At 37.9% G+C, this 240,100-nt stretch overlaps 2 protein-coding genes across 3 annotated transcripts; one reads left to right on the top strand and one right to left on the bottom strand.

Moving 5' to 3' along the window:
• The first annotated feature begins 37,734 nt into the window (after positions 1–37,734).
• LOC149829655 (actin-interacting protein 1-2-like) lies at positions 37,735–188,743 on the top strand. 2 transcript variants are annotated; one of them, XR_016433738.1, is made up of 3 exons: positions 37,735–38,311; positions 49,913–50,506; positions 50,881–51,213. XR_016433738.1 is itself a non-coding variant. In XM_090016062.1 (3 exons), exons 1-3 carry the CDS (start codon positions 37,917–37,919, stop codon positions 188,378–188,380), a joined length of 597 nt encoding a protein of 198 aa, XP_089872188.1. In that variant the 5' UTR covers positions 37,735–37,916; the 3' UTR covers positions 188,381–188,743. The 2 variants fall into 2 exon arrangements, 1 of the variants encoding a protein (XP_089872188.1); XM_090016062.1 differs by lacking the exon at positions 49,913–50,506 and adding an exon at positions 188,341–188,743 and having other exon boundaries at positions 50,881–51,042.
• LOC149829654 (exocyst complex component EXO84B-like) lies at positions 138,319–216,202 on the bottom strand. The gene is made up of 7 exons (XM_090016063.1): positions 215,726–216,202; positions 204,331–204,428; positions 189,633–190,680; positions 188,377–188,886; positions 162,552–162,740; positions 162,342–162,478; positions 138,319–138,494 (listed from the first exon to the last, which is right to left on the bottom strand). The coding sequence occupies exons 1-7, from the start codon at positions 215,891–215,893 to the stop codon at positions 138,332–138,334; spliced, it is 2,313 nt and encodes a 770-aa protein (XP_089872189.1). The 5' UTR covers positions 215,894–216,202; the 3' UTR covers positions 138,319–138,331.
• Positions 216,203–240,100: the final 23,898 nt, after the last annotated feature.

The following is a 240,100-nucleotide window of genomic DNA, read 5'->3' as shown; positions in this document are numbered from 1 at the left end:
CCAATATCCATTCTCAAGTGAATTATTCTGAATTGGCCAAAAAATAATTAAAAAATATTGTGTCAATCAGAACGTGACACATGTTAAAGCCATTAAAATAATATAAAAAATTAATTTTAATCTATTTTTTACATTTTATTAAAAAATAGCCAATTCAGGTCAGTATTTTCTGGTGCATCGACATTCAGGCCAATATTGACAACACTGGTTCACACCTTCCCCCCATGGGAAAGAACGTTTTCTCATGTGTCCCTTCAAGAAGTGGCTTCCCTTGGGTGGGGATGCAATAAATGCCCTCTTGATGATATTTCGATCTTAAGAATGTGAAATAAGTCTCCATATGGGAACTGGTAGTTGGAGGGAGTTTATGCATTTGACAAAGTGGCAGCAGTCCATTTCTGGATTTGGCATCTACCATTTTATGAGGTGGTAGTTGCTAAATCCAGTTTTCAATGCAAATACAAAGGCCGTCTCACCTCCTTTCTCAAATGCATAAAGTGCCTTAACATCATTCTCTGGCACAACTGCCACTCAGTGAATCATATTTTTGATCCTATATCCGACCAAATTTGATTGTTCAGTTGTATTTGATAAGCTAAAACTATTCGAGTATAATTCGATTCTGATTTTGCTATCAAATCTGATAAATATTCAAATTTGAAGGATATCTGAATCTGTTTATATGTAACATATAGCGATTACGTAATGATTTATTGTGATAGGTATTATTATGTACAGTGATTACTGTGATAGCGATTACTATGTATAGTGATTATTGTGACCTATGTATAGCGATTAGTACGTATAGCGATTACTTTGATATTGATTATTGTGTATATGATTACAGTGATAGCGAGTGTGCAACGATTATTATATATAGGAATTACTGTGTATAGCGACATGTAAAAGTACAAATGAGAGTAATTTTGATTTGATACAAATAATATGTTATTTTGTGCTACACAGAGGTCAGAAGATAAGTAGAGCGCCAGGTGAAAAGCTCAAAGGGCGGTGTCAGTGGCCTGCAGTTCTGTCGTAATATGGACATCTGAGTGAATATCAGAATGATCAATTATGAAATATGCACTTCAGTGGCTTTCTTGTGTTGGAACACTATGACCCACCCGGTCAATAAGTGAAATCATAAGATGAACACATTCCAGTTTGATTCTTTTGAGATCACCATGACCCTAGAAGATGTGCCACAAATTACGGGTCTTAAGTGCCATAGAATTGTTGTCCTAGCATGAGATTCAAACTATAATGCAAGGGACAAGTGCACGACCCTTCTGGGAATGTCGATGGAGGATTGGGGTCAATGTATTTTTGGTGAAAGCAATTTCACATTAATGAAAGTTTCTTCTTTTCGTAATAAATGGGAAGGTCGGTCTGCTACATGTGCATCTGAAAGAGCTGACCAAGAGTTGCGCAGCTTCCTTCTTTATTTTTTTGGACTTACTCTATTTTCGGATTTGTCTGGTTCGAGGTTAAGTTACCTGTGGCTGCAGTTCTTGAAAGACTTCGATGAAGTAGACAACTATGCATGGGGTGCTACTATTCTTGCATTCTTATGCAGTCAACTTTACCGTGTGAGTAAGGGTACAAAAACCGTCGAAGGGTTTTAGCCATTTGTTAAGGTAATTATTTATTACATATTTGGTAGTTATAGACTAATGTCATTGAAGGTTATAGTCTTACTAATATATTATTTTTGTAGGCCTGAGCATGAGAGCATATTGTCGCCTTTTGTTCTCAGTGTGGCCCTGCGATTTATGGTTTTTCCAAGATCGACCGATAGGCTACAATAAATGTCAAGGAGGATAATGCTAAGTTCATTTTAGATGGTCTGCAATTAAATGAGGTAAATGGTTTAAAATCGTTTATAATCGTTTCAGCATTTATCATTCATTAGTATAAATTGTTGAAATGTTTAGCATTCTTAAGTAATCATCGCTGCAAGAATTTGTCTTCGTTAGTACAAATCATTATTGCATTAGCATTTAGCATTCATTAGTATAAATCGTTCTAATGTTTAACATTCTAAAGTAATGATTGCTTATAAGATTTTGTATTCCTTAGTACAAATCGTTATTGCTTTAGCATTTAACTTTTATTAGTGTAAATCTTTGAAATGTTTAGCATTTTTAAGTAATCATCGCTGTAGGATTTTGTCTTCGTTAGTACAAATCATTATCGTATTAGCATTTAGCATTCATTAGTATAAATCGTTCTAATGTTTAACATTATTAAGTAATGATCGTTGCAGGATTTTGTATTCTTTAGTATAAATCGTTATCGCTTTAGCATTTAACTTTTATTAGTGTAAATCGTTATAATCTTTAACATTCTTAAGTAATGATCGTTGAATGATTTTGTCTTCGTTAGTACAAAGCGGTATCGTTTTAGCATTTATTATTGTAAATTGTTGTAATATGTAGCATTCATTAGTGTAAATCATTTTAATACAAAACATTCATTAGCAACAATCGTTGTAATATATTTAGCACTCGTTATTATAAATCATTTTAATATTTAGCATTCATTAGCATGAATAATTATGCCTATACCTAAACCATAATCTCCAATGTACAGGTTGTGTGGAGACTGTATGAAGATGGGGAGGACGAGGACCAAGAGGTTATTGCTGAGGCTGCGAGACTGTCTGGCTGCAATATTTGGCTATTTAGCAAATCTGAAGCCAAGTTGCAGCATGGTAGTCAAGTTCTCCTGTAAGCTGGCTTGGGACAGTCTACCCCAAAGCAGCTTGTGGAAGTGAGAAGGAAGATGAATAGTGGTGGGGTCAGGAACGAGAATTAGCACGAACGCTTTAGGAAACAATTGGATAGCTGGAACAAATGAGGTGTTTGTAACATAGCATATGATTATAAAGAACGACAATATGACCTCAACTATTTTAAAAAATATTAGGAACCCATGCATCAAAATCTGGAGATTGAGAAGAAGCAACGTGAAAATATTGGGAACCCATGCATCCCTCCCGTCCCCCAACATGTCATCTCCCAGCATAGAAAAAATGTTCATCGTGTCCCTCTGCCTACAACAACGATTCCCTCAGTTGTAGTACACGGTGAGGAGCAAACACAACTCACAAAAAAGAAGGTAGTCTCTGTCACAAGGTTAGAGATGTTGGAGAGAGAGAATAAGGAGTTACGGAAGTAGGTGCAGAATTTGGAGAGATAAATGCGATCACAATATGGTACACTGGTAGAGATGATTACCAGTGGTTTGAATAAGTTCGAGGAAACCAAGAGGCCACCGAGAAAAGAGAGTCCACCAAGGAAAAGAAAGAGACGATTTGTATATCATAGTCCATCTCAGTCGTCAAGTGCTACTGAATAAACATTGTGTGATTTTTGTATCCCGATAATTATTTATTGTAATTCTATAATTCTTTGTTGTAATTCTATAATTCTTTTTTGTAATGTGACATTCTATAAATATATAATTCTTTTTTTAATAAGTTCAACACACAAGTGCTACTGAAAAAATTGTTGTAATGTTCGGCCTTCATAAAAAAAATTTGAAGAAGCATTTAGCGTTGTGTACTACAGAAATTATGATTTACTTTTACGACCTTTCTTCCTATCGTGATTTACACAAAAAATGATAAAAGGCTGAAAGGATTTGTACGTATAAAGGCTACATGTTATCGCGATTTGCTTGATACCGATTGGCTTGCAATCAGTTCTATAAGAGATCACGATTTGTTTTTTATAGAAGAAGTGTTCTATCACGATCTGTACACCCATGAACATAAAGCAAAAATGATTTGTCCTATAGTGATTTGTGTTTACGAGCTTTGTCTATAAGAATGATATGCCCTATCACGATTAGGGTTTAGGTTTTTGTGTTTTAAGGGTTTAGGGTTTTAGAATTTAAGGTTTAGGGTTTAGGGTCTAGGGTTTAGGGTTTGGTGTTTAGTGTTTTAGGGTTTAGGGTTTTAGGTTTTAGGGTTTGTAGTTTAGGCTTTAGGGTTTGGGGTTTGGGGTTTAGGGTTTAAGTTTTGGATCTATCTATATTTCAAATGGATCATCTTAAATAAAAAAAATTTGGGTTTATTTGATACCCAAATAAATCTAATTAAAAAATATATATGTAAATGTGTATATATATATATATATATATAATAGTTTAGATTGGGTTTGCCTTTACGAGCTTTGTCTAAGTGAACGACACGTCATATCGCGATTTACACAATGACTGATTCATATAAGGTAAAAAAAGAAAAACAATAAACAAATCGAGACGATGTTTAGACTTAGTAAAGAACAAATCGAGTTAACTTCAATGATACAAATCAATGTAACTTTATAAATACAAATTGATTTCGTTCACAAAGACATATCATTGTCGCGGTAACTTCATAACTACAAATCGATGTGATTTACAACCACATTCATTTACAAAAAATATGAGTATTTAGTTATAATACATCATAATCAATGGTTTGGCTTAGATACAATACATGACCATCATGGATATGGAAATAGTTTAGACTCAGATCAGGGTTTGGACTGGACCTATAAGAGATTTGGATCCGTTTAAGACCCAAATAAATCTAATCTAATGTAAAAGTATTTTAGATCCATTTAGAGACCAAATTGGATCCTACTAAGAAAATAAGATATCGAATCTACTTAAAGACTCAATTTGATCTCATTATGTATATTAACATTTAGACCCATTTGGAGATCCAATTGGATTCCAGTAAGTAAATAAGGCTTTTGGATCTACCTGAGACCTAAATGGTTCTCATGAAGGTAAAATGAATTTGTTTAAATCTGAATTCAATTCGAGGTCCAAATAACTCCTACTTAAGAAAAAAAGAATTGGATTCACTTATGATCTAAATGAATCATTTTAGTATATTGTGAATTTTACTAAAATATAATAAGTTTTTGATCTATCTAAATTCCAAATGGATCATACTTAAATATAATAACTTTTGGGTTCATTTGAGACCCAAATAAATTTAATTAAAATATATATATGTAAATTTGTATCTCTCTCTATATATAATAGTTTAGATTGGGTTTAAATTTGATGAGAGCTAAATAGGTCTCACATCCAACCCAATCCAATCACTCCCCTACCTAAACCCATCTGACAATCAAATACATCTCATCCCACCAAATCCATTTGAATATCCTATTATGATTTGTCTTTACGAGCTTTGTCTATATGAATGATATGTCCTATCGCGATTTACAAAATGACTGATTCATAAAAGGCAGAAAAGAAAAACAACAAACAAATCGACACAATGTTTAGACTTAGTAAAGTATAAATTGAGGTAACTTCAGCGATACAAATTGAGGTAACTTCATAAATACAAATCGATTTCATTGAGAAAGACAAACAAAGGCATATTGTTGCTTGATATTGATTGACTTGCAATCAATTATAATTCATTTTTGCAAAAGGCAAATGAAATGATGTTTTTTAATTAATGTGCAATGCAATTTATTTGTGTGCGCTTTTTTAAAATGAGCGGTATGTGAAACGATGTTTCCTTTATAAATGAATGACAGGTCGCACAAGTTTAGGAGGGTGTCGCTTCGCTTTGCTTCGTCAGTAAAGAATAGACGAAGTGACATTTCCTTTATAAATGATGAGTTTGTGGTTTGAACATATAACAGACAAATTATGTAAATCTCTCTAGGTTGAAATAAAAATTAATTTTACTAAACACGTCAATAAGTTGGACTGTTATTTGTAGCAAAGGTAAATCGTTGTCTCCGACATAGATGTCATTGTGTAAATCACTTAAGGACATTATCTGGTATAACGATTCAAATACAATATATGTACAACAATTTGAAGAATTTTGCAAAAGTTTTGAGAAGAAACTTGGAGAAAGAATGGCAATTTTTGTGTTTTGAGCCAAACTTGGAGTATTCGAGCTTGGAGGAACCGAGTAGGATGCCTTCCATCCTCATGGTATCGTGATGGACATGAAGGGCATCCACCATTGTTGTTTTAAGTGCATCTCTGCTACTGTTCGTGACCCATAATGTTGCATGTGTTCCTTGGTGGCAATTTTAGATTACACTTCTTATCTTGTGACCACTAGGATTGAAGAAACATGTTTGTGGCTTGAACTGGCCAATTTTTGTCTCCATCAGTTTGGCTAAAACCCAATTGCTCTATTAAATTTGTGTTGTGGATGTTGTTATTGCTTCTTAAATCTGTCATCTCATTGTTAGAGTTGGATTGTGTTGCACCATATTTGAAACATGCATGTCTTTTGAATGAATATAGATTTGTTAAGTTATTTTCTTGAAAGCTTGTGTGGTTGATTATCTTTCGTGTTTGAGTTGAGCATTGTCTAACCGGAGTTGGGTTTCAGAGAAAGGGCAGTTGAAAATTTGATAAATCACCATTGGAAGTATATTTTTTGTGCAGGTCAAATTTTAACCACCAAAAAATTAAAATCGAAAATCAAAACTTGTGCATTTGTGCTTGATGTGTGTTTATGCATTTTGGTTTGTCTGACCCAGTCCTGATAATCAGAGTGTATCTTCGTAGATATAGGTCTATTTTGTGCTTACTTAGATTTGTTGAAAATCTAATGAACTCTCCTATATTTCCAGTGTTCAGTCCGCTGACAGATTTTGTATTTGCAGTCACCAAAAATAGATCTGAACAAAGAATACAGTCATTCGAGTGACTGTATTTCTGGTGCATCATTCAGACCGGTTATTCATACCATATCATGGCACCCCGATATCAAAAAATTACAATTATTGATTCGTTGGAAAGATATTTTTGTTTTCTGTGTTTTCTCTGTTAATCAGTTTTTTCAAATTTAGTGACCTACTAAGTCAAATTCTAGTAGTATCAGTCATTGTCATATTCCATAAAATTTCACTTTGACTGCTTTTGCAATAGAATTTTATTTCGATGTCTTGATCACGAACTGACTTATTGTCGGTGTGCACCATATTCCATAAAACTAAATAAAAGGATAAAGAAACTACACAAAAATACCTTTTCAACAATACCTGATTTGCAGAAAAACTACGAACGAGATACAACCCTGACAACATTCTTAAAACAAGAGCTGAACAAGCATGGTTATTCCTATCCCAATTATTCTATACTATTTTTTAGCCATTTATACTAGAAACCCAAAAACATAATAAAAAGAATAGAGGCATATCGAGGTGTTATATTTCCAATGCCACCAAGGTTACCATGATCTAATGAGTGGTTGGAGAGAAACATCCTTTAAAAGTTAGACTATTTGGTTGTTCCAGTCTACAAAGCATGTTTCGTTTCCAATTTTGTAACTCCAACGAGAACCTTAGAGGGGTTTTCAGTTCTGACTCAAAATAGAAAACTTATTGACATGTATCTTAACTTTCCAACAACTTAAAAATATATGTTTTCAACGTTGAATCAGAGAGATACATATCTGAGAACAATGAATGTTCAACAAAAATTTGTAAATATGCGAATATGCGAATTTTCTCCTAAATACACGATCTTCCTCTTAAATATGCAAAATTCCTCCTGAATATGTGATTTTTCTCTCAAATATTTAAATTTTCTCTTAAATATGTGTCTAAGTATTGCATCCAAGATTTGCTACAGACTTTACCACTTATTTTTTACCCAAAAAATGAAAGATTATGAAAAAATATAAAGAAGAACAAACAAACTAGGCATAAATACATTACCAACGATACTTGATTTGCTAGAAAATGATAAACGGATGCAGGGATACAACCCTGATAACATTTTTAAAATAAAAGATGAACAAATGCGATTGTGCCTATCCTGATTATTCTATGCTATTTTCTAGCCACGTGCCAAAAATCTAAAAAAATAATAAAAAGTGCAGAGAGATCATGTTGTTCGCTTTTTAATGCCACTAAGATCAGCTTGATCATATTAGTGGTGGGGAAGAAACATTCTTTGAAAGATAGATTGTTCAATTATTCTAGTTTGTAGGGCATATTTTTGTTCTATTTTTTAAACTCAAAAACATAAACCTTAGAAGGGTTTTCAGTTCTTACTAAAAACAGAAAAGTTACAGGCCTATATCTTCTTCTAATGACTATAAAAATATAGGTTTTCATTATTAGATCAGAGAGATACAGATATGAAAAAAAAATGGTTTTGCAGAAAATACGTGAATATGCAAATTTCTCTTAAACATGTGAATTTTCTCCTATATATGTATTTTTTTCTCTCAAATATGAAAATATTCTCCTAAATATGTGAATTTCTTCTTAAATATGAGAAATTTCTCTTAAATATGTGAATTTTCTCTTATATATGCAATTTTTTTTCCAAATATATAAATTTTCTCCTAAATATTTATTTTTTCTCTCAAATATATGAATTTCTTCCTAAATATGCAAATTTCCTACCAAATATGTGAATGTCCTCTCAAATATATGATTTTCCTCCTAAATATGTGAATTTCTTCATAAATATGTGGGTTTCTTTCAAATATGCGATTTTTTGCTTAAATATATGATTTTCTTCTCAAATATTTAGGAGAAATCACATATTTAAGAGAAAATTCACATATTTGGAAAAAAATTTGTATATTTGAGAAAAAATGCATATATTTGGAAGAAAATTTATATATTTAGAAGGAAATTTGTATAATTAAGAGAAAAATATCATATATATAAGAGGAAATTCATATGTTTAGAAGGAAATTTACATATTTAGGATGAAATTCGCATATTCACATATTTTTTGCAGAATAATTTTTGTTCTCAAATCTTTATTTCTCATATCCGAAGTTGAAAACCTATATTTTTATAATAGTTGGAAAGCGGAAACACAAGACTGTAACTTTTCTGTTTTAAGTCAGAACCGAAAAGCCCTTTAGGGTTCCCCTTTCTCAGTTTCAAAATCAGAACAGAAATATATTCTGCAGACTGAAACAACCAAACAATCTATCTTCTAGTGGATATTTTTCTCCAACCTTTCATCAGATTAAGGTGATCTTGGTGGTGTTGGAAAGCTAAGGCCTCAATCTGTCTCTTTTCTTTTTATTATTTTTTTGGATTTTTGATGCAGGTGGGCAGAAAATAATATAGAATAATCTGGATAAACACAATCACACCTATTCATCTCTTATTTTAGGAATCATGTCAGGGTTGTTTCTTAATGCTTGTTCATTGTTTTTTAGCGAATTAGGAATCGTTGAAAATGTGTTTTGTCAAGTTTCTTTGTTTTTTTATGTATTTTTCAAAAATCCTTCATTTTCTAAGTAAAAAATTAATGGCAAATTCTAACACATATCTTAAATGCAATACTTTGACACATATTTAGAAAAAAAATCACATATGTAGGAGAAAATCACATATTTAGGAGGAAATTCATATATTTGGGAGAAAATTCACATATTTTAAAGAAAATTTGCATATTTTTTGCATGACAGTCTTTGTTCTCTGATATGTATCTCTCTGATATGATGTTGAAAATTTACATTTTTATAGTTGTTGAAAATGAGATACATGCATGTAACTTTCTTGTTTTGTGTAACAACTAAAAACCCCTTTAGGATTCTCGTTTTTGAGTTCTAAAACTGAAACAAAAACATGCTCTGCAGACTAGAATAACCAAACAGTCTATCTTTCAAAGGATATTTCTCCCCAACCACTCATTAGATTAAGGTGATCTTTATGGTATTGGAAAGTTAATGCCTCGATTTGTCTTTGTCCCTTTTGTTGTTTTTTCAGATTTCTACTGCAGGTGGTCATTAGCATAGAATAATAAGGATAACCACAGTCGTGCCTTTTCATCTCCTGTTTAGAAATGTTGTAAGGGTTGTATCTCAACATTTGTTCACAATTTTTCAGCGAATTAGGTATCGTTGAAATGGTATTTATGTCTAATTTCTTTGTTCTTTTGTGTGTGTTTTTGAAATCATTTATTTTTTAGGTAAAAAATCAGTGATAAGGTCTGTCATAAATCTTTGATGCAATACTTGGGAACATATTTGGGGGAAAATTTGCATATCTGAAAGAAAACCACTCATGAAAAGGTTAAAATGGTCTTTTTAATGACAGATATTTGCAATTTTGGACATCAAACAAATTTTTGAAAATTATAAGGTTTTTCGTGAAATGCATCATTTTTGTCGTACAATACTTATGATAATTTTTCATACTTTTATTATCTCCCTTTCTGCCCCTCTTAAAACATATTGGCATCAATGCACTCTTAAAAAGTGTTTGCCATGTAGAACATTTGTCGGTCGAACAAGCAAAGCGACAAATGTTCTGGATATAAGAATCTTGAGTGAGAGACAAATGTTTTGGACTTTTGCATCCCCTCAATTAAATTGAGCACAGAACACACATGATAGGTGAATCAAATGCGGGACAACACCTCAGCAGGGAGTGTGGTGTCCCTCCAAGAGATTCTTCGGTGAATCAAACACCCCCTTAACATGATTGCACATCCACAAAATCATTTTTCGAGTTGCTGGTCCATAATAATTCTACATCCACACACAAGGGCTAGTACCAAGATCTAATCAGTCACCAACAAGGCACAATCTAATCGGTCAAACCCACCATTAGGTGTAAAAAAACTAATAAAAATATGTAAGTGTGCACAAGTCTCTTTGAGTTTGAGATTAAAGGAGCAGCTAACAACCATGACTATATGACACTAGCCAATCACACGACAGCATTGCATGGGGCCCACAACTACAAAGTTTAGACCCCACGTGAAATGTTGTCATGTGTTTGCCTGTGTCAAATAGCCATGGCACTTAGCCATTCTTTGAAATACTGCTCTAACATCTTATGGAATTGGGATTCTCAAAGGATTTTTAGCTTGACCCCCTTGCCAAAAAGCCTTGCATTTTTGGCAGTTTTGAAGATTTTAGATCCACGGATTTGAGATCTCTCATTTTAGTAATTGGAGGATTTGGCATGAGTTACCAATGGGGCTCGGCGTGGTTGGTAAGAGCTATCAGTGTACGTCTCCTTGTGGTGGGATGTTGCAGGTTAAAAAACCCTAGTGGTACATTGAACAATAACTGGTGGGGTTATGCCTAACCCCATCTTGCCTTTCTAAAAAAAAGGATTTGGCATCTGTCGAATTTGACTTCAATCCAGAGATCTGTAACAAACCAAACTCATCCCTATTGAAAAGTGGATTTTTTTTTTTATAATTGTGGAAACTCTACCCAGAGATCCGGAGCCTTACAGATATAACACAATCCAAACCACAAGGGATCTTACATTAACCCAACAATCGACTAATTAACTTTATTCATCAATAATTAAAGTTTAAGAACATAATCAAATAAATGTCCTTAATTATAGAGCCACACTGTCCCAAACAAAATATCAGAAAGTAGTCATGAAGCCTCATAAGCCCCATATAGTAGATGTCCTCATCATTGGGCTTCAGGACCTATGAAAAACATAAAGAGCACAGGGTCAAAATTAAAGATCCTGTGTACGAATTTTTCTAAAGATACAAATAGGCAAGAGAAGTATAAATCAATTCATATAACATTTTTAGAGGAACATGACTACAACTATCTCATAATCCAAACAACCAATCATGCATTTAATAACAATTAGCATGCAACAACAATATCTCACATGAAATGAAAATAGGTAAAGGTGCATAAACTAATTTCAGAATAGTAAATATGCATGATATCAATGCACATGCATGAATAGCTTATTAAATTCTTGTCAGAGTTTTCTTTTGTATGCATGTCGCTATTAAATGTACACAATTTTAGTTTCACTTTTCATTAAAACCTGCGGATATGAAAAAATGGGCACAACAATTCCCGAAGTTCAAGATATCCTAGTTATAGCTTAACACATAATTTGTGTTTTATTAATGGGTTTCAGATTTGGCCCTCGACCGATATCAAAAATCAATGTCATACATCAGAACATTAGAAATCAACATTTAATGTCGGAACACCAGGAAAATAAACATCTACTGATATCACTTTCTTGGTATACCAATAATAACTATGTCTGCACACCACCCTCAGGCAAAGTGACAGAAACTCCCTAAATCGTGGCTGAGAGGTGAACCACCATATCATATTTAGGAGCACAATCGCACACAGAGTTTTAGTATCCTTACGGTTCTCCAAAACCGCCATCTAGGATTCCCATAATGTAAAAGGAACATTCAAGAAGAAACATTAATTACACTATTTTATCTTTTTTATCTTTTATCAAAACACATTCTTTTCAAAAGATTTATTTTACAAATCAACATGCAAAATACAACATGTGACCTTGGCCCGTTACAAAATTTAACAGTGCAATTAATTTAGAAATCAATAGTTTCAAATGGATTTTTGCAATGCATAGAATAAACTTAGAGCAACACCTGCTCATGGTCCACATGGCCTACAGTGGATCACATCTGACCACTGGTGCATCTTATGCAAAGTGAACATGTGATCACATAATTATCCAAACATGTTCACAAATGCACATTCATTCACACACAATACGAATGTGCATGAATAAACAATTTACATATGCATATGAACACATGCTTTCAATATACATTTTTATTTTCATGATTCATCTCATGCATAATATACAGACGTACACATGATCATGCTGATGCAACAACAATGTAATTTCAGAATTCACGTGTTCACTATATGCATATTTAAGCCAACACAAAACTCAAGTTCATGAGCATATGTAAACAACCACATCTTTACCAAATTCGAGTATGCTCGGGTTACCAATCAAAACATACTGAGCCCGAAGGTATGTTAATCATACACGGCATAACACTAAGACCTCATTGGCAATCGGTTAGGCTTAGGCAAAACCATCACAGCCTCAACCGATAACCATATGCAGTCTCATATTAATTTCTCCACGTATGTGGTGTCTCTTTACGACACAACCATATAAAAATTTTGTGACATTTTTTGATACAAGAACAGTCACATAAAAGCATGCATAATCAGTCACATAACATATTTTTAGTAATATTCATAAGGCATGACAATCCTGTAAAAGTGTGCATAACAGTCATATAGAAGCACACATTATGTAACGTTTTATAAAGCATGAACAGTCTTATCATGACATACATGAACAGTCACATGATTATGTATTTAACCAGTCCGATAATTTGTCATGTAACCAGCTGAAAATCAACTATATGACAGGCTGAAATTTTTGTTATGAAACAGGCCATAAACTGACTATATAATAGGTTGAAATTTTTATTATGTAACAGGCCATAAATTGGCTATATGACAGGCTGAAAATATGTCATATATCAGGCCAAGAATTCGGTAATGTACATGCAAAAAATCAACTATATAATAGGCCAAAAAAAATCAGACTTACTACAGTTCATGTGGCAGCAACAAAACAAGTCATATTCAATCTAACAGTGGCAGCATACCTGATCTTAACTTAGAGTTCAAGATGAAACTTTAAAGGTTGTTTTGATGCTGGCCTAAATGGCAGCATCAAACAAAGTTGGATATAGGTCCTAGACGATGATAATCGACTGGGCTAAAACCCACTGACATCAGCTCCATTTCATCATTTTTTTTGTTTGAGTCTATCCCAGCTGACTGCAGTCAGCTGGAGTGTAACACATGAGATCTGCTCAGCTGACTACAGTCAGTTGGGCTTGACAGGCTTAGAAACTGCTCAGCCGACTACAGTTGGCTGGGCATGACAGATTATAAAATATGATCAGCCAACTGTAGTTGGTTGGGCACAGAAGTGTTTGAATTATACTTAGTCGACTGCAGTTGGTTGGGCATATTAGTGTCTCGTATTATTTTTTGAACCCTGCTCAGCTAACAACACTTGGATAGGCCTGTGTACTAGAGAAACTGCTCAGCCGACTTTTGTCAGCTAGGTTGTTCACAGTTCATAAAAAAAATGAAATAAATTTGAAAATCAATCCTAAAACCATAATTTACGAAATTTGGGTTTTGGTGACATAATGTAAAACATGAACAGTCTTATATAATGCATTAAACAATTATATTAGTATGTTATATGACCAGTCTGAACACTTATCATGCCACAGGCCGAGAACTGATCATGTACAGACCAAGAACCAGCCATATAATAGACCAATATCTTAATCATGTAACAAACCAAAAATCTAGTTATGTAACATGCTGAAAATCTATCGCATAACAGGCCAAAAAAAAAAAACAATCATTGACATCCGTAGATCCGGACCAAATTTGCACGTTTATGAGGCTTGTCAGATCTGTCCACCATTACAATAGGCAGATCTATCCACATTTGTCCATACACATGGTAGGACAGATTTATCCTTGTGAACAGTGGAACAAATCTAACTATATGCACCGAAAATCGAAACAGCATGCATAGGCTAAAAGAATAAAATTTATGGATGGTTATAATATATATATATATATATTATAACCATATATATATATATATAAAACTAATATAATGTTATCTATCAATCTCTCTCTATATATATACCTAGTAAAACCATATTCTCATTTTTTTCTTCTTTTTTCATTCCACCAAAAACATTACATAAACCTCATCTGTGCTATTTCTCTGCATTTGAATCAAGAATGAAGCTTGTACCTTTTTTTGAAGCTCAAAAGTGACCAGGAGAAAGATCGAATGATCGGAGAGAAAAAGAGCCTTCTTCTCCTTCTTCTTTTCTTCTTATTTTTTCTTCTCTTTCTTTCTCTCCCACGGTTTCTCTCTCTCTCTCTCTTTGTTTTTTCTTTCTTTCTTTTTCAAGTTTTATATCAGAGGGGGCCTCTAGAGGGTGACGCCCCTCTAGGGCTTCCTCACATGGACAGGAGATAGAATTTTCCATATGGGATTCTATCTCCAACCTCCTTTCCTAATCTTTCTAGATTTTTTTTGTTGACTTTTCCAACTCCTTCCTCTTTCTAATTACTTACTTTTTTTTTAAAGCAACCAAAGGGGCTCTTATAGAGACCCCACTATTTGGTAACTACCATATCTAACTGAAATTTCAAATTAATTAATTTTTATTAATTAATTAATAATTAATAATTAATAATTAATAATTATTCAAAAAATCTAGAGGGTGTCTTATCCCTCTAGGAGTCTTTTTAACCTTAAATTTTCTTAAATTAAACCTTTATACTAAATTTAAAGCTTTGATTTCGTTGGACCTAGATTTTGGATCTGAATTTGGATCCAAGATCCAAATCCATATTCAATATTCATATGGATCTTGAATTGAATCAGATCCTAATTAATATAGGTCTTCGACTGAGTCTAGATCTATATTAACTTGGATCATGCGGATCGGATCTAGTCTGATCCAACCCGAACCCGATCCTATCGAGATGGGCACTTTTTTAAAAAATGTAATTTTTGGGCGAACTATAGTTCGAATTCAGGAAAATAAAATATCATTGAATTCAATATTTCAAGGTGCATCCAATGATGTATAACTTGAATTTTGCCTCCGATTTTCACATGAATTTAACTCAAATTTTGCTTAAATTTTACTTGATTTTAAAGGTAAAAAATAAAAGTTTTTATCATATCTTGTTTAGCTCGTTCAGGTCTTGTCAATGAGACTTGAGCCAAACCCAAACTCAATTGACACCACCTAAAATTGAGGATTTATCAATTTTTTTGCAACACAACCAAAATCTTTGAATTTGACTGTGTAAAAACACACGATATTACATCCCTACCTTCTTAAAAGAATTTCATTCACAAAATTAGAACGTACTGAATAGGTGTGGGTAGTGCTCATGCATATCGACCTTGGGCTCCCAAGTGCACTCGTCCAATCTGTGATGTTGCCAACACACCTTCACGAATAGAATCGTCCTACTGTGCAGTGTCCTCTCCTGGCGATCCACAATTTTCATCAGCTTCTCCTATGTCATCAAGTCAGGTTGTACATCAACCGCCTCATAGTGGATCACATGTGAGGGGTCAGTCACATACTTCTTCAAGATCGAGACGTGAAAGACATTATGAATCTAAGAAAACTAAGGGAGAAGTGTCACACGGTATGCGGTCTACCCAACACTCTCAAGGATCTCTAAGGGTCCAACATATTGAGGACTCAACTTCCCCTTCTTCCCGAACCGGAAGACACTCTTCGTGGGCGAGATCTGTACAAACACGTGGTCACCCATGGCAAAGTTGAGCTTCCTACGCCGCTGATTGGCATAGCTCTTCTGCCTGCTTTTTGCTGCGACCAACCTCTGTCGGATCAACCGTACCTGGTCTGAGTAGTGCTTGATGGCCTCTGGTGACTCCACTGCTCTCACTCCAACCTTATTTCAGCACACTGGGGATCTACATGGTCTGCCATACAGAGCTTCGTATGAGGCCATACCAATGCTGGCAGGGTAACTATTGTTGTATGAAAACTCTACAAGCTTTACAGCCTATCTCACTCTCCTGCCCAATCTAACGCGCATGCTCTAAGCATATCCTCTAGTGTTTGTATCATGCGCTTTGTCTGACCATCAGTTTGTGGGTGAAAAGTCGTGTTGAACTTCAATGTGGCACCAAGGGCCTTCTACAACTGGTGCCAAAAATGAGACATAAAATGAGGGTATCGATCTGACATGATCGAATGTGGCACCCTGTGAAGCCAGACTATCTCATCCACATAGAGGTCTGCTAGACTCTCCAAGCTTTGACTGATCCTGATCGGTAGAAAGTGGGCACTCTTCGTTAACATGTTCACTATCACCTAGATGGCATCGTGTTGACAATGGGTCCACGGCAACCCTATGATGAAGTCCATTAAGTTGTCATCCCACTTTCACTCTGGAATGTTTAATGACTGAGGAAGTCCACCAGGTCTCTAATGCTTGATCTTCACCTACTGGTAGGTAGACACCGAGACACAAACTCTGCTACGTCCTGCTTTATCTTGTTCCACCAATACATCCGTTGGAGGTCCTTGAACATCTTAGTAGAACTTGGGTGAACAAAATACCTCGACCGGTATGCCTCACTCATCAGCTCCTCCTGCAGTGCCTTTGGAACCCACCATCTGTCTTTGAACATGATGGTTTCATCCTCCTCACGACAAAACTATGCATCATGCTTCTGGGCACTCATGCACAACCTCTCAAACTCTAGATCGATTGACTGAAGCTCCTCAATGTGGTCTATAATCTTAGGTTACGCCTGCATCCCCGCATAAAGGATGCATCCAGAATCATCTGCAAATGGTTGTCATCTCACAAACTCTTTGATCATATCCCAAATATGCCCTATTAAGCTAAGTATCATGACTAAAGCCTTCTGCTAAGCGTGTCTGCCACTACATTTGCCTTACCAGGGTGGTAGGTGATGGAGAACTTGTAGTCCTTCAGGAACTCCAAACACTTGTGTTGCCTCAAATTAAAATCACATTGTGTGAATATGTACTTGAGGCTCTTATGATCAGAGAGGACCTCAAACTATTTCGCATACATGTAGTGACACAAGATCTTCAGTGCAAAGACAATTGCCGCTAACTCCAAGTCATACGTGGGGTAATTCTTCTCATGCACCTTTAGTTGTCGAGAAGCGTACGCGATCACCTTTCTGTGCTGCATCAAGACACAGTCCAGTCCGGTCCCTGAAGCATCATTGTACACAATGAATCTACCTGTCCCAAAAGGTAAAGTTAATATTGGGGCCGTGGTCAACCTCCTCTTCAGCTTCTGAAAGCTCTCCTCACATCGAGGTGACCAAACCAACTTTATCTTCTTCTATAAAAGTCGAGTCATTGGAGCCGCTATACGAGAGAAGTTCTCAATGAATTCACAGTAGTAGCTCACCAATCCCAAGAAACTCTTGATCTCTAAAATTGTCTTCGGTTGCTTCCAAGACAACATTGCCTCCACCTTGGCTGGATCGACCTCAATGCCCTTCTTAGAGATCACGTGGCTGAGAAACATCACCCTGTGGAGCCAAAACTCACACTTCAAGAACTTAACATAAAGTTGATGTTCTCTCAGTGTCTGCAACACAATCCACAGATGCTCTCAGTGCTCCTCCACGCTCTCAGAGTAGATAAGAATGCCATCGGTGAATATAATGACAAAAGAATCCAACCATAAACTGAAGACCCGATTCATCAGGTCCATGAATGTTGCAGGGGCATTGGTAAGTCTAAAAGACATCACCAAAAACTTATAGTCCCCGTATCTGGACCTGAATGTGGTCTTTAGAACATCCTCTGCCCTGATTCACAACTGATGGTACCCGAAACAAAGATCTATCTTACAGAACCAGCTCCTTCTTCAACTCAACCAGCTCTGCAAGTGCCATGTGATACGGTATTCAGGAAACTGGTGTCATGCTAGGCATTAGCTCGATTGAGAACTTGATCTTCCTGTGAGGTAGCAAACCTGGCAAGTCCTCGGGAAAGACGTTCAAAAACTCATGAACCGCGTCCAACTGCTCCAAATGTGTCACCTAACTGTCTGTCGCAGACACACTGGCCAAGAACACCATACAACCTTGCTTATGGTACTTGGAGATCTTCAATGTCGAGACAATCTTCACCTCGCTCGTTGATCAAATCGCCTAAAACACCAATACAGACAAATCAGGGCGCTCTAACGGAACCTCATTTCTCCAACACTAAAGAGTAGCATTGTATTTAGACAACCAGTCTATACCCAAAATGACATCATAGAAAGTCATGTTCAGTATGATCAGGTCAGCAAACAACTCATGCCCCTCGATGATCACTCAGACTGTAGGAAAATATTTCTCGCAAGAAGAAGATGTACCCATCGGAGACATCACGTAAAAAGCCTTCTCGAGGCTAGATGTAACAAGATCAAGCAAACTCGCAAAGGAGGAGGATATAAAGAATGGGTAGCACCCAAATCAAACATCACACGAGCATAGTGTTCAAAGACTACGAAAATACCTTCGAGCAGGTCATTTTGAATACCCTGTGTGGTAGTTGTTGCAGCGTACACTCTCCTGTTGGTCCTCTGTTGCGCCTATTGTTGAGGCCTATGTTGCTACTATTGTTGTCCTCCATGAGTCGTTGGCTTGTTCGGACAATAGATAACGATATGTTCGGGCTGTTGGCACTAGTAGCAGACTCCCTTAAAGAGTGGACAAGAGCCCTAATGATGACTCTTGTTGCACCTTTGACACATGAACAAAGTCTTCCCCTATTGCTTCCTCTGTTGTGTCTTCTGCCTCTTTACCTTACCCCCTGCCACCCACAGGTGGGTTCTTCCTCGCTTCGCCACTGGTGATGCCCTGGTTACCCCCCACTCTTCTGTGATTCATCCTTGAACCTCTTCCACTCCTCATTCAAGATGGATGCAGACTTGATCACATCACTGAATATAGTAGGACAACTCGTCATCACACAAACCTGGAGTCCGTCTTTCAGCCCACGAACATACTTCGTTGCCCTTGCCTTATCATTAGTAAAAAGGTTCAAGTAGTAGCGCTCCAAACTCCTGAATTTGGTGGTATAGTTCACCAAACTCATGTTCCCCTGAACAAACACAAAAAAATATTGCTACATACGTTCTCGTGCATAAGCAGGGAACTAAGCATCTAAGAAATTCTCATTGAAAGTCACTCAAGGAATTACCTCCACTCTGTCGTATTTCACTCATCACAGGGTGTCCCACAATTTCTTGGCATCACCCTTCAATTGGAACATGCCAAAATTAGTCTGCCTATCCTCAGGCACAGGCAGGATACAAAACGCCCTTTTAGTCTCCTCAACCCAACTCTCAGCTGCCTTTGGGTCGGCCTTCACTGAGAAGGTTGGAGATTCAACCTAAGAAACTTCTTGAACATCACCACGGTGGGGTTTGGAGTGACCTCGGCAAGATAGACACACATGATCTGTTGCGCCACCTGTGCCTGGACGTATATGGTCACTATCGTTGTCAAGGTGTTCAATGCATTCAACATGAAGTCCCTTTGCTCCTGTCAATCAGCGGGAGCACCAGAAGTCAAAGCTCGGGAGCGGGTATACATCTAAAACATGAAAAATAGTTAAAAAATTTGCACCCTTATCAAACCTACCCCCTTAGGATTGATCCCCTCAACAATCATAATTGCATATTCACATCAAACTCCTAATTCACATAAAAAGGAATTAAATTAAGCCATTCTCACAGTCTATCATATGAAATTTAAATAAATTGATATTAGTAAAAAAAATACCAGGTAGCCCTTACTAGTGATGGAGACTGCTCTAGAATACAAGTCATGACTTTCTGGTAAAATTTGGACATGGCTTGATTATCAAAAGAAAATTCTGGTACACAAAAATTATTAAAATATAATATTTTATGGTCGACTCTGATACCAAACCTGTAGCGACCCCAACTCATCCCTATTGAAAAGTAATTTTTTTTTAAAGCAATCAAAGGGACTCTTTTAGAGACCTCACTATTTGGTAACTACCATATAACTAAAATTTGGAATTAATTAATTAATTAATAATTAATAAATATCTAGAAAATTTCATAGAGTGCCTTATCCATCTTGGTGTCTTTTTAACCTTAAATTTCCTTAAATTAAACCTTTATACCGAATTGAAAGCTTTAATTTTGTTGGACCTAGATTTTAGATCTGGGTCCAGATCCAAGATGCAAATTCATATCCAATATTTATATGGATCTTGAACTGGATCAGATCCTAATTAATATGGGTTTTGGATTGAGTTCAGATCCATATTAACTTGGATCATACAGATTGGATTCAGTTTGATCCAATCTGGACCCGGTCCCATCGAGACAGACCCTTTTTTAAAAAATATGATTTTTGAGCAGACCATAGCCTGAGTTCAGAAAAATAAAATATAGTTGAATTCAACATTTTGAGGTACATCTAATGATATATAACTTGAATTTAACCTAAATTTTGCTCAAATTTTGCTTGATTTTAAAGGTCAAAAATAAAAGTTTTTATCATATCTTGTTTGGCTCATTTAGGTCTTATCAATGACCCATGGGTCAAACCCAAACTCAATTGACGCTACCTAAAATCGAGGATTTATCGATTTTTTTATGGCACTTAGCCAAAACCTCAAATATCTCTAAATTTAATACATGATATTACAAGATCTCGGCACTCAAGCACACCCTCATAATTGTTAGGGAAAAGTAATATGTTTGACTCTATATAATTAGGGGTGTCAACGGGTTGGGTTTACTTCGACCAAACCCTATAGGGTTCGGGTTTGGTGACAAAAAAGAATACCCGATTAAGACTCATGTCCCAACTTGAAGAACCGATTAATATATGGACCCGAGTATAGTTTGTGAAATTTTATACCAGACCCAAGCTTGACTCAAGCTTTGATTAAGACCATAAATTTTTAATGTAAAAATGATAAAAAATTATTATTTTATCAGGTATGATCTGGGTCTGGTTCATGTAGTTCTTATTGGATCTAGGTATGATTTATCTTATAGTAGGCTCGATTAGACCTGGGTCTAGACCCGGTATCCTACCCAAAAATCTGATCCAAGTTTCGTTCCACCTACGTCGAACCAAAGCCGACCTATTGACACCCTTACATACAATGTCGTAAGCTTAAAGTAAAAACAACCACGATCTAACATTAATGTAAAAGGCTGACATGATTCCTGAATGAGTAGATGCATCATTACGAAGGGCAATATAAGATGGGGAAAGCATTTGACCCTCTAATTGGAACTCACAGGAGAAGGTTGGTTTGAGCAAATGTATTCAACATGGTCGAATTCGTAAGAATGAACACTTAGATCATATTTTTTTATGTAAAAATATTATTTTTTGAAGGTTGAAAGTTTGGTACATTGTAGGCCGTTGATTTTTTAACCCTGAAAAAATCTCACATGCATGTTATAATAGCATGTTTCAAAGGTCCTTTTCTACTAAACTAAACATGTAGATCGTGTCAAATGTGCAAAAAATAATAAAAATATTACAGTTTTTCACTGAGGGGTTCCTTACCCACGAGGGGTAGCAAATATTGTCCCATAAAACGGTCCTGGTTTTTTTGTGAGCAAACTTTCTTGGATGACATCCAATCACTAAAGTGTCATAGTGAGTTTCCACTTTCTCAGTAGGATAGAGTGTGCGCTTAATTGTTGGGTAGTTCTGGGGTAGGACCTTGTCTCTGTGTGCTGGAACAGGTCGCTAAGTACAAATTTCACCATTGTGCGCTCAAAAAGTGACTATTTAGAAAATATTTAAAAAATTTTAATGTTTAATTCTTTAGGATAATGACGGCATCTATTTTACAATTTAACAATATTTTAATCTAAACTTTATTTTTTAATGACAAGAAAACCCGTATCGAAGACCAGGTCGCTTAATGGGCTCGGCCCACTGCGATATAAGACCCTCAAAGATTAAGACACAACCACCCTATTTTGTGGATTCTGATCGGGTGCAATCACATGGCACAAAATTTGTGCATTATGCACTTGACTGCCCTCCATCAGGCCCTGGGCCCCACAACTGACAGGCTGTCCTCAAGATGGAGGGTGATCAGGTGCTTAATGTTGGTGCAATTATATTGTATCTGATATTTTCATTGTTTTTATGTCCCCCGTACACCTGACGCCCGAACCGGATAAGCAATTCAAATCTTGTGCAGGCCCCTGTCAATTCCTTTGAGTTTCGATCTCGCGACCCTATCGTTGAAGTAAACTTTTCAGTTCAAACTTGATAACTGACAAAATCAATATGCTTCCCAGAAAGTGAATCAACTCACCATGTCAACCAGCCATTAGAATAATTTGGCAATCAAATACTTAAATTGTAAACCATTTTAGATCTCGAATAATTTGGCAATCAAGTACTTAAATTGTAAACCATTTTAGATCTCTCTCTCTCTCTCTTGTAGGGGAGCAATTCTCGTGGTCAAATATGAGGTCTCGCCCTTGCTTGTGGATACTTGATCGCGTTTTTCTCTCCCCAGAACTATTTCACGCAGTTCCGGATGTCACTGCTTGTCTGCTGCCACGGACCATGTCCGATCATGGACAAATGACTGTTTCGTGGGGCGCAGGCTTCAAGGCATGTCGTAGGTTCTTCTTTGAGGAATGGTGGCTTCGGGTGCCAGACTTTGAGCAGTTGGTAGGTCAATCGTGGGCTCAACCTGCTACGGGATCTTGGGTGGCCATCCGCATTCATGTTAAGCTTCTTCGTCTTCGGAAACGTATTAAGGAATGGCTAAGTTTTAATAACCTGAACAAGTTTAGGTTCATCGGCCAGTGGGAAGCTGAGCTCTCCGATTTGGCCCAATGTCAGGTCGATCTTGTTGGTGTACCGAAGGGTCAAGTGCTTCAATTGCAGGAGCGTATCGTCGTACTCTCTACTCTCGTTGCAGAATGGAGAGCACGAGATGAGCTTAGATGGAAGTTGAGGGCTAGAGTTGCATGGTTGGCTAATAGCGATGATAATACACAAATTTTTCATATGAACGCATCAAATAAATACAGTAAGAACTGTATACTCTCGATCGAGATCGATGGATGCCAGTTTGGTCTGCACAATTGCCTGCCAGCTATTACTTCTTATTTCTCCAGGTTGTATTCGGCCGACTTAGGCGTCAGGGGGGTCATCGGCGATATGGGCTATAAGCAGTTGGCGGCAAACCAATTTGTTTCTTTGCAGGTTAGATTCACTGAAGTGGATATTTCGAATGCTATTAGCGAACTATCGGGATGGAAGGCACCAGGCCTTAATGGTTTTCACATTGACTTCTTTAAAGCATTTTGGTCAACTGTAAAAACTGACCTGCTCCACTTGTTCGATGAATTCTATCGTAATGCGAGGTTGCCTAAACCATATTATGTGGCAGTCATCTCTTTGATTTCTAAGAGGCAAGGGGCATCAGACATATCCAACTTTAGGCCGATTTCGGTGATGGGTGCTCTGTATCGCATTATATCTAAGGTGTTGGCTAATCGGTTGCGCGCTGTCATTGATCAACTTGTTTTGTCCGAACCAGGGTGCTTTTATTCCAGGTCGAAGTTTGCAAGGATCCTTTATTTGTGCAACTGAGCTTCTTCACTCTTTACAGTCGAGTGGATCACCGCACTTCATGCTAAAATTGGATTTTCACAAGACTTATGACAGAATGGCATGGGATTTTCTGATTGAATCTCTAACAAATATGGGGCTTGGCAGCCGATTTATAGCATGGGTTAAGGAGTTGGTCACAAAATCCGTATCATCAGTTTGCATCAATGGAATGAGAGGGGAAGAATTCAAGTTGGCTAGAGGTGTACGACAGGGTTGTCCTCTAGCACCTATCATTTTTAATATCGCGGTAGATGGTTTACCTATTCTCATGAAAAGGGCAGAAGAAACAGGCTTCTTGGAATCCTTGGGCATTCCTGGTTTTGTTGGTCACACAATTCAATATGCAGACGATACTTTAATATTTGGACATGCGAATGTTAATCAAATGTCTAGGTTGTACTTCATTATTAAAGTCTTTGCTGCAATTTCAGACCTTCGCCTGAACGAGAGTAAGTGCGCTCTGGTCTTACTCAATGCTGACCCTCTTCTCCAATCGGCTGCTGCAAGGATCTTTAACTGCCCAATATCCGACTTCCTGTCAATTTCTTGGGTCCATCGTTGCACTCTCTACAATCAGCGGGAACTTCTACTTGGATGTCTACCATAGAGCGGGTGCAAGGAAGATTGCAGGCTTGGAAGGCTCAATATTTATCTTTTGCGGGACGAGTGATGCTCATTCGCCATGTTTTAGCCCGATTACCAGAGTTTCGAATGAGCATGTCTATTATACCGACGACAGTAGAGCAGACGATCAATCGTTTGCTTTCGCACTTCCTTTGGTCTGGGAATGTGTCGCACAAAAAGTACCTGCTTGTTTCTTGTCAACAGATCGTGCTTCCGAGGCACCAAGGTGGCTTAGAGATTCCAACTATGAGAAAGAGGAGCATCGTTTTAGTCTTGAAGTGGGCTTGGGAAGCTTCCACATCTCAATCTTCTTGGGCTATGATTGTTAGGCAAAAATATGGTAGTCTACATGAATCCCTTCTTTCCACGCCCAGTTCAGTGTGTCATTCGTCCCTCTGGCTAGAGTGGCGGAAGACACTTCGATCCTTCAGTGGCAGAGATTTTAGGCCTGTCCATGGCATGACATGGCTTCACTGGGCCATGGCGAGCCGAGATAGGTTCTCCATTAAGCAAGTTTACCATTCCTTGTTGCCATCCGGGATGAACTGGTTTCCCAGTGATTGTATGTGGGGTAAGGGGCCAGCTCCAAGGGCAAAAGCTTTGGCGTGACTTGTGGCTCTAGATCGTGTTCAAACCCAAATTAATGTCAGGAAACGGGGGATTCAATTTCCAAGCATGTGTGTTCTTTACGAGAAGGTTGTAGAGGACACGACTCACCTATTTTGGCTCTGCCCGGTCATTCTAGACTTATTTTTTCAAACTTGGGGTGCGCCACTTGTTCAAACTCGTCCGTGCTCCGTTATTCGGGACCTCTTGCTTGGTCCCAGGATTGTACGACACAAAAAAAATGGAGATTACTGTGGCGGGTTTGGTTGCTTTCATCATGGTGGGTCATATGGACTGAAAGAAACGACATCTTCTTCAGGGGCATCAAATTCGATTTCGGAAGGCTTCGACAACGGGTCATGTCTGATGTGTATCTGGCTCTTAAATTACATAGTAGGGGGGAGGGGCTGATCGGCTTGTACTCTGAACTATGTACAATCGCCATCTAGATTGTGGCTGTTTTGCTCTTATGTTTCTCTTTTGTCTCTCCCATCCAATATTCTGTTGGATGTATTTTGGTAATGTTGAATGGTGAATGTTCTCTCTCTCTCTCTCTCTCTTGTACATGCGCTACAGAGTTTGTAACCCAAACTGAAACTACAACACCACACGTATATTTGTGTGGATGCATAAACATGAAATTTTGCCCATCCAAATGGATGGGTTTCATAGATTTAGGCGATGTTTGGAAACTAGTTGTCAGAAGTAGCCAGAGTGAGAATACCAACACCAGAATTGTTGGTGATGGATGGAGTTGTAAGAAATGATGCAAGTGAGATGGTATTTGACACGTCCAATTCCACATTTTACATCCCACTTACATGAGGTGGTAGTTACCAAATACTACACCAGATCTCACACAGGTGACTGCTTCAACAACCTTCCTAACGTTCTTTCAGTATTATTTCCAACTTTTTAGTTGCATTCCAAACAGATGCACATGTGGAAGTGGTAAATCTCCCGTAAAATCAAAGTGGGCGATAAAGTAGTCGGAAGTCATAGGAAAAAAGGTTTCATTTCAAAAAAATTGCCTAGACCGGATATGTCTTATTTGCAAAATGGGACACCAGTTGATATGGCATTCAATCCATTAAGAGTACCTTCACGAACGAATGTGGGACAAATATTTGAATGCTCACTCGAGTTAGCGGGAGACCTGTTGGGCAGATATTATAGAATAACACCCTTTGATGAGATATATGTTGGGTTTCCCTCCTTTGTGGGATCCATTGGTTCGATGCACATTCAGTATCACTGCAGAATTTCAAGCACGATGCTTGATCTTTTCGAAGATGATTTGGAGTATTTGCTGGATAGCGATTTGTAGAAGTCCTCTCAGCTAAATGACTATTCAACTGTTCAGAGTTTGAGGTTCAGCGAGTTGTCGATGACGATTTGTGGTGAGTGCCTTCAATTGCATAGCGATTTGTGGTTAGCGTTATGTGTTTCAGTCGGATGACGATTTGTGGTTATCGTTGGATAGCGATTTGTGGTATCGCTGGATAGCGATTTGTGATAAGGCGCATCGTAAGTTATGCAAGATATTTAGTCTTCCGCATTTAATGTGAGTCTTGTCTTCTATTTAAGGGATGGATGAGAGAGCAAAAGCAATGGGAGAGAACAAAAAAGGCAGAATATTAGGGAGAGAGTGTGAGAAACACTTTTAGGGCACCGAAAGGGTGCGGAGGAAAAAAAAAACAAGAAGTGTTGCGACACTTCTTTCAAGACAGCTTCGTCAAGCTAGTTCATCAAATCATTCGTTCTTTGTTCCTCAGTGAGGCATATCCTCTTGTTCATTTCGTTACACCTTGTGTGTTTGTAAGGCTTATGCCTTTTGGCCACTTGTAATCTTTGTTTGAAGATAGTGGAAGTTGTTGACCTATTGGTCGTCGTGGACATACCTCAGTTGAGAGGGAACCACGTAAATCGTTGTGTGCTATTTTTATTTTCGCAGCTAGTTTGTTTTGGTTTATTTTTCTACCACTATCATCATCGTATTGTTTTCATCAATTCACACTTGTGGGGAGACCCGGTACATCAATTTTAACCCCAACATATGGTATCAAAGATTTGGTTAGTATATTTGTGTGTGAAGTCATGGAGAATAACATTGGGCGTATGATCAGTTTGAATGGCACAAACTGGATGGCATAGAAAACTAAAATAGAAGACCTCTTGGGTTATAAAGATTTGGATGGACCCATAGACGGTGTGAGAGGCAAACAAGAAGAGATGAAAGATGTCAAATGAAAAAAACTAGACCGAAAGGCGATCAGTTTCATTCGACAATGGATAGATGATAGTGTCTTTCATCATGTATCCATAGAAACTTTGACGCATGGTCTTTGAACCAAACTAGAGAGCCTTTATGATAGAAAGGCAGCAGTGAATAAGGCCTTTCTATTTCGAAAGCTTGTGAACCTCAAGTATAAAGAGGGCGGCTGTATTGCAGAGCATTTGAATGAGATCAAAAGCATTGTAAATCAGTTGGCCACAATGAAAATCACTTTTGATGATGAGTTACAAACTTTGTTGCTCTTATTTCCCTTCCTGAGAGTTGGGAAACCTTGGTGGTCACAGTCAGTAACTCTGCACCTGATGGAATGGTAACGATGAGCCAAGTTACCAGCAGTCTGTTGAATGAAGAGTCCAGGAGAAAGTCATTAGGTCCTTCTACCTCAAAGGCGCTTGTGATTGAAAACAGGGGGAGAAGCAGAAGTAAGAGCAGGGCTCTGCACTACCATGGCAAATCCAGAGGCCACTCACACTCGAGCTCAAAGAAAGACGTCGAGTATTATTATTGCCACAAGAAGGGGCATATGAAGCGACAGTGCAGGAAGCTCAAGCTTAAGGAGTAGAACAGAGAGAAGAGCTCAGAAGAAAAATAAGGTGCCACAGTCACAGATGGAGAGCTCATGGTTGTCTGTGATGGCACTAGCATAAATTTGATCGATCAGGAGACCGATTGGGTGATTGACTCTGGAGCTTCATTTCATGTTACCTCACGGGTTGATTTCTTCACTTCCTACTCGCAAGGTGATTTCGGTAATGTCTGAATGGGAAATGAAGATGTGTCAAAGATTGTTGGCATGGACGACATTTGCTTGGAAACAAGTGTTGGTTGTAAGTTGTTGCTGAAAAATGTGAGGCATGTACCAGACATCCGACTGAATCTGATCTCTGCTGGAAAGTTAGATGATAAGGGCTATAACAACACCTAAAGTGATGGAAGGTGGAAGCTAACCAAAGGCTCATTGGTGATAGCCAGAGGAACAAAGGCTCGTTCCCTTTACACTTTGTAAGCGAAGATCTGGAAGAGTGTTGTGAATGTTGTGGAGACTGGCTCGTCCACAAAATTATGGCATAGAAGGCTTGGGCATATGAGCAAGAAGGGGCTGCAAGTCGTAGTTAAGAAAGAGTTCCTGACAGGTGCAGCAGGTACATCTTTGGAACCTTGTGTTCATTGCTTCCATGGTAAACAAAATAGAGTTTCTTTCCATAGATGCATTGCATCTAGAAAATCTCATGTTCTAAATCTTGTACATTCTGATGTGTGTGGACCTTTAAAGGTCAAGACACTTGGTGGTGCATTGTACTTTATGACTTTCATTGATGATCACTCTAGGAAAGTCTGGGCTTATACACTGAGGACTAAAGACCAAGTTCTAGATGTATTCAAGCACTTTCAGGCCATGGCTAAATAAGAAACTGGCAGGCAGTTGAAGTGTGTTCGCTCGGATAATGGTGGCAAATACATTGGGCCATTTAATCAGTATTGCACCAATCATGGCATCAAGCATGAAAGAACTATAAGGATGACACCTCAACAGAATGGGGTTGCTGAGAGGATGAAGCACATCATTCTTAAGAGAGTCAGATGTTTGCTGTCACACTCTAAATTGCCAAGATCTTTCTGGGGTGAGACAATGAGGACAACAATTGATCTTATCAACTTGTCTCCTTTTATTCCCTTGAAGGGAGATGTTCCAGAGAAAGTTTGGATAGGAAAAGAACCTTTCTATGGACACTTAAGAGTGTTCGGCTGTAGAGCATTTATTCACATTCCGAAGGAAGAGAGGTCCAAGCTTGATCCAAAAGTCAAGCAATGCATATTCATTGGCTATGGACATGAAGAATTTGGCTACAGACTGTATGACCCTATTGATAAAAAGGTGGTCAGAAGTCAAGATGTTGTCTTATTGGAAGATTAGACCATTGAAGACATTGGTGAGTCTGAGCCATCAGAGTCCAGTACAGGTGATCTTATTGATTTAGATCCCCTAGATGCGCCGACTGTTCATGATTTCGTGGAGGAGATTCCACCTCCTCGCAATGATGCAAAGGAAGGAAGTGTTGAGTCAGAAATTGAGGGGGAGCCAACACCCCAAGAGTCACTTCCTCAGACTCCGATAAGGAGATCCACTAGAGAAAAACAGTCATGCAGAAAATACTCATCAAATGAGTATGTGATGATTACAGATCAAGGTGAGCCAGAAACTTTTGAAGAAGTTTTGGAGGATGAAAACAAGTCTGAGTGGTTTAAGGCAATGAAAGAAGAAATGGATTCATTGCATGCGAATCACACCTTTGATCTGGTAAAGACAACTAAAGGGAAGAAGGTGTTAAAGAACAAATGGGTCTTCAAGTAGAAGACTGATGAAAACAACTCTCAACCTAGATACAAGGCACGTCTTGTTGTGAAAGGTTTTGCTCAGAAGAAAAGAGTTGACTTTGATGAGATCTTCTCACCACTTGTGAAGATGCCCTCCATCTGAACTGTGCTCGATATAGCTGCAAGCATGAATTTGGAAGTTGAGCAGCTTGATGTGAAGACTGCATTTCTATATGGTGACTTGGAAGAAGAAATTTATATGGAGCAACCTGAGAGTTTCATTGACAAGGGTAAAAAGCACCTAGTTTGCAAGTTGAAGAAGAGCTTGTATGGATTGAAGCAAGACCAAGGCAGTGGTATAAGAAATTTGATTTCTTTATGAATGAGCATGGATACTCAAGAACCTCCACAGACCATTGTGTGTTTGTGAAGAAATTTCCAGATGGTAATTTTATCATTCTCTTGCTTTATATGGATGATATACTGATTGTGAGCCAAGACATCAGCAAGATTAGCAAGTTAAAGTTGGAGCTAAGTGAGACATTTGCCATGAAGGATTTAGGTCCAGCAAAGCAGATTCTTGGGATGAGAATCATTCATGACAGATCACATGAGATGATATGGTTATCTTAAGAAAAGTATATCAGAAAGGTTCTTGAGAGGTTCAACATGGACAAAGCAAAGCCTGTTAATTGTCCACTTGCAGGCCATTTCAAACTTAGCTCAAGACAATGTCCTACAAATGATGAAGAAGGAACAAAGATGCAGAAAATTCCCTATGCTTCTGCAGTAGGTTCGTTGATATATGCTATGGTCTGTACTCGACCAGACATAGCTCATGCTGTTGGAGTTGTTAGTCGATTTCTGTTAAATTCAGGGAAAGAACATTGGGCAGCAGTGAAATGGATTCTAAGGTATCTTCAGGGCACATTAAAGATGAGTCTGTGTTTTGGAAAGGGTGAACCCATTCTTGATAGATTCACAGATTTTGATATGGCTGGTGATGTAGACAGTAGAAAGTCTACTTCTGGGTATTTGATTACTTTTGCAGGGGAGCAGTTGTATGGCAGTCGAAATTACAGAAATGTCTAGCTCTCTCCACTATAGAAGTTGAGTTCATTGCCATTATAGAAGCCAGTAAAGAATTGTTGTGGGTGAAGAAATTCTTGCAAGAGTTGGGCTTGAAGCAAGAAGAGTATGTTCTTCATTGTGATAGTCAAAGTGCTATTCATTTGAGTAAGAATTTCTCGTTTCATTCAAGATCGAAACATATTAATGTTTAATACCACTGGATTCGATATGTCTTGAATAAAAAATTGCTGCAACTAGAGAAAGTGCATACTGATGACAATACATCAGATATGCTGACCAAGGACAAGCATGAGAAGTGTCGATTCCTAGCAGGAATGGAAGAAGCTTCCACATAAGTCGGGAAGGGGGAGAATTGTTGGGGTTTCCTCCTTTGTGGGATCCATTGGTTCGATGCACATTCAGTATCGCTGCAGAATTCTAAGCACGATGCTTGATCTTTTCGAGGACGATTTGGAGTATTCGTTGGATAGTGATTTGTAGAAGTCCTCTCAGCTGAATGATGCTTTAGTTGTTCAGAGTTTGAGGTTCAGCGAGTTGTCGATGGCAATTTGTGGTGAGTGCCTTCAGCTGCATAGCGATTTGTGGTTAACGTTATGTGCTTCAGCTGGATGACGAATTGTGGTTATCACTGGATAGCGATTTGTGATAAGGCGCTTCAGGCACATCGTAAGTTATGCAGGACGTTTAGTCTTCCACATTTAATGCGAGTCTCGTCCTCTATTTAGGGGATGGATGAGAGAACAAAAGCAGCGGAAGAGAGCAAAAAAGGCAGAACATTAGGGAGAGAGTGTGAGAAACACTTTTAGGGCACCGAAAAGGTGCGGAGGGAACAAAAAGCAAGAAGTGCTACGATACTTCTTTCAGGACAACTTTGTCAAGCTGATTCTTCAGATCATTCGTTCTTTGTTCCTCAGTGAGGTATATCCTCTTGTTCATTTCGTTACACCTTGTGTATTTGTAAGGCTTATGCCTTTTGGCCACTCTGTAATCTTTGTTTGAAGATAGTAAAAGTTGTTGACCTATTGGTCGCTGTGGACGTACCTCAGTTGAGAGAGAACCACGTATATCGTTGTGTGCTGTTTTTATTTTCGCTACTGGTTTGTTTTGGTTTATTTTTCTACCAGTGTCATCGTCGTATTGTTTCCATCAATTCACACTCATGGGGAGACCCAGTACATCCGTTTTAACCCCAACAATATACACACAAAAATTTCCATTCCTGCCACATACTGACAGCTTCCAAACAGGGCCTTACTCAAGTTTATAGAAAAAAAAATCTACCAAATAGAGAGAGAGGCATGGAAATATAATATTAGTAAGAAAGTGAAAGAGGTCGATTTGACATACGCAGGCATGGCTTAGTGATGTATTGGGAGCAAAATTAAAGGCTGCCCTTTTGTATCATATATTAGAATTTTAGTAGGAAATTATCACTTTAAAGTGTAAACATAATGTATACATGTATGCCTTCAACCGTTTCTAATGTGATTGTGATTTTTTCCCATTAATTGCAAGTTACAACAACAATAAAACCCTATGATCTAGAGCTACGACCTTACTTTCTATGCCTCGGTTGTTTGACAATAGATTTCAGTGCACCAAACAGTAGGGGATAAATTGTGAAATTTAATCAAACAAGAATTACTTAAGCCAAAGCCCAGCATAGGCGCGAGGGCGAAAGTCTTGACCTCAGAATTTTACCCCTTATATATATATATATTAATGAGTTTGTGCTAAACTCATTTGATGCTAAACCACATGCTAAATGGATTTTTTTGTCCTTTTTTTCATTTTACTTTTAAATTCTGACCGTAATGTGATCTATGTACTTGATTTATAGCGATCAGCTCTTGAAGCATTTGATTCCAATATATGGGTGGGTTTTTATAAGGTTCAAAAAAACAACGGTCCAAAATCTTTGTAAAATTTTTAGGCTCCAAACATTATCGAAAACACAAGAGCCAGGTGTGGATCCTTAGTAAATCCACCATGCCCAACACATTTATAGAGCTAAAACTGCATAAAAAGCACCGAAGAAGCCCAAAAACCCATTTAGCATGTGGTTTAGCACCAAATGGGTTTAGCACGGACCCATCTTCCTATATATATATATATATATATATATATATATATATATAAAGTAATGCTAAGCTGCTTCGGGATTACCTACACACATAGTAAAATCATAGATGTAGTATCTTCTCAATCGGACTCCGTGTTCAACATAGTTATTTGATAAGAATCATGTCCGGATCATGTTTTTGGACATAAAATAAGATTTTTTAAATCATGAAACTTTGCTACATTTTAGGCCGTTGATTTTTTTAAGGTCTTAAAAAACCTATACAATGATTACAATCGCATGATCTAAAACTTGTTTTCTGTTTAAAAATGCATATAGATCACATTTATAAGGTCTTATCAACAAAAAAAAAACTACAAGATTTGGAAAACCCAAACCTTTTACTAGATGGGAGTAGGTGCTCTATATATAGGAAGAGGGACCGTCCAACTAAAAGAAGGTCCAAAATCTACAACCCATGATAATCCACGGTGTTCTTTTTCTAACAACCGAGTTTTATATCGATCACATTTTTTCAACAAAAGAAACTTTTTTTAAGCTATGAAAAAATTGAGCATTTGTGACCATTGATTTTTGAATCACCAAAAAAAAACACTTGCATAAACTGGATTCCCATGAAACAAAAAATTTGATCCCAACCAAATAGACCATGTAGATCATATCTATAAAGATTCACATAAAATAACACGAGCTATGAGATATTGCTCATTTCAACTCATTAATATTGTATGCACATCCCCACTAACTAACTAACTAACTATGTATATATTGTATGCACATCTCCACTAACTAACTAACTAACTAACTAACTATATATATATATATATATATATATATATATATATATAAAAGGAAGACTCTATTAAACATCAAGAAGTCTTTTTTTTATGAGGAATGTTGAAACCACCTGCGAAATCAGACCCTGCGCTGGCTATGCATATCGCACATTCAGCCGTTGATACCACGGTGTAAACCCCCTGAGACACACCTTGTCTTTAGGGAGTCGTCTTGCTTCGGCACGAGCTAAAGGCATGATACCCTTACCCTTCATAATGCAAGGGGCTGACATTTGTGAGAAACTCTCACCACCCGCCTAGCAGCCAAGGGCCCTTCCATTACACAAAACCCTTTGGGGCTACCAATCCACGTCTCCATGACTTGCTACTTACTATATTTGTATCCATGACTTACCACCCAAGGAATTGGCATCCACGCCATCTTGTCCGTTGAAGGGCATGACCAGTCTCCCTAAGGTTATAAATTAATGAGACATGATCAACTAGGCTAAGAGACTAATGGCTCTCACTTCTTTTTTTTGAAAGGCAAGGTGGGGTTTGGCAGACCCCATCAGTTATTCAACCTACCATTGGGTTTTGAACCTGCAACTTCCCACTACAAGGAGACATGCACTGACATCTCCTACCAACAACACAGCTTTGGCTACTAATGACTCACTTAATTAGGAGCAAATATGTATTTTGGCAACGTCTTAACATAATCTTACTTAGGACAAGAAATAAATAGGAAGAGTTTGACTAGCCCTGAACCCATCATCTAGCTTGACTTGACCCATTGCTTGGTTAACTTTGAGTTTCTCATAGCTACATTTACAAACATAAAAAATGAACCAGAAGAGACAAATAAGCTGTGTTGATTGAGGGAGAATTGTCTTTTTCTTTTTATTTTTTTTTGCTGTTTGATGAGCAAGTTGAGGGATAACGCCATGAACCTGAGACCCCAATTTGTATATATTACATAATAATATTTTGTCAAAAAATAATGTTTTTTATATTTCAAAGACCTGTTTGTTCCATTTTCATGGATGGGAATGATCTATCATACAAAAATAGGCATCGATTTTTAAAAGCTCTTGCCAGTTCAATTTAATTGAGAGAAGTATGAAAGGATTAATAAAAGGTAACCAACGGGGGCTCTGCTTGTTTGGTAGGAGCTGTTAGTGCAAGTCACCATGTGATGGAACGTTGCAAGTTCAAAACCCAATGGTATGTAGTGTAACGGGTGGAGTCGGCCTAACCCCATCTTGCTTATTAAAAATAAGAAAGAAAAGGTAACAAAAAAAAAACTGAGACTCACCGATGCCAACATGACAATTTTAACTGTGATGTTTAAGGGGGTGTTTGTGTGTCATGGAAAATTCAAGTTTTTTCGCAAAAAATGCATCGATGGGCGTGCGTTTCTGCAGAACTTACAGTGCCAAAACAAACATGGCGTATGGAAAAATGCCTCGACGGGTGTGTCATTTTACACACTTAACTCTCATTTTTCTCGAAAAACTGTTCTCATGTGGGTCCCATTTAGTTTCCGCCGCAGAGGAATCCACTAAAGAAGTGCCGCAGAACCCTATTCCTTGACAAGAAAACGCCGCTAAATGTTTGTTTCATCGTAGCCAAAAGACTAGAAAAAGAGACGTCACGTTTTTTAAATGCGGCCCAACTTTGACAATCCATGCAGCCAACGTCTGGTCGACTCGGAATCGTAGCTTTCTCAAAAGCCAGTCTGGTAAAAGGTCCCTCAAGGACAGAGTAGGACGCCGGACCCACTTGAATCCAGACCGAGTTCGTCCTATCGTTTATGAATGCCAATGGATTCACATAAATGAATGCACCATCTAAATCTAACCCATGGCCTAGTCTCAGAGTGCAAGCAAAATATGAGGGACCGACAATCTGCCGTCGGTGATGATTTTTTATTCTTCTTTGGATTATAAAAAAATATAATAGAAAAAAAATTAAAAAAAAATAGATACCAACGGGAGATCCGCTTATCTGGCAAGAGCAGTTAGTGCACGTCACTTGTGTTGGTTGTAAGTTCGAATCCCAATGGTACTGTCGAAAAAAAGGGAAAAAAAAAGTAAATGCGTGTGACCCTGTCCACTAATAACCTAACAGGCTTACACGTTTGGCACTCAGAACCGAACAAACTTTTTTCTCTTAAACAGTTTAAACTCCACACCTCTGACTTCTAAAACAGACCCCACCAGTTCACCATCGATTACGGGACGAGCCCATCATCAATCCCTTTCTTCGAGACCGGGGATAATGCTTTGATGGTGGGTTTATTTAATCTTGAGTCGCATCACAACAACAAAACAAAATTTAAATTCAGATCCCAAGAAATCGGAGACTGGGACCATCTCTCTCAAAATGTAAATGTGTTGGTGTATCTCAATGGATTTTAACCTCCACCCCCGCCTTCATCCCCATTTCATGTCCTCCATCCCCGGTTCAAACGGAGATGAGGTGGGGCGGGGGCTAGGTGTGGTGGAAACAAGTGTAAGTCCATCCCCGCCTTCATCCCCGAACGGGGATGGATTTTAACCTTCAGCCCCGCCTCCATCCACGTTTCATACCCTTCATCCCCGGTCCAAACTGGATGAGGCAGGGCAGGCCCCCGCTTTCTCCCGGTCCAATGCCATCTCTACTAGAGATGGCAGTGAATCAGGGTGGATAAGCGGACAAGATCTTCACCCCATCTCGTCTCAAAATTCTGCCTTTCATCCCCGCCTTATTTTTGCATGGATTTTGATTTTAACCTCGATTTCCATTTCTATCTCTATTTCATATCTTTCATCCCCAATTCAAATGAGGCAAGGTGGGGCGGGATGAGGCCCTATTTTCCCTGGTCCACTGCCATCCTTGTTTGGCTAAAAATCAAGAGCGTGATGCAGTAGAATTGAGTGTGTCAGTTTAGAGGCAGCTCTAATGATATTCGTGGCAAAGTTGTGAAATTATTTTCTGCCATCTATTTTGTATGCAAGTGTTCGTGTATTGCATAATGATGAATAACTAGATTATGAGAACAGAAAATATGAGAACTAATGTGAACTGCAATTTTCATAATTTTTTTGTTCTTTTCTCTTGAATTTAAACATACTAATGTGATCTACATGTTTAGTTTTATAAGAATTCGCTCTTGAATCATCCATTTTAATGCATAAACAAGATTTTTTGAAGAATTTTATAATCAATGGCTCATAATCTTCGTAAATATTCAAGTATTCAAAAAATCACATTTTTTTTATAAAAAATACACGATCCAATGGTTGGTTCCTAGCAAATTAGACATGCCAAGCAAATCCACATTGTTGGATTTGAAAAAAAAAAGCTATTAAAAATGCTCATATTTTCTCTTTTCAAGTTCTAACTAAAAAAATTTGTAGAAGCTCAACATGATTGCTCTCAATTAATAGGAATTTCCAGTGGACCGACTCTAAAGCATTGCTCCATACTTGCGGTAGGTTTGATTAAGGAGAATCAAAATCATGACAGGTCTTCAAACGCCTCGATGCATAGTCACAAATATCAGCCATTTTTGTGAAAATCTCGTGAGGTTTTCAAAACATGATATAATCTAAAAAAGATATAATATTTTCAAAATATTACCTATTTTGAAAATATGACATTTTCATCATAATATAATTGCATTGTTAACATGATATTTTGTACTTTTATGTTTTTTTTAGCTTTTTATATTTCATATACACTTTTAAAATAGAAACATACCGATAGTGTCCCGAGCTTTTTTTGAGATTTTTTTTTTTTAATTTTGTCGTGAGAAATTTTCTCAGAAATCTAGATAACAATATTTTGAGACCGTAACATGGATCCAACTGTACGGATCACGCAAATAAAAAAGGAATCCGTATCGGCATCCCTCGAGTCGATTCTAAGTAAGTGTGTAATTGTGTATCGTATCGTTTGGGAGGAAAAAAAGAAAAAGAAAAAGAAAAAGAACGAGGAAAGAGTCAGCTGTTCATTCCTTCTTTCTCCTTCGCATCCTGCGCTGGGTTTATTTCGTTCCCTGTTTCAGCCTCCGACTCTTTTTCTCTGAGAGCGAGAGAGAGATGGCAGCGAACCTGTTGGAGACGTACGCGTGCGTGCCGTCGACGGAAAGGGGGCGGGGGATCCTCATCTCCGGAGACCCCAAGACCAACGCCATCGCCTATTGCAACGGCCGGTCCGTCATCGTCCGCCACCTCGACCGGCCGCTCGAGGCCGTCGTCTACGGGGAGCACGCCTACCAGGCCACCGTCGCCCGGTTCTCCCCCAACGGAGAGTGGGTCGCCTCCGCCGATGTCTCCGGCACCGTCAGGATCTGGGGCTGGCAGAACGACCACGTCCTCAAGAACGAGTTCCGCGTCCTCTCCGGTCGGATCGACGACCTCCAGTGGTCCCCCGACAGCCAGCGGATCGTTGTCTCCGGCGACGGCAGGGGCAAGTCCTTCGTCCGCGCCTTCATGTACCGTCTCTCCCTCGACTCTTGCTTCGATCGGTTTCCTGTGGATTGGTTTCGTTTCCGTTTTTCTCTGTTACCGATTCAAACTCCTTTTTCTAAGTTGATCACAAACAAGGAATTTTCGATAATCCACTGAATGCGATCCATGAGTGCATATTTCTTATTTTGATTAGTATGATCATAGGGAGAGTGAGCAGTTTCTGATTCCGTTTGCGTGCTCTTTTATCTGTTCGGTTATTAACTCGTTAGTGTTCATATTGCTGAGAAAGGAGAAAAGAAAAATAAGAGAGATAAAAAAAAGAAAATTGAGTATGATCAGGAATGCTGCTACTACAATTGCTAGAAAAGCGCCTAAATATTTAATTTTCGTTTCAATTTTCCGTTTCGAGTTGTTTTCATGGCCATTCTTGCTTCTGTAAAAGCTTGCTTTTTTTTTCCGCTCTTTGCCATGGTATGCTCTTCCTTATTGTAGTCATCTCTAGGATGGTCTCACGCATGAACAAGCTAGGATTATTGCTTGCTACATGTGCAACAAATCTTGTTTTTGGCACCAAGTTTCTGTACCTCTTCACCACGCAGCCTAGATAATAAAGCATAAACGCACAAACACGTCTCTCAATGGAGAATGATAGCCAGTAGAAAACAAGCACACCCACGCACAAGTGTAAATGGGGACCATGGTTTAAATTTATCGGTGCATCGGGGTAGATGATTCCCATTAGTCATACCTGGTGTTTTTCTTTTCCTTCTGTAAAAGACAACCGTGTCATTGTTCTGAAAGTGACTCCAGTGGAGAGGATGATGAGTGCAGCGGAGATCTTTCCCATCTGATTGTGTTCCTCTTGCCAAATATTACGTCTGTTTGTACAATTATGTTCTCACAATTAGCACAAGTAATTTGTCTAACAAGCAATGTATCACAGTAATACTTGGGAAGTTGTGCCTCAACCCCATGATTAAAAACGGTTGGTTGCAAATGGATTTACAAAGGTATGTACAAATTAGATAAACACATAAAAATATACTTGTTGCAAAAGAATACAATCAACAACATAGCTTGAATTAGTGAATACGTTTAACTATGTTGTTAAAATTTGCACAATGCATGTAATGATTTCATTTGTGTTATCGTGCAGCTGGACTTTATATTAGTTGGATGTGAAAAATCCATTTTCGCCTTGGGGAGTTGAAAGAAAAAGTATACATGGAGCGTTGATTTTTGTGAAGCTGATCCTAGAAAACATGTGTGCAAGCTGAGAAGATCAATTTATGGACTAAGCAAGTTTCGAGTACTTGGTTCTTGAGCTTTCATCTGGCACTGAATAGAATGTCGTAGGAAAAGGAATGATGATCATTTATCATTTATGTTGATGACATAATCATAGTTGGAAGTTCCAAAACACCATACATGAAATAAAGATATCCATGCTAAAGAGGTTCTGAATGAAAGATTTAGGAGAACTGCGATGCTTTTTCGATGTTGAAGTTGATAAATCTGAAGATAAGATTGCATTGTCTCAATGTAAATATGCAATTCACATAATTAAAAGGTTTGATATGATAAATTACAAGTTGATAGTTTCATCACGGGCAGTGAATAAAGGCTGTCAAAAGGAGAACCACTAAAATAAACAAAAAAGTACAGAAGCATGTCTAGGGAACTTGTTAATTTATGCGTGCACCTACCATGATGCACATGGAAGCTTTGAAAGAAATCTTGCTATATATAGAGGTCACTCCTAGTGATGCAGAGCATCGGGATCATCATCACATTGAAGAGAAGTTGGATGTGAATCCAACTCTACATTACTAGATCTGGAAAGAAATACCAAAGAATATTCAATCCAAATCTGGACCATTCGAGTTCAAATGAATCTCAAGGGTAAAATTATCATTATACATATTTTATTTCCTGAGAATTTTGGTTCTTATCATCTCAGAAAATATATTTTGCTTTGTGGTTCCATTTTTGTGAATTTTGGAATCACCCTTGTATTTTTTCGTTTTATTTTTTATTTTTTAATTTTTTTAGGTGTTGAATTCTATGGATCCAGATAGTTTTGGTGTCGGCTAGGATTTATATTGGGCACTAGAGGGTGTATGGGTATTTGGGTAATTTTTATATTTTATTTCAGCTTTGGATTCAGACCTTGACCCATTCATTTGATGTGATCAAATTTGCAAGTATTGGATCTTGCAATAGATCCAATATTTCAAGTATTTGATCCACATTGGCGCCACAGTATGTTGAACCAATGTGGACCCAACACTCAAGCCCTTTATTCCTTCCAGAAAAGTCATGTATGCCTTATTGAAAAGTCGTGTATGCCTATTTATTCCATTTGATTGTTAGAAAGGGTAAGTTAAGGCTAAATTTAAAGAAAATTCAAAACATGTGCATCCATTGGCCACTTTGGGAGGTGGCATTGGAACCTACCTCAGCCATTAACTCAGCCTTTGCTGAGCTCTATAAGGCTCTAGAGAAAGTTGTGCAGGGGTTTTGGCTTTCATTTTTTTTTTGAGAAAAAAAGAACAAGGAAAAAGAAATGGAGAAGAAGCTAGTCGTCCCCTACCTCTAGCTGACTTTCTGGGTTGTGAATCTGTTGGACAAATACGTTTGCTCCTGCAACATCAGACCTTTGGTGAGAATACTGTTGCCGTGAAAGTGTTGGTCCTTGAACGTGTGACCCATTTCAAGGCTATTAAGGATTGTTGTTGTGTTAGTGAGACCGTGAACATCATTTGCTGCCAATGGGACTTTGGAGACTCGTGTTTGTGTGCGTGCCTGAAGTTGCTAACTTTTGTTGCTGTCGTGAGGTTATCCGACGAACCTGAAAGACGTGTGATATCGTTGCCATTAACCACCAGCATACCAAAATTTCCTGCTGTCACATTGTTGCTGCTGTTTCGCAACCATTTGCCGACTTGAGCAGATTCTTCTCATTGCTGAACCAGTCTATTTATCATTGTTGGACATTCGAGCCATTGCTGGAATCGGTGTTGTTAAAAGCGCGCCTCACCTTGAGGCAAGGCCCTCTGCACCTCAAGGCGCCAGCCTAAGGCATGATAGTAATAATAATAATAATCATATAATAATAAAAAAAACAATGATAATAATAATAATAATAATAATAATAATAATAATAATAATAATAATAATAATAAGAAGAAGAAGAAGAAGAAGAATATGAGCAAGAAGAAGAAGCATTTTTTTATTTATTTATAATTTTAGATATTTTTATAGTTATTTTTAAGTTTTCAAAAAAAAATTGAGGCTTACGCTTTATGCCTCGAGGCTTATGCCTCGCCTCAGTTTTTGGTGAAGTGCCTTGCTTCGCCTCAACTTTTTTCACAACATTGGCTGGAACCTTCTCACTCTTGTCTTCATCTTGGGTTTGACTTGAACTTGAGTGATTTTGTTTTGATTAGAAAAAAAACTTGCTGTGTTTTGCTTGAAAGAAATAGATTTTTGAAGTTGATTTTTTTAGAGATAACTTGTTTAGACAAAATATGTATTTGTGATATTTGTTTAAACTTTAAACTAAGCAAAGTCGGGTTAAGGAGGATGGGATTTCACATTATAGAAAATACCTTTTGAAGTATCTTTCTGTGCAGGTTGAACTATAAATACTAAAAACTAAAACTGGATTAATTTAATTTTGGTGTTTGATATACTGTATGACTGTTTTAGTGCATTTCAGAACTATGCCTAAGAAGACCCTTCGTCAGTGTTTTGAGCATAACTCTCTCGTTCGAAGTCAAAAAATTGTGTGGTTTAACTTGTTGGAAAGCTATTGAACGCCCGACCAACTTCGTGTTTTACTCGTTTTCTGATTCCGACGTTATCATTGTCGAAAACGTCCCGAAACAGAGAGGACAACCACTCGAGTGTCTGTCCTGGCCTGTGTCAGTCTGGTTCATTGTTTAGGTCATATCTGGGTCATTTGAACTCAGAAATTCTTGATTTTTGTTTTGTTGGAACAACAACAATTTTATCTAGAATTTTTGTGTTCTGGCCATCAACAAAAACAGTAAAGTTAGTCCCCGTTCTGGTCTTTCACCAACCGGGCTGTCCCAAGTGTGACAGTCTCCAAATCCAGCAACCTGTCCCTTGTCTGAGCCATGTCTCAACAACCAGTTGTCGAGAAATTACAAAATTCAGACTCTATAGAAAGGCAAAAACATTATCTACACTTTTTGTGGTGCCCCTATTTGCAAATTAGGTGATTAGCTCAGTCTAAACGCCTTCGGTCAGAACTTTTTCAAAACTTTGGATATCCGTTTAGTGCTTCCGCATGTTGGATCCATTCGGATCGTGGATCGTGGACCAACCTGCAGTCACTACCGCATCATTGTTGGTATCAAAGCCCATTGGAAGACTTTGTTCCTATAGTCTTCAAAAACTGACCCGAACAAAGAACTCTGTCATTCACATGACTGTGTTTTGATGTGTCAAACAGTCTCGATGTTTGTGGGCGATATCTCTTTAACCCAGTATCCGTTTTCAGTGTTCTTGGATTCGTTGGAGAGGTATCGAAAATACCTCCAACTTTTGTGTTCTGACCGTTTGCAGTCTCTGAAAACGGATGTGAACAAAGTGTCTGTGTCCGGAGTGTACCAGTCTATCTTGTTCATCAGATATCTTTGCGCTCTGATATCATAAAATTCTGATTTTGTTGCGTTGAAAAGATAATTTTATTGGCTACATTTTCTCAGTTTACCATTTTTTACTAATTCTGTGATTTATTGGACCGAATTTTCATTTACTTGCTTATGCAGTAGAACTAATAGGACCGGAGTCTTGGCTTCGAACCGACTCACAGTCGGTACCGCACCACCTAGTCAAGGCCTTCTTTGTCATAAGAATGACCCACAAACAAGTGTAATTTAATTAGTTGTGGGTAATGTAGTTTGGGTAGGAGATCTTGACACTAAGAAATTTGTTTCAGGTTATTATGCATTTGTGCGCATCTTTCCAAAAATTGTAGATTTTTGTGTAAAAGTGTAGTCTCATGAAGACAAAGAATTGCTAGATAAAGTATTGAAGCTGAATATAGAGCCAAGTCTGAGAATGGTTTATGAAATGGTAAGAGTCATGGTGTAATGAATATATTAGGAATGAAAATATGTTGTTGCTTTGCATAATGTGATAAAAAGTGCTGTAGCACTAGCATCAAGTCCTGTATCGGTGATAAGTCAAAGCACTTTCAAGTTGATTATCACTTTGTCAGTGAGTAGAAGCCAGGATTACTGGAAGTGCTGGTAGGAGTGAGAAACTGCTCTTCCTTGAAACGCTTGGGGAAGAGCCCAATATCGGGAAATGAGTTTTCTTTATTTTTTAACAATTGGACCAGTTTTCTCTCTGTCTCACTCTCTCCCCCTCTCTCTGTCTCTGGCTCTCTTTGTCTCTCACTCTCTCCCCCCTCTCTCTTCATCTCTCCCTTTCTCTGTCTCTCATTCTCTCCCTCTCTCTCCATCTCTCTCTTTGTCTCTCCCTCTCTCTCGCTCTCTTTGTCTTTCACACACACACTCTCTCTCTCTCTCTTGTTACATGCGGAGATGTATGCATTATGCACACACAGAATGAGCTTCCATGTGAGTTTGTCTCTATTGAGAATAAAGGTTGGTTATTGCATACAAAAATAATTTTGTTTTCAAGTAGTGAGCATTGTTTATACTTTATGTGGATGAATATTGTAAGAAAGTTCTGGCTTCAAATTTATGTTGAATAGTGGTTTTAGTAGGCTGTTAAGCAGCTTAAGCTTGGGTTCTTGTTCAGTTTGACTTGGCTCATTTGTTGAATATCTTTTGTTCCATTGCAGACCTTAGCTTATATTTGTCTATGTAGTTTTTTACTTGTTGATCATGAATTCATGATCCGGGCATATTAACAGCCAAGCTGCTTGCATATATAATTCAGTTTTGAAATTAATAGATCAACTTTAATATTATACACTCATGTTTTATTTTGTCAATAATAACATAAATCTTATATTTTTGTAAATTTTAAAAAAAATAATTACATTTTCGCATCGCTTTCGATTCCTATTCATTTCTGTCAAGATATGCATGTATGCATATCTAGTTGTACATATATATGATATACATATATCATATATGTATGGATGTATATACATATATAATATATATATTATATATATTCATTTTATTCATTGTAATAGATAAATATCCACTAGGGGTATTTTTGTCTTTTCAATGGACATGTAATTAGGTTGTGCTCATTATGAGCATAATAGTCTTTATTTATTTTATGTACAGACTAGGAAATTAGTTTGCAGTGGAGAGCATAATATACAAAGCTACATAGAGTTATTGGGACCTCCCCAACGGCTCTATTTCTATCCATTGGGGAGAGTCCCAATGGCTCTATGGCTCTCTTGTGCCTATAAATAGGGGAGATCCCCTTCCATGTAATCCAATGCTTTCTCAAGCATTTTGTAATACAATTCCCTATATTTTTGTGCTCTCTTGGCCCTTGTGTAGGTTACTCCATGAGATGGGTTTTGTTCCAAATTAGTATTAGAATCCGTTGGAAAAATTTCTTGATGTGATTGAGTGTTGACCTATAAGTGGTATTGTGATTTAAATATTGTGTTCTTGTAATCCCCTAAGAGGCACCATCTTGTTCTTGTTTCATTACATGGTATCATAGCCATCGGTTAAAGACTTTGTTCGTGTGGACGTGAGAGCATGGATCTTATGTTCGTGATCTCGTGGTGTTCAAAGTGTATTCTACTTCTATCCTATATCCTCTTCTTCTCTCTTTTCTCTCTCTCTATCTCTACACCCTTATTTGTAAAAATGGAAGATGAAAGAGAAGTGGTCGTCTCTGGTTCCTGTAAGACTCAACGATACAAACTATGTGATGTGGGCATCCATAGTTAAACATAAAATATGGAAAAAGGGTCTATGGGGCTTGGTCGAATGCACCGAAAGAGAACCAAAGCTTATCCTTACCAAACTTGAAGATGGCAAGGAAGTAGCTCTCCAAGGAGAAGAGATGTCTAAAGCCATTGGGGAATATGAGAAAAGATGAAAATATTGGAGGATGGGCCATTCCAAATTCATTGGATGGCTCATTAATACTGTTGACATCAAAAAATGCTCAAGTTTGGCAAAATTTGATTTTGCAAGTGATGCATGAAAATATCTTAAATTATAGTCTAAATGACATAGCACATATATGCAATGTGCAAAACAAGGTTAGAACCATGACCCAAGGAAAAATGAGCATTAGGGAATACTATAATGCTCTATCTCTTCTTTGGTATGAATTGACTCCTTTAGAACCTAAGTGACATTGTCATCAAGATGTAGAACTCTCTGAAAAACAAATTAAAACAAAACATTTCTATCAATTTGTTAATGGACTTAGATTCGAATTTGAAGGGACCAAATCGGTCATTCTTCGTATAGGAGTACCTATCATAGTAGAAACACTAAGAATTAACTATGGAGGAAAATAGGTTAAAAAAATCCTCTACTAAAGATGAATAATTCGTGCTTGTTATGTCAAGGCCCGAAAACCACACAGTGGCTTATAAGCCTCCTCACTTTGGAAAAACTAATGAGAATGAGAGAAACTCCAATGATTATGGGAGGAGTCTAAATGATCATGGAAGAAGTGAATATGAATACAAGAAGAGTGACAAACTAATATGCTATCGTTGCTATGAGTCAGATGAGAGATGATCGAAAAGATGAAAAGAAGGTGGCTTTTGTGGGGCCATCTTTGGAAAGAAATGGTGTAGATGACAACTCCAAAAGTGTGGGCTCATTGTCTTTGGCACAACTCATGGAAGCACTACAATGGTACAACCAATGTTCAAGAATCAAACCTCTTATCTCCGGTGCAGCCGTATCTACATGTATTGATCCCGGTACGACTTGACTCCAAATGAGATGCGGATGCTTAGATGGATGTGTGGAAATACAATAAAAGATAAGATTCGGAACGAGGAGATACGTAAGAAGGTAGGTGTTGCACCCATTGAAAATAAGATGCGAGAGAATCGTTTACGGTGGTTTGGACATATTCGGCGAAGGCCTAATGATGCTCCAGTTAGAAGGTTGGAGAAATGGGAAAATATATTAGTTAAAAGAGGTCGGGGTAGGCCTAGGAAGACTTGGATGGAGATGATAGGAAAGGATATGATTGCTTTGAACCTCACCGAGGACATGGCATTGGATAGAAATGATTGGAGGAAAAGGATTCATGTGGAAGACCCAAAATGAATTTCTTTTTTGGTTCATATCGCTGACCCCAATTGTTTTGGGATGAAAGCGTAGTTGTTGTTGTTGTTGTAATAAAGTTGATTCAGTTTGGGTCAGAGTTGCCAATTGAGGAAGCGGGAGTGAGAAGCGATACGGGAAGCGGGAGCGGGAAGCGAGGCACTTTCAAAAATGTAAGAAGCGGGGAAGCGTGGGACCACTTAGAAGAAAATTATGAACCGTCTCGGAAGCGAACCGGAAGCGAGGGGGAAGTGAAAAAATGAAAAAATGGGGAAGCGAGGGGGGAAGCGTGCTTCCCATAAAAGAGAAGCACGCTTCTCAAAAAAGAGGCCCCATGCGTTTCAAAAGCACGACGTTTCATGCTTCCAAAGCGCATATTGGGGAAGCACGCTTCTCCATTACCCTAGGCGCTTCCGGTAACTCTGGTTTGGGTTTTGTTTGAAAGATGGGGTGTAAGATCCCTTGTGGTTTTGTGGATGTGAAATGGAACTGTAAAGGCCCCGAGTTTCTGGGAAACTTTTCGCAATTGATTTAAAAAAAAATCCGCACTTTTCGGGGGTATGAGTTGGGGTCGTTACAGTGATAACACAACTTGATTTTAAATCTTGTTATTACTGACAATGCATTGTTTGTTAAGTCTTCTAATGCACGTATAGTGATACTACTTCTTTATGTTGATGGCATGATTATCACAGGAGGTGATAAGCAGAAAGTTAGTCATATCAAAGATGTGCTCAAAGCTAACTTTGACATGATAGATCTTGGCTTTTTAGGATACTTTTTTGGAATAAAAATAGCTTACTCACCTTGTGGGTATTTGTTGTCATAGACTAAGTATGCAACCGAGATCATAGAACGATCAAGACTTTCAAATAAAAAATGAGTTGACACTCCAGAGGTTATCAATGCAAAGATGAAGGATGATGGAGAACCTTGAAGGATCCAACTCCCTACAGACAGATGATTAAAGCTTTATCTTATCTTTTTATTACTCGTCTTGATATTGCAGATGCTATTCACTCAATTTTAGCATGATTCTACTACAATACATATGAGTGTTGTAATAAGGATTATTAGATATATCATAAATACTATTAGTTGTGTTTATTTTTATTATCTTCCTCCTCGTTAGAAGTTATTGCACATTCTGAATCTGATTGGGGGAATCTGTGAATCATTATCGCTCAATTATAGGTTTTTGTGTTTTTTTAGGGGATTTGTTGATTTCATGAAAATGCAAGAAACAACAAAAGGTGTCTTTGTCCTCTATAGAAGTAGAGTACCAAGCTATGAAAACGACAATCTCCAAGTTGGTTGTGAAGCGATTACTAGAAAATTTGGTCATTCATATAGCAGAACCCTCAAGACTATGTTGTGACAACAAAAGTGCAGCTTACATCGCCTGCAATCACAACTTTCATGAGAAGACCAACACATCAAAATGGATTGCCATTATGTGAGAAGAATTTTTGAAGAACATTACTTTTCCATATGTACCATATGAGTATCAATTGGTGGATTTCTTCTCCAAAGCACTTCTGTCACCAAGATTCCATTTTCTCCTTAGCAAACTCTTGATTGCAGCACTGTGAGTTTGAGGGGGGTTGTTAAGATATGCATATATGCATATCTAGTTGTACATATATATGATATACATATATCATATATATATAATATTATATATATATATTATTCATTGTAATAGATAAATACCCACTAGGGGTATTTTTGACTTTTCACTAGACATGCAATAGGTTGTGCCCATTAGGAGCATAATAGTCTTTATTTATTTTATGTACAAACTAGGAAATTAGTTTGTAATGGAGGGCATAAAAGACAAAGCTACATAGAGTCGTTGGGACCTCCACAATGACTCTAATTCTAGCCGTTGGGGAGAGTCCCAATGGCTCTATGGCTCTCTTGTGTGTATAAATAGGTTTGATCCCCTTCCATGTAATCTAATGCTTTCTTAAGCATTTTGCAATACAATTCCCTATATTTTTTTGTGTTCTCGGCGCTTGTGTGGGTTGGTCTTGTGATTTGAATATTATGCTCTTGTAAGCCCATAAGAAGCACCATCTTGGTGCGACACTTGGACATGGTTTTCTTTGTGTCAGGTGAAGTCAACCACATTGAGGTCCATTTTTGTCTAAAAGTAGATTCAATTAACCCTAACCAAGTCCAGTTTATGTGTATTATATATATATATATATATAATTACATAAATACACACACATACATGTATATATATATATATATATACGCACCTCTGCACCAGTGTAGTTATTTTTTATTAATGAGGAATAACAATTGTAAATTGTTAATTTGATTTATTTCATGAATTTATGTATGATAAATTGATGATATGATAATTGTTTTATTTCATTAGTGTTAACTTAAAACTGTTAAAAATTATATATATATATATATATATATATATATATATATATACACACCCTCCCCACACACAAATTTTTTAAAGTGTTGCATCGCTGCATCCGCATCCGAACCTATGTGACATAGGTCACTTCCCTCTTAGTTTTCCCTTTGAATCCTGGTTTGCTTCCAGTTCGATTCTTAGGTCGCTTTTGGTTCGCTTCTTAGGTTGCTTCCGAGACGATTCTCAGTTCACTTCTAAGTCGTTTCACGCTTCCCGCTTCCTAAAATTTTAGAAGTGTCTCGCTTTCTGGCTTTCCACTTTCCACTTCCTTGATTGACAACTTTGGTAGAAGCTAAATTTATCAAATCATAATTTCACTAAAGGATTGTCAAGGGCAAGGCACCATTATTTAAAGATCAAGTTGTACATACTATGCTATGCGTATCTTGGGGGAGCATGTTAAGAAGTAATTGGTTCAATGGTAAAGGGGCATATAGGTATTTCACGTTAAACCGATTGCTTACTGGTAACAATAGAAAACTATGGAGATTAAATGAGATGCCTAGTGTGGTATCTTTGTAATATGACATCAAATGCATGACTTGTTTGTAAAGAACCCTAATGACGATTAGTATTGTGTTACCCTCATCATTGAGAAAGAGAGAAGGGATCATGACTTCGCTCCTCCATTCCATCTTAATTATTTTCTTTCTTCTGCTTCTTCCTTATTTCTGCGGATTTGATGTGTTTGATACCTGTGCATGGCTTAAAAACAGGCCCAACTCTAAGACAATGAATTAATCAAACACAAGGATAATAGTCCTGACTAACCTGAGTTGATCTATGTGTTGCCCTATGTTGTCAAAGGCGTGCCTATTGTTTATATATTGTTTTATATATATATATATTGTGTATGTTTTGTTTATCTACTTTATTGATTAATAATTGTTTGTTTTGAAATGTTTAATTAGAACAATGGAAGATGCAAACCCAAGTTCTTCAGATGATTGTAGATTGGCTCCTCTAAATGCAAGTGCAAGTGGCTCTTGTTCCAACCCTAGCAGAGAATCTTCAACAAAAAGGAAAATTAGAAACTCTGGGGATCCGACATGGAATTGGGCATTTTGCAAGGATGAGGCAAATTTGAATTCAGTGACGTGATCTGTGCAAAAATACATATAAAGGCGGAATCTACAGAATTGTTTGTTCTTAATTTTTTTTGCCCGCCTAGGCCCTGCCTAGTCGGCCGCCTAGGCCTTTTCGATGGTCCACCAACTATCCCCGCCTAGCGCTTTCGACAACATAGTGTGTTGGTCACATTACATGTCACCATGTGATCTAATTCTAGCAACATTCACCGATAGAACCATGAACCAGGTCTATAATTTGGAAAACACCTCATCCTCTTAAAACTCACAAAGGTGCTTCACCACCTAAAAGTTTATTAACGTTGATTACATTTCACTAGCCTGCCAGAGTCAGGAGAGTTATCAGGCATACCATCAACACTTGTTCTATTTCGTTGCAACAGCTACTCCTTTTTGGGATCTTGGTCTGTGCTAAAGGTAAATATGACATTTACTTAACCAAGAATATGTAGTTTTTTTATTATTTATAATTGAATCATTTGCACACAATTAAAAAATGACAAAGCAAGCATGCATAATGTTGCTAATTCCATTTTCTTTTGATACCTCAAAGAGTAAGGAAAGGGTGATTTTTTTGTCTTTCTATCATTGACATTCTGTTTATGATAGAGATAATATCTTTTTTTTTTCTAGCATTATTTACCATATGTGAAGTTTGATTGAGATTGCCTTGATATTTTACATTTAAATTTGTTTCGGTTGTATTTTGTGCTTTGCACAATTTATAGTTTAATCCATCTTTGTCATGGTGATCTCCTTCTCTTTGTTGTATTTTTTGTTTTTGTTTGTAGGTGGGATTCAGGATCAACTGTTGGTGAGTTTGACGGTCATTCAAGACGTGTCTTAAGTTGTGCATTCAAGCCTACAAGACCTTTTCGTATTGTTACATGTGGAGAAGATTACTTGGTGAATTTCTATGAGGGACCACCATTTAGGTTCAAACTGTCACAAAGGTTAGTCTTGTTTATGGTATTAAGAGATTGATTTATACTATATTAGGTCAAGGATAGTGCAAATTTGCTAAAGGTTCAGCTGTTTTAACATAATTGTTTTGTATGAAGAATCCTTTGGTACATTGTCTTTCTTTTTTGGTAAAGGTATGAGGATCCAATGCAGGAACTGAAGCGTGACATGTTAGCCTGTCGAAGCAAATGAAATTCTAATAGCTATTCAGTATATGATGTGTTAGCTTTTAAGTAAATAATGACCATTCTCAAATTTTAGGAGTGCACTCTGGCTTGAAACATTACTATAACGTTTAACTTGCAATGGAATATAAAATCATGGTATAAATAAGTGTTCCTAGTATCTTCATGCTTGAATGACATTTTCCAAAAGCAATGCACATGATGTAAATAATATTTTCTCCAAATTGTAAGGAATTATGTGCTCTAGTGAGGGAGATGTATACTTGCCCTTTATCTGATGTGTAGTCTGTTTAAAACTAGTAAGAGAATTAACTAATAACATCCAAGGGGAATATATCAGGGTATTGAAGATAACATTTAAACTATTATTCCTAAAATGGCCAACACAGGTTTAAATTAACTGCACCGTCTAGGTAAATGTTTTAATATAATTGATCTTTGTTCTTGTAGGGACAGGACTACCACTTTTTCTACCAAAAATCTAAACAGATTTTTCAAGCCATAACTAGAGAGCTTTTCTTTCCTAGAGGATGGGCCCTGCTGGTTTCCAGATCACAGTTCATATCTTGATAATATTGCTTCAAAATACATTATAACTGCCAAGCCCCCTTCATGAGAGCGATATAGTTATGAATCTAGTCTGAGCACATCAGGAACACTAACTAATTTAGGTCTCTCTCCCTCTGTGTTTAAGGCTGGAAGGTTATAAAAATGGCAAAAAGCAGAAAATATGACAAGAACATGAGGGGCTTGGCAAACTTTCTTTTTCTTAACAGTTAACATAGGTTATGGATATATAAATGATAAAAGAGTAAGTTAACCGATAAGGGAAAAGGCTACTAACAAATGACGCTTCTCTAGAAAATCTAATTGCACATTCATAAAGGTTTAAGTTTCATATATACATATGGATTCATACAGTTTGAGGATTTGATTAACATATTTGTTAGATTTGAAATTAGATCAAACTAGATTAGCTTTCTATTCAAAGTAATTTAAACATGTATCTCTATTTGAATCTTTATGGCTATGGCCACATATGAGAAAAAATGGAAAGAATGGAGAATGGGGCATGCCAAGATTATGTCTTGGGTCATTAGTAGTCTTGATATCAAGAAGTGCTTGAGTCTAGCTAAATTTGAACATGCAAATAAATATTTGCATGAGACTATCTTAAGAAAATGTATTCTCTTAAATCTATGTCACATGGGTGCAGGTGCAGGGGCAGGGGTGCGACACTTTAAAAAAACTTGGGTGCGGGGATGCGGCAAAAAGTTGGACATAAATGACCCTGGGTGCATTGACTGCACCCAGGGTCAGGTTGATCGCATCGGGTGCGGGTGCGATGTGAGTGTGGCACCTAGTTGAAGAGTCCCTGTGACATAGTCTTAAAGATATTACCCACATTTGCAACTTGTAAGACAAGGTACACACTATGATTCAAGGAGAAAAATGTATTAGAGAATATTTTAGTAAGTTGTTCGACCTTTGGAATGAGTTTGCTCTTCTTGAGTCACAATGACATTATCCCAAAGACATAGAACTCCGTCAAAGACAAATTGATGTGAAACATTTCTATCAATTCATCAATGGTCTAAGACCGGAGTTTGAGTCTACTAAATCGGCTTTTCTTCATAAAGGAGAAGTTCTCTCTATTGAAGAGCTAAGTATGAAAGAAAATAGACTAAAAAAAAGACATTTAAAGATGATGATAATTCGGTCATAGCCGTGTCTAGGCTGAGAAACCATGTCCATGCTTACCAACTACTACATTATAACTATCACATTATAAGAGACCAAACAATGATAGCTATGGAAAGCAAGACAATGAGTTTGAAAAAAAAATAAATTATTTGCTATTATTGTCGTGAACTGGGGTATGTCAAGATATATTGTCCTAAACCAGTGTTGTGAAAAGCGTTGAGGCGTAGCGAGGCGCTCAACCAAAAACCAAGGCGAGGCGTAAGCCTTGAGGCGTAAAGCGTAAGCCTCAAAAATTTTTTTTGAAAACTTTTAAAAAATTATAAAAAAATATCTAAAAATATAAATAAATAAAGAAATGCCTTATTGATGAAATTGACAACCAATAAGAAATAGAAAATGTCAAATAAGTACTAAAAAATATAAGATTAACATATAAAAGTAACTAAAACCTGATTACATAACTAAAAAATATATGAGATTAGCCTACAAAAGTTAAAATATATGGGATTAACCTATAAAAGTTAAAATATATGAGATTATTCTAAAAAATATGAGATTAACATATAAAAGTAACTAAAAAATTGATTACATAACTGGAAAATATATGAGATTAACTAAAAGAAATTAAAATATATGAGATTATTCTAAAAAATATGAGATTAACGTATAAAACCTAACATCAAACCATGACAGTATATCATACACCTAACATCAAACCATGGCAGTAGAAGTAAATTTAGCCACAAACAACTTAGTTATTGTATTGTGGAATAATTAAAGATTGATAAAATTGATTAAATACTTAGTATCAAGAGCATTTACATTATTATGCCATAAAATAAGTTTGTTTGCATGTGCACACAGTGTTCTGGCCAATGAATGGAAACTCTAAATAAAGTAAAGTAAAAGGGTAAAGAAGACATGAGAGGGATCCCCAACATGAAAAGAGATCTGATATTTTTTTATGACATAAGAAGCGAACCAATACAATTAGCCAGAATCCTATATATTCCCAAACCTATACCATGTGCTTGAAGTTAGACTATTGGATTTGATTCCTGAATTAGTTATACTTGTCAAATTATGTGTTGAAAACTACGTTTCTATAAGCTAAGTAACCAGTGAAACTATGGTTCTCTTTACTGATCCAACTGTGATTTGCATCTTTTTATGAGACAGCGTGCAAAATACAACACTCCCAGTGTGGATGCTATTGAGAAATCAAGAACAGTTCAACTGTTACAGTTGTATAAACTGCAGTGAAACAACCGTGACACTTTCATTAACGTGACACCCTTTTCTAAGATCTAGTTATTTAACTAATCCTAGGGATGATGTTTCTATATATATACCTATATATCCATTATTTTTGTAGAATAAGATTTAAGAGTGCGATGTGAGTGCGGCACCTAGTTGAAGAGTCCCTGTGACATAGTCTTAAAGATATTACCCACATTTGCAACTTGTAAGACAAGGTACACACTATGATTCAAGGAGAAAAATGTATTAGAGAATATTTTAGTAAGTTGTTCGACCTTTGGAATGAGTTTGCTCTTCTTGAGTCACAATGACATTATCCCAAAGACATAGAACTCCGTCAAAGACAAATTGATGTGAAACATTTCTATCAATTCATCAATGGTCTAAGACCGGAGTTTGAGTCTACTAAATCGGCTTTTCTTCATAAAGGAGAAGTTCTCTCTATTGAAGAGTTAAGCATGAAAGAAAATAGACTAAAAAAAAGACATTTAAAGATGATAATTCGGTCATAGCCGTGTCTAGGCTGAGAAACCATGTCCATGCTTACCAACTACTACATTATAACTATCACATTATAAGAGACCAAACAATGATAGCTATGGAAAGCAAGACAATGAGTTTGAAAAAAAAATAAATTATTTGCTATTATTGTTGTGAACCGGGGTATGTCAAGATATATTGTCCTAAACTAAAGATACCCTATGAGAAGAAGGTAGCCTCCGTTGCTCAAGAGTCAAGTGAATTCAAAGCTACACAAGAATCAACTATTGAGAGCATGTCCTTGACTCAAATTGTAGAAGCTCTTCAACCTCTATTCAAAGGAGCTTCACCAACCGAAGCTACGGTCTCTTCTGTTGGCATCTTTGATCCCAGTAAGTCTCTTTGGCTTCTTGGCTCATGTGCCTCATTTCATATGACACTAAATTGTGATATTTTATCTGGATGTCATAACTCAAGCGAGTCAAATGTTTTTTATTGTTGATAGAATATCTCTTGAGATAAAGGGAATAAGAAATTTTGAAAATATTTTAAAGAGATTTTTTATTCAAAAAATTAGATATATTCCCAAGTTAAGCCTAAATCTTTTATTTGTCTCTTAATTATGTGACCTTTGGTATAATGTTTCTTTCTCTTCTATTGGTTTATGAGTGCGGGATCGTCTCTCAGGGAAGCTGATTGGAGAAGGCTGTAAAGAAGGAGGTTTATACTACATAGATTTTTTGGAAATACCTAAGAATACTTTTTGTTATAATGTTTAAAAACTGAATTTTGGATTTTGGAGCTCCCTAACCAAAATCTTCTGAAATATTATCTGCATGAATGCAACCAAAACTGATTGGAGCTCCCATGTGGCAGGTCATGAATCCCCTTGTCATTTTGTGGTTGATGTATGCTTCAAAATTTCCCTTCATATCTTCATCTGGTCTGATACCATCTTCAGATTGATGGTAACATGATTATGTTCCTTTGATGTGTGAAAGAATATGTGGTGTGTGCGAACTGTGAAACAAGGTGAGAGAAATGAGTGAGTGAGGAGGAAGAAGAAGATATAGGAAAAGAGAGGAAGTGAGAAAAGACAAGGGAGAAAGAGAATAGGGGCTGGAATCGTGCCCTATCCCTCTCATATTGACCCTTATAAAGGTAATTTAAGTCAGTTTACAAAAATGCCCTTCATAACTATATCTTTTGACCTATTGGGTCTTGAATACAAAAAAGGACTTCACTAGCCAATCAATTTTGACTCTCATGTAATGCTTCCTTATAACATATTGTACTTCAAAGGATAAACCAGAGTTGCCAGTTGGGGAAGCGATTCGGGTAGCGGAAGCGGGAAGTGAGGGGGAAGCGAAAAAAGGAAAAAACAAAAAAAGGAAAAAAAGATACATTTTGGAAGCGCCATGTTTCGCGCCTCCGAAATACGCTTCGGAGAAGCATGCTTCCCCATGTCCTATGGTACTTCCGGTAACCCTGGGATAAACCTCTAAACTGGTCATCATGATGTATATGAACCCTTTATTTTTGTTACCTCATTAATTCACTGGTCTGCACTCCAGTTAAGCTAACCAAAACAGAAAAAGTGAAAAAGTGGAAAACTTCCCTTAAGTATCCACTAAACCTGCCATCTTCTGATCGATGCAATTGGATTGAGTGTTAGATGTCTTCATCCTTCTAAGATTTTAATTCATGGTAGCCTCTTGGTTCAAGATAGAACGCAGAAACATAACATTTATTCAAGTTTCCTTGCATTGCTTGTTTGGCCCATCAAATATTGTGCATTGGTGTGATTTGGCTACATTGTTTACAAGATGCCTTTCCCCATTAATTGTTGAAGCATACTCTTTATTTTGGAGCAACAGTCGTGTCCTTGATTTGCAGAGTCCAATGCAAAACTTCTGGAAAAATGTTCTAGGGTTCATATTAATTAACATCGAGTGCTTGGTATTTTTTCTTTTTTTTTTTCAAAATTTCTTGTAGGAGAAATGTAGTCATTATTTTAATTTTATGTCAATGATAAAAAACTCATTCATGGCATTGTAGCAATGTAGGCTTGTGGCCATAATAAAATATAATGTGCTGAGGAAGATGTTCTTGATTGTGTCTTACCGAACAGAGGTAGTATGTAAAGGAAAAATTATTGTTTGAAGTGCAGGGAACATTCCAACTTTGTCAATTGCGTAAGGTTTTCTCCTGATGGAAGCAGGTTTATCAGTGTAAGTTCAGATAAGAAAGGTATACTATATGATGGGAGGATAGGAGAAAAGATTGGGGAGCTATCTGCTGAAGGTCACAATGGTAGCATCTATGCTGTTAGTTGGAGTCCTGACAGTAAAGCGGTATTTATGATATTCCTATGCTATTTTCATTATTGATTAATAATTGTACTTCCAGTGGTGGACTTAGGATGCAAATATCTACATTGAATGATATCTACTTTTTCCTTTTTCAGATTCTTAGATTGATAATATGAACATTTTAATTGGAACACAATTAAATTTAAATGTTACTTATATAATCAAATGCCTGACTAATGGAGAGTTTTTCTTCTACTTTTTTGTTTTTTGGTTGATCGAAGAAGCACATTCATTTATCTGTTGAATAAGTTTTATACAATCTGGTTTACCTATATTCTAATGGTCTCCAGCACCATACTGGTTCTGATGGGGCTGTACTTGTCTGTATTATAGGTGTGAGTGGAAGTGTTAATCCAAAGTTTCATTGTGTGCTTTAGTCTGCTTTACTTTGGTATTGATAGAAAATTCTTTCATATTTTCTGTGCAGTTGGATAAACCTGGTTGAGGTTATATTTGTCACAAAATGGCACGGATCCCAATACCCTCCATAATGGACTCCGAGGGTCAAAACATAATGCATTTGAACAAAAACATAAGAACTAAAATGAAACACAATAGAATGTGAGTAAATAACTTCATTAATAAAGAACAGTAAAAATACAAAAAAAATACATTTTAATCCTCATTACAATACACTAAAAAACACACAAGAAGCCTAAAACCATGGTTGCTAGTCGAGGAAGCGGGAAGCGATATGTGAAGTGGAAGCGGGAAGCGTGGCACTTTCAAAATTTTAGGAAGCGGGAAGCATGGGACGACTTAAAAGCAAATCAAGAATCGTCTCGAAAGCGAACCAGAAGCGAATCTGGAAGCGACCTAGGAAGCGAGGGGGAAGCGAAAAATAAAATAAAAATAAAAATACAAAAAAAGGGAGGAAATGCAGGGAAAGCGAAGGAGAAGCGTGCTTCCCATAAATGGGAAGTGTGTTTCCTATAAATGGGAAGCATGTTTCCCATAAAAGAGAAACGCGCTTCCCATAAATGGGAAATGCGCTTTTCAAAAAAATTGGCGCTTCTCAGTGCGTTTTGGAAGCGCGACGTTTTACGCTTCCGAAACATGCTTCCCCACTAGGCTAGGTGCTTCCAGTAACTCTGCCTAAAACTACTCATCACTCCCTCACCTTACAAAGGCACCCACCCACCCATATTTATAGAGAAAAGAAGGAAGAAGAGAGAGATTAAAGGAGAGAAAAAGGGAGACCACACTAACCATTGGACCATAAGTCAAACAACTAGTCCAAGTCAACCAAAGTTGACTTAACTTTAAAGTATATATATCAGAGTTACCGAAAGCACCTAGCCTAGTGGAAGCACGAAATGTTGTGCTTCCGAAACGCGTTGGGAAGCGCCATTTTTTTTGAGAATCGTGCTTTCCCGTTGCTTCTCCTGCGCTTCCTCCCTTTTTTCATTTTTTTTTATTTTTATTTTTTCGCTTCCCCCTCGCTTCGTAGGTCGCTTCCGGTTCGCTTCCTAGGTCGCTTCCAAGATGATTCTTGATTCGCTTTTAAGTAGTCTCACGTTTCTCGCTTCCTAAAATTTTGAAAGTGCCACGCTTCCTGCTCCTGCTTCCTCGATTGGCAACCATGATATATGTTAACGCCCCCGCTCAAACTTACATTGACTCACTATAAGTTTGCAATTACAAAAGGAATCCCATTACACAAGATATCGACATGTTCTTCTATAATACAAATTCTTGAAGGAGCTTCTAGATCTTCCTTGATATGCTCGAAAGGTCTCTAGAATCATCAATAATGCCAATATTTTAAAGAGTGCAAAAGGAGCAATCCAACTAAAAATAACTATAACTATATATATATATATATATATAGAGAGAGAGAGAGAGAGAGAGAGAGAGAGAGTAATGGGTACGTGCTAAATAAAATATGCTAGATGAAACATGCTAAATGAGTTTTTCAGGGTTTTTTTGTTTTATTTTTAAATTCTAATCGTACAAATGTGATCTATGTACTTGATTTTATAGGGTTCAACTCTTTAAGTGTTCGATTCTAACACATGAGCAGGTTTTTATAACGTTTAAAAAATCACCATTCCAAAATCTTTGTTAATTTTTAGGCTCCAAATATCATTTTTTTCATCGAAAACACATGATCCAAGTGTGGATTCCTCGTAAATTGACCATGCCCAACACATTTATGGGGTCAGAACTGCAAAAAAAAAACCCACACCAAAAGAGCAGAAAAACCCATTTAGCACATTTCATTCGCATATTTCATTTCGTACACACCCATCTCTCTGTCTCTCTCTCTGTCTCTCTCTCTCTCTCTCTCTCTATATATATATATATATATATATATATATATATATATATATATATATATATATAAATGACCAAACACGCCAAAAATACAATACATATTTAATAAGACATTTTAATAATTTTCAAAATCTTTTAATAGTAAGAAAATTTTTCAACATCAATTTTGAAAGTCATTAAATTTTTATACACAATATTCATTGAGAGTCTCACCTCAATAGATAATTTTACGAAATCATAGTTCTTGATTTATAAGAGAACACAATTGCATATTATCAAAAGAAGAGATGCATGCATAAAATATCTCAAAGATAAACGTATAAATCATTCATCACTTTAAACATTCATGAAAACATGCATTATTGAAAGTCAATACACACATCTATCTCGAAAAGCACATTAATGCATGAAATATGAATTTTCAAACCACATCAATACCATACCATGAATAAATAACTCACAAAAGAGTTTAACCCACACAAAAAATATTCATAAAGCAAGGTTTTTCAAAACAAGTAGCCATATTAAATGTACAACAGAAATAATGGGGAAGTTCAAAATCCCACGTACAAATCATAACAAGAGATATTTTGTAATAATGACAAATATTAATAACAATTTAAATCTCAACAATAGAAACAATATCTATAAATACACTCAAAATATTGCATCCTATGCAACCAAGGCAAATCATGATGTAAATCACCCAAGATAACTAATCATGGAACACATTTAAAATATCTTTAAGCATGCAATTAAAACATATTCAATGCAAAATGCATGAAGAATTTTCAATAACCATTTCCCAGACAAGGGTAAATGAGTGAATTTTTTTTAGAAATTTTGTGGAGAGATTTGAAAATCCCACAAATATCAAGAAATGATATTTTGCAAACCTTCACAATAGTTCGACCACCATAAGCAATTTACCTCGCTTGACCTTCAAACCTCAAAATTCAAGTGTAATAGCTGCTAGAACAAGAGATCAATGACAATGCCACTTATGAGCTTAACAAACACACAAAAAGTGTGAACATCTCATCTATATAAAATAACACTTAAATAAGAGACAAACCTCAATGTTTCAGCTACTAGAAAAAGAGCATAATACAAACACACAAAAAGTATGAATAACCAATGGGTGCACCTAACTCATTGCAAACAAATCTTTCTTGTCTACGTAAAATGACACTTAAATAAGAGACAAACCTCAATATTCAAGTGCATCAGCTACTAGAATAAGAGTATAATACAAACACACAAAATGTGAATAACCAATGGGTGCATATAACTCACCACAAAAATATCTTTTAAATAAGAGACATAATAGGAGAAGACACGAAGTAAGAGAGCTTGTAATAAAAACAAACTAATGTCATCAAGAAGGATAAATGTATCAATTTTAACAATCTTTCAAACACCATATTTTCAAAATAGATAACCATCACAGATAAACATAATTATAAGTATTCATAATAACATTGTCCAAATAAACAAATGAGTGATATAACACACTCATAGAACTAGAGATCAAACAACCGTCAATTAGAGCCAAACTATAAGGCGACAATCTATACTGATAAGAAAACCAAGGTTCACACAACTCACCCCAACAAGCATCTCTTGTTCAACAAAAGCAACATGGATGTAGATACCAATCAAACCCAAGACAAGTGACAACACATCACTCATAACCTTTGGGAATCTAGACTAGTAAGATGACATGAGGTGCACACATAACTCACCTCAACGGCTAACTCTGACCCAACAACAAGGCCAAAAATAAATGGCGCATCCTAGAAAAATCTATGATGGACAAAAAACAATGCCAAAAGAAGGCAAAAAATACTCACGGAAATTGATTTTCAAATAAGTGAGTTCATATATAAAAGTACCGATTTGAAAAAACAAAGTTTTAAATCAAATCCAATAAAGGTAGATGAAGACTTAGAATGAATATAGTTCAATCATATGCACAACAATATGTCAATTGATGCAATCACTTCCAACACAAGATGTCTCATGACAAATTTTACAAACTTTGACAAGCAAATAATGGACAAGAATCATGCCCAATATAAATAATCTACATAGATGTGATGAAATTATGATGTTAGAGTATCTTTCAAAAGATAATGGAATCATGAATCCACCAATCAAGAAACAAGTACACTAAGGCACATCATATACAAAAGATCCAATAAATCTCAATAAAAAGACAAAAGTATATGATTTTATTAAAGAAAAGCTTCTAAGAAGCTAGATCTAAATCATTAGTCTACTTTTAGACAATTGATGACAAACATATAGAGATTCACAAAGAGCTATATAACTATCAACAACCATGAACTCATATATATCATACAAAGAATTTTATCACAATGTAACAAATATAAAATCTTTAAGAAACATGCAATGAAGTATCAATGCACAAGAAAGAAACCACTAAGGGTTACAAAAGTGCACAAACACTCAAGTCACTAAGCTACCAAAAAGCACATAAAACTACTAAGGGCTAAGCAACAATCATACAAGAGTCTTTTAAAAAATATAAGTTTTATTCATAAAATGCTCAAGAAGCATACACAAGAACCCACTAAAAAATATAATGCATAATAGAGAAATTAAAATATGCATTCGAGTTCATGATGACAAATCATGCTTATGCCATCCAATAATAATCACAAAGGCTACATAATTAAAATCATGCATGGTCACATAGTTAGAATCACCAAAGAAACATCACTATATATTAAAAATCCCAAAGATAATCTATGTAAATACATACATTAAGAGACACAAAAAAAAAATGTAAAAAATTAATATTTTGCAAAACATGAAACACATAAGATTTTAAGAAACCACATATTTTTGCAAAATATAATTTTTTCAATATACATATCCATAATCTAAAAAATATATCAAAAGACAATAATTTCTATTGAGAATGTAGGGTACGGGTCTGGTTCTAGACCCAAAATGATTCTTTTGTATTGTATTTACATGGTTGGTGTTATCGGGTCTGGGTTGACAGACCCGATCCAACTTGTATCATATATATTACATTGAATATAGGGCACAACCTCTCATTGAGAATCGTGCCAGTCATTGCTGCCTCTCCTTCTTGCAAATCCCTTTCTCTTCTGCTGTGGATGAAGATCTGGTCGAAGGTGCGTGACTTCTAACATGGTATCAGAGCAGGCTGAGAAGTAAATACTAGGTCGAGTTCTCTTCTTCCTTTCTTTGATCCAAGATCTGATCTTATCAGATCAGATTCTATTCTCCTTCTGTCCTGAAAATTGATCTTATCATATTGGGTTAAAAATCTCTTTCTTAAAATTTTTAAACATCTTTCTTCCTCTCTAAGTTTTCGATCTCTTAAAACTGAATCTGTTCACGTCAAACAGTCTGGTCACGTCAAACCAGATCTGTTTTCTTAAATCTTGATTATTTTTTTCCTCTTTGATGCTGGATCAGATCGTTCCAGATCTAGTGTTTTCGTTCCAAGCCAGACTAAATTAGATCTGGCCATGGCATATTGATTCTTCCCTTCAGCAGCGTTAAATCAAATCTGATCGTATCAGATCAGATTTGTGTTTCCATTTAAACTTAGATCTCTCTTTTGTCTTTCAAGTCAAATCTTATTCTCCAAAACCAAATCAAAGTTTCGGTCCATACAAAAAAAAAATTCAGATCATTAATTTGTCGTGTTCTACTGATTATTTGTTTCCCTGCAATATTATTTTCGTAGCAAAAAGAAAAAAAAACAGATTTACATTGCTGGTAAATCAAACTGCTGGTTCTTTTGTTGTCCTTTCACATGGATTCTCCCTTCCAGTTTCCTTGGACAACTCATATAACTACTTGACCTGGAAGCGATAAAGTTTTCCTTTTATTAAGAGTCTGGATCTCTCTGGATATCTTGATGGAACGATCCATGCACCACTAGAATTCGTCCTGCAAGAAGAGCGAGATGATAAAGGGGAGGTTTCCAACAAATTGATTCATAATTCAAAATTTGTAACATGAAGAAGAAAAGATCAGGCAGTTGTGGCTTACATTACCTCTATGCTTTCCCATGAGATATTAGTGGCCATCCTAGATGAATGTTCAGCCAGAGAGTTGTGGCAAATATTGGCGCAGACTTATTCACAGATTTCATAAGCTAGGATTTTGCATTTAAAGAGAGAATTTCAGCTTTTGAAGAAATAGAGTTTATCAGTGACATAATACATGAACAAAATCAAGAGTATTACATATCAACTAGCCATGGTGGGTTGCGTAATTCTTAACAAAGAAAAGGTTCAACAGGCACTGAATGGTCTGGGTTCTGACTACCACATGTTAGTCACCTCTCTTCTATGCCTCCCTTCATTGCCCAGTTTTGAAGATCTACGGACTAAGCTACTACAATATGAAGTTACCATTAGGGGCGAGAAGATGACCTTGAATTCCAACAACCATGAGGTACTTGTCACATGAGTAGTATTAGGGCGAGGACGTGGGGGCTTTTGAGGCGGGCGTGGACATAGAAGAGGTAATCAAGGAGGCCGTGGGCTTTTTCCCATACCCTACAAGTCACCTAACTTGTATCCAGGGAACCCTATAAACATCCCGACATGTTTTCAGTGTAATAAAATGGAGCACATTAAAGCAAATTGCTGGCATAATCCGCAAAACAAAGGCAAGTTTAATGGTGCTGGGCCTTCTACTAGGGGACAAGCAGGAGACGACCGTAAAGGAGATGAAAAGAAAAATGTGAAGAATCTTTTGATTTTCGCTCTTTCAGAATTGAGCTTCAAGCAAACTGAGTAGGAGACTTGGTACATTAACTCCGGGCTGCTGCACATGTGACATGTGATATTGGTAAGATTTATTAAAACCGGAGATGGTGTTCTTCATCCTATCTCTCATGTTGGAAATATTTTCCTTCTACTCCCCAATTCCTCATTACCTTTATCTGATGTTTACCATTCTCCTAGTATTGTTAAAAACATTGTTTCTGTTTCTAAACTTGTCGATGATACTAATTCTTTTGTCGAATTTACTCTTTCTGTATGTGTCAAGGATCTTCTCACGAAGAAGACACTCGTTGAAGGAGAACGACAGGGAAACATGTATGTCTTCAAGGAGTCTCTTCTAGTTCATGATGCATCAATAAATTCACAACCAGTTCGTCCAGTGTCATTCAAAGTTTGTTTTAGTCTATCTCAATGTAATAAGCCAGAGATTTGGCATCGTCGTCTTAGTCATTGTAATCATTCATTTATTGAGAAGCTTGTGTCTAGTGGACTTGTTCCGCAGTCTAGTTTGAATGTCGAGGCTGATTTTCTTCTTTGTTTCCGTTGTCAATTATGTAAAAGTCATGTTCTTCCATTTCATTCAATAAATCAAAGAGATTTTGTGCTTTTTGAAATTGTCTACTCTGATGTCTGGAGACATGCCCCGCAGTCTTCTTTATTGGGCAATCATTATTACATTACTTTCATTGATAGTTACTCTAGATACACCTGTATTTATTTTATCAAATATAAATCTGAAGTTTTCAAGCTTTTTTGCTCATTCTGTGCTTTAGTTTGTAATCAATTTTCAACTAAAATTCAATATTTTCATTGTGACGGTGGATGAGAGTACTTATTGTAAGATCCATTGCATTTCTAAGGAAATTTAATATGAAGTATGTTTTAGTGTTGAAAATTTTGGGTTCTAGGCGAGAATCGCTCATAAATTTGGTGTATTTTGTTTTCTGAGGTTCTGAATCGCGTAAATTCGCTTTACGAGGCGATTCAGGGCTAACCAAGATGAATCTAGCCTTGATATTCCTAGAGTATATTTATATTATACTAAATTAGTTTCACCCCAAATTTGGGATCTAAACGAGAAATATATCTCGTTATTTCATAGAATTGACACAAAAAGGGTATATTTGTAAATATGGGTCGGATCGAGGCCCAAAATTATCAAAATTGGAAATTTAAATATATATTATTATTATATTGGCCTTCATACATGAAAAATAAATTAGAAATAAAACTTTAGAATTAATTTAAATCTATCCATTTAAATAATAAGTAATTAGGGTTTTTACATAAAGTAAATTGTAAATTTCATAAAACCTAAAAGAGGTTTTTCGAAAAGCTTTGAAAAGAGGTTGGTTTTGGACATTTAGGAAAGGTAGTTAGCATGGGGCCTACGTGAGCATGAGCTCAGCCCTTGCTACTTTTCAAAAAAAATAAAAATATCATACAAAAAAAATGGTATTTAATAGGCATTTTTGAAAAGGAGGAAAATTTTCAAAAAGGAGTTGGTTTTTGGAATTTATGAAAGTGGGAGGCTTAGCCCCCATAGGCTGGACGCCCCTTAGGGGGTAGCTCCAGCCCATCAACTCAAAAAAAAATATATATATATAAAAATTCAAAAAAAATGGTTGACCTTAGGGTCAAAAAGTGGGGTCTATGGAGAGACCTACTCTCCCTAATTTAGGGAGAGTGGTTGGGAGTTATTGGCCCATCATAGGGGGTCAAATCCCTTTTCCTAGCCCTATAGCACCTTAGGGGGAGGGGGGGGCGTGTGGGAGGAGAGCCCTCCATCTCCTCCCCTCTCATCCCAGCCCTCCATCATGGAGGGGGCTTATTTAAGGGAGTGAGGAGAGAGAAATTCATTTTCTCTCTTCCTCCTCCTCCACCATCTCCCTCCATCCTTCCTTTTTCCCCTTCTCTCTCAAGTGTGAGAGTGAAGAGAGTGTAGAGAGTGAGGTGAGTGTGGCTGAGGGAGTGCAAGTGAGGGCACTAGCACCACCACGCCGGAACCATCTCCGTTCACTCGCCGGAAACCCCCGAAGGTGAAGAGCTTCTACTTTGCATTCCACTTCTTTTGAAAAATGCATGTAAAAATTGTTATGGTTGGTTTGGGTTTTTCCTTTTCTTCTAAGTCATGAAACTTGTATGGGTGTGGGTGTGTTTTAGAAAGATCGATACATCGTTGTGGTAAACACGCACACACCGGACGTTCCATGCAATGGAACTATCCTTAGGCGATTTCGGAGTTCTGGAGCTCCGGAGTCTCCTCTGCTCAAAAGACCATATCTCACTCGATACTGGTCCAAATGAGGCGATCTTGGACTTTTCGGAAAGGGGAAACAATGTTCTTCAACTTACATGTTTACAGTTTTCACTGTTTCGGTCTGCAACCATCGCTAAAAAGCCTCGTTTTTAGCAGACGTTCAGAACTTCTGTCAGTGTACAGGAAGTCCTGAACATCGTCCGGTAATCCGGTGGTATTTCTTAAACCGTTTGTCGGAATTTTTCATGTTATAACTTTTCGGAAAGGTAAAATGATTATCTACGACTTCAATGTTAGCAATTTTCCCTGATTTGCTTTGTAAACCCTTCAAATAATCAGGTCTTAGCAGACTGACAGGTTTTTGACAGTGGTCCAGAAAGTTCCAGACGCTGTCTGGTAACACAGCGCCCTTTTCCAGACCGATGGTCGGATCCGAGAGATCTTGGTGTCTGTGCGAAGCTGAGACGCGGATCTACGAGTTCCGTGTTTAAAGTTTTTGCTGTTTCGGTGCGGGCGGACCCCAAATCGGGTCATCTTTCAGGCTATTTCTGAGCCATGTAAATAACTATATAGCTATATACATATATAAAAAAAAAAAAAAAGAAGAAAGAAAAGATGGTTGGGACTCACCGTGTCCCGCTGCAACCTCTGCAGCGTTGGGTAAGGCAGGGTGGTCTGACCCACCTCGGGGTTCGGACCCACCCATTGGGTCTTCCCCAATCACGTGGGGAAGGGGCGCCACACGGTTTTGGGTAACCGGGTGTGCTTTACACCCGGAGCACCCTTTTCGTTGGGACATGCCCCAGCAGCGAGCAGGCTGCAGCCTTGCTGCTGGCTGTCCCTTGGCCAAGGAGGCTCCCCTCCTAGACCCGACAGGGTCTGGTCCAACGTGGACCAGACCAGCTGGTCGCTGGCCAGTTTGCCTTCCAACGACACCTTAGCCGCACCCCATGGTGTAGGCTACTCGCGGCCCATTGCGGGCTGCTGCCTTAGCATCCTGGGGTCTGACACATAAGTCAGACCAAGGTGGGGGCTAGGTCTGGTCCAGCAGACCAGGCTGCCCAAACGACCCCGGTTGGAGCCATATGGTGGCGGTGGGTGCTAAGTGCGCCCGCAAGGCTTAGCCAACCACTAGGTGGTTGCGTGTCCTGCTGCACCCACCCGGTAGTCTCATTGTAGAGCTTAGTGAAGCTCGTGTTGGTGGCTGTCACAGCCCTATGAGTCTGGTACGACATGCCTAGACCACCTACTTATGTGATTTCCACCTCGCCGCCAATTCAAAAAGCACGAAAATGCACGCCTGAAGGCAAAACCGATAGAGAGTCACTAATGGACTCCTTGTAGCACGTGTATGATGTCCAAACTGCACGTTTAGTACACTCGGCACCAACAGTACATGGTTCGGAACTGCCTATAAGGCCTGGTGGGCTACGGTTAGCCTTTTTGGCATTTTGGCACACGTTGTGCCATTTTACCCTTGCACGTCCCATCAGTGGTCCAGAATGACCACCTTAGCCTTCGCTGCCACATCGTGGTGAGTTTGGAAAGGGATATAGTGTGGCGAGCGGTACGCTGCCCATGTACCTTACTACGATTCCCAATTATTGGGTTTTTCGACGTTTTCAGCAGAAAACCGTTGTTTTGACTTTTTGAGTTTGCTAGTGCGGTGGCACATCACGGATGTATTGACGTAATCCTCGTACACATGGGGTTACTTTAAGAACCTTTCTCGACACTCATAAGTGTCTACACTACGGTCTTCCCTAAGCGAATGGTTTTGCTAAGTGTTGGAGCCGACGTAGGGCGGCAGAAATATGTGTATTTGGGAGATCCGTGCTTAAAGCTTTGGACACTGGTTGTCGTACGAACATGTTGATATATATATTTTGAGCCTGTTATCGCTCAGATTTGTGCCTCTATGAATATGTGTTCCAAATCGTGATAATGTGTGGTTTATGCACGTGGCACATCATGACACGTATGTCACCCGTTCAGGTTCGTCAAGTACTTCTTGTTTGGCTCACATTCGTATATCAATGGATTTACGATGCACCAGAGGCGCGTTTTGTACTCAATGTGACATACACCTGGAAAGAACTGAAAGCACTGTAGGGTATGACACTTTCGACCTGTTGAGGTTTGGGACTCGGTTGGAGTCTTCGAGCAGTGGCCCGGGTTTGTGAGAGTGTACTCCCACCTTGTGTCACCCTAGGCATAAAAATGAAAATGTTATAATATCGTCTTCACAGACGATGTGCTCGTGGTGGCCATGAGAGGCTGAGCACGTGGATGGGCAGGCCAAGTCCTCGTTTGCGTACCCCGCGGGGACCACGAGGCACAACTACCTCGAAGAGAGGTATGACCTGAAGAATGAGCCTAAATAAGATAATCCTGCCACGCCCCATTCACAAATTTGGTCACCCAGGGAGAGGGTGAATGGTACAGCCCCGAGTGACGTGTCGTTACTACGACCTGTTCTTTTGAGGAGCCGATGTGCCCTCTGACCTCCAGTCACTCGGAGTTAGGGAGGTCAAGGTTGCCCTCCACAGGGACCTTTGCTACTGCAGTAGTACAGATTGCAATCCTTTGCCCCTGCGAAAGGTTTCTCCTGGCTGCGTGTCGCCCGCAGGTGGTTTTTCTCGTTCTGTAGCATCCCCGGTTACCACACTAGAAATTTAATAACAGACGCCGGGTGCATGTCTCACAGAACTCGAGGGTCTGTCCTTCGCGTACCCGAAGGAGGTTAAAAAGAAGAACATAAAGACTAACCAAACAGACTGACGTACAGTAGTTGGTTACTTGCTTACTTTAGCACTGCTTGTACTTCTACTTAACTGTTGTACCTTATTGGATAGTTGTTGCTCTGTTTCAGTTGTTGCACTGCTACTTGTAGTTTTACAGTCTTCTAGCACGAGCACTTACCTGACACTTGCACATATATCTGTCACTTTACCTGTTGCATGATATGTGCCTTTTCTGGATAAAATGGATATGCAATGTTGTTGTTCTTCACCAACTCGCAAGAGTTCTGACCCCGTTTTATGGGGATACAGGTGATGAGTAGGCGTAGTGGCGATGTGACGGTGTACGGTTGGAGACTTGAGACCCACACTTAGCTGCAGATCTTGGTCCGTGTCTTGTTTTGGGGTTTGAGGGGAGTTTTCCTCTCATTTTGGGAGAGACTCGTTGTATGGGTGTTTTTAGTCTCATTTTGTAAAACTCTGATATTATATGTATTTGGAATGAACATGTGGTTTGTATCTTTTACTGTGACCCGCTCAGACTTGCGGCCTTTGCTTACCCCTTTGCACTTCCGCTATCTGTTTTAAACTCTTAAAAAAAAAAAAAAAATTTGCCCAAAAATCAAAGGTTTTTACAAGGTCGGGGTTTGGGGCGTCACACTTATCAAAGGAATTTACTGAATTTCTCTAAGATAGTGGAATAGGTCGTCGAATATCTTGTCCACACACACCACAACAAAATGGTGCGGCTGAAAGAAAATACTGGCACATTGTAGAGAGTGCGCTGAGTATGTTGCATAACACTCACATTCCTTTAAACTTGTGGATGAAAGTTTTTCATTCAGCTGTCTATGTCATAAATCGACTGCCAATGAAATTGTTAGCAGATCAATCCCCTTATTTTACGCTATTTACACTATTTGGGGTTCATCCTGACTATAATGAGTTGCGAGTGTTTGGCTGCATATGCTATGTTCATATTGACAGTTCTTAACGTGATAAGTTTCAGAAAAAGGCATGCAGGTGTAGGTTTGTTGGATATGTTGATCAATATAGAGGATATCACTACTATGACTCCACTACCAGTCGCATCAGAGTTTCATGGAATGTCGTGTTTGACGAGACTCATACTGATGATTCAGGAAGTACAGAGGGACACTGTAAGGATGCTAAAAGTTATCAGCCATGGCTTGTTGCTGAGGTGCTTGATCAAATGGTGATGCATGACGTACCTGTTATCGTCGCGAAATTTTTCCCCCGTCTTCCCTTCCTTGCGGAAGAGAAAGAGGGAAACGCTTTCGCGCTTCAAACTTGACCGGGTTTTGAAAATTGTTTTGAAATACTCGCCTCCGTTTTGAAAATTGCGGGAAAATCCCTGGGATGGGGCTCGACCTGTCGGTACGAGGTTCGACCGTTCCTGCCGCCTTTAACAGGGGTAATCGAACCAAGGACCAAAATTGTGCTTGACTTAGTTAAATCATCAAAATTGTGTTCTATCCTAAATTCACAGAGAATTCAGGCATGTGCTATGAAGTTTTACAAAATGTAACTTGGAAAGACATGATGTATGCTCAGAAAAAGGTTTTTGAGTTGGAAATAGTTCTAAGGCAAATGATGAAAATCAATTTCTCAGGAAACTCATGTGAAAGAGGTTTTGAAATCACGAGAAAGTTCATAAAGATGTGGGAACATCATGAATGGATGAAAATCCTGAGAAAATAGAAGTGATTCTTGAGAAAAGGGGGAACATTTGAAAAGGGAAACACTTCTCAGGAAAACTTGGACTTTGAGAATTTTCTCTTGGGAAAATGATGGAAAATTGATAGGAAAACTCATTGAAGAAGGAAATTCAAACTTGGGAAATTGAAATCCTGGGAATCTTACCCTTGAAAATTGATTTGTGATTCTTGAGAAAGATTGGGAAACTTCTTTTAAAAATCTTAAGAAAATAACATTTTCCAAGGAAAATCGAAGGAAGACTTTGATTTTGGAAATTCAACTTAGAAGTTTCTTGAGAGACTGGTTTCCATGGAAAACTGTGAAAACTTGACTTGGGAAAATCGATTTTGGAAAATACTCAGAGTTTCTTGAGAAATCGATTTCTTGAGAATGAAGTTTTCTTAAGAAAATCATGGGAAAACCAATGGTTTCATGATGCAGATGACATGGATGCATGAATGTACTTTGAAAGATTTTCTAAGAAATTTGTTGGAAAAAGGTGTATTAGGTCAAAATAAATCCTTCACATATTCTGACTGTGGCTATGAATATGTTCAGTGTTTATTTGATTTAATGCACATGATTTTGAAAACATTAGAAATATGATGTGCATTTTAAGATAGCCTAAGAGTGTAGGCCCAATGTGACTAGTAGAAAGATGATGGATCTGGGTCTCGTCCATATTCCGACTAGGGCCGTAAATATGGATTCCACCGAGTCCATCAACTCCCTAAGAGTTGGTGCACGTGCCATTCGTGAACATCCATAGTGCTTTTGAAATAACAATGCATGAATCATATAAGCAGGATATTGCATAAATTCAAACTATATGATATGCATCCTAGTCTAAGCAGGAAATTAAATCTCTTATTCCAAAGTTTATATTATTACATCACTAAATAAATGAAATAAAAGAAATTGCAGACTTCAGCTCCTTCTTTGGAATGTCTCTGCCAAACTTGAAATAAGGTTAGCTCAAATATGTGGGTTTTTCCAAGATTTTCCAATAATATTATGAAATTATTGGATTTAATTGGATATAAACCCTATTCTCATGCTTCCTTGATATTTGAAATGACGTAAATGCAGGAAATTCAGTAGAAAATAATTTGAAATTCGGAATTGGGGTCAAAATGACCAAAATACCCCTAATTATAAAGTTATACCTTTAAAATCAGGGTTTTTTTTAAAGGAAAACTTGGTAAAATTGAGATTTTGAAATTCAAATTGAATCAAATGATGATGAAATGCAGTATGAGGTATGATGACATGCTGCTAAACATATTAGGACTGTAAAATCAGAATTTGACATTTTGCAATTTATCCAAAATAACGAATTTCGCTTGTTTTTCGCTTGGATCTGGGTCCTACGGGACCCTGTTTTGGTATTATGAGTAATCCGAACCTTAAATGGATTCCAAATTGCACCAAATTCGTTTTGAAGCATCTACTTACTCTGATAAACAGCCTAGAATGCTAAAAATCACGAAACGATATGATTTGAATGCTAAAATTTAAAGAAAATCCTAAAAATGATGGATTTTGCCTATGGATCCGAACCAAATGCAATGCTTGATATGATAATGCAAGATTTACACTATGGAAACTTCTGATATTTCACAAACTGTTAAAGGACCTGAAATGGAACATTTTTGGTTTTTACAGCCTCGGGATTTGAGCCATGGTGAGTTCAATAACAGGGATTTAGTTCTGACAGAGGTAAAAATCACCCTAATCTGATGTAAAATGCTCAAAAAATGTAAAACAGCCATGGAAATATATGAAATTAATCAGAGCTACTCACGACACTTATGTAAACAACTTTAATGTTCATGGCTTTGGCATTTGATCAATATAAACACAGATAAAAATATAACTTTTTATTCCTAAATTAACAAAACAGACAAAAGTGACAAAACAGAGGACTGAGAAGAAAAATCCGAAACTGGTATCATAGATATTCTAAAAATCATAGGCTTTTAGATTCAAACAGAGGACACCTTGGACATAAATTTCATTTTTTACAGTTTTGGATTTGGAGCAACACACAAAGAGAAACCATAACCCTAAGTCAATCCAAAATCTCAGAGGCCCAAATCAGGCTCTGACACGTGTCCCGAACTCTCGGATTTTTTTTAGACAAAAAAAAAATCAGAAAAATCTGAGAAAATCAGGTTAAAAACTAGATATTCTCCCGAGTTCAGGGAAGTTTTTGGATCGAAAATCAGATCTACCATGAGGGCGAACTCGATTTTACAAGTCGGCAAATGATTTTCAAAACGCATCCCAGGTAACAAAACCTGACTTGCCATTTTGAATGTTTACCGCAGTAAACAAATTCAAATGCCTCCGAATTTTTGACACAATTTTAGGGACACCTAAGGGCGCATTCCGTGATTTTTTTGGGATTTTTAATAAAAAATAAGTGCATAAAATGACGCATGGACTGACTGACAAAAACAGAGACCTACTGAAAATGAGCAGAATTGAAATAAATGCTAAATTAATTCTAATTAATTCATGAAATGTGCTAAATTAATGAAATAAAATGCAAATTAAACCTAGCTAAATGCATGAATGTTAAAAATCATCAAGGAAACAAAATTAAACATTTTCATATATGTCGTTTTATGAGAATAGCTCAATCCAATGAGCCAAAGGGGGCACGATTTCCAAAGCTCAAAATCAGATGTTAGGAAGGCTAGGTCAGATTTTCCAGTTCACAAAATGATCTCCAAAGATGGTCCCCCCTATGCTGGGCGTGGAGCCTTGTTTTTATAGATTTTCTGAAAAAATTTGAATTTCAAACAGGCTCAATCTGAGCCCTCCATGTGGCGCCATCTCAGGGGGTACTATCTGGGGGTTTTGAAATTCGAATTTGGCTTTTGCAGGGAGCCCTCAGGTGGCGCCACCTCATGGGGCTATTTTGATTTTTGAGAAAAATAAAAAAAAATGGAAATTTTGTGGGTGAGACACCTCAGCAGGGGGAATTTGGAATTTTTCAAAAGTTTGCTTAATTCTCTCTGCAGGGAACTCCCAGATGGCGCCACCTCAGAGGGTGCTCTCTTGGAATTTGAAATTCAAACTCACCTTTTGTAGGGAGTCCTCAGGTGGCGCCACCTCATGGTGGGCTACTTTTATAAAAAAATAAAATAAAATAAAAATGGAGCCAAGTGGAGTCCTGGAATGGCGCCACCTCAAAAGGTGTTCTGAGGTGTAAAGTTGGAACAGTAGGGGCATGCCATGTGGAACCACCTCTGGGGGGTTCAAATGTTTGAAATTTTGCTTTTTCTGCAGGAAAGGAGAGGCTGACATGTGGCATTTCCTCAGAGTGGCTCCTACAATGCCATGTGGCAGGAGAATACGACTGGAATAAGCAGAATGCGCCACCTCAGAGGGGGGTTTTTCTACTTTTTCTAATGCAGGGAGGTCTGGACATGTGGCGGACAAGTGTCAGCTATCTGGGGAGGCCTTCTCAAATGGCGCCACCTCAGAGGAGAATTTGAATTTCAAATGGAGGTTGGCCCTGGAGGAATGGATGATGGACATGTGGCGCCACCTCAGGGTGGCTCCTACAATGCCATGTGGCAAGAGGGAGGAAAAGGAGGGAAAGGACACGTGGCGCCCTCATAGGCCATCTGGAAAAATCAGAGCTCAGGATTTGCGCCACCTAAGCCTTGTTTGAATTTTGAATGGTTTGCTTTTTCTGAAGAAAGCCAGGAGTGACATGTGTCTCCTACTTTTCTGAAAGAAGTAGGGAGAAGACATGTGTCCTCTACTTTTTCTGAAAGAAGCAGAGAATGACACGTGGCAGAGGAGAGAGAAGGAGGGCCAAGCTATGTGGCGCCATCTCAGACAACATGGAAAAGGTAGAAGTTCAGGATCTGCGCCACCTATGAGGAGATTTGAGTATTTGAATTCTAGTTTTTCTGAAGAGGGCAGGAGATGACACATGGCACTTGCTTTTTCTGAGGAAATGAGAGCTTGACATGTGTCCCCTGCAGGAGACACACTCCAAATGGCGCCACCTCAGAGGAGACAAGCCTACCTTTTTTGTAGGAATTTAGGAGTGACACATGTCTCCTACTTTTCTGAGAAAAGTAGGAAGAGACATGTGTCAGGCTACTTTTTCTGAAGGAGGGAGAGGTTGACACATGTCCTCTGCAGGAGACACCCTCCAAATGGTGCCACCTCAGAGGAGACAAGCTCCACTTTTTCTGGACAGGACAACCTATGACACTTGGCATCTCTTGGTAATCTTTGGAATGACACATGGCGCAGGATAGACAGGGTGACACATGGCAGATAACTGGGATGACATGTGGCGGCTTCTTAAGGTAGCCCCACACTGACACTTGGCAGGTAAATGGGAGGAGAGAGAAAAGACAAGTGGCGCCAATCCAGGGGACAAGGCTCCTATATTTTTGGGTTTTTTCAAAAATTCAAATTTTTCAAAAGAAAAGCCTATGTGACACCACCTCAGTGTGGGTCCCACATTGCTTCTTTATTGAAAACAAGGATAAAACAACTTCTTTTTTTTGGAATTTTCATAAAATCTGGACTGATTGGTAAAACAGGAATTTTTTTTTTTGGAAAGAGTTGGCCCTTGTGGGGTGATTTTGTAAAAAGAAGATATTTGAAATTGTTGACAAAATGGCAAAATCTGAGTTGACGGGGTTGAAATCCATATTGAAAACTATCCAGATCGTTTTCCTGAGGAAATATTTTGAAATTCAGAATCCTGGGGGTAAAATGGGAAGAATTGATAATTTTGAAGACCCAGGGTTTTAAAAACAAATTTGAAAAGAGTTGAAACTCGAATCTGGATTGAAAATTTTGAAATCAAGAGTTCTGGACCTTGAAATGACATGCTGTGCAGTGCAGTGATATGAAATGTTCATGCAATGATATGCAATATCATGTCTTATGCAATAGAATCTTGAACCAAGATTTGGAGATTCCTGTCTCCTGTCAGGAGTAAAATTTTGATCATCTGAGATAAAAATAAAGAAATTTTGAGAGTTGCAGATGAGATTTAGACTTTTGCAAGGTCCGGGCTAAGAAAATTACCATTTTGCCCTCCGGCAATTTCAAAGGCTGGATGATGATGTTTGGTGAAAATGTTGGGGAGGTGAGTGAAAATTTGGGGTGTTTACAGATGCCCCTCTTTGCTGCTAAGCCGGCTCATGGCCGAGCTTAGTGGCAAAGAAAAACACACCAAATTTGGGCTATATATAAAAAAATTGCCCCAGTTAGAAGGATCTGACTGGGTGTGGAGAAATTTGCCCGAGGAAGATGGTAGATATGAAATAGAGAATGAAGAGGAAAGATTTGCTCTATGAGAGTGAAGTTCAGGTTTGATGCCCTTAACCTGGATGGGACAGAAATACTTCGTATGGGACGAAGCTTAGGTTTAACCCTTAACCTGATTGGGGAATGGAATATCTCATCGAGATGAGACTCAGGTTTGTACCCTTAACCTGATGGGGCGGAAAATGAAATACCTCTTTGATTGAGGCTCAGGTTTGTTCCCTTATCCTGATCGGGCGAAAAATGAAATACCTCTTTGAATGAGTCTCAGGTTTGTACCCTTATCCTGATCGGGCAGAAAAAAAAAATGGAATACCTCATTGATTGAGGCTCAGGTTTGTACCCTTATTCTGATCGGGCGGAAAATGAAATACCTCTTCAAAGGAGGCTCAGGTTTATACCCTTATCCTGATCGGGCGGAAAACAGAATACCTCATCTAAGGAGGCTCAGGTTTATACCCTTATCCTGATCGGGCGGAAAATGAAATACCTCTTTGAATGAGGCTCAGGTTTGTACCCTTATCCTGATCGAGCGGAAAACGGAATACCTCATCTAAGGAGGCTCATGTTTATACCCTTATCCTGATCGGGCGGAAAATGAAATACCTCTTTGAATGAGGCTCAGGTTTGTACCCTTATCCTGATCGGGCGGAAAATGAAATACCTCTTTGATTGAGGCTCAGGTTTGTTCCCTTATCCTGATCGGGCGAAAAATGAAATACCTCTTTGAATGAGGCTCAGGTTTGTACCCTTATCCTGATCGGGCGGAAAAAAAAAATGGAATACCTCATTGATTGAGGCTCAGGTTTGTACCCTTATCCTGATCGGGCGGAAAATGAAATACCTCTTCAAAGGAGGCTCAGGTTTATACCCTTATCCTGATCGGGCGGAAAACGGAATACCTCATCTAAGGAGGCTCAGGTTTATACCCTTATCCTGATCGGGCGGAAAACGGAATGGAATCCTCGAAGTAAGAGACCATGATGGAATCTTCGGATTTTGCACAATAAATCCGACAGGGGTTTTGCAAAAGGAAGGAAAATGGGGTCCCTAAAGCTTGAAAAGGGGTTGATTTTGGGCGTCTCATTGCTGAGACTAAATCAGCTTTTGAAATTGCCTTTTGCGAGAAAATGATTGGTGGTTCGACCTCGAACCGAAATGGGACTGTCTATGGTGGGACAGTGGGGACACCGGGAAATGTGCAATCTGAGAGTTCATGCTCTCAAAGAAGGGAAGGAATCAAATCCTTAAGAGGGATTTTAAAATTGGTGTCAGGATGTGTCGAAAATGAATATCAAGCTCTCACTTCACGTCAGGATAGCTAGAAAATATTGTCAAAATGTTAAGAATTTTGTTGTTGATGCAAAGTATTTGAAAATGTTGCACATTATTGCAAAGATATTCCTTACTTTCTACCCAAAGTATTTCCTCCAAACAAGGTTCACTTCGTGGAATCGAGACTTGCAATCCAAATTGCTTGCAATTGACCTTCTTCAAGGAAGCTATCAATTTCCTTGATATGAGCAGGAAAGAGAATTTGATATTATGAAAGCAATTGATGAAAGAGTATTGATAATAGAATTTCACAAATTTAAAGAAGATTCTTGATAGATTTGGCAGTTTGATATCCTGAGAGCTTCTCTCATAATAATCTTTTTTTGCACTCTTTTGGCTCTTTGGTGTTTTGGCTATATTCTCCTTCATTTTGGAGATGTTCTCACTTTTTCTCTCTTTCTCTCTTTTGGGAAGGGTACGTCACAAACTCCTTCATCTTGGAGATGTTTCGATCCTTCTTGGACGATGGGTTTGGAGATTTTTGGATGATAGCTGAAATTAAATATCTTTTAGGGATTGTCGAGAGGTTCATCGCATCTGCCTTCATCTTGACAGTGCTTTGGACTTTCCCTGAAAGAATCTGTCACAAACTCCGTCATCTTGGAGATGTTTCGAATCTTCTTTGGCCCCGGGGGTCTACTCGCCTAATTCGCCTTCATCTTGACGACAGGTGAGAGATCCCTTTTGCAGATACTTAATTGCAGCTTAGGTGATTCTTAGGAGACAAGGCTTGGGTAAATGCTCTCTTTTCTAGCACTCAGGATATTTCCACTGCCTCGTCTTTACAAGAATAGCCTTTAAAGATGCGCCATTGACTGCGATCAATATCGATTATCTACGGCTTTTCAATAACATTGAATCTTCTTTTCTGGCCATATCGAGGACTTATCCTTCATCCTTTTGGTTGGCCAATAAAAAACATTTGAATTCTGAATCTCTTTTCGCAAAAGCTTCACTCTTTTGGAAGTAATGCTGAAGGTAAATTGAAATAGAGATTAGTGCAATAAAGATTCTGAGATCAACAAATAATTTGATTGACAAATTGACAAAATTTTCTTGAAATCCTTGGTGAAAGTGAGTATTTGAAATCCGGCCCAACACATCCATGACGAAAATTCTCCTCTCTTTTTCCCCAAAAAGAGAGACTCAGGCTTAGCCCTTACCTGAATGGGAAATGAGAAATACTCCTCTCTTCCCTAAAGAGGAGGTGTTTGCAAAATGAACTTTCGAAGAGAAATTGAGCTTTCGTCAAAGCTCCCTAATATTAGGCTTCTCTTATGGAAAGGGGGCCGATAATAGTGAGGTCTGAAAATTGGGTCATGAAAGGAACGAGTCCATCACACTCTCCCTGCAAAGAGGGTCTTTCATGACGAAAATGGCCTAGTATGAAATTGGGGGATCACAAGAAAAGCGAGTCTCCGTCGAGCCTCTCCCTTAAAAAGGGTTCCTCGTGTGAAATTGGAAATTGTTTTGCAAACGGTTCACAAAGACGCGAGTCCCTTCAAATTCTCCCTGAAAAGGGGCTAAGTGAATGAATTGGATAGCATGCGAAAAGAACGAGCTCCCTCGAACTCTCCCTAAAAAGGGTCTCTCGCAAGAGAAAATGATTGAAATTGGATATTGAGATTGATTGACCCGAAGGTCGAAATTGGAAATTGGAAAATTGGTTGTTGAAAATTGAATGACCCGAAGGTCGAAATTGGATGACTTGACGGTCGAAATTGAGAATTGATTTGACCAAAAAGGTCGAAATTGTGTGACCCGAAGGTCGAAATTGAGAATTGATTGACCCGAAGGTCGAAAAATTGGAATTGGTTGACCGAAAGGTCGAAATTTTGGAAATTGGGTGACCAAAAAGGTCAAAATTTGGAAATTGATTAACCCAAAGGTCGAAAATAGGAAATTGATTGACCCGAAGGTCAAAAAATTGGAAATTGAGTGACCCGAAGGTCGAAATTTGGAAATTGAGTGACCCGAAGGTCGAAATTGGAAATTGGATGACCCGAAGGTCGAAATTTGGAAATTGAGTGACCCGAAGGTCGAAATTGGAAATTGGATGACCCGAAGGTCGAAATTTGGAAATTGAGTGACCCGAAGGTCGAAATTGGCAATTGGATGACCCGAAGGTCGAAATTTGGAAATTGCATGATCTGGAGTCAAAATTGAGAATTTGGTAATTGGAATTGAGAGTTGGAATTTTGAAATTGAAAATTGTGTGACCCTGGGGTCAAAATTGGGAATTCATTGATCCAAAAGATTTGAATTGAGAATTGGTGGGCCAAATATCAAATTTGAGCAATTGACAGATCCTGAGGATTGAAATGACTTGGATCAACAAGGAGAATAATGAGTTCGAGTCAAAGCTCGAATAAAATACGGAGATCACGAGTCGGAACCCGGATCAACGATGGAAACGAAGAGCTCGAATCTGAGCTCGAATGGATAATGAGATCACGAGTTGGAACTCGGATCAATGATGGAAACGAAGAGCTCGAATCTGAGCTCGAATGGATAATGAGATCACGAGTCAGAACTCGGATCAACAAATGAAGATGAAGAGCTCGAATCTGAGCTTGAATGAATAGAGAGATCTCGAGTCGGAACTCGGATCAACAAATGAAGATGAAGAGCTCGAATCTGAGCTCGAATAAAGTAGAGAGATCACGAGTCGGAACCCGGATCAACAAAAGAGGATAATTTGAATAAAAGCCCAAGTCGGAACTCGGTTTTCTAAAAAGTTGGATCTTGAAAATGTACCAGCTTGAATACTGGATTTTGAAATAATACCAGTTCGAGCGCTGGGTTTTGGTTCAGTATTGGCGATGATCTTTGAATCATTAGGAATTGTGATGGGACTGTTTGTTGAAATCCCAATACTGACCGGATTGTCATTAATGCAATTGAATGCAAATGAATATGAGTTGATGCATATGAATGCACATGTGCATGAAATGAGGAATTTGTTTATCCTGCCTGCATATAGAACAAAATTTTTAAAATGCCCCCAGTGTAACTGGGAAAGAAAGTTGGATCATTATCTGAAGGAAACAGGAAGGATTACAAGAGAAGAATAAATGTTTCAAGTATAAAACTTTTTCAAGTGTCGCGCGTTAATAGGATCTGGCAATTCTACCCCATCGGCATTGATGAGCCGATATGCGTTGCGGGGTAATGCTTCTTTGACAACATAGGGACCTTCCCAATTTGGCGACCATTTGCCGCCGGGACGATGCTTGAGATAAGCTGTGGATCGAAGTACTAAATCATTGACTTTGAATCTTCTTTCGATGATAGACTTTGTATATTGCCTGGCTACTCTCTGGCGATAAGATTGAGCATGCTCTGCTGCTTTTAGCCTTCTCTCGTCGAGTAAGTCTAGTTGTATCAGTCGCTGCTGCTGGTATTGATCAAGAGGTAATTCCAGAAGTGAAGCAAATTTCAAAGCGGGCTTTTGAACATGTAGCGGCAATACTACTTCTGTCCCATAGACCAGTTCTGATGGAGTAGCATTCGTTGGAGTGCGAATGGTGGTCCGATAGGCCCATAGTGCATCGTGGATTTTCTCATGCCAGTCACGGCCTGTTTCCACAGTTCGCTCCAAGATACGAATTAAGATCTTATTGGTGGCTTCTGCCTGACCATTCCCTTGAGGATAATATGGAGCGGAGAAATGATGATAGATCTTGAATTTTGAGCAGAATGTCTTCATCTTTTCATTCTTAAAATGACTGCCGTTATCTGATACAATGTCATGTGGGATACCGAAACGGCAAAGGATGCTCTTGTGAATGAAAGAGACCACGTGTCGGCCTTCTACAGTGCGAAGAGTGATAGCTTCTACCCACTTGGTGAAATATTCGGTTGCGGCAAGGAAGTATTTGTGGCCATTTGAAGCTGAGGGAGTGATGGGACCTACAACATCGAAGGCCCACATAGAAAATGGCCATGGAGAGACAACAGACTGTAAATAAGTTGCCGGAGCATGGATGGAAGGTGCATGTATCTGGCATTGCACATACTTTTTCACATAATGATAACAGTCTTGTTGCATAGTCTTCCAGTAATAACCTGCTCTCATGATTTGCTTGACGAGGGTTTGGTAGCCAACGTGGCCACCGCAAATGCCTTCGTGCGCTTCTCGCACGACTTCTTTGGCTTCTTCTTCATCTAAACACCTGGAATACTCTGAACTGAATCCTCGACGATAGAGGACATTGGCCAAAATGAAGTATCGAGTAGACATACGTTGGATTGCTCGCTGCTCTTTCTTTGAGAGTTCTGGAGGAAATTCACCAGTTTCTATGAAAGTTTTGATGCTGTGATACCAAGGCTTCTTCTTTTGTTCAGCCCGGTTTATATGTTCTATTGGAAGGAAAGCAGGTTGGTCAAGTCGGCCAATTTCAAAAGAGCGACAAGATTCTCCATTTTTGAATGCCATAATGGAGCCTAAACTGGCTAGGCTATCAGCCACTTGATTAAAATCTCTCTTGATATGGAAGAGCTGAAATTCTTCAAACTTGCTGACAAGAGCTGAAACGATTTTCTGATAAGGAAATAACTTTTGATCTTTGACTTGCCATTCGGCTCGAACTTGATTGACAACAAGTAATGAGTCGCCATAGGCATGCACTCTCTTAACATTGAAGTCTAGTAGAATCTTAAGCCCTTGAATCAGGGCTTCATATTCAGCCATATTGTGGGTACATTGAAAATCTAACTTGAGAAAAAATGGAATCATCTCCTTCTCAGGAGTGATTAATAAGATTCCAATGCCTATTCCGGCCATGTTCTTAGAACCATCGAAAAATAAATTCCAGACAGGAGATTGTTGGACATTGCAAATTTGCTCATCAGGGAAGTCATCTTCGGTTTTCACCTCTTCTGCCAAAGGAAAATCTGCCAATTGATCTGCAATTGCTTGGCCTTTGATTGATTGTTGCGAGACATATTCTAAGTCATACTGCATCAGTAAGACTTGCCATTTTGCGACTCGTCCGCTGAGGAAAGGCTGCTCTAAAATATACTTGAGAGGATTGAGTTTAGACAAAATTTTGACTTCAGATGCCAGCAGGTAGTGTCTCAGCTTCTGACACATCCATACCAGAGCTAGGCAGGTCTTCTCTATATGAGAGTATTTCTTTTCATAGTCAATGAAAGTCTTACTCACATAATAAATGGCGTGCTCTATCAAGCTGCCTTCTTTGTACTGCGCCAAGAATCCGCCGCATGCAACTTGATTGACTGAGATGTATAACAAAAGAGGTTTTCCCAACTCTGGCGGCTTCAGGATTGGAGGATTGAGAAGATACTTCTTGATTCGATCAAATGATTGTTGACATTCCGGTCCCCATTCAAACTTCACTCCTTTTCTGAGCAAGTGATTGAAAGGTTCACATCTTATCGCCAAGTTGGAAATAAATCGCCGAATTGACTGCATGCGTCCTTAAAGGCTACGCAATTCTTTGAGATTCTTCGGGGGTGGCATATCAATGATAGCCTTTGCTTTGGCTGGGTCAACTTCAATTCCCTTTTTGCTAACCAGAAAACCCAACAGTTTGCCTGATTCGACTCCAAAGACACACTTTTGCGGGTTAAGCCTTAACTTATAAAGGATGAGTCGTTTAAAGACTTGATCAAGCGCTTCGAGGTGATCTTCTCCCTCTTTAGATTTGACGAGTATATCGTCAACATATGCATCCATGATTTTGCGCATTTGATCGTGAAAGATAACAGCCATCGCTCTTTGATATGTTGCTCCAGCATTCTTGAGCCCAAAAGGCATAACTGTATAGCAAAAAGTGCCCTAAGGCGTAGTGAAAGAAGTTTTCGATTGATCGCGGGCGGCCAACTTAATCTGATTATAGCCGGAATATCCATCCATGAAAGAGAACATAGCATGTCCTGCTGTGCTGTCGACTAGAAGATCGATGCTTGGAAGCGGATAGTCATCCTTCGGAGTTGCCTTATTGAGGTCTCTGAAGTCTATGCAGATCCTTACTTTGCCACTTTTCTTTGGGACAACGACGATATTGGCTAACCAATCCGGGTAGTCAATAGCTCGAATAAATCCTGCTTTGAGCAGATCTTCAAGTCCTTCTTTGACTTGTTGTTCTATTCTAGGATCCATTTTTCTCAGCTTCTACTTAACTGGTTTAGCCTCCGGCTTTAAGACAAGACGGTGTTCAACTAATTTTGGGTCTAAACCTGGCATATCTTCATATGTCCATGCGAACACTTCTTCATGCCGCTTGAGAAAATCTGTAAGCCTTTTCTTTTCTTCTGGACTCAGACTGGTTCCGATCTGGAGAATTTTGGGATCTTCCTCTGAACCGATATTGACATCTTTAGTCGGATCTTGTACTAGAGGGGATGGTTCATCCTGCTTCTGAACTGCGGCGAACTCTGGTAATTCCTGAATAGATTGATCATATTCTGCACAACCATCTGACTGCTTTGCACTCTTGCTCTCTTCGGTGCTCGCCTTGACTCTGTGAATTGCTGCCGACTTCTGAAAAGCCTTGGGATTGAGAACGAGTTTCTTGATTGCTCTAGAAGACATTCTGAAATTTTTGGATGAAGAATTTGGTTTAGATAAATCGGCCTATAGTAAGACAAGCAATCATTTGAAGAGAACTATGCATAAAATGGCATTAAAATTATAATGAAGAGATAGAAGGAAAGGAGATAGATGGCATCCAGATAGACAAATAAACTTGAAATTTTATTGATTTTGAATTGATCAAGGACATTGATAAAAATGGGACATTTATTTTGGAAAGAATAGAAAGAAAATAACAAATGGTCTTCAATGTGCCCCTTTAACAAAAACCGTCTTCTTTGGCGAGCTTCCACTGGAGAACCCCAGTCCTGCTCTGTGGGGACGATGCTTCTGGATCACTGGCTCGATGCGGCCATCTTCATTCTTGCCTAGTCCCTTGAAGGGTTGATAGTCGTGCTTCAGGAGCAAATCAAATCCCTTTCTTGACTTCATGAATTGTGGAAACAATGGGTGATCCTTAATGGTGCTGCAGTCAATTCGACCTCCAACCTTGAAGAATTGAGGACCTTTCCATCGGGTCGTGGCTATGGTGTGCAGAGATAGTTCTGATGATGCCGGGAGTATTTCTTGATTTTCTCTGTGACTGATCTCTTCACTTTCCCTGATGCTGGGAATATCTGCATTGAATGATGGCCGGGGAATCATGGGCTGCGGGAGCCTTTCTTCTGGGTCTTCTCCCAGTATTGTGGTGATCATTCCACCTTTTGACCACTTTACACATTGATGGAGGGTGGAAGGCACTGCATTAGCATTGTGAATCCACGTCCTTCCGAGGAGCAAGTTGTAGGTTGGTGGTACATTAACCACGTGGAAAAGCACTGAATGCACTGAGTAGTTGTTGAACACCTCCAGGAATATCTTCCCTTTTGCCGTTTGACCATGGTTATCAAATCCATAGATAGTGATGGGATCTGGGATATATTCTTCATCTTTGATTCCCAATGCTTTTGCGGTCATCTCAGGGCAAATATTGAGGCTACTGCCTCCATCGACCAGTACATGCGGTACTGTCATTCCTCTGACTCGAACGACGATGTAAAGAGCATTATTGTGAAAGGAATGAGGCTTTGGAAGGTCCTCATCCGAGAAGGTAATTGGTGCATTGGTCATGGCGGAGTTCACAATTTGTGCCATGTCTTCAGGAGTAGTACTGGGCTTAACTTTAATTTTTCTGAGCAGATCATCCAGTACTTGTCGGTGCTTGCTAGAATTCTTAGCCAAGTCAAGGATGGAGACATTGGATAAAGCAGTCAGAGGCTTCTGACTTGAATTCTCTGGCCTTGGTCTAACGATTTGCTTGAAGAAGTCAGGAGTTCCTTTTGATTTGGGAACTGACTTCACAGGTGCTTCCGAAACTTTCATTTTACCGAATGCTGAAATTAAGTTCATCTTCTTAGAATCTGGAGCTGCTTGTCGTAGCACCGTCACCTGATGCTGAACTTGGAGATCTTGCGCAGAACATGGCTTGATATGTTCATGCGGTAGAAATGGTTGTGCAGACACTACTGCTATGGTGTGCGAAGGGAAGGGGTGGTTGAGAATGGCCATTTTCTTTTCTTCTTCTCCTTCTACCAATAGATTTTTTTCAATGAGGTCTTGTATGATGTTTTTGAGAACAAAACAGTTCTCGCTGTTGTGCCCCACTGTCCTGTGGAACTTGCAGAACTGATCTTTCCATTTTCCCATGGGCACAGGGGGATCGGCCAATCTGGGCAATTTGACCATTTCTTTCGATAGCATATACTCGAGCACATCCTCGAGTGTTTGGTCAAGAGGAGTAAACTTTCTGTCGTAACTCCATCCTTCATGCCTAGTCTTCTCACGCAGCTTCGGCCCTTGATCCTACTGAGGAGGCTTTCTGTACTGAGGAGCAGGCTTTGCTTTTTGGTCCTTGTTGTTCGAACTGCCTGTGCCGTAGCAGTAATCTTTCTTCTGCCCTTTGTGCTGATTTCGGCCTTTGTTGCTGTTACTGGCAGAATAAGTGAAGTGAGCTTTCTTTTTCTGCTCACCATGGGAGTTGTTCTTGGAAAAGGTGAAGCCTTCATAGACTCCATTTTCCACACTTAGCTCGAGCCATTCGGCTCATTCAGTCAACTCAATGAAGGTCCTGGATGGTGCTGTGGAGATCAATCCTCTTAATGGCTGCGAAAAGTTATTGAGGATCAGGGATAATGCATGCCTTTCCGAGATAGGATCTCTCATCTTATTACAGGCTGATCTCCATCTGTGAATGAAGTCCCGTGCTTTTTCATTCTCATTCTGCCTTAAATTACAGAGATGACTCAATGTAGGCAGTGCTTCTGTGTTGAACAAGAAGCGTTCAATGAATAGATTCACAACTTTATCGAACTCCTTGAGTTCGATGGGGTTGATATGCTCAGCATACCACTTAGCTGCAACTCCTTCCAAGCTGCGGGGGAAGCATAGAAATAATGCTCGGTTATCCCTCTTAAACCGAGAGCATTCAGCAAAGAAAGTGGCGAGATGAGCTTTTGGGTCGCCGGAACCATCGAACTTGATGAATTTGCGAGGGAGATTCTCCAGGTCATCATCCCCTTCTAACTCGTCATAGAAGTCCTCACTGGTGAAGACTTTCTTGCCCTTGTCACGGGCTTGCAGATCCTTGACAACTCGGGTCATTTCTTTAAACTGCGCTTGCAAAGGCTCTTCTTTATCTCTGCTCTTTGATCTGCGGTTTTTACTTTGGCCACGCTTCTGAAATGCCGGAGGCACCTCATATTCTTCATCAGTATTTTCAGTTGAGTCTGATTCATCTGAAATCTCTTCTGGCTGGATCTGCTTCTTGGGAGCCTTCTTACTCCTGTGACCATGGAACCTCTCTCTGAATGGATTCCTTTCTGAGCTGGTCCCGGGCTGCTCATTCATCATTTTGTTCATCATTTTTCTAAACATGGCATACATTTGAGGGTCTATGCCATCGTCTTCTTGTTGCTGCTCTCGACTCTTCTCAGATCGAGGGGAACTCATCTCTTCTTCCGAGGCTGACGAGTACTGGGGTGTTGCTGTCCTTTTGCCTGATCTTGTCTCAACCATCAAATGATATGGATGCTCTCTTGCAGGGCAAAGACCTGATTAGATTATGAAGGAATTGATTTTTGGAAGAGATATTTGCTGGAAATATGGTAGACAATTTGAAAAAGATGTCCCATTACTAGGGACTGAGTCGTCGCGGTAATCACGACAATTGTGTTGTCATTCCTTCTGCAAAAGAAATAAACAACGAAAATATGCCTTGTTACCTAGGCGAGGTCGTCAAACCATAATAGAAAGAGAAAGAAAATTTTATTGAAGTGAGGAAAATATGATTTTATTGATCTTGACAAAGAGGCGGAGGACAAACAATTTGCCACCATTCATGATAGTCGGCAGACACTCTAGGACCTGAAAATATTTTAAGAGAAACAAAAGAATCCCAGCTGTAGCGGGCGGAATGATATGCCCCGGACCATTGTGCGGAGGTGAGATCGAACTCTGCCATAGCTCCTGATAACAGTCGGGCTTCAACATACTGCTGCCTTTGAGAGAACTGCCGAACACATCTCTCTGGTTGGTAGTAGGTGCAGAAGAATGGTCCCAGTAACTTGAATCGCTTGCCATAAGCGTAGGTATATCTGGGAGGAGATATTTGCCGATCAAAATAGTCCCAAACAACGTCATCTTCTTGGATGTTGTTGATCATAAACCGGTACTGCGCCACTGGAAGGAGTTCTTGACCATTGTATCTGAAAGAGCTCGCTTGGGTAGGAACGTGTTGGAAAAACAGGACTGAAGCGCGTAGATGCATCCTTCCACCAAAATGGATTCTCCAAGTGAGAATCGGGTCAAACCACGATATAAGAAGGCGAGCGCTGCCATGGCTATAGAGAGGCGATTGGTTTGCCGACTTCCCCATCTTCTCATAAGCTGAATTATTCTGATGTCCATGTAGTTTTGTCCATCTGGGAAGAGGGATAATCCTACAGTGCATAGAACCATTGCATTCTGAATCCTTTCTTTGGCTGTTCTTGATAGCGAGCTGACTTCGACGAAGGTCCCGTACTGGCGGTATAACTCAAGTAGGTCAACATATTCATTTCCTTCTAACTGGATCAGGGGCCAGGATCGGCGGCCTGTCATACGAGCTAAGGAGTCTCGGGGGTCCAAACCCTTGACATTGATAAGGAATTGACGCTCTAATGGATCTCCTGGTTGACCGGCTGGTTCTGGCAACCCCATGATTTCTGAAAATTCATCCATTAAAACGGTCATCTCTCCCCAGGGGAACCAGAAGGTACACGTCCGAGGATTCCATCGCTCCGCCATTGCATGGATCAGGTTGCCATTGATGGTCTGCTTTCCGACTGCTGACGCCAATTCTAATCCGCACTCACTCAAATGGTCCGGGAACATTCGGGAAAAGCTCTTTAACCAGGAATAATACCACCGGGGAATGAAAGTTCCGGTGCTAAGAGCTCGATGTTCAGGACGACCTTGTCGCACCTCGAAGGAGATGTGACCTTCAGGAAAGATAGGATCGACTTGACTGGATGCCATTGAACTGAAAACAGAGAAAGACTCAGAATGAGACTTAGGAAATTGTGAAATTTTGAAAGAAAAAAAAAATTGCAGGCAGGAAAAAAATGTAGCTGGAAATTCGAGATTCAGTAGGAAGGTAGAATGGAAAATCACCTGGAGTTTTGAAAGAAATGGGATATTTGAGAAAATCATCCAGGGTTTGAGAAAAAGACCTTGTGGAAAATAAGGATATTTTGAAAAAGACCTAATAAGTTGAAAAATATTGGGAAATATAAAGAATTGAGAAAATCATACATACAATTACATCCTGCACAAACACTTATGCACATTCAGCACTCCCTAAAAGGCTGACTCTAGATGCATCAATTTGAAAACAGCTGTAGGACCTTAATCCTAACTCTAGGCTCAGATCATCTTTGTCCAATCCAGTTATGCCGATATACTCGAACCAAAATCCGAGGTACGTGGCATAGAATTTCAACTCCGGTTCTAAGGTAAGGTTTTCCAACATCCTTGAGCGCCTACCGATATACTTCGGACTGTGGCCCGCGGTACGTGGTAGGGGGGTGTTAACCCAAATAGTTGGCCTAGTTGTGAGGCTCTGTCCCGAACTAGGGTTCTGGAAGAGAGCCCAGCAACGTGAAGACCGGGTAATGATAGGTAAGGGAGTTTTGAAAAATGATCACATGCAAGAAATAGAGGGCTATAAGACCTAAAGAGATAGATTTTGAAAACTTTGAAGAAGCATACATTGTTCGCATTCAGATCCTAAATTGAGGAGAGTTGTATTTAGACCTAAGTCTATGTGAGCATGAAAATATCTCCTCAATATGGTTCTACCAAACCATGCCTAGGCTATATGCAGTCAATGTCAGCTAGGTCAGAATCTAGGCTCCTAGGTTTGCATGATATCAAAAGTAAAAGAGCTGACATTTTGTAAACATAATTTCGATAATTGAACTAAGTTAAGCACACTTTTGATCAGACAATGACAGGTCCCATCTCGGTCGCCAAACCCGTTATCGTCGCGAAATTTTTCCCCCGTCTTCCCTTCCTTGCGGAAGAGAAAGAGGGAAACGCTTTCGCGCTTCAAACTTGACCGGGTTTTGAAAATTGTTTTGAAATACTCGCCTCCGTTTTGAAAATTGCGGGAAAATCCCTGGGATTGGGCTCGACCTGTCGGTACGAGGTTCGACCGTTCCTGCCGCCTTTAACAGGGGTAATCGAACCAAGGACCAAAATTGTGCTTGACTTAGTTAAATCATCAAAATTGTGTTCTATCCTAAATGCACAAAGAATTCAGGCATGTGCTATGAAGTTTTGCAAAATGTAACTTGGAAAGACATGATGTATGCTCAGAAAAAGGTTTTTGAGTTGGAAATAGTTCTAAGGCAAATGATGGAAATCAATTTCTCAGGAAACTCATGTGAAAGAGGTTTTGAAATCACGAGAAAGTTCATAAAGATGTGGGAAGATCATGAATGGATGAAAATCTTGAGAAAATAGAAGTGATTCTTGAGAAAAGGGGGAACATTTGAAAAGGGAAACACTTCTCAGGAAAACTTGGATTTTGAGAATTTTCTCTTGGGAAAATGATGGAAAATTGATAGGAAAACTCATTGAAGAAGGAAATTCAAACTTGGGAAATTGAAATCCTGGGAATCTTACCCTTGAAAATTGATTTGTGATTCTTGAGAAAGATTGGGAAACTTCTTTTAAAAATCTTAAGAAAATAACATTTTCCAAGGAAAATCGAAGGAAGACTTTGATTTTGGAAATTCAACTTAGAAGTTTCTTGAGAGACTGGTTTCCATGGAAAACTGTGAAAACTTGACTTGGGAAAATCGATTTTGGAAAATACTCAGAGTTTCTTGAGAAATCGATTTCTTGAGAATGAAGTTTTCTTAAGAAAATCATGGGAAAACCAATGGTTTCATGATGCAGATGACATGGATGCATGAATGTACTTTGAAAGATTTTCTAAGAAATTTGTTGGAAAAAGGTGTATTAGGTCAAAATAAATCCTTCACATATTCTGACTGTGGCTATGAATATGTTCAGTGTTTATTTGATTTAATGCACATGATTTTGAAAACATTAGAAATATGATGTGCATTTTAAGATAGCCTAAGAGTGTAGGCCCAATGTGACTAGTAGAAAGATGATGGATCTGGGTCTCGTCCATATTCCGACTAGGGCCGTAAATATGGATTCCACCGAGTCCATCAACTCCCTAAGAGTTGGTGCACGTGCCATTCGTGAACATCCATAGTGCTTTTGAAATAACAATGCATGAATCATATAAGCAGGATATTGCATAAATTCAAACTATATGATATGCATCCTAGTCTAAGCAGGAAATTAAATCTCTTATTCCAAAGTTTATATTATTACATCACTAAATAAATGAAATAAAAGAAATTGCAGACTTCAGCTCCTTCTTTGGAATGTCTCTGCCAAACTTGAAATAAGGTTAGCTCAAATATGTGGGTTTTTCCAAGATTTTCCAATAATATTATGAAATTATTGGATTTAATTGGATATAAACCCTATTCTCATGCTTCCTTGATATTTGAAATGACGTAAATGCAGGAAATTCAGTAGAAAATAATTTGAAATTCGGAATTGGTGTCAAAATGACCAAAATACCCCTAATTATAAAGTTATACCTTTAAAATCAGGGTTTTTTTTAAAGGAAAACTTGGTAAAATTGAGATTTTGAAATTCAAATTGAATCAAATGATGATGAAATGCAGTATGAGGTATGATGACATGCTGCTAAACATATTAGGACTGTAAAATCAGAATTTGACATTTTGCAATTTATCCAAAATAACGAATTTCGCTTGTTTTTCGCTTGGATCTGGGTCCTACGGGACCCTGTTTTGGTATTATGAGTAATCCGAACCTTAAATGGATTCCAAATTGCACCAAATTCGTTTTGAAGCATCTACTTACTCTGATAAACAGCCTAGAATGCTAAAAATCACGAAATGATATGATTTGAATGCTAAAATTTAAAGAAAATCCTAAAAATGATGGATTTTGCCTATGGATCCGAACCAAATGCAATGCTTGATATGATAATGCAAGATTTACACCATGGAAACTTCTGATATTTTACAAACTGTTAAAGGACCTGAAATGGAACATTTTTGGTTTTTACAGCCTCGGGATTTGAGCCATGGTGAGTTCAATAACAGGGATTTAGTTCTGACAGAGGTAAAAATCACCCTAATCTGATGTAAAATGCTCAAAAAATGTAAAACAGCCATGGAAATATATGAAATTAATCAGAGCTACTCACAACACTTATGTGAACAACTTTAATGTTCATGGCTTTGGCATTTGATCAATATAAACACAGATAAAAATATAACTGTTTATTCCTAAATTAACAAAACAGACAAAAGTGACAAAACAGAGGACTGAGAAGAAAAATCCGAAACTGGTATCATAGATATTCTAAAAATCATAGGCTTTTAGATTCAAACAGAGGACACCTCGGACATAAATTTCACTTTTTACAGTTTTGGATTTGGAGCAACACACAAAGAGAAACCATAACCCTAAGTCAATCCAAAATCTCAGAGGCCCAAATCAGGCTCTGACACGTGTCCCGAACTCTCGGATTTTTTTTAGACAAAAAAAAAATCAGAAAAATCTGAGAAAATCAGGTTAAAAACTAGATATTCTCCCGAGTTCAGGGAAGTTTTTGGATCGAAAATCAGATCTACCATGAGGGCGAACTCGATTTTACAAGTCGGCAAATGATTTTCAAAACGCATCCCAGGTAACAAAACCCGACTTGCCATTTTGAATGTTTACCGCAGTAAACAAATTCAAATGCCTCCGAATTTTTGACACAATTTTAGGGACACCTAAGGGCGCATTCCGTGATTTTTTTGGGATTTTTAATAAAAAATAAGTGCATAAAATGACGCATGGACTGACTGACAAAAACAGAGACCTACTGAAAATGAGCAGAATTGAAATAAATGCTAAATTAATTCTAATTAATTCATGAAATGTGCTAAATTAATGAAATAAAATGCAAATTAAACCTAGCTAAATGCATGAATATTAAAAATCATCAAGGAAACAAAATTAAACATTTTCATATATGTCGTTTTATGAGAATAGCTCAATCCATCTCTCGGATGAGCTTTTTCTTCAAACGACTCCTGAATCGAATTAGGGAATCAAATTAACGGGAAAAGAAGTGCACCTTGCTTCGTTACGCAGCGTAGAAGCTCTTGAAAGGGGTGGCTATCACGAGCTTCCTTCGTCCTTCACTCCGGACTTCGGATGGTTCGCCAAAATCGACCTACGCTTGAATTGAATTGGCCACTGCACGAACTTAACTCCATCTTCTCCAATGAGCCAAAGGGGGCACGATTTCCAAAGCTCAAAATCCGATGTTAGGAAGGCTAGGTCAGATTTTCCAGTTCACAAAATGATCTCCAAAGATGGTCCCCCCTATGCTGGGCGTGGAGCCTTGTTTTTATAGATTTTCTGAAAAAATTTGAATTTCAAACAGGCTCAATCTGAGCCCTCCATGTGGCGCCATCTCAGGGGGTGCTATCTGGGGGTTTTGAAATTCGAATTTGGCTTTTGCAGGGAGCCCTCAGGTGGCTCCACCTCATGGGGCTATTTTGATTTTTGAGAAAAATAAAAAAAAATGGAAATTTTGTGGGTGAGACACCTCAGCAGGGGGAATTTGGAATTTTTCAAAAGTTTGCTTGATTCTCTCTGCAGGGAACTCCCAGATGGCGCCACCTCAGAGGGTGCTCTCTTGGAATTTGAAATTCAAACTCACCTTTTGTAGGGAGTCCTCAGGTGGCGCCACCTCATGGTGGGCTACTTTTATAAAAAAATAAAATAAAATAAAAATGGAGCCAAGTGGAGTCCTGGAATGGCGCCACCTCAAAAGGTGTTTTGAGGTGTAAAGTTGGAACAGTAGGGGCATGCCATGTGGCACCACCTCTGGGGGGTTCAAATGTTTGAAATTTTGCTTTTTCTGCAGGAAAGGAGAGGCTGACATGTGGCATTTCCTCAGAGTGGCTCCTACAATGCCATGTGGCAGGAGAATAGGACTGGAATAAGCAGAATGCGCCACCTCAGAGGGGGGTTTTTCTACTTTTTCTAATGCAGGGAGGTCTGGACATGTGGCGGACAAGTGTCAGCTGTCTGGGGAGGCCTTCTCAAATGGCGCCACCTCAGAGGAGAATTTGAATTTCAAATGGAGGTTGGCCCTGGAGGAATGGATGATGGACATGTGGCGCCACCTCAGGGTGGCTCCTATAATGCCATGTGGCAAGAGGGAGGAAAATGAGGGAAAGGACACATGGCGCCCTCATAGGCCATCTGGAAAAATCAGAGCTCAGGATTTGCGCCACCTAAGCCTTGTTTGAATTTTGAATGGTTTGCTTTTTCTGAAGAAAGCCAGGAGTGACATGTGTCTCCTACTTTTCTGAAAGAAGTAGGGAGAAGACATGTGTCCTCTACTTTTTCTGAAAGAAGCAGAGAATGACACGTGGCAGAGGAGAGAGAAGGAGGGTCAAGCCATGTGGCGCCATCTCAGACAACATGGAAAAGGTAGAAGTTCAGGATCTGCGCCACCTATGAGGAGATTTGAGTATTTGAATTCTAGTTTTTCTGAAGAGGGCAGGAGATGACACATGGCACTTGCTTTTTCTGAGGAAATGAGAGCTTGACATGTGTCCCCTGCAGGAGACACACTCCAAATGGCGCCACCTCAGAGGAGACAAGCCTACCTTTTTTGTAGGAATTTAGGAGTGACACATGTCTCCTACTTTTCTGAGAAAAGTAGGAAGAGACATGTGTCAGGCTACTTTTTCTGAAGGAGGGAGAGGTTGACACATGTCCTCTGCAGGAGACACCCTCCAAATGGCGCCACCTCAGAGGAGACAAGCTCCACTTTTTCTGGACAGGACAACCTATGACACTTGGCATCTCCTGGTAATCTTTGGAATGACACATGGCGCAGGATAGACAGGGTGACACATGACAGATAACTGGGATGACATGTGGCGGCTTCTTAAGGTATCCCCACACTGACACTTGGCAGGTAAATGGGAGGAGAGAGAAAAGACAAGTGGCGCCAATCCAGGGGACAAGGCTCCTATATTTTTGGGTTTTTTCAAAAATTCAAATTTTTCAAAAGAAAAGCCTATGTGACACCACCTCAGTGTGGGTCCCACATTGCTTCTTTATTGAAAACAAGGATAAAACAACAACTTCTTTTTTTTGGAATTTTCATAAAATCTGGACTGATTGGTAAAACAGGAATTTTTTTTTTTTTGGAAAGAGTTGGCCCTTGTGGGGTGATTTTGTAAAAAGAAGATATTTGAAATTGTTGACAAAATGGCAAAATCTGAGTTGACGGGGTTGAAATCCATATTGAAAACTATCCAGATCGTTTTCCTGAGGAAATATTTTGAAATTCAGAATCCTGGGGGTAAAATGGGAAGAATTGATAATTTTGAAGACCCAGGGTTTTAAAAACAAATTTGAAAAGAGTTGAAACTCGAATCTGGATTGAAAATTTTGAAATCAAGAGTTCTGGACCTTGAAATGACATGCTGTGCAGTGCAGTGATATGAAATGTTCATGCAATGATATGCAATATCATGTCTTATGCAATAGAATCTTGAACCAAGATTTGGAGATTCCTGTCTCCTGTCAGGAGTAAAATTTTGATCATCTGAGATAAAAATAAAGAAATTTTGAGAGTTGCAGATGAGATTTAGACTTTTGCAAGGTCCGGGCTCAGAAAATTACCATTTTGCCCTCCGGCGATTTCAAAGGCTGGATGATGATGTTTGGTGAAAATGTTGGGGAGGTGAGTGAAAATTTGGGGTGTTTACAGTACCCTCATGTCATACACTATCTGCAGAACAAAATAGTACAGTTGTACACCCAGAAAAGGAAATGTCGACAAACACACAAGATATTACTATGCCTGTCATTTCAGATGTTACAAAGTTTTAAGGGATTACCTATGTGCAGTGAAACAAAGACAAAGTTCAACGACCTATTGTGCAACCCAGGAGGCTTGAGAGGATTCACCATCCTATTAAAAGATGGGTAAGTTATGACAACTTCTCTACAGACTTACAACTGTTCATCTCTCAGATTGAAAAGCATGATGAACCTATCAGTTTCTCACAAGCATCTATGTCAATCAAATGGGTTGAGGTCATGAATGAGGAAATGAAAGCTTTACATGAGTGTGGGACTTGGGAGATTGTTCCTAGACCATCGAACAAGGATGTTGTAGTATCTAAATAGGTCTATAAAATCAAGTATAAACTCGATGAATCCATTGAACGCTATAAGGTGAGGCTAGTAGCGAAAGGGTTCACTCAAGAATACGGGCAAGATTATGCCGAAACATTTAGTTCTGTGATCAAGATGGAAACTATTCGATTAGTTTTGTCCTTGTCAGTTCAGTATGGATGGACTCTAAGTCAACTTGATGTCAAAAATGTATTTTTTGCATGGCACTCTCAAGGAAGAGGTGTATATGGAGCAACCCTCTAGTTATACCAAACATAGCCCCAACACGCATGTTTGCAAGCTACGAAGAGCCATCTATGGGCTAAAGCAGGCCTCCCGCTCATGGTTTGATAGTTTCTCTATTGAAGTTCAGAGACATGGGTTCGATCTCATCTTGATCATTCGCTTTTTATTTTTCGAGATTGTCAGGTACGCACCTTAATTCTTATATATGTGGATGATATTATTATTACTGGGAACTCCGATGAACACATAGAAGCTACCAAGATCTTATTGAGTCGACAGTTTAAGATGAAAGATTTGGGGGTTTTGCGTTATTTCTTAGGGGTTGAGGTGGATCGACAGGATGAAACACTTCACTAACCCAACACAAATATACTTTGGATTTGTTGGATAAGGCAGGCATGAAGGATTATAAACCTCTATCCACCCCTAGTGTCCTTAATCATAAACTCGGATCCCGGGATGGGGAAGCATATGAAGATTCCAAGAAATATCGGAGTCTTGTGGGTATGTTCCAATATCTCACCTTCACTAGACCAGACATTGTGTATGCAGTGAATCAAGTTTCACAATTCATGCATGACCCACGAACAAAGCATATGAATGTTGTCAAGAGAATCCTTCGATATTTAAAAGGAACTCTTGGAGATGGTCTAGTTTATCATCAATCCAAGACTAAAGGGGAGCAACATCGACTGGATGTATACACAAATGCAGATTGGGCTGGAGTTCCAGATGACAGGCAGTCGGTTTCTGGATATTGTGCTTTTCTTGATGGGAACTTGATGGCGTAGAGTAACAAGAAACAACGTGCATTTGCACGATCTAGTATTGAAGCTGAGTATCGATCTATGGTGGCTGCTACAATAAAGGCCACATGGCTGAGACATCTTTTGACTGAAGTTGGAGAATCTATGCTACCCACCACTCTCTTGCGCGATAATCAAGGTGTCATACAAATTGCTTTTAATCCTATTCACCATAGTCACACAAAGCATATAGAGATTGATCAATACTTCATTCGGCAAAAGATTGAAGATAGAGAAGTTGCACCTACTTATGTTCCTACGGCTGACCAAGTGGCAGATTTGTTCACTAAGGGCCGTACCAATATGCGTTTTTGGTTCTTGAAGAACAAGTTGTCCATGTTGCAAAACCATGCACAACTTGAAGGAGGGTATTGAGAATGTAGTGTACAGGTCTAGTTCTAGACCCAAAATGATTCTTTTGTATTGTATTTACATGGTTGGTATTATCGGGTCTGGGTTGACAGACCCAATCCAACTTGTATCATATATATAACATTGAATATAGGGCACAACCTCTCATTGAGAATCGTGTCAGTCATTGCCGCCTCTCCTTCTTGCAAATCCCTTTCTCTTCTGCTGTGGATGAAGATCTGGTCGAAGGTGCTTGACTTCTATCAATTTCTACATATTCTAATTTCAAAAGAAGACATTCATTTTTAATATAACCCTTTCAAAACACCTACCATACATATGAAGATAGAAAAGCTAAAGATACATACCGGAATGCAAAATCCTTGAATCCATGCTATTCATTAATACGAATCTTTTTCAAGACCATGATGCCTTGCTCTGATACCATGTCACAAAATGGCGTGGACCTCAATGCACTCTATAATGAACTCCAAGAATAAAAACACAATGCATTTGGATAAAAACATAATAACTAAAATAAAACACAATAGAATGTGAATGAATAACTTCATTAATAAAGAACATTAAAAATACAAAGAAAAATACATTTTAATCATCATTACAATACACTCAAAAACACAAAAGAAGCTTAAAACTACCCATCACTCTCTTACCTTACAAAGGCACCCATATTTATAGAGAAACGGAGGAAGAAAAGAGATTAAAGGAGAGAAAAAGGGAGTCCACATTAGTTTGACTAGCTGTTGGACCTAGTCCAATGGCTAGATTTCTAGCCGTTGGACCAGCAGTCCAACAACTAGTCTAAGTCAACCACAGTTGACTTAACTTTAAAGTATATAATATATATACAAGTATATATATGTATATATATATATATATCTTAACAATATTTGGGTTATATCATTTGAACATCTAAGACAAGTAGTTTGCATTGTATGCTGTATCTTAATAGCCTTTAGTTTGCAAACTTAATCTGTTGAAGTGATTATGTCACTATGAGAAATAGAGATGGTGAAAAGCCCTTCATTTTCCTTGTTAGCTTCGAATCACATCGGCTACTGCTGGATTTCTGGTTTTGACTGAATTGCCTGTTGCAATTTTACAGGTGGATTAAAGGAAAGTGTTAATGCAATATTTGATACATTGTTTTTTCTTATTTTTAGGTCTTCAAAGAGAATGCACTTGCTGATTATGATTTTTTCTTTTGGTGTGACTCAACAGAAAGATACCTATTCATTCTTTGTTTTATATATTTATTTCTCTAGTAGCCAACTCTCATATCTTACTGCGAAAGCTTATCCTGCTGTTTCAGGTGCTAACAGTGTCTGCAGATAAAACTGCAAAAGTGTGGGAGATTGATGAAAATGGAAACGGTATGGTGAAGAAGACACTTACTTCATCTGATTCTAGACTGGATGGAATGCTAGTTGGTTGCCTATGGCAGAATAATCATCTTGTCACTGTTTCCCTTGGTGGCACTATTAGTATATATTCAGCCAATGACCTAGAAAAGATGCCAGTATCATTTTCTGGGCACATGAAGAGCGTCACTGGTTTGGCAGTCACCTCTAAAGGCAGCCAGAATATTATTCTATCTAGCAGTTATGATGGGGTGATTGTCCGATGGATGCAAGGAGTTGGATGTGCAGGAAGGTTACAGAGAAGGGAGAACTCTCAAATTAAATGTTTTATAGTGGTGGAAGGAGAGCTCACCACATTTGCCTTTGATAACAAGGTAGCACCATTTCTTCATGTACATGTAGTAGTTGCCTTTATTTTTATATCTTGTGGTTTGTGTGCTTGCACCATCTTTTTGAAGCTGATTTTCTTGATGACTTATGATTGCAACTAGGTTGGAGAACATGATGATGTGTCTTTCTATTATCCAATATGATCACTGAAATGAATATATTTCAATTCAATCTTGCACCTTGATGGGGTAGGCAATTTACACACTAGCTAAAATTACTACTCAATGTTGAGTCAGGCATAGTAAGCCAACAAGATCTTGTGTTCTAAATAAAACATGTCTTGAGGGAAAAGACTGACTAGATGTTCATTGCAATTGAATAACAAGAAAATGAAATCTTGCGTTGATGGAGAAATGTTAGATCCCTCAATATAGAAATGGTACAAGAATGTGCTTCACAAAATGCCCTTATGTGATATTACAGAAGTAATTTTGGCATTTTAGAGAACAATGGAGTGAAAAATATAAAATATATAAAGAATATGAAAAGTGAAGTTATTGATGACTAGTATAGTTTTGTGAACTCCATGTATAGTGAACTGTGATAGTGTTAATAATTTTCTCCGGTGGTAAAGGAGCTTGATTGTAAATTATATTTTTATCAATAAAAAATGTCACTGCCTTTAAAAGTAGAACTACAAACTGCAAAGATTTTGTCATAAAATATGACAAATATTGAGATTAGGGGTGGCAAAACCTGACACGACCTCCCAACCCGACCCGCCAACCCGCCTTTTAGGCGGGTTCAGGTTGGACTTAAACTAACCCGTTTAATAAACGGGTCGACCCGCCTTGATAGAAATCATGGGTTCCTTTCTTCATCTACAAGCAACAGCACAACATGGGGAGAGAGAACGTGGCTGCAGCAAAAATCCCTAATCAGGGTATTCATTTTTGCTTCTCTGATTAAATACACACAAATACAATAGCTAGAGTATGAAAATACCCATTACATGTTATGATAAAATTACAGCATGCCATTAATGAAACATTAATGAGCATGTGTTTAAAATGAAAGGAATTGGGTCTGGATTCTGAGTTCCAGACCTTATACTAAATGACAGTATCTTTTCACCCCCCCTCCAGTTGTACATGGTTTTGGACCATGAACATCCAAAATCTGTCCTTGATAAGTCCTTTTGTAAACAAGTCAACAACTTGATCAGCAGTCCGCACGTATTCTGGTTCAATTTCCTTCTCTTCAACCTTTTGTCTTACAAAATGTTGATCAATTTCAATATGTTTGGCACGACTGTGGTAGATAGGATTGAATGACATGTTGATAGCACTTTGATTGTCACACAAGAGAATACTTTTAGAAATCGATTCTCTTCTGTCAACAGGTGTCTGATCCATGTTACTTCGGCTGTAGTAGCTGACATTGATCTATATTCATCTTTTGTGCTCGACCTGGCTATGGCTTTTTGTTTTCTACTGCTCCAGGAGACAAGATTTAGCCCAATGAAAACGCAGTATCCTGAGACAGACCTACGTTCATCTGGATCTCCTGCCCAATCTATATCTGTGTAAGTAAGGAGTTCATGCATGTGATGACCAGGCATACTCTTTCTGTACAGAAGACCATCTCCAATAGTACCCTTCAAATATCGAAGAATGCGTTTAACGGTTTTCATATGCTCAATATGTGGTTCATACATGAACTGAGATACCTGATTGACAGAATAGACAATGTCAGGCCGAGTGAAGGTAAGATATTGAAGCATTCCTACTATCCTGCGATATCCTGTAGGATCCTCGTACAAATCTCCATCTTAGCAACTGAGTTTCTGATGAAGTACATTGGGTGTGCTGAGGGGCTTACAATCTGTCATACCTGCCTTGCTAAGAACATCAATGGTATACTTATGCTGAGTAAGCGTCATGCCTTAAGGAGTCCTGTCAACTTCTACTCCAAGAAAGTATCGCAGTTTACCAAGATCCTTCATCTTGAATTTATGATTCAAAAGTTCTTTAACCTGTTCAATATGTTCATTAGAGTTACCTGTAATGATAATGTCATCAACATATATCAATAACAGGGTAATTATATTTTTGCATTTAAATATGAAAAGAGAATGGTCAAGAAGAGACCGACTAAACCCATATTTTTCTACTTCAAGAGCGAAACTGTCAAACCAAGATCGAGATGCCTGCTTTAGACCATATATAGCTATCTTTAACCTGCACACGTATTCTTTAGAGTTCCCTTTTGCATACCCAATGGGCTGCTCCATGTATACTTCTTCCTTCGGAGTTCCATGTAGAAACGCATTCTTCACATCCAATTGGTTGAGAGTCCACTGGTGCTCAACAGCCAATGATACTATGATGCGGATAGTTCCCATTTTCACAACTAGAATAAAGGTCTCATCATAGTCTTGTCCTTGCTCCTGTGTGAATCCTTTGGCAACCAGCCTTGCCTTATATCGCTCGATAGCACCATCTAGCTTATACTTTATCTTATAGACCCATTTTGACCCAACCACATTCCGATTATGTGATCTGGGAACAATATCCCAAGTGCCAGACTCATGAAGAGCCGCCATTTCGTTGTTCATAGCTTCAATTCATCTCTTAGAATTTATTGCTTGATAAAATGTTGTCGGTTGATCTTCCTTGCCCAAAGAGGTTAAGAAAAGTTGAAAATCCATCGTGAAGTTCTCATAACTGACCCACCTATCAATAGGATGCCGAGGTCGGGTAGACCTTCTGTGAGCAAGTGATTGAGTGGAAACATAAGGAGAATTATGCTCCTGATTAAAGCTGGGAGGTATCTCCTTCTCACGTCGAGAGTAACCAATGCCTTTATACCTTTCGGGGGCCAATAGTGATTCAGACGTTACACTTTCTTGAGTTCTTTGCGCAACAGTAGATACGTTTCCCTAGTCTCTTTGATTACATTAAGAAGAACATACATTATCAATACTAGAAAAGAGATCTGAGTTCAACCAAGGGTGATAAACTTCAATTTCAGGAGGAGTGCTAGCATTATGACCAAAATTTGATTCGTCAAACACAACATTTCTGGATATTTTTATGCGCTTGCTCACGGGATCATAGCATTTGTAGCCTTTGTAATCATCAGCATACCCCACAAATCTGCACTTTAAGGCCTTATCCTGAAACTTGTGCCGCATTGAACTGTCAACATGAACATAACATACACCCGAATACACGCAAATCGTGATAATTTGGATGCACACCATGCAAAGAGAAATAGGGTGATTTGTTCTCTAAGATGTTCATAGGCAATCAATTTATGACATAGACAGTTGTGTGAAAAGCCTCTGCCCAGAAGGTAACTGGAAGGTTACTATCATGCATCATGCTCATTGCACTCTTGACAATATAACAATGCTTCCGTTGAGTAATCCCATTCTGTTGAGGTGTGTGAGGGCAAGACACATATCTACTTATTCCATTTGTTTGGAGGAAATTTATGAAGTCATTTGAAGAGAATTCACCCCCTCCATCACATTGGAAACAAATAATATTCTGAGAGAATTGGTTTTGAACAAAAGAATGAAAATTCTGAAATAACTTGAAGGTTTTAGATTTACTTTTCATAAAGAAGATCCATGTATATCGAGAATAACTGTCAACAAATATGAGATAATATCTAGTGCCATACATGGAAGGAACTGGAGCCGGGCCCCAAACATCAGAACATATAATTTCAAATGGTCTTGAAGCTCTTTTATTAATGGAATGAAAAGGAAGAACATGACTCTTACACTTAAGACAACTAGAACACTTTTTATTATCGACACTTTACTTGAAACAAGCTTATCAATAAAGCGACTACTACAATGACCCAGACGACCATGCCAAAGATTCGACTCAATACATTCAGAAAGATTAAAAACACTCTCAGTAGAAACTGAAGATGATGATGTGAGCTTCAAGATGGAATCAACAGGTTGAACACGAGAGGAAGGATTCTCTTGGAACACGTACATATTTCCTTGACATTTTCCTTCAGTGAATGTTTCTCTCGTTTGAAGGTCCTTAACACAAACAGAAAAAGGAGTAAACTCAACTGAAGCATTAATGCCATCTACAAGTTTAGAGACAGAAACAATATTTTTCTTGATATTAGGAGCATGAATGACATTTGAAAGTGCAAGAGAATAGTTGGACATGGGGATTACAAAATTTTCAATGTGCGAAATATGGTGGTGAGACCCATCTCCAGTGACTATACTATTTCTACCAACATAAGAAACAAGATTTAGGAGCTTACCAGCATCACTAGTGACATGAGTGGCTGCACCCGAATCAACATACCAAGTACCTTGATTATTCTGTTTGATATTCAATTCAGCCAAGGCAAATAATAGTAACTCTTTGACTTCTCCACTATTTTTCAATGTATCTGTTCCCTTTCTTGTCTCCAATTGCTTTCCTCTATTTTGCGGGTTAAACCAGCAATTTGCCTTTATGTGTCCCTTTTTGTTGCAGAGAAAGCAGGTAGGTATTGTCCTTTGCCTTTGCCCATTGGGAGGAACATTGGGTGTAGGTAGTATTCCACGACTTCCTTGTCCATTTCTTTCTTGACCCCATTTGTCTCGAAAATCATACCTACCACGTCCTCGCCCATAGGCAACTCCTGTGGCAAGAACATTGTGTGCTCCAACATGAGCATGAGTATCTTTAGAAAATCCTTTCAACGTCATCTCATACTGTAAAAGCTTGACACGAAGATCTTCAAATGTAGGTAAATCTGGCAAACACAATAAGGAAGTAACCATCATATGATAGTCCGACCCCAACCTACTCAAAGTTTGTCGCACCATATCTTTGTCACTAACAGGGCATCCCACAATGGCCAATTGATCTGTAATAGTCTTCATTTTGTTCAAATACTCCATAATAGTCATGGAGTCCTTTCTTAGCATTTAAAACTCTTTCTTTAAAAATAATACTCTGGCCTGAGAAACTTGAGAATATGTCTGAACCAGTCGATGCCATAATTGCATTGTTGAGCATGAAATGAAATGGGGATCTTCAAAACACGAGCTTAGATTAACAAGGGCAAGTGTCAAGAATGACACTAAAGCATAACCCTTAAAAAGGGTATAACCGGAAACAAAATAAAAACAAAAATGTATTATTTATTGATATGAAAAACCAATTGCTTAAGAAGCATTGGAATGAAATACAAGAGGGGCTGCACCCCTTTATATACACAGCTGAAAGAGGACTCAATAGAGTTGTTGGACACAGTCCAATAGCTCTATTAAGAGCTGTTGGAATGTGTCAGTCCAACAGCTCTATTGCTAGTCAAGTCTGGACAGGACTTGACTAGCAACAGTCATTCTAGTTCAAACTGAACTAGATGACATAAAGACAAAAAATAAAAATAAAGGAAAAAAAATACAGAAAAGAAAGAAATGAAAAATGTATTTATATATATATATAATAATAATATAATATTATTATATATACATATGTGTACAGTTTTACATTTTAACACTCCCCCTCAAACTTACGGTACAATGAGCGAAAGTTTGTCTAAGAGAAAGTGAAATCGGGGAGCAGCGAGAGGCTTTGTAAAGAAGTCTGCTAACTGATATTCTGAAGTGACATATGGCAGATCAATTATCCCGTGTAGATATTCCTCTCTGACGTAGTGATAATCCATTTCGATGTGTTTGGTGCGTTCGTGGAATGTTCTGTTACTGGCAATGTAGATCGCACTTTTGTTGTCACAACACATTTGTGAAGCCTTTGTTGCTTCAGCTCCCATGTCAGCAAGCAGTCGTCGGAGCCAAACTACTTCCATGGTCGTGGTTGCCATGACTCTGTATTCAGCTTCGGTGGATGAGAGAGATACCTTCTGCTGCTTTTTACACCTCCACGAGATCAATGATTCCCCTAAAAAGACACAAAAGCCAGTGGTTGAGTGTCTGTTATTGGGATCACCTCCCCAATCAGCATCAGTATATGCAATTAAATCAAGAGAAGAGGAGGAAGATAAGAAAAGTTCTTGTGAAAGAGAGGACTTGATGTATATGATAATACGCATGACTGCTCCCATATGAACAGAAGTAGGAGCATGTTGAAATTGACTTGCTGTATGAACAGCATGTGCTATATCTGGTCTGGTAATGGATAGATAGGAAAGTGCCCCGACAAGCTGTCTATAAGGAGTAGGGTCTGCAAGAAGTTCTCCATCATCAATCTTCATTTTAACATTAACAACTTCTGGAGTGTCAACTTTCTTATCATCAGTAATACCAGACCTGAAAACAATATCAAAAGCAAATTTAGTCTGAGATAATAAATATCTTCTAGGAGAATAAGCAACTTCAATGCCTAAAAAGTATCTCAACAAGCCCAAATCAGTCATTTCAAAATGAGATTTAAGAAGTGTTTTGATTGTTTCAACTCCCTGTTTATCGCTTCCGGTGATGATCATATCATCCACATAGAGAAGAAGCACAATGATCCCTGCATCAGAATTCTTAATAAACAAAGCAGTGTCAGTTAAACAGAATTGAAAACCAATATCAATCATAACACGACTAAACCTATCATACCAAGCTTTTGGTGCTTGTTTAAGTCCATAAAGAGTTTTTTCTAAGCGAAGGACTTTACCCTTAGGAATACTTAGACCAGGAGGGGGTTCCATGTATACTTCTTCAACTAGCTTTCCATTTAAAAAAACATTTTTGACATCCATTTGAAAAATAGACCATTTTTTGATAGAAGCTAAGGCAATTAAGGTTCGGACAGTAGTCATACGAGCCATCGGAGCAAAGGTTTCTTCATAATCAATCCCATATTCTTGGGCATAACCTTTGGCTACTAAACGGGCTTTATATCTTTCAAGAGTACCATCACTCTTGGTTTTAATTTTATAAACCCATCGACATCCTATAGTTTTCTTCCCTGAAGGAAGATCTTGAATATTCCATGTAGAAGCCTTTTCAAGTGCATCTAATTCAGCTTTCATGGCTTCTATCCATTTGATATCATTTTTTGCTTGAAAATATGTGGATGGTTCTTCATATGAGTGAATTAATGCAATAACTGCCCTATATGTGGGTGAGAAAGACTCGTATGATACAAACCAGTGGCGTAGCTAGGATTGACGTGGGGGATGGGCAAACAGGGGTGTAGCAAAAAAAAAATGGCGTGATAGTCGGGGGCTCGGGGGCAGCGCCCCCGAAAAAAAAAAATTTGAGATAAAATAAAAAATGGCTACAATTATTAATAAAAATCTATTTTATATGGACAAATCAAACTATTTGCTGCAGTCAGGGCTGAGCTGGGCTAGGACTGGGCTTTTAAAAAAAACAAAATTTAACTGTTTCAAGAGGCAGGACTGGGCTACAACCCATTCCTGCCCCCGCCCCCCCCCCCCAGCTCCGCTTCTGACCACCAAGATTGGCCGTAGAACCCCGAAAAAGCTTTAAGCTAAAAAATGAATACATTTTTTATGACACCGATGATGACCAACATGCACCATATGCAGAATTCAAGCAAAAAGAGTACAAAAATGCCTGTTAGACAAAAAATACAGACGCCCAATTATTAAAATCTGTCAATGGCCACAGTTACTCACTACAAGAATCCTAGACAATCGAGAACAAGCAATTCACTCACCAACTATCTGGTAGATAAAGATACGCTATCCGTTGCCTTCGCTACATTGATAGACATCCATACCTTGTTTTAGCAGCAGGCACAAAAGGAGAGTCCTATGCATGCACGATGACCAAGAAGGGATAGCAAGATTGACTCTTCCAATGAGGTTGCGCCCAAAAAGGAGGAAAGAAACTAGACCCACGTTCAGTTGTGCCCCAAAAAGAAAGGATCAAGAACCAAATTGAAGGATTGGCCTGTATTGCTCCTGTAGAATGGATAACTGGATACTGTATCATCAGAGCCACTGAACATGAACAAAACCCACCCTCAAATTTAGGAGATAAGAGGGTCTTCTTCAAACTGCTAGCGATGGTTGCCGGAGATTGGCAAAGGTCCGACTGACTGCGACACCGGTGCCTCGCGTCGCCGGAGATTGCAGCCGAGAGGGAGAAGCTCGGAGGGGGGCACCGCCACCGCGGGTTCACCGAAGGGAGGCCGGCGGCACTGCAGAGCACAAGGATTGCCGGCGATTGGGGTTGCCATCTTGCCTGTGACTGAAGGGGAACGCTGGAACGGAGGGGCAGAGCTTTAGAAAACTGGCTAGGGTTTTACCCCTCGCCTCTTTTGGCAGGCTCTAGACTCATCGAGAGCCCGGGTCTCGGTCGACTCGGTTTCACGAGTCCCGATTCGACTCGGTTTTCCGAGTCATGAGTCGACTCGGTTTCAAATTTTAGGGTGGGCGGCCGCCCACCCATGCCCACCCCTGGCTCCGCCACTGATATAAACTTTCCTAGAGGCCTCGAGATTCGGGATGATTGTCTAGTTGGAATGTTAGAATATTTTTCAAGTGCACATGGAGGATTAGACTCTTGTCGCCTGGAATATTGAATACTAGTATCTCTATGAACTTCTTCATTTTCAACATTAAGATCAATAATTCTTTGATCATCATCAAAGTTACAATCAAGGTCATATTCATCAGATGTTGATATTAGATCTAGCAAAAAGGAGTACTCAGTGACGTCTTTTAATTTTCTAAAATCAAAGAAGCTCTCCTTTTCAAGAAAGGAAACATTTCTAGACACATATAGTTTATTATTTTTGAAGTCAAAACATCTATAACCTTTCTGGTTTTCAGCATATCCTAAAAAGGCACAGGGAATCACACGAGGAGAAAGTTTATCATTTTTGTCAGTAAATATGAAACATTTGCACAGTTTTACATTTTAACAGAGCAGTCATCTGGAATTGCCACAAGCACTTCTTGTGACAATGTAGAAGTGATATAGGCAACCAACGCCTGATCTCACTTCATCCAGGATACATACTCAGGATTTCTAACATAGGTAATAGAAAGATCTTTCTCACCATTCTTTTCTTCTTGTGGTATGAATTCTGGAGGAACAGGAACAGAACCATCCAGATGTCCAGAAAGGTCCTGACTTCTTATGAATGGTATGATTTGTTGCTTCCAAGTTAGGAAATTGGAATTGTTCAGTTTCTCAGACACGAGTTGGCTGAGAAAGTTTGAGTAAAGACCAGACTGAGAATGAGGGAATGAGTCCATATTCTTTTGAAGCCAAAAACAAGAAGGAATAAGATCCAACCAAGAGAAGGAATAAAAAATAAGAAATGGCCTTACGACAAAGACCCAACCACAATTGAATTCTAGTATAATTCAGAACATACATTTTAATATCAGAGAAGTCTAAAGACCAGACTAGTTTTTTTTTTTTAACTGATGAACACGAGGCAGAAAAACAGGACTGCATAGTAAAGAATCTGTTCTGAATAAAATTCAATCAGTAATAGGTACGTTATTTTGAAAATAATGTGTTTTCCTTTTAGAATAATGAGAAAACAGGCAAAACAGAGATGAAAATGAATTCGAAGATGAAATTATTTTAATCAAGATAGATCTGGGTGTGCAGATCACAATCTGATCTGACGTCAATATGCAAATGAGTTTGGAGTGATCCTTTTCAACTCTTGTAATCACACATAGATCAAAAAAATTGATCTTGCTTGATTATTTTGCTTATGGATGGGTAAGATCACGTGCAGCAATGTGAAAGAAGTAGTAGATATGACAGAAGAACAACAGGGAATGAAAGAAGCAGGAAATATGCCAACGTGACCAAATTTCAGTTTTGGATTTTGAAAATAAGAGAAACACGTTGGCTTAAATAAAAAAGGGGAATCAAAAGGAGGTACTTGAAGAAGACAATAAGCAGATTAATGATGTATTTCAAAAGAGCAAAAAGAAAGAGGAGAGTACGAAGAAGAGATTTCAGTCCGGACTGCATATTTAAATACAAGAGAAATCGATAGGAAAAATGAGAAAACAGGTACCTTAGAAGGAGACAAATCAGTCATAGAAGGAACCGATCTTCAATATTGAACCTGCTGCTCTGATACCATGATAGAAATCATGGGTTCCTTTCTTCATCTACAAGCAACAACACAGCATGGGGAGAGAGAACGAGGCTGCAGCAAAAATCCCTAATCAGGGTATTCATTTTTGCTTCTCTGATTAAATACACACAGATACAATAGCTAGGGTACGAAAATACCCATTACATGTTATGATAAAATTATAGCATGTCATTAATGAAACATTAATGAGCATGTGTTTAAAATGAAAGGAATTGGGTCTGGATCCTGAGATCCAGACTTTATACTAAATGACAGTATCTTTTCACGCCTAACCCGTTTATTAAACGGGTCGGGTTCGTGTTAGGGGTATGCCAACCCAGCTGACCCGTTTAATAAACGGGTTAGGCGGGCGGGTCAACCTGCTAACCTGCCAATCCGTTTACCCGACCCAACCCGTTTATAAACGGGTTGGCGGGTCGTGTCGGGTTACCCGTTTAATAAACGGGTCGGGTTCGTGTTTGCCACAGCCGACCCGTTTAATAAACGGGTCGGGTTGAGGTATGCTGACCAACCAACCCGCCGGGTCGACCTGCCAACCCGACCCGATTGCCACCCCTAATTGAGATAGGCAACAATGCTCCATCTTGAGGTGTTGCAAAGATATCTATCGAATTGATTTATGAAGTCAAGCCTTGAACTCTCTTGGAGAATTTGCAATTCTGTTCAGAAAATTTGAAGTGCTAAACATCTTGAATGCAACTCTTTCTTATTAAAGTGGCAAGTCACCAATATATGGTTGCTTCTTTTCATAGATATTATTTATCACCATAAAGCTTCCTAGAAGTTTCACCTGAATCTCTGCCTTTTGTAATATTGCTTTTACATGAATTCTTTTCAAATGGCCCAAAAGACATGGCTTTATAATTTGGCTTCAACATTTAAGCTTATGATCATTTGTCTCTTTTCTATTCAATGGTACGGAATTCACTCTCAAAGAAAATAAAACCAGAGGCGGTTCTTTTATGCACATACATGCAGGTCATCTATTTTGTACTTCAAAGGAATTGGCATAGAAGATTCCTTTTTGATGAGTAGCCTTCAATTTTTTGAATATTCATGGCCCATCTCAGTATCATTTCATTGTGCATGAATTGATTAATCAGGCTAATCGGATAACAAATATGTTAGTTAATTCACAAGGCTCCAAACTGACTAATAACAGTATCTTCCAACATATTCTCTCTAAAAGATAAATATACTCTTTGTTGTTCTTGTAACTTCAATCTCTAAGAGGTACGTAAATGAGACCAATTTCTTGATGTCAAATTCTTGAATTAGAAACTTAAATAGCCTTTGAAATTCTATATAATATTCCATTGAAATAGTTTGACCAAAATATGCAAGTAATATCATTTTCAATACTCCTTGAGAATAAATAAAAAATGAATTGAGATTTGTTCACGCCCATGCTTGAAATGAGCAGTACTACATCTTTTAAGCAAGTAATTCAACTTTATGTTCATGTGGTGAAGACGAAGAATAGAGAAGAGATAACAGGAGGTACCACAGGGCTGTAAAGTGCCTCATATGGTGGGTGATGTCGCAGTCAACTCTCTTGTATGTTATGTCTAACTTTAGGTTAACCTAATTACACATATACCTTTTGAAAGGTACACCTTACCATGTAATGATATAATATGACGAGCAGTGCTTCATTGGCCTAATCATAGCACTATGGATATTGTTTTGTTCTGACATTGTTACCGTGCCAGTTGTAATTTTGACATATAAAATGTCATGAGCAGAAATTCTCTTGATCCAATGTTCACAGCATAAGGAATTGATTTGTATGTGACAGTTGACACTATTTGTTATTCATTATGTAAGTTGTACAAGTGGAATTTGATTTTCGCACGTGCATGGTATAGTCAACCTCTCTCACGCTCTCTCTAAACAGGCAACTAACTACAATTTGTATTCATACATGTGCATATATGTATTGGATAAACTGGGAGCTATGTCACATAGGTACGGGTGCAGATGCGGGGGCGGCGATGCGGCACTTTAAAAGAACTTGGGTGTGGGGGTGCGGGAGGGTATATATATATATATATTTTAACACCACCCCTTTACCCTTTCTCGTGGTACCCCATTCTCAAGCCCCATCCCTCTTTACCCCTTCTCGAGGTACCCCCTTATTTTTTTAATTGGGGGGGGAGGGGGGTGCTCGAGGTACCCTTACCCATTATCGAGCCCTGTCCCTTTTTTTAATGGACAAAGTTAACCAAGTCCATTTTGGACAATGATAAAATTGGGTGCGGGTTGACCGAATTGGGTGCCACACCCGCGTCGCGTCGACGTGGGTGCAGAGGCTTCTTTGGTGAGTCCCTGTGACATAGACTGGGAGCATGTCTGTGCTCGCTAGTATGTCTAATGGCAATAACATGTGAAAGATTTCCAAAGGCTATTCGGTTGGAGATTTTCTCCTCGTTTTTAAGTTATATTGTCCTAGTCCAATTTGATGATTTTATCAGGTGTTCTCCAAATATTTGGTCCTCTTCTTTGATGTTCGGATAGTAAATATCAGGGATAGTCCATATATTCTTGTCTGGAAAGCTTTCCAGCCAATTATAAAAGTTCAATACACGGTAGTATTGCTCACCAAGTCTGATGAATAGCATATTCCTTTAATAAGGAACAATTTCTTAATCTACCTGCCAAATTCCAATTGATGATATCCTGCTGTGGGGCTTATATTTTGCTGACTGTACAACAACTGTAGCTATGTACAATATGTTCAACTTGCTTTTGCTACAAGAGATGATCCTTTTTCCAAAATTTTACAGGTAAGGAGAATTCCGCTGCATGCTGATCAGTGTGGTGATGAAGAACAAATTGATATTGGTGCACAACCAAAGGACTTAAATATTGCACTTGATAAGCCCGAGCTGGCATTGCTTTCAACTGATTCAGGAGTAATCATGCTTCGTGGATCCAAAGTGTTGTCAACTCTGAATCTTGGGTTTGCTGTGACGGCATCTGCAATTTCACCTGATGGAAGTGAGGCCATTGTTGGTGGCCAAGATGGGAAACTCCACGTCTATTCTGTCAATGGGGACACTCTCACTGAAGAGTCAGTCCTTGAGAAGCATCGTGGTGCTATTAACGTCATTCGTTTCTCCCCAGATGCCTATATGTTTATTTCTGGTGATCTCAATCGAGAAGCTGTTGTATGGGACCATGTCACTCGAGAGGTACCATCTCTCTCTCTCTCTCTCTCTCTCTCTATATATATATATATATTGAAGAAATGCCACGTATCCTTACATCTTGTCCTTAAGAGTTAATTAAACAGAAAGATGAGCATTGTCAGGGATAGAATGGGCATGTTACAAGCTGTCTGAAATTACAGAACACAAAAAATTTGACATGAAGCAAGTTGAAGGAACTGGGAAAAGGAGGAGCCCAGTAAAGATTGGAGATCAGCAATAAGCAGGAATATTACTATTGGGGACCATAAGTTTAGCTTTAAGCAACAATGGGATTACAAAGCAAATTGTGGTGCATAAGACAAATACCAGTTTTGATAATAATGGTGTACTTTGCTATTAATTGCATGTTCTGGATTTTCATGAGAAGGTGACAAAGCAATCAAGACCTAGAATGAATTGATTCGGCGCAATATTCCTGTTATGAAAAATGTAGTAGACATTCATTCTATTGTATGTCAATGGCATTCTAGATCCAAAAACCTTGAAAATTCTTAAGCATTTATGGCCTTGTGTGCGGTATTATAATTACCCTTGTTTTCCTAGACTACAAAATGCCTATGTCACACGGACTCGGCTAAGGAGGTGCCGCACCCGAGTCGACACGCCCCGACACGGGTGCGGACACGGGTGCGGCTTCGGACTCGGCCCGGACTCGGTCAACGCCGAGTCGGACTCGGTCAACGAGTCCAGGCCGCGTCCGTCCACATTTTGGACTCGGTCAACTTTGACCGAGTCCAAAAATGTCCATTTTTAAGACAAAAAACAAAAAAAACAATTTTTATATATCTTTTTTTTTAATATATAACCAGACTGTGCAATGCAGTTGCACAGTCACAGACTGTGCAACTGCAACTGCACAGTCATTGCACACAGTCTGTGTGACTGTGCACAGTCTGTGTGACTTTGCACAGTCTGCACAGTCACAGACTGCATTGCACAGACTGTGTGCACAGTCTGTGTGACTGTTTCACAAGTTACAACTTATGTAAAAATATGTATAAAACACGATAAAAGGTAACCCAACCATTTGAGATAGCTAAATAAATGCTTTTCCAGTTTAAAAAAATACTAGTTTCACAAGTATTAGAAAAGCTAGCTTAAGAACTACCATAAAGAAATGGGAATGCCAAATTGAAACTTTCGAAAAAATTAAGGTCATAGTTTTGGCTACTTAATTTTAATTGTTTACTAGAATTATATATATATATATAGCCGAGTCCCCGTGTCCAAAATTTTTGAAATTGCGCCGCACCCGTGTCGCACCCGCACCCGCACCCGCACCCATGTGACATAGCAAAATGCCATGGTTCAATTTATCAGGCACAATGTAAATCCTATATGGTTTTTTAATTTTCTTTTTGTTTCCTAAATTCTTTTTACACACATTAAAGTAGTGGAAGGCTGTCATGCTTCATCCATGTTTTTTTTTTCTTTATTTTTGATAGATTTTGTCACTATATTTAAGTTGTTCATACTTCTAACTTTTTGGTTCCCATTTGCATAGTCCATCTCTCTTTCTTCCTTTCCCTTCCGCATTAATCCTTTTTAGAAATGTAATGTTAATTACCAAGGTTTGATTTTTAACTTCCTGAACATTTGTCTCACTAACCAGTTGACTATCTTCTGCAGGTTAAGCTTAAGAACATGTTGTACCATACTGCTCGTATAAATTGTGTGGCTTGGTCTCCTGATAGCACAATAGTTGCTACGGGATCTCTAGACACAAGCATAATTATATATGAAGTTGATAAGCCAGCTTCAAGTCGTATAACCATAAAGGGTGCTCACTTGGGAGGTGTTTATGGATTAGTTTTCAATGATGATTGCACTGTTGTAAGCTCTGGTGAGGATGCATGCATTCGTGTGTGGAGATTAGTGCAGCAGTAACGGGATCGTAACTGCAATTGATGGTTGATTTGGCTTTGGAAGCAAGTTGTGTGGCCTTACATTTCTTGCTCTGTGCAGTCTTCGTCAAAAGAATTCTCTGTTTTGTTTGTAGGAAAACCCTTTCCAGTTTGTCTTTGATTGAAGACTAGAAGAACATAGCAGAATGGCTCGTGTTTTGATATGATTTTGCTGATGTGAGTTTTTCGCCTTTTTTGGGTTATATTGGGTGTTTTTTTTTTTCCTATTCCTTTTGTCGGTCTGATCAGCCATGCATACACCTAAATATTTTCCATGATCATATTTGTGTATGCAATGTTCATTGCTGGAATTGTGATGAAATAATAGAATGCTTAATCCCTTGGCCTATTCGCACTCTCTTCTTTGTTCAAGCATGGATATTGCTTTCTTTTCGGGGGGGGGGGATGAAAGAGACACTCTTTCGTAGGAAAGATAACTTTTACTAAGGGAGGTGAAACAAACATCTCCATGGAAAACATGTGGTGGTGTTTACGTAATAAAGGCAAACAAGCATCTTTCCTGTGCGTCATTGCTTTTTTTCATACTATATAACGAAAATGAAGAAGAAGAGAAGACTGTAAAAAGAGATGGTCGACAAATGCCCCTATGACGCCCACCAATGATCGAACCAGTCGATCAATTTATAGTTATCTCCACGAGGTAGGAACGAACCCGGGAATGTTTTATAACACAAGGCACAAACGAGAATGTGGCAATGTATTGTAACACAAGCTAAAAACCAAGGCCGGTACCTGGACTCGAGACGATGGCAAAAGATGCTTCAACGGTAGCAGACGGTGCCAAAGGATGCTTCGATGACAGCAGACAACAGTAAAGGATGTGTCATCAAAGGGAGCTCCTGTTACAACAGATGGTGCGTCATCAAAGGGTGATCCGCTGCAGCATAGGATTTTACTGCTTAGGGCGAAAATGGAACGTTTGGACTTTTTTAAGAGTTAAGATTAGAACTCCCTTTTTCTGGATGAGGACATTTTTGTCCTTTTCTTGAACCGTCATTTCATTGCAAGAATGGCAGGAAAGGATACTTAAGTCTTTGCAATCGCACTGAACTCTGATGCAAAGTGATGCCAGACACACATGGGGATATGAGCCCCATGTGTTTATATATGTGGTGCTCATTTGGACCCCTAAACACGCACTGTAGCAAACCCTGCGTCTTCAGGAGAGAACACACAACACCCTCCCCTATAAATAGGCACCCCATAGCCCTCTTTTTTCTCATTCCCTTCTTATTCCTTTTTTGTGAATGAGCATTCTCGAGACACACACTTTCTTTCTCTCTCACTCTCTCTCTAAAGTGAGAGGGTGGGTGTCGACCACCCCCTCTCTCCCTCTCCTTACCATTTCTAGTGGTGGTGAGGGGCATCACCACTCAAGCCGACGCCATTGTTGGAACCCAACTCAGCCCAGCCGAGTACACCACCCGACGACACCCCCTATGCAGCCTCCAGCGGACTCACCTGCATAGGTGAGGTCGACGACCTGCTCGTGAGCAGCAGTCGGCATCACCACCAAAGCCACTGTCCACTTTCTTCTTCCCTCCTATGTTCCCTGCACATGACTGTCGCCACCATCTCACTGTCTTCTGCCTAGTTCTACCAGACAACCACAGTCGCTACACCCCCATCTTCCTGCCCATTCCTGTGGTTTTGCTAGAAGGGAGGCAAGCATAACCACCTTATTGGCCCTACCTATGCTGATTATATCACAGGATCAGTTTCTATCTTTATTACAGGATCAATTTCTGCTCAATCCTGCATCTCATGGAGTGTCTCATTCTACTTTCTGTTTTGCATAGATTTCTTGTTGTATTTTGTTTTATTTGTTGTTGTCAATATCCTGTAATTTTTCCTTTCATTTTTTCTTATAACATTCTTAAATACTACAAATTCCTTATTGAATGCAATCACAATTTTTCTGAGCTATCTCTTGCTTTACATTATATCAGAGCCGGAAGGACGATCTCGGCTTCTTTTTCATCTTTCTACTATGGCCGATCATGCTCAAACAACCCATCCTATTTCTGGTGCTCATCAAGATTCATCCTCTGAAACACGAGTTGATGCTTTGTCACCATACTTGTTGCATCACGTTGACAACCCTGGAACCATGCTTGTTACCTTTATGCTTATGGATGATAATTACTCAACCTGGCAACGTGATATGCGGATGGCCTTGAATGCCAAACACAAATTTGTGTTCGGCGATGGTTCTCTCCCAAAGCCAGCAAGTTCATCAACCGATTTTCAATCTTGGTGTTGATTTAGAAGTGCCAACCGATTTTCAATCTCTCAATGCCCTTTCTAAAGACATCTTCAATAGTGTCATTTATGCGGACACAACTTGGGATGTTTGGGTTGACTTAGAAGAACGATTTTCTCAAGGAAATGCCACTCGAATTTACCAATTGAAGAAGCTTATCTCCAACCACCGCCAGGAGAAAAATTCACTTGCCACTTATTTCACCACACTCAAAACACTTTGGGATGAACTTGGTTCATATTCTTCTCTTCCCGCATGCACATATGGTGCATTCAAAGACTTCAATACTTGTCTTGAGCGAGAAAAAGTATACCAATTCCTCATGGGGCTGAATAAAACATTTGTCGTGATTCAAAGTCACATTTTGACTATCAAACCCCTTCCAAATAGCAACAAAGTTTAGTCCATGATCCTTCAAGAAGAAAGACAGCGACTCCTCATGCCTCTTAGTGGTGGCGCTATTGATAATTTAACACTTTTAGCTAAGTTTCATCAGTCTTGTCTGTCTGCCAACCGCTTTTCCACCAAGAATAATAAGCCCCATCCAAAGTGTGATTACTGGGAGCTATTAGGGCACGTCAAAAGTCGTTGCTATTCGCTTCATGGCTATCAGCCACATCACATAAAGGCCAACTCTAACATGAAATGTTCAAATCATGGATCGGCCAACGCAGCCTCTCAACAGGAGCCTATGCCCACTCCTAATGTGCCCGAATCTAGATCTACATTTATTCTTTCATAGCTTACGGAAGACCAACTCGGACAACTTGCTTCTTGGCTTAATGTTGATGCCAAACCCGCCTCCGCCAATTTTGCAGGTAATTCATCATTTCATTCACATTTTTCCTGATTCATTGGCACAGGGGCTTCCCATTACATCACACCCCATATTCACCTTCTTTCCAATGTTATTATTTTGCCTAAACCACGTCCTATTAGTCTCCCTAATAGTGAAAGAATCCTTGTTACTCATATGAGAAATGTTAACCTTTATTCTTCTCTTAATCTTTTTGATGTTTTATATGTCCCTAATTTTGAATATAATCTTTTATCTGTCCTTAAGTTAGCATCTTTTGTTTCTTGCATTACTATTTTTTTTTCTTTTTGTCTCTTTCAGCACCCTTTGAAGAGGACGATGATTGGAGCAGGTAGACTATGCGATGGCCTTTATCATCTCATCCTTCCCAACACTCATCATGCTTTGAAAATTTTAACATCAAATAAAGGCATTCTTTGGCATATGCGATTGGGTCATCCCTTACGTGACCGAAGTTCTTTATTAAATAAATTTGTTTTAGATTTTGCTTTCAATTATAACCATGTTTGTGATGTATGTCACCACGCTAAGCAAATGCAACTTCCATTTCCAACTAGTTTAAGTCAACATGCTCAGCCCTTTGATCTTATCCATTGTGATATTTAGGGCCCTTATACCACGCCATCTCATTCGGGTGCTCATTTTTTTCTTACCATTGTCGATGAATTTTCTTGTTGCACTTGGGTCTTTTTAATGAGATACACATCTGAAACATTATATTGCATTCAACGCTTTTGTGCCTTAGTTTGCAATCTTTTTCAATCTTCAGTTAAACGCATACGTAGTGACCATGGTACTGAATTTACTTCTCATTGTTTTCAAAGTTTTCTTCATCAAAATGGCATCGATCATCAAAAATCGTGTGTCGAAACTCCCCAACAAAAAGGGCGTGTTGAACATAAGCACCAACGCCTCTTAGAAGTGGCTAGGGCTTTATGCTTTCGATCTCATTTTCCGCTATCCTTCTGGGGAGAGTGCATTCTCACCTCCACTTACTTGATCAATCGCCTTCCCTCTAAGATTTCAAACAATAAAACACCTTATGAATTACTTTTTGGAAATAAACCTCAGTGTCATCATTTATGGCTGTTTGGTTGCCTATGTTTTGCTAAAAACCTCAATGTATATCAAAATAAATTCTCCTCTTGAACCAAGTGTTGCTTATTTATTGGTTATTCATTTGACCAAAAAGGATATCAACTTTTTTATCTTGAGACAAAAAAATTATTTACTAGTCACGACGTAATATTTTATGAAAAAGTTCTTCCTTTCCAAGGTCACGTTGAAAAAGATGACATATCCATTGTCATGCCTCTCCCATTACTTGACACTAATAATGATCTGGATCCACCAACTCTTCCTTATGATTCACTTCCCAATTCAACACCCAATACACCACCATCCAATGAACCGGATCCATCCAATTCACCACCCAATTCCACCACAATTCAACCCGTTACACAAATGTGTCATTCCTAATGACCTAGATCCACACCATCTTACCTTAAGGATTATGTTTGTTCGGCTCTCACCTGAATCACATAGTCTATCGTCGGCTCCAAAACTCGCTTCTTCCAAGTGTCGTTACGCCATTGGAGATTTTCAACATTTTTATTCATACTCTCCATCCCATGTTGCTTTCCGCTTATTTCTTATTTTTGATGATGAGCCTAGACATTTTGACGAGGCAGTGAAATATCTGCATTGGTGTGAGGCAATGTCAAGTGAAATTTGTGCTTTGGAAGATAATCGCACTTGGTCTATAGTTACATTACCTTCTGACAAACACCCTTTTGGTTGTCGTTGGGTGTATAAGGTTAAATACCGAGCATATGGATCCATTGAGCACTATAAGGCATGATTTGTGGCAAAAGGGTACACACAAATTGAAGGGTTTGACTATCATGACACATTTGCACCAGTAGCAAAACTAGCCATTGTTCGGTACTTACTTTCTTTAGCAACTATGATGGGTTGGTTCCTCTGTCAGCTTGATGTAAGCAAGGCATTCTTACACGGTGATTTACATGCGGCTTCCTCCTGGTTTTCGAGTTAAAAGGATGAATAAAGTATGTCAACTTCATAAATCTATTTATGGAATGAAGCAATCCTTGAGAAACTGGTTCATGAAACTCACTTCTACTCTTAAGGATGCTCAATTCATTCAATCTCGAGTTGACTACACTTTATTTAAGCGGTGAATATCCAACCGCTTCATTCTTATTCTAATCTATGTTGACGCAATTATTATCACTGGAGATAATGACTGGAAGATTACCAAAATTAAGAATTTTCTTTAGACACGATTTCTATAACAATCACAACTCATACCCAAGAAAAAGAGCAGAATTTTTTTTTTAAACCATTGCATAAATCTTCCCAGAGACCCGGGACCTTTACAGTTCCAACACAAGTAGGAAACTTGACAAACCAAAAAGGATCTTACACCCGTCATCCAAACTATAGCAGCCCAACTTTATTAATTCAGAATAATAGAGTCAAGTGACAAATGCAAGATATCAGAGTGCATAAAAATTAAATGCAAAGAAAAGAGTCATGTTGTCCAAGAGAGTCTATCAAACAGTCGTGTAGTCCTCTCGAAGCTCCTCTCATGAGCAAGTCGCCTCACTGGGCATCCAAGGCTGCAAAAATATCAAAAGTAGGGTGTCAAAATCCTAAGAATTCTGTGTATGAATCTCTCAAATAAGCATAAGTAAATACAGATAAGATCCATGCAATAATTTAGAGGGACATTACTAGAATAATTTTCATAAATTTTATTTAAGCAATAAAGATATTCAGCATGCAACAAGATGCAATATCATAATATCAACTATGCATCATAAGGAAAAGTAAGTAAATATGCATGATCTAATGCATAACAGAAAAATGCATGATGTCAGTAAACATGCATGAATAAATTATTATCTTTATCAAGTCCTCTTATTATATGCATGTCCCTATTAGGATGCACACATTTAAGTTTCTCTTTTTATTACAGTTGCCCGCGGATATATCAAACGGGTAAGAATTCTCAAAGTCAAGTAGGGTTCTCAGGGTAACTTAGCACATAAATTATAATTTATTACTGGGTTCCAGACTTATCCCTCGACCGAATTAACCTTCGGAATATTAGACCTCAACATCTAATGTCGGGACACTAGGGACCTCCACATCCACAAGTGTCACTTTCTTGGTATACCAAAACAATAGTTGTGTCTACACACCACCCCCAGGTAAAGTGGTGGACTTTTCCTAAAACCGTGGCTAGGAGAAAGAACCTCAATATCGGGTTCAGGGGTAGTAACAATGCACACAGAGTTTTTATATCCTCATGGTTCCCCAAAACTGAAACTCTAAGAGTCTCATTCTAATGATGAGATATATCAGAACCTATATTACATTGTTCTTTTTCTTTATCTTGTTATTAATGGACAATTCATTAATTTATAATTCAACATGCAAAAATTAATACACAAGCTCGCATATCCCCATGCGAGACCCATCATGGGACTACAGCCCACAAAAAAATCTAGAACAATGCAATACAGTGAAATAATATCAATGTGTCTTTTGCAATGCATTAAAAACAAGTTAAGAATGAGCAATCCAAGCTCAAGGCTCACCAGACCTACTATGATAATCTATTTTGACCATCTATGCATCATATGCAAAAATTATAACATGCCATATATAAAATGGTGTCAACATGCTTTCCAATGTTCATCCATATATGCCAATTTAACCAAGTGTATGAAACAGAAATATTCATATGCATGAGTTTACCCCACTATGTTATTTACATGCTTTCATTTATCACGCAAGCATGAGCACACACTCCCACATAAGCACATACATTAAACATTCCATATTCGAAGTATGTGTATGCATATGATAGCCAAATTTGCAATTAAAAACTAAAACAAACAGGGTGTGTCAAGTAGGCATGTGGAAAGTTCCATTATTAGTATGCATAAAGATAAACCAACCACCTTAGCGAAATATGGAAACTAGATCACATAACCAAACACATTCTTTTTATGAGTGCACATGTCCTTGGAACAGCTTTGAAATAATAAATTGCTCAAGCATGTCATGTCAAGTCAAGACATGTGAAAAAATCTAGTCATAACATGTATTAGAATCAAAATGCATGCTCTTAACAAAATCTGGAAATCTTGCATTCATATATATATATAGTGGGTTGGCTGGGGCTCTTAGAGAACCAGAATTTCTAATAAATAAATCTTGCATTCATATATATATATATATATATATTTATATTTATATATTTATATATATATATATATATATATATTCGTTAGCTTTTAAATACCATGCCCAACCAATATATAGTTGGGCCAGAAAGAGATGCCAAGGACTGACAGGCCAGCCGAATTCGGCTGGGCTGCCAGTCGGCCCACAATAAAAAACAACAAATATATACCCAGTCCATTTAGGTTTTGAAAACACAGTCACCACCCTGCACAAGCTGAACCTGTCCAGGTCTACTAGGGCCTGACAAGCCAGCTGAGCAAGACTTGGTTGGGCTGCAAGTCAACCCAACAACAATGCAAAAACATGAGCCAAACATAACTATGCAAGGATAAATCATGTGCTATTTTGAGATATGCATGCATAACAATTTCGTGTGGCCAATAATCATACAGTTTCAGACTTTATGCGTAAATATGCCTATGAATACCCATTCTCAGTCATGCATATGCAGTTTTTTATTTTAGTGAGCACATGTGAACAAATAAACTTACTAATATGCATGCACATTTGATTTTTTTTAGAATCAGATTCTACATAACCCCCATTACACAACCATTTCCCATCAAATATGTCATTAAACATGTCATAAACCTCTGCATATCTATACATACATGCATTTACCAGCATCATGGCTCAAATATGCCTACTTACACATAGTTATATTTACATATGCTGATTCACAATCTCACATAATTCAATAAGGAAAATAAACAGTCACGTGCATGCCTCGATACATGCTATTCAACTAGTGAACCATAATCAAAACAGATTTTTCTATTTTACATGACCATAAGCGTAAACAATTTTTTTTTCTAACAAAACAGATTTGCATTGATTTCTTATTTCTTTTCAAAACTTTAAACACAAGATCTGGACCAGGTCTGCTCACGTTAAACACATGGCAGATCGGTCCAGCTCCATAGATCAATAGCATGTTAAAGTATATATATATATATATGTGTGTGTGTAAAAGCGCATATACACACTCATATGCAGTTTTATTTCGAAAAAGGGAAAATGTTAGCCTCAACTATGGATCTTAGAGTGAATATCAATATTTACTCTTTTCTCATTGGTTTTACTAAAATATTGCATGGAATACGAAATGCATGCTCCTTTTCTCATTTAAAATCAAAAGAGAAACTCGTACCTTGATCGTGAATTGAAAAGAGAACAAGAATGATGGTGGATAAACGTTGGATGGCTGGAGAAGAAGGCTCATCCTTCTTCCTCTTCCTCCTCCTTCCTCTCTTTTCCTCTTCTTCTCTCTCCTCCTTTCTTTTTCCCTTTTCTCTTTTCTTTCTTCCCTTTCTTTTTTTTTCTTAAATACCCAAGAGAGAGGGTGACGTCCCCCTTTCTCCAACCCTCTCTAGATGGGCTGGAGAAGGAGAGTTTCCTCTTTTAAGGACTCTCTCTTTCCCTTTTTCAAAATGTTAAAAAATCTTTTTTAGGTTGACTTTTCAAAGTTTTCAATTTTTTTAAAGTCTTTTCTAAAACTTTCTTTGGTATGTTTAAGAACTCTATTTAGAAGTCCTAAACAATCATAATTAAAAATTCAGAATTAATAAAATTAATTAATTATTTAGTATTAAATAATTAATAATTATCTAAAAATAGTCAAAATAACTTGGGAGACTTCTGAACCTTAATTAACTCTAATTTAAAGCTTTTTAATGAATTTAAAGCTATAAAATCATTGGGCATAGATTTGGATCTGGATTCAGATCCAAGATCTAAATCCATCTTCAAAAATACAAATGAAATTTGGACTAGACCAAATCCAAATTAATATGGTATTGGTAGGGTCCAGATCCATATTAATTTGGATCAAATCCATTGGATCTAGTCTGAATCAAATCTAGAACTGAACCGACAAACTGCTCCTTTTTCAAAAAAATAGGATTTCTGGGTCAACCGAAACTCAAATTCTGAAAAGTAACATATTGTTGCGCTCGGCATTCCAAGACACATCCAATGATATATCACATGAATATAAATTTTGAATTTTGCCCAAAAATAACCCAAATCTCGCTTAAATTTTGCTTGAATTTAAAGGTCAGAAACAAAACTCTTTCTTACATTTTAAATGGCTCGTTTAGACCTAATTGATGAGATCTGAGTGAAGCCCAGACTCAAAAGCATTGTTCTAATATCAAGGTTCAAATGATTTTTCTTCTATACTTAGCCAAATTTTTGAAAAATCTCAAAATGACTAAGTATGAAAATACATGATATTACAATTTCACCTTAAAGACTTAAGTAAACTTAAGTATTTTCTTGGCATCGAGGTGACGTGTGTTCCTTCTAGCATTTTCCTCAGTCAGTGGAAATATATTCTGGATATTTTGTCTGATGCTGGCCTTCTTGGGGCCAAGCCCATAGAATTCCCTATGGATCAGAAATGTCGACTTAGACCAGATGATGGAGATCCATTACCAGATCCAACTCCATATTGTTATTTAGTCGAAAGACTTATTTATTTAACTGTGACACACTCAGATATTGTGTATTCAGTTCAACTATTGAGTCAATTTATGCAAGCCCCATGGACTTCACATCAAGACGCAACCTTTAGAGTCCTTCGATATTTGAAGTCTTCGCCAGATAAAAGGATTTTTATGCATTCATGCAACACCTTACAATGTCGTCTTATTGTGATTCGGACTGGGCCACTTGCCCCATAACCCGTCGTTCAGTTACTGGATACCTCATATTCTTGGGACAGAATCCCATCTCATGGCTATCTAAAAAGCAAAATACGGTATCCACATCCTTCAGCGAGTCCAAATATCGAGCTATGGCAATAGCTACTTGTGAGTTAATTTGCTTACATGCATTATTACAAGATCTTGGTTTCTCTCATTTGCAACCAATAAAGCTACATTGTGACAATCAATCAGCGCTTCACATCGCTGCGAAACCTGTTTTTCATGAATGCACTAAACACATTTTGGTGGATTGTCATTTTATTCGTGAAAAATTACAAACAAGTCTTATCTCAGCACATCACGTCTCTACCAAAACTCATCTTGCTGATGTGTTTACTAAGCCGCTTGGGAGGGACCGATTTCACAAGCTTATTTCCAAGTTGGGCGTCATGCAACTGTCGACTCCAACTTGAGGGGGAGTATTGGCCTTACCCATCCTGATCATATCACAGTATCAGTTTCTACTCAATCTTGCATCTCATGGAGCATCTCATTCTACTTTCTGTTTTACATAGATTTCTTGTTGTATTTTGTTTTATTTGTTGTTGTCAATATCCTGTAATTTTTCCTTTCTTTTTTTCTTATAACATTTTTAAAAACTACATATTCCTTATTGAATAGAATCATAATTTTTCTGAGCTATCTCTTGCTTCACATACCTCTATCGTATCCTCCTCATGCTGAAATCAGACTCAGCACAATAGAGCACCACTAGTGTCGTCACCACCTGAGGACCCGGGGGAGGAAGAGACGAGCGACCCGAGATCACCTCTCTCTTCCTCTTTATATCTGTCAAAAGTGGTGCAGAACTTCAGCAATGCCAGGATTGGGCCTAGCTTAGCCGAGTGTCACCCCTCTGCTGCTCTTGAAGGGTGCAAAACCGCCTGTTGCCGCACCTGTGTGCAGATGTAGGTCAGCGACCTCAGTTTTCCATGCGAATTTTCTCTTAAATATGTGAATTTCCTCTCATACATTTGTGAATGTCCTTCTGTGTGTGCCCCTTATGTGATTTTATTAAAAAAAGGCTTATATATTTTGGGGACATTATCAACCATGAGTTGCGGAGGTCCTCAAAATGTACGCACCTTTTTTAACTAAATAATCTAAGATTTGTGAATGTCCTTTCCTTCGCACATGAATGTCCTCACACATTTGCCAGCATCCTCCTGCTTGTGCCTCTTATGTGATTTTAGTAAAAGGAGTTTGCATATTTTGGTGACCTTTGCAACTCATGGTTGTGAATGGCGTACTATATTTGTAAATGTCATGACATGCCAAGCAAAGGGTCTCATGCTTGATATTTGTAAAAGTGTCGCTAAAGGTAAAAAACCTTTAGTGATGCTTTAAAAGCACCGCTAAAGCCTTTAATGAAGCTTCAAAAGTGAATGTCTTCAAAATATGCAAACCTCATTTATGAATGTCCTCACACATGTGTGAACCACCATTAAAAAAATGGCACAAGCAGGAGAACATTTGCAAATGCAGTACGGCATTTGCATGTTTGGGTGAAAAATCACATATTTAGGAGGAAATTTGCATATTTGAGAGAAAATGCTCATATTTAGAAGAAAATTTGCATATTTATGAGAAAACTTGCATATTTAGGAGAAATTTGGATATTTGGGAGGATGTTTGCATATAGAGAGAAAATTTGCTTGTGTGAAGGGTAAAAAAGTCCTTTTATAATAAAAAATTTGTGAATTCTGACATCAGGCAAATTTTGAAAATTATAGGGCATTATAGAAGATTTGAAATATATAGGGCAATTTAGAAGATGCAACATTTTTGGCATACAGCATCTTCATTTTCTGTATTTTAAAAATCCGCTTTTATATCTAAATAACTTTTGCCAAAATTTTAGCTATGCTAAAACAAGAGTTTCGCTTAAACTTTAAAAGGGAAACAAATCTGCTAGATGTTGAATTGTACTATAATTGTACCCTTTTTGTTTTGTTCATACGTGAAGCTTAATTACACTTTTAAAGTCGAGTTTGCTGAAACTTTAAGATCGGGAGTTCCAATTGAAATTTTGAACTTTGCTAGTTTCATGTATAGTGAATCTCTTAATCCCCTGAAAGTGGAGCTTCGCTTGGTTGTGACATTGAAATCCACTTTTATATTTTAGCAAAAGGGTGTTATAGTCATAATCACATTGTAATTGTACTTTTGATGTTTTGTTCTATAGGTGAATCTCATATACGCTTTTGAAGTCGAGTTTTGCTGAAATTCTAAGATCGGGAGAGTTTCGCTTGAAATGTTAAAAGCTGCTTTTTAAGTTTTAGCATAAGGGTAAAATCATCAAAAGTACCCCCCAAATTCACTAAAAATTAAGCAGGTGGATATGCAAGGATATTGCGATATTTTGTAAATACGTGGTGAAATACAATTATTCTTAAGGGTAGTACGATCATTTTTTCAATAAAACAAATATATGTATCATGTTCTTGAAAACTAAAGATGGGTGCAAGAACTTTAAGACATTCAATATCTACCTAATGTCGGAATACATTTGCTAGCTCCTTATCTCCCTAGAAAAGGTATTATATTAAAAAATGCAATCTAAGCATATGTTTGTGAGTTCCTTTATCTTCTCAGCTCAAGTAGTATATTAAAATTTGTAGAGGTGGTTAATCCTTTTTTATTCTTTTTGCCTTTTTTTAAGAAAGGAGTAGCTGATCCATTATTATTGCACTTTTTTGTTACATCAGTTTGCTCCACAACAAAATTATCAGCTAAATTGTAGTTGCAAATCCATATGTAGATTGTTATCTTATATTATAGTTACTAGAAGCTTCTTGCTACATGGGGAAGCTTGCTTTTCTGGAAGTGTGCTTCAGAAGTTGGAAACTCTTCATTTCCTTAAAATATGAAGCTTCGATAAGCTTTTTCTGAAATATGAAAAACTCGATTCTCTTATGTGGTAAGCTCCACTTTCTCCTCATTTTCCAAATAAACTTTCTTGCTTCCTAAGGCCTTATATGTTTCATGCAACTTATATGGGGAAGGGTTGAGCTGACAACCTTGATGTAATCCTTTTGCACCATCAATGAAACAAACATCAAATCATCATGATGGAAAAGTGCCAAACTGACAAAGTGAGCCAAGTTTTTACCACCACCTACCACTTTTTATGTGTAAATCCTTTTATATATCTCTCAGTGGAAGCTTTCACATAGAAAGGCAGAGCTGACATATTTTTCATAAATATGAACAAGCGAGGACTTAACGTTTTCCTCTCACTTCTCACTCGCTCACACTCACTCCCTACATATTTATATTAGAAAATAATAGTTAATCTATAACAAGCTTGCATGTTGATTTCGTATGGATTTATACTTGTGTTCACGTAATCTCTTATTTAATTTCACTTGTGCTTTATATTGTTTTTTATATAGGTATCTTGAAAGATTAATATATTTTTTGAAAGATTTTATGTAGGTATCTTCTTGCTTCATACTACTTTTCAATACTCACTTCCACTTCACTCATCGTTTCTCATGTCCATTTTATTTTTTGATAACTATGTATGATATAATCAGTTGTATTAAACTACTTTTGATGGCATACCAACAATATCCATAGTATACCTAGATGGACCACAAATTCACTGAGGTGGCTATCATAGTTCAATTAGGAGGCCTATTGATAGCTTAATCTTGTTGTCCATCTGACACTATGCAATTGGTTTTGTCATCGTACCAAGATCACGTCCTCAAGAATCGAAGAAGAAATTTTTTTGTAGCCTTATTACAAAAAATGATTGTACTATATGGATAATTTGATGCGCTTTCCTATAATTTTTACTATTGTCCTGATGTCCAAAATCACAAATACCCAACTTCGTTAGGACTTTTTACCCTTTGCAATTATGAATTGATGGGTTATTGCAATAAAATTATACTGCTCATGGCTAGTGCAAACTCACTTAAATCCAAAATCGCATATTTTCTTAAGCGGACCTCACAAACTCGCATAATTCAATAAAACTAAAACCCCTAACATCGCAAATATCCTACATAATTTGCATATCTAATAGGATCCTTGCATAATTTAAACTGAAACTACTAAAATCGCAAATATCATACTTATTTGTATATACTTCACCAATTTGCATAAATATATTTACGAAAATTTGGTTAAGAATCTCAGAACATCCAAAATATCATACTTATTCGCATATACTTCATGAATTTGCTTAAACATATGCTTGAACCTCCACTTAAACTGATCGTCACAATATCGCAAATATCTTATTTAAAAATTTATGAATTTATGACATATATGTGATATTTCTTACTTTTTGCAGAGTTCATGAATCATATATAAACTCGTTGTTCACACTCCTATGACTATTTTTGCATAAACTAGGGTTCTTTGTGGTCCTCAACCTGTAAAACCCGAAATTTTTATAAATTATTTCAAATTGGGCCTAGATCCATATTTCGGATCTAGGACCCATAAAGGGGTATTTACGCTTAAATGTTTGCGTTATACTAAATTAATATTAATATTAGTAATAAAATAGAAATATACATGTATATATGTATATATATATTAAGCAAATTCGAGGATCCACAGTTGGATCCACTTGGATCCAACTTGAGGATCCATAATTTGGGGGTTAAAATTTTATGTTTAATGGGAGATTTACAATAAATAAAATTTTTAAGTTTTTAATTCATCCGAGGATCCACAGTGGATCCATTCAGATCCACTTGTGGATCCATATTGTTTAGGGGCCGGGTTATGGGTCCCGGGTTTGGACCCGAGCCCCACCCCATGTCAACCCTTTTAAGAATAAAGGGCAACCCGATAAGGGTTGCCCGAAACTCCCGTAACAAAAGAGGAAAGGGGGGGGGTTACGCAGGGCGTAACCGACCTCCCCCCCCCATCTCGGCGTGAAGGGGGGGAGGGGTCGCCCGATAAGAGGGAGTGGAGAGGGGACCCTCTTCAGCCTCGTCTCTCCCCCATCTCTCTCTCGTCTCCCTTCCCTCAATCTCTCTCTCTCTCTTTCGCTGTGTGTGAGCACGCCGGAGGAAAGAAGGTCGCCGGAGAGCTGCGACAACCAGCAGCCATCAAAAGCCCTCCAGCGAGCTCCCTGTCACGACTGCAGCAAGGTGCAACCGCCAGCCGACCCTTCTCTTTCAGCCGATAGCCTCCGATCGCCGGAAATCTTCATTAAGGTACGGTTCTTCTTCGAACCTGGGTGAGGAATCGAACAGGGGTTCGATTCCATACGTTGATTTGGGGGTTTTTCTTGATAAACCCTAAATACCCAAATCAAATTGATTTGGGGGTTTTCTTAATATGCCCTAAATATTAAAACCGAAATCGTATATGCTTGAAAAAAAAAAATGTGTTGTTTCATGTTGCAGGCCAATAGTGCATTGGAAGGGGGCGACAGGCCCAGCCGACCCAGTTGGCTGGGTGCTGTGTTAGCAGGGCCCCAGCCGACCCAGTCGGCTGGGTGTTCTACATCTTTTGGACCGGGCCATAGCAGGCCCAGCCGACCCAGTTGGCTGGGTGCTGGCCTGTGACTCGTAAAAAAAAAAAAAAAAAAAAATATAGCTATACCCTTGTTATGCCTATGATAGTGCTGGATTTGGTGTGAAATATGTTTGGTTTCAAGTACTTGCACATGAATGATTAAGGCATGTTAATATTAAGTGGGCAATACAGGTATGACCTACTGTTTCTAACATGTCCTAAAAGTTGCTATGTTCCCTGCTTGTGAATAATAACTACAATACTTAGGTTAATGCTATGTTAATAAGTATATGCTGATAACTTTATTTGTTATTATCTATATAGGCGTGTTCTGAATATTTGGTTACACACGCCAGCATGCTTGTATTCTTTATATCTTTCTAAATACTTAGACTCGCTCTGAAGTCGGTTATGAAATATTGACCATACCTAAATTATTTTACCTGCTAAACTGCATATGTGTGGGTTGTTTCAGCATTGAACAGAAAATGATATTCTTGTCATGAAATTTCATATACTGTGGGTTTCTTCGGTGCCAACAAGAAAATAAACTTCTGTTATTAAACTATGGGGGTGCGTTGGTTGGAGCAATGCTATAACAAGCATGGCAGCGGTACAATGCGTGTTGGAACACGCTCAATATCATACCTATGTTCGTCAGGGTTAATGCTGCTTATAATACGGTGTATTCTATGTTATGTTAATATATGTGCTCATAAGTTCTGCCAGTGATATGTATATGTGATCGACTTTATTACGCAGTAGTTACATGAGTGTGAGCATGATTCAATCATTAGTAAGTCCTCTTGAACATGTATGCTTGATTTATATGTGAAATGATACATCATACACTTAAAGAAACCATGGATTGGTTGATACCTATATGTGATGTAGGTAACACACATGTATTGAAAATGCATATGAATGAATTATGACATGCATATGTTTGGGTGTATATTTGCATGAATATATATGCTTTTGGTATTTTGGGCTTAGTGTTATAAATGAAACACTATTTTGGGTTTTGTAATGGGATGCACTGATGGCCTAATTGGACCATCATCGGCCTGGAGAGCCGTGCGTTTGGTTTTCTTTCACATATGTTTCTAAATGCATCACTTAAACCACATAAGATGGTTTGGCACACTACCACATTGTTCTAGTGGTTTATACGGGCTGGAGTCCCGAATAGTTTCCTGCAAGGACGGATGCGGGGTTTTCTCTTTACTTTTGCATATGTGTTGCAAACTTAAAGAAATGGACTTAATAATAAAATTATGAATAAGAACAGTGCAATATACATTCTGGGATATCTCATCTGGAGTATGAGAATCTTAGTTATCCGGTCTTGGGGAGACTGTGAGGATACAAAAACTCCGTGTGCGTTGTTGCCCCTGAACCCGATATTGAGGTTCTTCTCCTGGCCACGGTTTTAGGGAGAATCCGCCACTTTACCCGGAAGTGGTGTGTTAGTCACAGCTGTGAGTTTATGGTACCAAGGAAGTGGCACTTGTGGGCGTGGGGTGTCCCTTGTGTCCCCGACATTAGATGTGGAGGTCTAATGTTCCGATGGATGGTGCTGTTTCCTGATATCGGTCGAGGGCTAAGTTGGAACCCAGTAATAAAATACAAATTGTGTGTTAAGCTACCCTGGGAACCTACTTGACCTCGGGGCTTGTACCCGTTTGGTGTATCCGCGGGCCACAGTAATTAAAAAGAGGAACTTAAGGATGTGTGCATCTAATAGGGCATGCATATGGAAAGGTGAAACTTAAATGAAAGATAACAAAAGAAATCATGCATTGCACATAATCATGCATTTTTCTGTTATACATTAGATCATGCATGTTTGAATCATTCTTAATATCATTTGGTGTTAGCATATGATTTACTTTGTGGGATCATGCTGAAAGGTTTTATTATTTCGTTATTGATATATGACACTGCTTTACTGTTCTTGACTGGTGAGTATATGAAATTATCGGAAGTTATGAATATTTAAATGTTGCAAATTTTATATCTGCAATCACTCAAATCACTGCATGAAATCTTATCCATGTTTTTTTCTCTCACCTGGTTTCTTTAGAAGTAGCTGTGCTCAGAATTTCGGTTCTGACACCCTACTTTATTGGTTTTTCACAGGAAATGGTGAACAGTGAAGTTGGACATGCGTCTGGGGATGGATGAGTTATACTTGGGCTTGTCAGCTTCAGTAGAGGACATAATGGCTCTTTCTTTTGTCTTTCAGTTCTTTTAATTTCTGCAATTGTTACTTTACTTTCAGTTGAAGAAAATCTTGTCTTTGAAATTTTCTTACTCATTAATAAAAGAGTTTTAGTTGGTTGATATGGGTGATAATTGCAACTTCGTTTGTGGTGGATGGACTATCCAATGGAAAGTGGAACTGTGAGGACCCCAGATCTCTGGGAAGGTTTCCGCAACTCTTAGAGAAAAAAAAAAAAATCTGCATTTTTAAAAGGTATGGATTGGGGTCGTTACACAACCAGTGATCCCCTTCAACGACTAGTTCCAGCAACTATTTTTGACAACTATTCATTGACAGCAGTTCATCATGGTTGAACCATTGACAACATTTTTTTTCGAAAAGCACATCTTTGACAGCGGAATCAAAGAGTGTTTCCCAACCAATGGTTCTCAACTTGCAGTTTTTTGTTTTTTATATGTTGTGTAGCTTGTATTATAAGCATGATTAGGGAACACTATTTGATTAGGGGACTTAGTCATCCTCGCAAATAGTTTGCTTATTTTTTGCAATGCTTTTCAATATTTTTTGTCTTGTTATTGTATGAAATTTTGAATTTGTTTAATATTGCATGCTTAAGGATATGATACGAAGTAAAGTTGTTCTTCTCGAGAATGCAAATAAGGACATTAAGGAGCTATGATCGCGCCCTTGACAGCATCCACAACAATGACTTTAATGTGATTGTTTTATAAATCTGTGTGCAAGAACAAATATTATAACTCATTGATATTGTATATAATGTCATTTAAATGAATTTATGTGAGCATGTTTTTATTGGAATGAGGATGTTCACATAAAATAATTATGAAAAATGGCAAATATTTACAAGAATGAGGAAGTCCACATCAAATATTTACAAAAATTGGGTGTTTCTACGATAATAAAGTTCACATAAAATAATTTGCATAAATTGACAAATATTTGCAGTGATGAGACAAATATTTGTCGATTTATGCAATTATTTTATGTGGCATGTCTCATCATTGCAAATATATGTCAACTTTTGTAATTATTTTATGCAAACTTGTTCATCCTTGCAAATATTTGTCAATCATATACAAATATTTTTTGAAACGAGGAAGTCTACATAAAATAAATGCAGAAATTAACAAATGTTTGTGAGGATGAAGAAGTCCACATAAAATATTTATGAAAATTGAGACATTCTGTATAAAATAATTGTGAAAGTTGACAAATTATGCAAACTTTCTCATTCTAGTAAATATTTGCATAAATTTATTAGCATCCATTTATTTATAATGAACCTGCTTGTATATTCTCATACATTCATTCATTCATACATGCTCATATATTCATTCATTCATACATGCTCATATATTCATTCATATGTGTGTGTGTGCATGTACAAACCACAAAAATAATAAAATTTCATAAATCAAAGCAAAAACTGAATCTAAACCATACAAATAATAAAAGAAGTGCAACATTATCCACTGCTTATATGTGTGTATGTGGTTACATCCTTAATGTTTGAAGCTTACAATATAAATTTACATTTAACCCACAAGTGTCCACAACTCATCTATCGAGATATCGACACCTGGCACCTAAATGATCGATGTCATCTCAACCTTTAGCTTTTCATTGGCCTTTGTACAACATCAAATTGGCAAAGGACTGAGCTCGATAAACGGTGTCTGAGATAGATGCGCATTCTATTCACATCATTCAATTCATCAACTATTCCTCATTTAACTATTTATTGATTAACTTTGCATGCATCCAAGTAAACATTACCACTAAATAACATATATTCTACATCATCATCGTTCAAAGCATTTATCAATATTTGTTGGTTGTTTATGTTCGGAGAATAACTATACTGGAGGCTCAATAAGTCTTTCATATATCAATTTTATGAGATATTAAAGTCATAAATTCTTTAAGGGTATTATTTTTTAAGACCACTATAGATCTTTGATTAGATCAATCAGACCTATAGTAGTGTACTTTATCCCTTTTAGATGTCATCTTTGACCGCCTACAACAACCACTATAGATGTTCAATGCTTGTGCACAGTGAACCCTAGCCCTATTATACTAAAACAAGAGCAACAAATATTAATTAAAGGGCAAGAAAACAATCATAAATCATCTATAACAAAAACAAATATATATATCTATGAAAAAAAACCTAAACATAGTAAACCCTAAACGATAAATCTGGTGGCTGAAAAAGTTGATAACAACATAGGAAAACATGCAAAAGACATCCATAGCAACAACCAAACAGAAATATGCATAGGGTTATTAAATTATCACATATAAAAAAAAGTTCAGTGTGAAAAAACAAACAATATGCATATATATTGTATGGAACTCACTGTTCAAACTTGTAGATGGGAAAGTCGATGACATGGATGATACCACAACCTCCTCAAAATGCAGTGTCAAATTACACGAAAATCTTTGCAAGGAGTGAGAAACAATAAAGAGGGTTCTAGAAGGTAGAAACAAACGAGAAAAAGAAACCCTAGGTACAAAAATGAGTTTATATATGATTTGAGAACTCCACAAATCATAAGAAAACTTGCATAGTATTCATCCAAAACATATGCAATGTATCGGCAAATTTTGCATATTTGTCAGAAAGTCCACATATATGCAAGAAATTTGCATATATGTCATAAATTCACAATATTTAAGTATGATATTTGTGATGTGACATTCTGTTTAAGTAGAGGTTCACACATATATTTATGAGAATTGGTAAAGTATATGCGAATAAGTAAGGATATTTATGATTTTTGTTGTTTCAGACTAACCAGATGTGCACAAATAAATTTGTGTGAGGTTCGTATTATATATGTGAATTATGTAGAATATTTGCTATGTTAGGGCTTTTAGTTTAACCGAATGTTCATAAATAAATTTATGTGAATTCGTGAGGCACACATATGAAAGCGTGCAATTCTAGATTTGAGTGTTTGCACTAGCTGACGAGTGATACAATTTTATCGTAATAACCCATCAATTTGTAATTGTGAAGGGTAAAAATGTCCTAACAAAGCTGGGTATTTACGAATTTTGACATCAGGAGAATAGCAAAAATTATAGGATTTTTAGATAAATGTACCAAATTATTCGTATAGTATGGTCATTTTTCGACCTTATTATTTGTTGTAATTCTTTTAAGTTGAGACATAGCCATGGATAGGCCCTCATTTATATTTATAGGTTAATCTAACATTAAACTAGTTGTATTTAACATTGATGGATTCAACCTTTGAAATGCTTTCAAAAGAATAATATTTTGTAAAATGCATAGTTACTTTTTGAGGTAAAAAAGTAATTTTGATAGATTTATAAAGTTATTTTTTTGAAAAAAATGTTTGACTTTTAACCTTCCTCCAAGTGTAAAAGACTTGTAATGCCCAAAAAAGAGACCTGGATTTTCAAAAATGCTATTTTTTTAAAGATATTTTAATCATTTTAATAAATTTAAACTCATCTAATGTTAAATGCAACTAGTTTAAGTGAAGGTTCACACATATATTTATGAAAACTGGTAAAGTATATGTGAATAAGTAGGATATTTGTGATTTTAATAGTTTCAGTCTAACCGGATGTGCACAAATAAATTTATGCGAGGTTCATATTATATATGCGTATTATGTAGGATATTTGTTACGTTAGGGGTTTCAGTTTCACTGAATGTTCGTAAATAAATTTATGTGAGTTTGTGAGGTTCACAAGAAAACGTGTGATTCTGGATTTAAGTGGGAGTTTGCACTAGCCGGCAAGCATACAATTTTATCGCAATAACCCATCAATTTGCAATTGTGGAGGATAAAAAGGACTTAACGAAGTTGAGTATTTGCAGAAGAATAGTGAAAATTATACGATTTTTAGAAAAACACATCAAATTATCCATAGAGTACGGTCATTTTTCGACCTTATTCTTTGCTATAATTATCTTAAATTGAAACATATCCATGGATAGGCCTTCATTTATATTTATAGGTTAATCTAACATTAAACTAGTTATATTTAACATTGATGGATTCAACCTTAAAAATGCCTATAAAATAATAACATTTATGAAATTGCATAGTTACTTTTTGAGGTACAAAGGTAATTTTGATAGATTTATAAAGTTATGTTTTTGAAAAAGATGTTTGACTTTTAACTTCCCTCCAAATGTAGAAGACCTGTAGTTCCCAAAAAAGAGACCTTGATTTTCAAAAATGTTATTTTTTTAAAGATATTTTAGTCATTTTAATAAGTTTAAATTCATCTAATGTTAAATACAACTAGTTTAATGATTAGATTAACCCTATATTTATTTATTTCTTGTTCTAATTACAAATAGTTGTTACTATCTTACTGATCCGGGCTGAGCACAGCTACCTGCATATACCATCTAGGGTAGGGGTACCATCCCCTAGAGCCAGCCTCTTCACCTGGTTGCTACTCTTGGATAGGGGGACCTGAAAAAGTGGGGCATGCAACTGCCCAGCCCTTGTGCTCTCTTTTTGGATTGCCCTTTCTTCAAGGAGCTCTTACGGCTAGCCTGGTCGCTGCCTTACCCAATGGTTAATGGTTAGGATGGAATCCTGGGCAAGAGATCTCCTTCTTGGGCCTTGGTGCTTTGTCTGGCACTGTTGGATCATCTCAGCCTGGCACGAGAGGAATGCCAGAATCTTCAAAGAGACAAGCTGCAATGTTGTGTGACCTGAACCGATCTATCATTTCTGATGTGGAGCATTTGGAGAGGCTACACCCCATTGTAAACGGTGACCTCTATATGTGAAGTTTGTTCTATTTGATTAAGGTCGAATTCTCAACGACCAACCAGCTTGTATGAGCTGAATGAAGAAATGATTTATTCCTTCAAAAAAAAAAACTACATGAAGAGAAAAGTGAAAATGCACTATGATCCTTTAAGAAAATTACCTTTATGTAATTGTTGCATAGTTCATAGGAGATATGACTTGCTTAGATTCAGGGTCAAACCAAAACCCTTTCAACACTCGGGAACTCATTTACTGCATAATACGTTTTGGACCATGCATTTTCTGTGGCAACTTTAAGACCCACGTGCTCGACCCATTTGACTACCTTGAAATGGCTCCATGTAGACTGTAGCAAAGATGGAACCATCTAGATCTCAAATTTGATGAATAATTGCTTATAAAAAAATGATGAATAGTTTGCAAGCTACATAAACATTTTTTTATAACCATGCAAAATCCTCAACAAACAATAATTTGATCAAAATAAATGAAAGGGCTAAAATTCCATACACTTAATACAAAACTAATAGACACCCACATTTGAATACAATGAAAGAGTAAAATAAGAAATAAAAAATAGCATTGACAAATAAAGTAGACTACTTTTGTTTGACAGTCTATTTGAAACAGTTTCTAAATATTAATATACTTCAATTGTTGCTTGAATGACAATATCTTTGAACCAGTTTCTAAATATAAGTATGCTTCGTTGTATCCAGATATCATTTAGGCTGAATCCAATATGATTGAATGAGCTAACTAACTAAAACCGGCACTATGAAATCTAATACAGGTCTGAATGGCAGACACCCCCGATAAAATGCCATTGGTACTTGATATGTTATTTTGCAGTTTACAGTTTAGTATCAGGGAGGTGTGATGCTCCACGCGGTTTGACTATAGACGTGCTAATCATGTACAGGTGCTGATCAATCTCTGCAGTCTCCCATTTGTAATTGTTCTACTTTCTGCAATTTCTCGCATTATATTTTTCCTTCTACTTTTCCCAAGACTGATTAATTGAAACTACAAAGGAAATTCATTCAGGGTATGCACGTGCAAACACACAAACACAGAGAGAGGGCTGAGAACAGAGAATCCATCACCTTATGTGGTCTTTCCATTGGAAAGAATTCTTATCAATGGTGTACACTCAAAAAACCAGAAACACATCCCAGCCAGAAATTCAATAATTGTACATACAAACTAACATGACACAATGCATGATAATGATACAATACAGCATTAACAAAAAGAAAGAATGGATAACATTTACAATCTCAAATTGGTTTGCTAGGCCAATGCAAGCAAAAGACGTCCTAAACTCTAAAAATAATCGCAACCTACACAGGTTAAAACACCAAAGGCAGCTTGTTAAAAGAATAAACAGTCTGCTATTTATACATGACTGCCACAAAATGGCAGAACATGTGCAGGCCTATCAAGAATTGGCTTGTTTCGAGGCAACACAATGACCCTACTCTGACCCCATAGATCACAAGTGGTACCATTAACTGATGACTAGTTGCTTCCATGAGATCTAATTGAAGAGATCGACTGAGCTGATATAGATGCAGTTGGACTGTTAAGATCCCGCTCCCCATTCATCATTTTAGTTCTTCCACTCAATCGAAGCATAGCCTCTTCCGAAACCTCACCAAACCACTGATCATATGGCAGTTCACTGTCAAACCAGAAAAATGATTAGCATGACAAAATTTTCAAAAAAAAAATTGTTTGTACCAAGTCTCAGTCACCAAAGGGACCAATGAAGTATCCATGAAACCAGGTCATGGTTAGAACTCCCCATACAATGTGTCAAGCATACTGGTTTTCGAAACAAAAGATCTCTCAAACCTTGAACTACTTCAATATAGACTACACTCAAGAGACTTGAGCACATAAGAGAAAACAAACAAAAGAGAAAGCTCAGCCAAATGCCCCACCAACATCAAGGGTATGTATGTTTGGTTGTAATTTGCAAAAGTGAATAAATCAGATGAGATTTGCAATCTCATGAGATTCAAAAATCACATGATTTCGAATCTCATGTGATTCCAATTCTGATGTTTGTTTAGTGTGAGAAAAACAAACAATCAAAAAAGGAGAAAGTAACAGCAGTGATTCTGATGCTTGCTGGGAGTGCTGCCCCTTTGAGTCCCAGCAGGGAGGGGTTGGACCTTGATCATGGTGATTTCCAATGATATCAACCCCACATCAGCTCTCCCAATAAAAACAACGGGAAGGAGGGAAGAGAATGTTAAAATACAATGATCTCCAGGTTACACCTGTGCAAGAAAAGAGAAAACACGATAATGGGAAAGAGGCTGCAGAAAAACAACACGTTAAAGTGTTCAACGTGTTTTCATTATATTAGGGTACGAGTATTTAACTAATACATACTTTTAGGGTACAAAAATACCCTTTAATAACAAAAAGAATTACAATACTATGTTTGGATCTGGATCCGATCCGGTACAGAGGTCGGGTCCAATCACTTCTTTTCAGCCTCCCTCAAGTTGTGCATGGTCTTGAACCATGAACAACTTGCTTTTCAGAAACCAGAATTTGTCTTTTGTGAGCCCTTTGGTGAAAATATCTGCAACTTGCTCATCGGTTCGCACAAACATAGGCTCAATCTCCTTTTCTTCAACCTTTTTCCTGACGAAATGTTGATCTATCTTAATGTGCTTGGCTCGAATGTGATAGATGGGGTTAAAAGACATATTAATGGCACTTTGATTATCTCACAGCAGAAGTGGTCGAGCAATCGGTTCTCCCATCTCTGCTAGGAGATGTCTTATCCATGTAGCCTCAACAGTGGCAGCAGTCATCGATCTATATTCAGCCTCTGTACTCGACCTAGCAACCACCTTTTGCTTTCTACTGCTCCAAGACACCATGTTTGACCCAATGAAACTACAATAACCAGATACTGACAGTCGTTCATCTAGGTCACCCTCCCAATCAGCATCAGCATAAATAATGATTTCATGGCCATCTTGATTTGATTCACTTTTCCTGTACACCAGGTCATCACCAACTGTACCTTTTAAATACTGTAGTATTCGCTTAACTGCCTCCATGTGCGGTGTATGAGGTTCATGCATAAACTGAGATACCTGATTAACCGAATACACTACGTCAGGTCTAGTAAAAGTTAGGTATTGCAGCATGCCAACTATGTTGCGATACCTAGTCGGATCCTCATATAAATCTTCTTCTTTAGAACTCAGTTTCTGATGGATGATATTGGGAGTTGCTAATGGCTCACAATCTTTCATGTCTGCCCTACTAAGAATATCCATTGTGTATTTGTGTTGAGTAAGAGTAAGGGTATCACATGTCTTATCAACTTCCACCCCCAAGAAAATACCGCAGATCTCCCAGATCCTTCATTTTGAATCTCTGATTTATTCTGCAGTTCCCTATGATAATAATATCATCTACGTATATCAATAGAAGAGTGGTAACATCTCGTTCATTGTGAATGAATAATAAGTGATCTAGAAGAGACTGAGAGAAACCGTGCTTCTGTATTTCCAGTGAAAAACTCTTGAAGCATGACCGAGAAGCTTGTTTCAATCCATAGAGTGCTCTTTTCAACTTGCATACATACTGATTGGCATCTTGTTCTGCGTACCCAGTGGGTTTCTCTATATAAACATCCTCTTTTAGGTCACCATGTAAAAAGGCATTTTTTACATCTAGTTGGCTCAATGTCCATCCATGTTCAATGGCTAGACTCAGGACAATACGAATGGTCCTCGTCTTAACAACAGGACTGAAAGTTTCATCAAAGTCATGTCCTTGTTCTTGTGTGAACCCTTTAGCTACAAGTCTAGCTTTATACCTTTCAATGCTCCCATTTGGTTTATATTTTATCTTGCACACCCACTTTGACCCAACCACATTTATATTTAGTGGTCTAGGCACAACTTCCCATGTACGACATTCATATAAGGCTTCCATTTCTTCATTCATCGTTTCGATCCATCTTCCAAAACTCGTAGCTTGATAGAATGTGAGAGGCTCATCTTCTTTATTTATGGACGTTAGGAACAGTTGAAAATCCAAAGAAAATTTTTTATAGCTTACCCACCTGTCAAGCGGATGTCGGGTCCGGGTGGATCTCCTGACATCCAACATCTGTGGAGCGGAAGTAGAAGGACCAACATCTGTGCCAGGGATGGATGAGGGGCCTTTCTCACACCGGGTGTAGACAATACCCTTATACCTTACTGGCTCCAAGTTTTGTGTAGTAACCTCTTCTGGTTGAGAGTCATCTGTTGATTCCCAAACTGCAACCTGTAGGACAATCATCCCTAGTATTGGAGAAGAGTTCTGAATTTAACCATGGATAGTACACCTCAACACTGGGACTTGGAGTAGCAACATGAAGGTTTGGATTAGCAGGTTGATTGTCAAAATTCATCTCGTCAAACACGACATTTCTTGATATTTTGACATGTTTGCTTAATGGATCATAGCACCTATATCCCTTGTAGTCTTCAGCATATCCCAAGAACCTGCACTTTAAGGTTTTGTCCTGAAACATATGTCTCAATGAACCATTGATGTGAACATAGCAAACTAATCCAAATGCACGTAATTCATGATAGTCGGGATGAACGCCAAATAAGAAGAAAAATGGTGACTTGTTTTCTAAAATGGTCATGGGCAGCCGATTTATCACATAGACTGTGGAGTGAAAAGCTTATGTCCATAGGGTGATAGGGAAATTACTTTCATGCATCATGCTCATTGCACTCTCAACAATATGTCGATGCTTCCTCTCAGCAATCCCATTTTGTTGAGGTGTATGTGGGCAAGACACTCTTCTCTTTATCTCATTATGCTGAAGGAAACTAACAAAATCGTTAGAAGAGAATTCACCTCCTTCATCACATTAGAAATTTAGAATGATTGTAGAGAAATGATTTCTGACAAATGAGTGAAATTTTTGGAACAATCCAAAAACTTCTTACTTGTGTTTCATAAAAAATATCCAAGTATAGCGTGAATAGCTATCAATGAAAATACGGTAATATTTACTATCAGAAACAGAAGCAATTGAGGCAGGACCCCTGACATCAGAACATATGACCTCAAAGGGCATTGAAGCTCTCTTATTGATTGAATTGAAAGGCAAAACACGACTCTTACATAAGTGACAATTAGGACACTTTGTATCACTGACTTTTGGACTCAGACTGGACCTGGGAATGAAATTATTCAAGACAAGTTTTTCAATAAAATGACGACCACAATTACCCAAACGACTATGCCAAAGAGTTGGCTTATTACATTCAGAAATGGCAAACACATAATCGGAAGAAACAAAAGATGGATGCTGATGAGGCTTCAAGGATGAACAGGCAGAATAAAGTGAGAATGAGGGATCTTCTTGGAAGATGTACATGTTACCACATCTCTTTCCCTCAGCGAATGTCTCCCTCGTGCAAAGATCCTTGACATAAACAGAAGAGGGAGTAAATTCAACTGAGGCATTAACATCATCAACAAGTTTTGAGACAGAAACAATATTCTTCTGAATATTAGGAGCATGAATAACATTTGAAAGATTAAGAGACGATTTGGACATAGGTATAATGGCATTTCTAATATGTGAGATGGAGTGATGAGAACCATCTCCTGTGACTATGCTATTTTTTCCAACATAAGGAGTAAGATTCAAGAGCTTACCCGCATCACCCGAAACGTGGGTCGCAGCTCCGGAGTCAACATACCAAATACCTTTATCATTTTGTTTCATGTTCAAGCATGCCAAGGCTGCCAATAGAAACTCCTTTACTTCTCCATCCCTCTTAGCCTCTGCTTGTAGGGTTTTTCCCTTATTTTGAGGGTTGAACCTATTAAATTATGTATATCAACCTTGTAATCTCGTATATATATATACTCATATATAGAGAGAGAGAGAGATACATATACATATACATATATATTTCTTTTTTGTCTCATTGTTCACCCGAAAAGGGTAATTCTATAAATACTTATTTTACGCATATTCCATTTTGGAATATGATTGTTACTTTTTTAATTCTTTTATTTTTCTTCTTTTTCTTTTTCTTTCTTTCTTTTTTATTTTTTGTATTTTGTGCCACATATGGAGGCTCCCCAAAGAGTCATTGGGGAGCCTCCAACGGTCACATATATGACTGTTGGGACGACTCTCTTGGGAGTCCCCTATGTGGCTCCTTGTTTGGTTATAAATAGGGGCCTCTCCCCTCTTGTATTCTCATGGCTTTGAGTCAAAGCCCAAGCTCCTAATAAAGTTCAAATATTTATTTTTATGCCTTTGGTGCATTTGTGAGAGTTTATGATTTTGTGCTTTTATGCACAAGTGTTCTTATTGTGCATACAACAACAACTACGCCTTCATCCCAAAATAATTGGGGTCGGCGATATCAACCAAAAAAGAAAATCATTATGGGTCTTCCACATGAATCCTTCTCCTCCAATCATTTCTATCCAATGCCATGTCCTTGGTGAGGTTCAAAGCATTCATATCCTTTCCTATCACCTCCATCCATGTCTTCCTAGGCCTACCCCAACCTCTTTTAACTAATATATTTTCCCATTTCTCCATCCTTCTAACTATTAGAATATAGAATGGATATGGATCCGATAAAGGATCCATATCTATTCACGAGTTCTATTTTGTATTTTAAATGTAACATGTGCAACTAATGAAGGGCACCTTCGTCATTGTAAAATTATTGTAACCCTATTAAACCTAATGATGTATTGCTGCAGCTAACAAGTTAATTGAGGCTGTCGATTGCAGAAGCTTCTCTCTCTCTCTCTCTCTCTCTCTCTCTCTCTCGCTCTCTCTCCCTCTCTCTCTCTCTCGATCTGAACAGAACACGTCTGTTCATAGGTAAAATTTACATGGTATCAGAGCAGAGGATCCTCTGGGCGTGAAGGGTTCTGCTCAGTCGACGTGAAGATCGAGTTCTCCTTACCGTCAACGAGCCACGAAACTTCTGCTGCGTGACAGATTTTTCCTCTGGGCGTGAAGGGTTCTGCTCAGTCGACGTGAAGATCAAGTTCTTACCGTCAGCGAGCCACGAAACTTCTGCTGCGTGACAGGCTTGCCCAGTCGATGTAAAAGTCTACTTCTCCTTGCTGCCAACAGGTCTCTTTGCTGTTTTTACTTTCATCCTGTCCCCATTTTCTGGTATTCTTCTTATTCTCTATCTTCAGCTGTTTTGCAATTCTTGATATTCTTTTGAAAATATCTTTGTTGTCTTTTATTTTCTTCCTGTCCCCATTTTTTGCTGGATTCTTCTTACTTTTTATCTTCAGCTGTTTTGGAATTCTGTCACAGCTGTTTTGGAATTGCTAGATTCCCTTTCCTGCAAAAGTCGAGTTCACCTTTAGTTTCATAAACCCAAGTCCCTTCCAGAGTGAATCTGGTTCCACTCTCCTACGAAAGAAACCAGATTCACATTAGTGTTAATCTGGATTTTGTCGTCACGCCTATTCTAAAACATTCTTTCATTTCTGTTTCTTGCCCAAAAATTTTCTTTGCTTCTATATGTCACGTTAGTGATCTGATTTCACTCTCACTTGCCAAGATCTGATTGTCGTTACTGCTGCCACGCCTGTCCCAACATATTCTGTCATAACTGTCAGTTTATGATAAAACAGGCCAGCTTCAGCCACTAGTGTTTTTCGTTTCCATTCCTGTCAACAAATCTTCAAATGGACTCTTCCGTCAATTCGGGTCTCTCTTCCAGTTTCCTGGGGCAATTAGTTTCAGAAAAGCTAGCCACCAACAACTATCTGACTTGGAAAAGGCAGATCGCTCCTTTTATTCGGAGCCAAGATCTTTCAGGCCACTTGGATGGATCCACTCCAATGCCTCTAGAATTTTTCACAACTGAAGACAAAGATGATGGAGGATTGCCGAAGATTATTCGCAACCCTGCATTTGTTGCTTGGATGAAGCGCGATCAGGCCCTCGTCGCGTACATCACTTCCACATTGTCACAAGAAGTCCTGATTTTCATTCCTGATGATTGCACATCTAAAGTTTTGTGGGAGGCTTTAGCTCAGACCTACTCTCAGATATCAGAGGCTAAAGTATTGTTTCTTAAACGCGAATTTCAAATGTTAAAAAAGGGTACAATGAGCATTATTGAATTCTTGAATCAAGTCAAAAGCATCACAGATCAATTAGCTATGGTTGGGTATCCAGTATCAGATAAAGAAAAGGTGCAACAGACACTAAATGCACTGGGTTCAGAATATCATGTTCTTGTTACATCCTTATTGTGCTTGCCTACGTTGCTCAGTTTTGAGGAATTACGCGCCAAACTCTTTCAGTATGAGATGACACTGAAAAGCATGTCTGAAGCTTCAACGGGACAATCATCTACGCATGCGGTTCTTGCCACAGGGGTGATAGCTGATCGTGCACGAGGAGGACGGGGCAGAGGCAAGGGAAATCCAATCCAGGGTGGACGTGGGTTACTACCTACACCACCAAATTCCACTGCTAGTTTTTCAAGGAATGTTCCCACATGCTACCAATGTAACAAACGAGGTCACATCAAAGCTAACTGCTGGTTCAACCCACAAAATCGGAATAGAATGCAAAACACTAGAAATGTTGGTACATCAGGAACTGCAGGTACATTTCGGGTCAGTGATGATGCTAAGGATCTTCTACTATCTGCAATGGCCAACTTGAATCTGAAGCAAAATGATGATGGAATATGGTATGTTGACTCTGGGGCAGCAACCCATGTGACTGGCAATGCAGGTAAGTTCTCTACTTTGACTCCATATTTTGGAAAATCTAACATTGTAACTGGAGATGGGACTCACCACCCTATTTCAAACATAGGCAACGTCCTCATTCCTTTGTCTGAGTCATCTATCCCTTTATCTGATGTTGTTCATGCACCAAATATAAAGAAAAATATTGTCTTTGTCTCTAAACTTGTTGATTCTACCAATTCATCTGTAGAATTTACTCCTACTTTTGTCTTTGTCAAGGATCTTCAAACGAAGGAGATGTTCGCTAAGGGAGAGCGACGTGGAGACATGTATGTCTTTAATGAAGATCCAGCCTCCAGTATTATGAAGCTCAAGTCTGATCTCGTCTCTAAAAGCATCCTAAGTACATCCAAATGCAATAAGTCAGATCTCTGGCATTCTCGTCTTGGTCATTGTAGTCAAGTCTTTATTGAAAAGTTAGTGTCAAATGGTTTTCTTTCAGAGTCTGTTTCACCTTCAGTGAAGGATAAAATATGTCCTAGTTGTCAGGTTTGCAAAAGTCATGTACTTCCTTTTCATCAAATAAATAAAAGAGCCTCCATGCCCTTTGAAATAATATGTTCAGATGTTTGGGGCACAGCCCCCAATTCTTCTTCTTCTGGAAGTAAATATTATGTATCCTTCATTGACAGTTTCTCTCGTTTTACCTGGCTATTTTTCATGAAACACAAATCAGAGGTTTTTCTCATTTTCCGTCACTTTCATGCCTATGTTAAAAATCAATTCTCTCAAAATATTCAAATTCTCCAATGTGATGGAGGTGGTGAGTATTCCTCCAAAGAATTTTTTGATTTTCTCCAAAATAATGGGATGCATCGTAGAGTTTCTTGCCCGTACACTCCACAACAAAATGGAATTGCTGAACGTAAACACAGACATATTGTGGAAAGCGCAATGAGTATGATACATGGGAGTAACTTACCCATTAGTCTTTGGACTGAAGCTTTTCACACTGCCACTCATGTGATAAATCGCCTTCCTATGCCCATTCTTGAAAATCAATCTCCCTATGATGTTCTCTTTGGGGCACATCCCGATTATAATGAGTTACGAGTTTTTGGATGCACATGTTATGTACATATTGACAAATCCATGAGGACTAAGTTCCAGGACAAAGCCTCTATTTGCCAATTTGTAGGTTATGCAGATGAATACAAGGGTTACAGGTGCTATGATCCCGTCAACAAGAAGATAAGAATTTCCAGAAATGTTGTTTTTGATGAAAATAGTTTTCTGGGAAAAGAAGCAGACGCCAATCGTGAACATATTGGTGCAGTTGCTGATTGGTATGACCCATGGCTTAGTGCAGAACTTATTTCACAAACTGGCGAACATACTACTTTAACCCCTGAAAGCATACATGGGGAGACGGTTTCGGATGATGCATCACAAACAGAATGTCTGAGATACAAAGGTAATGTGTATACCAGGAGACCCAAAGAGCGAACAAATGAACCTGTTGAAGAACACATTGCATCGTCCAATAACAGAGAAGCACCGAGAAGATCAGGCAGGATAAGGCATCCCATTGAAAAATGGGTTAGTTATGACAACTTTTCTATGGACTTTCAAATTTTCCTATCCAAGATTGAAAAACACGATAAACCACTTGGTTTTCATCAAGCTATCCAATCCAACAAATGGATTGAAGCGATGAATGAGGAGATTGAGGCACTTCACGAGTGTCAAACATGGGAGATAGTTGGCCGTCCTTCAGATAAAAATGTCGTTGGATGCAAATGGGTATATAAAATTAAATATAAACCGGATGGTAGTATTGAATGGTACAAGGCACGTCTTGTTGCCAAGGGTTTCACTCAAGAATATGGTCAGGATTATGACGAGACATTTAGCCCAGTGGTAAAAATGGGAACTATTCGCATTATTCTTGGTTTGGCAATTGAACAAGGTTGGACCCTTAGTCAGCTTGATGTTAAGAATGCATTTCTTCATGGGGACTTAAAGGAAGAGGTTTACATGGAGCAACCTCAAGGTTATGCAGAGGGAGACACAAAAGAATATGTATGCAAATTAACCAGAGTTTTGTATGGGTTGAAGCAAGCTTCTAGGTCATGGTTTGAAAGCTTTTCCTTAGAAATTCAGAAACATGGTTTCTTTCGTTCCCAACTTGACCATTCTCTGTTTATATACAGGAATAGTACCACTGTGGTTTTCTTACTCATATATGTTGATGATATTGTGATCATTGGTAATGCTCCAGACCACATTCAACAAATTAAAGCTTTGTTGAGTATGCGGTTCAAAATGAAAGACCTTGGGGAACTGAGATATTTTCTTGGTGTAGAGGTGGACAGACAAGATGAAAAAATGTCATTAACTCAACACAAATACACTCTTGATCTTCTGGCTAAAGCAGGAATGACAGATTGTAAACTTCTACCCACACCCAGTGTTGTCAACCAAAAGCTCAGTATTTGTGATGGTGAGTTATATCCTGATGCAGTTAAATATCGCAGTTTAGTGGGTATGTTGCAATACCTTTTACTCGACCAGACATTGTATACTCTGTTAATCAAGTGTCTCAATTCATGCATGAACCAAAAACTGGTCACATGGATGCTGTCAAACGCATCCTTCGCTATCTAAAAGGAACGGTGGGTGATGGACTCATATATATTCAATCTTCATGGAAGACACCAAAACATGACATACTGGCCTATACAGATGCAGACTGGGCAGGGGATCCAGATGAGAGAAGGTCTGTTTCAGGATATTGCGTTTTCATTGGGAGAAATCTTGTCTCATGGAGTAGCAGAAAACAGAAGGCTGTAGCAAGATCTAGCACAGAGGCAGAGTATAGATCTATGGCAGCTGCCACAGCAGAGGTGACCTGGATTAGGCATCTACTTGCAGAGATGGGAGAGGATATCTCAAATTTGACACTTATGTGTGATAATAGAAGTGCTATACAAATTGCATTCAACCCTATCCATCACAGTCGGACTAAGCATATTGAGATTGATCAACATTTCATCAGACAAAAGATAGCAGACAAAGAGATTGAACCAGTTTATGTGCCTTCAGAAGACCAAGTTGCCGATATGTTTACAAAAGGTCTTACCAGACACTGTTTCTGGAATCTGAAGAACAAGTTGCACATGGTTCACTCCCATGCACAACTTGAGGGAGGGTATTAGAATATAGAATGGATATGGATCCGATAAAGGATCCATATCCATTCACGAGTTCTGTTTTGTATTTTAAATGTAACATGTGCAACTAATGAAGGGCACCTTCGTCATTGTAAAATGATTGTAACCCTATTAAACCTAATGATGTATTGTTGCAGCTAACAAGTTAATTGAGGCTGCCGATTGCAGAAGCTTCTCTCTCTCTCTCTCTCTCTCTCTCTCTCTCTCTCTCTCTCTCTCTCTCTCTCTCTCGATCTGAACAGAACACGTCTGTTCATAGGTAAAATTTACACTAACTGGAGCATCATTAGGCCTTCGCCGAATATGTCCAAACCACCATAAACGATTCTCTCTCATCTTATTTTCAATGGGTGCAACACCTACCTTCTTACGTGTCTCCTCGTTCCGAATCTTATCTTTTATTGTATTTCCACACATCCATCTCTGCATACGCATCTCAGCTACACTCATTTTTTGAATATGATGTCTCTTGGCAGCCCAACATTCCGTACCATATAGTAAAGCGGGCCTAATAGTCGTCCTATAAAACTTTCCCTTCAACCGCAATGACATTCTACGATCGCACAACACTCCAGTTGCACTTTTCCATTTCATTCACCCAATCTTTATCCTATGATCTACATCTCCATCAATTTCTCCATACTTTTGAATGATAGATCCCAAATATTTGAAACAATCATCCACCGATATTTCTTGCTCACCAAGCTTCACTACACTCCCATCATTACTTTGTTGCTTACTAAACCGACATTCCATGTATTCTGTCTTACTCTTACTCAACTTAAAACCTCTTGCTTCCAATGTCTGTCTCCATAATTCTAACTTAGCATTAACCCCATCTCTAGACTCATCAATCAAAACAATATCATCAACAAACAACATACACCACGGCACATTTTCTTGAATTGATCTCGTAAGCTCATCCATCACTATAGCAAATAGGAAAGGGCTTAAAGCAGATCCTTGATGGAACCCAACCGTTATAGGAAAATTGGTTGTCACCCCTCCACAAGTGCGGACATTGGTTACTACTCCTTCATACATATCTTTAATTATTTTAATGTACTTGAGAGAAACACCTTTCTTCATCATTGTCCACCAGAGAACGTCCCTAGGTACTCTATCGTATGCCTTCTCTAAATCAATAAAAACCATATGCAAATCTTTGTTCCTCTATCTATTTCTCTCGATAAGTTGTCTAAGAAGATGTATAGCTTCCATAGTTAATCTTCCAGGCATAAAACCAAATTGATTCTCCGATATCATGACAACCTTCTTCAACCTAGACTCAATCACCCTCTCTCAAAGTTTCATAGTATGACTCATGAGTTTTATACCACGATAGTTTGTGCAATCTTGTATATCACCCTTATTTTTATATAGAGGCACCAAAGTACTCTTCCTCCACTCATTAAGCATCTTATTTGTCCGCCAAATCTTGTTAAAAAGATTTGTCAATCATTCTAAACCTTTCTCTCCCAAGCATCTCTCATCTTTGCAAGCCTATAAATATCCTTCTCGCCTTCTTTGGTATCCAACTTATCATAAACCTCTTTATATATCTTATCCATCGCGTTCCGAACTACTTTTTTAGCTTCCTTCTTTGCTATCATATACTTCTCCAAATTCTCTTTATCACGACTCTTAGATTTCTATAACACTCTCTTTTAACTTTAATAGCTAATTTGACATCCTCGTTCCACCACGATGTATCCTTACCTAGCGGTGCACCGCCTTTAGACTCACTCAATACCTCCTTAGCCACATTTCTCATGCCACCCGCTATCTTATTCCACATTGATTCTGAATCCTCCCCGAGATACCAATCAGCTTCCTTAACTACCTGCTCTACAAACATTCCTTGTTTAGCTCCTTTCAGTGCCCACCACTTAATTCTAGGATCTATCCTATGTCTATCCCTTTTGCGGCATTATCTAATTCTAAGATCTAAAATTAAGACTGTTGTGTAGCTACACTTTCTCCCGGTATAACCTTACAATCGATGCAACAACCCCTATCTCTCTTTCTAAGTAGGAAAAAATCTATCTGACTCATATTAACCCTACTTTTAAATGTTACTAAGTGAGACTCCCTCTTCTTAAACCAAGTGTTTGCTAAGATCATATCATAGGACAAACCAAAATCTAAAATCCTTTCTCCACTTTCGTTTATTTCTCCTATACCATAGCCTCCATGGATACTCTCAAAACCATCCCTACTAATGCCCATTAAGGTCACCGCCGATAAAAAGCCTTTCTCCATAAGATATCCCTTGTACTACTCCATCTGAATCTTCCCAAAATTGACACTTAATGGAATCATCTAAACCTACTTGAGGAGCATAAACACTAATAATATTAATAATGGAATTATTGTACATGTGTGCACATATTTGTTATCAAGAATATTAAGGTCTTGATCATAGTATCTTGTTGAAGATACTTTCACATGGTATCAGAGCCTCGTTTGAAGAAGGATTGTGCGTTTGTTCATTTTTTAGTGCCTCAAAAAACGTGCCTTCAAGCTATTGTTTTTTGGAGTGGATCATCTTCTTCGGGCAATATTTTAGAAGCCTCTTTTATCAAGAAAGACTTGAGAAACCCTTAAGGTACGTATTGTTTTTCATCATCTTTCCTCTCTAATAGGTGAAAAAGACTCTCATTTCTCTCTTGGGTTCAAACTCAATGGGTCCAACTATCATGTTTGGGCCAGAAATATGGAAGCTCACATCAAAGGAAAAAGACTTTGGGGCTATGTCCAAGGCTTGATTCCCGAACCAGAACCCAAGATAACCTCGCTAGAAAAAGGAGAGATAAAAATTCTTGAAGGTGATGAAAGGACCAAGGCTCTTGAAGAATATACGAAAAAGCATGAAGAATGGGAAATAAGGAATTTTAAAATCCTCTCTTAGATGTTTTCGTCCGTAGAAACGAAAATTAATGCAAATATCATCAAGTTCAAAAAGGCTTCTCAAGCATGGGAATATCTTGAGAAGATGTACACCTCTAGGGTTTTGTCCCATAAGTACTATCTCCAAAAACTAACGCTTCAACAAGAGGAGATGACTATAAGAGAGTATTTTGCCGAGTTCTCTTCTATTTGGGACAAGCTTGCTATGCTCGAACCTAAGTGGAGTGGTGAAGCCATAGAGTTCCGCCATAAACAAATGAAAGAAGATAGATTTTTCAACTTTTTGAATGGGCTTAGGCCCGAATTTGAACAAATCCGATCTTCTCTTTTATCCGCTTTCACTTCCCCCTCTCTTGAAGATGTAATTACTAAACTTAGTGGGGAAGAGACTCGGATGGGTATAAGCAAGAGCAACCCAAGTATTCTTGCTAGACCTTTCAACAATGAAGAAAATGAAGGTGTTAATGTTGTCTCAAGACCGGGGAGCAATTTAAGGACCTACAACCCCCTTACTTCAAGAATCAAAACTCAAGTGGTCAAGGAGCAAAGAGGGACTATAGCAAGCTTACATGTCATTTTTGTAAAGAACCGGAGCACATTAAACCTATTTGTCCAAAATGGAAGAAATTGATTGCAACGGCTATGACATCTCAACCGGAAGAACAACCTTCATCGTCAAATGGGTCTCTTTCCCTTCAAAAAATTGTAGAAGCTTTACAACCCCTTCTCAAATGAGGAATTTCCGGAGCCGCTATGTCTACTTCCTCACCACCCGGTAAGACATCTTGGCTTCTAGATTCCGGTGCATCCTTTCACATGACCCCGAGTGCTTGTTCTCTTTTCGAGTTTTCTAAAAATTCTCTTCCATATTTTGTCTCAACGGCGGATGGAACACCTCTTGAAATTAAAGGAATAAGTAATTTTGAAAAACAAGATTTCTTTATTCCAAAAATCCGTCCTATACCAAAACTAAATTTAAATTTACTTTAGCTTTCTCAACTCTCGGACCATGGTTGCGATATAAAATTTTCTTCTAACAAATGTTGGATACAAGATCGCCGGTCCGGGAGATTGATTAGAGAAGGCTCTAGGAAAGGAGACCTCTACTATGTTGATTTTCTTCAAGTTCCCAAAAATCAAATTTGTAATGTTGCTCAAAACAAAGATATTCATGTGTGGCATAAGAGACTGGGACATTCCAACATTGTTAAAATCTCTTATTTGCCTTTTATTAAACATCTTTGTAAAGAGGATTTTGTATGTAATGAATGCATTCTTGGGAAAATGAAAAGTATACCTTTCTCACAAAGATCCATGTTTACAACAAAACCCTTTGAAATTGTTCATTCTGATGTATGGGGTCCGGCTCCTGTGATATCTAAAGGAGGATTCTCATACTATGTGATTTTTATGGACGATTACACTAGATTTTGTTGGATATATTTTCTTAAGCATAAACATGAAGTGTTTTTCACTTTTAAAACTTTTCATATGATGGTTTTTAACCAATTCAATGGAAGTTTAAAAATTCTTAGATCTGACTGGTAGTGAATACCTTTCAAACGAATTCAAGAGTTATCTTGAAAGCTATGGTATCCTTCATCAAAAATCTTGTCCTAAAACCCCACAACAAAATGGGTTAGCTGAACGAAAGCATAGGCATATTATTGAAACAACTAGAACCTTGCTTATTTCAAAAAATATTCCAAAAACACTCTGGGCTGATGCAGCCCTCGCGTCCGTCTATCTTATAAATAGACTTCCATCAAAAAATTTAAACAAGATTTCTCCATTTGAAAATTTGTATGAGAAAGAACCTGATTATAGCAGGCTAAGGGTTTTTTGATGTAAATGTTTTGTTCTTACTGATAAAAACGACAAACTTTCCCCAAAGGCCATTCCTTGAGCCTTTCTTAGTTATTCCGAAACCCAAAAAGGTTTTCGATGTTATGATTTTAAAAATGACAAATTATATGTTTCCAGAAATGTAAGGTTTTTGAAAAATCTTAGTGGTTTCGAAAACCTTGAATCTAATGACGAAAACGTAGATTATTCTTTTTTATTTGATCTGTTAACTGAAAGTGATGATACTAGTGATGATGAGTCAAATCAGAATGACTCAAGTGATAATGAAACCAGGGAAACCAATCCTGTGTCCTCTCCTTTTCCTCAACATGTCGATGAGGAACCTCCTAGGGATCCCATCACCTATACTCATAGTGATAGAAACACCTTCAAAAGTGCCCTTGAAAGATATGATGATGCTAGTAGGACTGCTCCTCAAAGTGAGGACAACCTTCGTAGGACCGAAAGACATAAAAACACTCCTTCTAGGTTCATCTCATATGAATTCTTCTCACCTAAACATAGAGTCTGTCTAAGCGGCATTCATTCTTACATAGAACCTAGAAACTTCGAGCAAGCACGAAAATGTCCTAAATGGATAACCGCCATGGATAATGAATTCGGAGCTATGAGAAGAGCCAAGACATGGGAATTTCAAGACCTTCCTAGAGGTAAGAAAACAATAGGGTGTAGATGGGTATTTAAGGTTAAGACTAAGAGTGATGGATCCCTCGAAAGATATAAGGCTCGACTGGTTGCAAAGGGGTATAGTCAAGAATATGTGATTGATTATGAGGAGACCTTTGCTCCAATAGCTCGGATGGTTACTGTCTGATGTCTTATAACTGTTGTCTCAATCAACAAATGGAACATCTATCAAATGGATGTTAAGAATGTCTTTCTAAACGGAGATCTAACTGAATAAGTGTATATGGATGCTCCTCCTGGAATGGAGACTCCTAAGAGAAAGGTGATTCGCCTTCAAAAAGCACTTTATGGTTTGAAACAAGCCCCCAAGGCTTGGTATGATAGGTTTAATTTTGTAATGATAGAAAATGATTTTTTATCCTATTTTACTGATATTGCTTTGTTTGTTAGAAAATCCAATGCAGGTATTGTCATCTTACTGTTGTATGTGGATGACATGCTCATAACTGGTAGTGATTCTAAAGGGGTTAAGAGCATAAAATCAATGTTGAAAGATAAGTTTGAAATGTTTGATCTGGGTTTTCTGACTTATTTCTTGGGTATTGAAGTAACATACTCTCATATAGGGTATTTTTTATTTCAAACTAAACTTGCTTCTGAGATCATTGACAAATCAGGTATTACAGATGAAAAGGTTTGTGAAACTCCTGCTATAGTAGGAGCTAAAATGAAGATTGATGATGGTGTTCTCCTTTCAGACCCTACTCCCTACAGACAGCTTGTTGGTTCATTGATGTATCTGAGTATCACCATACCAGATATCTCTCATGCAGTCCATACTGCAAGCCAGTTTCAGCATGCACTAACCTTCGTTCACATGAGTGCCATCTTGCGAGTCGTAAGATACATAAAGGATACTCTAAATAAGGGAGTTTTTCTGTCTTCTTCTTCTGATTTAAATTTAATTGCTTACACTGACTCTGATTGGGGAGGTGACCCAAACAACCGTCACTCCACCACTGGTTTTTGTGTGTTCTTAGGAGACTCACTGATTTCGTGGAGATGTAAGAAGCAACAAAAAGTGTCCATATCATCAACTGAAGCTGAATATCGTGTCATGGCAACTACTACCATGGAAATTGTATGGATCCATCAGCTGCTTGAAGACACAGATCACTATTGAAGGGCCCACTAAGCTATGCTGTGATAACAATAGTGCAATTTACATTGCCAAAAATCATATTTTCCACGAGCGGACTAAGCACATTGAAATGGACTGTCACTATCTTCGTGAAGCCTATCCAAAAGAAGTCATTGATCTACCTTATGTTACTTCAGAATATCAGTTGGCAGACTTTTTCACCAAAGCCTTATGTGCACCTCGATTCAACTTTCTTCTTGGCAAACTTTCGGTTATCATGCCCTAAGTTTGAGGGGGGGTGTTAAATTATGTATATCAACCTTGTAATCTCGTATATATATACTCGTATATATAGAGAGAGATACATATACATATGTATTATATATATAAATATATATTTCTTTTTTGTCTCATTGTTCACCCGAAAAGGGTATTTCTGTAAATACTTACTTTACGCATATTCCATTTTGGAATATGATTGTAACTTTTTTAATTCTTTTATTTTTCTTCTTTTTCTTTTTCTTTTTCTTTTTCTTTCTTTCTTTTTTTTTTTTGTATTTTGTGCCACATAGGGAGACTCCCCAAAGAGTCGTTGGGGAGCCTCCAACGGTCACATATGTGACCATTGGGGGCTCCCAACGACTCTCTTGGGAGCCCCCTATGTGACTCCTTGTTTGGTTATAAATAGGGGCCTCTCCCCTCTTGTATTCTCATGGCTTTGAGTTAAAGCCCAAGCTTCTAATAAAGTTCGAATATTTATTTTTATGCCTTTGGTGCATTTGTGAGAGTTTATGATTTTGTGCTTTTATGTACAAGTGTTCTTATTGTGCATGTCTGCACATATTTGTTATCAAGAATATTAAGGTCTTGATCATAGTATTTTGTTGAAGATACTTTCACAGAACCAACAATTTGCTTTAATATGCCCTTTCTTATTGCATAGGAAGCAAGTAGGAATGGGCCTTTTGTTAAAATATGTTGATCCTTAAATGTACATATATATATTTATATATATATATAAAGATACGTATACATATATATATATGTATACATATCTCTATTTATATATATATAAATATATATATTTTATCTTCCTAAAATACCCTCAAGGGTATTCTTGTAAATTAGCATTTTACGCATATTCCAATTGGAATATGCATTGTAATTTTTGTTTTTTATATTTTTGAATTTCGTACCACATTGGGGGCCTCCCAAAAGTGACGTTGGGAGCCCCCAACGGTCACAAATGTGACCGTTGGGGGCTCTCCAACGTCCCCTTTGGGAGCCCCCAAGGTGGTCCCTTTTCATGCTTATAAATAGGGGATTTCCCCTTTGTATTTGGTATTCTTGAGGGAGCTTATGCTCCATTGTAATGGGGTTTTTACCCCTTCTCCATTATTCTTCAATGATATGCAACTTATGACTTTATGTCATATTTTTCCCTTTTTATGGGTTTTATGTGTTAGCACATTATGTGCTTATGTTGTTTCCCTTTAATGGGTATATTTGCACTCCACGTGCATAAGTATGGGTTCATTATTGAACCCAATGTATTCCAAGTCACTTTCTAACACCTTTGTCCCTGTATATTGTGCGTTGGAAGCAAACCACGACCTCCAAAGGCATTTCTCCCTTGTCCTCCCCTTCCTCGAAAAGAATTTTCTCATCTACCACTACCATAGGTCAGTCTGGTGGCCAGCACATCCTGAGTCCCTGAATGCGCATGGGTGTCCTCAGAAAACCCTTTCAGGGTCATTTCATACTGCAGAAGCTTTGCACGAAGATCTTCAAATTTTGGAAGGTCTGGGAGACACAACAAGGACGTCACCAGAACATGATAGTCTGACCCCAATCCACTCAAGGTCTGTTGCACCTTGTCTTTATCACTGACGAGACATCCTACAATAGTCAGCTGATCTGTGATCCCTTTCATTTTATTCAAGTACTCCATAATAGACATCGAATCTCTCTTCAGCATTTGAAATTCTCGCTTGAGAAACACGATTCTCGCTTCAGAGATCTGCGAATATGTCTGAACTAGCTTGTCCCATAGTTCTTTGGCTGAACAATCATCGGGAATGGCTACAAGAACTTCTTGTGAGAGTGTTGAGGTGATGTATGCCACTAATGCTTGATCTCTTTTCATCAAAGCAACATAATCTAGATTTTTTAGAAGAACAATAGATTGCGCCCCTTTATCGTCCTGCTTTTCCTGCGAAGTGAACTCTGGAGGGGGAGAGACTGATCCATCGAGATGACCAGAGAGATCCTGGCTCCTTATAAAAGGAACAATCTGCCTTTTTCAGGTCAAGAAATTTGAATTATTCAGTTTTTCAGAGACTAATTGGCTAAGAAAGTTAGAGGAGAGGCCTGGCTGTGGGAAAGTTGAGTTCATTGGAAGATATTGTGGGAAGAAAGAGAAATTTCAAGAAAAAATTCTGAACCAAAATTTTAACTCATAAGAAACTCAGTTACTCGAATATTCTGTCCCTTTTTTATTTTGGTAGTATGACAGATATATTGTATTCGGGTATGATCAGAAAGAAAAACTGATCAACTAACTGAATATCAACATTAACGCAGTTCCAGATTAAGTAGAAAGACGAAACGAGAATATGAATACTTCATGATAAAGAATATTGCAGACTGAGATAGCAGAAATATGAATTTCAGAGAGTATAATATTCAGATCGGCAGTAAAGAAAACTGACTATCAACAGAAAATGGTTCCAGATTAGGCAAAAAACATGAAAGACAGGAATACGAGTATTTCGAGATAGCGATTATGCAAACTGAAGACTCACAAACATTAATTTCAGCAAGCATAGGATTCTGGTCGACTGCCAGAAACTGATCGATGTCTCTTCACGTCGAGAGACTCAAAAAAGACGTCAAGAGACCCAAATGAGGACCCTTTGGTTTTCGAATAGATTAACTGATTCTGAATCTCTAGAGATTCAGATCTGAAGAAGAAAGTAAATTGGTTCAGAACTGAAACTGAGGAGGAGGAAGGAGACGCACAAATAAATCTGAAGAAGCGGTAAGGGAAGGAAGATGTTGACGTTCTTACCAGATTTGAAAACAGAGAAGAAAAGAGGGAGAAGACGCAGAAATCGGGGTTGAGGAAAAAATCAGATCATCTTCTCTCTGTGGTCATTCCTTCTGGAAAAACAATCCCAGGCCCAGTTTAACACTACTCTGATACCATGTTAAAATACGATGATCTCCAGGTTCACCTGTGCAAGAAAAGAGAAAACACGATAATGGGAAAGAGGCTGCAGAAAAACAACACGTTAAAGTGTTCAGCGTGTTTTCATTGTATTAGGGTATGAGTATTTAACTAATACATACTTTTAGGGTACAAAAATACCCTTTAATAACAAAAAGAATTACAACACTATATTTGGATCTGGATCCGATCCGGTACAGAGGTCGGGTCCAGTCACTTCTTTTCAGGTCGTGGGGCCTGTGAGCCCCATCTCACCAAAAAGGAAAAGGACACCCAGAGAGGCTCACCCTGTTGAGGCCCTTCAGTGAAGGTTGGCAGCGGTAGGTATGGGCTTGCCCTAACCCTCCAGTGAAGGGGCTCATCCCCTTTAGCACCTCCAGTGAGCTCCTGCTTGCAGCAGGAGTGCCTCCTTCAAAGCATCAAAAGGGGCTCCACCCCACTGGGCCCCTTCTTGGCAGCGAAGGGAGTTGCTACACCCCTCCGGTGAGTCAGGTGGTTCCGGACAGTAGCAGTGTTCAAGAAAAAAATTGTATGCCTGAATGACAGGATGAGGTGTAACATCACCAGTGATTCTCAGCAAGGAAGTACTTTACAGCGAGGTTGCCACTTTCTGGCGGTCCTAGCAGGCTGGGTGGAGGTGCCTCTGGCATCGTCTCCAACCTACCCTTGATCTAAAGAAGGGCGAAGTGGATGAATGTTGGAGCATGAAGCCCCAACGTTCACAAAAAGTTTGCAGGCCAAAGGGTCAACCCAACGTGATTTCGAATCGTATGATTTGAGATCACACGTAAACTCATGAGATTCGAAATCTCACGGGTTGGAGAGAATCCCACTTGGCTACAAATATTTTTGTTTGGTTACGGGGTCAAATGAGATTCCGAATCTCATTTGAATGAGGATCCGAATCTCATGAGGCTTAACCAAACATACCCCAAGTCTTGCATGAAATCATGCATGACCTCAATCAAACCATGCAGATTACTCCATTTCTCATGTTGGACCTAGTCCAAAACCCAGACTGAATACTTTAACTGGCACTACTTTTTATTCAATACTTCCTTTCAAGTACCCAAAGCAAAGAAAATGTACAGTTTACAGTTACACTACCATGGACTATGGGTACCAGCCATGTTCTTGGTAAAGTTGAAGACCATCCAAAGAAGTTTATTACTAGTATCAGATCTGGTAATATGTTTCTCCTTTTCTCTTGCATAAATTCGCTAGCTTCAGTTATTGGTTGAACGTGTATTTCATAAATCAGTTTTCTAAGACCAATGAAATGGCTGGAACAGCAATTAATAATATTATGACAGCTAAATCCCATAGCTTCACACAATTCCTGTGTAAACAGATGAACCTTACCTAAGATGATAGAAGATAATAGTTGCCATAACAAGAACACGGTTACGAAAAGAAATATGCACCAGTGGGAGGTGAGAAATATGTGTTCAAGGGATGTGCTGGTGAGGGAATTATGAAGCATTAAAAAGCATTAGTGGAAGCAAGTAGCAAGTGACATAGAAGTGGTAGAAAAAGCATGTAGGAAGTAGTAGCAAAATGACATGGATGTGGCAGCAGAAGCAAGTATGAAAAAGTGGTGAGCAAAAGGGCATGAAAATAATGGTTCTTCAGTATTTAACTTAAATGTGTTTTCTTCATGTTTTCTATGGAAAATTTTACCCACCAAGTATACAGGTTTTATAGAAGAAACACTTTTAAAGTGGAGTACAACTCTTTTAGCAAGTGAAACAAAGTTCCAACACCAGGGGAAAGTGTTTTGGACAATAGGGAAGCATGATTCCCTATTTTTACAAGTGTATTTCCCTTAAAGCTTTGATATATGTAAGTGAATGTTTTTGAAGTGCCTTTCCTTGGAGACATATTTCTAAGGCCTTAAAGACACTTTAGTAACTATGCAGTAGACCTAGTAAACTGAGGCAGAAATATCCCCAACTGGACTTGCCGTTAAACAGTAGTACGTCTATTGTTTCCAGTATTTGAACATAGGAGTTAAAATGTGCTTATAGATTCTTCTAGTTGGGTCATGTTCTTGCTTTCCATTCATGCTCCAGTGAATTACACACACACACAGCAGTTTCTTGATAATAAAAGAACTAGTCAAATGCTGAACAAGAATATCATGCAAATTGAAATCCTTTTCAGAGAGGGATCCTCACATCAGAGGTGTTCATACTGCTAAATGGGAAAATTACAGTCCTTGAATGCTCTACGTATTTGAAAAAGGATTCGATAATTAAGTACTTCATCAGAGACAGCAATATGGATTCTTAGTATCTTATTAAAAAATTTAGTAACTGATTTTACTCTTTCAAGTTATCTCTGACTTTCTGTTTTTTTTTCATCGTATACACTATACACACACACACATACATATATATATAGGAAAATTCATAGCTGCCTACCAGCAGCCTACCATGAGTGAACAGGGCTTTCGGGTTGTTTTTTGCAAATCTGACCCTGCAGATGCGTTCGGCATGGTTGATTTGCTAGGAAACGATACTTTGATCATGTTTTTTTGGAAAAAAAAACAAGATTTTCAAATCATGAATATTTATGTAAATTTTAGACCATTGATTTTTAAACCTTATAATAGCCTACGTGTGTACCGGGATCGGATGACCCAAGAGTCGATTCTTATAAAATCAAACATGTAGAACCAGTGCCACCAGTATCGTCGATATTTTGAAAAAATCACGATATTATCAGCAAATCTAGGTCAGCCAATATTACAGGTTAAATATCGTGATATTTTCAAAATATCACCATGAGCAAAAATATCGCGATATTATTGCATAGCGATATTTTTTAAAACAAAAACTTATTTAATATATTTTAAGCCCAAATTTATTATTTTTGGTTTTTTTTATTTTAAAAGCATTTCAAAGTTATATTCCCTATAATTTTTCAAAAATAACTATTTTTTTCTTATATTTCTTATTATTTTTCATATTTTTTATATTTTTTAAACTCCCAAGATTTTTCAACTTTTGAAAATATCTCCGAGAAATACCGCCGTTGAGATATTACCTTAAACAATATAGGTAACTATGTGTAGAACACATTTGTACAGTCAGATTTAAGGAAAACATGGAAAAAACCTTTCAAAAGCCTGGTAGGCTGGCGGTAGGATAGAACAATGGTAGGCAGCTACCACCTACTATATATATATATATATAACCCTTGGTTTAAAGAATATTTGAACCATAGTGACAAAAGTTGAAATCAGCAAAATATCAGCAGCCAAAAACTTGTGACAAATTGAATTTTTTTTTAAAATCTCACTTATTTTGGAAAAATTCTCGGCAATAAAAATAAATTAAATTATAAAAATTAATTTTTATAAAGAAATATAAGTAAAAAATAATCTTTTTGATATTTACACGGAGAAACCACCGCCAGGATAAAAGACCTCGGCTTTGCCTGCCTACAGTTGCTGTCCTGGCAGCGTAAAACTTCGTAGGGTAACCCTTGCCCCCAGGGAGTCGAGTAAAAAATATTTAAAAATAACACAGTTTTTTTACAACAAATAGCCGATAAAAACAAATATTTATATGTGAATTTTTATATATATACACCAGGATTTCCCAAGATTCTACTAAATAAACTTTTCCTTCTTAATTATCATGAGATTTTTGCTCGCGAAGATTTTGCCCACACAGCAATCTCTGACATTTCATAAACACACCAAACAAGGGGAAAAAATTTAAAATACACCGGGAGGACAACAAAATTTAATTACAACTGCAGAGCATTTACCTGTAAGGGTCCATCCCAGTTGAAGCAAAGGCTGCCATAGCTCTAGATATAATGTCCTTGATAACTTGATGCAAATGTCGGGATAAATAGCGCCCTTGGGATGAAATTCTAATTACAAACTCCATATCTAACAAAAACTGCATTGAAAAAAAAAATAGCTAATAAGATAATATTCAAAAATACAATAGGCATGGCGATCAAATTACATACCTGCTTCAGGCCAAGAGGTCCCAATGCCTTTGGGCCATCCAAAATATCCTCCCAGAAACTCTGGTCTTCAGAAAGCCATAAAATAACAGTCTCTGTAAGTCTCATCAGTAAAATAGTAGCAAATCTTTCCCTGCCAACAAACATATCTGCAGCTATACTTGCCATCCTGTTCAGCTTCAGATAAAGTTCCTGAACACACACACAAAGAGAAAATGAAAGAAAAGGATTACTCAGAGGCATATGAACTAAGCATTCTCTTTTAGCAATGCATCTAAAACAGTGTAATCTGGAGTATCTGTTCACTGTGTTTATTGGTAACCTTCTGTTTTTCTGATTTTCTTTACTTTATGCACAAAATTAGCTTTCCTGACTTGTCCAACCAAACTATACAGACAATGGACAACTGTTAGGGGGCATTTGTTGCAGAGGTGAGAAAGAGAAACACAAATCTCATCTGATTTGTGTTGCACATTATAGCAAAATCATGTAAAACAGTTTTCATAAGGAACTGCATGGTTTCATGTTTGTCTCATGTTGAGTGGAAAAAACAAAAAGTAAGTGGGCCCTACTTGCAAAAAGGAACATATGCATTTATGAAAGCGAAACTGTTGCTCCATGCTAGAGAAAAAAAAGTCAAGAAAATGAGCCCACGTGCAAAAAGTAGCCTTTTGCATTCATTAAAAAAATGCACACCATGGAAAAACGTGGCAGGAAAACTCTTCCCAAGAGGGGAAGGTATGATCTCACTTTCATGTAAAATATACAGTTAAAGAGAAAGTTATTTCTCTTTGACCATTTCCCCACAAAAATGGTGTGTTTGTTTCACCTGGAGAAAGGAGCCATTTTCATATCAAAGTGACTCATTCTCTCCAAAATGGGTAAAACAAACACCCCCATAAAAAACAGTTTAAGCATATAGTTTCCAGCAAAGTTTATGACAGATCCTTGATATCAAAAGGTGGTTAGCCTGGGTGTTCTTCCAACTAAATTCAGAAAAAACAATTGTGAATTTGCTTAAATTTTAAGAGTTACTTTAATAAAATCATCACAAATAAATTTCAATTTAGATAGTATTGTAGACTTCTCATAGATATGCTTAAAGAAGTTAATTGGAAATTGAATTGTTGTTCTAGTGGTAGCAAACAAGACGGTCGATTCCTCAGTGTTTTTATTTGTTTCATCAATCTCAACCAAAAAAATTGTTTCATCAAAACAGATGTGCTGATAGTTTGAAGGTCACTCCATAGCATCCTTTGTGATTGTGATCTAAGCAAGGATTTACGAAGTTGAACAGAAGGTCAAACAGATCACAGGCTGGCATCACTAATGAAGATTCATCTGTGTTATTCCAAAGGACAGATAGAACTAATAAGTTCATATTCTGAAGTTTAATATGTTGTGTTATAGCATAAATCACCTCAAATGGCAAAGGTTTAGCACAAAGTTTCCACAACATCATGTGTAAGCATATCCTCCTTTACATGGTTCTAGAGAAAAACAATTTTGGAAACCCCGTTCAGATTTTGTAATTACCTTTCATGCCTACTTTCTCAGTTATAAGGAACAAATATATCAATGATGATAACTGAGGCAGGCAACACTAGGTTTGGAAACTAATCAAACAGCTGCTAAATGCACTAGCAGCTTTTGCTTCATACCAAGGGACTGTAAGATTCTTTTGGGGATACAGGAATGGAAAAAGATTATGAGATAAAGATGCTAGAATGAAGCAAGTAAGCAAAACCCCACTGTTAATGGCATCCTTGGGTCCATAGCTAAGTCACAGGGATATGGCATTCTAAAGCCTTACCCACTCCGAAAGGATTCGGATCAGATATGGCATGGATTATTAGAATATGGATTGGATATGGATCATAAGGGCCGGATACAGGGGGGATAGGGTCAAAATCGTATCTGATGCAATTTTTACCATATCCCTTAAACTTGCAAACCAAACATAATAAAAGATTTAAAATTCGAACCCAAAAAGACTTAATGCCATGTGGCAAATTTGCAAAAAAAGAAAAATCCAAAATTCCAAAACAAACCCTAAAGCAGCATGTCATCGAAATAATATCATCCTAATCACGTCACTAGTTCACCGCCATAATACCACATCAATCATCATCATCACCATTGATCATGCATAATCTTATGCATATTAGATATGTTAAAACTTAAAATGTAAAACTGTACATATATATATAATAATATTATTATATTATTATATATATATATATAAATATATTTTTCATTTCTTTCTTTTCTGTAACTTTTTTCTTTTATTTTTATTTTTTTTGTCTTTATGTCATCTAGTTCAGTTTGAACTAGAATGACTGTTGCTAGTCAAGTCCTGTCCAGACTTGACTAGCAATAGAGCAGCTCTATTGAGTCCTCCTCTTTCAGTTGTGTATATAAAGGGGTGCAGCCCCTCTTGTATTTCATTCCAATGCTTCTTAAGCAATTGGGCTTTCATATCAATAAAGAATATCTTTTTATTTTTATTTTATTTTCAGTTATACCCTTTTTAAGGGTTATGCTTTAGTGTCATTCATGATACTTTTCCTTTTGAATCTAAGCTCGTGTTTCAAAGATGCCTATTTCATTTCATGGTATCAAAGCCGCAAAAGTACTAGATCTTGAGGAAAAACTGTCTCGGTTTCCGTGCCCATTTGCAAAAGTGTTCGCCACTTGAAGAGAAGTGTTTTATCACTTCATTGAAGAAGATTTTACATCTTGCTGTATTGTGTTTTCTTCTTTCTTTTTCATTTCTCTTCTATCCCTATTCCTTCTCTCCTTGTAATCAATGGATGACAATGATAAAGTCACCATCATGCCTATGAAACTAAGTGATACGAACTACGTAACATGAGCTTCAATCATGAAACACCATATACGGGGAAAAGGCTTATGGGGGATTGTGGATAGTTCACATTCGGAACCTAAGTTATCTCTTACTAAAAAGGAGGGAGATAAAGAGGTCTCTCTATCGGAAGAAGAGAAAATCAAGGCTCTTGCCTCATATGAGAAGAAATAGAAAGAATGGAGAATATCTCATGCGAAGATAATGTCATGGCTTATCAATAGCATTGACATTAAAAAATGCTCAAGCCTTGCCAAATTTGATCATGTCGATAAGGCATGGGAATACATCAAGAATATGTATTCTCTTAAAGATATTGCACACGTGTGCAACCTCCAAGAAAAAGTTTGAATGATAACACAAGGAGACAAAACTATTCGTGAATATTACAATAGGTTGTCCGAACTTTGGGAAGAACTTTCCCTTTTAGAACCAAAGTGGCATTATACCGAAGATATCGAGCTTCGTCAAAAACAACTCGATGCTGAACATTTTTACCAATTTATCATTGGATTAAGGCCGAAATTTGAAACCACTAAATCGGCCCTCCTTCACCGAGGAAAAATTCCTTCTATTGTTGAAACTATTGAAGAGTTAACAATGGAAGAAAATCGTCTCCGGAATGGTTCTTCAAAAATTCAAGATGATTCTATTTTAGCCATGTCTAGACCAGGGAATCATGTTCGATCATATAGGCCTCCTCACTTTAACCGACAAAATGGTGACTATGATAAGAAGAAAGTTATTTGTCATCACTGTCATGTCTCAAACTTAAGGAGCTGAGAGAAAAAAGAGTTGCAATTGCTGGATCGGAGCTTAAAGATCAGAATGCACCAGTTTCTCTAGCCCAACTAATGGAGATTCTTCAACCTCTCATCAAATGTGCCTCTTCCTCATCTGAAGCTTCAACCGGCGCAGCAGCCTCATCTTTTTCTGATCCAGGTAAAATTTATTGGCTCCTTGACTCGGGTGCATCTTTTCATATGACCCCAAATAATCAAAGTCTATCCAAAAGTGTTAAAAATAAAACAAGTGTGTCAAAGGTCTTTCCTGCTGACGGGACTTCTCTTGAAATAGAAGAAATAGGAAATTTTGAAAAAAATTATAAAACAAAGAAATTTTCTATTCCAGAAATTAGACATGTTCCGAAATTAAATTTAAATCTTTTATCTGTATCTCAAATTTTTTATTATGGGTGTAATATTTCATTTTCTTCTCATGGTTGTTAGGTACAAGATCGTCAGTCAGGCAAGCTAATTGGGGAAAGCCATAGAGAAGGACTCTATTACATGAACTTTTTGGAAATGTCGAAGAAAGCTTTTTGTTATAATATTTAGAAAACAGAGTTGGAACTGTGGCATAAGAGACTTGGTCACCCACATATAGCCAAAATCCAATATTTTCCAAATCTAGGAAAATTTTGTAACTCTGAATCATTTGATTGTAAATATTGTATTATCGGCAAAATGAAAAGATTACCATTTCAGAACAGAACATTTTTTTCTTCAAGACCACTTGAATTAATACACTCGGATGTTTGGGGTCCTGCACCAGTAATTTCTAAAGGAGGATTTGTTTACTATGTTATTTTTGTCGATGATTTCTCCCGACATACGTGGATTTACTTTCTCAAACATAAGTCTGAAGTATTTTCATACTTTCAAACTTTTCATAATATGGTTAAAAACAAGTTTCAAAATGATATTGTTATTTTTCGCACAGATTCAGGGGGAGAGTTTTTATCCACAGATTTTCAAAATTATCTTAAATTGCATGGCATCACACATCAAAGATCTTGTCCTTATACACATCAACAAAATGGACTGGCGGAACGAAAACATCGTTATATTATAGAAACCACTAGGACTTTATTAATCAAATCAAGTCCCGAAAGACTTTTGGGCAAAAGTTGCCTTAACTGTCACCTATCTCATTAATAGGATGTCATCTTCTTCATTACAAAATATCACTCTCATTGAATAACTTATGAACATTTCTCCAGACTACTCTAGACTAAAAATATTTGGGTGCAAATGTTTCATATTTACTGACAAAAATGATAAACTTTCCCCTCGTGCGATTCTCTGTGCCTTTTTAGGATATGCTGAAAATCAGAAAGGTTATAGATGTTTTGACTCCAAAAATAATAGACTATATGTGTCTCGAAATGTTTCCTTTCTTGAAAAGGAGAGCTTCTTTGATTTTAGAAAATTAAAAGACGTCACTGAGTACTCCTTTTTGCTAGATCTAACATCAACATTTGATAAATATGACCTTGACTGTAACTTTGATGATGATCAAAGAATTATTGATCTTAATCATAATGTTGAAAATGAAGAAGTTCATAGGAATACTAGTATTCAATATTCCAGGCGACAAGAGTCTAATTCTCCATGTGCACTTGAAAAATATTCTAACATTCCAACTAGACAATCATCCCGAGTCTCGAGGCCTCTAGGAAAGTTTGTATCATACGAGTCATTCTCACCCACGTATAGGGCAGTTATTGCATTAATTCACTCATATGAAGAACCATCCACATATTTTCAAGCAAAAAATGATATCAAATGGATAGAACATGAAAGTTGAATTAGATGCACTTGAAAAGGCTTCTACATGGACTATTCAAGATCTTCCTTCAGGGAAGAAAACTATAGGATGTCGATGGGTTTATAAAATTAAAACCAAGAGTGATGGTACTCTTGAAAGATATAAATCTCGATTAGTAGCCAAAGGGTATGCCCAAGAATATGGGATTGATTATGAAGAAACCTTTGCTCCGGAGGCTCGTATGACAATTGTTTGAACCTTAATTGCCTTAGCTTCTATCAAAAAATAGTTTATTTTTCAAATGGATGCCAAAAATGCCTTTTTAAATGGAAAGCTAGTTGAAGAAGTCTACATGGAACCCCCTCCTGGTCTAAGTATTCCTAAGAGTAAAGTCATTCGCTTAGAAAAAACTCTTTATGGACTTAAACAAGCACTGAAAGCTCGGTATGATAGGTTTAGGCGTGTTATGATTGATATTGGTTTTCAATTCTGTTTAACTGACACTGCTTTGTTTATTAAGAATTCTGATGCAAGGATCATTGTGCTTCTTCTCTACGTGGATGATATGATCATCACCGGAAGCGATAAACAGGGAGTGGAAACGATCAAAACACTTCTTAAATCTCATTTTGAAATGACTGATTTAGGCTTGTTGAGATATTTTTTAGGCATTGAAGTTGTTTATTCTCCTAGAGGATATTTATTATCTCAGACTAAATTTGCTTTTGATATTGTTTTCAGGTCTGGCATTACTGATGATAAGAAAGTCGACACTCCAGAAGTTGTTTTGCGAGGAGCTACGAGGGCTATGTGACTTATTGGCAAACTTTTCTTTGGACAGTGTGGCTCTTCTTTCAGCTTTATTTATATTTTATTTGCTTACGTATCAGACTCTATGCGCTTTAATAAATAAAGTTTGGTTTGGTTTGGAAGATGGGTATAAGATCCCTTGTGGTTGTGGATGTTTTGTAACTGTAAAGGCCCCGGGTTTCTGGGAATGTTTTTGCACTTTAAAAAAAAATTACCACTTTTTCACGAGTATGAGTTGGGGTCGTTACACTAAGAAGGCACAGGGATTTGCTTGGCGAGAAAGTTTGTCATTCTTATTGGTTAAAACAAAACACTTGCATCCAAAGACCCTTAGTCTAGAATAATCAGGAGATAAGTTAACAAGTTTTTCAATTAGAGGAATTCGTATATAGAATTCTTTGGATTTTGACACCCATATTTTTGTGTTTTTTACATTTTTTGAGGCACAGTGAAAGGATTTGCTTTGCGATGAGCTACGAGGGCTATGTGACTTCTTGCCAAACTTTTCTTTGGACAGCGTGCTCTTCTTTCTGCTTTATTTATATTTTATTTACTTACGTCACTCTATGAGCTTTAATAAATAAAGTTTGGTTTGGTTTGGAAGATGGGTATAAGATCCCTTGTGGTTGTGGTTGTGGATGTGTTGTAACTGTAAAGGCCCGGGGTTTCTGGGAATGTTTTTGCACTTTAAAAAAAAAATTACCACTTTTTCACGGGTATGAGTTGGGGTCGTTACACTAAGAAGGCACAGGGATTTGCTTGGCGAGAAAGTTTGTCATTCTTATTGGTTAAAACAAAACACTTGCACCCAAAGACCCTTAGTCTAGAATAATCAGGAGATAAGTTAACAAGTTTTTCAATTAGAGGGATTCGTATACATAATTCTTTGGATATTGACACCCCTATTTTTGTGTTTTTTACATTTTTTGAGGCACAGTGAAAGGATTTGCTTTGCGATGAGCTACGAGGGCTATGTGACTTCTTGGCAAACTTTTCTTTGGACAGTGTGTTCTTCTTTCTGCTTTATTTATATTTTATTTACTTACGTCACTCTATGAGCTTTAATAAATAAAGTTTGGTTTGGTTTGAAAGATGGGTATAAGATCCCTTGTGGTTGTGGATGTGTTGTAACTGTAAAGGCCCCGGGTTTCTGGGAATGTTTTTGCACTTTTAAAAAAAATTGTCACTTTTTCATGGGTATGAGTTGGGGTCGTTACACTAAGAAGGCACAAGGAATTGCTTGGCGAGAAAGTTTGTCAGTCTTATTGGTTAAAACAAAACACTTGCATCCAAAGACCCTTAGTCTAGAATAATCAGGAGATAAGTTAGCAAGTTTTTCAATTGGACTTATATTTTTCAAAAAAGAAGATGGTATTCGATTAATAAGATAGGTAGCAGTTAGGACAGCTTCTACCAAAAAACCTTTTGGAACTTGATTTGATATTAATAAAGTCCTAGTGGTTTCCATGATGTGTCGATGTTTACATTCAGCCAGACCATTTGGTTGTGGTGTGTGTGGACAAGATCTTTTATGTGTGATGCCATGTAAGTTGAGATAGTGTTTGAATTTTTTGAACATAAATTCTCCCCCTAAATCAGTGCAAAAAATAAAAATATCATTTTGCAATTTATTTTTAATCATTCTATGAAATGTTTGAAAGTGTGAAAAAATGTCAGATTTATGCTTAGAAGTAAATCCAAGTATGCCTAGAAAAGCCATCCACAAAAATTACATAATATGCATATCCACATTTTGAAATAACTGGTACAGGACCCCAAACATCTGAATGTATTAATTTAAGTGGTCTAGAAAAAACAAAAGTTCTATTATGAAACGGTAATCTTTTCATTTTGCCAAGGATACAATCTTTACAAGTAAAGCTTTCAGAATTACAAAATTTTCCTAAACTTGAAAAATATTGGATTTTAGACATATTAGGATAACCAAGTCTTTTGTACCACAAATCCAACTCTAGTTTCTGAACGATAATCTTTTCATTTTGCCAAGGATACAATCTTTACAAGTAAAGCTTTCAGAATTACGAAATTTTCCTAAACTTGAAAAATATTGGATTTTAGACATATTAGGATAACCAAGTCTTTTGTGCCACAAATCCAACTCTAGTTTCTGAACATTATAACAGAAAGCATTCTTAGGCAATTCCAAAAAATTCATGTAATAGAGTCCTCATTCTCTATGGCCTTCCCCAATCCCTGACTGGCAATTATGGACCCAAGAACCATAAGAAGAGGAGATATTACACACATAATCAGATATGTGAGAAACAAACAAAAGGTTTAAATTTAGTTTAGAAATATATCTAACTTCTGGGATAAAAAATTTCTTTGTTTTATGAAGTTTTTCAAAATTTCTTATTCCTTATATTTAAGAGATGTACCATAAACCGTGAACTTTTGACACACTTAAGTTATTTTTAAGACATTCGAATAAGCTATTAACATTTTGGGTTATATGAAAAGAAGCATCAGAGTCAAGAAAACAAGGAAAGTTATCGAGATCGTAGAATGATAAAACAGCTGCTCCAGTCGAGGCCTCAGTTGAGGAGGATGCTCCTTTGAGAAAAAGTTAAAGAATCTCCATTAATTGGACCATAGATACCAGTGCATCTTGATCTTTTGATTTCGGTGCGACAGATGCAACTTTCTTTTCTTCTCTCCTCTTCTTTTTAGCTTAGGACATTGAGGCCTATAGTGCCCCGGATCATGACAATGGTGGCAAATGACTTTTCTTTTGTTAAAATCACCATTTTGTCTACCAAAATGAGGTGGCCTATAAGTACACACATAGCTACCCGGTTTAGACACAGCTAAAACGGAATCATCTTCAAGTTTTGGAGTATTCTTCCCAAGTCTTTTTTTCTTCATAATCAGTTCCTTTATATTATCAATGATACAGGAAACCTTTCCTCGATGTAAAAGAGTTGATTTGGTCGACTCAATATCCGGTCTTAAACCGTTTATAAATTAATAAAAATGTTTCATATTGAGTTGCTTTTGGCGAATCTCGATATCTTCGGAACAATGTCATTTTGGCTCAAGAAGAGTCAATTTCTCCGAAGATTTGGATAACTCATTGTAATATTCCCTAATAGTTTTATCCTTTTGAGTCATCGTTCGGACTTTGTCGTGCAAATTGCACACATGTGCAATATCTTTAAGGGAATACATATTTCTAAGATATTCTCAAGCTTTATCGGCATGCTCAAATTTAGCAAGGCTAGAGCATTTCTTAATGACAATGCTAATAATTAGTCATGACATAATTTTGGTGAGACCTATCCTTCACTCTTTCCATTTTTTCTCATAGGTTGTCAACGCCTTATTCTTCTCTCATGTGAGAGGTACTTCTTTGTCATTCTCAATTTTTGTGAGAATTAGTTTCGGTTCCGAATCGGAACCATCCACTTTACCCCACAACCCTTTTCCCCAAATGTGGTGCTTTATGATTAAAGCCTACATCACATAGTTGGTGTCATTTAATTTTATGGGTATGATGGTGATCTTATCATTGTTATCCATCTTTTATAAGGGTGAGAAAAAGAGATAATAGATTAGAGAAGAAAAAAGAGATAAAGAGAAAGATAAGAGGAGAAGAATGAGTACAAACACAAAATTTCATATCCAAGCTTCCTCCAAATGCTTTCCTTCTTTAAAAAAAGTCTCTTGAGTCACAAACAAGAGGATAAAACACCCTTTGCAAATGAGGCACGAAAAACAAGACAAAAATTCTTCAAGATCTAAGGTCTTTAAGGCTTTTATACCATGTAATGAAATGGTGGTCTTCCACAAAAGCACGAGAAACTCTCAAAGAGTATCTATTGGAAATACCTCAAACACAACCCATGAAAGGTTATAAATGGAAGAACACAATAAAAATAATAAATCTTTATTTCTAACAAGATATGCTTAAAAAGTAATGAATACAATGGAGGGGGAACACCCCTATTTATACAAGTGGGAGAGTGGTAAAGGAGAGCTCTTTTAGAGCTCTCCTTAAGAGTCGTTGGACCTAGTCCAACGGCTCTAAATATAGTCGTTGGACTAGGTCCAAGGACTATATCCTTAGTCAAGTCCTAGTTGGAACTTGACTAGGATGTGGTATCTAGTTCTAAACGAACTAGATAAAATAAAAATACAAAAAGGAAAAGAAAAGAAAAATAAATATAAATATATAATAATAATATAATATAATATTATTATCATATATATATTAGATATGTTACATTTTACATTTTAACAACTCAAACTTACGGTGAGATCACCAAAATTTTGCTAAGAGAAATTGTGGTAAAGGGAGGGATTTAGTGAAAAAATATGTGATTTGATACTCTTATGGTACAAAAGGCAAATCAATAGTCCCTTTCAAGTGTTCTTCCTTAACATAAAGGCAGTCAATCTCGATGTGCTTGGTCCGTTCATGAAACGTACGATTGCTAGCAATGTATATGGCATTCTTGTTATTACAACACAACTTTGAAGGTTCTGAAACATCAACTCCCATATCTCTAAGTAGAGACCGCAACCACATGACCTCAGTTGATGTCGTAATCATCTCTATATTCAACTTTCGTGGAAGATAACGATATCTTCTGTTGTTTTTTACATTGTCACGATATAAGATAATCACCTAGGAACACATAGAGACCAGTAGTTGAGTATCAGTTATTTGGATTTTCACCCCAATCAGAATCAATATAAGCAATAAGATTTAAAGATGAGGATGAAGATAATAAAATCCCTTTGGATAAAAATTCTTTATATATCTGATTATTTGCAACACGACATTCATGTGCACAAAGGTTGGTGCATGCTGAAATTAATTTGCAATATGCATTGCGTGTGCAATGTATGATCAAGTAATGGACAAATAAGTTAATGATCTAATAAGTTGTTGATAAGGTGTTGGATCATCCAATCGAATCTCATCTTCAGCTCTCATCTTGGCATTAACGACTTCTGGTGTAAGCATGTTTATCATCTATGATTTTCGAGCGAGCAACAATATCAGTTGCAAACCTCATTTGAGACAAAATGTATCCTCTTGGTGAATAAGCTACTTCAATACCTAAGAAATATCTCAAAAAAATGAGATCAGTCATAGCAAAAGTCTCTTTAAGTATAAATTTGATTTCTTCAACCGCTTTCTTATCACTCTCAATGATGATCATATCATCGACATATAGTAGTATAACAAAAGTAAAACATATGGGACTTACAAAAAAAGCAGTGTCAGTATAACATGAACTACAACCAAAATCCAACATAGTTCTATTAAACCTATCATACCATGCCTTGGGGCTTGTTTAAGCCCATACAAGGTTTTGCGAAGACGAAGAACTATACCCTTCTCAATGTTCAAACCGAGAGAAAGATCCATGTAAACTTCTTCATTCAAATTTCTATTTAGAAAGACATTTTTAACATCTAATTGGTATATAGGTAAATTCTCAATAGACATTATTGCAATGAGAGTCCTAACATTAGTCATAGAGGCAACTAGAGCAAAGGTTTTTTTCGTAATCTATACAATATTCTTAGGAATATCATTTTATAACTAGCCTAGCTTTGTATTTTTCTAATGATCCATCACTTTCGATATTTACTTTAAATACCGACCTACATCGTATAGCCTTCTTTTCCTTTGGTAGTGGTTGAATTTTTCAAGTATTAGCTTTATGTCTAGTTCTAAGTTCATAGCTTCAACTCATTCTTTTATGGTCTTCCTATAATTTGAATGTTCATTACATGAATGTATAACTATAAGACAAGATCTAAAATTGGGTGAAAAATACTCATAGGAGACTAACCCATTTGAGGGTCTAGAGATCCGTTCAGATCTATTAACACTAGGTTCTTTTATCTCAAGGAATTAGTTATATTTATCAAAAGCACATGGATGATCCCCACTATCACATCGAGAGTAACATTGAAGTTCTCAAGTAGGTTCTTTATCAACATTTGACTCATGAATAGGTTCTAGATTATCATCAATATCATTAGAAGCATTATCACCAACATTCTCACTAGTATCATAATCCACAACCTTAGCATTATATTTAGGTAATAAATCAAACAAGAAAGCATACCCAAGATCTTCCTTGGATTTTTGAACATCAAATCTTTTTTCTCTTTTAAGAAATGTAACATTCCTAGAAACATAGAGCTTATCATTTTTCAAATTGTAGCATTTATAGCCTTTTTGGTTATCAACATATCCAACAAATACACTTTATGGCATTAAGAGAGTTTGTCATGTTTTTCAATAAGTACAAAACACTTGCATCTGAACACCCTTAATCTTTTCAAATCCAAACTAATTTTAAAAAGTTATTAATTTGGTGAAGGCATTTTATTTATTAAATATATCATGGTAAGACTAGCTTCAGCCCAAAAAAAAATTGGAAATCCCTTTGAAATAAGCAAAGTTCTAGTAGTTTCAACAATACGACAGATGTTTTCTTTCGGCAATTCCATTTTGTTGAGGTGTTCTAGCACAAGATTTTTGATGTATAATCCCATGAGTCTTCAAATAAGTATGAAATTCATTTGAAAGACATTTTCCCCCTAAATCAGAGCGAAAGGTTTTGAATTGATTTTTAACTAAATTATGAAAATCTTTAAAACATGCAAAAGCATTGGATTTGAATCTAAGTAAATCCAAGTATATCCTATGTAGTCAAAGGCGTCTAGTCTGGCTAGTCGAAGGAAAAACTAGGAATCGGTCGGATTCCTAGTTTTCCCCCTTCATGGGTACTAATTTTCTTGCCTAAGCACTGACTGGGCGCCTAGTCGGTCCTTGCCTAGGTGGGAAAATTGGTACCTTGCAACTTGTTATGTGCATTTTTTGTTTTTTTTTAATTAATTTGTTATGTGTTTGTATATGTAGATGTGACATTGAATTATTATGTGTGTTTGTTTATATGTACATGTGTCTTAATTTTTTGTCAGGTTTTGTAATATAACAGATTTATTATGCGGCTATGCTTCACGATAGTGGAATTTTGTACTTTGTGCATTTGTTCATTAATTTTATGTTGGATACATCTTTGTTCTTAGTCTTAATAATATTTGGACAAGTTTTGTAAATATAACATGTTTACTACGCTTGATGGTAGCAATACCTTATGCTTTGTACATTTGTCGTTGATTAATTTTATGTTGGATACATCTTTGTTGTTAGTTTTAGTACTTTATTTTAAGAATTTATATTATTTTAAAATTATTTGGCATTTGTTGATAGTTGTTTGCTTTGCTTATTCAATTATTTTTAATATTTGGGCAGGTTTTGTAATGTTCGACATGTGTTTTTTGGTTTATTGCTTATTGTTGATAGTTTTTATGTTGCATACATGTTTGTTACTAATTTTAGCAATTCATTTGCATATTTTTTATATTTTTTTATTTCTTAATCAAGGTAACGACTAATCCGCCTAGTCCCGCCTAGGATTCTTAGGGGTCCCCCGCCTAGCACTTTTGATTACATAGAGTATATGTACTATAATCATCTATAAAAGTAACATAATACAAGAATCCTCTTTTTGCCTCCTTTTGACGTAACAAAAATCCGTCACCACACATCCGAATGCACCAATTCAAAAGGTTCATTTGACACAAAAGTTCTAGATCCAAAAGGAAGCATCTTCATTTTTTCAAGTATACAATCATTGCAAACAAAATATTTTGCCTTATAATATTTTTGCAAAAAAGGAAAAAGTGACAATTTGGAGATACTTGGGTAACCTAATCTTTTATGCCAAAGAACTAAGTCTATTTATTGGGCATAGTTACAAAAAGATTCTTTTGGGAGATCAAGAAAGTCCATATAGTAGAGAATCTAGAGATCTCCTTCTATGGTCTTGCCCAATCAGCTTCCCTATCTGCACCCAACAAGCCTTATATGAGAAGACCTCACACCCATAATCCGACATTTGAGAAACCGAGAAAAGATTTAAGTTTAGTTTTGGAATGAGTAACATTTGACACCAAAAAAATTGAATTCTTTAAAAAAATCTTTAAATTTCTTATACTTTTGACATTTAAAGAGGTTTCATCGACGGTAGAAACACATGAGAAATATGAATTTGTACAATCATAAAGTAGACTCATTTGGTGTCATGGAAAACGAGGCTTCTGAATCCAAGATCCAAGAGGGGAAGAAGATTGACACAGTGACATTGAAAGTAGATAGAGTGGCCTTTGGATGTTGAAGAGCCTCCACCAATCAAGTGATTGACAAGTCCTTAACATCGCTTCCTATTTTGCTTGTTTCCTCTTTTTTGGAAGTGTTTTCACTCATCGAGATCACCTTTTGTTTGAGTTTAGAGCATTCTGGTTTCATGTGCCTCGATTCATTGCAATGGTGGCAAATAATCTTCCTTCCACCTCCATTATACCTTTTCTCGAAATGAAGAGGGCTACATGACCTCACATTATTGTCAGGTCTTGACAGAGCAAGAACTTCTTCACTTGCCTTGTTCATGTCGAGTCTTTTTTCCTCATGGCATACTTCGACAAGTGTCTCACTAATAAGAGGCGAGGTGGTTTTATGGAGAAGAGAGGATCTCACTTGCTCAAACTCAGGCCTAAGCACAAACAAGAAAAGATTCTCCTTCTCAATTAGTTTTTGCCTTATTTTTATTGTCCAACCTTCCCATTTAGGTTTGAGAATAGATAATTTGTCCCATAATGGGGACAAGAGACTATAGTAGTGTAATAACCGCATTTTTTGGGGAATTAATTAGAATTTTTTTTGTAGATAAAATACGTAAATAAGCCTAGGATCCACATTCTGGATCCAAGATATTTACTTATTTAAGTATAATATCTTATATATACATTTAAGAAAAAGAAAATAAGTGGAAAATATATATATATATATAAATGGACGTAATTATATTAAGGGATCCATTCGGATCCAACCCATGGATCCATATCGCATGGGTGGTGCGGGCCCAAAACCCCGGTTGGACCTGGACCTCGGTCTTAGACCCGGACCGTGCCCTGTGAAACAAATGAAAAAAAAGAGATAAAAACTCAAAGGCAACCCGATACGGGTTGCCCGATAAAAATAAAGAGTTAGGGTTCTGAATGAACCCTAACACAGAAGAAAACCCCAAAATCGCAAAAGGGGGGAGGGGGTGTAAGCGGCCGCCGGAAGATGGAAGGTAAACTCCTTCCTTTTCGGGAGACCCCCTTTCTACAAAGGGCCTCCCGTGCTCTTCCTCCCCACCTCTGCTCTCGTCTCCCTCTACTTCACACCCTCTGACTCTCGTTCTCTTCTCCCTCATTTTCGCGCGCGGCAGCAGTAGCACCAGTGTCGGTCGACCCTCCTTTCGCGACAGCAGTCTCTGATTGTCGATCTGAGGTACGGGTTCCCTCTTGTGATTTGAGTAATGTATTGATTATGGGTGGGGTTTTCTTGCATGATTTAGACTACCAAGGAAACCCAAATCGAGTTTCTTGGTCGTGGTTTTCTTTGTGGCTGACGCTACAGAAAAAAAAAAGAGAAATTTTTGTTTTCGGATTACAGGGGGTTCTCTGTGTCTTGCGTGAGTACTGATGTAGGGTTTATGTGTTTTTGCATATGTATCGATGTCAAGCATGCACTGTGTTGCTGTTGGAAAAGTTTTTGTTTGAAATTTTTTATTCTACTATGGGTTTTTCTATGGTTCAGTGGAGTGCTTGTCTCAAGTATCATATAAGAAACTGCTCAGCCCATTCGAGTGAGTTAAAAATAAAAGGGTAGAATCTGGGTTCAACAACGTGCCATGTACAGAGTTTTTGTTTTCTCATTTAACACATATCGGTTTTGGGGAGATCGGTATTGAAACTATAAAAAATTTTATGCATATTCGTGCTCTTATGTGTGAAACGACACCAAAAGAGGTTTAATTAGATGTAGTTATGGAATTTTGTTTTAAATGGGGTCATATCCCTATGGTGGAAGATCAACTATAGAAGCTATGCATCTTCTTAGACAACTTATTGAGAGAAATAGAGAGAGGAAAAAAGATTTGCATATGGTTTTTATTGATTTGGAGAAGGCATACGATAGAGTACCTAGGGACGATCTCTGGTGGACAATGATGAAGAAAGGTGTTTCTCTCAAGTACATTAGTATAATTAAGGATATGTATGAAGGAGTAGTAACCAATGTCCGCACTTGTGGAGGGGTGACAACCAATTTTCCTATAACGGTAGGGTTACATCAAGGATCTGCTCTAAGCCCTCTCCTATTTGTTATAGTGATGGATAAGCTAAAGAGATCAATTCAAGAAAATGTGTCGTGGTGTATGTTGTTTGCTGATAATATTGTTTTGATTGATGAGTCTAGAGCTGGGGTTAATGCTAAGTTAGAATTATGGAGACAGACATTGGAAGCAAGAGGTTTTAAGTTGAGTAAGAGTAAGACAGAATACATGGAATGTCGGTTTAGTAAGCAACGAAGTAATGATGGGAGTGTAGTAAAGCTTGGTGAGCAAGAAATATCGGTGGATGATTGTTTCAAATATTTGGGATCTATCATTCAAAAGTATGGAGAAATTGATGGAGATGTAAATCATAGGATAAAGATTGGGTGAATGAAATGAAAAAGTGCAACTGGAGTGTTGTGCGATCGTAGAATGTCATTGCGGTTGAAGGGAAAGTTTTATAGGACGACTATTAGGCCCGCTTTACTATATGGTACGGAATGTTGGGCTGCCAAGAGACATCATATTCAAAAAATGAGTGTAGCTGAGATGCGTATGCAGAGATGGATGTGTGGAAATACAATAAAAGATAAGATTCGGAACGAGGAGACACGTAAGAAGGTAGGTGTTGCACCCATTGAAAATAAGATGAGAGAGACTCGTTTACGGTGGTTTGGACATATTCGGCGAAGGCCTAATGATGCTCCAGTTAGAAGGATGGAGAAATGGGAAAATATATTAGTTAAAAGAGGTCGGGGTAGGCCTAGGAAGACATGGATGGAGGTGATAGGAAAGGATATGAATGCTTTGAACCTCACCAAGGACATGGCATAGGATAGAAATGATTGGAGGAGAAGGATTCATGTGGAAGACCCAGAATGATTTTCTTTTTTGGTTCATATCGCTGACCTCAATTGTTTTGGGATGAAGGCGTAGTTGTTGTTGTTGTTGTTGTTGTGGTGGTGGTTTTTTTATATATAACCTAAACTGTGGGCATTAATATACATATAGACTAAACTATATAACCTCATCTAGTATTTTTAATCTCATAGATGGTTCTAGAATTATACTGTTGTATTATATGATACAACAAACTTCAAATTTTGTATAAGTTTGATGGTTTTTTCTCAAACTGAAGCTTGACAAGATTCTATATTTTTAAAGCCAGTGTGTTTCTACCTGCAACAGCAGTACTTCATTAATGTATACTTTTGAATATGCTTTATTTATTGCTTTTCCACCATCAATCATGCTTAGGAACCCTCACACGACTTTCTCGTTATAATAGTGTTTGATGTTCGAGATAGCAACTAGAGGTCTCATGGTTTTGAAATTTCCAGCTTGCTGTCTAAACTTGAGCTTGTTGATCATGTATAGGGAAATAAAACAGTTTAGTTACATATCTTAGACTTGGGAAATCCTTGTTTCTTGTTATCCATTGATAAAATTCATCTTTTTCAACTGGGACTGCATCTTTTGATCTTTGAACATATGTTGCTTAATTTGTATTGCCACTGTAATGTTCAACTTTTGTAGCTTGTACTATCGGTAATATATCAAACTCCGCCATGAGAGCAGTCATGTGTGGTTCCACCTAAATACATTGGGACACCCATTAGATCGACTGAAGCGGGGTTACAGTATCTACTACCTATCTAGTTTCCTGCTGAATGGTTCATGGGCTAGTGGCAATCCAATGCGGGATACTACATCCATACTATACCACACATTTTTACTATCTAATAATAGTTTCTTGATTTTTTACCTTAGAGTGGCTGAACAAAAGGCGTCAAGTATATTTTGAATTATTCCCTGTTAAAAGATCGCTGATTTTGATAGTTGAATACTCAAACTATTCCATGTTCGGAGTATGATTCCACGGTTATACTACCCTATGTTCTGAAATGTTCACACTCAAGCCATAGCATACGCAAAGAAATTTTGGGCTTTCACATGACAGTGTATAAACATGTCCAGGATATACAGGGTGTTAGTTCAATGTTAATATGTGTCGATTAAGCTGCATACTTTCTGAATTGTTAAATACAATGGCTGAATGATCATAGGTAATAAGTTTGTTAATAGAAATTAAATTTCTGTGAGGATCCATGATAGAAATTACATTTTTATTTGTTAAGGTCCATGTCAAAACTCTGAATCTGTGCATTTTCTGCATCTTAACACATATATGAATTTGTGCAGTTTCTGCAATGTAAGAATACCATAGTATGTGCTCAACCCAACTATGTGCTTAGCTTGATAATTGGCAATTTTGATATTAAAAGATCTGTCATATAAATGTGAAAGGAAGTACTTGCACCTGGGATGGTGAACACATGCATATGAGCATGGAAGATCATGCACATTCCTAAATTTGTATGAAAGATCGTGCATGTGGAATTGTGTTAATATCATTGCGTATATTGCACATTGTTATGGTTTTTGCATATGGTGCATAGATGATTGAAATGAATGATCTAGGATTGGGTGGCCTCGGGCTGTGGGTTGCTCCGTTATTAATTTTGAATGCATCACAAAAATCACATAAATATTTTACTCTGAATTGCACTGTTCTCTGTGTTTTCCACAGGCGGGAGTCCCGTGATGGTTCTTGCAAGGGTAGATGCGAGTTTTTGCCTTTGTTTTTGTATGTTGAATTGTAAAACTCAATAATTGGCTCTTAATAAAATAATAATAATTAACAACTGTGTAATATACGTTCTGGGATCTCCCATCTGGATAATGGAGATCTTAGAGATTCGGTCTTGGAGAGACTGTGAGGATACAAAAACTCCGTGGGCTTTACTTTTGTCTCCTGAACCCGATATTGAGGTTTTTTCTCCTGGCCCCAGTTTTAGGGAGAGTTTGCCACTTTACCTGGGAATGGTGTGCACAGTTGTTGTTTTGGTATACCAACGAAATGACACTTGTGGTTGTGGGGTGTTCCCGACATTAGATAGGTGGTCTAATGTTTCGAAGGTTGTTTCGGTTGAGGGCTAAGTTTGGAACCAAAGTTACCCTGAGAACCTAACTTGACATCGGAGATTTTACTCGTTTGGTGTACCCGCGGGCAATGGTAATTAAAAAAAGAAACTTAAATTATATGCATTTAATAGGGCATGCATATGAAAAAATAAAACTTTAATGAAATATAATGATGTGTTCAAGCATTGCACGTAAATCATGTATATTCCTGTCATGCATATGTTATCTGTTCCGTTAATTGTTACATGTTGGTTGGTGCATGATGTTTAATCTCTAATGTCTGTTAAATGTCTTACTTAAATTGTGATCATTGTTATTGCTTAAATGTTCCCTCATGCTTAATAAATGCTCCTTGTTGCATAAATGCTTAATTGAATTATGAAATTATCATAATTGCGTTCTTCTAAATTTTTGCATGAAATCTTATCTATGTTTTTTAGCTCATTTGTTTCATTAGAGGAACCTCTGCTCAGGATTTCGGTTTTGACACCCTACTTCTATGGTTTTTCGCAGCCGCAGGCGATCAGTGAAGTGACTGGCTCCTGGGAGAGTTACGAGTATTACATTCTTGCTAGACGGTTCACAGAGGGACAGCGTGGCTCAGTTTTTTTTTTATTATTTACTTTTATGTCGTTTAAATAACTCTGATATGTCTTTTACAATTATTACTTAAACATTCTTTCTTTCAAATAAATGAATAATGTGGTTTGGTTTGGTATAGATGATAAGTGTAAGCTCTACTGTGGTGTGTGGTTATCCAATTGTGAATAGAACTGTAAATGCCCTGGATCTTTGGGAATATTTTCGCAACTTAAAAAAAAAATGGTATTTTCAAGGGGTATGAGTTGGGGTCGTTCCAGGTTTGGTATCAGAGCCACCACAAAGACTTACACTTTAATCATCTTTTTAGTGTTAAATTTTTTATTTTTGGTATGTGAGCCCTGTCCGGAAGCATCAGCAAGTCGTGCCTCTTACTCCAGAGCAGTCTTCTTCACTGGTAAGGCTATTTAATATTTTTATTCAAAGCATGTGAACTTTGTATGATTTGTTGCAATCATAGTTTAAATTTTCATTTGGTGTGAATTTAAAAGTCTTAGTGTGATTGTATGAATTGTTCGTGATCAACCCCAAGGGGATAGGATCGGTAAGGGTCTAACTTTGTGCGATAAATATGTGTGTAGCAGATGTTGTATTTACGCAAGGGTGCTTCGTCTTCCACTGGTGCTCCCGCCAATTGGCAGGAGCAGAGAGATTTCATGATGAAAGTCATTCACACCCTGACCGAGACCATGACGGCTCAGGCAACGCAGACGGCTCAGGCACTGCAGGCGGCATAGGCCATGAAAACGGCGCAGGCTGTGCAGGCAACTGCCTGTGACCCTCCTGTCGACGTTGTTTCGAATGTGGGCGGTGTTTCCTTCGAAAGGTTCTTCAAGTTAGACCCGCCAACTTTTGCAGGCAAGGCCGACCCAGAGGCAGCCGAGAGCTGGGTCGAGAAGATTGAGAGAGCGTTTGATGTCATACATGTCCCCGAGGACAGGAAGACACCTTCTGGCACGTACCGTCTGAAGGGCGATGCCAAAAAGTGGTGGGACACCCTGCGAAGGGTGAAGTTAGCCGATATGGACGTGATTCCCTGGGAGGTATTCCAGAAGGAGTTCCTGGACACGTATTTTCCCTCTTACGTAGATGTATTCACGCAGGGGTGCTTCGTCTTCCACTGGTGCTCCCGCCAATTGGCAGAAGTAGAGAGATTTCATGATAAAAACCATTCACACTAAGACTTTTAAATTCACACCAAATGAAAATTTAAACTATGATTGCAATCAATCATACAGAGTTCACATGCTTTGAATAAAAATATTAAATAGCCTTACCAGTGAAGAAGACTGCTCTGGAGTACGAGGCACGACTTGCTGATGCTTCCGGACAGAGCTCACATACCAAAAATAAAAAATTTAACACTAAAAATATGATAAAAGCGTAAGTCTTTGTGGTGGCTCTGATACCAAACCTGTAACGACCCCAACTCATACCCCTTCAAAACCCGTAATTTTTAAGGATTATTAATAAATAAATAACTTATTTTTTTATCTCCAAATTAGAAATGTGTTTCTGGCTTTTTTATTTCATTTATTTATTTATTACATATTCATTTATTCATTGAAGCCAATCAAGGTATAATTTGCATTTATAGAACTATTTTGGGCTATAAGTCACTATTTATATATATATATATATTATATTTAAATATATTTTTGATAGAGTTGGTAAATTATTGGAGTGTATTTGTGTGTTATTTGGCTCTTGGTAATGATTTATTGGGTAATTTGCTATTTTTGGTTAATCTTGTTATAATTGGCATTTTTTGAGTTTTTGGCATATGCGATCGCACAAGAAGGGTTCGTTGTATTGCTTGGGTAGCGGTCTTTGCAGACTTCGAAACTCCTCGGTCTTTTGAGTTTTGATTCATTGTTCTTCACATTATTAAGGTAAGATACCTTAACTGAACTTATAGAGAGCATGTTAAGGCACTAATTGTGTATGTTGCACTGAATATCTAAATGAATTACAAATACAAGTTATGCTCACAGACTTCACTTAGTTGTGAATATTTAGGACTCTTGTGATTGTAGTTCGGAGATCATGCTTGTCATTATTGTAGTTAGCGGAATATGGAGTGTGTTTGTTGTAGGTACACCTGTGTGTGGGTTTGAATGCTTGTGCACTTATGAATGTATAATATGTACGCAATGTGTGTCATCATACTTTGGTTTGCGCATACTATGTTGCTTTGTGTGTTTGTATGAATTTGATACATGGTGCACATATAACTACTATGAATATGTATAAGTCGTGTTCGATGCATACTGTGAATGTTATATATATTGTTTTATCATATGATGGACTCATTTATTCTTGTATAGAAGAAAGCATGCGAATGTTATAAATTGTTTTGAACTTGTATGTCTTGTTTGCTTGAGAAATATATGCGTATGATGTACGGTAGGATGGTCAATGAGATTTTGACTAACCCTTACACAATTATATCTAAGGTGATATATCGATTCATGTGGTGAAAAATGCATATGACTTTTATCGTGTGTACAAATCTCGAACTACGTAGGAGTTATGTATATTGAGGTTTAGTTGCTTCGTGTTATGAAATGTGCATGTTCACGTATGCATCATAGAACTCATGTTTTGATTACACATGCTTTGAGGTTCAATTTACGAAGGGAAATGTTCTTTGTGGCGATGATATGATGCGTAGAATAATATGCTTATGTATGATATGATTTAAATGCCACGTGAAATGAAATTATGAATGCATGAGATAAATGTTTAAGTTCAATAGTAAACTTTGGTTCATGAAGCCTTATTGGTTAAATGTGTGATTTTATAATTTTAATGTCATATGAAGTGATGTATGGTGTGATGCTTTGATTATATACATGCTTATGCCTGTGTTGATGGCTATCGACCCTGAGAGTGGTCAATCGTATTGATGCGTGTATCACAATAGTTTTCACTGAATATGGTACCCGTTGAGGAACTGTTCCCAAAGGATTCTCTGTGAGGGTGTGCATGACCAGATCAGGTGATCCGGCTAGAGCAGTAAGTCTCTATGAGGAAGTGCATTGTTCAAGAGCGGGTAGCCCGCGAAGACGGTATATTCCTGTGAGGAAGTGCATTGTCCAAGACCAAGCAGACCATCCGTCTAGGGCGGTAACTCCTTGTGAGGTTGTGCATTTCCCAGACCAGGTAATCCGGCGTAGATTTTGTAAATCTTTATTATGAATAAATGAAATGTTATGATGAATTGTGATGATCTTCTGAGTTGATTGAGATAGTCAATTATGAATCTATAGATTTGGCTTTTCTATTATAGCATGATTATATACTGAACTCAGATATGATAATCAGATCCTTATTGATTTTAGATCTTAATATGAAGTTATGATTGTGACACTTATGTTAGCGTATGTGCGAATGACACATCACGCCTACAAATGACTAGTTTTTACTTATTAGGTGAATGATACATTATGCCTAATAGTTTCATTGCAAATGATTGTCTGAGTAAATATATCACACATATGTATCATGATTCATCATGAATATCTAACTAAATTACTTATAAGGTATGTGCGTGTGTTTCACGTTGGAATGCTCAAATGTGATTTAACTTATTGTTTATAAAAATTATGAATGCATATGAAAATGATGCAATGATCCGAATGTCTTATATATATATACAGTCTTTTTTATATATTTTTTTAAATACAAAATATAAAAAAAAATCTTTTTTTTTTAGTTTTTTCACCATACAAATAGACATTTTTGGACTCGGTCAACGTTGACCGAGTCCAAAACAAGGACGGACTCGGCCTCGACTCTTTGATCGAGTCCAATTCGGCGTTGACCGAGTCCGAGCCGTGTCCGAAGCCGCACCCGTGTCGTGGCGTGTCGACTCGGGTGCAGCGCCTCCCTAGCCGAGTCCGTGTGACAGATCTGGAGGGTTAGATGTGTAAAAAATATTAAAAATTAAAAATTACTACAGTTTTTTACTAGGGGTTACCCATGAGAGTAGCAAACATTAACCCCCCACCCACACAACCACAGATATATGTGTGTGTGTATCCTTGAACACATACATGTATATTATGTGTCATGTACAATACATATAATTTATATATAGAATGTAATCTCTCTCTCTCTCTATATATATATATATATATATAATGTGTATATATATATTATATAGTATTATTACATATATATAATATAATATGTAATAAACATATAAAAATATTACATTATTACTTCATATACATTTATGCATATGATATATTAGTAATACAATATATATCAATCATGCTATATACATATGTTTACATATTTTATATAAAATATGAAATTGTCATGACTTGGCCAAGTCAAGGACCAACCAATGTCGGGTCAAATCAAGAGTCATTGGACTTTAAAGCTATGGTAAAAGCAAAGGTTTCTCTCAGATCACCTTACACAACTTATCAGAGAAAGGGATCTGAATCAAAGAAAGTCCAAAGCAGCAGTTTCTAAAAGGAATGTAAAAAGGTTCAAGCAGTAGATGTTAGATATGTTGGCATTTTGTTCAAACATCAGAGAAAAGAATAAGAGTTAGGCTAGGTTCATTCTTTCCAATTCTCTGACTTTTCTATATGTATCTATTTTCATACCAGTAAAGTTTTGGGTTGTGAAACTACAACTCATCCAAAATTTATAAATGTTTTGATTAGAGTTGAATAAGCCTCATTGTGATTTCCAGCATATGGCCAAATAGTGTAATTTAGCTGCATATGAAGACAATTTTTTTGAAACCATGAATTTATGCGTTAAACATCTAAAATTGTGGAGGATATCTTGTGGAAATCTAAGGTCCCAACCACGACAGAGCCGGACATTTTGTGAGGGTCTTGATTCATTAGTCAACTGGTCTAGCATCCTAACTTGGTTATGGGCATCATCCAAGAAACTCCATGAGAAAGAATAAAAAAACTTCTTCAAAAACCATTGACCTCTGATGTGGTTCCCCCACATACACCACAAACACGGATAGAGCACTGTTATCAGCGTATAAGGTGATACGATTATGCAAATTATAACTAGAATGGAAATAAATAGATACAATCCAAGCATAAAAAATGATACTGCAAATGATTAAACAAACAAATTACATAATGGCCATTCTTCAATGTCGTGCTATGCAATCAGAGAAACTGATACAGTGATGCTTATTTTCATCAGATGTCCAAGAATAGGGGGTTCTTTTCATGGTTGCAGAATGCAGATTCTTCTTGTCATATAGGTTTGTGTAACTTTTTTGCCTTCTTGTTGTCACTCTTCCAGTCTTAAATGTTACATAAAATGTTAAAGAGATGTGGCATCTGAAAAGTTGACATTTTTGGCCACTCCTTATCCTAAAAATATTACATCATCATGTATCCTCAAAAAGAAAAAACCAAAGAAAATGTAAAACTGCTGCAATTTACCTTCTCAAATCATTCAAAGAAAAGGAGATCTGTAGATTGCATAATGCCTGCTTTGTCTTCAACATGTGTATCTTTGATGAGATGGATCTTTAAGGAGAAAAGTAACCAAGATACTAAGAAATTAACTCTTCATATTCTGAATGATCAAGAGCATTAATTAATGAATTATACAATGGCTTCACCCAATCTACAAATCTTTTCCGAACCTGTAAAATGATCTAAAAGTCGACTCCTTGCCGACTTCTGCTTTGTAGACTGTTTCTTATGAGATATTAATGAAATGTTTTCCATACTTTCAAAAGAAAAAAATAAATGCATTATACGTTCTGTTGCAGGGAGATTTACAGAAGCTATGTGAATTTGAGAATTACCTGAAAGATTGGAGATGGAGACCAATCAGGCTCATCTACATATCCATCCAAGCTGATATACAGTTCAGCACTCAAATGAGTGTCGCCATCTTCTGTGAAAATAAGATCAAGAGCATGTTGTCTACAGAAACTGTCACGCAATCTGTCTACAGAACGTTGCAGCCGCTTTTTCCATTCTCTCTGTTCAGGAAGCCGGCTCTGCCTTTCAGAAGCTCTCCTCCGTGTATCATCCTTAGCACTTGCCTGATAAGATGGAGCAAGCTTCATGGCAGCACGTGGGAGGAGTTCATCAGCTAATAGTGAAGCATTGGCTAATAAAGCTATTTGTTGGGACTCAGTATCAGCCATTCTAACGATTTTATTCCCAGATCCTTCTCCATCATCTTCTATGGATCCAGGCAAAGCATTTATTAGCAAGTTCACATATGACTCAAATACTTGAAAAAGCCCTTCTAATGTTGTATTGTTTAACTGCATGCTGAGCAGTGGAGCCACGTCTTCAAAGAAATCCTGCAGGAACACAATAAAAGGTCAAGAATGCATAGACAAGAATACCATGGATAGCTGCTACATACAAAAGACTAAAAGAAGAGGCATAGTTATAGATTCATGAATGCTCGTAAACACAGAAGGTGTTTGAGTGTAAACACAAGCAGTCATTTTAACACAAATATTTCTAAGCAATATGTTTCAGTAAAATTAAGGGAGCAAGCGGAAGGGATAAATAAACCTGAAGAGGAGAAAGTTGGAAATGATGAATAGTCTCATAAAGGGAGGAGAAAAGACAACAAGCTTCAAAGTGTCTGACCAGAACATACATGGGTCAAATATTGACTGATAAATCCACTCACGGGATAGCCAGTCTCATGTAAAATAAACACAATTATGAGGTGTAAAAAACTTGATGATTCTAGGCAAATTATTTCTGCTCTTTTATAAACTAAGAAGCAATACCAATAACTCAAAAAATTAACTACTTGTCATGACTGTCAAATTATTAGTTCTCACACTTTCAGAATACTAGCTGTCTTACAACAGGGCAATGGGAAATTAGATTTCAGTAGAACCCAAAAAAACAAAAAGTGACAATGATGATGTAAAACTGCAACAAAAATCAACTTACTCCAATAAAGAATCTTTATATAATTCAAGTAGAAAAAATGACAAGTATGGAAAAAAGTGAATGGTTGTAAAATGGCTGCAAAATATTTTATTTATTCTATCACAAAATTCACCAAAAAGCAAAGATGGAACACCTGAACCATTGAATTGAACCGATGCGCACTGCTTGAAAGCTTGGGCTGGAAAGCAACACCACTACCAACAGCAACAGTAGATGATCGAGGATGAGTACTAAGCGGTTCATGCGTGAGCATCCAATCATCCACAGCAGCAAAGGCAGCAGTGCTCTCCTCAATTCTCTTAAGGTTAGCTTCTAATGCTTGCTCAACACTGGGCCTGAAGAGCTTCAACAGAACAAGACAAAGTGTTAATCCATGAGCTTCTAGAAGAGAACAGTGACCCAATGCAATTTGAACACATTCAGCAGCAGCTCTCAATCCTCCGGCAGCTGCTGATGAAGCTAATGCATGCCTCTTCACAAGAAGAGCAAAAGCCTCAGTCTGCTTACTAGACCATATAACAAGCTCCGATGCATATGCTGACTCCTCTCCAAAGACAGCCAAAGAATCATTAGCAGCTTGAGCAATGGCAGAAAATACTAGTTGTGAAAGAGCTGCAGTATATGCTCCTCCATATGAGGTGCTTGATGGCCGTAGACTTTGCATATTGTAAAGAAGCCTTTGGTAATGAGCATTGAGTAGCAAAGTATGTGCACGAGGCCCATCTCCAAGTCTTTTAAGAGCTGAAACTGCTGAACGAAGCTCAACACCCCGTGTAGAAGGCTGGCATGCAGCTTCTGCAAGTTGATTTGCTAACTTCATTCTATGTTCAGATATAGCAGTCTGTAATGATGAAAGAGATGATAGGCTCAAGGTCATCTTCTTTTGTGCTTCTGTAGCTACCTTTTCACCTTCATCCAGAGCAACCAAAGTGTCATCTATTCTCCTCTCCGCCAATAAAACATCAAGGATATCAGGAAGCTCAGCAGCCCATTTTTCAATATCTGAAGGCTGTCCTTCCTTGAAATCAGAAAGGCTATCTGATGCCAAACCATCAAATCGAGTAGATAAGGAATTGATGTTCACACCTTCAGCCAAAGCATGAATAAAACCTGCTTGGGTAGAAAGAAGATTCCTGATAGACAGTAGCTCTCCCTCCAGATCAGATATCTCCTTGGAAGTCCTAAGATCAGATATACATGAAGGAAATCAAGAACTGTACTTTTTTTTTAAAAATGTATATAAAAATATCCCCATGTCCTATTTTCACAAAGTTGCCATTTCATGTCATGTGCTCTTCTTAATTCCTTATCCTGCCCATGTCCATGTGACAGACTGTAACACAAGTAGAAGGCTGAAAGCCACAAGTACACTTACAGTTTATTCTTGCCAAGACAATTCTAATGTAATGCTTGACACACAGGAGCTGCCACCAATGTCAAACAGCAAATCAAGGGCAGTAGCCGCACCATAGCCAAACACTAATACGTGTGAAAAATCGCATTCAAACCAACAAAAAAGTCAAGTCAAATAACATTTTCAGAAACAACGTAAGTTTAGTTTAGTAATTCTAATTTGATAAAAGTAGCAGTGACTTTTTTGCTATAAAAGTTGCCACAAAATTTCAGTAAGGCTACACCACCTTAAGGGTGGTATGCTAATTTTAAGCCAGATGAATGCTCCTAATTTAATACAAAGGGCTAAAATCTACATAACACCCCCCCCTCCCTCTCCCTCCCTCCCTCCCTCAACACACATCACCAACCAAAAAGGCAAAGATACTCTAAGAAGACGAGACCAACAATCGAATCTTCAAATGAAACACACCAAAGATCTCTCACAAGAACCACGACAGTTCATATACAATGTTCACTCACAAGAACCACAAAGGTTCATACAAAATACCCAAGAAAGGGTATGCAAAACAAGAAGAAAAAAATATTTCTTATTTAATGGGAATTACCCTCATAAAAACATATCTTACAAGGGGAAACAACCCCATATTTATAATGCACAAAGACGAGACCTAGAGGGAGTCCAACGACTCTCTTAGTAAGTGCTTTTTGTCTTTGGTCAAAAAGCAATGAGGTCTAATAATGTCAAAAACATAAAAATAAAGCCTAACCTAATTAGATTCTAACCTAACCTAACTAGAATACATAACTAGACTAAAAAGCTAAAGAGATTACATATGATATTACTAAAGAGATTACATATTTTTAACACTCCCCCTCAAACTTATAGTTGGATAACCGAAAGTTTGTTCAAGAGAAAGTGGAATCGAGGAGCAGCGAGAGGTTTGGTAAAGAAATATGGCGGTTGATATTCTGAGAAAACATAGGGAAGATCAATGGTGTCATGTAGAAATTTTTCTCGCACGTAGTGACAATCCATGTCAATATGTTTGGTCCGTTTGTGAAATGTTCGGTTGCTGTCAATATAAATAAAACTATGTCGACCCCAATTGTTTGGGATGAAGGCGTTGTTGTTGTTGTATTGTCGCAGCATAGTCTTGATGCTCCTATACTTTCAACACCCATGTCATGAAGAAGACGCTTTAGCCAGACTACTTCCATAGTGGTTGTAGCCATAGCCCTGTACTCGGCTTCAGTTGACGAGAGAGACCTTTTGCTGCTTCTTGCACCTCCACGGAATTAATAATTCACCTAAAAATATACAAAAAATAGTAGTTGAGTGTCGATCATTGGGATCACCTCCTCAATTTATATCATTATAAGCAGTTAATTCTAAGGAGAAAGAAGCAACAAAAGAGACCTTGAAAAATGAAAGTTTTAATATATCTAATAATGTGTAAAATTGCTCTCATATTAACAATGGTAGGAGCATGCTGAAATTGAGTTGATGTGTGGACGGCATACGCAATGTCAGGTCTTATAATAGAGAGATAAGACTGTGTCCCGACAAGTTGCCTCTAAGGTGTTGGATTTTTAAATGGTTCTTCATCATCAATCTTCATTTTGATATTTACAATTTTGAAAGTATCAACCTGTTTTCCATATACCAGACCTGTCAACAATATTCAAGGCAAATTTAGACTGAGTTAGCAAATAGCCTCTAGAAGAATAAGTCTATACCAAGAAAGAATTTTAAGAAACCCAAATCACTCATTTCGAAATGTATTTTGAGAAATTTTTTAATCTTGTCAACTCTCTGCTTATCACTTTCGGTGATGATCATGTTGTCTGCATAGAGAAGAAGAATGATAATACCTGCATCAGAATTTTTAACAAACAAAGTTGTGTCAGTAGACAAGATTGAAAACCAAAATCAATTATAAATTGACTAAATTTATCATACCAAGCTTTTGGAGCTTGTTTAAGCTCATATAAAGCCTTAGTTAACCGAACAGTCTTTCTTTTAAAATATTGATGGCAGGTGGTGGTTTTATATATACTTCTGCAGCTAGATTTCCATTACGAAATGCATTTTTGACATCCATTTGATATATATGTCATTTCTTTGAAAAGGCTAGAGTCATCAAAATCCTAATTGTGGTCATTCTAGCAACTGGAGCAAAAGTCTCTTCATAGTCTATTCCATATTCTTGGGAATAGCCTTTTGCAACTAATCGGGCTTTAAACCTTCAAGAGTGTCGTCACTCTTGGTTTTAACTTTATACACCCATCGACAACCTATAGGCTTTTGACCTAGTTGAATGTCTGGAATAGTTCAAGTATTCGTTTTTTCTAAAGCTTTTAATTTTGTACTTCGACCCATTCAGATTATTCTTTTGTTGCAACATAGTTAGAAGGTTCCACGTAGGAATATATTAAAGCAATATAGGCTTGATATTTTGGTGAAAAAGACTCGTATGACATAAATTTTTCGGAAACTTTAGACACTCTAGATGACTTTATGGTTGACACTTGTTCCTATGCTTTAGTATATTTCTCGAGAGCACATGGTTTCTCTAAATTACCTCGCCTAGAGTATTGAATACAATCTAGAGGATCACTAAATGATTTTGTATTTGTTATGTCATTTTGCTCTTCTTGACTTTCATCTATATCACCTTCATCAATTTTTGAAACTAAGTCCAACATAAATGAATATTCATCTATTTCCTTAGAGTTCTTACTTTCAAAAAAACTTTCTCTTTCCAAGGACACATTTCTTGATACGTAAAATTTTTTAGTTTTGAGATCAAAACATCTATAGCTATGTCACATGGGTGCGGGTGCGGGTCACTTCCAAAAAACCCGGGTGCGGGAGTGCGGCAAAAAAAAATAAAATATATATATATAGGATTTATAACCAGTTTTTTTTTTGCTGGTGTGTTTGTTTGAAGACTTGTAACCTACGTTCTACTTGTTGTGTACTTTGGCGCAACGGGACAAAATTGATGAATCGAAAGGATTGGCAATCTGATCGACCCAGCCTGCTGCGTTCTGCTGACTGTCATGATTCAATCATGTATGAAACTCCCTGGTCTTCACAAAAAAAAATATAAGTGAAAGGTTTGATGTGGTTTGTTGGAGAGAGAGTCTTCACGAGGCCTATGGCTCCACCGCCACTGCCACGCCACTGCCTAGGGTTCTTCAAATTTCATTTTATATACAGTAGCACACAGATCTCCAGTCTGGACTCTGGATGACAGCTAAAAGAAATTTATTGGATTTGACATGTAGAAAAGAGAGGTCTACACCAGGCTACGGCTAGAGCACCCATCTCAAATCTCCAAAATGTACTCTAGATGACAGCTAAATGAAATTTATTGGATTTGACATGTGGAAAAGAGAGGTCTACACCAGGCTACGGCTAGAACACCCATCTCGTCAAGAGAAAAGTGAATACTAATAGCCACCAAGGCTACCACCACCATTATCATTTATTATGGAGAGAGAAATTCCTTGACGAAGAAAGATCTGGATGGTTGAAGGATAAAGACTTCAAAAGGCTCTTGAATTTTGGTTTTAATTTTTGAGGAAGATGGATCATCATTTCCAAGTTAACCAACGCTGCGAATTCATTGTTTGGAGGCAGGAATAGCATGGGATGCCAACAAAGCTCACCAGATGTTGTGGACACAAGTGCCCCTTTATAAAACAAGAGCGGCAGCAGCAAGTAGGCATCGGTTGTTCCGTCCTTTCATTCTCTCATCACTACCTGCAGGGATCCAGCAAGGGGTGGGGAGAGGTGAAGAATCTGGAAGTCCTCGTCAAGGAATAGGCAACTCTAAATAGACCGAAGCTATCAACGCCAAAATCAAAATCAAAATCCAGCAAGGGACGGGTCCCGCTGCGCGGTCAGCTATCAGCAGAATTTTTTTTTTAAATTTCGCAGCCCATTTCACAGGGCAAAAAAAATTAAAAATCAAAAAATTAGACCAAAATGACCCTGGATGCGGTCAACGCACCCAGGGTCGGGTTGACCGCACTCGGTGCCGCACCCGCATCGCGTCGCGTCGACGCGGGTGCGGCACCTGTCTGGTCGAATCCCTGTGATATAGATCTATAGCCTTTTTATGACTTGCATATCCCAAAAAGGCACAAGGGATAGCACGAGGGAAGAGTTTATCATTTTTGTCGGAAAAAACAAAACATTTGCACCCGAGAACTCTTAACCTAGAGTAATCTGGGATTTGTTTAAAAAGTTTTTCAACAGGAGATATATTGTTTAATGAAGAAGATGGCATTCTGTTGATAAGGTAAACAGCAGTTAGAGTAGCTTCAGCCCAAAAAGTCTTTGGTACTTGATGTGTAATGAGTAAGGTTCTTGTTGTTTCTATAATATGTTTATGTTTTCTTTCTACTAAATTGTTTTGTTAAGGGGTATAAAGGCATAATCTTTGATGCATAATACTATATAAATTCAAATAATCTTTAAATTTTTTTGACAAAAATTTTCTCCCTGAATCAGTGCGAAAAAATGAAATATCATTTTTAAATTAATTTTTGACTAAATTATAAAATATTTGAAAGTGTGAGAAAACTTCAGATTTATGTTTAAGAAAATAGATCCAAGTATGTTTTGTGAAATCATTTATAAAAAAAGTACATATTACATAAAGTTACCTTCTGAAATGACAGGCGTGGGACACCATACATCCGAATGTATTAAATCAAGTGGTCGTGAAGAAACAAAGGTTCTTTCTTGAAAAGGTAATCTTTTCATTTTTCCAAGAATACATTTTTCACATGTAAATGTTTCAAAATTACAAAAAAAATTCATCTTTGAAAAAAATTGGAGCTTGGATACACTAGGATGTCCAAGTCTCTTGTGCCATAGATCCAAGTCAACTTTTTGAATATTACAACACAATGTATTATTGGGTATTTTCAAAAAATTCATGTAGTACAAGCCTCATTCTCTATGGCCTTCCACAATCAGCTTGCCTGACTGGTGATCCTGCACTTGACATCCACGAGAGGAGAAAGAAACATTACATCCATGGTCAGACAATTGAGAGACAAATAAAAGATTTAGGTTAAGTTTAACAATATATCTAACTTGTGGAATGCAAAACCTTTTTGAGTTTTGAAAAACATTTTCAAAATTTCCTACTCCTTTGATTTCAAGGGATGTTCCATCAGCGGTAAATACATTTGACCCATTTGAGTTATGACATTTGGATAACATATCAATGTTTGGTATCATATGAAAAGAAGTACCGAAGTCAAGGAGCCAAAGAGTTTTACCAGGGTCGAAAATGTCGACAGAAGAGACGGCAGCTCCAGTGGATGAAAATGTTCCTTTGAGCAGTGGTTGAAGTGCTTTTACCAATTATATTAAGGGAATGCTTTCGATGGATGGTTCACTTGATTCTTGAGGAGGTTCGACAGAGGCAACCTTCTTTTCATATGGTTTCTTCAATTTTGGACAATAAGTCTTCACATGTCCCGGTTCTCGACAATAGTAACAGATTAATTTCCTTTTTTCAAACTCACTGTCGTGTTTCTCATGATTTGTCCTCCCATAATTTGGGGGTTTGTATGTGCGAACATGGTTTTTCAGTCTAGATACGGCTAGAACCGAGTCATCATCACTTTTGATAATTTTATTCTTAAGTCTATTATCTTCCATACTCAATTCTTCTATTGTGTATTCTATTGAGGAAACCTTACCTCGATGAAGAGGAATGGACTTGGTTTATTCAAACTCCGGTCTTAATCCATTCACAAATTGGAAAAAGTGTTCCGCATTCATTTGATTTTGGCGGAGTTCTATGTCTTAATGGACAATGTCACTTTGGTTCAAGAAGAGACAACTCTTCCCATAACTCAGACAAGCTATTATAGTATTTTCTAATGCTTTTATCCCCTTGAACCATATTCCGAACTTGGTTTTGTAGATTGCACACATGTGCAATGTCTTTAAGAGAATACATTCTCTTAGGATAGTCCTAAGCATCATTGGCATGTTCAAATTTGACAAGACTTGAACATTTCTTGATATCCACTCTACTTATAAGCCAAGACATAATCTTGGCATGTCCCATTCTCCATTCTTTCCACTTTTTCTAGTAAGTGGTAATAGCTTTGGTTTTTTCAACGTCCATAAGAGGTATTTCTTTCTCACCTTCAATCTTTGTAAGAATTAGCTTAGGTTTCAAATCGGTCTCATCCACTGATCCCACAACCCCTTTCCCCATATAAGGTGTTTCATGATTGAAGCCTACGTAACATAGTTTGAATCGTTGAGTTTAATGGGTTTAATGGTAACATTATCATTGTCATTCATTTTACAAGGTTTGGATAAAGAAATAACGAAGGGAAGAAAGAAAAAGAGAGAATATGTACTCCACCACGGATAGTGAGTACGAGTGCATCTTCAAGCTTCCAAGCTTTTGCACGATCACAATTAAAGAACGTTACCTCTTTTCCAAACTTTGAATGACATGCTTCTCGATGCACCGGAAAGAATAGCTTGATCACTACCAAGCTCTGATACTATGTAAGAAGACGAGACCAACAATCGAATCTTCAAATGATACACACCAAAGATCTCTCACAAGAACCACAACGGTTCATATACAATGTTCACTCACAAGAACCACAAAGGTTCACACAAAATACCCAAGACTCTTAGTAAGTCAAAAAGCAATGAGGTCTAATAATGTCAAAAACATAAAAATAAAGCCTAACCTAATTAGATTCTAACCTAACCTAACTAGAATACATGACTAGACTAAAAAGCTAAAGAGATTACATATGATATTACTAAAGAGATTACATATTTTTAACAGTTACATGAATAAATTTGTACCGCTTTTCATCATTATGTCTTCCAGTGCCAATAAACACCTATAAGGATAACATAACGTCAGGGCCACTTTTGGATGTTAGAAAAAAAACTGACAGGAAAAGAAAACTTTACATGAGTTTTCATATGAAAATTTATCGTTGTGCAAAAATTTATTTTGATTGTGTGAAATTGGTTTTAGAAACAAAAATAGATAGCCTATCAATGTAGTGGGGAGATGATGCTGGTGGGTATTGTGGGTGTAGATCCCAGATGCACCCCATAGTGTGTGGGATTCATCTGCAACATTGACGCCAACAATGTGCACTGGAGGTAGCCCTGGCATGCTGCGGCGAGGCCCTGCAAGACCTGGAATGCATGAGACTATAGCATCTGTGGTGGCTTGGTTCAGGTGGCTTGGAGGGGAGCTGACCCTAGTCAAGAGGAGTTGGTCATGGGTGGGGGAAGTTTTTCATGGCCAGGGTTTTGAATGTTGAGGTGGAAGCAGTGGGGAGGGGATTGATCATGTTGGTGGTAGTGATGGCAAGGACGAGAAAGTTTAGAGGAGGGTTGTATCAGATTTTATATCTGGTACAGCATCTACAGGAAACAGGGAGAGAGAGAAAGAGAGAACAATGGCTGGGGCGGCTTACGATAGCTCGACCTCCAAGCCCTAACCATTTTATATATGAAGCAGCTATACAACTATTCTTGTAATATCAGAGATATTACAAGGATGCCATTAATGAGAGAAATACAACATGTGTTTCATTAACATACCATGTGTATGGATCTGGATCCAGATCCATACGCAAGCTAGATTTTAACACCCTCCCTCAAGTTGTACGTGATTTTGGATCATGTACAACTTGCTCTTCAATAGCCAAAATTGACGTCATGTTAAACCTTTGGTAAACAAGTCTGCCACTTGATCTTCTGTTCAAACATGACGTAGTTCTATCTCCTTCATCTCGACTTTCTGCCGTATAAAATGTTGATCAATCTCAATGTGCTTCGTTCTGCTATGCTGGATAGGATTACATGCAATGTTTATTGCACTTTGATTGTCACATAGAAGAAAAGATTGAATAATTGTCTCCCCAAGATCACTCAATAAGTGTCTAATCCATGTGGCTTCTGTCGTGCCTGCAGCCATCGATATGTATTCAGCCTCTGTACTCGATCGTGCCACTGCCTTTTGTTTTCTGCTGCTTCAGGACACTAAATTGTGGCCAATATATGCACAATATCCAGAGACAGATCGTCTCTCATCTGGATTCTCTGCCCAATCTGCATCTGTATAAGTGATGAGTTCATGTCCTCTATGCAAATTATCGTTCTTGCGATAGACAAGTCTGTCTCCTATAGTTCCTTTTAAATAGCGTAGAATGCGCTTCACAGCTTCCATATGACCCTCCGTTGGAGCATGCATAAACTGGGATACCTGATTGACAGCATTAACCATATCAGGTCTGGCAAAGGTCAAGTACTGTAACATTCCCACGAGACTTCTATACATTGTAGGGTTGACACAAAGATGGCCATCTTCAGAGCTCAACCTTTGATGTAATACACTAGGAGTACTGACTGGTTTGCAATTCGTCATCTCGGCTCTTTCCAGAAGGTCAAGAGTGTATTTTTGTTGCATGAGTGTCAATGTGTCTTGTTGTTTGTCAACTTCCACACCAAGAAAGTACCTCAACTCCCCTAAATCTTTCATTTTGAAAGTTTTCATTAAAAACTGTTTCACGTCTTGCACATGATTATCTCAACTCTCAGTTATCACAATGTCATCAACATATATAAGAAGAAGTATAACAATGCCTGCCTTTTGGAAAATAAAGAGTGAGTGATCCAGAGAGCATCTTCTAAAACCATAACTTTGAATTTGCATAGAGAAACTTTCAAACCAGGAACGGGACGCCTGTTTCAACCCATACAGAGATTTCCTTAGTTTGCACACCCAGGCAGTAGGATCCTTCTCGGCATAACCAGGAGGTTGCTCCATATACATTTTTTCCTTTAAAGTTCCATGCAAAAATGCATTTTTAACATCTATCTGGCTAAGGCTCCAACCTCGATCGACTGTTAGGGATATGATGACACGAATAGTACCCATTTTGACTATCAGACTAAAAGTTTCATCGTAGTCTTCACCATATTGTTGTGCAAATCCTCGAGCAACAAGTCGTGCCTTATATCTGTCAATGCTTCATAAACCCATTTTGAGCCAACTACATTCTTTCCTTCTGGCCGAGGGACTATTTCCCAAGTCTGGCATTCATGAAGAGCTTCCATTTCTTCATTCATAGCTTCAGTCCAATGACGGGATTGAATAGCTTGATTAAAACAAGTGGGTTCAACCTGTTTTGTGAGCTGAGACATAAACAGCTGGAAATCAAGGGAGAAGGTCTCATAACTCACCCATCGTTGAATAGGATGCTTAATGCGTGACCCCCGTTGAGCCGAATCATTGGCGATGCTTTCCACATTTCTCGGCTCTGTATTTTTGTCCCGTCTAGTGTATATCTGCCCAGAGAAGAGTTCTACTGGTGGTGGCTCAACTGGAGACTCAACTGGAGATGATTCAACATGTATTTGCGAGTCATTCAACTCCCTACTCAAGCCGAAGGAAGGACAATTTGTCTGACAAGTTTCTCCTGTATTAGCAAAAAGATTTGCGCTCATCCATGGATCATATAGTTCTAATTCTCGAGATGGCAACGCTGCAGAGTCATTGACCTGAAAATTTTGTTCGTCAAAAACAACATTTCTGGCGGTCCTAATACGTTTTGTAGTAGGATCATAGCATCGATAACCTTTATATTCATCTGCATACCCAACAAATCTGCACTTGACAGCCTTGTCCTGAAACTTATTTCGCAGAGATGAATCAACATGTACATAACATACACAACCAAAAACACGCAGCTCATCGTAAGAGGGATGATGCCCAAATAAAATATAATAGGGAGATTTCTGATCCAAAAGTGCCATAGGAAGACGATTTATGATATGAACAGATGTGTGAAAAACTTCTATCCAGAGACTAACGGGCACATTGCTATCATGTAACATGCTCATCGCGCTCTCAACAATATGCCTGTGTTTCCTCTCTGCAACCCCATTTTGTTGAGGAGTATGAGGGCAAGAAACTTGTCGACTTATTCCTTTATCTCGAAGAAAGGCAATAAACTCGTTCGATGAATACTCTCCTCCACCATCACATTGTAAATGCACAATATCACAAGCAAACTTTGTTTTGACCATCGAATGGAATTCCTGAAATATTTGAAAAACTTCATGCTTGTGTTTTAAGAAATATATCCAAGTATAACGGGAATAGGAATCAATAAGGATAACATAGTAACGACTGCCAGAAAGAGAAGGAATAGGTGTGGGTCCCCAAACATCAGAACAAATAATCTCAAATGGCTTTGAAGCTCTTTTATTTATAATATGAAAAGGAAGAACATGACTTTTGCAGTGTTCGCATGAAGAACATTTATTATTATTATCAGAAAATGAACATAAACTAGACTCTGGAAGGAGACCATCAGATACAAGATTTTCAACGAAACATCGACTACAATGTCACAAACGACTATGCCAAATATCTGGCTTATTACAATGAGATGAATTAAAAACTTCCAATGAAGGAAAAAACAAAAACTCTGAAGGCAAAGACACTGAAGAATGCTTGGACGATTTCAACTGGAGGACTGGGACTGAAGACGAAGACACTGAAGGAATCTTCTTGAAGACGTACATGTTTCCTTGTCGCTCCCTCTTAGCGAATGTCTCCTTCGTTCGTAGATCCTTAACATAAACAGAAGAGGGAGTAAATTCGACGGAAGAATTCATATCGTCAACAAGTTTAGCTACAGAAACAATGTTTTTTTTAATATTAGGAGCAAGAAGGACATTGGACAAGTGAAGTGAGGACTCTGACATAGGGATATGTGCATTGCCAGTATGACTAATGGAGTGATAAGTTCCATCTCCCGTAACTATACTACATTTTTCAAAGTAAGGCAATAAGTGAGATAACTTACCCGCATTACCCGTAACATGTGTGGCGGCACCTGAATCAACATACCATTCGCCTTGTTCATTTTGCTTGATCGTCATCTGTGACAATGCTGATAACAAAAGTTGTTGCACATCTGTGGATGGCCCTTTTGTGTCCACAGCAGTAGCGGATTTATTTTCAATTTTGTTTATTTTTCCTCTATTCTGTAGATTGAACCAACAATCAGCTTTCACATGTCCTCTTTTGTTGCATAAGAAATAAGTGGGCACTCTCCTCTGATTCCCTTTATTAAAACCCCCTGAAATATTAGGTGTAGGCAAGATACCACGTCCTCCCTGCCCAAAACGTCCGCGGCCTCTGCCTCCTTGATGCCCTCCATTCCATCGTCCAAAACCTACATAAGTGTCCATGGCCAAAACTGAATGAGGACGAGCTGATTCATTTCCTTCTGCCCTTTGCTTCATAATCATCTCATGCTGGAGAAGTTTCCTTGAAGGTCGTCAAAAGTGGGCAAGTGAGGAAGGCATGACTGTGGTAAACATGTCAAAGTCAGGACCCAATCCATTGAGAAGTTGTTGAACTTTATCTTTATCTGCAATAGCACTTCCAACAACAGCCAATTGATCAGTACTACTCTTCAAGCGGCATATGTATTCTATGACTGTCATGGAGCCTTTCTTCAAACTTTGAAATTCATTTTTCAAGAACATAACTCGGGATTCTGATATCTAAGAGTAAGTCTGTGACAGCTTACTCCACAGATTCGCCGTAGTGCAATCATCTGAAAGAGTAACCAACACTTCTTGAGAGAGTGTTGACGTAATATAAGCAACCAAAGACTGATCCCGCTTCCTCCAAACTGTATACTCTGGATTCTTAATGGAAATGGTAATTGTGTCACCTTTCTCATCCTTGGTTTCCTGCAAAATAAGCTGTGGTGGTATAGGAACTAAACCATCCAAATGTTCATCGAGATCTCGACTCCGTATAAAAGGAAGGATTTGCCTTTTCCAGGTCAAAAAATTAGAATGAGTAAGTTTTTCTGTAACAAGCTGACTCAAGAAATTGGCAGAGGGACCGGATGGTGAAGACGAAGAGTAATCCATATCAGTGGAATAATGAATAAGCAAACAAGATGAATGAAAAGAAATAAACAGAATTGAGATCACTTAATCAATCAGTAAAACTGTAATAAGGCATATACCTGTACGACCAAAAGTGCTGCACAAAGAACACTAAAACAACAATGAAGGAAAGGAAAGGAAACTTGTGGAATCAAAACTGGTTTGAAATAAAAAGGGAAACAGCAGTCGGTGATGTTTTTAAAAAAATTTGGAACCAACACAGACGATAGAGTAACAGAAAAGAGAGAACTTGGGATGAACACAGTCGATGAGCTGCTGTTCACGATGTGCGTTCTTGATGAACACAGTCGATGAGCACGCTGTTCACGCTGAAAGGAAAAGAAAAGTACCAACTTTCAGAAGGGGAGATTTCAGAGGATGAGATTTTAAAGGTTGTTGTTCTCGATTTACTGTTTCAGAATTTCTTCACACACAAAATGTTCACGCAGTGCTGCTGTTCACGATCTGTTGCTCACGCTGTTCTCGATGAACATGTTGTCCCCATCTCGATGAACACGCTGAAAGGAGGAACACGCTGAAAGGAACAACACGCAGTTCATGATCTGCGAAAGGAGGAACACGTTGTTCACGTAGTTCACGATCTGCTGTTCCAGAGCTTCTTCACGCACAGGATGGCCTGTGCTCTGATACCATATCAGATTTTATATCTGGTACAGCATCTACAGGAAACAGGGCGAGAGAGAGAGAGAGAGAAAGAGAGAACAATGGCTGGGGCGGCTTACGATAGCTCGACCTCCAAGTCCTAACCATTTTATATATGAAGCAGCTATACAACTATCCTTGTAATATCAGAGATATTACAAGGATGCCATTAATGAGAGAAATACAGCATGTGTTTCATTAACATACCATGCGTATGGATCTGGATCCAGATCCATACGCAAGCTATATTTTAACAGGTTGGTGGGCGGATTCACATCCATCAGGCGGCTTTTGCAGGTGGAGATCTAGTGCATGGAAAAAGGAGAGTTTATGCATGCACGCACACACACACACAGATATCAGAAAGAAAATTTTCTCCACCTCCAGAGGGGCAAAAACAGAGTTTTAGAAAAAAATCATGTGAGAAAATTTCTCTTGTTTGAAACCATGGGCAAAAATGAAGATTTTTCTTCTCAACCTCCATTTTTTCTATATTCCCACTTCCAAATGTGCCCCAATGGAAGTGGCCATGTTTTTTCTAAGGGAAGGGTTACAAATGATTCAAAAGGTATTATTGTGTATTGTGTATATTTTTTTATGTGTATCCTCATCATCTACATACTTGGATACTGCAAATTATTATTATTATTCTGCAAAAGAAAACAAATATTCATTTATGTACGTTCCTTGGCTTTTGGTCCACATCCATCATTGCAATTAGAAAAAATAAATCTTGGTAGGGAAAACATGAATGCCTTCCAATGTTAATATGAAATCCAGAAAGGTGCGCTTAATGAACACAAACACAAACCTTATGAAAGCTGAATAGTTGGCATAAACACTTTTGCGCATTTCCTCGGCAGAAGCCTTCTTCAGATCATTAAGGTAAGTGCACAACTGTCTTATTTCCTAGAAAAGAAAGGAGGAAGATCATCATGACAAGAGCATTCATAATTGAACTAAATCCCTTAAAACAATATCTCCTCACAATAAAGTGAAAAGTGAAAACATGATGAGAAATATAAAATCACTTGGGTATAGATAATTTAAGAATATTTACAAGTGAATAACTTTTATGTATATGACCCCACTACAATCGTAGAGTCAGCCAGTTCTTTCGAAGCAGCATAGTCAATAGTACATGAAAAGATAATATTGAAGCATTTTTCAACTGTTTGTTTGACGCTATCTAAAATCCAGTTCATTGCATTCCTGCAGTACAAAAAGAAAGAAGAGGAAGAAAACACAAACCATCTTATTTTCAACTCACAGGACAAAACATTTACCTATCTTAAAATCCAGATTGTTACGTAAGGCAGGGTGGTCGTGTTGTGGAGCCCCACTCAGGGTTTACCTTGCTTCGGCAAGGGTTCCTCGTCATCAAAACAAAAACCTGCATTGTTACAAATCTGAAATGTTTGCCAGTGCCACCTCCTTGTATAGAAAGGACTTACAAGGCAGATATCATCTCCTAAAGAGAACCAAGAAAAGATCCATGCTTTAACTGATGTACTCCAGATCCGCATTAAACTTAGCACTGTTTTTCCACAGGTAGATCAAATAGCTTGCTGTAGAAAGATTTTCTCATTAAAACTCCTCTAAATCATTTCTAAATGTCAACATCTTTCACTTATTGTCGTAGTTGCATGATTTTAATCACCTTAAAAGCTTCATTGCAGATATCAACATCTTTCACTAGTCGTAGCTGTAGGTTTTCAAGCATACTTGTGAGATCCATTCATTTCTTAACCCACATATCCAGTTGCATGTAACAGAATCTCAACAGACGACACCAATTTAAGCAGTCAGTGTGAGAAATGGCTATTATTTTTCTGAACGGGCTGTAAGAAATAGGCGGAAGTGTAACCCAAGAATACCCAAGCATTCACTAAGTCCAATAATGGACAAGCACTATGGCATTCAAACAACAAAGGGACAATATGAAAGCCTAAAAAGGCTAAACAAACATAAAAATAATGAAATATTTATTGAATAAAGCCTTGAAAGGCATAACATATACAAGGGGGAATCACCCCTATTTATACAACAAAAGAGCAAAAGGAGAGCGATTGAGGGCTCCCCATAGAGACGTTGGGGGTCCCAACGACTCTATGTGGGACCCCCAATGCATGTTCAAAAAGAGGATTTAAAAGGGAAAAATACAAAAATAAAAAAAGATAAACTAACCTAATTAATAAATAGTTGTTTCTATAAAAACAACTATGTAAAAAGACAAAAATACCCCTATCGGGTTTTACAAAAAATATATATATTTTTATATATATAGATATGTATATATATATACACGTATGTATATATATACATACATACATTCGTGTATATATATATATATATATATGTATATATATAAATAAATATGTACATATATTTTTAACACTCTCCCTTAAACTTGATGGGGAAAGTTATCTCGAAAGTTTGGAAATACAAAACAAAGCTTAGGAAGAAGTCTAAGTCTACAAGAGTCTTCAAGGGATCTCCATCTTTATGGCATCTCAAAAAATTCTTGCAAATATAAGTCTTCAAAATGCCTTTATTGGTGATCATCCCTAAGCACCTTGATTGGATATCTCCATGATGTATCATATCTCAAAGATTCTGCATAGAAAAAACAAATCAAAGGAAGACTCCAAGTATACAAGAAAAAATATTCTAGCCCAAGAGTTGCAAAATTTTCAACAACAATGTATTGTAAAGCAAGAATAAAATGGTTTAAACAAAATAGTAATAACTTTTTGAATCATTAAATATTAAGAAAGACAAGAGGAGCATCCCTCAAAGATGAAATTGAATCATAATCACCTTATTTTTCAGGAAACCATAACATTGATCATAGGAAGATTTGATTATTTAAAGGACATATGATTCATTAAGAAGAGATAACCAATTATGCATAAAGATTATCTTAAATGAAATGGTGGTCTTCCAAAAAACATACGAATCTCTCAAAAAAGTGTCTATTAGAGACACTTCAAACCAAACCCATAAAAGGGTATAAATGGAAGAACCCAATAAAGAATAAGTAAATCTTTATTTATGACAAAAAATGTTTAAGAAGCATTGAATATGCACCATGTGAAAATGTCTTCAACAAAAACAAGTCCAAAGATGACTTGGTTAACCCACAAGAATCCCAAAGAGGCTAAATGCACAAAGGCACAATGAAATACTCACAAAGGAGTACAAATGTGAGGAAGTCTTCAAAGGGACTATATACACAAAAACACTAAGTTCTCAATGTGTGAAGTGTGCACAAAGGCACAAGAAGAACATTATGCATATAATTATGTGAATCATGCACATGAAACAACAAATGAAAAGATAACAACTTTTATCAAAGATGAGTTAATTAAATTTATGCATACCACAATGTGGACACAATAATCAATTAAAAGCATAATTCACTCACCCATCCTAGAGTGATTTTAAGTATAGAAGACCAAATATACATACATATATATATGTGTGTGTGTGTGTTATCAATGAAATTCATGAGTTTTAATGATAAATATTTTTTCATACAAGGAAGCAACAAGTAGTAAAGATTTTTAAAAGATTCATTAAAGAATTTAAAAGATCCTATATGACAAAGGAAAAGATATAAGCAAGTCAAAACCAATTTGCGGAAGATGAGAATTTAAAAGAATCTCATAATATCAAGAAATGGTATTTTGCAAACTTTAATAATGCAATGCAAGATGTATGAAATTATTTCAATCAATCATTTCTCACAGAAGAGAAGATGATTTTGACAATTTTGAAAAAATTCTCAAACATTTGAATGAGTAAATTAGAGAATCAGTTTAACCATCACAAGCAATCATCTCCTAGTCCTCCAAACATCAAATATCAAGTGTATCAACGACTAGACCAAGAGCATAAACAATATGCCACTAAAGGGCCGAAAAACACACGCGAAGGTATGTAAAACACCTCTTGTCTATATATAATGACACTTGAAACGAGTGTATCAGCGACTAGAACAAGAGCACAAAGCCAACAAAGGACTAAAAATCACACACGAAAGTGTGAACAAGTGTCTCTTGTCTACATATAGTGACACTCAAAAGCAAGTGTACCAGCTACTAGAGCAAGAGTACAAAGCCAACCATAGGCTAAAAACTACACACGAAGGTGTGAATCAACATCTCTTGTCTACGTATAATGACACATAAAACAAGTGTATCAGCTACTAGAGCTAGAGTACAAAGCCACCAATGGGCTAAAAACCACACACGAATGTGTGAATCAACATCTCTTGTCTACATACAGTGACACTTAGATAAGAGGCATAAAAAGGAAAAGATACCCGAGGTAAGAAGGCTTGTAATGAAAACATTGATGCAATTTTAAAAAATATCAATTTAGACCACATTTCAAAACACCATGGTTTCAAGAAATAGATAGTTATCACAAATACACATAATTAAAAGCATCCATAATAAAGTTGATGGCCAAAGAATAAAGGAGTGATACAACACACTCACAATCAGAGATCTCATAACTGTCAGTTAGAGTCAAACTACAAGTTGACAATCTAAAATGACATAAAACGAGGTGCACAAAACTCACCCCAACAAACATCTCTGATTCAACAATAATAAGGCCAAGAAGATCGATGCATCATGTAAAAGTCTGTGATGGACAACACAAATGCCATAAAAAGACAATGAACACTCACAAAAATCATTTTCCAAATAAGGGAGTTCATAAAAGAAACGGATATGAAAAGATAATTTCAAATAGAAAAATTCAATAATGGTAGATGACCAATCTTAGAAAAAGTACAATCATACGCATAACAATATGTCTTATGACAATCTTTTGAATAAACATAAATCATGCTTAACATAGTCAATTCCGATCAAGGAATAGATGTACTAGAGCACATTATAAACAAAAGATCTAATAATTTTAAAGAGAAGACAAGAACATATTATCTTAAAAGGAATTCTTTTAAATAAGGTTTAAAACTTGCCGAGTCAACTCGGTGACTCGACCGGCTCGGCTCGGCCCTCAAGCGAGTCAAGCAGGCAAGGCAAACTCGGTTTGCCAAGACTCGGGCGATTGTTGGGACTTAGATCACACTGAAGAAAAAAAAACTTCTAGTGCATATGAAGTTGTTTTTATCTAGTTGTGCATCAAAATTGTCACTAGATTACAGTGTGCATCACAAGGACCTTAAGAGAAGTCTATCACTATGATTTGACCACAGCAATCCAATTCATCTAACTATAAGAAATATTTTGAAAGTAAAAATTAAGGAAATATCAGTCTTATCCATCACACGCTCAACTATGTGCTTTCATCCTTGACTTTGCAATTCTACGTATGTGTATTTTTTGTTAACCTGTGACTTGTAGGTTCCATTAAAGACAATGCACCAGTAAAATTTTAACAACACATAACATAGATGCATATTCCTAACACATTTGGCAACACATCCAAAATTCCAAATCATTTCATCTTACCAGAACAAATTCAACGAAGGAGAACATAGAAAGTGCAGATCAACTGTAATAGAAAGCTTCTCTGAAATAAATGATGAACATAAAGGTAACAGGGGAAAAGAAATAGATGGTTACAACAGCACGAGAAAAAGAACACATTTAGAAGGAGAAGTGATCAAACAGTTCTGAGAATTTCTCATGTTCCTTTACAAGAATGATCATTATGACTAGATCCAAGAAAAACAGACTCACCAACCAAATTAAAACCTCAAATCACAAGGATGAAGCAACTATTTATCATTTCTCAACTATTTATCTTCTAGTGCATATTTATATATTGTTTTTCTTTTAAAATCAAAAGTTAACAAAACCCGGTCCGAGTCACCGAGTTGACCCGCTGAGTCACGAGTCAATAAAGAGCGAGGCGAATCCCGAGTCACGGGTTTTAAAACCTTGCTTTTAAATCAAAATTCTACTATGAGACAAACGAAACCTGTAATATATTAAGGAAATAATACATATAAAGTTTTTAGAAGAACCTTTTACACTCTCAAAAGTAGACATAATTACTATTAATCATGAAGATTTGAAGCAATAAGATGATCTAATAACTCATAGCCACATAGGTTATTATAGAAGCTATGAAATTATACCAAACATAATTCATAATGCAATCTAATTTTGTGTGATTATGACACATTTTATTTTTTTGAGAAAAATGAGTTAACAAAAATGCATTTAAACCATCTAATACAAAATTTACATTCTATATAAAAGTCAAATCACAAATATCGAAGATCATTCTCAAGCATAATCAATCGAGAGTGTTTTTCAAAGAATTAGTTTTGCATAACGATAAAAACATCTTAAAGTTAACCATTGTAATGAGATATGTGGAAATACATGTTACAAGGGATAACACGAGAGGATTTCATAAAGAACTAAATCTCACAAGCACATAAAGTGCAAACTACACAAAAACCTACTAAGGGTTAAATGCTAAAAAGCAAAAGAAGAATATTATTGAATGAAAAATGAGAGAATCGTTGAAAGCTTATGAGTATGCAAAGATATCCACGATATTAAAGAAAACATGATGACACAAGGTGTACTTCATACAAATTTCTTAAAAATTTTAAGAAAACCATAAAATTCATAATGATTACAAATAATTATTATGATAAAACCAAATGCACATAACAAGAGAATTAGCAATATGAAAAGCATAATCTTTAAGATTTAAAGCAAAACCATATATTCTTGTAAAATATAATTTCTATGACAATATGCATAATTAAAACAAATATTTTATGGAGATATGCTTACGCACAAGATTTGATAATTTCTTTAAAGAACTATTCATTTTTAACATATTTAGCAAGAGGCTATTATATTTTAAATACATTTTCAAATGCATACCATAAATATTTAAAGTAGAGAATCCAAAGAAAATAGCAAAAGTATCCATATATAATTTTATATATATATATATATATATATAATAATCAAGAAAATAAGTGTTTTCTCATGCACAATGCATGAGATAAATAATACAAGAGATAGCTTTTAAAAAGTATGTGATACAAACCGGGTAAATTCTTTCTTTGAATTCAAACTTTGAGTGGCACGCTTTTCGAGGCGACCACCGTGATGAAGCAACATACGAGCTATTCTTCTATAAACCAAGCTCTGATACTATGTAATGAAATAGGCGGAAGTGTAACCCAAGACTGCACAAGCATTCACTAAGTCCAATAATGGACAAGCACTATGGCATTCAAACAAGAAGTCCACAAAAGGACGATATGAAAGCCTAAAGAGGCTATACAAACATAAAAATAATGAAATATTTATTGAATAAAGCCTTGAAAGGCATAACATATATAAGGGGGAATCACCCCTATTTATACAACAAAAGAGTAAAAGGAGAGCCATTGAGGGCTCCCCATAGAGCCGTTGGGAGCCCCCAAAGGTCACATTTATGACCGTTGGGGGTCCCAACGACTCTATGTGGGACCCCCAATGCGTGTTAAAAAGGGGATTTAAAAGGAAATAAATACAAAAATAAAAAAAGATAAACTAACCTTATTAATAAATAGTTGTTTCTATAAACAATTATGTAAACAGACAAAAATACCCCTATCGGGTTTTACAAAAGAATTATATATATATATATATATATATTTAACACAGGATCCCCCCTATTACTTGCCATATCATTAAAGAAATGAGGAAAAATCACTCAAGAGTCAATATTAAGCAGCCAAAGAGTATCCTATAGTAAAGAGATTCAACCAAAAAAATGAGGTGACCTTGACATCCACCACCAGACATGACAGCTTCCTTAAAACTAATAAAGCCTTTTACCAATCTTCCCTAGCACTTTCCTGCTTCTTCATATGTTTGATTCTTTCAGTTCCAAGGTTCATACACCTTTTTCACCAACACCGTTCTTTATTTTATGACTTTTTCACCAATATTTGGTTATCAAAATGTATGAAATAACCTAGAACATGTATCGATTGGCTAAGATAGCCATTAAGTTTACCAAGTGCAAAATATTCCAAGAACAGACCTTGCTTAGAGTCAGAACAACAACAACAACAACAACAACTACGCCATCATCCCAAAACAATTGGGGTCGGCGATATGAACCAAAAAAGAAAATCATTCTGGGTCTTCCACATGAATCCTTCTCCTCCAATCATTTCTATCCAATGCCATGTCCTCGGTGAGGTTCAAAGCATTCATATCATTTCCTATCATCTTCATCCAAGTCTTATTAGGCCTACCCCGACCTCTTTTAACTAATATATTTTCCCATTTCTCCATCCTTCTAACTGGAGCATCATTAGGCCTTCGTCGAATATGTTCAAACCACCGTAAACGATTCTCTCTCATCTTATTTTCAATGGATGCAACGCCTACCTTCTTACGTATCTCCTCGTTTTGAATCTTATCTTTTATTGTATTTTCACACATCCATCTAAGCATACGCATCTCAGCTACACTTATTTTTTTAATATGATGTCTCTTGGCAGCCCAACATTCGCACCATATAGTAAAGCGGACCTAATTGTCGTCCTATAAAACTTTTCCTTCAACCGCAATGGCATTCTACGATCGCACAACACTCCAGTTGCACTTTTCCATTTCATCCACCCAACATTTATCCTATGATTTACATCTCCATCAATTTCTCCATACTTTTGAATGATAGATCCCAAATATTTGAAACAGTCATCAACCGGTATTTCTTGCTAACCAAGCTTCACTACACTCCCATCACTACTTCGTTGCTTACTAAACCGACATTCCATATATTCTGTCTTACTCTTACTCAACTTAAAATCTCTTGCTTCCAATGTTTGTCTCAATAATTCTAACTTAGCATTAACCCCAACTCTAGACTCATCAATCAAAACAATATCATCAGTAAACAACATACACCACGGCGCATTTTCTTGAATTGATCTCGTAAGCTCATCCATCACTATAGCAAATAGGAAAGGGCTTAATGCAGATCCTTGATGTAACCCAATCGCTATAGGAAAATTGGTTGTCACCCTTCCACAAGTGCGGACATTGGTTACCACTCCTTCGTACATATCTTTAATTATACTAATGTACTTGAGAGAAACACCTTTCTTCATCATTGTCCACCAGAGAACATCCCTAGGTACTCTATCGTATGCCTTCTCCAAATCAATAAAAAACATATGCAAATCTTTGTTCCTCTCTTTATATCTCTCAATAAGTTGTCTAAGAAGATGTATAGCTTTTATAGTTGATCTTTCAGGCATAAAATCAAATTGATTCTCCGATATCATGACAACCTATACTCAATCACCCTCTCCCAAAGTTTCATAGTATGACTCATGAGTTTTATACCCCAATAGTTTGTACAATCTTGTATATCACCCTTATTCTTATATAGAGGCACCAAAGTACTCTTCCTCCACTCATTAGGCATCTCATTTATCCGCCAAATCTTGTTAAAAAGATTTGTCAACCATTCTAAACCTTTCTCACCCAAGCATTTCCAAGCCTCGATAGGTATATCATCTGGGCCAACTGCCCTTCTTGATTTCATTTTCTTCAAAGCCTCTGCAATTTCTTTCTTTTGAATCTTGCGCATAAAGTCACGATTCATCTCATGAAAATGAATGGAGAAGTCTCCAAGATCCTGAGCATGACTTCCATTAAATAGCTTATCAAAATAATTTTTCCATCTCTCCTTAATCTCCTCATCTTTGACTAAAACCCTTTGTGTTTCATCTTTGATACATCTAACCATACCTAGATCCCTCGATTTCATATCTCTCATCTTTGCAAGCCTATAAATATCCTTCTCGCCCTCTTTGGTATCCAACTTGTCATAAACCTCCTTATATACCTTATCCCTCGCGTTTCGAATTACCTTTTTAGCTTCCTTCTTTGCTATCATATGCTTCTCCAAATTCTCATTATCACGACTCTTACTTAGATTTCTATAAAACTCTCTTTTAACCTTAATAGCTAATTTGACATCCTCGTTCCACCATGATGTATCCTTAGCTAGCGGTGGACCGCCTTTAAACTCACCCAATACCTCCTTAGCTACCTTTCTCATGCCACCCTCTTTGTTTAGCTCCTTTCAATGCCCACCATTCAATTCTATGATATATCCTATGTCTATCCCTTTTGCGGCATTTTTTAATTCTAGAATCTAAAATTAAGCTTCTATATTATGTAGCTACACTTTCTCCCGGTATAACCTTATAATCGATGCAACAACCCTTATCTCTCTTTCTAAGTAAGAAAAAATCTATCTGACTCGTATTAACCCCACTTTTAAATGTTACTAGGTGAGACTCTCTCTTCCTAAACCAAGTGTTTGCTAAGATCATATCATACGACAAACAAAAATCTAAAATCCTTTCTCCACTTTCGTTTCTTTCTCCTATACCATAGCCTCCATGGATACTCTCAAATTCATCCCTACTAATGCCTACATGTCCATTAAGGTCACCGTCGATGAAAAGCCTTTCCCCATAAGATATCCCTTGTACTACTCCATCTAAATCTTCACAAAATTGACGCTTAATGGAATCATCTAAACCTACTTGAGGTGCATAAACACTAATAATATTAATAATATTTGTACCTAATACTAATTTAATAAGTAAAATCCTATCACTCTTCCTACGGACCTCAACTACATTATCTATAAACTCACGACTAATAACAATCCCTACTCCATTCCTATTCTTATTTATTCTTGTATACCAAATCTTATATCCCCAAGGTTCTATCACTTTTGCTTTCTCATCTACCCATTTGGTCTCTTGTAGACATAAAATATGCATCTTTCTCCTACACATAACATCTACTAACTCTACCAACTTACCAGTTAAAGACCCTATGTTCCAAATGGTTAACCTAATTTTATGGTCTTGAACTATCTTCTTTACCCCCACCCGTCCAACAAAATGAGGGAATCCTTGCCTATTTGACACCACACCTGGGCGCCGGTGTGATGCGTCGCTTCTGAGTGACGACCTAACAACCCTTGCACATTTATCACTGCCTCCGGGCCTATAGAGCACAGCGCGTCGCTCAGTAGGGAACGCCCCAACGAAATTCTCATATTGGTTCATATTCATAGGGTGTGACTAAGTTTTTAGGCTGTCACTGGCCTATCTCAACCCTCCTCCTTTATTCGGGCTTGCTTAGAGACAGAAAATAGCAAAATATGTTCTCCATCATACGGCCAACTTCTTAGGGATGAGGCAAATTTTTGAGAGGCTGTAGAGGGAGAGCTAATACTATATCTATTTGATATGATTTCTATTTCCCCTCTTTTTTTTCCTCTCTAATTCACTAATTTCCTATGGAATTCAGCCACAGAAATTCCAAAGCAAAAGACTTGAATTTCTTGCAACGTATTTCATAAAAAACTCATTTGCACAGTATTTTCCCTATGTTCCCCCCTTAGATGGGATTTGTCTTCATTTCGGTCAAGTGAGACGGCACCAAATTTTTTCTTGTTTTGTAGTCCAAAAATTTATATACCAGGCAAGCATATGCCAGTACTAGTCTTCCATTTGTCTCCATCAGTTGTCCAAAGACACAACGCACTTTAAATTGGGAAGAGGATTAAGAGGAGGAGGTATCAATGGAGAAGGAATTTTCTTCTTTCTGTAGTATCCAAATGAATAAGAGAAAAGGAGACATCAAATAAAAGGAAGCAACAATAAGAGGAACCACACGTACAAACCAAAACCATCAGCAGTAAAGGCCTGCAAACAGAGGACAATTGGAACCGAAGACGGCCAGAAATCATAGAATCCATCCTTAGAGGGAGGAACTATTTGTTTCTAGTAGCAAAACCTAGCGACGAAGAATCCCGTTACCGGCATTTGATGCGAAAATCAAAACTGAAACAAACACTATCAATCAACCAGAGAGTCTTTGACTCCATTCGCATACGATATCGACACAATAGAAAGAAACGAACGAACAAGGCCCCGAATTGCTGCCTATCCCAAATTGGCGAAAAACCCTTTCGCCACGAATTTTAACAAGCAACGACCTAAATCACACAATCCAAACGAACTTGCAAGGCAACGATTCATTGGTTTCTTCGGATTGAAAAGCAATCAAGCAGACGAAACATCGTGAAAGACGACGACGGCGTAAACGATCGATTATCTCAACAATCAAGACAGGATACAAGAGACTGAAAGAGGGGCAAACCTTCTCGTTCAAGCTCTGGCATCTGGACTGGACGAAGGCGTCAGAATCGAAGGAATCGGCCTTGAAAACCTTGAGCTTGTCCCCCAACGGCACTCCGTTCTCCTGCGGGTTGTCGGCTGAGGAGATGGCGCCGGTTCCCCTCGATCGGGACGACTTCACCGACGCCATTTCCGATCGATCGCGCAGCGAAGAAACCTAACCCCGATCTCCCACAGTTACCTTTTTTTTTTCTTTTTCCCCCCCAACCCTCTACCGAAAAAGCGCGCCCTTTCTTTTGTCCTTCGCACGGAGTGCAAACAAACTACTGATTTGTTCTTCCATTGGCAAGCCTGTAGTTGGTAAAATCATCTCTCTTTCTTTTGGCAATCGATCGAGGGAAGAAAAAGAGAAAAAAGTATGAATTTCAAAGGGAGTAGTGTGCTTGGGTGATGGTTTAAATTATTGCGGGACGCAGAGAAAAGTTTTCTTCAACAGGACGAAATAGATTCCGACTCTAATGATTTGTTCGCTTTTTTATCTTTTCTTTTTTTTTTAATCTGTTTTCTTTTGTTTAAAAAATTAATGAAACTTGGGCCGTTGAATGCTGTGGGGTTTTTAATTTTTCATTCTTGGTCTCCAAAGCCCAAGCTGAGCATCAGGGTACCAAAGCTTTTAGGTCCACAGACATAAGACATTGTAAATAAAACATGGGTCCAAGGTTTTAAAACCCAGTGACTTTTGGGACTCAACTCGTTCTTTATTGACTCGTGACTCGGGGGTCAACTCGGTGACTCGGATTGGGTTATGTTAACTTTTGATTTTTTTAAAAAAGATATAATGTGTCTCAAACCAAGTTTTTCAGGAAACAATATATGTTTTTTGGCTCTAAGTTGAAAATGTGGAATGAAAGAGCACAAATTATTACAGTTACATAGATGCCTTTATGCATTAAAAATGCACATGCCTATAAAGAAAAGAGAAATTTTCCTTGGATGTGATAAGGCAAGGTGAGGACAATTGGTTCTGATTAAAGGGGTATAGCTGATATGAGATACAAAGAAAATATGAAGTCTGAAAGGACAAGTGTAATGCTCAGAAATTTTTAACTCAAATTCTTGAGGATTTTTTTTTTAACAGCGAAAACAAATAATAATTTCAAGATTAATCATTTTGGAACGATACAAAAAAGTAAGAGCAAACCATATCATTTATTTTTATTCTAATAATAGTGAAATTAAACATCAGAGTTTCCACATTATGAGTCTCGAAACTAAATCCAATCTGAAAGAAAGTAGGACAGCCCGAGAACAAGTAGATCAAGTCTCGATCAGTGCCTCATCCCACAATCGCTCATAAACCCTATTCTTCATCTGAAAATAGTAAATTTATAGGAATTAGACTACAACTGTTAAGTAGGAATCGTTGTAAAATTTCTCGCAGGTATAACAGGTGTCAAACATGTGATGTGGGTGACTTGTGTGATTTTCAGTATTATTAAATAAAACTGGTAAGAACTACACAGATATACTAACATGCATAATTTTCATGTAACGATTACAACAGGAAATCAATTGTCTCACCTTTACCATTTCTAAATCATGCTGGAAGTAAAGAAATACATTATACAATAATGTAAAATTGGTAATACATTAAGTTTACTCAATGTGATACCTAAATTATTCTAATTAGTGTTTATCTTTTCTTATCCCGTGGATACACACGGGTCAAGGCAATCATCACAGAAGAGAACGTTCAGAGGTATATTATTCAAGGTTGTTTTATTAACCCGAACATTCTAACTGAGAATGAAATCTCAAGGGAGCGGTCAGTGACCGAGAGAACCTCCCAAATGCCAAAACCAAAATAGGTTGCATCTCTAACTTCTGCAGAAGAACATGAAGCTACCACCTATGACACATTTTGTAGTTCGGATCCCCCAACTCCAAACACTGGGGACTAACAAGTGACTTTAGCTCGAAACAGTTAAACACATGTCTCTAAAGTTTTGTACCACCTACCATCTCAAAGGTAAGTCTGAATCTGAGTGGGTTGATCTTTTTATTTAATTGTTTTTCTTGAAGTACAGGAGCATTTTTCCCAACTACCTCCTACTACTATAGTAGTACGTTCCCAACCTTAGTCATTTTACCAAGGTATACACATCCCAAGTTTTTTTCATATTGATTACACGAACCCACTCAAAGTGTTCCGGTATCTTTAAACCAGTCAAGCACACAAGCCTCAGTACCTTTAAACCAGTCAGGCTCACAAAATTTATTAAGTTTAAGTTGGTCATTTGTATGAGTTCTACCAAACCGAGATCCTTAAGTGCCAGACTTGATGCCAATATTATCTCATGATTTCGATTCACACATAGAGTTATAACTTTGTTCATCAGTTATCACTAAGACTCACTCCACTCAACTCGATTGTCATGAACTTAATTCCACAAAGTTAAACTAGGATATTATTCCCATGTTTAATGGCAGCCATGGACATAATATAGCAATTACAATTATCATGGACTGTAATATAATAACTATTGTAGTTGATTAAAACACCATTAATTCTTACCCACAGTGTAAACACATTAACTCATCTGTCAATGAGTTAACTGCAAAAATTAATGATCTGAAATAAACTTTATGCCCCTGAAAACAGCACAAAACAAATCCAAACTAACATGGAACTTAGCACAGACCACTTTCCATCCCTGTAAATTTTTTTCATAGGGAATTTAAATAGTTCTTACACTTAATACAGCAAACAAGCTATCATTGATCCTACCGTAACTTGAATTTTGTCAATACTATTCTGCCAAAAATCAAGATTGTCCCTTTTCTAACGCAGATCAGAAATTTTCTCCACTGAAAATATTACCCAACGCTTAAGAGTAAAGACACCCAACTCATAAGTTCAACCCTATTTTCTAAAGCCATGCACACAGATTAGAACTGTAGGAATACTATGAAATATTCTCCAAGCTAAGCATATAGATCAGGAGTCTAATATAAATATTTCGAACTTAAAACAAACTAAACAAGGTTTTAACATATTTCAGGAAATGTAATTAAACACACACACACACAAGCCTATCTTTGTACACACCCTGGATTTACCCAAATCCATCAAGCAACAGACTAGAACTATCAGAAGTAGATGTATTAAGGTGAGACACCCACTAACATGTGTATGTCAATGTGTGCTTATAGGAGAGACAAAGCCCACCAAATTCCTAGATTATCATGCATGGTTATGCCCTATACTGTTCACACCAAAATCACAATCCCATCAACTTTTCCACATAGTCCACTACATTTTTATTGGGTCTTGCATACACTAATACTGATTCCAATTAGTATTAACACAAAAACGTCTTTACAAGCATTTTATATGGGCGTTAGCAGTTACATCATACAATGTATGGTTTATCGCCTATCATACCCAAAAAGAAAAAAAATCACATAATAGTATCACGAATTCAGAGACATATGTTAATGCCGAAGGAATAAAATAATGTTGAATCCAAGGGAAATCCCTTCAACCTCCTTTATCTTTATTTATATTTTTTTTTCAAGTTGGGGTTTCACAGCACCTAGTCCCAAAATGTTCAAGTTGGGTTTCCTTTCACACTAGCCGAAATCCCTAAATCGATTGATTTGGGGTTTCAGACAGCCCGTACAGCAGAATCGAACCCCCTTCTTTTCGTTGGATTCCGGCAACCCACTCTCCCATGCTCAACTCACAGAATACCCAAAAGAAAAACACAGAAAAACCTACATTTTCCCGATGAAGAGGCTGCAGCAACCACGAGGGAAGGTCGGTCGGCCTTGACAGCACCACCACTGGAGAAGAGGTTGGCATCTTCAGTGAGGGCTTCGAGCAGCAGGCCGGAGCTCGGAGGTCGATTCAAAGGGTAGAGAGGAGTCGAAGGGGGAGGTGAAGACCGAGAGGGAGAGATACAGAGAGATGAGAGGCAGAGGGAGATGCAAAGGGCGGAAGAGGGGCGAGACCCCCCCCCCCTTTTCAGAAGGAGGGCTAGCCTTTCCCCTAACGGCTCTGCATCGCTGCCCTTTGCCAAAATAGTGTTAGGGTTCTTTCAGAACCCTAACCACGATTTCCCCTTTATCGCTACCTGTAGTGCAGCCCAGGTTTGGATCTGAAACCTGCGACACGCAACTCGGGATCCAACCGTGTGTTGGATCCGGGTCTTGCTTAAACTGTGGATCCAAATCTCCTACCAATTGTTTTTCTATTTACGTATATATATATATATATAATAGGTTTATATGTATAAGAGGTTGCACTTAGGAATGGGTTCTGGATCCAAAACTTGGATCCATGCCCAAATCACCCAAATTATGCCTAAAATATTAAAAAAATTAATGGAAAATATGGTTATTACATTCTTTCCCCCTAAAAGAAATTTCATCGTCAAAATTTACCTGTAGGTGCTTCCTCAAAAAGATTGGGGTACTTCTCCCGGATATTGGTCTCAGGTTCCCAAGTGCTCTCATTGATGCTATGATGTTGCCATCTCACTTTGACAAGGGAGATGGTCTTTGATCTCAAGACGCGTTCGCCATACTCTAATATTTCTACTGGCTTTTCTTCCATTGTTAGATCTTCTCGTATATCTACATCCTCATACTGGATGACATGTGACGGATCTTGAAGATACTTTCTCAGCATGGATACATGGAATACATTATGAATCTATGCATACTGAGGAGGCAGAGCTATACGATAGGTCATTTCTCCAATCTGTTCCAAAATCTCAAAAGGTTCGACATATCTGGGGCTTAATTTTCCCTTTTTACCAAACCGAAATACACTTTTGGTGGGTGATATTTTCACAAAAACTCGATTCCCCACACCAAAAGTAATATCTCTACGTCTCTGATCCACATAACTCTTTTGTTGATTCTAGGCTGATAGCAGTCTATCCCTTATCATTTTAATCTGCTGAGTATAATGTTGCAACATGATTGGTGATTCTATTGAGCGTTCACCAACCTCGTCCCAATACACCGGTGATCTACAAGCTCTTTCGTACAGAGTTTCAAAAAGAGCTATACTGATGCTCGCATGGTAACTATTATTGTAGGCATACTCAGCTAAAACCACATGCTTGTCTCATTCACCTTTCCAATCCAACATACATGCTCGCAACATATCTTCAAGAGTTTGGATAGTCCTCTTTGATTGTCCATCGGACTGGGAATGAAAAGCGGTACTCGGCTTCAGCTTTGTACCCAAGGCCTGTTGCAACTGGTCTCAAAACCAAGAAGTAACCCTAGGATCTCGATCTGATATGATAGAGACTGGTACCCCATGCAGTCTAACAACCTCTCTGATGTATAAATCTGCTAAGCTCTCGAGGGATTGATTTATCCGTATGGGTAGGAAGTAAGTCAATTTGGTGAGTCGGTCAACTATTACCCATATAACGTCATGTTGTTTTCGTGTTTTGGGCAAGCCTACCATGAAGTCCATGATGATTTCTTCCCATTTTCGTTGTGGGATCTTCATTTGTTACATCATACTGTCAGGCTTCTGATGTTCGATCTTGACTTGCTAACAAGTCAGACATAACTTGCGACCTCATGCTTAATTTCATTCCACCAATACCCCTATTGCAAGTCTTTAAACATTTTTGTACTTCCCGGGTGTATGTTGTACTTAGACTTATGTGATTCTCCCAATAATTATTCTTTCAACTTGAGGTCACTAGGGACCCAAAGTCATTTTTGCATCCAGATACTACCATCTTCCTTGAGTGAGAAAGACGAGTTTTCTTGTTGAGCTAGAGACTTGAACTTCTCGTACTGGGGATCCTCCTTCTGGCTTTCTATAATTCTTGTGAGGATTTCAGGATGGGCAGATAAGTTGGATAGCTTAATACTTCATTTGTCATCTGCGAATGACTTTCACTTAATGAATTCTTCCACCAAATTTCATCCTTTTGTCACTAGACTGGACAATGTGCTGCCGGATTTGTGACTGAGAGAGTCAGCTACAACATTTGCTTTCCTTGGGTGATAGGAAATGGTAAAGTCATAATCCTTTATAAACTCTAACCATCATCGTTGTCGCATATTCAACTCCTTATAGGAGAACAGGTACTTGAGACTTTTATGATCAGTAAATACCTCGAACTATTCTCCATACAGGTAATGTCGCCATATTTTTAAAGCGAACACTACGGCTGCCAATTCGAGATCATGATTTGGATAGTTTCGCTCATGAATCTTTAGTTGGCGAGAGGCATACACTATCACATTTTCATTCTGCATTAAGACACATCTCAATCCGGTATCTGATGCATATGAATAGACCACGAAACCACCATAACCTGATGGTAAAGCCAACACTGGGGCGGTGGTAAGCTTCTTCTTTAAGATTTGGAAACTCTCCTCACACTTATTCGTCCATTCAAACTTAATTCTTTTCCTCAGAAGCTTGGTTATGGACATGGCAATCCATGAAAAGTCTTGAATAAACCTTCTATAGTAGCATGCCAGGCCGAAAAAACTCCTTATATCAGTTATATTCTTCGGTTAACCCCAATTTAATACAACTTTCACATTCGTCGGGTCCACCGATACACATCTTTTGATATGACATGGCCTAAGAACATGACCCGCTCAAGCCAGAATTCATACTTGGAGAATTTTGCGAACAACTGGTGTTCCTTGAGAGTCTTTAATACAATTCTCAAATGATCTCGATGTTGCTCTATGCTTTCGGAGTATATAAGTATATCATCACTGAAGACAATCACGAAGGTATCCAAGTACGCTCTGAATACCCGATTCATCAGATCCATGAATGCGACAGGAGCATTTGTCAATCTAAATGACATAACCACAAACTCGTAGTGACCGTATCTTGTTCTGAAGGCCATTTTTGGAATATCATCATCCTTGATTCAGAGTTGATGATATCTAGATCTAAGATCGATTTTTTGAAAACACCTTAGCTTTTTGCAGTTGATCGAACAAGTCTTCAATGCGAAGTAAGGGATATTTATTCTTGACGGTTGCCTGATTTAGTATCTGATAGTCTATGCACAGCCTCATAGACCCATCTTTCTTCTTTATGAAGAGAACTGATGCTCCCCATGGTGACACACTAGGTCTAATGAAGCCTTGCTTCATCAATTCTTGGAATTGTCTCTTCAGTTTTTTCAACTCCATTGGGGCCATACGATAGGGTGCTTTCGAGATCGCTTCTGCTAAACTTACAATCATTGTCCTGACAGCATGACATAAAACTTTGCCTCATCACGCTTCGGCTTGCGTGAGAGTGATGCTCATGGGATTTAAACCTAGACCACCCGCCTCACAACGTAGGCGGCATCCCAATACACCAAACCCCTTGGGGCTCTCACATTGTGAGAGCTGTAGTTGGTAAAATCATCTCCTTTTTTTTTCTCAAAAGCGTAGACCCAGCTTTTGGTGATGAGATTGCTTGATTGGGGCAATATGACTTGGGTTTTAGGTAAAATCAGGTCTTAGGTGAGAAACCATTAAATGGCAAGTGTATATTAGATAATTATAATTGAAATACACCAAATGACATTTTTGTCAGTAGTGATTTCTCAAGCATCAAAATGGTTTTCCTTCATCAGTAGTAAACAGATCCAATTAGTGATTTGGATATGGTTTTTTCATGTAAATGAATTCAGATACTAATTCGTCTCAGATTTGGTTTGTGAGGTAAACTATCAACTAAATCCAAATCCAATTAATAATTGGATGCTGCTATTTTGAGTGTTTCCATTTTTTTTGTTTCTTCAAAAACTTATTTTGGATTATGCTACTTTAATCACATGACAACTTAACCAAATGTTATTGACAGGGCTGGTAAACCAGCCAAATAGAGGGTGTTGAAGCTTGACTCATTCTTGGGTCAGTCAAGCTGAATTTGAGCTCATGGTAAGCCCCTAGTGAATAAGGTGAGCTTCAGCTGGCGCATTAACCAAAAAAGATACATTTCTTAAGCTTACAAATTTTAGAAACTAGACATTAAACCTATTGAGTCAAGCTCAACCTGGCTCATTTACAAAATAAATGCAATAGGATTTGAACTTCATGCACACCAAATACTTCAATTATTTACACTTTATGATACAAAATAAATATGAAATATATTTATTATTAGTAGACGAGATTATGCTAGCCGAGCCAAGAATACTCATTTTTAGTATTTGGCTTGTCAAGCCTATCTCACGGGTTCAAGCAAGCTGTTTATAAGCAACTCGTCTCTCTTCCCAACCCCGAGTATCCATAAGAAAATGTAGGCTTTAATTTAATATAAGTGATAATTAGAACCAATTAAGGTCCCTTTGACGAAATGTTGTCATAATCATATTGGACATTTTATTGGTTGGACAATGAATCAGGTGAATCAGCCGATACCGATTCAGGTGAATCAACAACTAACTTTTAACCAGCATATGAGTGTTCTTGTTTGAAAATTACGGTATGTTTGGAAGTAAGAAAAGTGAAAGTATGAAAGAAAAAAACATTTTTTTCCACCGTTTCAAACGAGAGAAAAATTTCCAATAAATATTTTCTAAAAAGCATGTTTTTTATAGAAAAAATTTTGTTCCTAGGAGGGTGAAAAACATTTTCCTATCAATTTTTTTTTTTTTTGCATTCGAAAAACCATTCACCCACAACACGTCTCATCTCTAGGGAAGCCACAATGAGAGCTTTTTCCATCTTCATCTTTGTAAAACCCACGTTAAAAAAAAAAATCAGACCCGGGTCGGGTCCGGACCCAACCCGGGCCCGTCATCGTTAGGGTTTCATAACCCGACACAGAAGGCCTTTCTTCTGTGCGCCACAACCCCCCATTTTTCGACCCGATAAGGATGGAAATCGGGGTTTCTCGATTTCTTGCCTCCTCCCCGAACTCTTTAAGAGCACTAGTGGAGGACAAGGGGAGGCACACCTCCCTCTTGCGCCTCCTCCTTCCCTGTGCATGCCACCAGCTCAGATCGCCATCGCCACTGCGACCGCTGACGATGCCGGCGATCCTCTCCCCAGGTACGTTGTCTCCTCCCTTCATCCCCTCTCTCTGTCATCTCGCCGGAAGGCACGACAGGAGGCTGATGGCCCCTGCCATGCCCTCCCTCTTTTTCCACCTTCTTAGGGGTTCGCAGGGAGGCCAGCAGGCGGCGCACGGCCCCTGCCGCACCCTGTGTATCCATCAGAGGCTGACAGGGGCCTACGAGGCCCATGTCTACTCCTTCTCTCTCTGGGGGTACGCCGGAGAGCAGGCGGAGGGCGGGGGGTGGGGGCAATGGCCCCTGCGGACCCCCCTTCTCTTCCCTGTCGGAGATCAGGCGACCGACAGGAGGTCGGACGTCCCCCTGTCTCCCTCCCCTCCGCCATGACCTGCGAAGGGGTCGGCAGGAGGCTGGTGGCTCCTGCCGCCCCGATCTCTCTCTCTTCGATAGGGGTTTGTTCCCCTGCCATCGACCTTTCGCTGACGAGCAGGGGCTAGCCCCCTGCCACCTTGGTGCTGTCGGCAAGGGCGTGACCCCTGCCGCTTCAATGCTAACAACAGGAGCTGGCCCCCCTGTCGATTTGCTACCGTCGGCAGGGGCTCGACCCATGCCGATTCATTGTCATCGACAGGGGTGCGACCCCTGCCGCTTCGCTATTGTCGGCAGGGGCTTTCTCCCCTGCCACTTCGCTCTTGTCGGCAGTGGCTATCCTCCCTGCCACTTCGCTGTCGTCAGCAGGGGCTCGACCCCTACCGCTTCGCTGCTGTCGGCAGGGGCTCGTCCCTTGTCGCCTCGCTATCTTCGACAGTCAGGGTCTCACTCCCTGTCGGTTGTGCTGTTAGGTAGGGGTCGAGGCCCCTGCCATACATTGCTTTGTCCGGCAGGCGCCGAGGCCCTGCCCTTTGCTTTATTGTCATGCAGGGACTGAGGCCCTTGCCATTTGTTGTTCGGTTAGGAAGGGGCTGAGGTCCCCTGTCACCTAATCCTACCCTTGCCCTCGTCACACCATTAATTACATTATTATAATTGAATATTTCACACTCTTGTAGATTTACTCAATGGATCCAGTTCACGCTCCGCGGCCCGACCCTCGTATCATCTACACCCATAGACGCACGTAGCTGCACAACATTTCGAGGTAGGGTAAAGTCACACAAAGAGCAATAAATGAACCTATTTAAGTTGAAATAATTAAGATGCCCATGCTAGATATGCTTAGAGTTATATTGCTTCTGTATTTCGCATTATCTTGTTTGTATGCTCATGGGTTGAGGTACAATTTCATTCTTTGATCATTATTTTGCATAGTTGCTTATGAGTTTGAGGTGTGGTTTCGTACTTCGTGCAATACCTATGCTCTTGTTTTCTTGCATATATTTTTGCTTGCATGTTTCCTTTGAGTGAAGTACGACTTCGTGTCTCATGTATTAGTTATGACCTTATGTGTTTGCCTATCTAAGTGGCCAAGGTATGGTTTTGGTACCTCGTGTGTTACTTATGTGCTTTTTGCTCGATGTGCGGCATCGCAAGTCGAGAGTTGTTTGTCGTCATGTTATAACCTGCATATGCTCACACTCATGGTAAATATGTACTTACATAAATGTAGTCTTGTACCTAACCTGATTTCAGTTGTTTTCAAAACACTAGAAGTTGCGCTTGTGCGCAATAGTTCTTATTAAGAGAGTTTCCTTCTGTAAACCCAGTGCTCTTCAAAATGCACAGCTTTTGCAAAGTTAAGTTTTAAGTCCTCGGATTGCGAAGTCACATTTGGGCCCTCCCAGGTCCACACACTTGGGAGAAATATTTTATAACCCCGATTTGAGTTGCGACCCAATTCAAATAACCCCGATCAGGGGCATGAGCCTATGAATGAGTGGGGTTCTGTTGAAGGACTCATTCTTCATTTATCAATCTAGTGTCGTATGTCGTGCGAATCGTGTCGATACTAAGATAAATTTTGGATGCAAGATTGATAGTGATGTGTCTTATGTGAATGACTCAATGTGGTATTATGGCTTTTAAAGATGAATCATGTCAAATGAGCACTCCTATATTCTTTGGATCATTATGAAGTTGTGTGTTGGGGGTTCCTTTTGAGAAACCCACTCACCCCCCTTTTTGGTGTAGCATACTTTTAGTCATGCATGGCGTGTTAAGTACTTTGTTGATCGGACGAGAGATCCGAGACAACCTTGTATCATGAAATATGCAAAATATTGTTGAAATGAATTCAAGACTTATCTTGCCAAATTGTGTTGTGTTACTTCCTTTGCAGATAATATATGTTGAGGTTTCTTTGGTGAAATCATATCTTTTTCATCGTAGTCGTACGTTTGACAAGTACGTCCGTACTTTTTGACAAGTACATCTTCTTACGTTGCGATGATTGGATGAGTAGGTTGTGGCAACCTTGATGAATGCAAATAACAAAATGCTAAGATTACCTAAATAAGTGATGATTTCCGCCTTCACCGGCAAAATACTCGAGTTGGGTCGAAAGACCAGAGTATGTAGAATGGGTCTTCAGTTAACTACCCCTGATGTACTCATTCGAACCGCTGACTCCTGTTAGGAGAGAGAAAGAAAAGGTACAAAAACTTCGTTGGACAAGCCATTAATGGCAGTTACGAGCAAAAGACTCGACTTCCCCAGTCATCGGAGTTAGGGGAAGGGGACTACCATAATTATCCTAGGTGGTAGCTCTCCGTGTTCGGGATGCATCAATTATTTATGCTGCTTTGGGGATTTCTCTCTTGGTCACTGACCGTCCCCTTAGGTGCGGACTCAGTCAGCTATCCGGGTTATCATAAAATACATAGCATAATAAACCCCTGGATCAATCTAAGTTGTTTCTAGAGTCGTGCCTGGTGCGTACCCACTTGGCCAGTTAATATCAAAACATAATTTAAATTCGATCGCACAATTTGTTGAGTTATGTGCGTATGAAAGTTATAGTGTACAACAGGTTCAATACTTATGGAATTGTGTGTGTGGTTGATGCAACATTGTATTTTGCTAGTTAAATGTCTTATGCAGTTCTTTGCTTGTAATAGTTAGCCTACTTGTGCCAGTAAAATGCTTGTAATAAATTTTAGCATTGTGCTCATGATAGTTGCTCCGTGAATATGTTGGAATTAAATTGCTATATAATTGCCTGTCTACTTGACATATTAAATTATTCTGCATAATTATGTTTAATATTATCCTGTCTGTGCACCTACCAGTTTTTAGTGAAACTGACCCATTTTATGGGCAGGTGATGTATAGGTGATACACTCTGCGATGGCACGATGGCACAATGAGATCAAGATAGAGCTCTTTCCCTGACCTTTCGCTTATGAGGACATGTTGGTAAATTTGGTATAAAGTGTATTTCAAAATTTCTCTGTTTATTAAACCTTGAGTTACTAAAATTGTTTTAGTAAACTTCTTCTTGGTTTCAACAAACAAATTCTCCATCATTGAAATTGCATTTTAAAACCATTTGATCTTAATAGTTTTGCGAAATTCGGAAAAGGAAAGTTTACGTTGTAGTGCGCTCAAGGTCCATCGACTTGTTGTTTTAAAAATATCATTTTCCGTTGAAGTACTATTTAGACTCTGATAATTGTATGATTTCAAAGCTTTCTAAACTATTCTAAAAGTTACAAGTCCTGGATTTTTAGGGAGTTACAATCTTCCTCCCACCCACCACTATTTTCTCATTTTCATTGTTCGCTAACCCACCCACCATTTTTAGGTCTCTCTCTTTCCAAGATATTTTCACCTATAAAATGAAGGGAACCCATCAGCTTGCTCATGAGAATGGCAACCTTGGAATAAATCACAGATCTCCAACATATTCTTTTAATGTTCCTCGTAATAAAATCATGACAAAATAAGGGCCTTCTTTTAATGTTAGTTTTGTTTATTTTGAGGCACAACGTGCTTTTAATATACAAATGTCAAGGATAATATGCAAGAGAAAACTTTTGGAACTTTTTTAGTTACACATGAAAATGAAGAAGCTTGTTTTGCTCTTATGTTTCTCTTTTGTCTCTCCCATCCAATATTCTGTTGGATGTATTTTGGTAATGTTGAATGGTGAATGTTCTCTCTCTCTCTCTCTCTTGTACATGCGCTACAGAGTTTGTAACCCAAACTGAAACTACAACACCACACGTATATTTGTGCGGATGCATAAACATGAAATTTTGCCCATCCAAATGGATGGGTTTCATAGATTTAGGCGATGTTTGGAAACTAGTTGTCAGAAGTAGCCAGAGTGGGAATACCAACACCAGAATTGTTGGTGATGGATGGAGTTGTAAGAAATGATGCAAGTGAGATGGTATTTGACACGTCCAATTCCACATTTTACATCCCACTTACATGAGGTGGTAGTTACCAAATACTACACCAGATCTCACACAGGTGACTGCTTCAACAACCTTCCTAACGTTCTTTCAGTATTATTTCCAACTTTTTAGTTGCATTCCAAACAGATGCACATGTGGAAGTGGTAAATCTCCTGTAAAATCAAAGTGGGCGATAAAGTAGTCGGAAGTCATAGGAAAAAAGGTTTCATTTCAAAAAAATTGCCTAGACCGGATATGTCTTATTTGCAAAATGGGACACCAGTTGATATGGCATTCAATCCATTAAGAGTACCTTCACGAACGAATATGGGACAAATATTTGAATGCTCACTCGAGTTAGCGGGAGACCTGTTGGGCAGATATTATAGAATAACACCCTTTGATGAGATATATGTTGGGTTTCCCTCCTTTGTGGGATCCATTGGTTCGATGCACATTCAGTATCACTGCAGAATTTCAAGCACGATGCTTGATCTTTTCGAAGATGATTTGGAGTATTTGCTGGATAGCGATTTGTAGAAGTCCTTTCAGCTAAATGACTATTCAACTGTTCAGAGTTTGAGGTTCAGCGAGTTGTCGATGACGATTTATGGTGAGTGCCTTCAGTTGCATAGCGATTTGTGGTTAGCGTTATGTGTTTCAGTCGGATGACGATTTGTGGTTATCGTTGGATAGCGATTTGTGGTATCGCTGGATAGCGATTTGTGATAAGGCGCATCGTAAGTTATGCAAGATATTTAGTCTTCCGCATTTAATGTGAGTCTTGTCTTCTATTTAAGGGATGGATGAGAGAGCAAAAGCAATGGGAGAGAACAAAAAAGGCAGAATATTAGGGAGAGAGTGTGAGAAACACTTTTAGGGCACCGAAAGGGTGCGGAGGAAAAAAAAAACAAGAAGTGTTGCGACACTTCTTTCAAGACAGCTTCGTCAAGCTAGTTCATCAAATCATTCGTTCTTTGTTCCTCAGTGAGGCATATCCTCTTGTTCATTTCGTTACACCTTGTGTGTTTGTAAGGCTTATGCCTTTTGGCCACTTTGTAATCTTTGTTTGAAGATAGTGGAAGTTGTTGACCTATTGGTCGTCGTGGACATACCTTAGTTGAGAGGGAACCACGTAAATCGTTGTGTGCTATTTTTATTTTCGCAGCTAGTTTGTTTTGGTTTATTTTTCTACCACTATCATCATCGTATTGTTTTCATCAATTCACACTTGTGGGGAGACCCAGTACGTCCATTTTAACCCCAACATATGGTATCAGAGATTTGGTTAGTATATTTGTGTGTGAAGTCATGGAGAATAACATTGGGCGTATGATCAGTTTGAATGGCACAAACTGGATGGCATAGAAAACTAAAATAGAAGACCTCTTGGGTTATAAAGATTTGGATGGACCCATAGACGGTGTGAGAGGCAAACAAGAAGAGATGAAAGATGTCGAATGAAAAAAACTAGACCGAAAGGCGATCAGTTTCATTCGACAATGGATAGATGATAGTGTCTTTCATCATGTATCCATAAAAACTTTGACGCATGGTCTTTGAACCAAACTAGAGAGCCTTTATGATAGAAAGGCAGCAGTGAATAAGGCCTTTCTATTTCGAAAGCTTGTGAACCTCAAGTATAAAGAGGGCGGCTGTATTGCAGAGCATTTGAATGAGATCAAAAGCATTGTAAATCAGTTGGCCACAATGAAAATCACTTTTGATGATGAGTTACAAACTTTGTTGCTCTTATTTCCCTTCCTGAGAGTTGAGAAACCTTGGTGGTCACAGTCAGTAACTCTGCACCTGATGGAATGGTAATGATGAGCCAAGTTACCAACAGTCTGTTGAATGAAGAGTCCAGGAGAAAGTCATTAGGTCCTTCTACCTCAAAGGCGCTTGTGATTGAAAACAGGGAGAGAAGCAGAAGTAAGAGCAGGGCTCTGCACTACCATGGCAAATCCGGAGGCCACTCACACTCGAGCTCAAAGAAAGACGTCAAGTATTATTATTGCCACAAGAAGGGGCATATGAAGCGACAGTGCAGGAAGCTCAAGCTTAAGGAGTAGAACAGAGAGAAGAGCTCAGAAGAAAAATAAGGTGCCACAGTCACAGATGGAGAGCTCATGGTTGTCTGTGATGGCACTAGCATAAATTTGATCGATTAGGAGACCGATTGGGTGATTGACTCTGGAGCTTCATTTCATGTTACCTCACGGGTTGATTTCTTCACTTCCTACTCGCAAGGTGATTTCGGTAATGTCTGAATGGGAAATGAAGATGTGTCAAAGATTGTTGGCATGGACGACATTTGCTTGGAAACAAGTGTTGGTTGTAAGTTGTTGCTGAAAAATGTGAGGCATGTACCAGACATCCGACTGAATCTGATCTCTGCTGGAAAGTTAGATGATGAGGGCTATAACAACACCTAAAGTGATGGAAGGTGGAAGCTAACCAAAGGCTCATTGGTGATAGCCAGAGGAACAAAGGCTCGTTCCCTTTACACTTTGTAAGCGAAGATCTGGAAGAGTGTTGTGAATGTTGTGGAGACTGGCTCGTCCACAAAATTATGGCATAGAAGGCTTGGGCATATGAGCAAGAAGGGGCTGCAAGTCGTAGTTAAGAAAGAGTTCCTGACAGGTGCAGCAGGTACATCTTTGGAACCTTGTGTTCATTGCTTCCATGGTAAACAAAATAGAGTTTCTTTCCATAGATGCATTGCATCTAGAAAATCTCATGTTCTAAATCTTGTACATTCTGATGTGTGTGGACCTTTAAAGGTCAAGACACTTGGTGGTGCATTGTACTTTATGACTTTCATTGATGATCACTCTAGGAAAGTCTGGGCTTATACACTGAGGACTAAAGACCAAGTTCTAGATGTATTCAAGCACTTTCAGGCCATGGCTAAATAAGAAACTGGCAGGCAGTTGAAGTGTGTTCGCTCGGATAATGGTGGCAAATACATTGGGCCATTTAATCAGTATTGCACCAATCATGGCATCAAGCATGAAAGAACTATAAGGATGACACCTCAACAGAATAAGGTTGCTGAGAGGATGAAGCACATCATTCTTAAGAGAGTCAGATGTTTGCTGTCACACTCTAAATTGCCAAGATCTTTCTGGGGTGAGACAATGAGGACAACAATTGATCTTATCAACTTGTCTCCTTTTATTCCCTTGAAGGGAGATGTTCCAGAGAAAGTTTGGATAGGAAAAGAACCTTTCTATGGACACTTAAGAGTGTTCGGCTGTAGAACATTTATTCACATTCCGAAGGAAGAGAGGTCCAAGCTTGATCCAAAAGTCAAGCAATGCATATTCATTGGCTATGGACATGAAGAATTTGGCTACAGACTGTATGACCCTATTGATAAAAAGGTGGTCAAAAGTCAAGATGTTGTCTTATTGGAATATTAGACCATTGAAGACATTGGTGAGTCTGAGCCATCAGAGTCCAGTACAGGTGATCTTATTGATTTAGATCCCCTAGATGCGCCGACTGTTCATGATTTCGTGGAGGAGATTCCACCTTCTCGCAATGATGCAAAGGAAGGAAGTGTTGAGTCAGAAATTGAGGGGGAGCCAACACCCCAAGAGTCACTTCCTCAGACTCCGATAAGGAGATCCACTAGAGAAAAACAGTCATCCAGAAAATACTCATCAAATGAGTATGTGATGATTACAGATCAAGGTGAGCCAGAAACTTTTGAAGAAGTTTTGGAGGATGAAAACAAGTCTGAGTGGTTTAAGGCAATGAAAGAAGAAATGGATTCATTGCATGCGAATCACACCTTTGATCTGGTAAAGACAACTAAAGGGAAGAAGGTGTTAAAGAACAAATGGGTCTTCAAGTAGAAGACTGATGAAAACAACTCTCAACCTAGATACAAGGCACGTCTTGTTGTGAAAGGTTTTGCTCAGAAGAAAAGAGTTGACTTTGATGAGATCTTCTCACCACTTGTGAAGATGCCCTCCATCTGAACTGTGCTCGATATAGCTGCAAGCATGAATTTGGAAGTTGAGCAGCTTGATGTGAAGACTGCATTTCTATATGGTGACTTGGAAGAAGAAATTTATATGGAGCAACCTGAGAGTTTCATTGACAAGGGTAAAAAGCACCTAGTTTGCAAGTTGAAGAAGAGCTTGTATGGATTGAAGCAAGACCAAGGCAATGGTATAAGAAATTTGATTTCTTTATGAATGAGCATGGATACTCAAGAACCTCCACAGACCATTATGTGTTTGTGAAGAAATTTCCAGATGGTAATTTTATCATTCTCTTGCTTTATATGGATGATATACTGATTGTGAGCCAAGACATCAGCAAGATTAGCAAGTTAAAGTTGGAGCTAAGTGAGACATTTGCCATGAAGGATTTAGGTCCAGCAAAGCAGATTCTTGGGATGAGAATCATTCATGACAGATCACATGAGATGATATGGTTATCTTAAGAAAAGTATATCAGAAAGGTTCTTGAGAGGTTCAACATGGACAAAGCAAAGCCTGTTAATTGTCCACTTGCAGGCCATTTCAAACTTAGCTCAAGACAATGTCCTACAAATGATGAAGAAGGAACAAAGATGCAGAAAATTCCCTATGCTTCGGCAGTAGGTTCGTTGATATATGCTATGGTCTGTACTCGACCAGACATAGCTCATGTTGTTGGAGTTGTTAGTCGATTTCTGTCAAATTCAGGGAAAGAACATTGGGCAGCAGTGAAATGGATTCTAAGGTATCTTCAGGGCACATTAAAGATGAGTCTGTGTTTTGGAAAAGGTGAACCCATTCTTGATAGATTCACAGATTCTGATATGGCTGGTGATGTAGACAGTAGAAAGTCTACTTCTGGGTATTTGATTACTTTTGCAGGGGAGCAGTTGTATGGCAGTCGAAATTACAGAAATGTCTAGCTCTCTCCACTATAGAAGTTGAGTTCATTGTCATTATAGAAGCCAGTAAAGAATTGTTGTAGGTGAAGAAATTCTTGCAATAGTTGGGCTTGAAGCAAGAAGAGTATGTTCTTCATTGTGATAGTCAAAGTGCTATTCATTTGAGTAAGAATTTCTCGTTTCATTCAAGATCGAAACATATTAATGTTTGATACCACTGGATTCGATATGTCTTGAATAAAAAATTGCTGCAACTAGAGAAAGTGCATACTGATGACAATACATCAGATATGCTGACCAAGGACAAGCATGAGAAGTGTCGATTCCTAGCAGGAATGGAAGAAGCTTCCACATAAGTCGGGAAGGGGGAGAATTGTTGGGGTTTCCTCCTTTGTGGGATCCATTGGTTCGATGCACATTCAGTATCGCTGCAGAATTCTAAGCACGATGCTTGATCTTTTCGAGGACGATTTGGAGTATTCGTTGGATAGTGATTTGTAGAAGTCCTCTCAGCTGAATGATGCTTTAGTTGTTCAGAGTTTGAGGTTCAGCGAGTTGTCGATGGCAATTTGTGGTGAGTGCCTTCAGCTGCATAGCGATTTGTGGTTAACGTTATGTGCTTCAGCTGGATGACGAATTGTGGTTATCACTGGATAGCGATTTGTGATAAGGCGCTTCAGGCACATCGTAAGTTATGCAGGACGTTTAGTCTTCCACATTTAATGCGAGTCTCGTCCTCTATTTAGGGGATGGATGAGAGAACAAAAGCAGCAGAAGAGAGCAAAAAAGGCAGAACATTAGGGAGAGAGTGTGAGAAACACTTTTAGGGCACCGAAAAGGTGCGGAGGGAACAAAAAGCAAGAAGTGCTACGATACTTCTTTCAGGACAACTTTGTCAAGCTGATTCTTCAGATCATTCGTTCTTTGTTCCTCAGTGAGGTATATCCTCTTGTTCATTTCGTCACACCTTGTGTATTTGTAAGGCTTATGCCTTTTGGCCACTCTGTAATCTTTGTTTGAAGATAGTAAAAGTTGTTGATCTATTGGTCGCTGTGGACGTACCTCAGTTGAGAGAGAACCACGTAAATCGTTGTGTGCTATTTTTATTTTCGCTACTGGTTTGTTTTGGTTTATTTTTCTACCAGTGTCATCGTCGTATTGTTTCCATCAATTCACACTCATGGGGAGACCCAGTACATCCGTTTTAATCCCAACAATATACACACAAAAATTTCCATTCCTGCCACATACTGACAGCTTCCAAACAGGGCCTTACTCAAGTTTATAGAAAAAAAAATCTACCAAATAGAGAGAGAGGCATGGAAATATAATATTAGTAAGAAAGTGAAAGAGGTCGATTTGACATACGCAGGCATGGCTTAGTGATGTATTGGGAGCAAAATTAAAGGCTGCCCTTTTGTATCATATATTAGAATTTTAGTAGGAAATTATCACTTTAAAGTGTAAACATAATGTATACATGTATGCCTTCAACCGTTTCTAATGTGATTGTGATTTTTTCTCATTAATTGCAAGTTACAACAACAATAAAACCCTATGATCTAGAGCTACGACCTTACTTTCTATGCCTCGGTTGTTTGACAATAGATTTCAGTGCACCAAACAGTAGGGGATAAATTGTGAAATTTAATCAAACAAGAATTACTTAAGCCAAAGCCCAGCATAGGCGCGAGGGCGAAAGTCTTGACCTCAGAATTTTACCCCATTGGTGGTTGATCTATGATCTACCTGCGAATGGAACCAAGGTTATATATATATATATATATTAATGAGTTTGTGCTAAACTCATTTGATGCTAAACCACATGCTAAATGGGTTTTTTTGTCCTTTTTTTCATTTTACTTTTAAATTCTGACCGTAATGTGATCTATGTACTTGATTTATAGGGATCAGCTCTTGAAGCATTTGATTCCAATATATGGGTGGGTTTTTATAAGGTTCAAAAAAACAACGGTCCAAAATCTTTGTAAAATTTTTAGGCTCCAAACATTATTGAAAACACAAGAGCCAGGTGTGGATCCTTAGTAAATCCACCATGCCCAACACATTTATAGAGCTAAAACTGCATAAAAAGCACCGAAGAAGCCCAAAAACCCATTTAGCATGCGGTTTAGCACCAAATGGGTTTAGCACGGACCCATCTTCTTATATATATATATATATATATATATATATATATATATATATATATATATATATATATATAAAGTAATGCTAAGCTGCTTCGGGATTACCTACACACATAGTAAAATCATAGATGTAGTATCTTCTCAATCGGACTCCGTGTTCAACATAGTTATTTGATAAGAATCATGTCCGGATCATGTTTTTGGACATAAAATAAGATTTTTTAAATCATGAAACTTTGCTACATTTTAGGCCGTTGATTTTTTTAAGGTCTTAAAAAACCTATACAATGATTACAATCGCATGATCTAAAACTTGTTTTCTGTTTAAAAATGCATATAGATCACATTTATAAGGTCTTATCAACAAAAAAAAAAAACTACAAGATTTGGAAAACCCAAACCTTTTACTAGATGGGAGTAGGTGCTCTATATATAGGAAGAGGGACCGTCCAACTAAAAGAAGGTCCAAAATCTACAACCCATGATAATCCACGGTGTTCTTTTTCTAACAACCGAGTTTTATATCGATCACATTTTTTCAACAAAAGAAACTTTTTTTAAGCTATGAAAAAATTGAGCATTTGTGACCATTGATTTTTGAATCACCAAAAAAAAACACTTGCATAAACTGGATTCTCATGAAACAAAAAATTTGATCCCAACCAAATAGACCATGTAGATCATATCTATAAAGATTCACATAAAATAAAACCGAGCTATGAGATATTGCTCATTTCAACTCATTAATATTGTATGCACATCCCCACTAACTAACTAACTAACTATGTATATATTGTATGCACATCTCCACTAACTAACTAACTAACTATATATATATATATATATAAAAGGAAGACTCTATTAAACATCGAGAAGTCTTTTTTTTATGAGGAATGTTGAAACCACCTGCGAAATCAGACCCTGCGCTGGCTATGCATATCGCACATTCAGCCGTTGATACCACGGTGTAAACCCCCTGAGACACACCTTGTCTTTAGGGAGTCGTCTTGCTTCGGCACGAGCTAAAGGCATGATACCCTTACCCTTCATAATGCAAGGGGCTGACATTTGTGAGAAACTCTGACCACCCGCCTAGCAGCCAAGGGCCCTTCCATTACACAAAACCCTTTGGGGCTACCAATCCACGTCTCCATGACTTGCTACTTACTATATTTGTATCCATGACTTACCACCCAAGGAATTGGCATCCACGCCATCTTGTCCGTTGAAGGGCATGACCAGTCTCCCTAAGGTTATAAATTAATGAGACATGATCAACTAGGCTAAGAGACTAATGGCTCTCACTTCTTTTTTTTGAAAGGCAAGGTGGGGTTTGGTAGACCCCATCAGTTATTCAACCTACCATTGGGTTTTGAACCTGCAACTTCCCACTACAAGGAGACATGCACTGACAGCTCCTACCAACAACATAGCTTTGGCTACTAATGACTCAATTAATTAGGAGCAAATATGTATTTTGGCAACGTCTTAACATAATCTTACTTAGGACAAGAAATAAATAGGAAGAGTTTGACTAGCCCTGAACCCATCATCTAGCTTGACTTGACCCATTGCTTGGTTAACTTTGAGTTTCTCATAGCTACATTTACAAACATAAAAAATGAACCAGAAGAGACAAATAAGCTGTGTTGATTGAGGGAGAATTGTCTTTTTCTTTTTATTTTTTTTTGCTGTTTGATGAGCAAGTTGAGGGATAACGCCATGAACCTGAGACCCCAATTTGTATATATTACATAATAATATTTTGTCAAAAAATAATGTTTTTTATATTTCAAAGACCTGTTTGTTCCATTTTCATGGATGGGAATGATCTATCATACAAAAATAGGCATCGATTTTTAAAAGCTCTTGCCAGTTCAATTTAATTGAGAGAAGTATGAAAGGATTAATAAAAGGTAACCAACGGGGGCTCTGCTTGTTTGGTAGGAGCTGTTAGTGCAAGTCACCATGTGATGAAACGTTGCAAGTTCAAAACCCAATGGTATGTAGTGTAACGGGTGGAGTCGGCCTAACCCCATCTTGCTTATTAAAAATAAGAAAGAAAAGGTAACAAAAAAAAAACTGAGACTCACCGATGCCAACATGACAATTTTAACTGTGATGTTTAAGGGGGTGTTTGTGTGTCATGGAAAATTCAAGTTTTTTCGCAAAAAATGCATCGATGGGCGTGCGTTTCTGCAGAACTTACAATGCCAAAACAAACATGGCGTATGGAAAAATGCCTCGACGGGTGTGTCATTTTACACACTTAACTCTCATTTTTCTCGAAAAACTGTTCTCATGTGGGTCCCATTTAGTTTCCGCCGCAGAGGAATCCACTAAAGAAGTGCCGCAGAACCCTATTCCTTGACAAGAAAACGCCGCTAAATGTTTGTTTCATCGTAGCCAAAAGACTAGAAAAAGAGACGTCACATTTTTTAAATGCGGCCCAACTTTGACAATCCATGCAGCCAACGTCTGGTCGACTCGGAATCGTAGCTTTCTCAAAAGCCAGTCTGGTAAAAGGTCCCTCAAGGACAGAGTAGGACGCCGGACCCACTTGAATCCAGACCGAGTTCGTCCTATCGTTTATGAATGCCAATGGATTCACATAAATGAATGCACCATCTAAATCTAACCCATGGCCTAGTCTCAGAGTGCAAGCAAAATATGAGGGACCGACAATCTGCCGTCGGTGATGATTTTTTATTCTTCTTTGGATTATAAAAAAATATAATAGAAAAAAAATAAAAAAAAAAATAGATACCAACGGGAGATCCGCTTATCTGGCAAGAGCAGTTAGTGCACGTCACTTGTGTTGGTTGTAAGTTCGAATCCCAATGGTACTGTCGAAAAAAAGGGAAAAAAAAAGTAAATGCGTGTGACCCTGTCCACTAATAACCTAACAGGCTTACACGTTTGGCACTCAGAACCGAACAAACTTTTTTCTCTTAAACAGTTTAAACTCCACACCTCTGACTTCTAAAACAGACCCCACCAGTTCACCATCGATTACGGGACGAGCCCATCATCAATCCCTTTCTTCGAGACCGGGGATAATGCTTTGATGGTGGGTTTATTTAATCTTGAGTCGCATCACAACAACAAAACAAAATTTAAATTCAGATCCCAAGAAATCGGAGACTGGGACCATCTCTCTCAAAATGTAAATGTGTTGGTGTATCTCAATGGATTTTAACCTCCACCCCCGCCTTCATCCCCATTTCATGTCCTCCATCCCCGGTTCAAACGGAGATGAGGTGGGGCGGGGGCTAGGTGTGGTGGAAACAAGTGTAAGTCCATCCCCGCCTTCATCCCCGAACGGGGATGGATTTTAACCTTCAGCCCCGCCTCCATCCACGTTTCATACCCTTCATCCCCGGTCCAAACTGGATGAGGCAGGGCGGGCCCCCGCTTTCTCCCGGTCCAATGCCATCTCTACTAGAGATGGCAGTGAATCAGGGTGGATAAGCGGACAAGATCTTCACCCCATCTCGTCTCAAAATTCTGCCTTTCATCCCCGCCTTATTTTTGCATGGATTTTGATTTTAACCTCGATTTCCATTTCTATCTCTATTTCATATCTTTCATCCCCAATTCAAATGAGGCAAGGTGGGGCGGGATGAGGCCCTATTTTCCCTGGTCCACTGCCATCCTTGTTTGGCTAAAAATCAAGAGCGTGATGCAGTAGAATTGAGTGTGTCAGTTTAGAGGCAGCTCTAATGATATCCGTGGCAAAGTTGTGAAATTATTTTCTGCCATCTATTTTGTATGCAAGTGTTCGTGTATTGCATAATGATGAATAACTAGATTATGAGAACAGAAAATATGAGAACTAATGTGAACTGCAATTTTCATAATTTTTTTGTTCTTTTCTCTTGAATTTAAACATACTAATGTGATCTACATGTTTAGTTTTATAAGAATTCGCTCTTGAATCATCCATTTTAATGCATAAACAAGATTTTTTGAAGAATTTTATAATCAATGGCT

Source organism: Nuphar pumila, chromosome 8 (assembly GCF_984573655.1).
Source record: "Nuphar pumila chromosome 8, dmNupPumi1.hap1.1, whole genome shotgun sequence".
NCBI lineage: Eukaryota > Viridiplantae > Streptophyta > Magnoliopsida > Nymphaeales > Nymphaeaceae > Nuphar > Nuphar pumila.
Note: the sequence above shows the minus strand (reverse complement) of the source record. Positions and strands in the feature narration are given on the sequence as shown.

Bases quoted from the DNA above. Each gene is read 5' to 3' on its own strand.
- LOC149829655 (XM_090016062.1), top strand. From the start codon at position 37,917: ATGGCAGCGAACCTGTTGGAGACGTACGCGTGCGTGCCGTCGACGGAA. The intron at 38,312-50,880 runs GTACCGTCTCTC...TTTTGTTTGTAG, and splicing joins TCCTTCGTCCGCGCCTTCAT to GTGGGATTCAGGATCAACTG. The intron at 51,043-188,340 runs GTTAGTCTTGTT...GTTCTGTTGCAG, and splicing joins AGGTTCAAACTGTCACAAAG to GGAGATTTACAGAAGCTATG.
- LOC149829654 (XM_090016063.1), bottom strand. From the start codon at position 215,893: ATGGCGTCGGTGAAGTCGTCCCGATCGAGGGGAACCGGCGCCATCTCC. The intron at 162,741-188,376 runs GTAATTCTCAAA...GTGTGTGTTCAG, and splicing joins CTCCATCTCCAATCTTTCAG to GAACTTTATCTGAAGCTGAA. The intron at 138,495-162,341 runs GTAAATGCTCTG...CTGGTTTGACAG, and splicing joins ACTGGGATGGACCCTTACAG to TGAACTGCCATATGATCAGT.